The 244497-nt window shown below is 37.1% G+C and overlaps 1 protein-coding gene across 4 annotated transcripts; it reads right to left on the minus strand.

Annotated features, from left to right (window-relative positions):
• Window positions 1-85329: 85329 nt before the first annotated feature.
• Window positions 85330-225466, minus strand: LOC131035880 (splicing factor U2af large subunit B). 4 transcript variants are annotated; one of them, XM_057967635.2, is made up of 21 exons: window positions 225150-225279; window positions 176140-176209; window positions 175810-175890; window positions 175507-175616; window positions 174902-175122; window positions 174230-174340; window positions 173743-173810; window positions 140304-140374; window positions 140136-140180; window positions 126028-126087; window positions 124761-124821; window positions 124526-124638; window positions 124328-124443; window positions 124055-124153; window positions 112628-112703; window positions 112387-112475; window positions 112216-112285; window positions 111975-112091; window positions 86159-86240; window positions 86001-86068; window positions 85330-85918 (listed from the first exon to the last, which is right to left on the minus strand). In XM_057967635.2, the coding sequence occupies exons 7-21, from the start codon at window positions 173786-173788 to the stop codon at window positions 85781-85783; spliced, it is 1251 nt and encodes a 416-aa protein (XP_057823618.1). In that variant the 5' UTR covers window positions 173789-173810; window positions 174230-174340; window positions 174902-175122; window positions 175507-175616; window positions 175810-175890; window positions 176140-176209; window positions 225150-225279; the 3' UTR covers window positions 85330-85780. The 4 variants fall into 4 exon arrangements, with proteins under 4 accessions (XP_057823618.1, XP_057823615.2, XP_057823617.2 ...); XM_057967632.2 differs by lacking the exons at window positions 175507-175616; window positions 175810-175890; window positions 176140-176209 and having other exon boundaries at window positions 225150-225466; XM_057967634.2 differs by lacking the exons at window positions 175507-175616; window positions 175810-175890; window positions 176140-176209 and having other exon boundaries at window positions 112216-112279; window positions 225150-225307.
• Window positions 225467-244497: the final 19031 nt, after the last annotated feature.

A 244497-nucleotide genomic window follows, 5' to 3' on the forward strand; every position in this document is an offset into this window, starting at 1 on the left:
AGTCCATTTTTGTAAATCAATCTTATAATCTTTACCAATTTGCTTTTTTTCTATTCTAAAACTCAAATAAAGGGTAGTGCAAAAGATGAATGAAGTTATGAACAATTTCTTGTGGTGCTTAATATCATAGAGTATCTAATCTCTTTATCTTATAGGTTGTAACCTTTGAAATTTTGTGGGGAGGGGAAATATAACATTAAAAATATGGTTAGAAAAATATTCAACCACAAAATGTTGGGAAATTAATAATTAGTGTTCACATAGGTATTATAAATATTAGGATGCACATAGGAAAATAAGTTGAGGGGTTTGTTACAATTTGTTGAATAGGTGATACTGTAGACACACAAAAATGACTTTTAAATTAAATAAATATTTAATGTTTTTTTAATTCACTAACAATTTTTCTATTAATTAAATTAATATTTAATTAATTTACCTCTTCATCTATTAATTAAATAAATTATTCAATTTATTTAATTTAATTCATCTAACCAAATTCAATCTATTAATTAAATAAATCATATCTATTTAATTAAATACCCCTTCACATTTAATAAAATTTACATTTAATTAAATATGTTTCACACATTTAAATAAATAAATATTTATTCAAATTTATCAAATGCAAGTTGCAACCAATAATTGAAATAAATCAATTTTATTTTAATTAAATCCTAAAAATCCTTCCACTTGCATTCTCCTCCAAAATCCACTTGCATGCCTAAACACCTTCTAGATTCTTCTAATCACTTCCAATTTAGCCTAATCCCCCTCATAAACATTTGCACATTCCTTAAGAAAAATGTCACTTCTAAAAAACCTCCAAAATCTTCAATAACCATTAAAGGCTTTATGTCTTCAAATGGTTAACCTCTAAAGTCTTTCAAACCATTAAAGGCTCTTACACAACCATTAATGGTTAACTCAAACTCAACCCTTGATTAGAGACTTTCTCTCTAACTTAACCATCCTTTTAACTCATGGGTCTCTTCAAGCATTTATTGCTTTGACCATGGTTATCCTTTAACTCTTGCATATTCTTTTATCCTTTGGATAAAATGATTATTCACTAACTCAACCCTAACCATACCCCCCATAGGGTAACCACCATGTCTTCTCAGGCATTTAATGCCTCTTCTCTCTCCTCTTAAGCCATCTCCTATTGACAATTGCCATCATTTAATTGGTGAAAATTGTAAACATGGATTGATGATCATTCAATCCTAGCCCTTGTTAAGATTACTCAATCTTAACCATCTCTCATTAACCATCATCACAAGTTTTATGCATCTAGGTTATAGTCTATCAAAGTCTTAAGTTTTGCCTCTCTTTGTTGCAAATCATCATCTTAATCATTTAGAAGCATTGTTAGTATAGTATTTTATCATGTTAGCATATATCATATTAGCCTAGTATATTATCATTACCATAGCATAATCCTCATTTTAATAAGTTTACCATATAGATTTTAGTTGCATATTGCATATAGATCATTTTATCACATATCACTTGTTCTTGGAGTTGTCATTCCAAAGGTCAATTGCTCAATGATCTGAGAGCAACAATTGACTTGAGGAATCCTATGAGATAGAGAACAATGAGACACCTTTTGAAAGATTAGCTTGTTTAACTAGTTTACTAAGTCTTTATATTAATGTTTCATTGGTATGTTAGTTTCTTGTCTTTCTAATAAATCAATTGACACCACTATTTTGGCATACATTTTTGACACCCATCGTGGGGCTCGTCCCCGAATTTCTAATCGTTTTGTACACAGGTTAAAGACAAATTCTCAAAAGAATCCCAAAATAGTGCATCTGCAATTCATTTTAGCGCATATAACTCATTTTCCAACACATTTGTCCTATACTCTAGCACATATGACAGATACACCAGCGCGTAAGAATCCTATTTCATCTCATAATGATTTGATTTGTCTTTTAGTGCATTGGACCATCAGTATAGCGTGTATGAGTTCTAGAGTAGCACATTTGTTTTGAATATTAACGTGTATATTCCATCTTTTAGCGCATTCGTTCTAAATTCTAGCGCATAAGTGATACACAAAGAAATTTTGTAAGATGGAAAAAATGAAAAGTTTAGGCTTGTCAGCCCACAATCTTCATTGACTTTTTCAACAGGTTTCTGCAGGAAACTAATGTTGGTTGCAGGTCCAAGGGAGATAGATTAAGTTCTTACATGAGTTTTTCAAAGTTTTTATCTAAGGATAAAAAGAACTTCATTTTTTCGTTTGGTGTTTAAAAAGAATCTCACGTGCTTTCTTATAAAAGGTTAAAATGAACAAACAAACCTCCCCTTTCTTGCTTGTAGTTCACACTTCTTTTGGTGTAGTTAAAAAGAACAAGACAATTTTCTCTTTTGCTACAAGAGGTGTAAAAGAAGACAAGCCACACTTCCTTTACAAAGTAACAAAGAACAAGCCATATTAGTCAAGTTTCGAGTCTTGATTTTCTTGCAAAAAGCTTTTAAATTTTTTCTCAAGGATCATCGTTGCATTTTGTGATTGACGACTTCCTTTTGTTGACCAGGTTTTTATTCCAAAAATCTTTTCAAAAGTTCAAACATTGTGATTTTTGGGCTTAAAAGAACAATTCATCATTGATATTTAGGATGGAAAGAACACCATGCTTATTGGAGCAACATCTCCAAATAGAACTTAGATCACATTGCGATGTTGTCTTAAAAAAAAAACTTGTTTATTGTGTTTCGAAAGTGATAGGTATATGCTCTCCCCTTAATTGGGTGATCAAAAAGCCAAACTCACTCTTTTGCTTTCTTTCATTTCTTGCAAATAAGATAAAACCTTTAGCAGGCCCGCCCTTCCAAGAAGCCCATAAGGCCAGCGAGAGGGGAACGACCTAAGTGGCAATGCATAAAGCCAAGTAAATCCAAGCCACTACAAACAAATGCGTTTGTGATGAAAGTTGCAAGCGATGAGTTTTACATGTTGTCATAACGACGTTATGTCTTCCTTAGTGCCTATATGGTGCATGAAAACTTGTAGAACGTAACCTCTACAAGATGGGAGACCTCCTATGTGGAGTGGAAAATGCTACTGATTATGACCACTTGAACGAAAGCCATACTAGAAAGTTTTAAGAAATAGAAGCCAAACCGAGTCAGTAACCAGACATTATAATATTCAAAGTGCAAGGGTGGGGAAGAATCTGCCCCCAAGACACTCACCATATGACTCCCAAGATAACAATCCAACTGAGAAGCAATTTTCTTTGGGTTATTTTTTGGAAAAAGGCAAAAATGCGGGCGCACCTTTGGACGTGACACGACTGTGTGAGCTAAAGGAGTTCCAAGATGTGGGCTTTGGAATATTATAATGAACTTTTGACCTTAAGAGTGAGTTTGATTGGTGTGTCTTTTTGTTCAAACCAGTGAGAACAAGATTATAAAACATACACTCAATGTTTATGTTAATATTATTTCAGGATTGCTCATAGGTGGCATTTTGATCAAGTGGCAGCGATTTCTTTTGATTTTCGGCCATTTTCCCATTCGTCAGCATGCACGCCAAGTGATGTCTCGGCATTGCCTCGAGTCGCTTGCTTTTCTCGCTCAAAGTTGAGAGAACGCGGAGTTGCCGCATGGCTCAAGTTTTTATATCGGTGTATGCTTCTCAACCCCACCATCCATCGTGTAAAGTTGAAGACACTTGGTGTCCCCGCGTTGCACGATCTATTTCTTTTTCTGCGCTCGACTTCAGAATATCCCCCGAGTCGTCGTGTGTCTTCCATGGTAGTTCGTGAACTAGGATGCGGTTTGCATCGCGGTTTTCTTGTTGGACAGGTGAAGGGATCGCCATGACACGGTTGAGATAACAACTTCGAAGGATGTTTTGCTGGGTAGCATCTCGCGGTGTGCCACACCAAGTTTTCTTGTTAGAAGTGATTGCTAGGATGTTGTTGATGCTGTGAGCCGTTAGTTAGGAGCTGAGGGCTCTATTTATGCTTGCTTTTCCTTGCTTTGAAGGGTTTAGACTTTTAGAGAGATTTTAGATTTTGGCTCATTAAGAGGCCTTTATGTTGATTAAATTTGGTGAAAGATAGATGTGTTAGATTGTGCCTATGACCTATGTGATTATTTTATTTGAAGCTTAATATATTGACTTCTGTGTTGTTTTCAAGTTCAATAACTTCTATGATATTTGCTGTGAGACTCCACGGATTAAACTATGTTCTAAGACTTGTTATGTGTTGGATGAATGGTTAATGCCATTTTATGTTGAATGAGTTTTGTTGAGTTACTCTCTCAACTGATTCTGAGCATGTAGATTGTTGAATGAGCTTTAAAGCCGCATGTTTCTGGGTTTTATATGTTGTTAATGCTTTTCCAAAATATTTTGGCGTATCGCCTAAGTAGTGTAGATCATTTGTTTTAACTTTTCTTCCTCCCCTTTTCTCCCCCAATTATATGAAGAGCCGACTTCTTAAACCCGAAGTTCATTCAGTGAGTTTCATGCAAAAGGTCCCCCATCACTGAATTTCCCATAAGGCTGTTAGCGTTTAAGGTAAAACTAAGAGTCAACAATTCTTTTTCGGGCACGCCCGGTGGGACCTTAATTTTTATCAAACCTAAGCTAGTTTATGAGCCACATACCTGTTACTAGGAGCCAAACAACTTTAAATCCAATTTGCTCCTTCCACCCCTGGTAAGCATCCATTTGCCCACAACCATTTCTTCCTGGAACCCACATATCTTCCCTGCGGTTGTTCCCATAATAATGGCTCAGATTCCCCCTAGAAACTTCATGACTTGGAACAACCCGTTATACCCTAACCACTAATATACTTTATCGACGAGGTCTTGAATATGATACTCTCCTTCGGTGTCTTGATAGTAATGAATTTGAAACCGCCTTGTAAGAACTTCATAAAGGTATTTGTGGAACACATTCAAGTGATCCTACTCTAGCTAAGAAACTTCTAAGAATGGGGTACTATTGGCCAACTATGGAAAAGGAATCCCACCAATTTGCTAGAAAGGGTCCAAAATGTCAAATCCATGACAATCTTATACATGCACCAACACAGGAATTGCAGCCATTCACTACATCATGGCCATTCTGTCAGTGGGGACTTGACCTCGTGGGTAAGATCCATCCCTCCTCATCAAATGGACACAGGTTTATAATCATAGCCATTGAGTATTTTACAAAATGGATTGAAGCTGTTCCATTGACTACTATTACCGACAGGAAAATACCTTCCTTTATCCCGAACTATATCATTTGTCACTATGACATGCCCAGTTCCATTATCATTGATAATGGTAGACCTTTCAAAAATCAAGATGTGCAGGAAGTTTGAGAAAGATTTAATATCCAACATCACTTCTCCACACCTTATTATCCTCAACGGAATGGCCAAGTGGAGGCTTCAAACAAAACCATCCTGAAAATCCTAAAGAAGACAGTGAACGATGTTGATCGTGATTGGCATGTCCAATTAAATCCTTCCTTATGGGAATACCACACTAGAATTCACACACCTACATGAGCCACACCATATGCACTTGTATATGGATCAAAAGCCATCTTCCCCATTGAGGTTGAAATACCTTCACTTAGAGTATCATTGAAAGGACTCATCCAAGATGAGGAGTACCAGGTAAACAAACTACAAGAGTTGGAGTTGCTAGACGAACACCACCAACATGCTTTTGATCATCTAAAAGCATATCAACAAAGAATGTCTAGAAGCTATAACCACAAAGTGAAGGCAATAATATTTCAAGTTGGCGACTTAATACTAAAAGAAAATCCCTGCAATCAATATGATCAGAAAAAGGAAGGCAAGTTTGAACCAAACTGGCTAGGTCCTTTCGTCATCATATCACCATACGGATCAGGGGCATATTAGCTATCTACATCAGAAGGGGACTTGTTTTATGAACCTATCAACATCATCCATCTCAAAATGTTCTACACATGAGTCGTCCAATGCACGGAAAAGGAAAAGGAAAAGGAAAAAAAAAAGTTCAATAAAAACAAGTAGTGAAAACCTGGCAACATGCGCTATTTGTGATAGATAGAATCCTTCATCTATTCCTACACTACCATATATCCTCTTTTCACTATTGTTTTCCATATTCATAATAAAAAGTCTCATATCCATCTCAAGCACGACAGTAACATCTCACCATGGCTTGGTGATCCTTGTATATATGCATAAAGAAAGGTCCTATCAAGATTGGGGAAAAGATACTACACTCAGTGAGGGCAATCCGTTTTAGGCTTCAACAAAACAAACAACCAACAATAGGAAAAACACATCAAAACATCAAATCAAAACGCAGCTCAACGTCGAACATAGAACACACATTTCAAACCAATCGCCAGACTCAACATTAGAATCGGTAAAACACAACACAATGGATGCTCTATTATGAATCATGGTTTGATTACTTTAGCATGAGGTTTGACTGTTTGTATCTTGATTTTTGGTTGTCAGATCTTTGGAGCAACTCAAGGATGTCTTGAACTAGAGAAGCAAGGAAGGGTCTAATATTTTCTTTGTCTGCTATCTGTGAGTGGATCATTTGTACTATGCAAATTTGTCACAAGACATGATTGAAACATATCAGTGAGGATATTTCAGATTTGCATATACTGATGGTTCACTCTTGCCCATTTTACGCAAACAACACTCAGGTTGTCTTGGTTAAAATTAGACCTCGACGCTTGTGTCATTTTGCAATATCGAAATCCATGTAAGTTGTACTCAGGTCATCATGGTTCAATTATACGATCGATGTTTGTACTAAATTTCAACATTTTAACAACTCAATGATGATAAAAAGAGCACACACAATTGGCTGACGAAATGAAAACATTGCATAAATCGGTTTGCATGGTTACAATAGATGGAATTTATAACAAAGGCATTTAATTACATGCATATCATTACATTTAGTTGCATATCATTTAATCATTACATTTAGTCACATATCACTTAATCCTTTTATTTAGCTGCATATCATAATAATTACATTACACATCATTATCCTTACAGAGTTGCATAATATGTCATCCATCCATAAAATTGTAAATATTGATATCATAGAACATTAGACGCATCCATATGCATCAAACATCATCATACAACATCATTATTGCATAATCCATCATCATACATGAACATAAACATGAATCAACAAATCATCATAGAGGCATATTCTTCATATATCACCTTCAAAACATATAGATACATCATCATGAAATCACTCATCACATAGAAAACACACACCACATAGACATCATAGGCATCAAATCATATAGACATGCATATATGCCTCTAGAGTATAAAGTAAATGCATCCATCCATACATGAACATCCACATCATCATAATAATCATCATATGCATTCATAAACATAAATCATGACATATAGACATCTATAAGGATATAAGATAGAAATCAAGACATCCATACATATGCATCATCATATACAAGTACCACATGTGGATCTAAGGAAAAATCTCTGCTGCATCTCGTATAAATTCCAAAATAATATCAAGAATACAAATGATACCAAGTCTGTATATAAGATACATCAAAAAGAATGATACACATCACACTATACAACATCAAGATAAATAAAATCAGGCATGACTGCCTCTAGAGGCTGATGGTCTCGCTGCACCTATATCACCACTAGATACTCCTACCCCAGGATCTTCACCAGGTGGATCCCACAGTAGTGGTCCTATCATACCCCTACTCTCAGTCTGGGAGTGACTCTGTCTAGATCTCATAGTGGCCACAACTGCGTAACTCAGTGCTTTCTGCTCTCAAGGGACTAGATCTTCATATAATCGCTTGTAATACTTGGCCTCTTTGGATGAGTACTGCATCTTTCTCAAAATATCTCTAGGCAGGGATCCTGTTGCTACTCTATCTAAACTATCGGCCAATGCCTTTGCTCGTCCCTATCGCTCTATAGAAGTATCTCTCTCAATCTATAACTACGTGATATGTCTCTACTGCTGTGTGACTTGTCTTTGTTGCTGTGCAACTTGTGCCGGCAACTGTTGAACCGAGGCTTGTAGTGATCTAATCTACACATCCTGCTGATGAGGCAAAACACAGATCTGTACTTGTCTCTGTGGCTGTCCTGTGGCCCGCATAATCTGTACCTGGGAAGAAGTGCATGATGCCTTCGTCCCTATGACCTGTGGAGGGGGCATCCCTGATCTCCTCCATAGTACTACCCTACTCTCTATATCCTGTCTAGCCCTGCTGGCCCCTGCTCCACCCGATCCACCATCATCCCCACCCTCCTCCTCCTCATCATCATCCTTATTGTCATCATCTCTGCGCCTGCGACCTCCTCTAACCTGTGGCTTTTCCTCGTCCTCGCCATCAAAAGATGGTACTGGCTCAACCGGATCTGACAACCGTGGCATTGCGTGAGCTATCCATTATTGTGAGTACTCGACTGCCATACCTGCATCAATCACTCTTGCAACATAGTCCCAGGTCTGTGCACCTAAACTTAGATACTCTGCATAGGCTACGTCACTGGATACAGTGGGTCCCCACTCCGACACATCCTGTTGATGACGTGAATAAAAACAAGCTCCCAGTGGTACATCCTACTCTCTCCTATACTACCTATAGACCTGGCTATGTAAAAACCTCTCAATAATGAAAGGCATCTGACCAACCAAGTACCTCGAAGGAAAAAAATATGGCATCTCTCGTGCATCCTTAGGCCATGCCTCATAGTCAAGATACGACCTCTAGATGACTGTATCCAAATCATCTAATGCCCAACGCAATACTCCAATTTGCCCAGTTTGCACTGAACAACAATACCTATGTAACCATAAACATAGGGTCGACCGATTGGTCTATCTTTGTCTGCTAACGACCGGGTGATCGCTATGTGCTCCCAGGCCCACACCTGTAGCAATGTCACTCCGGCAGATAAACTCGGGTATCCTCGATACACCACTTGATGCAACTCCCAGTATAGATGTGCCAACATGCATGATCCCCAAGAAAATCTCTTACCCTTGGTCACCATGGCCTTTAGCACCAACCCCCTGTCCACTGCTAGTCCCTTCGACCGGCGGTCGGAACATATAAAACCTCCAATAAATCTTGCAAGAATTGATGGTAGTGACGCGTATCTATCAGATATCTCCTACCAAGAGATCTCATATTCGCAAATGTGCTCATCTTGGAACACTCATCGCAATGCCTCGATCCCACCCTCCTCCGTATGCTCGTATGGTAGAAGATCTCCCACCACAGGGATCCAAAGAATCCTATAGACGTCCTCGAGCATCACCATCATCTCTCCAATTTCTAGGTGAAAGGTGTTGGTGATGCTATTCCACTTCTCTACCAACACCATCAATAGACCTCGGTTAATCATGTATCGGGGCATGTCAAGAAGAGAGGATAATCCACACCTCTCGATAATATCTCTATCAACCTATGACAGTTGAGGAATCCATCTCCATGTCTTCGAGAATCGCTCCCGAGACTAAGGGACACCTAACTTCTCCCGCATATCAAAACTTATCAAGCCTATCAAAATCAAATCACATCAGATCATGAAATCAAATCAATCTATCAAATTTATCAACTCTATCAAATCAATAAAAAATCAATCAATTAAACCATATCAAGGACCATATTGAAACCAATCAGATCAATAGAACCGTATCGAAATGAAAATCAAGAAGATCAATCCAATCAATCAGCTCGTTGGAGATTAAATCAATCTCATTGAGCGTCATATCAAACAATCGAAATCAATTAACCCATATCGAGAACCATTTTGAAATTAATCAAATCTTATCAAGAACTATATCAAAATCAAACAATCAAATCAATCAACCCATATCGAGATCCAAAAGACCCATATCGAAATCAAATCAATCAAATCAATTTGAACCATATTAAAATTCAATTAGTCAGCCTCCCCCAATCAACCCATATCGAGATCCAAAAGACCCATATCGAAATCAAAACAATCAAATCAATTTGAACCATATTGAAAATCAATTAGTCAGCCTCCCAATCAAGCTATATCGAAATAAAAAAATCAAAACAACCCATATCGAAGTTAATTCATATCAAAACCAAGGAAACACATTCAATTTCTTATCTTTTCAGTTTAATGCGCTAAAACAATATGCAGATGCACTACAACACATCAATGCACTAAATATTCCACAAATGCGCTAAAAAATACTGTCAAAGAGCTAAATCTGCAAATGTGCTAAAACAGTGTGCAAATGTGCTACAACACATCAAAGCGCTAACATATTCCACAAATGCGCTAAAAAACACTATCAAAGCGCTAAATCTACAAATGCGCTAACATATGGTGTGAATGCACTAGACTGTGAATCCTATGCGCTAATCCTAGAAATGTGCTAATCTATCCAGTGAATGCGCTATCCTATCCATCAAATGCACTAAATTACATCTATGTGCTAAACTATAATGCAGATGCGCTATCCTATTCTTCATATGCGCTAAAGTTGTGACCTAGACATCATATGCGCTAAAGCCTAACGCTAATGTGCTAAATGGTAAAATCTGTAGGAAAAACATGCGAAAAATTATAAAAAATCTCACGAACATGCATGATTTTCGAGCACTTACTGGTGGTCCATACGTGGCGGGCCTCTAGAAGCGTTTGACTCGCTCAAATCGGTGGGTGTGGCATGAAATCGACATGTTCTCCGAAAAGCTCTATTCTCCAATCACAAGAGGACAAATGTTTCAAATGAGCTTTCTTTTTCACTTTTTGCCTTTTAAAGGGGGTAAAAGGAAGGTAATTAAGTAGGAGTGCATTTTCCCGCTTACTTAACCTAACTAATTGACAACATAAATCATTTTTTCGAGAGATGAATCAATCCAAACATTTTGAAAAAAATGAACATCGTAAATATTTTGAAAAATTCAAAAATCATAAAAAATTCAAACATTGTCGACAAATTCTAAAAAAATAAAAAATTCTCTGATTCATCTGCTGAGGGGGCATTATCATCATCATCATTCAACAATCAGCATTTGAGGCAAATAAATTTTTTTATCGACATCAAAAAATGAATTTTTTTTGAATCAACATGTGGTCACATATCACTTCAAAGAGGGACAAAATGTAGATACATAAAAATGACTTTTAAGTTAAATATATATTTAATGTTTATTTAATTCACTAACAATTCTTCTATTAATTAAATTAATATTTAATTAATTGACCCATTCCTCTATTAATTAAATAAATTATTAAATTTATTAAATTTAATTCATCTAGCCAAATTCAGTCTATTAATTAAATAAACCATGTTTATTTAATTGAATACCTCTTCACATTTAATTAAATACCTTCCACACATTTAAATAAATCAATATTTATTTAAATTTATCAAAAGCAAGTTGCAACCAATAATTGAAATAAATCAATTTTATTTTAATTAAATCCTAAAAATCCTCCCACTTGCATTCTCCTACAAAATCCACTTGCATGCCTAAACTCCTTCCAGATTCTTCTAATCACTTCCAATTTAGCCTAATCCCCCTCATAAACATTTGCATATTCCTTAAGAAAAAAGGTCACTTCTCAAAAACCTCCAAAGTATTCAATAACCATTAAAGGCCTTATTTCTTCAAATGGTTAACCTCTAAATTCTTCCAAACCATTAAAGGCTCTTACATAACCATTAATGGTTACCTCAAACTCAACCCATGGTTAGAGACTTTCTCTCTAACTTAACCATCCTTTTAACTCATGGGTCTCTTCAAGCATTCATTGCATGGTTATCCTTTAACTCTTGCACATTCTTTATCCTTTGGATAAAAGGATTATTCACTAACTCAACCCTAACCATACCCCCTAGGGTAACCACTATGTCTTCTCAGGCATTTAATGCCTCTTCTCTCTCCTCTTAAGCCATCTCCTATTGACAATTGTCATCATTTAATTAGTGAAAATTGTAAACATGGATTGAAGATCATTCAATCCTAGCCCTTGTTAAGATTACTCAATCTTAATCATCCAATTGCACATTTCTTCTATAAATAGGCCTCATTTCTCTCATTAATCATCATCACAAGTTTTATGCATCTAGGTTATAGTCTATCAAAGTCTTAAGTTTTGCCTCTCTTTGGTGCAAATCATCATCTTAATCATTTAGAAGCATTGTTAGTATAGTATTTTATCATGTTAGCATATATCATATTAGCCTAGTATATTATCATTACCATAGAATAATCCTCATTTTAATAAGTTTATCATATAGATCTTAGTTACATATTGCATATAGATCATTTTATCATATATCACTCGTTCTTGGAGTTGTCATTCCAAAGGTCAGTTGCTCAATGATCTGAGAGCAACCATCAACTTGAGGAATCCTATGAGATAGAGAACAATGAGACACCTTTTGAAAGATTAGCTTGTTTAACTAGTTTACTAAGTCTTTATATCTAATGTTTCATTGGTATGTTAGTTGCTTGTCTTTCTGATTAATCAACTGACACCACTTTTCTGGCATACAGATGCAAATATATATATTTAAGTAATTTGTTGTGGCTGTTTCCTATTATTTAAGAGATTAAACTCCTATAAATATGTAGTATATTTGAGAGAAGAAAGAGGGAGAAGCACGTACTATTTGATATTGAATTATTGAAACCTTCATTTGTCTCTGCCCATTTTTCTATTTTTCTATTATGATATCAGAGCTTGCACAACCTTGTATCTCCCATGAGAGGGGCTGGAACATGAGATTACTTTAATTCTTCTAGCTGTAGGATTAGAGTCATTTAGATGTGTGAAGTTTATTGTTTTTGTGTTAGAAGATTGCAAAAATTACTATGTAGAGATGAGGAGTAATTGATGTTTTTTTAATCAAAGTCGTTTAATATACCATTTACACAACCATATTCAAGATTTAAGCCAGGCGGACTTGTTGGTGGTCAACATACTGTTCAGAAAGCAGTGCTTTGTGTGGCACAGGCGCTATACATCTTCATTGGTCAAGATCTATATGAATTTGGTCGCATACATCAGACTAAACCGTTCTAAATTTCTGCCAGACCATCTATTTGGTTGAGGTAGTTTGAAGTGGTTCTCACACTGGTATCCTAACAGGTTCGTCTATATTATCTTGGCTCGACTATTGTATTGGTTGGCACTTTATGCGGTGTCTTGATCTGTTCTAAGGTAATCATGTCCATATCTTCCATTGGGACTGTGAATCTTTCATTGGTTTCCTTATATCTGCGGGTGCCTTGCCTACCTGTGAGGATCATCATTCGTGGTTTCATTGGCAGTCGGATGATGAAATAGCTCCAAACCATCTATTTGACTTCTTTTATTCAGATGGCGATCGCGCTATTTCCCAAGACATAAATTTTCTCACCTCATCATGCCCAAAATTATCGTGTAGCAGTACAGGTATGAATGAGGTGCACTCCGCGTCGGGGTCTCCCATGCTGGAATCGTCTTCTTATGGTTTCACTTCCTCCGCACCTCCTTGCATTGATTCTGGAATGCGACAGTTAATTCATTTGGCGGATTGGATCAATTTCAATCTCAACAAAAGATCTTTGGTGTTGAACGGTACGCAATGACCTATGCCACAACAAGGATGGAAGAAAGAACAATGAAGTCCAAGTTGGGTAATAGATTCTAGAAATTAAAGTGAAAAGTTTTAATAGTTTATTATTAGGAGTTCATAAGGGGATATTTTTATTGTTTTGGAATATTTATAAGTGTCACAAAAAAAAAAAAAATTATCAATAATAAAATTGCTTCAATTGTACTTGGACGCATTATCGTTTGTACACAACGTTCATTATGGGGGGAACTACAAAATTGAGTCTCAAAGATAATTTTTATATAATTAAGTAGAAAATCAATTGGATGTTGGAGGCAACAGAGGAAGGAGGACAATCAACGTCCTCTCATCAGTCACCAACGATGGGGCCGAGCATCAGGCATGGTGACATTTTTTCAGTTATGTATTTGCTTCCAGTTGCGAATGGTGTGGTGTGAATAAGTGGAAATTTCACATTGGTGGGGGGGCGGGGGGGTTGGGGGCAACTTCCAGTGGCAGTGGCAGTTTCCTATGCTGTTCGAGATCAGGTGGCAATAGTCGACAACAGTGATTGCAATCAATTGAGAACATTTGGTTCTTACAGATCTAATGCGAAAGCATTCCTTGTTTTCTTTTGTGTGAGTTGCATTTCCTATATTTTCCCCAGATGTTGGAGAAATATAAGTACCAGTGTAAGTCAGTTCATGGATCTTGGAAGGGTTTGTGGGAGGATCTAGAAAACCACATGAGGTGGACAGATTGTGGAGGTTTTTGTTCACATCAACGTTTGTGGTAAGCCTATTTAAAACCATGGGAGGGGAGAGCCTTTCTTTGGATCAAGGTCATGAGTCAGTTGGACACGCCACAGGGGTGTGCATACTACAGATGAAGGGTGTGATTTCTTACCATGTTCACACTAAGGGGGGAAATGTTGGGAAATTAATAATTAGTGTTCACATAGAGGTATTAAAACTATTAGGATGCACATAGGAAAATAAGTTGAGGGTTTGTTACAATTTGTTGAATAGGTGATACAAATATATTGAGTTGTTAAAACAACTTAATATATTTAGGTAATTTGTTGTGGGAGTTTACTATTATTTAGGAGATTAAACTCCTATAAATATATAGTGTATTTGAGAGAAGAAAGAGGGGGAATCACATATTATTTGATATTGAATTATTGAAAGCTTCATTTGTCTCAACCCATTTTTCTATTACAAAAAACAAACACGTAGTCACTTGTAGATCTTTTACAATGAATATCTCTATAATCATAAATTTTCATAGATAGTTTCTTAGGACTAGTCTAGACAAAAAAATATTTTATAGCTCAAAAAATTCTTTATAATCATCCTATTTAAAATAATTTACCAAAAAATAAATCAAATAAAAATCCACAAAAAAATTGCTTGCAACCTTTAAACAAATAACAAACAATTAATGACTGATTTTTGCCAAATTAAATATGTATTATCTTAGGCTTTTTAAAATCTTTAGGATATATTTGATTAGATGTGTACACCACAAAAATATCTAACAATCAAATCTAGCAATGAAAATGCAAGAAAAACAGTATGTAAAAGCTATAAAAAATTCTTAGAATGGAGCAAACTAATTCAAACACATAAATAGGTTTGGCAAGATGAGATTTAACTAAAAGCAATATCATTTAATGATATCAGATTTCCACAATCTATTATGCTGATAATTTGCAATTTCTAGATTCAATTGTGTGAGAGTTTTTGCAATTTTCAGATATAAAACTCACACAATCGAATTTAAAAATTGCAAATTATAAACAATATCCTCATTAAATTTAAATGATTTCTTGACCAAGTAGATAGTTTTGGATGAACAAGCCTTATTTAAAAAATCTGTATTAGAAAAATAACTTTCCAAAAAGCATATTGCAAACAAGAAGCTATTTTATGACAAATTTTCAGGGAGATGAAAATATCTTAATAACATGCAAACAATTAATTAAAATATATAGATTTGAGGGAGTTTGATGTATGAGATAATATATAAGATCAACTTGAACCTTTGATATATGAGTAGAAATTGACAAGTAGCCTATTTACAAGTTTGCAAAGAGAACTTTAGCTTAATTAAGTTGATCATGTATAATGATTAGAGTTTATAAATTGTTTGATTTAATCAAATTAGTAGTTTTAAATGATAGGTTTTTAGAATATTTTGATAGATTGAAAATAAGAAAGTTATTTAATCTAAAATCAATAATTAATTGTTAATCTAATTAAACAATTATAATTTATTGATAATAAATAGAAAATGATAATCTTGATTTTGTGGAAAGAGAATATTTTGGATATAATTTTTCTTTAGGTTTAAATAGAATTCTTAGTGGAATGCTTTTGTGTCCATCATAATGTTGATGAAAAAGTGATTTTATTTATCTTTTTGAGATCAAATAAAGTTATATTGACATGCCAATTTGTTAGTAGATAATCTGTAGTGCTAGCTTTCCAAAATGTATAACATGTATTATGTTCTTTTACAATATTATTTTTTTCATGCAAAATCTTGTGCGCCGTTAGATTTCACGTGGTCGGTTTTAACTTTTGTCTTTCCAATGTATTATTTTTATCTTCAAACTCTTGCTCCTTTTTTCCGGCACCGTCGACACCACTTTCCTCTACCAAAGCAGATACATTTGCAAAACATGTGATACACGTTCTAAATGATCTAGAAAGTTGGACTATTGTACAACATCTTGCATAGTAATTCAAAAAACAAATATATTTTTTTATTAAATTATTACTCTTTTTAAAATTTCATATATTTACAACTGCACATTTTCGTTTGAGTCCTTTTTGTAATCAGATTAAATTTGATTTACACTTTCATTCCATATATTTAATTACTATTTTTTTTGAAGTGCATTAATATTTATATATTTAATTACTATTGGTATTCTTTTGTCATGCATATTTATATAATGTTATAAGGGTTTTGACATATTAAAAACTAGAATATATATATTTTATAAATAAAATTCATGTAGGGGACGCCAAGAGATATCAATTTTTTTTAAAAAATAGCATTCATTAATATGAACAAATGACAAGATTTACTATTTAAAACAATTTAAACAAATATAAGGAACCTATTTACTATTTAAAACAATTTAAACAAATATAAGGAACCTATTGCATTGATCAATTGATGAGACATTGAAGCCTTATTTACAAGATATATATACATGTAAGAAATTGAATGTGATAAAACCTACAACTTAGCAATAAAATATAATAAAATGTTGCTTTCAAATGAAAAACTAATCAGTCTTAATCTATTAATCACTATGCTCTATGCTCTTTCCTTATCACTATTTTAATTGTATTATATATTTGATTATGATAATCAATCAATCTTAGTTCACGATTCAATCATATCATATGCAAAACTAAATATTCTATCAATTTCATTTATAACATGATTGTATTTTATTTAATATCGCTTAATTGAACCTATGAATGACTCTAAAAATTCATCAAACACGACATTAGATTTTGGAAAATCAAATACTCTAAACCTTAGAGTAGATAAACTTGATGATGATGACTTTAATATTTAGCATTATAGTTCAATTTAATGTTCAATTAGGTTTAAGGTTAGTGTTTAATTTGTGTTAAGGTTTTATAAGTGCAAATGTGCAATTTAGATTTGGGTTTAGAGTTAGGCTTCAATTTGGTTTAGTATTAGGGTTCAATTTTCTTTGGTGTTAGGGTAAAGGTTTAATTTGGTTTAAGATCTATGATGGATTTGTTGGAGTAAATAGTTTTGACTATTTACATTTACTTAAGTTTTAACATAGGTAACAACATTTAGTAGGTAGATGGATAATTGTAGAGTTATATTTGGACTCTAACTCTTCCAGATGGAGACACTTGTCCAAATATTATGTACTCTCATCACTTGATCTTTCTTATTTAAACAAGGCTTGTTGCACATTTGTACTCACCACATTTCAATACAATCTCATGTGTTGAATCTCTCTTAGCTGTGGAGGATGTTTTACAAATTGTCTCCTAGGTTGGGTGGAGACACCTACATAGTATCAGAGCCTCCCATTATGCAACTCCTTCTTATTTAGAGAGCCTTCATCATTTTTAAGTTTTGAGGTCCTAGATTGTCTTGATCTGTCTCGTGATTGGAGGCATTCAATTTTTAAAGCGATTCATCCTTGGATTAACCTTGGTGTGTTTGATTGTGGTAAGATGATTTCATTCATTGGTGGCTTGTCTTTGCTTGGTGATCAAATTTCCTTGCCCTCACTTGTCAACCATGCACCTCTGTTGCAGTAGATTGTGTGTTTCTAACAAGCATTGGTTCTTTCTTTCAAGAGCGACTAATGATAGTTTATAAGTGGAAGAATGCTGACTAGTTTTGTCATGGTGATTCTTGGCGTGCATCAATCTCTTATTTAAGCACGTGGGATTTGTGTCAGACTCCAGTCATTGCTTTGTTGACCTTGAACGATATACTTGGGATCAAACCGACTATTTGTTTGGTCAAAGACCCTTATTTGCATCGTTTCTTTGTGAGAGGTTGTATTTCCCACCACTGGAGTATTCCACTTGATTGTGGATTTGCAGAATTAAGAGAGGCACTTTGTCATGAGGAAGTTTACTTGGCTTATGAGATCTATTATGACTGCTCGTTGAAGGTGTTTTTGCTTGTTTTTGGTCATGTAACTACATTGAAATTCATTTGGTTCAGTACTCAAATTGACTAGTTAGCCTCCATATTTCCCATGTGATTTTATGTTTGATAGATTGGCTACATCAGACCCATATCATTCATTTCATTAGTGCATCAAAAGATTTTGGGCATCTTGTTTTTCAGCATCGATCTGCAAAACATGACTGGGTGGAGAGACTCCTTCTCGGGATACATTTTTCTTTAGCCAGACATATAAAATTTTCCTTGAAGGTTAGTGCATTTATTGTTAAAGACATGTCTTTGTGGTTGGCCTATTGATGAGGATCTTATTGTCCTACACAGTGGAGATCATTACAATGATTATAGTTGGGTCATTTTTTATTTTCTTATCTGCTGTTTAAGATTTGAGTCATACCCTCATTTGTTTGGACCAACATCTTCATCACAATGGCAGATTCATTATTGCAAATTCTTGCGTTCATTTTTGCTTACAACATGTTGTTTGAGAAGTGTTGATATATTGGCCTTCTTCACTCCTTTGTCGTTGCATTTATTATGTGATTTATTGCTCCATGTGATGTGATTCGATCATCCTTGGTCGTTGGGCCCACATTTAATGCTTGCAACTTGAGGTATTTTTTAGGCTTGAGTGTTTTTGGTTTGTAGTACCTTCACATTTGCCTTGGCAGGCATTCATATTTGCTAATCGTTTTCCTTACCAATCGGGATCAACTTCAATTTTTTGCAAGATCTGAATAATTTTTTTTGTCCAATCAGTACATTTACTATTGTTGCCCATAACATTTGTTGTGGTAGAAAATCAAGATTTGATCTCACTTTAATCATGGTTTAGCTTTGTCTTCCTTCATATTCAATAGCATCGAATCTTGAGTGTGGCGATTCCATGGAAATGTTGTTTATGAAAGTGGCTTGCAGAGACACCACTAGACCCTACCACTGCTCTGCTTATTGGTGCCCTTTTTGTTATGAGGGGGATTTTTCTAACTTGTTGAGTTGATGGTCCCATGAAGGACCAAACCCTCGCCCCTTGATTCTTAAGAGGGGTGGGCCATTTTTTTCGCCTTTAAGCCCTAATCATGTTTTTTTGTTCAAATGGCCATAACTTGGACTTTTGGAGTCTGTTTTTAGCAAACAAAGTATCAGACCCGAAAGGTGGTTCTGTGCACTATTCATTGATGCAATTTTTTTTACAAGCACATTCTTGTAGACACATTGAGATGTAGTTTCACACCATGTATTTAGGAATTTTGCACAAATCGTGCCATATTCTTGTACTCACATTGTACTATAAAGTGTCATGGGGGGTTGTGTAGAGCCTCTTTTGTTTGTCAGTCACAACTTTCTCAAAGCGAGTGTAACTCAATGATAGCAGATGAACCAATGCGATTCATGCCACATGTGTGTGTAGTTTGGTCCACACCCTTTGTTCAATTGCAACTACTATGTTGGTTACTTCAGACCTTGAATTGGTTGGTGACACGATTTCAGTGAATTTCATGGTTGTTGAGTAGTGATGATGGGATCACTTAGGCAACCTCATTGGTTGCATAGTGATTTGAAGGTCACTCAAACAAATTTATTTGTCATCTGTATTTTTGATTGATAGATGTTATTTCCATTGTTGTCATCTAATCATTGTTCGAGTAGTGTCGTTTGGGGCACTCATGCAAATTGTTGTCTTCATGATCTTGATCATCATCTATTTCAAAGGAGGATCTTCAGTTACAACACCATATCAGTCTTTGACAATTGTCTTCAACTTTGAGCTTTAGTGATGTTCTTCATGCTTTTGGGACATCATTTTGGAGGCTTCTTAGTCCTTAAATGTTCTCTTTTTGGAGAGGAGTTTTCTCCCGCAAGGATTTTCCCCTTTTCTTCGTTTGTGAGAGAATGATTTGCATTGTAGTTGTACATGGGTACCTAACATGTATTTGTTTCCAAATCCATAAGGCATCTCATATCACATGCTTTACTCCCTAAGTTGCACTTAAGGTGGGTGTTGGAGTAAATAGTTTTGACTATTTAACTTTACTTAAGTTTGGCTTAGGTAACAACATTTATCAAGTAGAAGGATAATTGTAGTTATATTTGGACTCTAACTCTTCTAGATGGAGACACTTGTCCAAATCCTATGTACTCTCATCACCTACTCTTACCTATTTAAGCAAGGCTCCTTGTACATTTGTGCTCACCTCATTTCGATACAATCTCATGTGTTGAATCTCTCTTAGTTGTGGAGGATTGATCCAGGTGGATATTTTCACCAAAAAATTGAATTTTCCAAATGTTCTAAAAAAATGGCACCATGTCAAAGTGCATGGTGAAATGGACCCAATGCAACTTGAACGAGCTAAAATGGAGTTTGTACGCAAAAGTTATGGCTAGTCAAAGTTATGGAGTATGCAATAGGATTTACACTTTTTGTATGTAAAAATGTCAAATAGTATGTAATAGGAAGCTATAATTTTGTATAGTTGATTGGACTCTCATTTCATGGTTTTTTGTTGGCCCCTTAGGTGTTCATAGCATGATAAAATGACTATGGATGCTTTGTAATAATCTTTCCTTTTATACAGTACAAAAAAAACACAAAAAAAGAAAAAAAATTAAAAAGAAAAAAAGAGAAAGAGAAATAATTCATCCTCTGGTGAAAACCGCTTCGGTGGCACCTTGGGCAAGTACCATGATGAAAACTTGGCAAACAAGCATCATGAGTAATCCATAATCCTCTTGCATTCTACACTTGGGGGCAAGCTCAATCCATGCTATCCTACCTATTGCATCTATCATTATCCCTCATCCCTTCTCCATGCTATCTTACCTATTGCATCGTCCATTATCCCTCATCCCTTCTCCATCGTCATACATGTTGTATCTGCTATTATCCCTCATCCCCTATCCATTATCTTCCTTTTTCCACCTTTGATCTTGACAAGTCCAATGTCTCCAAAAGAATCATTTATCATATCTCCTTCACCTTATCCACACCCTTCAATCCATATCTCTTATCTTGTTCATTTCTTCCTCCCATCATCCATTACCACCTTGATCTTGCTTACCCTACTCGCATCCTTTCTCCATCCCATCCAAATCCTTCTCTTGATCTTGATCAAAACATAGGGGCATATACTTTTGAAACATATTATCTCATTATTGGGTAGTCCTTGAAAATTAAATCAGCTCAAATTCCATAATAAGCTACCTTTAGCCTTTCTACTATCCATTTCCATCCCACTAGTTCCTTCATTCATTCATAATTTGCCTACCTTTCTAGACACTAGGGGAAAACAAATGCAGCTTTCTTAAAAATAAATCTTGATATGTCTTAAAAATCCTAAAAAGAAAGTCCTAAAAAAATTCCAAAAAATTTCAAAAATTTAAAAATCCAAAAAAAAATTCAATCCATATCATTTCACCATGCAATCAAACATCATCATCATCATCATCATCATACGTACCCACCTACTGCAATAAATCTACACATGCACCATCTCCATTATCATTATCACACTCCGCAATAAATTGTCTCTTTGCTACAATTGTGACATTTAAGGCTAAAACAAACATCACATTGCAACATCTTTATCTAAGACAAACTACCAAATTATCCTATAGCCTAAACTGATCAATTGCCTCATCAATTTTATCCTACATCTTGATCATAGTGTTAGCCTCTATAGACATATCGATACTAGAACATGGACCTTATCAATCTTACAACCAACATCTTATCCAAACATCAATCTATCCAACCCTATCCTATATGAAGCATATATCTTTTTCGCAAGATGATCTAAATAGGTGTTGACTTGTTTGGTCAGTGAGTATTTTCTTTGATCTTTTTCATTTTGGGTTCTTATGCTACTCAAAGATATCCTTGTGATTAGAGGAGCAAGGATGGAACTTGGCATGCTTTTTCATATGTTGTGTTTGTGGGATGTTGTTCATGAAGTTTTGGGGCAAATGGTCTTGGTGCCTGTGTTGACATGTTTCATTTAGCATGGTTTTATATCCTTTGCAAACCAAATGTCATCTAATGTTTTTCTTCATGTGGATCATCATGTTTTATGATTGTCACACATACCTCAACCATAAACACTAACACCTTAGGATGGATGTAATCATTCCTTGCCTGTAATGTGCCTGTCTATGCAAAGCGATATCATATTCACCTAGGTCATTCCATGCCTTGGGAGTATATTTATCTATTTGCAAAAAGCCAATGATGCCCAATGATGAAAATAATCACTTTTAAGGAAAGCTCACCATCCTCATCTCTTTTGCATCTATTTGTCCATTCTTTTCTTCTAGACCATTCTTCCTATCCCCTTGATCAATCCATTTTTCCTAACCAACCTAATTATCTTCTATTCTTACTATTTTTTTCTACTCACTTATATTTCCTATCAACCATTTTTATCTAATCATCTATCTTTTGGCTTATACATGATCTATCTTGTTGGGACCTCCAAAATTTGGCAAATTTTTGAGGGCCCATGTTGAGAAAATTGATTGCAACATTCAAAGGTACACCTACAAAATCTTTCCAAGTAGCTCACTTTGGGGATGAGTATTTGGACACCCTTTGATTGTCACGAAGAATCACTTTGGGATCATGTTTGTCCATTACTGGTGAGTGTCCATGACCATTTTCAGCTTCTTAGAATCTGATTTGATAAGTTTTTGAAGTACCTAGTTCAGAGGTTCTGAGAAGGTTTGCGGTTTTCATATTGTCTGATATGCCAAAATAGCCCAGTTGGGAGGTTTATATTTCATGGCTAGTTGATTTTTAGAGCAAAAGGATTGTTTCCTATGATTCTCATGATATAAATTACCCCCTCTATCAGTTTCCAGAGTCCAATTATCTCGTTTGGTATTTTTTCAAAACCAAAACCAAACACAATTTATTGAAATTTGTTGAGTGCACATTGTCGATACTGTCAAGAAGGCCTTCTATCTTAGTTGATATTTCACATTTGGTAAAGTGTCAAGACAAATGAACTAATTCTAGTGATTATCCATATGATTATGTACTCTCGTGCATGATTTCAAAGTTATATGAATTCATTTGATATTTTTGTTAGGCCAAAAGCAAATGGAATTTCTAAGGGTTTGTTGACAATGTTTTCAGAAAGTTGCAGAGAAGCTAACTTTGGAGATCAATATCTTTTGCATAAGATGGAATTGGGCTAATCCATTTGATATACCTATTCATGGTACTTTAGTGAATACACTCGCCTAGTGGCAACCTTTTAGAATGATGTTTGATATTTTTTCAAAGTACCTCTTTGGTGTTTTCAAAATTGTTCCTGACATGTACAGATTCAAAAAATGCATTTGTGGCCAACTTTGAGCTTTAAAATTTTGCAACTTGGGCCACTTCAAGAAAATCCCTTTGGCAAAATGTTTTTAGAGGTATAGGTGAATATGCATGCTCAGCTTCGAGGTCTACGGGTGAAGGCTGGTATAATATTTAATTGTTTCCCGACTGCTCCCCAGCTAGATTTGGCATCCCGAAAAATGTTCAAAATTAAAAAAAAAAAGAATGTCATAGGTCTTGGTACGGTCTCAAGAGTCTCCAATTTTGATTTTGTCAAAATCAGAGTTCATTTGGTATATTATTTTAAAGTTCATATTTTGTTCCACCAACAACCCCATGTTTTTAATAATTGATTGTGATCCCTCACAACTTTTTGCTGCAAGCTAAATTAAAAACTCTATCAATTTCTTTTTAGTTTTTATGCAATAATTTAAAACTTTAAAAAAAATATATTTTAAATAACTTTTGGAACAAATGTGCAAGAATCAAATTTATTAAAACTTTACAAAGTAAACTTTATTCACTCGCTAGCCCGCCAACTAATGCACCCAAAATACAAAAGTGTGGGGGAGTGGTGGGATACAGACAACCCCGCCAGGAAATTAGGGAAAATAAAAAATGAATGCGGGGATGCAGGGCGAATATGATTTAGGGTTTTAAGCAATCAATCGTGGCCCATAAATGCTTCAGAGTTGCAAGCAATCTCATCTGTTTTAATATATGCTTTGGAACTCAAATCTTGCAGAGGAGTTTGCACGTCGCATGGTCCTATCATTCATTATTAATTTTTTTTTAGACAGAGGGTGCGCTGGTTTGAAGGCAATGCTAGCATTCTATAAATACTCACAATGAGGAAACATCTACAACCTGAACCAGATCATTGAATTTCTCAATCATTTGGAGGCCCGATTGCAAGCCATACACAAGGCGGCAATACTTATGGCATAGTCTTTGGATCTAAAAGATAGTAGAACATGGCAAACCCAAAACAGATGTTGTCAACAAATCTTTCGAACTGCAAATTTTTTTGAAGTGATTGTTCTTCTATTTTTTATTCACACGGATGCCTGCGCAGCATTTAAAGGAATGTGATTTATCTTAAGCTCACTGGTTTTAATACAACTCTTCACTGGCTTTAACCAATGACATACAGAAAACGCATGAATCCAATCATTCATTGTTTGTAGATGCAATTAATTTTCTGTCCACACATTTTTGGGGTGGAAAGATGCATAATTATTTTCAAGCTGCAAGCAACAGGGATCTCAAACACGTTTTACCAATGGTGGAAAGGGGTGCAAATGAAGAAAATGTACATTGTGAAAGGCCAGAACATGAACATTATTGAGAGTTTTATGGCAAAGGAAATGGAGATCATTCATTCCAAAGGGCAAAAGCAAGAAGGGCTGAAAAAATTGATGCCACAGTTAATTAGTGCTTAAATATTGGGTCAAATGTCTTAGTTGTGGCAAGCAGTTTAAAAGGTGGTAAAGTGCCGATTAAAGGCAAATTAAAGACAAAGGAAAAATAAAGGTGAAGCTGAAAAAAGTGAAGGCAAATCAGATTTTGAGAAAAGAAGGATAGCTGTCAGTCACAAGAATAATCTGGAAGCTTCTCCTTCTTCAATATATTTCTTTTCCTTCTCATTTTACAAAGTTCTGAAGTTCAAATGTGAAAGAAAATAATAGGGAAATGTATAGTTTAGAGCTAGATTTTTGTCCATAAGAAAAGGGTATGTAAATTTTGTAGTAGTGTTGAGCAGATTGAAGAAGTTTCTATTTTGTGCTGTCAAATTGCATATGAATTAAAACATTGAGGATGTTTTACTTTGTCATAGTAATTTTCTTGCAATTGTATAATCTGTGTATGGCTTTTTCGAGGAAGAATTAAATTCTGTATGCAGGCTATTGTGGGTTTGAGAAAACAAAACAGACATGTAAGAATTATTTTACAATAATATGAGAGGTTGCAGTAATGCCAAGTATTGGTGTGAAAAGGCCACTAGTTTTTAAATGGTCTATTATTCAATTTTGTATTCAAGATCTTGGATTTGACTCTATGTCCAATAGTTAGGCACCGATTTGTGATATTTTCACATTTGATTCATAATCAATTTCATCAAATAATTTTTCATTTTCTTGTTGTTAATAGTATGAGTCATCTATTGTAGGCAATATTTGCTATACAATTGCTTTAGATTTATAAATATTGCAAGAGGTTTATCCACTTAGGTTTTGCAAAGCTCAAAGAGAGAGAATTTATTTATTTCTAAGGAATTGTCAAATAATTGGCCATTTGTCTCAAATTTTCATTGACAAAAGAAGGCTAATTCTTAGGCAAATCTGAGGTAACAAATGGGGGAACCAAAATGTCTTTCGTAAAACCAAACATTTTCATTTATCATTTGTCTTATATAGGATGTGTCTTTCCTGAAACCATACTATTATCTATCTTTTGTCTTATACAAGATGTATATTTCCTAAAACCAAATGTTTTCATCTATCTTTTGTCTTATACAAGGTGTGTCTATCCTAAAACTAGACTATCATCTATCTTTTGTCTTATACAGGATGTATCTCTCTTGAAACCAGACATTTTCATCCATATTTTGTTTTACACAAGATTAATCTTTCTTGAAACTAGACATTTTCATCCATATTTTGTCTTATACAGGATATGTCTTTCCAAAAAACCAGACTATCATCTATCTTTTGTCTTATACAGGATGTATCTCTCCTAAAACTACACATTTTCATCTATCTTTTGTCTTATACAAGATATGTCCTTCCTAAAAGAAAACATTTTCATCTATCTTTTATCTTATATAGGATGTGTCCTTCCTAAAACTAGACTTGATCTTTATCAATCAATCCAATCAATTAATTAATCAATATGATCAATCAATCAATAAATCTACAAATCACTCCAACCATCTCTTCTATTCCATCAAACTCACTTGCCTAATCAAACCCACTCGTAGGGAAAACATCTGGCGCCATTGCCTAAATTAATATGGAGTTTGATGAACAACTTGCCCAACCTTCTGGCACAGGCATTTTTGGCTCTTCAAAACCGCAAGGAAGACACCTATCAGGAGAAATGACGACAACAAATCCTATGGGAGTTTTACGAGCACCAAGAAGAGGAGCGCGATGAAACTGAGCAAGGGGTAAATAATCCCTGAACCATGTACGGGCGAAGGAGAATAAACAAGAACACCCCCATTGTAATGAGTATGCCAGTGACATACATTGTATACGAGGGATGAATTAATTAAAGTGTTCTTTTTAATATGATGTCTTGTTCTATTTCATAAGGAGAATTTAGAATTAATGCCCAATCTGCTAAATAAGGACAAAAACAAAAAGGAATACGTAGGGGACTTTGAAGTCACCCAAGGAAAATTAATTCTCAAGAAACAAGCAGAACGTAGAAGAGGATTCAAGAGGATTGCCAAGGAAGGAAGCAGCGGAAATGGCAGCAATGGCTCTGGCGAGGGCCAAGATTCAATGCTAATCGAAACCATCAGGAAACGGTTGGGGGATTTGTCCCTCATGTTGGAGGAGATCGGTGACGGGAGTGCGGTCGATCCATACACACCATTTAGGGGAAATGAGATGAGAAAGGAGAAGGGGACCGAAACCGAGAACAGAGAGGTCGGGGATACCGATGCAGCCGAAGGTGTTAGAGGGACACATGGGCATGGTATGAGAAGCAATCTGTTTGGCTTAGCGGCATCCAATCCTAAAAGTCAGAGTCATGTAGTAAGAACCAATGCACCAGTTTCTGGAGGGCCAGGTTTGAGAGGCACAGGCATAGCGCAACCAAGAATTGTGATGGCAAACAAAAATAAATTGCCAAAGTTTGCAGGGGATGAAAAGGAAGACCCTGTATGGCATTGTCGTACATGTGAGACCATCTAGTCCATCAATGGGGTGGTGGACCAGGCTGAGTGGGTGCTGCAATTTTCGGCCACACTGAGAGGAGTAGCCATTAATGGGTACTCCAACATAGATAAACAAATGGTGACTACATGGGCTAACTTACAAAAAGAATTTCAAGTAGAGTTTCGGCTACTACAAGACGATAATGAAATTGTGGCCGAAATCTACAGTACAAAACAAGGCAAAAAGGAGACGGTCTATGTGTATGGTCGGAGGCTGAAAGATTTGTTGGGGAAGATGGATAGCTAGCGAGCATACGGGCTGAAGAAGAGATGGTTTGTGGAAGGATTGAGGCCTTCCCTTCGGAAAAAAATCAAGATTGTACCGCCCACATCATACAACGATGCGTACAACAAGGCGATGGACTCGGAGAGTGAACATAAAACATCTAAAAATAAGGACAAATCCTCATCTGACGAAGACAACTCCTCGGAAGAAAGCAACAGCGGCGGGGAATCCAACAAGAAGGTCCAGGTGCTCCAGAAAGACATCGAGCGAATGATGAAGGAGTTTAAAACAATGAAGGGGAGCACAAGAAAAACTAAGGAACACGATTTATGGTGTACTGAATGCAGAACTGATGCGCACACGAAAGGTTCTTGCCCGAAGAAGGCCTATTGTGACATTTGCCAAATAATGGGACATTCAACGAAGGAATGCCCTTATAATATGAAGATGAGGAATCAAAAGATCCTCTTCACACAAGAGCAACCGTCAGCATCTGTAGTAGCGGGCACGTCCCGGTCCACCAATAACAATGCATCATCTGGTGGGTACTGGAACAACCGGCGGGGAGGAAAAAGAAATAACAATAATAACAATAACAATCGAAGCTGGATCCAGTACGACGCAAAAGGGCGACCAATGATCTAGTGTAGGGCCTGCAACCAGTCACTAGTACATTCGGGGCTGATTTCCGACAGCCTATCGTCGGAATTTTGACTACTTTTTGTCGAACTGTCGACAAATGAATCCGTCGAAAACTCATCGTCGGACATTCTGACGATGCCATCTAACCTTGGAATTCCGACAACATCGTGAACTCTTCCGATGGTGGCCATGATTGCTCCTCCAGCCAAAAATGTCGTCGGATGGACGTTGGAATTCCGACGCTCACCACAAATATGCATCGATGACCGTCCAACAAGAAAGTGTCGTCGGATGTTTCTTCAATTGGCGTCGCAATTTCGACGGCTGCCAAAAAATTTGCACTGATGAGGATGTTGTTGGTCTGATGGTTTGGCCGTCGGTGCAAAGTTGTGTTGTCATTGGAATTCCAACGGATATTTATTTAAAAAATAAGAAAGAATACGCATATGAGGGGCACCATGGTTGAGATGGTCCAATTCCTAAGAGGATTGTATCAACCACTGAGTACTGGTAAACCTATTAAAAATGGGATCAAAGGGACCAACTCTGGTGCTGATAGGGAATTAGCTAACCCAAATACAAGAGTCTTTACAGCCAATTTTTTGGAAAAGGAAGAGACAACACCAATGGAAGAAGAGCAACCCAATCAGGGAGATGAAATGACAAGACTTCATGATAAATACAATGCCCTAAGTGCTACCATATGAAGAGACACTTCCTTTACAAAATACTATGAGATGAAGACAAGGGATGGGCATAGGAGGAGAACATGTGATGAGAAGCCCCAAAAGGACATTCATCACTGCTTTGGAAAGATCACTATTCCCACCTTTATTGTATCTGATAGCTCTTCAACAAGAGCTTGGTTGCAAAAATTGGACGCATGTTTCGTTTTGAATCCTAAGTTTGAAGAAGAGGCCATCAAGTTTGCCAACTTGCATCTTGAGGGGATGACTCACAAATGGCAGTATCATGGCATGATGGCCGAAGGGCAAGATTCAATCACTACCTTAGAAGATTTCAGTGAGACATTGATAAAGTGATTCGATAGAAAGGATAGAGAAATTTATTTCAAAAAGCTAGCACAACTGAATCAAGAGGGCATAGTGGAAAACTATGTAGTAGAATTCCAGAGGCTTTTGATGATGGTTCCATATTTGATAAAAGGAGGCTCGTAGTCATTTTTGTAGAGGGCCTATCTGAACCCCTCAAAGGATTGGTAAGGGCATTTGATCCAAGTGCATTGCAAGAAGCCATCAAGAGAGCTCTAAACTTGCAGGATTCAGTGGCTAAGGATAAATTCTATTCCAAGAAGGCACCTACTATTGTGCCAAAAATGTTTCATCAGAAAAGTATGGCTCCACCTAATGCATTACCCCCCAAGCCAAACCAAATTGAGGTATCTAAGACTGAACTCCAAAGAAAAAAGCTATGTTTCACATGCAGAGAGCTATGACAACCTAGAAATAGGTGTTTGGGAAAGGGACAAATGCACTACATAGAGGTGGTCCCCAATCAGGATATAGAGGATGATGAGCCTAAGCTTGAGATAGTTTTGGTGGAGGCTGAGCATGATGACCAAGGAGGAGAGCATCTAAGAGGCACACTTGCAGTACTATCAGGGGCACCTATATATCATGCTTTCCGTGTCAGAGGAATTTTGCAAGGACAAAAGGTGATAATCTTATTGATACTAGAGCCACAATTTCATTGACGAAGGGCTAGTGACTAAATGAGATTGAAGACAAAATACTTCAAAGTTTAACATTAAAGTGGTAGAGGTGCATTAACAAAGTAAATGACACAATGTAAATATTAACAAAAAAGTGATTTAACCTAATTAAACTAATAAGATCCAAGTATTAATGAAGAAGCAAACATTAAAACTGCAACCATACAAATGCCATATATACATGGAGATACTCTTATAGAAAAAAAACTCCACCAACAATGAGACCCAAGCTTGTATTAATCACAATAAGATGTGTATGCCAATACAATCAATTATTCCCTTGACAATAATCCAACAACATAAGAGCACCTATGAAAGGAGATTACAAACCTTTATCTCATGCCTCCAATGTATAAAAAATGAAACTAAAAAACAAGTGGTATCCAAAACTAAGTCAAAACCATGAGCCATATCGAAGTTCCAACATCCCAATACTCATGGTCAAGCACGCTGGATGCTCTCTTATATGTCACATTCCATCATAGTAGTCAAATTGACCACATTCCTAAATCTAGACACTACTTTTTAGAACATGCCAACTTTTTACTCCTTAATAAAGAACTCCAATAACTTGGATACAAATAGCAGTTCATTCTTCAAATAGTGATATTAAATTATTTGAAGTCCTTTCAGAAATCTTATTAATTGTGAAGCAAGCAAACACAAATTAGCACACCCATAAATATGAAAAGGAGTACCCTTTAGTTGTAATGTGTAGAGTTTAAATCTTAGGGAAAAAGAAACTAAAAAGCAATAATATTAAACTTGAGATGCAATGGTACTACATTGAAGACAATTCTAAACCAACAGACCATTCCGCTGCAAGGTTGACTACATAGTCAAACTATGTCAATGTTCAAACATGGTATGAGTTAAAATTATTTTATAACTGAACAAAAAAGTTGATTGAATGATGAGTTTCAAAACAACATGTTAACTGAATTCTAGAAAGACAAGCATAGCAGATTTGTTTAAGAATTCACAAGTTCCTTTTTTGGATAAAGAAAAACATATTATATGATAGGTATAAATTTATAAACTGAGATCACATAATCTCATTTTTGCATAGTCAAAAAGGTAGCAAATATGTGTCATACAAAATACAAAGCCTAGACCCCTTTGACCTTGGATCGTTTGAAGACTTGTTGCTTTTATTCACACAAATTCCCAAATACAACTCCATCAATACTTCAATACCCATTCTTATGACCTATTTTAATGTTGGCCCATGGTTTATCATCTACTGTATTGCTAAACACCCTCCAAAAGTATGCATTATCTTCAAGATCATCAAATATATCTTTCACCACATGCTGCATGCACATTTGCAATGGCACAAGACAACCTAAGTAAATCAGATGTGGCAACTTCCATGGACGGACCAAATTTATGAGGTCTTCCTCATTGATGGTTCTAGAAATCTACAAACTATACCACCAAATTTAGGAATTGATGGTTCCATAAATACATGAATATATTTAAGGCGTGATTTGAATAAGGATCATACATGTGAATATATGTATCTTATAAAGCATGGGATGTTCATTGTAACACATAGAGTGTCCATGAATTCACTTAAGCACACATGTTGTGCATGGAGCATGAAGAATACACTCGAAACATGAGGAATACAAATGAATACACATAAGTCATAAGACATACATTAAATGAATACCTTGAATCATGAAGCATACAATGAGCACTTAAAGCATGGAGCATACAAACAAATACACTTGAATTATGAAGCATACAATGAATACTTAAATCATGAAGTATACTCGTGAATATACTTAACACATAAAGCATGAAGCATACATAAAGCATGAGGCATCTGGATGAATCCACTTAATTCATAAAGAATACACTTAAATATATGTAGAGCATGAATTCTCTTAAGTCATGAAACATACACATTGTTACACACAAGGCAAAAGCATGAAGCATCCACGCAAGACATGAAGTAATACACACAAATACCCCCTAAGGTACAATGCATATATGAAAAAGTACACGTATAAATCATATAATGAGTAAATCATGTTGAAGACACAACATACACATTAATATCCATAATTTATCAGGTATATATACATAAAACATGCATTTAAGAGAAATATACATGAGGCACATGGATGCACTTAAAGCATGAAGTATGCACATAAAACATAAAGAATACATATAGATCATAGAATATATGCAAGGCATGAAGGAGCTATGTAAAGCACAAACCATACATATGAATACATGCAAGGCATGAATCATACATGTAAACCATGAAGTAATACATAAATGCACATAAGGTACGAGCATATATGAGAAAGGTTCTCATGGAGTGAACATGCTAAAGATACATTGATCATGAAGCATACAAGAGAGAGGTATTCATGGAAAATACATCTGAAAACATCTCATTCATGAAGTAACACAAATACACATACGATATAAAACACATATGCCAGACACATGACATACATGGTGCAAGCATAAGGTATACACGAGGGAAGTGTACATATAAAACACCCATGGAGTAGGCATGCTCAAAACATATTAGACACTTAGCAGTTAAAGGCATACTCACAAGAATGCAATGCTGGTTAGATCAATTCAAATTTTTTTTTATTTAAGAAGAGAGCTGAATCATTAGTTCTAACTCAGTAGTTGTTAAAGTAGGTTCTTCCAACAGGCTAGCAGAATCATGCTCTGAATATTGTCAATTACGTTTGGCAATATAATTTTCATGCTCCGCATCACAATGCTCCAATGTTGACCTTACCTAATTCTTTGTTGCTCATTGAAGCTTACACAAATGCTACTGAGGATGTCATGGGACCCATCTTATTATAAGATGGTAAAATAGTATGCTACTATTCAAAGGTTTGCTTTTCAACAATGAGGGACTATCTAGATTATGATAGAACTTTATGCATTAGTCTAGGCGATGAGAAAGCGTATAAAAAATAGTATGAGAAAGACTCAAATTATGGGGAATACAAATAGCAAGAAAATACATGATCATTTCGAGGGAAAATCTAAGATTGGTTGACAAATATAAGATAGCAACCATGCAGATCATACAACAGTGATAAGGAAAATGCCTAAATAATAGTCCATATGAATCACCAAGCAATAGCATCATATAGTCATAATAATCCTCACACAGAACAACCATGGAGTCAAGTAATAAAAACTAGAACAATAAATTCCATATAAAAGTGGTTAGACTTAAAATGATAAGGAAAATTTAAAAATGCTAAAGAAAATGTCAAGTAATAAAAAAACTTACAAGGATGAGGCATATTCATAATTTTTGCAGTCCCGCCATGGATATCAACACTAGAAGCAACTCATATTGTTAGTGTACATACAAGACAATATGGGAGTTCATTATACCTAGCAACTTGTGGTGTTGTTGTTTGTGTTGGCTCTGTTGGACCTTGCAATTAAGATTCAATATATATTATTCAATAAGATTAATTGTGCAACATAATGAAATATTGAAAAGTGTGTTAACTTATTGAGCTTCGCTTGGTTTCAAGAATAGTTTAATATTCTCTACTTAACAGGGCCAACCACGTGAAGGTGGAATCTCATTTGGCCCCTCCCCCCCATAACATCACTCTAAATTCCCCGTTAACATCTAACATTCATTCATTCTTTCTACCATTAATAAAATACAACATTCATTCATTAATATCACATAACGTTCATTAACACATAGCATTGATTAACATTAATTAACACACAATATTCATCAATATTAATTAACACATATCATTCATAACTATTCATTAGCACATAATTACATTCATTAACACATAAAAATCAGTCATTATCAAAGAAGGTAGATTACAATCATTTTTTTTATTTTTCTTTTTTCTTTGAAGCTATGAAAAGACTAAGTGGAACATCGTTTTCTTCATCATTTCCCCCCTCTTCAGTTGTTCTTCCCTCTGCTCGTGATCTCAATGTATGCCTAGTCCTATACTGAGGACGAGGACACTGAAGCGAAGGGGGGTCCTCTGCAATAACAAAGAAATGGGTTAAATTTAAAACATTTTTTATTATTGTTACAAGTATTTCATTAATTTAGAGAACACAACTGTTGTGCTCTTTACCTGATGGGGCCACATCATTTTGTCTAGCCTCAACCTCAACATGTTGAACACCCTCTAGATCCTCTGGAGTTGAAATACTAAATATATTAATACTGAACACCAATTGCAATTAAATTTGTTTATAGGAATAATAGTGGTCCTCTTTACCTGATTGGGGAACATCACGTTCCTGATGTTGTGTACCCGGATCATGCTCCACTTGGTCACCACCAACTACATGCTCTAAAAGATTAACAAAAAAGGTTACATTAATTACTACTCTAATTACAAATTAAGATGTTTAATTGTATTAATAATTACATAAATAAATTTGAATAGAAAATGAATACCTACACTACTGAGGTGCACATCTGGACCTTCATGTGCAGGTGGTGTTTCACGATTAGCAAACTGCATTCCAATGTCATGCACATTGTTATCATTGCTTACTTATTTACAATCACTTTATGTTGGAACTCAACATCAATTAGATTATTGCAAGTAAAGTATTCAATTTGAAATAATTTTCATTTAGCTTATTTACCTCTATGACGGATGCACCAGAATCTTGTGTTTGCCCACTCAATTCTCATAGCCGATCAACCATGACTGTATAGCCTTGCTGGTAGACAATTCTCTTGTCATCCTCTATGGGCACTACATTGAATTCAGAGCCCTGTATTTTTGCTTGCATTGTTTGATAAAAAAAAATCGTTTGCAATTTATAAATATTTTGATGCAATATTTCATTTATAGATACTTACAATTCGTGTGACAAGTTTCATATAACCACCAGAGCCAAGTTTGTGTTGCCCATGATTTTCTTGTCTTGCCTTGGTTGCCTTTGACGTGTCACTCAGTCTATGAGAAGTTTGAAATATGTTAGATTATATAAATATAAAGAGTAATTAATTAATTAGATTATATAGATATAAAGAGTCATTAATTGGAGGTTGGTTAATTTAAATGGTATATAGTACATACCACCCCCATGATAGTAACTTTGTTTGTATCTATACGATTCAAATTGTAATCGATTAGCGGCTCTTCCCCTGCACTTATTGATTTTATTGCATATACAAATACATGATTTCCCTCGCACGTCTCAAATATGCAATTGGGTTGTTTATTAGTTGACTTAGGTTGTGTACTATTTATAAAACCTGCAATATTCCCTGTTGCTTTTGGCTTTCCATCAATGTATACAACCACTCATTTACATTGATCATTATCTTTCTGTTGTATATAATTTGCTGACAGTGCATCCCTATGCATACTTTTTTTTATATCGAACAATCTGCATCCAATTATTGTAATTGTAACAAGGTCTGAAAAACTCCATCAATTCAGCAACTTTGTTGTAATAGACCTTTATGTCATCCATGGAAAATAGGCCCAAACTATGTAACGACAAAGGTGCTATGCGATATATCCTATCGTTAACACAAAAATTAGTGTTTATTGGAGAAAGTTCCTTGGGTACCCATTGTTTCTGTAGATGTTTGTACCTCAACGACACCTCAATGTCGCCTTTGGTCTCATCATCATAAGAACATGACCCCCCTTGAGCAAGGAAAAATTTCATGCGTTTATTGAATTTTCTTCTAATCTTTTGACCTCTAGTTGATCTCCCTATTGTAGACCTACTACATGTCTCACTTTTGTTTTCTATTCCTACATTTCCCTCACTCGAGGAAGACACATCTAACAAATACCTATTTGGTGGTACCTGCACTCCATCAAATGAGAGAGTTATTTGGTAATGAGAGAGATGTTTTGCAAATGAGGGTAATGTTGATGAAGAAGTCGACTCTAAAGTTGATGTTGAAACTAAAATCTGAATAAGTCCAACTAGGGCCTCAAGTGTTGATAACTGTATTAGATTTGCTGCTAATGTCGAGGTTTGAAAAACTGAGGAAGTTTGTTTTCCAAGTAATTTTTAAAAAATAAATTGTTTTTATAGGGTGTATTGACTTATACCGGTCGATCCATGAGACTATGTAGGATCCTCGTCAAAGGGGTTCAGGTTCCTGAACATGTAATTCAATTATCTTATGTTAGCTAAAAATTACATAGTACACAACATGAACAACATGAACTTTGTAGACAAAAAGAGGATTAAATAAAAAAAATATGTTGTCATCATAATCATTGTAAATTTTTTAATTCCTTACCTTTACTTTATGTAGACTATGCAGGATCCTCAACTAAAGGGTCGACGATGTCTGTAGTCAATGACCTGTTCTGACCAAGGGTGACAACATCACACAAAATATATACATGAAATAAGCACCATCAATTGAGCATCACAAGCATTACATTTGTAAGTTCATAAACAATAAATACATATGTATCATAAGCATCATAAGCATCACATGATGTATCATCATATATGTAATTGAGCATCATAATTAGCATCACATATGTGTCATCATAAACATGTAATCCATCACATATGTATCATAAATCACCATCCATCACATAGGTAATAAACAATCCACATTCTATAAATAAACACAAAGTTCAAAAAATGTCACATGTATCATCATAAACATGTAATCCATCACATAGCTAATAAACAATCCAAATTCCATAAATAAACACAGTTTAAAAAATGTCACATAAATAGTCAGTCTCCCTATCTCCATCTCCTCAGGGTGGCATAGTTCTACTATATGGACTTGCTAGAGGTCATGGAACATGAATTGAAAACATTAAAAGGTGCATCATGAATTAATTATGTAATGGCATTAGAATTCAAAATATAATGAATTAATTATGTAACCATATAAGTCAATGAAATTTCTATCAAGAAATCAATATTAAATAGTGTAGTGTCCTAAAATTGTGACACTTGCAATTTCGACTGCATTTCGGTCTTCACGATGGCGACGCAACACGCAACCTGAATGGAGACCCCGAAACTTGCTCACGACACCAAAAACTGCATTTTTCAAGTACCCTGGCCTGAACCTCCTTGCACCCTGATGTCCTGGGAGGTGGGACCAGAGCGCCCAGCGCCCTGGTCCCTCAGGACCAGGGCGCCCAGCGCCTGGTCCCCAGGACCATGGCACCCAACACCCTGGTCCCTGGGTCCTATTTTGGGCCCGGTCTCCTAAGGGGTCTCGGGTCTTTTTGTTTGCAATTTGGAAATTAACTTTCCTGGTTGGCCTAAGGTTGGGAAAATCAGTCTATCAGCCCTAAATGACAAGTATATAAACTACATTTTTCTCTCTCATTTGAATATAGGATAACACATACATGACGGAAAAAGCGTGGAAACTATACTCAAGCATTCAAGCATTCCTTCAAGCAATTGATCATTTCAAGTCTCCATTCAAGGCTAAGTGTTGCATTCAAGACAAGGATTCAACCATTGAAGAGGAGATCACATACTACATGCTACATACAACAGGCAAACATACAACAAACAACAACATCTAAACCTTCGCACATAAGGATACAAACATCCTTAGAACAAGGTATTAGTACTTGTTTTACAGTCATTTACATTTACAACTCTTGCTCATTTCTTGGTTAATTCCAAAACCGGGGTTTGACCTAAAGGCAAACCCCTAATCCCTAACCCCCCAATCATCTTCGCTTTTCTGTGTGTAGGTTGCAGGTACGCGGCTGAAATTGAAGATCTGGAATCCTTGTGCAGAGACGAACAGATCCCCCTTCGTTTCGCGGATTTTTCGGAGGACCGTGGCGTCGGGCGCCATCGTCCTGACAACTTTTGCTCAAATTTGCAGGACAACGCCGTATCGACATTTTACTGCTAATTCCAGGTCCGCAACTTCATACTGTATTCCTATCTCAGTTTATAAGCGAATCTTTGTCACTTTCTATGCATTCCAAGCTTAATTCTCCTATGCACATTCTTTACAAAAGAGGGTAGCCTTGCTGTCATAACCTTTGAAACACATTTAGCATCCAGTCTTGCATTGCGTGGGATTGGATCTTGTGGGTTTCAACCCCTCTTTTGAATGTAAAGTCTCCCCCCCAAGTGAAAACCATCGAATCCTAGCGAACCTCCCTTCTCTCTCCTTGGAGTTGGAAGAGGGGAGAGCAACTAGGGTTCGATCGCGATTTTTCCGCTTTACAAATAGATAATAAACTAATCGCATACCTCATACATTTCATTCATCATCATGACCATCATGATCATCATTGTCATCATGATCATGATCATGATCATCACCACCACCACCACCACCATCATCGTCTTCATCATTGTCATTGTCATCGTCATCGTCATCGTCATCGTCATCGTCATCGTCATCATCACCATCACCATCACCATCACCATCACCATCACCATTGTAATACCCTAAAAATGGTCACCTAAACCATGGGCCCCTAATCTTGACAACATCACCAAGGTCCTAACTAAAGGCAATTAAATCAATCTTGAGCACATAATTAATTCTTCAATCATCAAATGTCACATGACAAATCAATAACTCAATATTAATTAAATATTTATTTAGTTAATTAAATCATTCCAAGAAAGTCATTTTAATCAATTATCCTATTTAATTTATTAAATATCTTAGCATATTTAATTAATTAATAAATTTGCCATTTAATCATGCAAAAAAGAATTAATTTATTACAAAAGAGGAATTAATCACAAAGCAAGAGTTAAATTGAAAATAGAATAAAAGAATTGAATTGAGAGAAATCAAACTTAAGATATTATTTCTTTCTTCTAAATTGAGATAACTTGAAATCAAAAAAGCTATTAAATTGAATTATTAATCATTCTCCAAAATTGGAACTCAAAGCTTTTGAGAAAAAGAAGTTCAGTTGCATTGAAAAGACTCTTTTCTTGAATAAATCAAATAATTGTATGGAATTACCTATTTTTATCACAAGTGCATGGAATTAATTAATTCTATCACCAATGCAAACTCAAACTTATAATCTGAATGCATTTCAATTAAACTATAATTGGAATCTATCTCAAGGTTAACTGAATTTTATTTCTCAATTATTTCAATTAATCCTAAATTGTGCTTTTTCTTGATCTCTCTTGTGATTCTCTATAAATTCAACCTTCATCTCTCATTCAAAACACCATGGATATTCATTGTTATTATGCAGTTTTTGCTCTGGAGTCATTGAAGATATTGTGCTTGCTTTTTGAGATTATTGCATATTAGTTTAATTTCTTTTTTGCTTGAATCCATGATTGCTTGAATCCATATTGTTTGAATCTTTCATCCATATAGCGTATTATTCATCCATCTTGCATCCATTTAGCTTAATCTCAGCTCATATAGATTAAATCCTTCGTCTTGGTGTAGTCTAGTCACTGGTATTGCTTATACAAATCTAAGAGCAATCTTATACTCGCATCTTTTAGAAGGCAATGGGTCGATTTGTAATGGTTTTATTATTCATGCTTATAGCTGTCTAGCCATACAAGTAATGACTTAATTGAAGTGTTGTGTCTTGCAGCTAACAGAATTATTCCACTTTTTCACACACACATTTTTGGCACCCACTGTGGGGTAGAAGACTATTTTTTTTCGGCCTCCAAGACTAACTTTTTATTTTTTTTGGATTTTTGTCGTATAGTTGTAGTGAAATATCGTATGACATATCTCACATGCCAGAATGACAAACTGCAGGTATCGAACGATATGGTACGGATTATCGTACAGATCTATATTTTTTGGTAAAAAAGAAGATTTCATTCTTCAGGCTCTATATTCAATTTTGATTATACTAAAGCTAACCCAGGCTTGTTATTTATCTATCTGATAAATTTTTATAGCCTAATCAGTATTTTTGCAAAACACCTATTGAAGAATATGCTTGTCACACAAAGACATTATGACTACTGATTCGTTGTCTTTGCAGGTTGCCTGGGGAGAATCGACCAAACATCGTGTATTCTTTAAATTCATTTTTAGGCACCTAAATTGCTATCTCGTTAAAGAACAAATCTATATTTTGTGTTTTAAGAAAATTCTGAGAGGTAGGAGAGTATGCTCTTGTCTTTATAGACAATCAAAAATCCAGAACCTTGAGGCATTTTTTTTAAGTTTAAGATTTGTATATCTTTTGTGGGCCTACCCTCTCGAGGAGCTAATAACTCTATAGTCATTATGGTCGGTGAGAGGGGAATGACCCAAGTGGGAACAACTAAATGCCAAGTACTCCAACCCACTATAAAATAAACGTGATTTGATGAAAATCAAGTCAACGAAAGTGCTCGGGAATAGCTCTTCTCTGTACCTTCGGGTATATTAAACCTTGGTTTTCAAGGCTGGGAGACCTCTTAATTGAGTTTATGCCTCGACATGCCGAACGGATCCCTTACTAGTTCCAATTAAAATTAGAAACTACCTAGTTCACCTCCGAAAGGGGGGATAATCTTGGTGCAAGAGAGATAGTAACTCTCCCAAGATACTTGTCATTTCATACCCCCATTAGTGTTTGGAGTCAACTAATATGATGTTGAGAATCCATTACGTGAGACTCAGCGGTCGTATTCTGATTAGCTATTGGGTGTGTACCTGAGTCTACAAGCAAAGGTTTTCTTCTCTCACCAATTTCCGTAGGGTTTGCATGCTGTGATTGGAGTTATTATTCATATTACGTGTTTTCTGTGTTTTCATCCCTAAAACTAAAACTGGAATACCAAAACTGGAGAAAACAAGAAACAAACTCAGTGATCAAAACTTTGTCTGTGTCAAAACTAGTCTATCCTAGTCGAAACTCTGTCCGTGTCAAAACTAGTCTATCCTAGTCGAAACTCAGTCCACCTCAAAACTGGTCATACTCAAGTATTGAAAACTCATAATTTTGCCTCTGTCCAATAAACTGTTGTGTGAATCTTCTGATTTATCGTCCCGCTACATAAATATTTTCATACGAGATTCCATCAATCCTAACAGTCTGTTGTTTGAGTCTGCATTTTGTGTTGTACGATACCTAATTATCTGTCATCCTGTTTAGGGAACTGTCGTTTGAGCCTGCATTCTATGTCGTACGATAAATTATTGCATTGATCAGTTTGTCATTTCAGACATACCCATATGTCGTACGGTCTTAGGCAACAACTCGTACGAAATACTATTGTCATCATTCTGAAGCTATTAAACTGTCGTCTGGTCCTGTAAAACTTGTTGTACAAATCTCTAATTTTGTCAATCTAGAATAGTTAAACTTGCCTAAAATAGTCTACAATGAGCATAAAACTGGTTATCATCATCCAAAGCATAAACAGATCAAAACAGTGTACCTCTACCATTTGTGTTGCACGATTTTGTCGATCATCTTTCAGCTAGTTCAATCAACTACTTATCAAACTTAAGTCACTTAGATAACGTCTTATACAGGATAGATCGTTCCTAAAACCAGACCGAGTCTTAGTCACTTCTCTCGAATCAACTTAGATAAACATTTTACACAGGATAGATGTTTCCTGAAACCAGAATAAATCTTAGTTGCTTCTCTCAAATCAATATGTTAACCGAACAACTAGCTTTGAATTTGATCTTGACTTCTGCATCACAAATAGCTTTAGGTCACATCAGTCAATAAAAATGCCTATTCAAACCATAAGTTCTCATAAGAAATATGCCAAAGGAAAATAGCAATCCTTTTCATATCAAGATAACCCATTTTATGTAAAGCACCTACTCACTGATAAACCTTCATCATCAGAGATACCAGTTTATGATCAACCTTTATCTCCCACTATACGTGGAACTAAACAAAATGTCAAAGACAACCTCTGTATTCATGGTACCAACAATGATTCCTCATCAAGTGAATCTGAAGCCTCTACACCTCTAGAAACTGATATTCATAGATGTCAAAAGGATAAAGATATCCAAAAAATGATGAAAGTTATCATGCCTAGAGAAAAGAAGACTATTTTCTAGAACTAGCAAAATAAGGTGCTAAACTTCCTACTAGTTATGACGTTTAGACTCTCATCACTAAAAATGAAGAATCACCTGTATTAATGGTACACAAACAATTACAAGCCTTACGGACTGAGATCGTAGAACTGAAAAACAAGGATAAATCCCCCAAAAATATTCTCTGGATACAATATGCCCATTTCCATTTGACAAAAACCTATACATGCCTCCATTTCCTACATGAGTTGAGATCCCAAAATTTGACAAATATGATGGAACCTCAGATCCTCAAGATCATGTCAGAGAATTTTGTGCTTCATGCACAAACAAACGTATCTCATGCATCTCTTTTCAAGGAGTTTGGGAGGGCAAGCTATGGAATGGTTCTCAAGTCTACCTAAGGGGATCATAACTTTTCAAGAATTAATTCAATCATTCCTACAACAATACTCCTATAAAATTCGACACCCCGTTACTATGATCGATATTTGAAATACCAAACAGAAAATAGGGGATCCTTTTCGCACTTTCCTCCAATGTTGGAGAAAGATGTTCTCTAGATATTCACGACCTATTCCAGATTTTGAGAAAATGGATATATTAGTCAACAATCTGATCCCTGAATTGAAATATAGTATCCAAATGCAAGTGCACCCATCATTTAACAAAATGGTAGATGATGCTATCTGAATGGAAGATGTGCTTATAAAGAAAGGAGATATCTCACCTTGGAAAGAAACACAACCAGGATCTAGCTTTAAAGAAAAGAACAAATATTGGAAATATGGCAAAGACAACAACAAGAACGTTGTTAATGACGGAGTGGTAGACACTGTTAAAACCAACTCGAAGCCCATGATATTTAACTTGGCTAGTGGCACACAAGCACTCAAAGCAATTGAAACCGCAGCAGAAAATCCTTCGAAGAAAGTAAAAGAGTGGTTCAAAGAGAAACCTTGGCTTTCAAAACCTAGATGCGAATTCACTCCTCTGGAAGAATCATACGAATCCACTTTCAAAACTTTAGTGGCAAATGATCTGATAACGTTACCAAATAATTCTAGGCCATATGATCCCGAAGTCAAACCAAAATGGCGGAGAGAAAATGAATACTATGACTACCATCGAAACAAAGGTCATAACACAAACAATTGCATGAAGCTCAAGCATGAGATTCAAGATCTCATAGACGCTGGTAAAATTGTTGTCGGGAATCACCTGACGAATACTGATCACAAATCATTTAAAGATCCTTTACCTATTTATGAACAAGGTGATTCCTCAAAGACAAAAGGAGGTGCCAAAGTAAATTACACTTATACCAGCAATGACAACGTAATCAACATGATTGAGTCTTCCCAACCTGAATATTGCAATGTGATTATAATCAAAGAAAAACAACATGAATCACAACATGCAAATTCTATGACCCATTCTCAAAAGAAAGTCACTCTCCAAGGAGATAGTTCTTCAACTCCTGTTCAAACAACATCAAACCTACCAATCTCGTCAAACAAACAAAAAACAACAACATTTGATAAGTTTAAACAACCAACTTCATCATCATCCTCTAGATATAGCATTGTCGAACAACTAAAAAGAACGAATGCTCAAATCTCCATCTTTGAATTGATCAAAATCTCTTCTGCTCATAAAGAGATCCTAGACAAAGCGTTGCTCACCACTAATGTTCCAAAAGATTTAGATATTGATCGGTTTCAATCTATGGTGGGTCATTTGACTTCACATCACTAACTGACCTTCTTTGAAGAAGATGGCAACTCGCTAAATCATCCACATAACCAGTCATTGCATATTGAAGCTATGATACATAAACACAGAGTTAAACGTGTTTTGATAGATGGAGGTGTGGGGTTGAATATCTGTACTTATAGTCTGCTTACACAACTACGTTTTTCTAAAAATGTCATTGATCCGGCCAAGAAAATAACAATTAAAGCTTGTGATGAAGAAGAAAGGACCTCTAAAGGTCTGGTATTATTACCAATCACGGCGGGACCTGTAGAAAGAGATGTCATTTTCCAGGTACTTGATCTTCCTCTATCATACAATATCTTATTGGGCAGGTCGTGGATTCATGAAATGAAGGTTGTTCCATCTACATACCATCAATGCTTAAAATTTCCTTATAACGGAGTTGAAGTCAATATTCCTACTGATACAAATCTCCCCTGTAATGCATTGACAAAAGGTGATGATACCTTTGTGCCTCATAATAGGGTAGCCTCTATAGATGAAAGTCCAGAAGCTCCGATGAAGGAATTAGAAAAGAAATTGAAGATTAAAAATACTGGCATGGATGGCTACAAGATAGAACCAGTACTTTCATTAGTCTCTCTCCCTCCATCACCGAAATAGTTGGGAAAACCATCAGAGGCTATGAGAACACAAACTTTAACTCTGAATATCATATATGATGGTCTTTGTATATCATCTTCTACTTCCTTGACAAATGAAATAGAAGGAGATGTTTTTCTTAAGTGAGTTTTCAAGGAAGATAGTTAAAACAAGGAAGTACAACATTGTGAGATTTCCCCAACCCAATATGGCCTCGGCTACAAAATGATCCAACGCATGGGATATTCAGGTACTAGTCCCCTGGGAAAACATCAAGAGGGTATTATTGAACCAATTCAGCTGCAAACAAAATCTACAAATGATAAGGCTAGACTGGGATACAATCCAGAAAAGACGTTAGACCCAAAAAATGCTTCTAAGTCTAAGTGGAAGAAAAGGACATCGCCTTCAACATCACAGGAAGTCGATGCTAATGCTTCTAAGTCTAAGTGGAAGAAAAGGATATCGCCTTCAACATCACAAGAAGTCGACGCTCAACAAACTCAAGCAAAGTGTGAAAAAGAACAAGAGGAACTAGCAATCAAGAGAGAAGAAAAAATCAATACTCAAGTTCCGATGGTATCAACTACAACAATACAAGGAGTTGAGGTTCTAGAAGATATGAGATATGAAGTAGAAAGAATCAGAGAATTGTTTGCACCACTGAAAGTTCCAGTCACATACACTGGTAGGCAATAAGAAGATGATTCAGAAACTGACTCAAACGAGTATGAATGGGGTCCATAACACCTCTCTGATACATCCATTACAAAAAGTCCAGAAGAGTCCAATGATATCACAGATGACACTCAAGAGCTGATGCGCTTAAAGATAGAAAAGGAGATACAGGAAATCAGACTAAAAAGACAAGAATACTATGAACAAAGGCTGAAAGAAGGAAGAATACCAGAAAAATTTTCATCTATTATATACCCCTCTAATAAGACAGAACAAATTAGGTAGGGGACTACACAAGAAGAATTGGAAGCTACAGAAGAAGATCCGTTCATTAGTCCAGAGGAAGTTGAATGGAGTAGATGACAGGGACTCACATAATCATCAAGGTTATGTCAACAGGTATGTCAAATATAAATGATAAATGTGTCAAATATTGAAGGAACTTGCAACATTAAAGATGTTGGTGTTGATACCATACATACATTCACTCAATCACTTGAAGAAGACTCGGAAACTTAATTCGATGACTTTGACAACGGTCCTATTTATGACAATATCTACTCAACATCAAACTCTGAATCATCTGATGTAAATGATGAGAATCTGTCTATTGATCTTATTACTGCCGAACCACGATATGTAGTCCAGTCTGGCATAGAGAATGATGCTACAAGTAGGTCTATTGGATTAGGTCAACTAAATATTAACGTGCACTTTAATAATCATGTTCTGACTCTTCCTAGTCTCGAGACATTTACACAAGGTAGTCTTCTAGAACTTGACTTTTTGATTTGCAGTTGTGATGACAATATCGTGAACTCCCTCGAACCTATCCACACTCTATCCTTGGTACATCCTGAATTAATTGACTGTAGTCTACAAGACCAACCCATGAATGCACCTACTTTTGCCAATGACTACACACTAGCCTCTTACCTCAACGTAGTTGAACCCATGGACTCTTCCACCAGCGAACAGAGCGAGAACATGACTGAAACAGATATCAAGTATCTTAGTCGCAAAAAAAAAAAAAAAGATCTGATGGTGAAAACCACATTGTGGCGGTGTCAGAATCTAAAAAAGAGAAAATAAAAGACGTACCTAAGGTGAAAAACTCTCTATTGCACTTGAAGGTGAGATACTTGATATACTACCAAGTCATTTTTAGGAAAGGTCTTCTATATTGATCGAGCCAACTCAGCCAGTGAACATTGGGAGTCAAGAGACACCACACATCATTCACTTAGCTCAATCACTATCAATAGAGGAATTGAAAGATTTCACTCATCTCTTTTCAGAAAAGAAGATCAATTTTGCATGGACGTACTGATATGCCAGGCCTGGATCCTGATCTTATCATGCACCATCTTTCTATCACACCAGGAGTTAAACCAGTCAAGCAAAAACACTGTAAGATGCACCCTCATGTGGCACTGCTAGTCAAGGCTAAGCTAGAAAAGTGCTAAAATTTGGATTTATCAAAGCTATAGACTATGGGGAATGGATTTCAAACATAGTACATGTGTCAAAGTTAGAAAAATCTATTAGGGTTTGCACAAACTTCAGAGATCTCAACAAAGCTTGTCCAAAGGACGACTTTCCAGTGCCAAACATTAATATGATAGTCGATATGACTGCTGGGTATGAGATGTACTCACTAATGGTCAAATTCTTTGGCTATAATTAGATCAAAATAGCTCATGGGGATCAATAAAAGACAACTTTCACTTGTGCATGGGCAAACTTTTTGCTGGAATGTCATGCGATTTGGGCTAAAGAATGCAGGAGCAACTTACCAAAGAGCGGTAACTACTATCTTTCATGATAGGATGCATAAGAATATGGAAGACTATGTTGATGACACCTTAGTAAATACTAAGAAGAGATCCACTCATATTCAAGAGCTAGATCTTATACTAGACAAAATGGAAAAATTCAAACTCCGGCTAAATCCAAAAAAGTGTGCATTTGGGGTAACATCAGGGAAATTGCTTGGCTACATCATTTTAAAGAAGGGAATCGAGGTTGATCCTGAGAAGGTCCAAGCTATAATGGAAATGATGCCTCCGAAGAACATCAGTCAAATGAGAAGTTTACAGGGACGTCTCCAATCAATCAGACGCTTTATTTCTCAGTTGGTAGACAAAGCTCAACCTTTCACAAAAGTATTGAGGAAAGGAGTAATATACAACTGGGATCGAGAATGTGAACAACAATTTCAGAAAATCAAAGAATACCTGTCCAATCCACCAATACTGATGCCACCAATTCAGGGTAAACCATTGATCTTATACATATCAGCTATTGATTCATCATTGGGGGCACTTCTGGCACAACAAGATGAAAATAAAAAAGAGAGCTATATATTACATCAACAAAACATTGGTGTCTTATGAAATGAACTACACTATAATAGAAAAAGCATGCTTTGCATTAGTCTTTGCATCACAAAAATTGAGACACTACATGTTAGCACATTCCATCAAGCTAGTAGCTAAGATTGATCTGCTCAAATATCTTCTCAACAAAGCAACATTACAGGAAGATTGAACATTACAGGAAGATTGGATAAATGGGTCATGGTTCTTACAGAGTTTGATATTGAATATGTGGAACGCAAAGCCATCAAAGGACAAGTGATTGTAGATCAACTTGTTGATGCTCCACTTGAAGACACTCAACCTCTACAAATAGAATTTCTAGATGAATCAATAATGCACCTTACTCAACAATCATGTAAGATGTTCTTTGTTGGGTCTTTCATGCAACATGGTTATGGTGCTAGAATACTTTTTATTACTCCTCAAAAGTATTCAATCCCGAAAGGCTTATAAGATTCTTTTCCCTTACACAAACAACATTGCAGAGTATGAAGCTTTGGTAAATGGAATCAAGCTGGCTATCGAATGGAAGGTTCTGGAATTACACATCTATGGAGATTCTCAGCTAATCATCAATCAAATCAATGATACACATCAGAATCAAGATGAGAAATTGGTGTCTTATAAGAGAATGGTGGATGATCTCAAGAAATATTTTACTTTTGTATCATTCCAGCAGATTCTCAGATCCGCAAATAGAGCAGCAAATACTATGGCCACATTGGCATCCATACCAGAGTTACCAGAACCTATTTTTTGCTTTGAATTCCTAGTGGAAGAGTTACATTACCTTGCCTATGATTCTCCTGAGTCCCAAATAGTCTGTTCTATTATTGGACACGACTCATCCCACTACAACCACATTTACTCTTATCTGTGTGACCAAATTCTCCCTGAAAATCTTACCCGTAATGAGAAAAGGAACCTAACTCAAAACGCTTCACGATACGTCATCATTGCTAACGATTTGTGTAGATGAGGTTTGGACGGTACATTGCTTAGGTGTCTAGAAACTGAAGAGTCCCAACGTGCATTATCAAAAGTCCATCAAGGTATTTGTGGATCTCATTCGAATGGTCTTACTTTAGCTCAGAAACTACTACGAGCTGGCTACTACTGGACAGACATGGAGAAAGAGGCTATCAAAATTGCTAAAACTTGTGAGAAGTGTCAGCTACATGGAAATATCATACATTCTCCAGCAAGGGATCTCATACCCTTCATTACACATTGGCATTTTCAGCAATGAGCCTTTGATCTCATTGGTCAAATATATCCTACATCATCCAACAAACACAAGTTTATCATAGCCGCCACTGAGTATTTCACTTAGTGGGTAGAAGCGGTTCCGCTCATCAAAGCATCTGGTAAAGAAGTAGCTCTATTCATCCTTAACTATATCATCTGTAGATATGGTATACCTTCATCCATCATGACTGACAATAGAGGACAATTCAAGAATAAAGATCTAGACGAGCTCTGTGAGAAATTCAAAATTAAACAACACTGGTCATCCGTATATTACCCTCAAGGTAATGGAAAAGATAAGGCATCTAACAAAAACCTACTGACTACCTTACACAAAACAATGAATAAATTTGGGAGGGATTGGTATCTGCAGCTCAATCCTGCATTATGGGCTTATAGAACAAGTATTAGAACACCTACTGGGGCTACACCTTTTTCTTTGGTGTATGGGTTTGAAGCAATATTACCTATTGAAGTGGAAATACCATCTCTAAGAGTTTCTTTGCAAGGTCTTGTTACTGATGAAGACTACAGAATATCTAGATTGCAAGAACTCGAATTGTTGGATGAACATCGACAAGTGGCATTTGATCATCTAAGAGTGTATCAAAAGAGAATGTCCAGAGGATATAACAAGAAGGTTCGACAATGATAATTTTAGGTTGGTGACCTAGTTCTGAGAGAAAATCCTAAAAATTAACAATTTCGAGACAACAAAGGGAAGTTTGAACCCAACTGGCTGGGTCCCTACATCGTTACTACAGTCTTTGGCTCTGGTGCCTATTAGCTCTCAACATCGGAAGGAGAACAACTCCATGAACCGATTAACACCATCCACTTGAAGAAATTCTTGACTTAGTATTCTCTGCTCCAACAACCTATACAACTGAAAAATGTCTTGAAAAAATCATAAAAATTATAAAAAGTCCCGAAGAAAAAGAAAGAAAAAAGAGAAAAAGGAAAAAAGAAAAAAAAAGAGAAAAAAAAGAAAAAAAAAGGAAAAAGAGAGAAAATGCCTTCGTGAAAACCTAGTAAACAGGCACCTTGGTAAAAAAAAAGAAGATCTTTGCCAAGCAAGTGAAAACCTGGCAAACAGGCGCCTGTTGTACTCAAGCGCTCCATCTATCAATGCAACATTGGCATTTCCCGCTTTCATGCATAATTGCTTTCGCTTGTACATATTTTAGTCACTTTTGTGAAATCTTGGTTTGTTGGAACCCTCATGGCTTGAAACTGATTAATGTCTCAGTCTTAGGTTAATCGACAAAGCACATTACATGTCCTAAGTAGTATCAACCAAGTCAACTTTATGTCAGTGAAACCTGGTCGTCCACTCCGAGTCAGTCACCTATCTCTTGACTACTGAAGAGTTTTATCACTGAGTACACAAGCAAACAACATTACTGAAAACAATCACTAAACAGTTTGAGCTATGCATGAAATTTTCTTTGTGTGTTGTCTTTTATTTTGGTTTTCGATTATTATCCCTCTGAGTAACTCGAGGAAGTCTATCTTGACTAAGAGGAGCAAGGATTAGGGGCATAATATTTTTTTGTTTTCTGCTTGTAGGAATGATTCTGATGATCTAGAAACATCTAATTAGCTAGGTGTCTGTGATAGGTGCCTTCACATTAAGGTGAAAATGCCACACATGCCTCGACTCCGCTTATTTTTATGCTACAGGGAGGTTCACATCATGTCTTTGTCTGTTTTGAGGGAATTTCTTTATTATGCAATCTGGGTCCCTGCGAAATTTGCCCAAGGATATGAACGAAAAAAGGGTCATTGCGGACAAGATAATTAATATTGTACATGAAAAGAAAGGACCTCCATTCTGCCTGCTATGTTTTTAAACGCTCAGTGATGAAACTTAAGCATTTCAAATCCAATGACTAGGTTTAGGTTGCATTTCATTTTGCATCTCATTTTGCATTTCATTCTGCATTTTGTGAATTTAGAATAATTTCGGTATGGTAACAATGATCTCTTTATCTTCTGAATGAGAGCTGGAAGCGTCATCATTTCTTAGCTAAGTGGTCTCTTTTTCATCATTTCCCCAATCAAGTACTTGTGTATTGAGATGTTAGCTGCATACATAAGCATTTTTATATAGATTCACAGATTTCATTATCACTCATTCACATTCATCTTATTGCATAGAAAAATGAAAAATTTGCATTACTCATTACTCATTTTCATTCATTTATTTGCATATGAAAAGAAACAAAAAATAAACATCCATATTCATTTGCATTACATCCATACTGAAAAGATATGCATACATATAGAATAAAGCATATAGAAAGACATCTCATAATCAATCAACACAAGTACAATGAAGTCAAATCAAGATCTCGTATATATAATGATAAGGTCTCAGGGTACAAAATAATGTCAACTGACATATACAAACTCCCATCAGAGCAAGAATCGTAAGGGACACAAAAAATGGGTGCGTCTACAAAAACTCTAAGAGCTACACAAAAAAATCTAGCTCTTTGCCTCTCCCTCATTGTCAAGTGGTGGACGAGGTGGAGCCTGCTAACCAGGGTCCTGACGAGGTGCCCGAGCTCCCTCAGACCGTGCAATGTACTACGAGTAGGGTACAACCTGCTGCGCTAATGGAACTGCTATGTTGTAAGCTACAACATAATAGGCCACCCGACTGGTCTGATGGAGAACCTCCTGCTACAAAGCATCTCGCTCTGCCCTCATCTCTATGACCTGACGATCGTGCTCTGCCCTAAGCTCCACTAACTAACAATCATGCTCAACCCTAAGCTCTACTAGCTGTCGGTCTCGCTTCGCCAGCTGTGTTTGTGCCTCTATCAACTGTGACTGCAAACCTGCCAAATATGCTCTCATTGACCACGCTGCATCCGCCCCCTACTCCCTCGCAGGCTCTCTGCCTCCATCGCCACCTCCATCTCCACCTCTGACTCCCCCTGCTCATCTCTCCTCTGTCTCACCTGCCTGGGAGCTACTCACTACTCCTCTCCTCCACCCTCTGTCACCCTAGCTCCACTTAGTCTAACGCCAATAGCCCCTAGGGATCCACCCTCTCCTCTCTGTTGTTGCCTACCACCACCCGATACCCTGCTACTACTAGCACTAGGATCACCACCTGCCCGCCTTGGAGCCTCGACTCTTTGTCCCTGTGCCTACGTAGGGGCATCATCCTCAATCTCCTCTATCAGAGGTGCCTGCTCCACCAGATCTGTAAATCTAGGGAATGGATGTTGTTGGAACCAATCCCTATATTGGGGCAATACCTCCGCATCTGCAATGTCCTCTAAATAGTCCCACCTGAGCTGCTGCAACCTAGTCAACTCCTACATGCCCAGGGTGTATGATAACCTAGGTCCCCATCCACGTCTCTCCTCCTCTACATAACACGCGTATGCAGTGAACTCCCACGAGATCCCCTGAGGTCTACCATACCTCCTCATCACTCGAGTAACCACAAACTGCTCAACCACTATCACTGATATCCTAATGAAAGGCTGAGTCATAAATAGGTCTCTGCGTGCAACTCTCCAGTCATCCCAAGGCTCAAGACACCTGTAAGGTCTCCATATGACAACTATAAGATCATCTAGATGTCGTCTCCAATACTCTGTCTTTCCCAGATGGGGCTGAGTAACATATCCAAAGTATCTGTATATGACAGGCTGTTGTGGATCTCTGGCGTCATCCACAATCGGTCTACAAACTGGGAGGTGCTCCCAGGCCCATACCTGTAATATCAAAACCCCTACAGCCATACTCTTCCCCTCCTGGTAAACCACCTCATGCATCTCACGATACATATGCGCCAGAATACAAGAACCCCATCCTAATCTCTGAGGGTGCTCCACAAGTCTCTCTAGCATCCTGCCCCAATCACATAAGAAACCTTGTTGTCCCCTGTCCAGGATAAGGAAACAACCAATGAATCCTGCTAGGATGCATGCCAGTGGAAACTGCTCACTGTACCTAGCTATCATCTCATCCCAACTGATAGACCGTGTGAGAATGTCTGCATCATGAAATACCTACCTCAGAGCTAGTAGGCTAGGACGTTGTGTTGAATCATAATCCACCTTATCCCCAACGAATGGAATATGGAGAATCCTATATACATCCTTTGGAGTGATAGTCATCTCCCCAACTGGCAAATGAAACGTGTTATGCTCAGAATGGAATCTCTCAACAAGTGTGGTGAGCATCCCATGATTCACACGAATATCTGGCATCTGTAAAAGGTGAGTAAATCCGCACAAATCAATATGTGCTCTATCAATATCAGATAACTCATGAACTAATGTCATAGTTGGTGGATAGACACATCTGAAAAGAACATGAGGTAGTCGGACCTGCAAGAATCAAACAACATATCATCAAAAAACATTTCAAATTATGCTACAAGACAGGTAAAACATCACACAAATCCAAAACAGTCAATTGCAAAATCAAATTTTCAAGTTTGCACCCTTAAAAATGCTCACTATTTTTCAAACGACATAACACACTAGAGGCAGAAACTCATACGATTCAGGACTGGGTATAGGATGACAAAATTCTTTGATATGACACAAAACAAGTCCTCGAATGATAATATGGTCTCTTTTGAACAAGCTCGTACGATACAAGGGTAGGTGTGAAACAACAAAACTAGTGGACTTAAACGACAAAACAATTTCAAGCAGTTTGTCATACAACACAGGATGTCGTCTCGCACAACAAATCGACAAAACCCGACTTTTACAAAGCTAAAAATTCAAAAAATCAACAAAAAAGTTCAAAATTGAAATGATTAAAGGGCTTAAGATTGGACACTTACTGCTGGCTCATAGTTTTGAGGTCGATTATGTCATCTCTAGCGCTCGAATCGATGCTCCTGTGTGGGAACCACCATTTTTCTTCACATAAGGCTTTTTGAATTTTCAAACTTGGAGGGCTAAAATGAATTGAAAATGACACTTTTACCCCTTATATAGCCAAAACCCTAATTTTTCAACTTTCTCTAAGGGACATGAAAATTGTACCCTTAGCTAATTTGCCCATCCTGATTCCATTTTTGGGATTGAAATCGAAATCCGAGATTGTTCTCCTAGTCAATTTCACAAAATTTGGACCACTTAGTGCTTTTCATCAAAAGCTCATTCTTTCTTCAACTTTGCGCTCAATTTCACATCAATCATTGCCAAATTTTTCAAATATTGCTCTGAATCATTTGTGCTCAAATCATTATCATCATCAACAATTGCCTAAAATCATGTACCCTCACTATCTTTCGATTTAGCTCCCAAGGGGGCATACTCATGACCTTATGATCTCACATCTTCAATCTTTAAAAGTCGAGAAAATTTTCAAATCTTTATCAAAAGTCGAGCAAAAATATTTTTCAATTAAAGAAAATCAAATCTTTATTGCTAAGGGGCATCTCAGCTTCATCGCTTCATATCAAGTTGAGATCTCTCGATCATCTGAATCGAATCAATCGCTAGGGGCATGTCAGTTTCATCGCTTCAAATCAAGCTGATATTCGTCTTCATCTCAATCAATCTCGTAACGTTAATTAGTTTCATCGCTTTACATCAAGCTGATTATTCATTTAAACTCAATCAAAAGTTTAAAGAGTATCTTTGATCACACACTCAATCTAAGCAGGTGTTCAGTTTCATCGCTTGAAATCAAGCTGGACAATTTATCTTCGCTCATTGTGTCTTGATCCATCAAGTTCAAGATCAATTTTATCTCCGCTCACTGTGTCTAGTTCAATCAAGTTCTAGATCAGTAAGATCCACTTCTTGATCAATCAAGTTCAAGTTCGGTATCTTTGCTCTTCATCGGTCCTAGTTCAATCAAGTTCGGGATCGGTTTCTCTTTAGTCAACCCTGTTCAGCTTCATCGCTTCAAATCAAGGTAAACACCTTGCTCTTTATCTGGTTCGTGATCAATCAAGTTCAAAACTAGTATCTCCTAGACATCAACTATTCTTTGAACCAACGCATTACTCACACATTAATTCAAAGAGGGGCAAATGTAATACCCTAAAAATGGTCACCTAAACCATGGGCCCCTAATCTCGACAACATCACTAAGGTCTTAACCAAAGACAATTAAATCAATCTTGAGCACATAATTAATTCTTCAATCATCAAATGTCACATGGCAAATCAATAACTCAATATTAATTAGATCATTCCAAGAAAATCATTTTGATCAATTATCCTATTTAATTTATTAAATATCTTAGCATATTTAATTAATTAGTAAATTTGTCATTTAATCATGCAAAAAGGAATTAATTTATTACAAAAGAGGAATTAATCACAAAGCAAGAGTTAAATTGAAAATAGAATAAAAAAATTGAATTGAGAGAAATCAAACTTGAGATATTATTTCTTTCTTCTAAATTGAGATAACTTGAAACAAAAAAAGCTATTAAATTGAATTATTAATCATTCTCCAAAATTGGAACTCAAAGCTTTTGAGAAAAAGAAGTTCAGTTGCATTGAAAAGACTCTTTTCTTGAATAAATCAAATAATTGCATGGAATTACCTATTTTTATCACAAGTGCATGGAATTAATTAATTTTATCACCAATGCAAACTCGAACTTATAATTTGAATGCATTTCAATTAAACTATAATTGGAATCTATCTCAAGGTTAACTAAATCTGATTTCTCAATTATTTCAATTAATCCTAAATTTTTCTTTTTCTTGATCTCTCTTGTGATTCTCTATAAATTCAGCCTTCTCTCATTCAAAACACCCTGGAGATTTATTGTTATTATACAGTTTTTGCTCTCAAGTCATTGAAGATATTGTGCTTGCTTTTTGAGATTATTGCATATTAGTTTAATTTCTCATTTGCTTGAATCCATATTGTTTGAATCTTTCATCCATATAGCATATTATTCATCCATCTTGCATCCATTTAGCTTAATCTCATGCTCATATAGATTAAATCCTTCATCTTGGTGTAGTCTAGTCATTGGTATTGCTTATACAAATCTGAGAGCAATCTTGTACTCGCATATTTTAGAATGCAATGGGTCGATTTGTAATGGTTTTATTATTCATTCTTATATCTGTCTAACCATACATGTAATGACTTAATTGAAGTGTTGTGCCTTGCAGCTTACAAACTTATTCCACTTTTTCACACACATCACCATCACCATCACCATCACCATCACCATCACCATCACCATCACCATCACCATCACCATCACCATCACCATCACCATCACCATCACCATCATCATCATCAGCAGCAACAACTTCTTCTTCTTAATCATCATTGAGTAACTGTTGATCGTGATCATCATCTACATCATCTTCTACTTCGGTATCTTCTTCTTCCATCACGTTATACTTTATCGGTCTTCCTCTTGGATCATGTCTAACAACAAATGACCAACCCAGTTTATGTGGAACCTTTGAGTAAAATACATGCTCACATTGGCTTGGAAGAACATAGGGCTCATCCCTAACTAGTTCAAACGACCTTGTATTAACCATTGTAAAACCATTATCATGTTCAATAATAGTTCTATTAGGATCATTTTTATTCAATCCTAGCCTATACCATTTGACGACGAACAAAACTAATTTGAAGGAATTAAAGTCACACTCAAGTATATCATCCAAAATGCCATAGTATCAATTTTGAGACTCTTGAGGATGTATGTCATTTCTCGATGAAATATTTGTCACCTCAAAGACTACAGTTATCCCATAATTACAAGTTTTCTTCGTGTCATCCAACTTTTTGATGCGAAATTTATGACCATTGCAGCACATAGAGTTGTGGTGTTTGACCTACGATATCTCAAACATGTAAAAATTATTGCATCGTGAGTTGATAAACATATGGGTGATTAATAAATTTATGCATGCCTGTTTATCTCTTAAACCATATTCTAAATCAATTTCCCTTTGTGTAACATTGGAATCTCCATTACGATGAGCTTCTTTAACCAATGAAGCCACACCTTCCCATGTTAATGTACGAGCAGAATGTTGACAACATTCAATCCATATCGTCATCCAATCAAGATTGTTTGTAATATACAAATGTAGCGCATCCCACTCTCGACCAACTGTACAAAAAAAAATAGACGTCTTACAACCGATTTATTTTGAAAATTAAGAATTAATTAACTTCAATAACATCTTATAATTATCTCTCACTTTTCTCAATCTACCTTTCCCCATCAAGTACTCCCCTTCAAAAGTTTTAATGGGGTTGGGATCCCAAATGCGATCCACGTGGATCTTTGCTGCAAACTTAGGAAGATATTCAGAAATGTACACCATAGTCCGGTATACCATATATCCCTCCACCATAGAACCCTCAGGATGTGCTCTTTGTCAAACCAAAGCCTTCAAAAATTTCAAGTTCCTCTCAACCATCCACATTGACCTAGTGTGTATAGGTCCACACAATTCAATCTCCTCAACTTGGTGTATGAGATAGTGTTCTTGTGCATTGAAAAAAGTTGAAGTTAGACACTTTTGCATTTCACACGTTAGATGAGGAATTTTTCTCTTCCAATATTTTATATCTTCTTTATGGATTTCTTTACATTACAACCACCTACAAGATATTCAAGATGCAAAAAAATATATTACATAACAAGTAAAACAAATCAAAAATATAATATCTATACAATGAACTGAACAAATATCACTACTTACCTCATGTATTTTCCAAGATCATATATGACTTTCTTGACATTATTGTCGAAGTCGTCTAGGAGAGATAGAGGTAGAACATACTGCAACAATTATAAAATTATCTTTTCATTTTTTCTAACATAATACAATGAAAAGTGCATGCGCAGTATACAAATATATAGTAAAAACACAAGAACATGAATTACCTTAATGAAGGTATGCTAATCATGCATTTTCATCCCTGGCCCAAATTCACTTTTCTTTGATATGAGATTGTTTATGTTCGCAACAAATCTTGTGGGAAATCGAATTTTTTGTATGACTTATTTTATAGCATTGCTTTGTTGGTTCGTTAATAACCAAGGAAGGTCACTTATATTAATCTGGTCTCCATGGCTATTTGATTGAATGACATTTTTCATTGCATGATTGGATTCCTAAATGTCACTACAAATTTTGACAATTTTTTCTTTGTCACGCCTTCCATCCAATATTTTCCATAATGTCTGTTATATTCTTTCCAATATGCATAGTATCAAACAAATGCACAATTTGTAACTGCTCGTAGTAGGGCAACCTACTAAATTGTCAGGGATAACTTTTTAGTCCCTTAGGAAGGTGGTCATTTATGCCTTGACGACCTTCACAATCATCAATCACATCTTCAATAAACAAAACACAATAGAAAAGATGTTTTATGACCTAAACCATTAGATGGAGTGGCATTACCTTGACGATTAATTCTATTATATTCCAACTTCCACAGGTGAGGTGTCAATCTTTGTGGCTTTGATGTATTCTCTTCTTTCCCATTGAAAATATATTTTTCAGTATTCCGATACTTATGATTTTTGTGGAGAAAGTGCCTATACTCATCAACACCTACTTTCCTAAACTTTTTGAATGACGAGATTTCATCTTTGGACCACAAACTGGACATGCAAATTTTCCCTTTGTTTGAAGACCTACAAGATAATGTATAATTGGATTAAATATGTTAATTTTTTTAATTATAATTATCATGTGCAACTTGAACACTATAACATACCACAAAAATGTGTTAGCCCTGGGGCATCATGTATTGTCCATACAAGCATCACATAGAATTGAAATTATCTTTGTCCTATTGGTCTAGAGGCGTCATACATAGTGACATGATTCCATAACTCCAGTAACTCGTCGATAAGAGGCTCAATATATACATTCATATCTTTAACTTGGTACTTACCTAATCGAATGAATAAAAACATTAAATATTTATTATGACCATTTTACTGCAATATTTATAATTAAATGTAGATGACTTTTAAATGATAAAATACCTGGAACAATCATTGCCAACATTATGTGCTCCCTCTTCATTAACATCCATGGAGGAATCTTATTGTTGATAACAAAAACAGGCCACACTGAGTAAATAGATCTCAGCGCTCCAAATGGATTGACACCGTCCGCTGCCAATGAAAGCTTGAGATTACGAGGTTCTTCTTTAATATGTGGCCAATTTTTCTCTATGTCCATAAATGTTGAACCATATGCAGGCATTTGAATAATGTCATCTCGACTTCTATTGCGTGCATGGCAATCCATAAATTGTGCCAAGATAGTGCACTTGAATAATCATTGCATACGTGGAATAATGGGAATATAATGAAGAACCTTGCAAGGAACCCTTTTTGTTATTTGATATGTTTGATATCTACTGATATGACATTCAGGGCATTCAATTCTAAATTCATGTTGTTTGTGATATATAATATGATCATTGGGACAAGCATCTATTGCTTGATACTCCATTCCAATATCTTTCATAATGGCAGATAATTCTCGGTATGAGCAAGGTAGAATATTTGACGGTGGTAACAAAAACTCACCTATTAATCTACAACAAAAAAATATAGTTTGTCAATATAAATAATATTAATGGTACATGATTCACCATTTATTAACTATAATGACATATATGACATACCTTAACATACGTGAGATTGTTATGTTGGATAAACCATTCATAACCTTCAAGTTCACCAACAACAATACAACGAAGAGAAGAGTTGTCTGGGAGCCTTCAAAAAGGGCCTCAGATGCCTTCTCAAGTAGAGGGACATCATGAACAACATCAAGGTCATCTTCATCATCATGATCAGTTGCACCAGTGCTAAATGTGTCATGGATCAATGTATTTGTACCATCATCTTCAATTATGTTTTATGGCTCAAGATCGTCATCTTGCATGGGGTCATTATCTTCAGCTTCGATATTCACACCTCCGTGTTCCTCCACTTCGAAAACCATATTCTCTGGGTTGTGTTGATCCATATCATGTGCTCAGGGGTGCTCGACCTGTATAAAAATGATAAACATAAATAAACATGATCATGATCTCATCATCAAGTGATTTCTTATGTATATAAATTGTTAAAATGATATAATGAAAAACTTACCAATGGATGATAATCATGTCCACCTTCAATGTGATCATGCAGCCTATAATGTTTCTTAGTTGTTTTGATTATAAGTCTTCTAGTCTTTAACCCCTTACAAATTTTGCAGGGACAATAACATTTTCCATCACCTTTTCTTTTCAAGTTAGACCACAATCTAGCAATTGCCTCCTTATTTTGTTGTTTGTTGACATTGTCTGACATGGTATTTTTTAACAGGCAAAAAAATCGGGCTATAGAGCTAGTTATATAGAAGTTGAAATGTTAGTTGGGAAATCACGTTTCAGTATAATATACCAAATTAAATTACTTGAACATAGAAATTATGCAAATTGAACCAAAACCATTTAACTCTTCTTTTTCATCTCAAAACATATCTAATGGCTTTGTGGTGATTTAGAGTAGGTGATATGCTAATGGCTTTGTGGTATGCAATCCTTGTATCATATCTTAAGTTGACTAATGTCTAATTGGGGTAATCCATGAGTGTCTAATGTGAATTCATTATCAATGTTGTGAAGTCATCGAGAGTATGGTGACAAGTAAGACAAACTTCTTAGTCACACCTTGGGTGCAAGTGAATGGTATTACATATACTTTTGGGATGAACACCATTGAGATTCATAGACCCAAGTTAGTCTAAAAGGAAAGTAACTATCCATTCCCTTTCTCATGCATACTTACATGACTAATGTCGCCCTTGTGTATCCTAAACATTGGAGAGACCTTATTTGACTTTCCTAATCAATGTGGTTGTTGTCCTAATATGAAATACTGAGTTCTACCCTTGCCTCTGCATCAAACTTCTCACATCATGTTTCTTCACCTAAACACACTATTCCCAATCTTCCTCAATACCCTCAATGGAGGGGCATGTATAATGGTTTCAACATACAAAGTCAATGATCATACACTCCATTCTTCTAGACACCCTTGGATACATTACTTGGCTTATAGGCTTGGGAAAACTAATATGAATTGAGCTAACACGATGAGGATAGAGTCAAGTTTCATGGCACCTGATCATAATTTATGAAGACAGGGTTCACACCTAAGTGTTGGCTCTCAACAATGCCACTCTTCACTTCCATTTACCATACCTTCTAACTCACCTACCTTCCTATCCTATATCCTCCATCCACCTCTCATACCCCATGCCTTAACCTCCTTCACATCTTAACTTAAACCTACCCTTCCATCTTACACCCTCACCTACCTCCACTAACTTCCTTTCCACCTTACCCCTACCCCTATTCTATCCTAGCATCTCCCTTCCCCTCATACCTTCTATCTCACACTCCCCTCCACATTACCTACCCCTTTACCCCTTTATTCCCCTAAAATCACCTATTCTAACCCAAATTCCATAAGTCTTACTTCCTTTATTTCCCTAAGCTTACCTCTACCACACACCTATTAACCTACTTTCCATCTTATCACCTACCCCCATCCTAGCCTACCCATATCCTATCCCTATCCTAACCTACCACCCTAACCCCTTACCCTTTTTCCTTGCCCCTTATAACTCCCATTATAACCTACATCCCCTTTACCCTTACATTTCCCCCTTATACCTCCCACTCCACTTTATTCCCCAACATATCCTAACTCCAACCCCTTCTAGCTCCCACATCCTAAACCTCTTTCCCCCCCACGTATCTCCTTCTTCCATTATTTATATCCATTATGACCCCCTTTCCCCACACATCACATTCCCTCCTCTTTCTCCATTTATCATCTACCCTTAACATTTCCTACCACTCCCCCCTCATATTTCTCGCCATCGTATCATATCATCCTTTTGGGAAAGAGCACCTAGCACAAGATGGCCACCATGAAGCCAATTTAGTAATAGGTCAAGGTTTTTGATTTTGGTTATGAATAGGGTCTTAGAAGACCATATTTGATGTAATAAATGTCATTAAGACCATTAGATGGTGTATTGAGTCCTAGTGGGGGTCATGATGATCAATATTGTCAAAATTGTCACTATGTTGCAAATATGTCTCAATGGGTCAAACGTGATGTTTAATGATATGTAAAGGTCTTATAGACCTATTTGAACCTATTTCTATCATTTTTGAGTCTTAGTGGTCTTGGGTTGAGTCTAGGAACAATTTTTGACAAAGTTGCTAATATTTTCAACATTGTTAAAGTAACGTTTTGTGCATTTTATGAGCAATTAGGTGTTAGTTTGTTGAGACAAGTTTAAAATGTGGTTGTAACCATTGAGGGAGGATTTGGAGTTGTTTAATAAGGCACTCTCCATGACCAAGGGTCGGTTGAGCATTGTAACTAAGCACAATTAATGAATATCTCAGTTTTACCCTGCAATTTCTGAGTTCTTTAGCGTTGCAAACTGCTATATTGGAGTTTGGTGTTCCTTAACATGCTATTTTTCTTGAAAAATATCTTTAATTTGTTATAGGGGTCAATCCTCTTCAATATCCCTTTGGTTTCATCTTGTTTTGTTCCGTATTGCAAAAGTTATAGCCAAATTGGTGAAAACTGTCAAAAACCTAGTCTAGGGTAACCCGAGGCAAACTAAAATGCATTAGGGGTCATTTCCATGTTGATAAATCCATTTCAAGGCATGGGATGAGCCATAAAATCATTTATTTTTTTTCTTAATCATTGCAGGGTCTCATGAGTATTTTGGCAGATGCAAATATGTGGAAGGTGTTGATTTTTGTGTCTTAATATGAGAAACAGTGTATGCATGGAGTTTGGATGGTGTAATTGACTGAAGGGTCCTTGAATGGTCTTGTTAAGGGATTTGTGAATTTGTGAGGGATTTGTAAATATATTCCAAGTGTTTGGTGACCAAAAAAGCCCATCAATCTATGAGGGTGTATGATTGTCCTAAACCTTGCATTGACTGTCAAAATTTGACAGTGAGTTGAGTTACTCCATTAGCGAGATTGGGAATGAGTTTATTATTGAGTTTGGTGTTGGTGGAAGGTTTAAGGAGGTACACTATCATCTAAATTAATTTTAGAGAGTGTTGTGAAGAATAATGGCCATGAAAAGGAGTGACTGTCCTAAGTGCTTGAGACTATCACAAAAAGTGAGTGTTGCAGCAGTGAATCTTCCTTTGCCCTTTGGGTGGTTGGGATGGTAAAGACCCATGGTGGTATATGTTGAGTGGTCCTTGTAAGAGTGTCTGAAAGTACATTAGTTTTTGGATATCTAATACATTTTGTGAGTTGAGTACCAGGGGGGATTAGAAGACCCAGTTGAAGGAGGATTTGTGTGAGTAAGGGTTGAGGGTGTTGGTGGTGATTGAATGTTGGAGAGTTGGATTGTGACTTAGACATGTTTATTTGTCCTATTTGAGTGTGATTCAATGGTTTGGTGAGGGTTGCTAAGCATGGGTGTGTTTTGGGGTATTGAATCCTTTTGAGTAACCTGTGGCCTTGTAAGGGGTCTTGTGAGTTAGTGAAGGGTTGACACCTAATTGAATAGGTGAGTTGGGAGAAATATCTCCCTAGTTGGTTGAGTTTATTGGATTCTATGCATCACCATGCCTTTTCGCTATCAATCCATTCAAATTTCCACCCAAAGATTCAATCTTGTCAAAATTCAAAATAAATTTCCTTGTTGTCCTTACTATCTTGCATCAACTTTCATATCACTAGGTAGTATTTTGCTTAGAACTATCATCTTTCATGGTAGGATGCCATCCGAGTCCCTCGAGTTAAGTTAGCTTACCTTCAGAATTTATCATTTCCTAGGAAGCCATACCTTGCTTGATTTATCAATTTGTGGCTATCTATCATAGTCCTAATCTTGTCATCATTTGAGTCCCATCTTAGGACTTTGCAAGACAAATTTTGAAATTTGGTCATTATAATCATTACCTTAATTGGCTTCTAGGCTTGGGAAAACTAATATGAAAGAGGTAGAAACTAAAGGTATTCGAGACCTCCCAAGGTCTCTTTTTTGTGTCACAACGATGCAAGATAACTAAGTGCTCATGTTGTTTGGACAACTAAGATAACTACGGTTTTTATTCACCAAAGGGACCATGATAAATTAGGATGTTGTTTGGACAATGGGTGTTGATTGTGAAGATGAATATGGGGCTGTCATTTTCCTTTATTTCCTTTAGATCTAGTGATGAGTCCAAGCTCTAATAATTTTCCTTTGTTGGGAGTTAATCTTAGAACCCTCTTGAACTTCTTAAGAGAGAACAATGGCATACGCTCCAGCTTGTTCTTTCCCTCCCTCTAGAGCCAAATTTGTTGATGGGTCTTTTGACACACTTAACAGAGACTAAGTATCGTTATGTAATCTCTCTTATAAAATAGTAGAAACTTAAGGTATTCCAGACCTCCCAAGGTAACAATGATACAAGATAACAAAGTGTTCATGTGGCCAGTTTGTTCAAGGGGAAAATGTCACTAATCAAGTTGAAATGTCAATTTCTCAATCTTCCTAAGCTAAAAGGTTAAAATAAATTGCAAAAGATAGAACAAGGCTATGAGAAAATGAATCATCAGTATTACCTAAACCCACATTATCAACAAAATCTAGAAATAACCTTGTATGTAAATAATTTATCATGCCAAAATTGCCAATTCTAACATGAAAATGAGACCAAGGAAAGCTCTAGAACAACTACTACTATTCATTCACATGTTCATTATTAACCTCAATCACCACGAAAGATGCACAAATTGATTATAACAAAGAAGATGTTTCATAAATGTAAATATTAATTCAGGACTAAGGAAAATGAAAGAAACAGAAGAATACCAAGCAATCAAAAAAGACTACCAATACCGTTGCAAACTATGAACTTCATTTCCATTAATTCTTCAAAATATACCTGCAAAGAACAAGTATTCAATTTACAACCTCTTGCTAAATGTCTTTTGATATAAAACAAACTAAGTAGTGTTACTAAACTTGGACCTTAAATAATCAATTCTTAGACCCTCAAAATGAATTTTGAAATTACATTTATAGGGAAACTTTTTTCTCAAAATTAGAGATTAAAATCCACCCAAAACCTTATCAAACTAAGAGGTACAATTAACACACAAGATACTAGCGTGTAACTGAATTAAGAACTATAAGTTGACTCGTGAAAATGAAATATAAGTCAAAAGGAACTTAGAATATGGAGTTGTCAAGCATTGGGAATTGATAGTTGTAACTCAAACTGTTGAGAATGAGACTTTGGACCTTTATTTGAATTGAGAATGATCAAACTGTTGAGAATGATCATACAGTCCATTCTTCTAGACACCCTTGGATACATTAATTGGATACTAGGCTTGGGAAAACTAATTTGAATTGAGCCAACAACATGAGGATAGGGTCAAGTATCATGGCAAGTGATCATAATTTGTAAGACAGGGTTCACACTCATTGATGGTCATTTTGCAACTCACCTTGAGTCTACATGAGCTACAAAAGCTTGTGATAAGTATGGATGATTGTCTCCTTCCAATATGCAGTCCTTTCATATTTTAGGTACCTACACACTATGTTGTTGTTAAGTATTGATGTAGTCTTAAGACATCTCATGACTCCATTACATGTCCACACTTGGGTTTACAAACACAACTTCGTCAAAACAAAAACAATATCACTAGTAAAACTATGACTATGACAATTGATACCCTTAGGACAATCATAGAAATTTAATCTATTTCATTTGGTTTTGATCCACAAACCCTTCTGAAGGTTGCATAGGGTCCCCTCATCCCTCTCTCTGTCATCAACCACTTCAAAATACCAATCGCTTGGTCTTCCCACCAAATTCTTCACTCTTACTACCTTTTACTATTTGATACATAGAGATATCAAACTGTCCTCATGTCATTTACTACTGAGACTATAAAGGTAAGGATGCAAAAATGATACCAATCTAAACAAGAAAGGAAGGCTATTTAGTATCATAGTACATGAACAACTCTTTAAAGATCTTGATGCCCCTTGAGCTTCTCAAGTTTCAGGGATACTAATGCCTAAGTTTCAGGGTTTCATGCATTCATTCAATTTTTACAAAGTTAGAGAAGATTTAGTAAAAATTGTCAATACCCTAAACTAGGGTAACCCGAGACAGTAAGAAAATGGTTTGGGGGTCATATAGACTCGCTTTATGTTGTATGTTAATTACAAATTGTGACCCCGACACCAAGATTTATAAGAGATTGGAAATTCTTAAAGGCCAAATAGACCCATTGACCTAGAGCAAATATGAATCCATCCGCCTAGCTATTGCCCACCTAGAAATTGCAACCGCCCTCAACAATTAATCACTAATGTTGTAGTGTGTTATTTTCTCTAATGATATCTTTCATGATGAAAATGTGGTTAATACTTTTTGGCATGCCATGTGCTATTAATCGCATCATTGTGGGCTACTGAATGGATGCTTATATATTCCCTTAGGACAATTAAGGGCACCCACTTACCCAAGTTTGTACTCCAAACATCTAAATCTCTATCCTCACTTGAAGAAGCCACTAATCACTAATTACTGCCAAAGGATGATCTCAAGATCAAACCAAACATGGCATCCCTTCCAAATCTCTACAACATTTCGTAACTTAATTCCCTCCTTGAAAAGCCACTTTGGAACAACCTAAGCTTGATGAGTGGGTTTGCATTGTTGAGTTAGCAAAACTACCTAGTGAAATACAATTCCTCTAGATCATGAGTACCTCAATTACACATTATAATAAATTCATGAAGATTCTTTTTGGAATGAACATCCTTAATCCTTCTTCATTGGACCTAGAGGCTCCTCTTCATTGTTTTGATGAAAATATTTAGCAACAATATGACGAACTTAGACCAAACAATGGACCAATCCTTATCGAATAATTTCCTCCTAGAATGTATGAAACCTAATGAGACTGTATTTAGAGTCTATGGTTGACCTCTATTGCTCACTAAAATCCAACATTCATGTTGAGTAAGGGTTCATAGGTGAAGACGTAAAAAATTGTGTAGTCTCCCTGATATTTAATTAAAATCCTTAGATACCTCATTGACAAGCTTTAAAGAACTTGCTAGGCTCACCAAATTTATTATTGAAGGGAACAACCTTGCCTTGGAATCATTTGGCATCCATCATTTTACCTCTTAAAATTGTAAGTGTGAAAGATGTCATCCTCAAATTTTCAATTTTTCTATAAAATTTTATTGGGTCACTCATAGACCCATTGTATGAGAGGCATGCCCCTTTTGCTTGCCAATGTGCTAATTTTTCTGAGCTTAAATCCATTTATAAGTTAGAAGGTGATACCAAGCATGGAACTTTGGGCAATAACAACAACATACAAAATTCTCACTTCTAATGCATTACTGTTTATCGCCTTTTTTTATGCATGCACCATCAAACTCAAAAGAACATCTTATGAAGGCCTACACAGGATTGCAAATCCGAAATTAAGGTGAAGAATCTACCTCTTGTGTGGGATCGCAATGCACAAATGACTTCGCAAGTTTGATCTTGTCAGGGGTTGAAGTCGACATAGATGCCTGCGCGGGATTGCAATGCACAAATGACTTGCCCTCTTCTTCTTTTTTTCAGTAATGCCCCTTATCGTCAGAATTCCAATGAACGTGGGCACTTTTAAAAAAAAAAACAAATTTCATTACTAATGCCTTCTTCATCGAAACCAAATGTGAAATTACCATCGGAATTCCGATTAACGTGGACATTTTTTCAAAAAAAAAATCAAATTTGGTCACAATATACCTTCTCCATCAGAAATCTAGACCAAATGTATTAGTGAGTGGGGGCACTTCACCAGAAACTGCACAACGGAAGAAACCCCTCAAAAGTTGTGTAAGTGGTGTGGATCAGGAGATCATAACGACGGATACTGCCCAAAATCGGGTGTCAACCTACTAAACATCGAGGGAACGGGGACAGAGGAGCAATTGTTGGCTCTCACAAGGTCGAAGATGAAGAAATATAGCTACACTGACCCACGTATGGAGAAACAATGAACACTGGAGGCGAAAGCCCAAGTGGAGAAAGAGATGATGGCACAATAGAGGGACACCTAAGAGGTGACAAGTACCTCCTGCTCGGAGGCAGAGGAAAATATTCTAAAGAAAATGTTGCACATAGAAGTACTTGTAAAAGTGAAGGACCTTCTGGAAACAATGCCTCAACTATGTATGACACTCTTGCGTTCAGTACAAATAACTGCACAGAGTCAGATAACCCAAGGTACGAATGTCTCTGGCGGGTCGGCAACAGACCCCTTGATCCTAACATTGAACAACGATCGACATCCAGTAGTCGTGGAAATGGGCATACTTGGGACCATCCTAATAGACACCATTGTAGATGACGGGTCTGGGGTAAATGTCCTTCCTAAAGAAACCTGGAAGAAGCTTGGCAAACTGACACTATGACCACCAACTTTTAACTTGCTTGGCGTAGACCAACATGGGATAAAACCCCTGGGAATGCTTATGGCACAAAAAGTGACGATCGGAACACAACCATTTGTCGTAGATTTTGTGGTGATCCGACTTAAGAAGAAGGGCTACGACGCCATCTTAGGGAGAGGGTGACTGGTCAAAGAAAAGGTGAATCACAATTGGAAGAAGAACACCCTCTCCATGGAGAAAGATGGACGGAAGTACGTCATTTACCTCATGAACTAGGTCGTCACCGAGGAGCTCGCATCGGACTCTGATTCAGAAGACTCAAACAGATGGGAGTGGGATTCCTACAAAGAAGTGTTTGAACTAGACTGTTGCTCAGAGGATGACATATGCTCATTGAATGGACTCTTCCATTGGCAGATGGAGGATTATGAGTTTTTCTAGTGTAACATGCTCCAGATAGAGGAGACAGAGGAGAACAAGTTCCCGCCAGCATACAGAGAGTACATCAAAGGGGATGCACCTGTAAATGAAGCACCGACACACGAGTTCGACATGGCGAAACCCATTCGGTATGAGGAGCCTTCTGTAAAATCCACAAACCTCGGTGAAGAAGTTGCACCTAAGAATATTCTGGTAGGTGATGATTGGAACCCTATATTAAAAGCTGCCGCATTTAAAATTTTCATGGAATATAAGGACGTGTTTGCATGGACCTATAAGGACTTGAAGGGCGTACCACCAGAACTATGGGTACATCGGATTCCATTGGTACTAGGAGTCGTACCTGTACGGAAAAGGTCGTATAGGATGAACAAGAATTATGCGACAAGGGAAAATGACAAGATTGAGTGTATGCTCAAAGCGGGGATCATTTTTAAGGTACAAACCAGCAAATAGGTATCCCCGATAGTGATATCCCTGAAGAAAGAGGCCAACTAGATCAGAATCTCTGTCGAATTTAGGTGCCTCAATGCAGTCACTATCAAGGACTTGTTCCCTATACCATTCACCAACACCATTCTAGAGGAAGTGGCTGGGCACAAAACATACTCATTTATGGACAGATTTTTTTGTTATAACTTGATATCCATCGCAGAGGAGGATAAGTTGAAGACAACCTTCGTGGTGGAAGATGGTGTCTATGCATATAACAGAATTCCCTTCGGCCTATGCAATGCACCAACAACCTTTCAAAGAATAATCCTCCACATCTTTGACAAAATTTTGGTGGGCAACTTCAAGGCTTTCTTAGACAACTGGTCAATTTACAACACACAGGATGGACATTTAGCGGCTCTCGGGGAATGCATGGAAAGATGTAGGAGGGCATGACTAGCACTAAATCCCAAATTGTGCAAATTCATGGTCCCCCAAGGGAAGTTATAGGGACACATCATATACAAGGCTGTATTGAAAACCGACCCGGACAAGGTTCGAGTGATCGTGGAAATGGAGGCACTAGCGGATGTCACTGGAGTGAAGTCCTTTCTCGGACACATCGAGTACTATAGGAGATTCAACAAGAACTTCGCTTGAGTGTTGTACCCACTAGACAAACTGACATGGAGAGGAGAACTGTACACATGGGGAACGACGCAGGAAGAAGCATTTCAAGAACTGAAGACACGACTGGTGGGTACGCCAATTCTTACGTACCCGACTGGGACAAGGAGTTCCATGTCCACGTGGATGCATCCAACTTTGCAGTCAGAGCCACACTGGCACAAGTTGGGGACCACAGACTGGACCCCCCAGTTTACATTACGAGTTGGTTATTGTCAAAGGCCGAAAAGAACTACAGCACCACGGAAAGAGAAGCCCTGGGGTTGGTGTATTCGGTCCAAAAATTCCGACACTATCTTTTGGAAATGCCATTTACATTTTATGTGGACCACTAGGCGTTGTTGTATTTGGTCAACAAGCCGATCATCCAAGGATGGATCAGCTAGTGGTTACTCCTCCTGCAAGAGTTTGCATTCAATATCATTGTCTGACCCGAGAAAAGCCATGTGATCGTTGATCAATTATCAAGGATCAGGTCTAGCGAGCCGGCTGAGGAAGTCAACGAAGACTTTCTGGATGCTCATCTATTTTGAATTGTTGTCTTGCCTGGTTGGTACACTAGCGTGGGGGAGTACCTTGAAATGTCAAAGTTTCCAAAGGAGATGTCGCCAGGAGAAAGAAGGAAGCTGCTGCTCCGCAACAGGATGTTTCAATTAATCAATAGCCTCTTGTAAAAAATGGGAACTGACCAAGTCTTACAACGTTGTGTTTTAGAAGAAGAGGTTCAAGGCATCTTAAGGCCGGAAGGTGGACATATGGGGCCGGATACAACTACCAGGAAAGTGTTGTTGGCAGGACTTTGGTGGCTGACACTCTATAACGATGCCCGAGAATGGGTGATTAGTTGTGATACGTGCCAATGGGTCGGAAGGCCACTTAAGAGGGATTTCATGTTTCTCAACCCATCACACACATGGGAGCTATTCGAATGATGGGGACTGGATCTCATCGGACCCCTGAAGCCAAGTAGAGCGCATCGATGCAGGTACATCGTGACGGTGACAGAGTACTTAACAAAGTGGGTCGAGGCACGAGCTCTCCGAGATAACTAAGCAATCAACACAACAAAGTTTATCTATGAATAGATCATCACCCAATATGGAATTCCTATCTAGCTGACAAGCGATCGGGGGGGCCACTTCGTAAACCGCATCATCTGGCTGCTAACCATGGAGTTAAAAATTTTCCACTCCCTATCAAGCCCCTATTACCCTCGAGCGAATGGGAAAGCCGAGGCAACCAATAAAATAATAGTTTCTGTCATTTATAAGTCGTGTGGGGTCGAGAAAGATGATTGGGAGGAACGACTACCATTGGTACTCTGGGCCTACCGGACAACGTATAAAGTGACCACTGGCCAGACCCCTTTTTAGTTGATGTACGAACAAGAAGCCGTGGTGCTGGTGGAGTTCATGTTGTCGAGTCTTCAGATTGCCATCGAGAATCAGCTAGGTGACATGGAAAGCCTAAGGGAGAGGTTGCATGCCTTGAACAAGTTGGGCGAACGACGAATGATGGCACAATGGGCCATAGAGGCGGCCCAGTAAAGATAGAAGGTTTGGCATGACAAGCATCTTAGGCGAATGAGATTTACTCCAGGGCAATTAGTGTTGAAATTCAATCAACAGAACGAAATCAAACTTGGTAAATTTAAAGTACAATGGCTAGGTCCCTTCAAGGTGCACGAGGTCATGCAAACAAAGCAATTAAATTATGGACGCTTGACGGGAAGGAGGTGTTGGACGCCGTAAATGGGTTGAAACTAAAATTGTATCACGAGAGGCATTTGAAGGACCACACTGGATGAGTAAGTTAAAAAAAAACAAAAAATGTACGACCGTACAGAAAGGTCCTATGAAAAAGGTTGTACAACTGTACGGAAAAGGTTGTACAACTGTACGGAAAATAAAATAAAATAAAATTGTACAACCATACGGAAAAGGTCGTACAGCCGTACGAAAAAGCCATTATATTGGGAAAAAAGGTTGTGCTTACAAGATAAGTCCATACTATTAATCTATACGGCATGTTGGGGGAAAATCCGTACAAATCAGTACAACACACATGGACAGGAGCATTCCATACATACGATGGAGAAAAGAAATCTGCACATTATGAAATATGAATTTCGTACAGTAGTAAATCAAATTCAGCACATCATGAAATGAAATCCATTCGTGAAGAAGGTGAAATCTGTACGGCCAAGGAAGGCATTGAGATTAGAGTGTGTGGAATAATTAGCTGTTAAATATTACGTACAAAGCCAAGGCCAGAGAAGTTGAGATAGGGTACAAATTTTGAAAAGGATATAAATGTGCAAGCAGGGTACAAATTCATCGATGGAGTTAGGGAGCAGAAACTGAAGAAGTTAGATTGGAGGAAGCAGTTACAACAATCCAAGAACTCATTGGGACAACCGTCTGGAAGGAGAAGAATTGTGGATTCGAGCAATGCGAAAAAGGTGGTACAACCAGATGAAGGAAAGAAAGCAATGCCAACAAAAATTACAACAAAAACAGTTACATTCAAAGGTTTGAGCGGAAGTGTGTGTCAGACATGGTGGGTGGAAGCACAAACCCCATATGACACTATGTTGAAGACATCATTGTGGAGGGCACGCCTGCATTGGGCTATACAGATGCCTATTTTCGCCATACGTGACTTCGAGCCATACCTCTGCATGTTAATTAAAACCTATAATGCAGAGCTGTGAGTATCAACATTCAAATACCAAGACACAAATATTGTCATTTCCTTCACACTAGACACTTTCGCTTGGGTTTTTGGTATTCCAGATGAGGGCAAGGAGGTGGACAGGAGTGCCATGAAAATGTCAGCTAAGGAGTGCCATGAAAATGTCGCAGTGATTTGTCAACACCAAAATGGGGGAGGATAACTGTATCGAAGGGTAGGGGTTTGAAGAAATATTTCATTGTACCAGGAGGGCGGTAGTGTTTGCTTGATGTAATGAAGAGCCGACTCACGGGAGCTAGCAGGGCATCTGACACAGTGGTACCTATGATCGCCTTGATGGATGGATTGTGGAATGACACGGTGTATAGCTGGGCGATGGTGCTTTCAGATAGAATCAATGAATTTTTGAATCTGAAGCACAAGGCATTCTACATGCCCTTCCATGCCATCGGTCTCTTCTTAGATATTGTACGCACACAGGTGGCTCTGGAACGGTGGGTGTGGAAGCTGAGCAATAACATTGACCCCTTGCAACCCTCCATTTTTTATTGGACCCACCCCGACACCTCCACAAGTGGTGGAGATGCACAGTCTAGTAAGAAGCGAAGGAGACCAGTCCAGGTGATTGTTTCTAAGAGTGAGGCAGAGACCGCAAAAGAGGTTGATAGTAGCAGTGGGGGGTCCGATGATGGTTCGTCGAGGAATAGTGGTGGAGACGATGTGTTTTGCCTTATAGGTTGGAGAGAGGTGTAGGAGAGCCCTCGTATGGGGGAGAGTACTGACGGTACTGTGACTTTTGGACATATACCTAGAGGAACTTGGGGGCTTCTATCTAGTAGGGTCAAGCCCCCAGAAGGAGCCAAGACATGCCACATCCTCTTTACATCGATGTTTTTGAGTGTAGATGGCCAGGTGAAGCCACTTTCGCGTACGAGGGTGACAGTTGGTGTTGTCCTAGCAGTCCCTGTGCCAGGTTTTGGATAGTTGCACCCTCCACCAGCGCAGGTTTCCACACAGATGCCAGAACAGAGGGTTGTAGGGAGTACGCCCTCCTCCATGGAACCAATAGTACAGGCCTTGGAGGGAGGTGCAGACATGGCAGAGGATGATGCCTCTATGGATACATGGTTGGGTCGCTATGCAACTCCCCCTTGACACCAATGGGACCACGACCCATATCCCCACGACCACCTCTGAAGGCTATTGTGGACTTGGGAGAGGGATAGTTCTTCTCCCCAGCAGGAGAACACCATGACACTGCATGAGACATAGGGGTTGGGAGAGGAGGCCCATCAGCTAGATCTGCAGATTGGGGACCCTGCGGAGAGCCAGCCTAGTGGAATGGGCTAGCTTTTAGGCGAGGTTGAGGCATGTGCTTGGGGGTGGGCAACTTCAACGCAAGAGTAGATTCTCAGCCCGCTAGCCTTAGAGGGTCTCTTTTCATTTTCCACAGGGGGCTACATCGAGACGTTTGGGCGATGTTTTGAGGATAGGGGTTGGCGTGAGGTTGAGCTCCCTGTGATGTTGGAGGAGTGGCAATGCTTGAGGGTGGTTGGAGAGAGTGGGATGAATTCCCTACTTATGAGAGTTGACCAGTCTATTCAAGATGGTTATTATCATCTCAGGAAGACTCAACACAGTGCGGAGACGGCGCAGGTGGCCGCCCTGGCAGGTCGAGCGGAGCTGGCCACCCGTGTTCCACCTCTTGAGTTGGAGCTTGCCCAACAGTGAGCTAGGGCCAATAGCCTAGAGGAGGAGTTGGCTCAGGTGAAGGCAGAGTTAGCAGCTGCCACGAGTGAGCGAGCATTGTTGGAGACTCGACTCACTTCTGCCCTGGACGAACTTGACGAGAAATAGAAGGAGCTTATGGAGGCTGTCCATATGGTGAAGCAGTCGAGGGAGGGGCAATTGGTCGTCAAGAGGGATCTTCACCACTATACACAGTAGGTGTACCAGCTGCGGGAGCAGATGGCAGCCACACCAGCAGGCTCTTCTTCATCAGGGACGCCCTTTGTATCCCCTCCATCTTGAGTTTCTTTTGTTGTATATGTTACATCATTCCCATTTTTGGTTGTATGTCATCCGAAGATGACTCTTCTTTTTGGGGGGGATGATGTCATTGGGTAATTACGTATGTGTTAATTTTTGTGTTAAAAGTCGACGGTTAACTGACGGTTGCCGACAGTTGGCACCGAGTAACCATGTCGACACCTATATAGTCATTTTTGTTTCCAGTTTGTGGTACGATATTACAGGCTTGATGTTATCTGATGTACTGGCACATGTTATCAATGAGAATGCAGTATTGAGTTCATCTATTTGTCTGCATTTGTGTATATTGTCATATTTTGGTTATCTGCAATGCACTAAACACACTCACACCTGTAGGGAAAACAACCTCAAAGAGGGGCACAATGTAGACACCAAAAATTAACATTCTTGTAATTGTCAATCTTCATCCATAATTAAATATTTTTTTAATTATTTAATCAACCTACTAACCTCCCTCATCTCCATATTAATTAAGTGATTTTACATTATTTAATTAATTATCATTTATCTCATAATTAATTAATTATTCTCGTCATTTTCTTCTAAAGTCCTTATGTAATTAAATAATTTTTATTATTTAACTAACTATATGGTTGAACAAATAAATCCATTTATCCTTTCACTCCTCAATCCAGGTAAATAGATGAAATGTTTATTTACTTTTACCCCTTTTCTCATGAAATTAAATAATTTTATTATTTAATATCCTATTTTCACACTCACCTTCCCATCCTCTCCAATTTCTTACAGTTGTCACCACTTGTCCTCTGATTCCTTTCACTAGATTCTCCACAATTTTACAACCTCCACCACTTGTCCTTCTTCTTCCAACCTTGTTACTCACCTTTGAATTCCTTCCAAGCACCTTCCCACTCTCTCCATATCTTCATTAAAATTTCTCCTATGCGATCTCAATCATTCATCCCTTCTGGTATGAATTCAAACTCAACCATTGATCTATCTATCTCCCAATCTATAAATTTGAATATTTGCTTCCATTTTCTTTTTAACCACCATATTTGAGATTTTCTTTTATCTTATTTTGTTCTTGCAGATTTATGAGGGCAACTCTACCAAAATTTCAAAGGAAACTTGAAAACTATGAAGATCTTCAACAAAGATTTTTAGTCATGCTTTCATGCTTAATGTTATTATTGCTTTATTTCTATGATTTCCATGTATATTGCTTGTGTTTGATTATATTATCTTTCTTACATTGGAGTTCATAGAGGTATCTTAGTTGCTTTGATCATGGAATGTTTGTTTACCTAAGGTTTATAGCTTCATCTCCCTTATCACGTTCTTCATAGGTTAGACTAGTTGGTAGCTTAGTTTCGAGGATTCAGTGGTTATCCTAGCATGATCTTAGCATTGCAAATTTCTAGTCTACATCTACTATGTGGTTGTATAGAGGACTGTTTCCATATTTTTTTCTAGTGTAAGTTTCCCAAGTGCATATGGACGATTTTTATGGGTAATATTATTGTTTGGAATGTTGAAAAGGAAGTCTCCTGGTTTGAAATTCTTGTTGCTCATTTCTAAGGTCTATGTAAGAAATCTATTTTTTTTGGTTTCTTTTGATTATCAATAGAAGAAAAGAAATGAACATACTTTCTAAGGTGGATTTAGTGTCCTTACTGAGTCTAATATTAGACTCACATCTCTTATTGTTATTGAATAGGTAACCTTTACACTAAAGATGTTGGTTGATAGATTTATGAAAATAATGGATGAAGGAACTACTACAATTAACAAGGATGACATCCAACAAGTTGATTTCTAGCTCACAAACCTAAAAAGTTTGACAAGAAATTTGAAGAAGAATATATTGATTTCCAGAATAAGTACATTAAAAGTGCATCGGTATGAAAAGAGGAGAGATGAGGCAATAAGAGATACATCAAAACTTTCATTGCACTGGCTGGGAGAGGATGTTTCCCTCCTTAGGCAAGTAATATGACACCTATGAAATTAATAGGATTGCTCCAAAATTGAATGACAAAGGGAAGGATATAGAGGATGATGATAATGAGAAAAAATAGAATCTTGCTATTGATCTCTTTTGTTTATAGTTTTGTTACTAGATAATGTGCTTTAGACTATGTAAAAACGATACACTTCATACTATATAAGTTTTTTGGATTTGTAATAGCTAGTGTTTTTTGATATGGTCAGATAGCTTGGTTGGGGCTTTCACAGTGTGATCAGCTTGATTACTTTTGATGTAACTAGACTACGTAATATGGTGTGTTTTCTTTAGTACTAGATTTTCCATTTTAAAAAAATCACCTAAAAATTCATATGATATGAATATTTCTTCAATGAATAGTTGTTGTGGTAGGCATTGTGCTATCATCTAGGACTAGTCTAAGTGTCTAATTAGAGAGAGAAAAGGTACACTAGAGGTCATATTTTCTCATCCTAGTTAAAATGAGGGATTCTAAATGCCATTTGGGTGAATTAACGTAGGATAACAATGCCATTCATAAGTAATATAAACTTGATAAGCTAATGAGATTGCAACTCACAATTGCTTCTCCTAGTGATTGTGTGTTAAGCGGGTCAGGGGCTCTCAATGTGGATGGGTGAATAGAAGCATAGTGACAACAATATAAGTATAGAGATATGATACATTAGATAAACATATAAGGCTACGTCGTATGCTTGTTCATCCTAGTGGAAGTGCACAAGAAAGGAGACCAAGGGCCCTAATTCTTGTATGGGTAAATGGAAATCAAATGCCAATATATGAGTATTATGATAAAGCAAGTAAAATATCATTCATTAGTCTTGGTGAGTATCTAAATTATGCATAAAGTACACTTATATTCTTAGCTATGCCTATTCACTATTTATCACAGATGGGTTGTAACTTGCACACATTGAACTAAGAGTTCATGCATGGGTTGCAAAGTTTGTAAGATCCATATGGTATGATAAAATATGTAATTGCAAATAGAGTAGGAAAAATGCACATATACATCGTTTATGCTTTATTTTATAAGGAAAATAGTATGGATTATTTTTCTATTGTAAGCATTGAATGCACTTGTAAGCACACAACTCTAGGAGATTTGGCATTCGCAATGGTGTCCTTAGGTTTTGTATTTGCACCTCTAGGGAGAAGTTTGCAACTACATGAAATCTTTAGCTTTGTGAGTTATACTTATAGAAACAATTTGATAAGGCCTCTCAAAAGAGAATGCAACTTTTATATTGTATATAGGAACTCCTATAAAGGATATGTCCTTGTGAGAGAAATACATTAATACTATTCTTGAAAATATGTGTAATTGTTCTTGTATATCTATATAAGGATATGCAAGATCAACAAAGACTAGAAATGAGATAGTTCTTATGTGCAAGGGTTTGCTTAATATCTTAAATAGTCATGTGATGATTATAACTAAAATTCATGCAATGCATATGTTATCTCCAAATATGTATATGACTTATAATTATAAAACTCTATTGATAGGGTGCAAAATTATAGCTTGTACACCTATGAAGAAAGATAGAATTGTGATGTGAATATGTGAAAAATCTAGATTACATTATGGTTAAAGTGGCTTATGACAAACGTAATTATTATATTGAGCAACTCAGTAGGAGCACGCCATTATTGTGATTGAACACAAGTGAATATGTCTTTAGTATGCATCCTATGATTATGTGTTGTTATTTATTGTACCTATAATTGTAAATTCAAGTGTATGTGATACAACTTGTGTGTTCCCATGAATGAGCACACTACTATGAAAGTTGAATACTATTAAACATACGAAGTCCATACAAATCTTGTATTGTATTGCACATCTCAAGTGTAAATATGTAGTTGATTGTATTGCATTGTGGAAAACATGAATGCCACATTTATCACGTGCATGTACATGGTTGTTTTATGAACACTAGTGACATTATTGTGTGGTGCTTTCAAAGAAATGAAATGAATTTAGATTTATGCAATGAGAATGAACTATATGTGATAAGCTATGTAATGATCATGACTTGAATAAGGAAGATGATAAATGAGGATGATTGACATACTAAAGGAATGTTTCTTATTGTAACATCATAAAATTAGGTAAGCAACAAGTATCATTATACCAATTACAATCAAATAATTTCATTACACAATTTATCATCACAATGATAAGGAAAATATTCCATAGGTTGAATTGCACATATAAAATATGGCATAGATTATTATTTCCATAATAAGGCATTTGGTGTTTCAAAACAACCAAAGATTAGCATATGGACATACTATTATAGCAACCAAGTCTTGCTTAATATTGAAAGCATAACAATAAAGAGAATTTTGAATTGAAATAAGAGTCATCTACTCCTTAATCAGTAAAATTTTAGTATAAACATAACAATGAAAGCCAAATCTTTTCCGTTCTTTCTCTATTATTTGAGTAAAAGAGAGGGAAAGTGAGCATCACTAGAATGATTTACATGCTACCATGAAGTCTTAATCTTTCCCATGCTACCCGATGAAGGGAGTCCAACCCGTCATGGGGAGTCTAATATTTTGTGGCCAACATGTGTAAGTGTAAATATGGAGAAACTGACACATGCAACCTCTAAATGCCCCAAGCACAAATATCTATGCACATGCCTTTTAACACATTAAGTGACTCAATGTTAACTCAAACAATTCTTAGTCTAATTAGTTGAATCGATTGCTTTGTCCAAAGCATTTATTTGTTCCCTTAGGATCAACCCAATTTATACATGTTGTCTAAGGGTGTGTCTGTGTGTGTGTGTATCAAAGAATTAACTTTGTATTGTATTATCTTAGTTAGTTCCATGCTACAATAAATTATGCAATTAGCTACTATTCTTATTAATTAACATTGGCATTCCCCTAAACTCCGAATTAAAGTTACACTATGGTGTATTTCTCTTTGCATATTGCTGAAATTAGTATCAATTGTATTAATTATACCATATTTCAAATATCATAAGCTACATAGCTATCCAAAACTGGCATAGGATCGTTGACCATAAAAGTTCTCAAGCTATAGATAATTGCACAAGTCCAAGGAGAGGTGTTAAATATGAACTACAAAGGCTCAACAATATGATTCTAAAATGAATTTCATGATACTGGTTGGGAATTGTTTGTTTTTCAAGTCATTATGCTGATATGTAAACTACTTATACTCTAAAAATTTAGAGAACAATATAAAATACATTTTATTACTAATGTTGGGTTGATTATGGTGGTTGTATATTGTACAACAATTGTGTGAAAGACTTTAATTTATCAACTTTTCCAATAATTGTTGCAAGTATGCAACAATCATACTTAGCCATCAACCCAATGTCTCCTATCTCTTTTATAGTACTATTATGTTTCCAAAGAAATTTTTTATAACTGATCATGGTTGAAATATAGCAATATTTGCTATAAAGGTCAATCAACCTTTCCAATCCCCTTCTAAGCTAGTGATTGGGACAATTCAACAACGTATTAAAGAAACCTTTCACACCAAACTTTTTATGCTCCTTTCCTTTTCCTTGCAACTATGAATTGACATTAACAATTCAACAACTTATTAAAATAACCTTTCACGCCAAACCTTCTATACTCTTTTTCTCTACAACCATGATTTTTTTGTGTAACTTATAAGAAAAATCCAATCAAATAATAATTTTTAAACACTGAAACAACCACCATAAACCTATAAATTATTTTATACTAATGTGAATAAACTAATGAAATGTGATGCTAAGTAAAATTGAAAGCAACCAACATTGTTGAATTCAGAATATATAAATCTATTATTACTATCTCCATTTATAATAAATTCTTTATTTTCCACATTCAATTCTTTGCCTACTATCACAGAGAATAATTTATCGAAGTGATATTATAGATATATATCCAAAATCTCATACTTGTGAAAATAGATATGAAATAAATAATAGTGAGGAAAAGTTTTTTTAATTATTCCACAAGCTCTTCTTTGCTACATGGGAGTAGAAACATCTTTCCCAAGGTGCTATGTTATTAAATTTTAAAATTACCTTTTACCTTGTTGACAATTAGCATGTGTTTTGAAGACGCGTATCATCCTTTCGTTTCATTTATTTCATTTACCTTACGGGGCATGAGGACTTACGTACCTTATTCAAAGTACTTAATAAAATGTTTCTTTTTTACTGTTTTTTAATGTAGAAGATTATATAAATATTGTTTGATTTTTTCACTTTTTATTTCTATCATATACATATTTTTTAATGGATTACTTTTTTTTCCTATTAATAATTACATTATACATTATTATGAATACAAATTATTCGTAATATAAATTTTAATTTCTTTATTTAATTTTGATAAATAACTAAAAAAACTAAAACACTCTTTAACTTACCCCTTCTAATTGAAAATGCAATCAGAAAAAAAAAATCATACTGCGTGCTTGTGTGTACAACTTCTCACCCAAATTGCCTCCAAATGGTTGGGCTCCTCTTCTTAGTGATACTCTCTCTTCGGTGATAGGGTGTAATAGTCCTATCACACTCCAGTATTAAGAACAAAATTAGTTCATTTTAGATAAAAGAAAGAAAATGGTAATCCACAATATTAACATTTCTGTGTAAAATCCAATCACACAAAATATTATATGCAATCACAAAAACTCATTCATAATAACCATAACTACCACATTCTCCATAATGTTTTTGATTAAATGAAAACGGGTTTTGAAGGGGCCCCGAAACCCTTTACATCAGATTAAAAGAAAGATAAAGCTTGAAAGCCCATCTAGATAGATCAACCGAAAACAAAAACAAGGATTGCCCCAAAAGACAGTAGGGCCAGTAAAACCAGCCCAATCAACCAACTACAAAGGCCCTCATTTGGCCTTGTGGGAACGAAGAGTCATATCAAAAGAGGGCTTGGACGTCTTTGAATACTTTCCCTTAACAGTAATCCAACCATCTTCAACTTTAGTTGCCGCCACAGACCAATCCGAAGGGCCTAGCACCGATCTTTCTCCATAATGTTTTTGATTAAGTGAAAAACAGGTTTTGAAGGGACCCGAAACCCTTTACAAATCAAGAACTTGACTTATCAACAAAGAGGAGAGAGCCACAATAAAAAAGCAGAGTCTGCCCTGAAAGACAACAGGCAACCCATCCTAAGACAGGGCCATAGAAACCAACTCAAACAGCGCACTACGAAGGCCCTCAAGATTTACAACAAGCCTTGCAAGAACGAAGAGTCATATTGAAAGAAGGCTTGGATGTCTTTGAATGTTTCCCCTTTACAGTAATCCAACCCTCTTCAACTTTAGTTGCTGCCGCAGATCAATTCAAAGAGCCCAACACCAATCTATCTAGATTGAAAGGAGCAAGAGGAGAGGGAGCTACGACCATCGCAACTGCATGGCCACCATCAACAGTGAGGACAGGAGAAGTAACAACACACGAAGAAGCAGCCAGCGGGTAAGAGACAACAAACCATTTTCAACAGAAGAGACAACAACATCCTGTATTCCAGCATTTTTAAACACCAAGCCATCCTCAATGGTATCCGAAGAAACATTCTTCAACAATGAAGAGTTTGAACCACCCATCGAAACCCCAGTATCCAACGAATCATTATAAGAGTCTAAAGATTTCTTAACCGTATAATGCAGGTAAGAGACCCCCGACCACCATGAAGCAGCAAGATTTTTCTTCTCAAGCCCACAATTCCCAATCGCATGGTTGGTTTTAAAGCATTTTCGATACCTAAAAGGAATACCCTCATAATCCAAAGTTTGGACCCAGCTGCCAAAAGAGGAATAATCTCAGCTGGTAGTCCCTTAGACACATCTAGCTCCACCAAAATGTGAACAAAAGTAGTGTGATAAAGCTCATAGGATTCATTATCCACTATAATGTAACTCCCTATAGCATCACCAATTTCCTCAAAGAGAGAATCAACCCACAAATGGATAGGAAGATACGGAAGCCGAACCCAAATCAAGATTTTGTTGAACTTTTCAGAAAGGGGGTTAAAATCAAAGTGCCAGGGTTTGGCCAAAAGCGACATTTTGTCTTTCTCATAGATAAAACTTTCACACAAAATTTTTTTCCTATCCTTTGCATTCTCAAATTTAACTACAAAAAAACCTTTAGTCATAGGGTATATGTGAACAGCACCAAAAATGAGTGGATCCCAATAATGGGAGATCCATTTGTGTAGCTCAGGGAGGCTGGGCCAAAAACCCTTAAATTTGCAAATAACACCATGCTCAGTAAAAACTTTCACATTATTCTCTATTTCCCAATCTGAATCCTTATTTACATTAATAGAGGCGAGTGATACCAAATCTATATAATGGGATTGTTATCACATTCTCCATAATGTTAAAACGATAACTTTTAACAATTAGACAAAGATCCAAAAAAGCAACATACAAGAATATTATTACAAAAAAGATTAGAGCCAAATTTTATGATGATTAGGTTTCATATTCAAATCATGTCATTACAAAATTTAGGGTCGGGTCACAATTACATTAAATTGATTGTATATTGAGTTGGTTGTATTTCCAAGGTTTGTGGCCCCTACACGAACACTGCAAATGTTAGTAACTCCAATCCATGTACATGAAGGGACAAGCATGCTCTATAAGAGCCTACCTTTGTTAATCCAATCTTTATGTGTCAACTAATGGTCTCAATTGATCCATCACATGCAATTGGTCATGAGATAGAAGTCATGGACACACAACTTTCTTGAGAGGGATATTTGTCATAGTCGCATTATGGCTTCTACAATAGTGACAATGTTAGCAAACAAACTATGCCAATCACCATATCTTTGTTTAATTGCATATGAACATCCACATCATTGTAGGGATACATGTGTAATTGCATAACGTAACTACGGGAATTAAGTGTGGAAATAAACATGGCTTACGCCACACAAGCCTCTCTTTTTTAAATTAGTGTGCTTTTATGGATGTCCATGTTGAGTAAAGATTGTAATTGATGTCAAAGGTGCTGGTCAATTATGTCATTAATGTCAAGGCATCTAGAAGACTGCAATTACTGTCATGTCGTATTAGAGCATTTGGGTTCCATAAAGACAGAGTTACGTGTGTATCTTAAAGTTGTCATTGTGCTCCAATAATAGTAGTTATTGATTGTCTATTGCATGTGTTTGTGTTTGCAAGTATTTGCAATATGTTTCTAAAGATAGTTACTCAAAAACAGGTTGTGTACTCAATTGCACTGTCATGGTGTTTAGCTTTGCATTTTGTTGTAGTTGAATTTTATGGCTTGCAGTTTGGAACTAAAATAAGGTTACTCATGATGTATCAGATTCCAGAGTTTCATAGGTCAAGCTTTAGCGGACAAAAAGTTAGGGTAATAGACGTTTGTTGTGTTAGTTGGCCGACTAGGTTGATGTTCCAAATTGATTTTGATGCATTGGAAGATTGTAACGTGTGCCAATTGGAGGTAGCATGTGTATGTTTAATACAGCCATGTGAGTCTATGTTGGGTCACGCATAGCATGTCCCCTCTTCTAGTGTAACGTGTGGGCTTTTCAACCTATCCTATTCCACGTTTGGTTAAAGAATTTGTTTGTGGTTGATTTGCATCGACTTGCAGATATTGCAAATATGTTCTAGGCTGACACATGAAGTAATCATCATTGTAATGCATATATATAGTTGATCTAGGTTCATTCCTAGTGTACTTGAGGTGTGTATGTGGCGGAAGAGTTGTGCAAGATGCTTATTCAATTAGCAGAGATGTATTAAGGTATGTGAATCAAGTTGAAGATCCTATACACTTTGAGAGAGTGTTTTGTAGAAGATCAGATCTGGCTAATGGTGCAGTAGAAGTTTGGAAGGTCTGCATGATTCATATGTTGTAATTGAGGTTGGTGCCTCATATCTGAGTTATAATGCTCAGTTCTTGAGTTATGGGATTGGTGTCTCCTATACGTTGGTAACTACAAATTCATTGTAAGGGAATTGGTCTCTGATGGGTCGGTGCCCATAAACATCTGTAAGTTTCATATTTATTTGTGAGGCTGGATTTGGGTAGTAGATCCAAGCAGCTTCTCTCACCGTGGTTTTTCCCTTTCGGGTTTCGACATATATTTGATGTTCCTTTGTGTGGATGTATGTTTGTGTAGGATAGTTGTTCCAATGTTGAAGCAAGATCAGGAAATGCTGCTAATGAAAGGTTGGTTTCAAAGTTAAGTTTTTGCATGTACTGATTCACCCCCCTAAACCACCCCCTCCCCCCTTCTTAGTATATCTGTATGTCTAACAGTCCATTAGGAGAGTTATCAAACCTTACTTGGTATTGAAACAAAATGACATTTTAATCTTTATACCTTAGGTCCTTAAGTAACATTAGTTATACTGGTTTTGAACATGTTTGCAGGAGTAAATGTACTAGTATATTAGTCAACATTTGTAAGGCCAACACTTAATGCCTTGAAGAAAAAAATGAGATCATGGTTAAGCTGGTATATGTGAAACAACTAGCTAAAGGATACTTGTAAGAATCCTACTCAAGCACAAGACATCAGAAACCCAAAGAAATAGAAGTGTATCATTAGCTTGAAATATCTACCAAAACAAGGCAGAATTATCTTCATCATCCAAACACTCTGTATATTATCAAGAGAAACTGAAAGTACTCGCATCTCATGATAGGATTTTAAGTGAATGAAGATGTAAAGAGATGGATTACAATGCGTTTGCTTTAAAGGATGATCAATAACACTCTTTTTTACCATTCTCTTTCTATTTGATTGCAAAGCCTATACATCAAAGAAAGGATTCTTGAACTTTTGCTTCCACTTCTAGGAAAATGAGAAGCTGAAATTAAATTCAGATGACAAATTTTGCTATGTACAAAATGAAGAAAGACTCTCACCAGTTTGTACATGATCCTAACATTCTCTTCAATCACCAATCCACACTTCCCCTATGCATGATTAAGAAAAATATATGCAATAGTTGCATCTATCTATTACATTTTGGGGATCTGCCACATCTGGGCAGAACACTCCATGAGGACTGCCATTGATATAGTACAAAATGTCACTCCAGATCATTTGTCATTTTTGTATACTATGGCATTCCAGAAAAAAAATGAGGAAAACAATCTGAACCAACAAGAAGATTGGTTGCTCATCCATCATATTCCCCTCTCCTGAATTTGTCTTCTGGATAATATACTGCCACTACAGTGTTCCCTCCAAATTTCCTTCCACTTAATGCAAACTTTGCCTTTTCTGAGCTTTGTGTGTCCGAGAATTGCACAAAAACCTTCAATATAATAACATATAATTGATTATCATAAATTAAGAAAAATAATAAAGTATAAACCATAAAATGTTAAAATACTAACCTTCCCAACCCCTGCCACAAATTCACCACTTGTTGAAGGCCGTGGAATTACCAGATTGACTATTGTGCCTAAAAAATCCAATTTAATGTCAAAGAAAATAAGTTGAGATTAATGGAACCTATCAGAACTTCAACTCTCACATGTCCAGAAGAACATACCATATTTTCCACACTCCTCTCTCATATCTTCTAGAATCTCTTCAAACTCCTCATCATCCAGAAGCTCATCTGCAGAGACTACCTGGAAAGTTTGGTAGCACTGCTTTTAACCACTTATGGAAAATAATATTAAATAACAAAGAATTGCAACTTTTGGTCTACATGGAGTGAAATTTATGCATTTTCTAGAAAATCAAATAATAGATATTCAATGTACAAAAGAAGAAAACAACTAATTTTCCAGAGGTAAATGATATAATTTTGTTACATAGTGAACTATAAACCAAAGGGAAAGAATGGAAAATGTATAAGTACACATTAAGGCTTCTGGAAACTTATACTGCAAACTGAATAAATCAATCTCTAATGGCAAAAAGATTCACAAAAGAACCAGCCATTTGACAGAAGGCGAGCCCTGGATCTTTAAAAATGCACTCTGGCAAACAGTGCAACCATCAGACACAAAAAGACCAAGTATTATAAAGAAAGCTGTTAAAACGTTCTTTAATATATATGTTATGGCCCAGAATCAAAAGAACATTAGGAAAATTCTCACAGCAGTTAAGTCCACAGAGGTCTCAGAAACTTGTACACATTATAGAAGCAATGGAGTTTAAAGTGTGAAAGAAACTCGCCAAAAGCATATGTTCAACATGATTAACAATTCAGCCCCGGTAAACTGCATTGACAAGCTGCTACATGGGAATGAAAGCCACATGGAATAATTACAGTGGCTAAATGATGTGAAAAGCCAACTTGCATTGAATAACACACCTAGAAAAAGTAATCGCATGACTATTAATCCACACCAAGATGTGTTATGATTGCTAGATTTTAGTGTGTAAATTAGAAACATATGTAAAGAAGCTGTAAAGCAAAGTGCCAGATATCTATTTCATTAAACCCATCGTGACTTGCACCCAGCCTCATGATTTTTAATAGTAATGCAAGTTTGGATGGGACAGACTCTAGCTGATATGCAACAAGAGCAGAAAGTTAAATATTCTGCCAATTGCACCGATTACTTTCTCAAGTCAGCCTCATGAATTCATCTACACCCTCCTATATTGACCATGTTCTTTGATTTTCCATATATTATAATCATTCTTATATTTACATAGTTTAAGTCAACAAAGATAATGGCATAAATTGCCTAATAGTTTTCAAAAATTACTTTTATGTAGTGAAACTTCCATTAAATTGCCTGAAAGTTTTCAAAAATTACTTTTACGTGGTGAAACTTCCATTCCAAGATTCCATTTTGAAGTCGATCCTTTTCTCTACTTTATCCAAGCATCCTAACCATGGATGCCTAGTCCCCTGAACTTGAAGAAACAGACTTTGAAAGTGTCTTTTAGATCTCGCAACTGACTAATTCTTCTTACTTCTAATCTCACCTAGAGGAGGTACCATGCATCTGGCACCTTTAGCCAGCTAATAATTCCGGCTGCCCAGTCGATTGGCAATGCACTTGTTTGTAATCTTCAAGAAGTCATACAAAATCCAGTATTCCACAAGGACTACATGCCCATCACTCTAGATTGCCTAGAGAGATATAGCCCAAGTATTTTTCTATAGGTCTTATTGTGACACTTTGTTTGCTAATGGCGGGAGGCATACCTTCTTGTGCACAGAACATTGTTTAGAACAAACAAATTTTTAACCATTGTAGTTACTTGTATTAATAGCTTGCTTTGACAATTTGTCAATAATGGGAAATGAAGAGACTTTATTGTTGCTTTATCTCAAAGTAGTTTTTAATCTTATTCTTCCACAAATTGACTAAAAATTTGAGGTTTTCATTGTCGAGTTCAAGGTAATAAATCAAAATGACAATAATATCTTTCTTTTGAAGTGTGAGACATAGGCAATGCCTAATTTAGGGGTCTCTTATAAACCATAAAGTGAACTCTCTCCGTGGATGTGTGAATGGAAGATGCTTTCAATAGGAAAGCAAAGACCAATATAAACCTAAGTCTGATATTGTTTATTGGAAGTGATTATTCCAATAATTGCACTTGTATGGTAGATCTTGGGTTATGTATTTACTCAAACCAGGATATACTTAGGAATCAATTATGGACATGCAACTAAGGTATGATTTCAACTTTCAACCATCATTTAATAAATCTATGTTTTTCAGTTGAATGCTATCAAGGCCACATTTTTCTGGAATAAAATTATAAAAGTTAGTATACATTACAAGTAAGAAAATTATGTCATACCCCAACATTGCATCTGTAGCACCCAGATCTGGGTAAAATATACGTATAAATTATGCCACACATGCAACCAAGCTTTCAAATTTCAATAAAACAAAAATCCTTTTGCAACAAACAATATCAAGGCGTCATTAACTTAACACACCATATTTGTTCTTTGACTAGTTGTTATACCACTACTATGTCCATAGTTATCATTAGCTATTACAAAACTTTGTGGAATACTGCATTTCAATTTCAATTTTTCTAATTGTTATATCAGGTATTATGTTGCTGGCTACTAGTAAAGAAAAGGAAACATTTTACATAACAAAACAGATCTGACCATAGAAAAGCAATAATTACAGAACCCCAGAGAGCAGACCCATGTCGGTTGGTATGCCTGTGTCAGGAGTATTTCACATGAAGGTCAGTTAGATGGTGCCTGAGGCTGTAGGATTGGGCGCTGGCGAAAACTGATCCAACTCAAGTTAAACTGGATCAATGCTATTACTGAGCCAACCTTGTTTGGTTAAATGTTTATGATAACCATGTTAAATACTTAAAGAAGTTAACATTCCAAATTGATGATAAGCATGCTACTCAGGTGCAATTAATATGGTCAGAAAACTAGCTGTTGCAGTCTACAGACTAATGGTGTAGAGGCCATAAAGCAATGTAAACATACAGTCTAATTGTCTGACTAAAATATCCTGTCTTAAAAGGTTTGGCATATAATTTAGATTTTAATACTGTAGCTCAGGATTTTGGTGCAAGATGTCCAAATTGATTTGAAATGTTTGATAATTGTCATCATCCCATTAATTGTCATGATGACCCTACCACAATGATAAGCCCCTAGTCAATAAAGTTGACTTGATTGAGATGGTTTCCTAATAGTTTCTGTATTGTGATAACTTTGGTTGTTTTTAATGTTAGTTTGCTCACATGTGGTTATAACGACTTACAATTTTCAAAAATGAAGTTGGTTAGCTTTAGTTTCTTGTCAAGAAGAATGAGAACATACAGGTACCTCTATATGATATGTAAAACAATTTGAACTTTTTCTTAGAATCCTAACCAGTATCAATTTGAAACTATTGTTTAAGAATTGTTAGTTATCATATACTTGAACAGATTAACTGTTCGGTGCAGTATTTTATTTTGTAACTTTCAAAAGGGTTGTGTATATCAAGGAGGCAAGAGACAAGAAGATACCTCATTCACAAGGCATTATTTCTTTTTCATTTGTCTGTTCTCAATAGTTGCGTTATTTGGTATTGTTAAGCCCTGAGATTGATACAAATAGTTTTATCTTGTGAAAAATAATCATGTAATAAGTAAACTTGGTATGAAGTCTTCATATATGGTTAGATTATTTTACAAATTTATTTGAAGATGCTTTCTAAAAGTGCTCTTAAGATATAGTGAAAAACATCAAACAAAGATTCAAGAATTAGGGACTCATATACAGAAAATGGATGGCATTAATAATTCAAAAATGGGAGTGATGGAAAGATTTTATGTACACTGCAAGCATAGATCCTTGCTTGCATAAAAATCTACTCCACGCTTTCATATATTTGTATATTTGCAGTGAAGGAACAAAATATCAACGAAATTAGACTTCCTTTCCCATACTTACTAATGTCTAAGTGCATAGATTCCATGGTTGACAGAAAGGGATAAGGACACAATCACAAACAATTTATAAGCCTAGAGGTGAGAGTCTCCAAGTCAACAAACATACCAAATGTATTTTGTAAGTTAAGGATTATGTAGAGGGCCTAATAAGAGAGATCCACATCCACTCTAACATCTCCCCTATACTAGTATTTAGGAGGGTTTTGAGGAATATGACATTCACTTTGGCTAAAACTTCCATCCCCTACTCCCATCCCCCTAATGACACCTTCAGAAAGTCCAAGCAACTCCCACAACTAGATGAAGTTCACCTCTCCAAAGGCTTCATGAAGATATCTGCAATCTGTAATTTACTTCACACAAACATCAGCAACAGGAGGTCACCATGAATGTTGTGTTTGATGAAGTGTATGTTGATCTTAATTAGTTTAATTAGTTGCCTCTCTACATGATTTCAACAAATAGCAATGGCTGTGACTGTCAAAGTATGAGAAGGCCACTATATCTTGTGAGAATCCAACCTCCAGAAAAAACTTCCCAATGCATGAGATCCCAAGCATCACATTTGTTGCTCATCAATATTCTACCTTTCTTGAAGATCTAGCAATGGCCTCTTGTTTCTACCAAGCCCGAGAGACAAGTCCAGATTCCCAATAGAAGTGTAATGTCCCTTTCTAGAACATTTCTTATTTTTTCCCTAAAACAGTAATCCCAACTCGGCAACTCCAATAGACAATTGTATTAGATTTATAAATATGACTATCAAAAATTATGAATTTTATTATAATATTTAGATTTGTAACTTGTGCAATAATTCTGAAAATAGAACTTACCTTGATTTTCTGCTATAATTTTCCTTCAAGTTGCTGCTATTCTCCTTGAATGATTTTCCATTTGTCCCTAATGTCTACCCAAGTTAGGGGTTTTTTGTCCTCATCTTGCTAAGAGAATTTAACAGGTTTCGTCCTTTAAACTCTCAATTTACCTTGGAGAGATTCCGTCCTCTTTGGCTGTAATTCACTGGTAAACAGTCATAATATTTATTCCAAAATTCATGCCTTCCTATCATTGAATGTCCTCTCCTTTAAATCCCATTTTTTAAGAAACCACAACCTTTCTTATGCTGCCCTTTGAAGGAGTCGCAACTTTCCCTCATGCAACCACTGCCCTTTTATTTTATTAATTTTAATTTAACTATGCTTATTCTAAATCGCACTATGAAACTAGAGCTACTTTCCCGTAAGTATCGTTTCCTTCTATTTCTTTTAATTGCCTTAGATTTCTTAATCAGTAGCACTTTCCTTGATCGCTCCTTTTATTAACATAGGTGGCTGGTTGTGATAATTAATTCAATGTTGTGAGGACAGTGATCTGTTTTTCTGTAGCTACCCTTGATCCTTCTAGTGCCTTCATTCATTAGTATAAGTGTCAATTACTTTCTCCTTAAGTGCTTGCAACCTGTCCATAATTCTTTGACCTGCGATTTATCCCTGAATGGGGCGTTTACAATATTGCTGTCGGTGTTCATTAATGACTGAGATTTATCTTCATTTCTGGCAGGGATATTGTATTCCATCCTTCCCAGGATTGCTTGTTCTCAAGCAATTTTAAATTGGGATGGTCAAGAACACAGTGTTCAAGCTGACTCTCAATTGCAAATGACTCATGCAAGAACTCCTTATAATATTCTTTGCAAGATGCATGAAGTAAAAGTACATTCTTGCTGGCCTTATCAAGCAGAGGTCTATTTGCAGTGCTCATCATTTGAAGAAATTCAGTAATGGGATAGTCTGTGTGAGCCTTTTCCTGCCCATCATAATACTGCGTACTTATGATGATAATCAAGTCAAAGTGTGCTAACCAAGATCACACCCAACTCAATGAAACTGATGATGGATGACAGTTTCCTAATGTGCTACAAGAGTAGGTTGTTTCATTTACCAATTCTTCATTCAACCCCTCCTGTTTAATTCCAGTTATTCTTGAATGAATCTTTCTAAAGTTACAAGATCCCAAATCAATCTTGGAAATAAATGAATCTTGCAGCGTATTTGTTTAACTGGCTATTTGTTGTTATGTCTTGCCAAACAACTTTGTCTTTCTTGTCTTCAGACAGTTTTGCTTGACTACCCTTTTTGTTTTGCAAAAGTTCTTGAGTCATACCCAACTCTGCTAAAGGTTTTGTCTCTGCAATTTCTAACTTTCCAGGTAATTGTTCTTTATGAAGGTCCATTTCACAATTCAACTTCTGTTGCACTTCTCTCATTGCCTTGGTTATGTCCAATTCTGTACTACAATGATGTCCCTGGAACATAGTTGTTGGTATTATTGTCTCTACCAGACTACCAAGTCCTTTAATGTCATAACTCATAAGGTTGATGCCATCCTCTGAAGCATGAGGTCAATATATTGACCTGTATTTTTCTGGCTCATGAACTTGTATTTCCTAATAACTCTCAGCAAAATTAACCAAGAGTTGGCAATTTGCAGAGTCCATAATTTAAGATAAGTTTTCTCTCATCCTCAGAGAGAAGAAACAGAAAGACATCTTGCAGCCCAGAAACTCTTTTTTCCAACAAAAGACCATTTTCAATCATTTTTTCTTGTACTTCCTTATTTATATCCTTGCACTCTTTCAATGTGTTTTCCAAATTAATTTGTTTTGATCTTATCTGTCTTATAAGCATCCCATGAGCATCTATCTTCTTTCATCTTTTGTTGCAATTCCTCAATCATATTGTTGCATTCCTTCACTTCATCTTTTCTTGAATGCATCACTTCTTGTGGTTCTCACTCCATACTCTTGATCGAATAAGCTCATTCTTTAGAACTACAATGGTTCTTTGCATGGTTCCTTTACTTTGTATGAATGTAATGATCCTGGTTAGACCCTAGGTCGGCCAGGTCATCCTTTTGCATTTTTATTAAATAACATTAAATAAATTATGAATAAGTACAATTATTAAATAATTTTACCTTAGGGCCCACTAGCACACGTAATATCAAATAATTTGTCAGCTATATCTTAGCCAAACTTGTATCTATTTGGTGGTTAGTTTCTTTAGGCCAACCTTGCCTAATTTTGGCGATTTAGATTGGTATATAAATGCATGTGACAAGAGAAAGGCATGAGAGAACTTTATATCAATTGCATTAAACGAATGCAGTGGGCTCTTGGATGCAAATCAATAAGATCTGAATATCACTGTTGATTTAATTATTTCCGTATGATTGTACTCTACTGATATAGTAGACTGTTGATCAACCAAGGATCTGTCTGTAAGTATAACTCTGGGTGCATAGTGAATCGGTTTGTTAATGCAGAGATCCTATTATGTTGTAGACACCAATATTTCTAACTGAAGTTACAGGATTGATATGTTTATGACGACTCCGAGAATTTTATTTGCAATTGAAACCCTTTAACCCATACTGCTGTTATCAAACCGCTGTTAAGATTTGCTATCATTATACACTTGTATATTTTAATGAAAAAATTTGATTCACTTTCCCTTATTTCTCTTGGTGGCACTATGCCTTCTATTTCAGCCTCATGATATTGGTTATTTGTGATCAAATTAGTGTGAAGCATGGCTTCCATTTGACTTTTATCTGCCCATATAGTTACCATTTGATTTTTGTTAACCCAGACAACCTTGTAGGTGACTTTCAGATTAACTATTGATTGTGTAAGAACCAACGTGATGTTTTCTACCAATGCTTTCCTTCTTCCCTTCTTAGTCAAAAAGTAAAACATAGGATCATTACACTTGTACATATAGATGGTCTGCCTGCCTTCAAAGAGTGGTGAATGCAAATTCTTCTTCTCCTTTCCCAAAGATTAAAAAATTATTTTCACTCCATAATACAGACCTTTCATAAATAGTTTGTAGGAATATGTTATTATTATCCAGTAGACAAACTTCCCTCTTTTGTATCAACTTACATGCACTAGTGTGAGTTTTGTGGGGGAAAGTTACAAAGGTTCCATCTGATGAATACCATAATAATAAGATGGAAAATACTATATCATGGTCATTTCCCATAGCAGCTAGGGAGTTTCCACAAGTAATTCCTTGCTTGCGAAAATCCATCTTTATGCATCAAAATATGTGTGCTGCTTAACCCAAGTACTATAAAAATTCTGCTCATTCATATATATAGCATGAGATTTTGACCTTGAAAAAGAATAATAAGGATTGGCTTGATCATGTTGAGTGAGACCATACATATTCATGATTTTTTGCCCTCTCATTTCATTCTACCAAAGATCCTAAGTAATGAATACAAACTCTCGATTGCCATTGTTGAAATCTAGAATGAACGGAAAATGTTGCATCCTCCATCATGATGAATTATAGGAGTGTTGTGATTATCAAGATCCCACTTCTTTGTGCAAAGCCAATTTTGTATGAGTAAAAGGATCTAGGTGTCCTTTACTACATCATCTTTCACGATTTCTCCATGCTTAGAGTACTTTCCATGATGAAAAAAATGTTGAAAGGATATAATGAAAAGTAAATCCACACTATTATCATCTTTTTCATGCTTTAAATTGTACTTGTAGGAATGATTGGAATGCTTCTCAACATCAAGCTTCAATTACCTCAAGGTAACTATCTCCATTTGTTCTTCAAGTCTGATGAAGTGACAACTTGGTAAATGCATCCATTGTCCTATGGTGTTCGTGTTGGCCTCTCCTAAATTCGCCATGTGCAACCAGAAGCCCCCTTCTCATGATTACAAATTAACTCATCAATGAACTCATTGAAACAAGGGAGTTCAAAAGTTCCTTGATCAACCTCCATGTAGTCAATGTGTATCATTATGAAGTTTTCTTGATAATCTTGTAGTTTCTCCTCACAGGGATCAATGTTAGACAAATCATTCTTCATAATAGCATCAGATGGCCCAATCAATTCCATACATTTCAAATTATTATTACATCATTCAATTACTTACATACCTAAAAATTGGATGGATGTTTCTTGGACATCATTTGCAATTATTGACATGTCTTCAACATATAATATTGGCTCTTCTTTAGTTTTAGCATTCTCTTTTGCTGTAATTAATGATTCTCTTGGATCTTGCTCTTTGATCTCCTTGGCCATTTTTCTTATGTATTCATATAGATTTATTTTGTTGGAATAATGGTTCCTGAGTGCCTCCAAGTACTCATCAACCTTTGGTACTTGTCAATAATTTTAGGGGCCTCAAGTTAAAATAATTCTTGAAAAAGATCCATGACTCTTACTAGTCATTATCTCATGATTTCTTAATTGGCAGCACCATCCTTGATTGCTCCTTTTAACATAGGTGATTGGTGGTGATGATTTAAAATCAATGTTGTGAGGAAAACAATCTATTTTTCTATATTTATGGTAATTACTTTAAGTGTTTCCAATTTGTCCATTATCTTTGACGTACAATTTATTCCTAGATGGGGCATTTGCAATATCCCTGGCAGTGTTCATTTATGACTGAGATTAACCTTCACTTCTGGCAGGGATATTACAAGAAGACATAAAGTAGATTACCTTTGATGCACACCTCCTCCTTAATCCACATGTATATCCAATTAAGCATCCAACAACTCCTAGTGAAAACATAGTACCCAAGTGGATGTACCTTGAATGCATGTGTGGGTGGAGAGGGAAGGGAGAACGGAATGGGGAGAGGGTCATGTTGTTGTGACGTTTTCACACATACCCCATTGCAAATGGGGAACCTCACTTTTTGCTTAGATTAGGTGCCTTAGTTAGGTGTTTTAGTAAGGGTTTGGCTTGGTAGTAGTTTCCTTAGTCGTTAACCTTTGCTAATGAGTAAGAGACGTCTGGTTGAGGTCACATTGCAAAATTGCTAGAGGTTGTAAGAGGTTGTCAATAATGTCAATATGTTGCAAGAATTGCCAAGGTTGTCAAAAAGGAGTCAAGGTGAGGAAATTAGGAAATTTCCTTCTAGGGTTTGGTTTTTGGAAAATAATGATTTTTTGAAGGAAATAAGGTCTTCCTTGGAAAATAAGGAAATTGGATCTCTCTTGTGCATTTCAATTTTCATCTTTAGGAGAGAGTGAAATTCTAAGGCAATAGACTTGGACAATTTACCTCCACAAATGTGGAAAGGGGGTGCAAATTTACCTCCATAATCAAGGAAATTTGGCATAACTTGAACGATTTTTGTTGGAATGAAAATTAAGCTTACGTCATTTTGAGCCTTTTGAGTCTTAGCAATTTTAAGGGACAACTTTGAGAAGCTAAGTTTGGATGGAGATACTGAAATTCTTAGTTGAAGCGGCTAGAAAAAGGAGAAAATCAACCCCTATAATGTGGAAGAGGGTGCACACTAACCTCACCAAACAAGGAAGTCAATCAACTTTAAAAGAGCAAAAAATATCAACTCTATATGATCGAACAACCTTCAAGATCAAGGAGGAGGAAAATTTAAGCTCCAAAAGTGTGGAAGAAGATCCATTCAAACTTAACAATCAAGACAAGAAGGTGCGAATTTAACCTTCAAAACATAAAAGATTTTTCAAGAAGCAAAAAACACAGCAATTTGTCAACCTCAACAAAATGGAACCCCTACTTAGAGTGCACCATTTCGCGCAACTTTTTAAAGCTTAATCGCTCACAAGAAGAAGAGGGTGCGAATCAACCTAAGTAAACAAGTAAAATTCAAATTATAAAATATGGGAATCGCTTTTGCAAGTTTAACCCCCAAAACATGGAAGGGGTGCACATTAACCTAAGTAAACAAGGAAGCAAATTTCAAATGCAAAAAACGTGGGAATCACTTTGTGCAAGTTTAACCTTCAAATCAATGAAGGGGTGCGCAACAAGCTAGGCGAACAAGTTACCCCCCTTAATCAAGAAATTGTCTTATGTAAAATCAAATTTGAAAGAAGGGATGCGCATTAACGTCCACAAACATGGAAGGCAAAACAAATTAAACCTCTTTGATCAAGAATCAAATTACGAAATGGAAGAGGCTGACTTTGCAAAGGTAAAAGTTACAAGTTCAAAACGAAATAAGAGGGTAAAATTGCAAGAATAAGAGATGCAATTCAACCTCCATAAACGTGGAAGGCAAGAGTGGAAGGAAAATCGCCCAAGGAAAAATCGCCTGGTACAAATTTAAGCCTCTAAAATGTGGAAGAAGGTTGTGCTTCAACCTCCACAAACATGGAAGGTGGAGAAAATTAACCCCCACAAATGTGGAAGGTAAATAAATTGATCCTCTAAAGTCAAGAAGTAAAAAACAAGAAGGTGAGATCAAATCAATAAAGGGGTGTGAATTAAACCCCATAAACGTGGAAGATGATGCAATTCAACCCTCACAAATGTGGAAGGTGGAAAAATTAACCCTCATAAACATGGAATTAAATGCCTTTGCAAGCTAGAAATGACCGATTTGGTGGACTAAATAGGGAAAGCGATTTTATTGAGAAAACAAAGTTAGGCACAAAAAATTAATCCCTATGAGGTGCGATTTTTCACCTTATGAATGAGAATTAAGCACAAAACAAGCTGAAACATGTGGCAAGATACAAGATAGGTACTGGAGAAATTAAAATAAGTCCCCACAAAACGTGTGAAGAAGGAAATACAATGAAGCGTGTAAGATAAGGCCCTGACCCAAATCAAACGTGTGGACCTAAAGTTGAATGTGAAAACCTAAATTGATACGTGTGAAGAGAGGTCTTAAGCATCAAATGTGTGGACTCAAACATAAAGGTGGACCTAAATCACTATGCAAATCAATCATGAAACGTATGAACCTAAAAGGTGTATTACGTGGGAGGCTTGTATCAAGTTGAAACGTGTTGGAAAGAGGCCCAAAATCAAGGTGTATAGATTCTAATTTAAGCCTTGACCTAAATAAAACGTGGAGATCGGGGGGACCAAATTACAAGTGAGGATCAAAGCCACTCTTTCAATCTTAATTGGGCACAGTCCTAAAACTCAGAGCAGGCCTATTTAAAGTTTAATGGGAGGGAAGAACTATGATTATGATTGGGCACTTTGCCCTTATTTATACCTCTCCAAAGGGTGCAAATTCCAGCCGACTGGACCTAAGCAAAAGTCCAGAAACAAATAAATCTGATTAGGACCAACTTGTGTTTGTCTTGAGGCAGGAATTCAATGCTCAAACTAGTGCAAACCCTTGCCTTGAACCTGCCTAAGAAGAAAACTGATCTAAAGTTGACCCTAGAAGGGAAATACAAGCTTTAAAAAGGGCGAAATAAATCATTGTTGAAGTTAGCCGACCTGAAAGTATTTGATTTGAGTTTTGTTTTCCAGCAGTAGAGTGTCTAGGTCGGCTAAATGAAAGAGAGGTGAGTCAAGAGGTGTGATGCGGTATAAGTAAGCAACCAAATCCTTATTTAACATCAAAAGTAAAATACCCTTTCTCCAAGACTCATAACTGCCCTTTGCTAAGTTGATAACAAAAGGGTGAACAAAAAAACTCATGATACCTCAAAAGAAATTATCAGACCCCAAGAATCTTAGCACATGTAAAGCACATCAAATACAACCCTCTCCAACAAACAGATCCATCCCAAGTGCCAAAATATCAATGTTCCATGGAGTTTCTAATAGGGGGATGCAGGGAGGGGTTTCATGGAGGGGGGGACCAAGGGCCTACATTTAGGGATGGTGAGGGGGTGGCTGCAGAGTGGTGGTGGTGCTGCTGCTGGTGCTGGTGCTGGTGCTGATATAAAAATAGAGGTCAATTGAAATCTTCAAGGCAAAATCTGCAATATAACATCTTTGTGAGCGCCCCATGAAATGCCAACTACTTTTCATGAAGTTAAAGGTTGCAATCAGTATGTAATGCCATGTGCCATATAGCAAGCAACCTAGTGGCATCCCTAACAGAGGTGGCAGAACTGGTGGAAGTGGTGGTGCTATAGGGGGACGTTTCCCTCAAGTCCCCAAGTCTCGAAAACGTCCCCTATAGGGCACATAGGTTTTTTTTGGGGCGACATATCTCCATGGAATAGTGCAAAATATCCAAGTAATTGAGCATATTGTGAAAACACAAAAATATCAATAAAATATACCTAGAGCACAATTTGGAAAAGTAGATCTAAGACCCAAATGTGGAACTCTAAGAGCTTTTTGACAATGCGCGGAAGTTGGAAAACGAAGTCCGTTTGCTCAAGTTATGGCACCAAAAATGCAAAACTAAAGACCAACTTTGAAGGCTAGGTACTAAAAATTGGAGCAAAATCTGATAAAACCACCTGTTGAATCAGATCGGCGCCAAGCCCAATTTTCCTACAATATCTTGTTTGCCTGATTTTGACTCTGTATGAGGAAATTATAGACAAAAAATCACACGCATGTGTAATGTCCCGTTCTCAATGATGAGAAGTTCAGTTGGCCATTAGCCTATTCTGGAGACCCATAGGCTAACTAGAAGCAAAAATTAGGGTTTCCAACTTTGGTGGAAGTTTGCAGGAGCTGTTTGATGATTGACGAGTTGGAATTCTACAGTTTAGATTATGGATTCCTTCTGCATTTTCCGAGAGCTTCGCAGGGTGTGACATGCATTCAGTTTAGAGAAGTTTTCTGAACTTACTATTTTTAGTAAGTTGGAGGCAGCTGTCAAGATTTCAGGGTTTTTCTAGGTTTTCCGAGTTCACTCACGAGATTTGAAGAGCAATCTTTTTGGTGATCTTTTCAAGAATTACTATTTTTAGTCAGTACTATATTTGGCAATACCATTTTTAGCAATTCATTTCAGAGTTCCAACTCAGTTTAGTTTTGGTGATTTCCAGCACTTCAGTCTCCGACTCAATTTGGCAATAATCAATATTTGAAGAGAAGGTATTTTAATGTATTAATACATTGGGCATAAGGTTTTAATATTTGATTAGTTTTGGACGACTTAGGAAAGGAGAAAATAAAAAATTTATCCTAAGTCTACTTGGGCGAATTATTTCACCCTCTTGTTGGACGCCAAAGTACAAATGCACTATTATTATACACCTTAAGTTATCTCCAAAAGTTCGACTTAAGGGGGGGTTCATGTTTGGATGCCATATGCTAAGGGAAAAATATGAAATGCAACGCCAAGTCTAGAAGGTGTCATGGAATGAAATGAAAGTGAAATGAGGGGAATTTGGGGGCCATTTTGGATTTGAATTTGAGCCTTCAAAATCTATAAATAAGAGTGTTGGGCTTCTCATTAGACATCTATGGAAAAATATAACAAAGTGTTGCCAAAATTTCGAATGAAGCTTCGAGGAACGCTTACCTCCTAGCCATAGCTTGATTTCTTGCTTGCAATACAACAACTAGTAGAGCCAGAGCCTGCTCTTCATTCAGAAGAGTGGATTGAAGATAATGTCGCAGATTTATGTATTGTTTTCTAATCTTTGGAAGTATTTTAGAGTGTCCAAGTTGTTGTTCATGTGGTGTACTAAAGAACGTTTTTGTTCGTAAGTCTCAATGTGTTATTCTTCTCATTCTGGTTATTTCCTCTATCTCTCTGTTTGGTTTAGGTGAATACATTTTGTGAGTTTATAGAGCTTAATTTGGTGTCTTGGATTTTATTTTTGCAAATCGCCCCCTTCGCTGGCCGTACCATGTGGCTGAGTGCTTTGGGATGCGTGCATTGTGTATTTGGCTCAATTTGTAGTGGTTTGTTGTTCTAGGCTTGATCGCCTACCTCCTAGGAGTCATATGCTTTCAGTCTCATGTCATTCGGTTAAGATTTGAGGGAGTTGTGAGTGTTTTAGTGGGATTTGGTGTTGCTGGTCTGTGTTTTCAGCGTGCTGGGAGTTATCAAATTTAGATTTTTTTGAGTTTGGAGTGATTTTCTTGTGTGGAGAGTCCCTTGTACCATGTGGAGCAGATTGAACAATATGTGCAGCTGTGTTCAGTGATTTACCTTTGTTGCAGACATGATAATTATTGTAATGTTGAATAGTAGTACTATCAGCAAGTTATATTTGGAATTGCTCTTCATTTCCCACTGAACAAGTGGAAGAGGTTGGCTTGCTGCCTATATCTTATTTTGTATTACTGTCCTCCTAATGCATAAGTGGTAGAGTTCATTGTTAATTTCATTCCCAATCCTCCCACGGGATAAGCGGGAGAGTGATTGTTATTTTTCGTTTCTTGGCTTGTCCTTGGCTGGTTTATTGCAAGATGATTTCTTCAGTATATCTGTCACCCGCTGTATAAGCGGAAGGGGCTGGCTTGCCGCCCAAGCATTGTAATATTTCCAGTTTTTTTAAGCTAATGATCCCCTCAACACCATATGCTCTCACCTTCCCATATTGGGCACTTGGTGATTAGAAAGTGGAAGGGTTACAATTTCAGCATTATTGTATTTTCAATTTCCTAACCTTAATGGGTTCTTGTTGTGTTGTACTGGAAATTATTCAAAAAAAATTGTGGGGATATTACAGTGGTATCAGGGCTGGTTTTCCTACCAGCCTGTGAGTTAGTTGATCAGAGTTCTCCATAAGTGACAGAGAGATCCGTTACTACAACCGAGAGCAAAGAAGGCAACAGTATCAAATTTCGTCTGTCCTAGTTGAAGAGACCTTTTTAGAGGTTTTGAGAAACAGAGAGAAAGTAGTTGATTCAATTGATTCAACATATACTATGGTAGAGAGGACAGCAGATCAGAATGAGGCTCTTGATGTCAGAGTGGAAAGACAGTTTAATGCTATGATGGATATGATGTCACAATTATTGGCTAATCTTAATCAGAATGTTGTGGGAACTCCTAATCAACCCACTAATGGACATGATGCCAACACCTTTAATAACCCTGGAGGAAATGGAAATGGAAGCAACCAGGGAAGTAACATTGGAGGTACACATGTTGGGTCTGTTACCAGACCTTTGCAACCCGTCTTCCTTCCAAGAGAAGCATCGCCACTTGAAGTGAAGGTTCCAATGGCCAATGAGATAAGAGCTAGTTACATGGAGTACGCTTCTCTTCCAGTGGAGATCCAAAGCATTCTCCCCGTAGACCAATTCATGAACCAGAAACAGAAGAGAGGTGGGAAATATGACAACCGTTCTTCCATTCCGAAAGACTATCAACAAGCTATTGGTTAGGTAACTCAAGCTCATTTTGATGGGAGTGATAAGTGTTCAGCTAGAGCATGGGTTCAAAAGTTGGACAATTATTTGTCCTTGAGACCGATGTCGGAAGAAGATGCAATCAAGTTTGCCACCTTGCACTTGGACGGGGCTGCTCATGATTGGTGGTACCATGGCTTGGTTACACTTGGCCATAGCCTTATTGTGACCTACAATTAAGTTCACTAATAAGCTCATTGAGAGGTTTGACACAAAGGATATAGAGGTGAAATTATGTGAGCTTGCTCAACTGAAACAACAAGGTTCACTTGATGTTTTCATTGAAGATTTTCAAAGACTCGCAGTGATGGTGCCCAAATCACCGAGAAGAGGCTTGTAGTCCTTTTCACTGAAGGACTGGAGGAATCGTTGAAGGGTTGGGTGAAGGCGTTTGATCCATCAACTCTTGGTGAAGCAGTCAAGAAGGCTAGAAGTATGGAGCTGGCTGCACCGAGGCCTAAGTTTCAGCCCAAGCCCTTCTCTCAGAGGAGAGATCAGAAAAGATTTTCAAATTCAGCCAAGAAATTCCCTCCTAGGATGGGCAATGACCTTTGAGAGGAGCTTAGAAGAAATAATTTGTGCTACACTTGTAAAGAGCCATGGACCCCAGGTCACAGATGCTATGGCAAGGGTAAGGCACATCACATGGAGGCCTATTCTGCTGATGGTTCAGAATCTGAATTTTCAAAACAGCAGACTGAGTTGGAAGAAAGTGAGTATGAAGATGTCTTGGAAGAGGCTAATGAAGACAAAGGGGAAGGCAAGGCAGTGGCGCAACTTTCAAGCTTCCACAAGAATGAGTCATTCGGAGTTCGAGGAACATTGGGAGAGCATCGACTCATTGCTCTAATTGATACCGGAGCAACTCACAACTTCATTGATGCTAGAATAGTTGCAAAAAGAGGCCTTGTCACGAATGAAGTTGAAGAATTCAAAGTTATGGTGGCTGATGGGTCAACCATTTGTTGCAAACAGATGGTTTCCAATATGTCTATGAGGTTGGGTAACTATGAAGTCAAGGACGACTTCTACGTTGTTAACATTGGAGGAATAGATGGCGTAGTCCTTGGCATACAGTGGCTGAGATCTCTTGGAGAGATCACTCTTAACTTGCAAACCATGGAGTTAAAGTTCATGTCTGAAGGAAAGAAGGTAGTGTTGAGAGGGATGTCAAATGGAGGCACTCGTATTGTGTAGTTAAAAAGGATGGAAAGGCTGATTCGTCATGGACAAGTTGAGTGGGCAGCGGAGTGTATGATTATGCCATCCGATCCTGTTGAAGTGAAGAGACAATATCCTTCGGATATTCAAGAGCTAATCACAAAAAGAAGCAAAGTCTTTGAGGACTTACCACTTGGGAGATCTCCAGATAGAGGGTCAAAACACATCATTGAGTTAGAAGGAGCAAAACCAGTCATGACCACTCCATACCGGTATCCTAAGAAGCAGAAGGATGAGATACAAAAGGCCATCAAGGAACTCTTGGACATGGGCTTCATCTGCCTGAGCAAGAGCCCCTTTGCTTTAGCGGTGGTTCTAGCTAAAAAGAAAGATGGGACCATGCATATGTGTGTGGACTACCAAGCACTAAATCAGAAGACTATCAAGAATCGGTACCCCATTCCCAGGATTGATGAGCTACATGGAGCTATTTTCTTTTCCAAGATTGATCTCCGATCAGGGTACCATCAAATTCGCATGAGGGAGTCAAATATTGAAAAGACTGCTTCCAGGTGCCACTTTGGGCATATTGAGTTTCTAGTCATGCCCTTTGGCTTGACTAATGCTCCTGCGCATTCCAGTAAGACATGAAAAAGATCTTCCAGAAGCAGCTGAGAAAGTTCGTACTTATCTTTTTCGATGGCATTCACATCTTCAGCAAGTCATGGGAAGAGCACTTGCAGCACTTGGATGAAGTGCTCAATATACTGGAGTTAGAATCTTTGTTTGCTAAGGAGTCCAAATGTGAATTTGGAATGAGAGAGTCGCTTTACCTTGGTCACATCATCAGTGCAGAGGGAGTTAAAGTGGATCCTGAGAAGATCAAGGCAATTGTTGATTGGCCTCCGCCTAAGAACTTGACGCATCTGAAGGGGTTCTTGGGCCTATGCGGTTTCTACAGGAGATTTGTGAAGGGATACCCTCAGCTTGTTGCCCCCCTTACTGATCTCACTAAGAAGGGAGCCTTTAGTTGGTCAGAAAAGGCACAAGGAGTGTTTGATATGTTTAAGGAGATTATGAGCTCATGCCCTGTGTTGGCTATTCCTGACTTTTCCAAGCCCTTTAAGTTGTAGTGTGATACATCTGGAGAAGGCGTCGGTGCTATCTTGATGCAAGAAAAACATCCCATAGTGTTTGAGAGCAGGAAGTTGCGAGGAGCTGAGAAGACTTATTCTATTTATGACAAGGAAATGCTTGCAATCATGCATGCATTAGCCAAATTTAGACAATACTTGATGGGGAGCAAATTTGTTGTTAAAATAGATCATAATAGTCTCAAACACTTCATGCATCAAAGGGATTTCAATGAGAGACAACAGAAGTGGGTGAGTAAGCTAGAGGCTTACGACTATGACATTGAATATGTCAAAAGCAAAAATAACATTGTGGTTGATGCTCTATCTAGAAGACCTCACTTGAGTTCTTTGTGTGAGCTTACTGATGATTGGAGTAACTTGTTGCTTGCTGATTATGCTAAAAATCAGTTTGCAACTAGCATCATTAAAGGTACTTTTCATCATGAAAAGTACAAATTGGTGGATGGGCTGATTTTGTACAAGGGAAGGGTCTTTCTAGTGCCCGAATCAAAGCTGAAGGAGAAGATTTTACAGACTTTCCATGACATTCACCTTGCTGGTCACCAAGACTATTTCAAGACATACAAGCAGATCCGAGAAAGATTTTCTTGGAAGGGGTTGAAGAATGATGTCTTGAGTTATATCAGGAAGTGCCATACCTGCCAGATGAACAAGGATGAGCATACTGCACTAGCTGGTTTGTTGCAACCTTTGCCAATTCCTAGTCAAAAATGGGAAAGTATATCAATGGATTTCATCATGGGGCTACCACGAGCTTGGGGCAAAGATTGCATATATGTTGTGGTGGATAGATTAACTAAGTTTGTTCACTTTTTTGCCATCCGTAGCTCATTTACAGCAGCTCAAGTTGCTGAGGTGTTCTTTCGAGAAGTGTTTAGACTGCATGGGGTGCCTAAAAAACTGTAAGTGACAAGGGCAGCAAGTTCTTGAGCACTTTTTGGCAGGAAGTTTTTAGAATGTGTGGTACTGTGCTAACTCCAAGCACTAGCTATCACCCACAGACAGATGGACAAATGAAGATTGTTAACAAGTGGTTGGAAGGTTATCTCCGTAATTATGTTTCTGAGCAGTAGAAGGCGTGGGTGATATGGCTCCATTTAGGAGAGTACTCCTACAACTCGTCCTACCACATGTCTATCAGAATGTCTCCTTTCATGGCACTATATGGTTATGAGGCTCCCAACTTTGCTGATTTGATGTTTGGGAATAGCAGAGCCCCTCAAGCAGAAGATATGGTTCAGTAGTGTTAGGATGTGTTGAAAGCATTGAAGGATAATCTCCAGATCACTGAGAATCAGCAAAAGTTATACGCTGATCAGTAGCGTGTTGAGCGTACTTTTGAGGTTGGGGACATGGTCTACCTCAAACTCCAACCCTTCAAAGAGTCTTCTCTTAAGAAGACAGGTGCAAAAAAACTTAAGCCACGTTTCTATGGACCATTCAAGGTCATCAGGAGAGTTGGAGCAGTGGCTTATGTGTTGGAGCTACCAGCAAGTAGTAGGGTGCACAATGTATTCCACGTGTCTCGCCTCAAGAAGGCCCTTGGGCACCATGATGTGATATCTTCCGTTTTGCCTCAATTAGATGAGGAAGGGCAGTTGGTATTGATTCTGGAGGAGATTATTGATTCTAGAGAATGTTCCTTGAGGAGGAGGACAATCAAGGAATATTTAGTAAAATGGAAGAACCTGCCTTTGGAGGATGCAACTTGGGAGAATGAGGAGATTTTGCAGCATCCAGGCTTTTGATTGCTTGTGGGCAAGCAATCTTGGGGGGGGAGGATTGTAATGTCCCCTTCTCAATGATGAGAAGTTTAGTTGGCCATTAGCCTATTCCGGAGACCCGTAGGCTAACTGGAAACAGAAATTAGGGTTTCCAACTTGGGTGGATTTTTGCAGGAGTTGTTTGATGATTAACGAGTTGGAATTCTACAGTTTAGATTGTGCATTCCTTCTAGGTTTTTTGAGAGCTTCGTAGGGTGCATGCATTCAGTTCAGAGAAGTTTTCTGAACTTACTATTTTAAGTTGGAGGCAACTGCCAAGATTTCAAGGTTTTTCTGGGTTTTATGAGTTCACTCACGAGGTTCAAAGAGCAATCTGCTTGGTGATGTTTTCAAGACTTACTATTTTTAGCAAGTACTATATTTGGCAATACCATTTTTAGCAGTTTAGTTCAGAGCTCCAACCCAGTTTAGTTTTGGTGATTTCCAGCACTTTAGTCTCCCACTCAATTGGGCAATAATCAGTATTTGAGGAGAAGGTATTTTTAATGTATTAATACCTTAGGCATAAGGTTTTATATTTAATTATTTTTGGATGACTTAGGAAAGGAGAAAATAATAATTTTATCCTAAGTCTACTTGGGCGAATTATTTCACCCTCTTGTTGGACGCCAAAGTACAAATGCATTATTATTATACACCTTAAGTTATCTCCAAAAGTTCGACTTAAGGAGGGGGTCATGTTTGGACGCCATATGCTAAGGAAAAAATATGAAATGCAACGCCAAGTCTAGAAAGTGTCATGAAATGAAATGAAAGTGAAATGAGGAGAATTTGGGGGCCATTCTGGATTCGAATTTGAGCCTTCAAAATCTATAAATAAGAGTGTTGGGCTTCTCATTAGACATCTATGGAAAAATATAACGAAGTGCTGCCAAAATTTTGAATGAAGCTTCGAAGAATGCTTACCTCCTAGCCATAGCTTGATTTCTTGCTTGCAATACAACAACTAGTAGAGCTAGAGCCTGCTCTTCATTCAAAGGAGTGGATTGAAGATGATGTTGCAGATTTATGTATTGTTTTCTGATCTTTTAAAGTGTTTTAGAGTGCCCAGGTTGTTGTTCATGTGGTGTGCTGAAGAAGGTTTTTGTTCGTAAGTCTCAATGTGTTATTCTTCTCGTTTTGGGTATTTCCTCTATCTCTCTGATTGGTTTAGGCGATATGTTTTGTGAGTTTATAGAGCTTAATTTGGTGTTTTGGATTTTATTTTTGCAAATCGCCCCCTTAGCTGGTCATACCATATGGCTGAGTGCTTTGGGATGCGTGCGTTATGTATTTGGGTCAATTTGCAATGGTTTGTTGTTCTAGGTTGATCGCCTACCTCCTAGGAGTCAAATGTTTTCAGTCTCATGTCATTCGGTTAAGATTAGATGGAGTTGTGAGTGTTTTAGTGGAATTTAGTGTTGCTGGTCTGTGTGTTTTCAGCGTGCTGGGAGTTATCAGATTTAGAGTTTTTTGAGTTTGGAGTGATTTTCTTGTGTTGAGAGTTCCTTGTACCATGTAGAGCAGATTGAGCAATATGTGCAGCTATGTTCAGTGATTTACCTTTGTTGCAGACATGATAATTATTGTAATGCTGAATAGTAGTACTATCAGCAAGTTATATTTGGAATTGCTCTTCATTTCCCACTGAACAAGTGGAAGAGACTAGCTTGCCACCTATATCGTATTTTGTATTTTTGATTTCCTAACTTTAACAGGTTCTTGTTGTCTTGTACTGGAAATTATTCAAAAAAAATTGTGGGGATATTACAGCATGTCAATTAAACTTGGAGGACTTGAAGGGTTCCCAAAAATGGAAAATTTCTGAAATAGCAACTTTCCAAAAATAGCAACTTTCTGAAAATATTATATTTCTTAAAATTGTAAGATTTCAAAAATAGAAACTTGCCAAAAACCAAAACTTTCCAAAAACAGAAACTTTTTGAAAAGGATTCCCCAATCTCCAATTTTGATGAATGAATAGGTGTTTCTAAGGTTCTTAGACCTCTTGAGCACAATGGTGACCTTTGTTTCACTCCAAAGTACCCATAATTTTCAGCTACCCCCAAATATTGCCTTGATTTTCATGCCCTTAGCCAATTTGATCCGATTTTCAACTACTCAGATTTTGATGAAACGACAATCGATCTTAGGATTTCTTTTATGTTGCGAATGTAATGGCAACCTCCGTTTGAGTCCATTGTGCACTGAAAATTACCCCAAGTTGGATCCCTCAAGCATGCAAGCAAGAACTTGACAGATCTGACGCTCTGATACCATGTAGAAGTTGATGATCAACCATAGGAGCCAAAATTCATCTGCAAACAAAAGACCTATCGCTAAAAAGAGGTCAAGCAAAGATAATATGCTCTATAATAACCAAAGAATTCTATAAAATGCACAAAGAATGATTGAAGATACAATATTGGAGGTACAACTACAATGAATGAATGAATCCTTATAAAGGATTAATGAAACCCTAGGTGCAAACCCTAATGCTGAAATTAGGAGAACTAAAGCAATGCAAAGTAGGAGCTAAATTAAGCTCAACTACATCTAGAACTAAAACTAGAAAAGAAAACTCTAGATAATAAAAAAGCACCTAAGTTTAGCTTAACTAGAAAAGCAATTAAAGGACCTAATTAATAAATAATTAGATAATTGTCCTAAAATTACTCCAACATATTTCCACATTTCATTCACCATAGCTTCTTCTGTCCTCTTTTCCCTTCATGAGTACCTAATTTCCCTATCACTTTTTTGCATGAAACTGCATCAGACACATCCATAGGTTGGCAAAAAAAGGTAGCTTTGGTACCATTGTGATGTCCCTAGGGTTTTCACTCTTAACTGATAAAAAAAATCATTTTAATTTTATTCACAACCAAACAAGGGATATTGATTACATGACACAAGGCATACTTAATAAACAATGCAATTGCATCACTTTCTTCAAATTGAGAAACAAAACATACACTCATATTTCCAAAATAGAGTTCAATCTAGACAATTCATGCTCAAATACTACGTAAAGTCAAATCACACAATGTTAACCTTGTCTTTGACAGATGTTCTTAGATTTATCCTCTTAATAATGGGTATCCTGCCTTGTCTAGATGAAAAATCCATTGAGATGATGCCCTAGAGTTTTCACCGCCTTGTTGATAGGTTGGAAATAATGTGATTTGTTGGCATACACCCCTCAAACAAAGGTTAATTCTTGGTTACCGATGACTATCACCTGCAATTGGGTTGGATGCCATCAAGGATCTCTAGATCTACACATAGGATATCAATCCAAATGTGAAAACTCTTAAATTTTTTCTTTTGGTAGGGTGGTGAAAAGTCTCCAAACTGCAGTAACCATCAAGGATCTCTAGATCTACACATAGGATGTCAATCCAAATATGAAAACTCTTAGATTTTTTCATTTGGTAGGGTGACAAGAAGTCTCCAAACTGCAGTAACCTCACCCTTGGTGATTCTTGATCTTTGGAGAAGCCTTTGATTGCACTCAACTCGAGGATGGGTCACTATATTTGTTTTGTTCTTGTTCACCCTTTTCACAGAATTCACCCACTCAAACCTTGACCTGATTTGTATGCACAACTGTAAAACCTATCAACAACAATGCCCTTGATTCCTAAAAATGGTGGCTAACACTCAAAATCAGACCTATGCTTAAATAAATGATAGTGAACTCTAATCAGAAAATGCAATCTTGGAAGGAAAATTGGTATAGCAAGGTTAGGGTTTTTTGCATCCTAGCAGGCCATCTTAAGAATTAATTCCCAAGCATCCAATTTTTCAACTGTCCCAACACCCTACACTCAATGGATGTATATAGGTTTTTAGGCCACTAGGGCCCAAATAGGCCAACCAACAAATTACACTTATTATTCATTTTATATTTTTCTTTAAATTATAGGCCGGCCCAAACTAGTTGCCCTATTTATATTTGATATATTATATTTTTACTTATTTTTATTTATTTATCTATTTTATTTAAATATTAATTAATATTGGTATCTAAAAACACCTTTTTTATTGCTGACTGACCCAGATAATGAGGGAACATGACAGAAAAGTATTTATCATTTTATACATACACCCAAAGCCCAATGCCTCCTTAACAACAGCATTGTAATGTCCACAAGTTGGGATAAACCTGTTTTTGCCCAAATTGACAGTTCCAACGATCTGGTTTACTCTTAATAATATCATACTAAAGTAAATTTAGTAAATTCATTTAATCATTGATAAACATAAGAAACAATGAACAAATACATGGGTTAGTAAACAATTTCAACATATGGAATGATAAACATTATCACTAGCTAACTACCCCATAACTAGTCATAGTTTGATTCGATAGGAAAACCTCGAAAGGTAAACTGCTCAGCCCAACTAAGCCCAAAAGCATGCAGCGTCCCACAAAAATAACTCGCCCCTTGGCCCATAAGCGGCAGGAACGTCCTACTAAGACAATTCCATCCCCTTGGGGTGACCTACTTAGCTTGAGAGAACTGTTAAACTGCATCTCCCTAGCTTATTTCCTCCAGCTTCACATCTGATTGATTATGGGATATATATATATATATATATATATATGAAGAAATATAATTAGGTATTAATCTTATTAGAAACAATGTCTATGAATGTATATAGAAAGACTGATACATAAAACGCTTAGATCTCATAACAATTACTTGTATACAGCTGGATTGGTCTTTTATACCCCTCCACCATCCCTTTCCTGCTGACTGCTGCCTCTTCATAACTAATCCTTTGTCTTGAGACGTCTTGTTTCAGTTTAAAGAACCGCTCCTCTAAAATCTCCACTTCAATTTCTAACTAATCATTTGTATTTGTTAGATGAGATCGCTGCCATTAAGGAAGGGGGAAACGATCCACAAAAGCAAGTACTATTCAATACTTATTGTAATTTTCATTCTATATGGCCTGCTGTAGTAATGCAGATTGTTGCTAGCATCATGATTAATGCTGGGGGGAAATTGTGAAGTCTTACTTATTGTAAGACAATTTCCTGATTTTTAATATGATTCGGTTTGCTGTTTTGGTCTAATGTCATGGCAGGGGCATGACAAGCGTACAAGAAGATTTATGTGTATCTTAAATTCCTCGTTCTTTACCTACTTTCACCATTTCCAAATTACTTATGGTTATTGTTAATCTATCATTTTAAGGAGAGAGAGAGAGAGAGAGAGAGAGAGAGCAAATCCTACTTCAACCCTCTGAAAATAAACATAAACATTGCTAAGTTGAACCTTTCAGCAAGAACATAAGACTAGGAAGGAATGGATAAACATACACACATTGATCTACCCTTTTTATGGCTCTAATTCATTTCATGAAATAAGATCATTCAACAATATAACTTTCAGATGCAAGAATAGAACTAGAATAATGTTTAAACAAGGGTGATTCAAGGTCTATTAAGCAATACTCATTCACAACAGTTGCAGAGGAAGTATTGCTTTCTACACAAGTAATAAATGTAGTCAGTTACATACACATTACAAAAAAAAAAAAAAAGAGAACAGATGAGAGAACAAGCATATAAGGTCAATTTACAGTTCCATAATGTGCATTTCATGTTGTCTTATGCAGAAAAGTATTGGTTTTTCTATATCAAAAACCAGCAAACTTAAACGAACAGTTTATACAAATACTTATATGCACATTTAATGGCAAAAAAGGTGTACTATTAAATGATCGTCTTGTTCTTAACACAGGGAAATTAAAATGAAATTACAAACCTGAGTCAAGCATACAACATGTGTAGGTGTGTCTGCAGTACCAGATTCCCCTGTCATGCCAGGCAACAACCCAGGTATCCCAGGCAACATTGTATTTCCAGCTTGCAGTACCAGTTTCTATAGCATAACCAACAGTTGACTAAGAATGCCACCCTAAGGCTAACACAAAAAGAAGAATACAGATATTTTAAGAGATGGGCATAATTTGCAAAATATATAAGAGAAAAAGTCATATGCATACCTGTAAAGCTATATGCTGCTGGGCCTGTGCTAACACATTTGCTTGGTCTGGTCTTGCCTGAGTGCTGCTACTTAAAAGAAGAAAGCAGGGAGTCACAACTGTCAGCCAAACATGAGAAAGACAATATTTATTATTTATATAAATGCAAAAGAGCATCTTATAAATCCATACCTGGCTGTTGCACGACGAACCGTTAAAGTTTTGTCACCCATTTTTAACCCATTAAGTGCAGCACAGGCAATATCTGTTACAGCTGGGTCCTGAAATTTCAGAATTATCAATAAATGTAATTAGACCTAAGGCATGCAAAACAATAAGATACTTGTACAGATGATTTAAAACAGTAAACATGGAAAAAGGAACTCAGCTAAGTTACAATATTAAAATCCATCACCGAGCAGAAGAAATGTACCTGGTACACACAAAAACCATAACCTTTGGAGTTTCCAGTATCCCTATCTTTGACAAGATCAAATCCACGTAAAGGTCTGCAAAAGAATTAAAAATTTGAAAGCTAATCAACATCATGCAGTTAACTGTTATGTTTTATCCCATCAAAATGAAGCAAGATTGTTGCATGTCAGTAAAACGGAAACCCATCAAAATATAACAGTTATACAAAGAGAACCTCAATTGAGGTCATGCTTTAATGTCCAAAACATTAGAGACTCAAAAGTAAGAAGTCTCCAAATCAAACCAGTGTACATTTTTTGTTTTGTTGGGTATCATTAATTTCAAGGACTCTCTCCTGAAAAAGATGTAACCATACAAGCCTACACAAGCTTTTCCCAAAATGTTGAAATGCAATACAGCAGTGGTGACCCTTTACGTTGAGGTTAGGGCTGGTCACAAAGTATCTGTCATGCATGGTAGCTATATGAGTTTTGAATAGCTATATAGGATTCTGATGGGTCTGCTTTCAAGTAGAGGGAAAAAGAATTAAAGGAGGACCCCAGGAAGCCCCAATCAGATCAGGACCATCTTGGATGAGTGTTGAAAGTTGATAGACTGGCTGCTTCAATCTCAAGGGTTAGCTTCTGAAAGAACTGCAGTTATACAAGGCTATTCAAAGATGGATGATTAAACGTTAAAAGTTGATCCATGTAAATGACCACATTAAATATGATGATTATCTAGAAACGTCTAAGGTTGTGACTGACCAGAAGTAACACATCACTCATGGATAGCTTTATGAGCTTTACAAAGCTAGATTGGAACTCAAAATTGACTTCCAATCGGCTATGACTAAGATGGCCAAAAATCAGAGTTGATTCGGACTCATCTCAGAATCATGTGCCAATGCTCAGCAATATATGCTAGAAACTGGAGATTCATGAAGTATCGGAAATTTCAAAAAGATATTTATTCTACAGGGAGCTAACTTTGAAGACATCTAAACAAACACAAACTTATTTAAAGTTGCTTTGAAGACATCTAAACAAACACAAACTTATTTAAATCTGTCCACAACTAGCAAAACACAAATCAATTATGCAGTTGCAACTAGCAGAAACCAGTTGGTTGCATTGGGAATACCAAATATCATCTACATAGTTGCACGAAAAACAGAAAATCAGAAAGCTGAAAAGGACCAACTGCATTTTCTGTGAAATAATTTCTTTTCCTGGTCAACAACCTATAGGACTGAAAACAGAAGAGAAATGCATTCAAATGTTAGTTAAACCATATGTTATTTGGTCTAGGTCCGGTCCGGCCTTGGGTGCATTGAAGGTTCGAGATGGTGGGAAATTGCCGAGTCAACATTAATTTTAAAATTCGCACATTAATTTTACATGAAATCGCATAGTTTCATGAAATCGTTCTGTATTGCTACTCTACCAAGCATCACCAGAAATAATGTTTAGGTAGACTATAGTAAAAATATTTATCATCAAGCAAATATTTATTAATTTTAAATGCTTTTAAATTTCATAGATATAATATTATTATTATAATATATATAATACTAATAATATTATTATGTGTGTATGGATGTACCCGTACCCAAATCGGCAACTTAGTCATAAACATATTCCTATTATCATGAGATTTCTATTTTTGGTTGATCTAGAATATGAGAATAACAATAGTGAACCAAAAGAGACATGAATGTATTCAAAAAAGAAAATTTCATTCGAGGTCACAGATGATGTCATGCTTCTAAATCCTAATCTTATTATATAAGTCTTGACATTAGGAAACATTTACAATGTTGGGCAAACAATGGGGCCACCTAACCATTTACAAAGTGATGCAAAACAAGAATGAAAGAAATTTACAAACCATGAACTGCCTAAACAATGAAAACCCTAATGAAGAAAACTATCGTTTCAAAAAGATTTCACAATTTTCTTTATCAATCCCAGTCAAACATTAACGAAGACAAACAAGAAGGGGAAGAAATCATCAACCATCCAAACCTAAAATTGCTTGAGGACAAGCAATCTTGGGGAGGGTGGATTGTCATGGGCCCGAATCTGATATACTAGTAAATTCAAATCAATCGTTTTGCAAAGAGGATCACACAGATCACAATGCAAGGATAGATGGTGAAGTCTGCTCCTCACTAACAAGGGATGTGTTGAGTGCAAATGAAGTGTTAAGGACATTTCACTAAAGCAACAATTGGTTGAGGGGAAAAAGAAGCAGTTAGGTTCTAAGAGGAGACACCACCTTTCAAGGGAAAGGTCTAGCCAAATGTCAGAACTTTTCAGCGTTAGAAGGTGGTATAAGAAGAGAGATTGAGGGTAGAAGGGGGCATCATGCATTGATAAAGATACACCATCAGGAATATCAGAATAAAGTATCACACATCAGCAATCAATCCAAAAAACATCTTCAGATATCAGTAATGAACATCAGCAGCAATCAGTAAGCATATCTTCAGAGAACATCAGCACCATCAGCCATTGATCAGCCCATACACATTGGCAGACCGCAGAATCATAAGTGTTGGATCTGCAGAGTAGCAATCCATAAGCATTCATCAACACTAAGACAAATCAAACTTCCAACATAGCATCAAATACAAGATCTCAGATCAGACAACAGCACACAGTCCATCAATAGATAGCAGTTGAGGGATTACAATCTAACCATACATTTGACATTTTGGTATAAATAATACTCACATCACACACACACACAAATATATATAAAGTAGAGAATAGATATGCATACTTCTGAAATCCACCTTGCGAGAGGGCCTGAGGTGTAAGAGGATGGTGATAAGTAGGCTCGTGAGTAGGTTGTCCTAGAAGGACCATAGCAGCCTGTTGTGACCATTTCACACATCGCCCCATTTGAAATGGGGACCCCCTCTTTTTTTTGCTCGTTTTTCGCTCGCCTTTCGCTTCGTTTTTTTAGGGTTTTGGTAGTTTGCCAGTTGTCTGGATTTAGGGTCAAGCCTTAGGGTTTCCGTTTTGATCTTTTCAGGCCAGAATCCAGTTAGTCCTGAGAGCTTTTTTTTGAGCTTCCTTTTGTAGGATGCAAATTTTGAATGAAATGAATTCGCCAGAATGGTCTATTTTCAATTGGCATTTTGAGTGCAGAGTCTTTAATTTGTCTAAGTATTGATGATGAAACGTGAATTTTGTCCAATTGAGTAATTTTGACCAAATTTTGACCTTTTTGATATTTGATCCCGGGCATTGGAAATGATTTGTTTTTGCCTTGTGAAGTGATTAAATTTGTGAAATCTTGATATTTTGGCCTGTAGGAGCAAAATCGCTCCTGTCCCTCAGTGAAGGACCGGAGCTCGTTTTCAAAAATCTCACTGTCTCTGCAGGGTCAAGATGAATTTCGAAATGGAAGTGATAGAGAAAGGCGTGATCTTTCCGTTGAATATAAATTGAAGAATTTCACGAACACGGAAATGCCCCAGGAGTGAAAATCGCTCCTGTCCCTCAATGAAGGACCGGAGCTCAAAATCAAATATTATTTTGTCCTTGCAGGATTTTAATGACTTGACGATTTGAAGAGGTCCAAGGGGATGTGTTTTATCAAATGAATATAACTTGAAGTGCCGTCGTGAAGGAGAATGAACTAAAATGCCAAAATCGCTCCTGTCCCTCAGTCAGGGACCAGGGCGAAAACCATTGTAGCTCCCGTCCCTCTCCAAGGGACCAGAGCGAAGTTCTTCATAGGGCATGTTCTGGGCAAAGATCAAGCAAGTTTTACGTTCGAAGGCAGGAAAGGAGGTGAATTGAACTCGTTGAAGACAAATTGAAGATTATGAAACGTCAACAAGGGACCCAAATGCCCAAGTTCGCTCCTGTCCCTCAGGCAGGGACCAGAGCGATTTTTTGTCTTAGACAAATTTCTTGCCAAGTTACAATGGATTCCAAGGGTGGATGAGTGGAAAGGTACATTACGAATCCGTTGAAGATAAATTTTGAAGGTGACAAGGTGAGATGAAGCCCACAAGAGCAAGATCGCTCCTGTCCCTCTCCAAGGGACCAGGGCGATGTAATGAGTATGTTGCCTTTTCTTCAAGTTCAAGACACTCCAAGTACCGAATACATGGTGGCAAGAGCATTTCAAAGCATCCCAATAAAGAACGAAGTATCCAAAGTTGCCAATATTGAAGGAATCACACCAAGACACCTAGTTTGCTCCTGTCCCTCTCTAAGGGACCAGAGCGAAATTCCTGTAAGGGCCTAGATTTTGAAAGTTAAACAAGTATCAAATGATCAAGAAGGATCAAGGGACTACGTTTTACCCAATGAAGGCAATGACAAGTTGAAGAAGGCAAGGACGAGCTCAAAACCTTTAAATTCGCTCCTGTCCCTCTCCAAGGGACTAGAGCGATATCTATTATATTTGCCAAATCTTTCCAAAATCACGTTAAGACAAGATCATGCGAGGTGGTAAAGGGTCTAAGGTGTTGTTAGAAGATGATGTGCAAAGGTTTTAAACGTCAAAATGATCACCAATTTGAATAAGGAAGCTATATCGCTCCTGTCCTTTGGACAAGGACCAAAGCGCTTTTCATTAAAACACTCATGTTCCTTCAAAATCAAGACAGGGCAGGGTCGCACAAGATCAAGGACGCCATTTGGAAGATTCTGAACAAGAAACAAAGATTGAAAGTTTGCAAATTTGAGCCAGGACACCAGGATCGCTCCTGTCCCTCTCCAAGGGACTAGGGCGATATTTGCTAAAGCACTTGTTGTCATTCGAAGATTATGTCAAAACCAAGTTGCAAAAGGATTGAAACGTCTTTTGAAAGGTGATGAACGAGGAGTTAAAGTCAAGAACGAAGAATTTCAAGCTAGAAGACAAGGATCGCTCCTGTCCCTCTCCAAGGGACCAGGGCGATAACCTTCCAAACATCAAAAACGCCTTGTAGAAGTCAAGTGAAACAAGCATAGAATGAAGAAATAATGTTATTATTCGCCTTATGATGAAAATTGGAGATTAAAGATGCAAGATCTAAGTGAAAACATCTAGATCGCTCCTATCCCTCTCCAAGGGACCAGGGCGATAATGGTCATAAAGGGCATTTGTTCACACAAGCAAGACACTTTAGCTCGAAATCCCTAGCGAAAATGCCAAGTTCAACGTGGAGATGAAGACTTTGAACGTCAAAAATGCAAGAATCAAGACCAAGATGATGGATCGCTCCTGTCCCTCAGTCAGGGACCAAGGCGATGAGGTTTGTAATTTTCCACTCTCCAAATTTTGGCGCTCAAACACATTTTTGAATTTATTTAAATGCTAGGAAAATCGATATTTAATTAAAAGCATTTAAATAGCGCATGGTATTCATTAATTAATTGTTTTTTTTGCCTTGTAAAGGAAAATCGAATTTATTGATAATAAACGAAGGCATTTAATAATTAATTATTAATTATTAATTAAAAAATTAAAAAAGAGCGCTTGGTTTATGAAAGTCGGCCTTCTATTTTATTTAAAAATTGTTTTAAATTGCCTTATTAATTACCAAGTCGGCCTTAAGATGAATATGAGGTGAGCGCTATAAAGGGAGGTGAAAGACTTTTATTTTCACATTATCATTTTATCATCTCACATGCGATCTTGAGGGAGAAGTGCGATTTGTGTTTGAAGAGTGCGAATTTATATCCAAAGGTGGCGCAAATATTATCCAAGGAGGTTCGAATTTGTCAAAGGCATTGGAGATCACATCAAGAGCATATCAAAGGTGGCGAAGTTCCTAATTTGAAGAAGAGATCACGTTGAAGACTATATAACTTCAAGTTTGTCTAAGCGATTTTATTCATTTTGCATTCTAGAGTTAGCTCTCAAATAAGGTATGGCGATAATGGTTTTATTGTTTTAGTTTTGATCGTCATAGCCTAAATTTTGAAATTTTGAATTTTGAATTCCTGGCTCAATCGTTTTTAGGAAATGATAACTCTAAGACTTATCATGAGGTTTCCTAAAAATATTCTCTAATCTATATTATACATTGCAAGATCTAGTTTCTCATTATGAAATGTTGTGTAGGTATGGTGACCCCGAAGGCGGGAGCATCCACCAGTCGTTCAGCTCTCATGAAGGAAGATCAAAAAACCGAAGAAGTGGAGACCAAGATCATGTCGAAGTGGAGCAACATTGGAGATACCAACTTGGGTAACTTTAGCACGAAGAAATTTCGAGAGGTCCCTTACATTGGCAAGCCATCACCTGTCGCCCGGAGAATAATCGAGAGTGGCATCATTAAGGCTGCCGACTTTCCTCCAGCTGTTCAGTGCCATGAGTTGATGATCGAGTGTGCTCGTCATTATGACCCTCAGTCCAGAACGATCGTGTCCAATGAAGGAAACACTTTGGCGTACCTTTCAGAGGAAGCTATAAGTGAAGCTTTCCATCTTCCAGAACACAGGGACATGATATACAAGAGCATAGAAGGAACCAGGTCAATGTACGAAGATGATCCAGATGCTTGTCTAAGCATAATTAATAAGAACTGGTTACTCAAGAGCCGTCCCCGTCTAAGCAAGATCCCGAACACACCGCACAGGATTGATTTCCAGGAGGAGTACAGAGATTTGATCACGATGCTCAACCGAGTTACAGGAGCCCCTCACGCCTTCTACTTTGAGAAGTGGATGTTCTACTTCATCCAGGTGATTGTTCAGGGAAAGGGTACGATACATTGGGCTAGGATGATTAGCCATTGCTTGGACGTACAGTTGAGGAGACTCAAGGCTACCAAGTCCTTCCACATGAGTTCATACGTCATCTATGCCTTGATCAGGAGTTTTGAGTACGCAGGACTACCTCATAGAGGAGTGATTGGAAGAGGACCCGGCGAGGTCAGAGCTTGTGATTCCTATGCCTACTTGCATCATCCGCCAGGGAGCAACTACAAGGTAGTTAATGATACCTTCACGATGAACATCACAAGGACGTTGCAAGGTGGGATTCACAACAGATTATCTCAGGATGCACAAGAATTGGTGAAGAGGTACGGTGCATGGTTTATTCAGTTTCCGAAGTTCACTTATATTAGAGTGCATGGATGTCCTTTACCTCCATACATGTTGCCGAGATATCCGACAGACAGAATTGTGTTACTTGAAGTAACAAGACAGTTGGCAGCGTATGCGAAGGCATTCAGACACAGACATGGGAATGGAGTTCCAGTACCTATCATTTTGGGCAATTCAGTTGAGGTATGTCCTAATGCTTTAGCCATGGATGATGCAGAGAAGGAGTTAGCCTTGTATTCTTTTTCAACCTTTGCTTTGAGAGAAAGCTTTGATCCACATGGACATTTAGAGGAGACAGTCAGTAGGAAGTTTAAGCATGAGTACCAAATAGAAGATTTTATGATGAATCTCTTAGATGATCTTGAAGTGAAACGAAAAATGCATTCTAGATTGCCTTTGGATTTCATCAAGAAATGCAGGATTTACAGAGTGGCTGACCAAGCTCAGGACAGTGGCAAACATATCCAGTCATCCTATGATCGAGAAAGTAAAACAATAAGGTTGGATTGGAATGAGCCTGAGGTCGTGGATCTAGATACTTTGATGGCTCCAGTTTTGTCTTGTACTCGCAGATGGGTTGACGTACAGCATCAGAAGTTGAGAGAGCAAGGCATAGCTATGACTTTCACTTTGGAAGAGAAACTAGCTGAAGGTGGAGCTAGTGTGAGTGAAGGCAATCCTAATCCTAGAAATTCAGGTGAAGGTAACCTTCGATGTGCCAGTGAGGGCAATCTCCATCCAAGAGGTTCGAAGAGGAAAGAGAGACCTGGAAAGAGAGAATCTTCCAAGAAGAAACAAGAGGCTAACAGAGATCGATCATCCGGTACTTCTTCTAGACCAGAGAAGAGGACACTTCAAGTGGAAGAATCCATGGAGTCGATGGTACAGAACAACAGGCAGGAAGAAGGACAGGCACAGCAAGGGTCACCAAATGGATCTCTCCAAGATTATGAGTTAGATGAAGATAAAGAAGACAATGAAATAACATCTCCTCCCAGACAAGAAGAAATAGTGCATAAAGAAATTCAAGTTCAAGAGACAAGATCGGCTATCCCAGATTGGTTGAAGGAAAGATTAACCAAGGTGATCGTGATAGAAGACGAAGATAATGCAATTGATTTGGAAAGCCTTGTTGGACGTTCTCACGAAGTAACAGAGAGGAGGAAGGCTACCATGATGTCCAAGATGATTCGAGATGAGACTGGATCCAGAAAACTGCAGATAGCTACACCGGCAGTAGACAAATATGAGGGAGAGATCTTAGCAGAGGAATATGATATATAGACTTTTGAGCTAGGACCATCCACAGCAGAGCAGACATTGGATGATGCCACCGATTCATTTGAGGCATTGAAAGACAAGCTTAGAGAAGAAATGGAGAAGAATAGAAAGCTTGAGAGAGAGAGAGGTGCATGGAGGACATATTTCAGTCATCTCAATGAGCCTTTAGGACGTCAGGATCCAGCTAGATCACCAGTGCAGGCACTTCCCCTTCAATCAATCAATGAGGCAGAAAGATTCAGGAATATGGTCCAGCGTACAAGTACTTGGATGGATAAATCTCATACAGTTGCCGTAGAGTTTGTTACAAGGATGATGAAAATTATTCATCAAGCTATCCAGGTTCTTGAGATAATCCACAATTTGATGATAACAGTAGCCGCATTTGCCCATACCAAAGATGTTATCATTCCAGTCTTGAAAGTCATTAGACACACATCAAGGAAGGTCTTAGCGCAAGAAAAGATCATGGATGGAGGACCTCACAGTTTGCTTCAGTGGTCAACCTTACTCCATATGAAGAGTGTTCTCTTCGAGGACATCAGTGTTAAATGTGGCCAAGTTGAGGAGGTGATCAATCCGATCCAGGACAGAGTATTTGAGGTACTTCGTACCATTCTTGGCAGGAGGATCGAGGTCGAGACAGATGTGGATATGCAGGAATTAAAGGATAGAATCAAGGTCATCTTTTGCAAGGACGCTAATGTTACAGACGAGCAATATGATCAGATGTTTGCCACCATGCTCCTGATTGAAAGAACAAAGGAACTTGAATCTTCATGGGACGCAGCTCTTCTAGATGCATTTGATCAGGTCATTCACTTGGAGGAAAGTATGAAGAATCTTCCCGAGATTCCAATTGCAGAAATCGAAGGAATCGTGTCAAGATTCATTACATATGCTAAAAAAGAGAATTGGAAAGGGAATAAGATTCTAGATGAGAGGTTGTTATAGGTGACATGGCATCTTATTTGTCATTGGTTTATGTCTCCTAGGTTTTTGTGCCAAATTTAATATTTGGCTATGCATTTAATATTGTTCAGTAAGAAGGAGGCCATTTGTAACAAACCCTAATTAGGGTTTAGGTGTCATGATCTTGACCGTTGATCTACTTTCAATCTGGACCTTTCATTGTAATTGAGGATGCTATTTATACCCTCATTTTTCATTTCATTTGTAATAATTAGATATCAGAGAGTTTGTGGTGTTAGCGAGATTAGAGTTAGAAGCAATTTTATTTTTGTAGCAAGATTGAGTTTTGAGGAAAGGAATTCAAGCAATTGTTGTACGTGATGACTTGGAAATCAATGAAATATTGAAGTTGTGGTGTTTTGTTGCAATTTTCTTGGTTATCTTCATGGTTGTTCAATTTACTTGAATCATGCTCGATCAAAGTAGTGTGTTAATTTGAAGGACATAGTGTGAGACTTGATCTTTGGTAGGATTCGTAATCCAAACCACTAGCTTCTTGCTGATTGTAGGAACGCCTTGCGTGGTCAACTGGAGATATTTGAATCATTTAACCTTCAAACATTATTGTATCTTGGATATGTACCTTCGTGGTAGTGTCTTTGATCTTTGATGCGTTGAAAATCATTTCGTTACCTTAGAAGATCGCATCAATTTCAATTGAGTTGTTATCTTATGGCTAAATTGAAGTTGGTTGAATCTTGCCAAGTCTTGTTCACACTAAGTCATTCTTAGGGTTAGACTAGATTAGACCTCTTGAAAACCCTTCTCTTTTGTCATTTTTTTTAAAAAGCTTCTTAGTTTAGTAAAATCTTAGGCTTTCGGAAGCGTAAGACCCCTTGAGGATACAGCAGATCACATCATACCACGGCGAGCTTGTCCACACGTAGAGACCCTACTAACCAGAACATTGGAGTCATCCTAACTGATCCTTCATGCGAATCTTCAGCAGTTAGAGGCTTTATTCAAGAGAGGATAAGATGCCTTTAGGTATTTTATTCTGTGTATGATTGTGTACAAAATACACGTCAACACAGCCTAGGACAAAGAGGACACTCAAAGAGTCAAGGAACCCCCTTACAACTTCCCCCCAACTCCACAAGATGGCAATTGTTTGTAGGCAGACGAGACATGGTTGGGAACAACAGGTACGAGCCACCAAGCAAGCAAGAGGGCAATGGTAGACATCCAGGATTCAAATCCAGGGTCGCATTATTGAGGAAAGATTTACGAGGTAGGATGTAACACTAACCCTAATTTGTTGAAATTGTGATTTTAGAACAAATTCTAGGGCAATTTAAGAAGGGGACATTACAATTTTCATGGTTGCTAACTCATTCAACTGTATGTGTATTAGGGAGCAGAAGCATAGCAGTTTGTTAAGCTATGAACTTTTCTTTTGCTTGGGGATTCACACACAAACTTTCTGAATATCTATTGTGACCATCCTGGCTAACCACATGTTACACTTATAAGATTCTCAAGAAATGAATATTTGAAGTGGGTGTGACGTTTCTCCCATCTTAATATTTTGTTTATAGACGTTTCTACAATTCTATTTTGTATTCAATCACTTGCTAGCTGTGTTACAATCAAAACCTTGTGTTATTCAGTTGTGTTAACAGTTTCATCAAAGAGAGATAGTCACAAAGCATAAAATGATAGCATTAATTATTTTAATTATAATTTATGAACCTCCCTTTGAACACAAATAGATCTAATTTACCTCCATTGTTCCCATCTTACGATGCTTTAAAATTCAATGGATGTTTACTAGTACAGTTGAACATATAATGATTCAGCCATTCATTTCTATTCCTTGAGAAAAATAGAAAGAATCATATGTAGAAAATTTTAAGGCTGAAAATACTGCATTCACACTATCTGATAATGCATTTTCAAGTGTGATAAGAAAATAAATGCTCCATAGATTATTGAGTACAAGACAAAAAAATAAGTATAATTTGTATGCACTGGTATAATGCATCCCCCATACTCCGATGAGCTTCCTTTTCCATAAAATGTACCATAGCAAAAGAATAATTTAAGAATTGTAATCTAGTTGAGATGCAAAATTCAAGAAAATAGAAAAAGATACAAGCAGCTTCCCTTCTATGTCTGGGTGCACTTACCCAAAGGATTCAAGCAGCTCTCTTATCTGTGTTTCAGTGAGGTAGTAAGGTAGACCCCCCACAAAAACTCGATCAGGTCCATCAGCTACACCAGCAGCACTATTAAAAACATCAAAATAAAACTCAAGATTCACTTTCAAATGAGCACTTGAATATCAACAGGTGTTAAGGATAGAAACACAAGAAACGAAAAAAAAAACCCATACATTATGCATAAGCTGAATGACATGGATTACAAATAGTACCAGGATACAACTAAAACATATTAATTACCCTGGTGTGAGACCAACGGCAGCTAGATTGAGATGAGGACTAGGTTGGCTTGGACCAAGTGCTGCTGCCAGTGAAGGATTGTAGTCACTTGGCCTTCTCACTCTGACAGGAACTCCCTGTGACAGCATATTCTGGTGAACATACAAACATCTGCAGAGCTTCCATCTTTTATAACCAAGAATCAAAGAAAATTAATACCTCAAATATAATGCCATCCAATGCCATTGCATTACTAGCCTCTTCAACTGTGCGCATTTCAACGAAAGCAAATTTCTTTTCGTGATTTATGTACACATTCACAACAGCATCACCTATGACCAACATAAACTTCAATTTGAGATGCACTCTAGAATATCATCCAATCTAACATGTCAAAATATATAGAAAATATAGAATACAACTCTGAAATAATGAACCAAGGTAGCATCCATACCAGGCCCAGCAGTGTTTCCTCCTATAGCAGTCATAACCTGACTGAAAAATGTTGCAATACTCTGTTGCCCCATCAGAGAACAAAAGTTAAGCAACAAACCTTCTCATAATATAGCCATATAATTACATTGGAAAGGAGAATGAGGGTAATACGTGACAACTATTTCTAAACCAATAAAGCAATGATATATATAAAACCTCATCCAGAATGGTATCATTACAAGCCACCATTAAAGCCCATGATACATCGTTCCCTTTTCTTCAATTTCAAGCCTTACTGATGCATATTGACTTGTTCACTTTGCAATCTTTCAAGAGAACACAATATAAATATTGGAGGTTATTTTTTGGTGGTTGGTGAAACACTAGCTACTTGTATTGTGTAAAATGATGCATCAATCCTATATTCCCAATATGCAGCATTACTGTTGTTTACAGAAACAAATACATCTAGTATTCAAATTTCAGAGCCTTGTACTCAAGATGTTGCTCCCTTACCCTCATACCAAAAAGGCGACCTACATTCTGAGATTCCATAAGCCAGTTGAAATCAACCACCATCCAACTTCCAAACAAACAAACAAACAAAAACATTTTTAGCAGAGAAACCTCATCCAACAATTCATATTTTGAGTGAACATGTTCCCCAGGAAATTCACCAACAGCAGCCACCTGGGGTTGAGCTACTGCCAACCCACAAGCAGGAGTATGAACTCATGCTGCTGGCAGTGATTAGCACCAGGCTCTGTGCTTCTGCACAAAAGAATAAAAAGAAGAGAAAAAAGAAATTCTAATGATTAGAAAAAAATGGACAACAAAGTATAACTGAATACCAGAATACATAGATTGATTTCACAATTTTCTAAGTCATTTTCAAGTTGTGGTCATCACTCAAATCACAGTGAAAATTAAAACCCAGTGAATACCATAATACATAAATTGATTTCAAATTTCTCTGTCATTTTGAAGTTGTGGTCAAGTTATGACCCAAACAACAGTAAGACTTCAAACCCAGACAGGTCCTAAATGTAGCCCCCAACCCAAACAGAGAAATATTAAAGTTCTAAAGGTCCAGTTATATTAAGCTGGTTTCCATGAGTCACTGATTCAAGGGATGCTCAGATCAAAACCAAAAAATCTCTCAAGTATCTTCATTCATCAAATCAGTAATTTTGTTATCTATTAAGATAAAAACCCAAAACATTTCTTTTTTGACAAAAAATGCTTCAATATTGATAAAAAATTATATTAAAAATGCAATATTTTACCTGTTCATTGGCCATAGGAGGAAGGCTACCAACATACACCCTCCGTGCATGTCGAGTGGCCTACAAAAAAAGATGATTTCCAGACTATAAAATAAATTCAAATATGAACACCAAAAGCTAGCAATAATATACCAGAACTTCAATAACATTATTAAAAATGCACATGTAAACTGTTGAGAAGCTTTGAATTTATAGTAAGTACATAATACAATCAAATGCACTGTGTAATTAGCCACTCGTAAGAAAATATCACATTGCTTATAATGGATGTGTAAAATCAGATTTACTATATATGGATGTGTAATTTTGTTGCATATCAAATTATGCAGGATAAATGTGAATTGCAAAATGATCAAACAAGATAGGGCTGCAGAGCTACTATACTTGGCTCTAAAAAGACATCACAAACTTAATTTTATAGTACCCATTTACTAGATATGAATCAGTATGTCACATAGTATGCAACAAGAGATAAATAACTAAGTTAACAAAGACATGCATATAGACTTATAGTACATTGACAAGTACAAGTCAAAGCTGTCTTCTGTAAAATGTTAAGCTGTCCAAAACTCCTTCTGACTATCTATTATTTTCCAACAACTTTTATCACAAAAATGCAACATAGATATACTAGGTTTCTTCTAGAACTGAGAATGTTGCAGGAACTAAAGGGTGCATTCAATCCTATGTGAAGCTCTTTTTACAATCTGCATTAGGCAGAGTAAGAGACAAAAAAATTAGAGGGAGTAGAATTTGGTTATATCATTTGTGTAAAAAAGATTACAGGTGCACCTAAACAAGAGGTTAACCTGATCTTTTGTGCATAAGTGGCAAAGGGATAAAAGGATATGAAAAAATAACCCTGGCTAAGAAGACCAAGGTGTCTAGGTTGTTCATGGAGGGTGAAGCAAAAAATAAAGGAATGCCAATAGAGACTATGCAATCTAGTATGTAATTGCTTACCCAAACTGTGGATGTTGAGAGTCAAGTAGGAGAGGATTCTACCATGGAAAAGAAAACGGCTACTAATGATGTAGGGATGTTCAATATGCAATCATGAGAAGTGGTAGCATTTTTGGATGTCAAATTCCTCTTTAGCCACGCCTTCCCATTTCATGTAGAACATTCTCCTCACTTTAAAAAAATGTTGAAAGATTCAATTCTTGTTGGACCCTCACATTCCCTCCCCACTACCACCAGCCCCCCGCCCCTCCCTCCCCGAGAATGTACACTATGCACATGCCACCCTTGAGAGAGTAGTCTAAGATGAGTTTGGTGATGGAGCACATAAGGCAATCTTGGATGAGGACAAGCTGATCAGTTATCTTGGATAAGTGGACAAATATTGGACTTTAACTACTCATCAACATCATTGTCATATGTGCAATTGGCTCTTATTGTCTTAGAGCTATTGATTGTTCAAAGAAAAAGAAGGATGAGCACTTCCAATTTCAGATTTTGAAGGGCAAGATAAAGGAGGTTGAGGCTTCAAATGTTGTACATGCAGTCACCAATTCAGCACATGTATGTAAATTAGCGAGCAATCTTGAACAATACTTACAAGCACATTTCTTGGATCCCATGTTGTGTCCATGCCCTAGACAAAGAATTTAAAGACATAGGGAAGATAGATTGGGTGAAGAGAATGGTAGCAGAAATGAGAGGTATATAGATGTTCATTTAAAACCACCACATCACACCTACTCAGATAGATTGGGTGAAGAGAATGGTAGCAGAAATGAAAGGTATATACATGTTCATTTAAAACCACCACATCGCACCTACTCCTCTTGAGGTTTCTTAGGGAAAGAATTCCTCAAGCCTATAAAAACAAAATATGCTAGCTATGTTATTTTGCTAAAGAGGATGCTTGAGGTGTACAAGCCTTTACTATTAGTGATGGTAAATGTAGAGCAAGGTAGATGGCATGGAGTGAACACAATCGAAAGAAAAAGTGTGAAGCAAAAGATCCTTGACGATGATTCATGGTCCATAGTGAGGTAAGAAATTTCTAATTTTATTATTAAATTGTCAACTTATTAGTTCTTTAACTCGTAAATTATTTTCATTTAATAGTATTCACTCTTTGTCGTTTGAGTCTTGTTCCTTTCGAAATTCATAATTTTTGTCTGCTCCCTCATCTCACATGTTCTATAAATATGCTGATACAAATTCTCCTAGTCCTGCAGAGATTTACGAGACATTTGAGAACATGCTTGGGTAGATGAAGCAAGTCATTCATAATAGGGATCTTGATTTGGGATTATATGAGGATCACATAAGGCCCATTGTGATGCAACAATGGAACACCATGAGCACTCTACTTCATATGGAAGCCTACTCTCTAAATCCCAAATAGCATGCACTAGGCCTAGAAAAGTGCCTCCCTCTAATGATGAAGAGGTGGGAAAGAGGCTCACAAAGGCCCTTCAAAAGATGTACAGTTATGAGTGTTTACTACTCGATCTGATAAAATGAATACATGAAATAATCATAGCGATGACAATACATACCAAATATAGAAGTAAAGCATGTCTTTATTTGCACATGATTTTTTTACAAAATAAGACCAAAAAAGGTTAGCCAAGGATCAAAGTAGATCTGACTAGATCTACTACTTTCCTTGACAATACAAAATCTATTTAAAGGACTCGACGATTGCCAAGAGGAACACAATGGTCAACCAACCAATGCTTATAACTACCCAAAACCAACAAACAATTAATGCAAAGTTGGATAGCCCATATTCTCGGAACATAATAATAGTCATTTGCACACCAACTACAATGAGAAAGAAGCTTCACCTCAAACAAAGTGGATCATCTTTGTCAATTCTTTGCAATCCAACATTCAAACAATCAAAGGCGAGGAGAAAAAGACATGCATTAGCTCACACCAACCAATACTAGACAGTGGAGTAGTGGGCATGTCATGGCAAGGGTACACCAGAGTTCAAATACTTGTTATTTGCCTCCTTTCACAAATTCTCAATTCCTCTACTATAGAGGAATTGGCCTACATACAACTTCATTTCGTCAATCAAAAAAAATAGGCTTACCTCTCGACAAGCAAAGAAGTTGGTGGCAATGCATAATGCCTTGCAACTTCAAGATCAATACACTCTTTAAGTATTTTCAAATTATAACTACACATTGGGATGTTGATGCTAAAGATGCCACACAAATTGATGAAGCAAGGGAGGAGTTTGGGGTTTCATTGGATGAGGCAATCACTCATACTGGCAACGACTCAAACACTTCAATTTTGATACAATGTTAATAAATGCTAATTAGGGGCAATAGAAGATTTTAATTTTTTTCTATCATTTTGTAGTTGAAACTTGCAGCCTTTGAGCATTTTGCATATGCACATTGACAATGAAAGCAATGAATTTTTGTTAGTTTGTATGTCAATTCGCATGTGAAATCTCAATTTGGCTCTATAATGTACATGATGAATTCCTAATCACATCAATTTTTTTAATTTCCTATATCTTTTATTGTTGTCCCCTAAAAAATAGCCTCCCAAAAATCCATAATGGAAACACATCCTCTTGTCCCTTACTATCCGCTCCTTGGTAGAGCATAGAAGAAAACCAATCTTTACTACAGCATGGAAAGAATTGTAACTAACACAAATGCATACCTCTCAACTGCCCTCAAGTCTCCATGCACCAACCACTTCAAAAACTAGCATGGAGAGAACTACATTGCCTTCAAACCAAGTAAGTGCAAGACTTGCCAATCTTAATATTGAGAAAGAAAAGAATTGGCATTCTTCCCTAATATCATGTAAACAGAAATACCCCCTCAAGCTAGGCCAACCATTCAGGTTTCTCAGCATTTAACTCAACTTTGTATCGCATGGTCTCAATTTTTGCTTCCACTTTGAATGAAAGTGGGATTGGAGGTGTTAGGCTGTTACAGGATGCTCCTATGGGCCTTGGGCTGCTTTTTCCTCAGCTACTTATTTGCTTTAGGAGTCTAGGATCTTCCATCGACACTCCTAGCTTTCCCATGAGTACCTTCATAATCATTTCGAGCCGATAAAGCTTCCCTGTTGTTTGAAAAATGTTTTCCACATCTTCCAACTTGAAAAATATAGCTTCATCATATTGAGGCATCAACTCTGTTTCATTGGCTACAATTCTCACTTAACTATTCCATTTGGTGGATGTCTCTCGCAAAGGAACCAAATCACAGGTTTCTCTTGCACAAGTTGCTCTAGCAATGGCCGTCATCCTGCAAAACTGATCACACTAAAAGAAAAGCCAGAAAAACCAACAACACAGCTACTCTAGTACAAATTAATCTGTAAATATTATAGATATTCATGACCAATGCACAAATATAGATCTTAATCCTTCAAATAACCTCAGGGGTGTGGTTATCATGCATCTCAGATAATCTACATGATTGACAAGAATCTAATGATAATCGGACCTCAGGTTAATCTTGGTTAAGAATTGAGCATCTCAGAGAATGCCTTGTTATTAGTAAATTTATGTTTACAGATGTACAATTGAAACATTTTGTAACTAGAATATGGCTAATATAAAAGGACATCATTGCACTTGCTTCAGTTATCAGAATATGTATTAGAATAATGATACATAATAAAGTGTGTCTACACTTGAATGTAATAAATAAGGTGGTTGTAGTAGCTGCAGCTCATTAATGAGGTTGTTGTACTTCCATTAATATGGTGGTTGTAATAGTAGTTTTCCAAATCTATATATTGCTGTGGCTCTCCCATGAGGAGCAAGCCTTTTTCTCTCATCTCTTTTCCTTGTAATTGCTAACAATGATGCATTGTTAAACGAGTTTGTGCTTAGTGTATGCTTTAGGCCATTTGCAGCAAATGAGTGCTGAATAATATCAGAGGCATCATAAGTCTGTCTTACACGAATGCTGATTTTATAGATCAAAAAGAAAATCCTTCTCCTCATGTTCGGTGCACTTGTCCCCAATATCTACACATGAAATGTAGTATTGGATAAGTTTCAATTCTTGTGGTTGTTTGCGAGCATGGGTATTTTTAACTTTCTACTGTTGATTTCTCTTGGGATCAAGTTAGATTGATCCAAGCATTCAATTGTTTTGATCATTCAATGTCAGTAACATCTCTCCATGCTATTCTTTCTACTCATCATCCTTCACTGGTTGTTAAAACAGTCCTTTGAGCTGTCGGACAGATCTCCTACACACTACTTGTTTTCTGAGTTTTGAGGTGCTAAAGAAAACTTAGGAGACATGGCTATCTAGTAATAAATTTCATGAAAAAGCTTGTTAAAACAGTTCATTGAGCTGTCAGACTGATCTCCTACACAGTATTTGTTTTCTGAGTCTTGAGATGCTATAGAAAACTTGGGAGACGTGGAGTAAGTTTCATGAAAAACCATCTTAGATGTGAAGATATCTCCAATCTTCTTTTCCTGTACAATTTCACATACTAAACCATGAACTCTATGTTTAATTGTGTTTTAACTTTTTCAGTTAAACCAAAGCTCCTTTCTCTGAGTTTTCAGATTCATAGGAAAGTTTACAGAATGCAGGATAAGATGTCAAGATTTCAAACTACACTCCAAGAGTAAAGATGTCCACTGCAACTTGTTGTAACCATTTCACACATCGCCCCATCAAGATGGGGACCCCCCATTTTTTTCAAGTCCTAGCCTCTTAGTCTAGTCTCTCCCCTTTTCACAGATGAAATGAGTATGTTTATAAGGTTTAGATGTCATGTGAGTCAATCAGGAGCTCAGCTGAAGAATCTAAAGAAGTTGTTAGTTAGTGACACTCCAAGAGTTCAAGGTAAAAACTCCAATTGCTTCTCATAAAAAGCAAAATTCACTTTAAATACCTCGGCCGAAGTTGTTTCCAAGAGATCTCATCTCGCAAGTTTGAAGAGAGAAAATGAATCAAGGTGATGTACAAGAAGACAATATTCGATTTCAATTCACCTCATTCTCCAAGTCCCCAAAACCTTAACTTCATGTTTAGGCATAGAGGAGCAAACTTCATGTTGAGAGGTAGATGAGCAAATTTCCCTCGAGTGCCTTGTTTGAGAATATGTGTAAGTATGAGTTTGAGCATTTGAATGAGATATTCCAAGGATTGAATTCATGTGCAACGAAAAGATTGACAAGCTCATTCATAATCTACTTCATCTCCAAGTCTTCAATAGGTTTTACTTCATAAGTTGGAGATTTGGAGCGAACTTCATGAGTTGATGATTTAGAGCGAACTTCATGACTTGAGGATTTGGAGCGAACTTCATGACTTGAGCATTTGGAGCGAACTTCATGACTTGAGCATTTGGAGCGAACTTCATGACTTGAATATTTTGGAGCGAACTTCATGACTTGAGCATTTGGAGCGAACTTCATGAGTTGAGCATTTGGAGCGAACTTCATGACTTGAGCAATTGGAGCAAACTTCATGAGTTGATGATTTGGAGCGAACTTCATGACTTGAGCATTTGGAGCGAACTTCATGAGTTGATGATTTGGAGTGAACTTCATGACATGAGAATTTGGAGCGAACTTCATCAATGAGCACACGTGAGCAAACTTCACCTTCAAGCCTACATGAGCGAAATTGAAAGTAGAGGAGCGAAGGATGTTTGATAGCACTTACCTTGAATGGATTCAATTTGAAATGAACTTTACAAACTCAACAACACACGCAAACTTCATGAATTGACGATTTGGAGCGAACTTCATGACTTGGAAGATTAGAGCGAACTTCATGAGTTAAAGAAATGGAGCGAATTTCATACAAGGCCGAACTTCTTGTTGAAGATGAGAAAAATTCATGTAAGGAGCTACAAGAAGCGAATTTCAACTTCAAGGATTAAGGTGAATGAGCAAAATTCATGATTGGGGAAAGAAGAAAATTTGAAAATGTTTACCTTGAATTAATTTAAAATAAACTTCACCAATTCAATGATATGAGTGAACTTCAGCAGTGATTTCATCCTCACAAAAAAGAAATTTAGCAGATTAGAGGGTGAATTTCATCCTTCAATAGCAAGAAATTAAGGAGAATTTGAAAGACAGCGAACCCTTGAGCATCAACATTCTTATCATTGATTAGATTTTGAAGTTAAATATCAGAAATTGGAGGTAAATGCATCATTTAGACTGATATAAAATCAGGGACAGGCCTGATTTAAGTCTGATAGTGATGTTGTTAAGGCGAATTAGACCTCCCTAATTCATCTGAGGAAGCAAATCAGTCTTATTTAGCAATTCATCTCATATTTATTTAGATGCAAGATTAATTTCATACTTGAGTAAATAGGCTTTAGTACATCAATATTTCACTACTACTCTAACTTGCATATCTCTCATAGGTGAAAGATGGCAGCTCCTAAACCAAAAAAGACCCTCTCCCGTCAAGCGATCATTAAGGAAGACTCAAGGAGTGGTGCATTCGAAAGCGAGATCACTTCGCATTGAAGCAAAGTAGGAGATATCAATCTCGGGAAGTTCAACACCAAGAAGTTCTGGCAGCCATCATACACAAGCGAACCTACTGCTACAGCCAATAAGATGATTGAAAGTGGGATCATAAATGCAGCTGACTTTCCTCCCGCGGTGCAATGTTAAGAGCTGATTGTGGAATGTGCTCAACATTATGACTCTACCTCAAAAAGGATTGTGGCGAAGGATGGAACAGTGCTTGCATATCTCTCAGAGACAGCAATCAGCGAAACATTTCATCTACCCGAGTCCAAAGACATGGTCTACATAGGCATGGAACGAGCTAAGTCCACCTATGATGATGATCCAGATGCTTGTGCGAAGATCATTGACAAATTTTGGTTGAAGAAGAGCAGAGGTGGTAGAAGCAGATGACCAAATAGACAGCATAGGATAGACTTCAATGATGAATTCAGAGACTTCATCACCTTACTCCATCGATTGGTTGGTGCACCCGAGGCTTCATATTTCAAGGACTGGATGTTCTACTCCATTGAGACTGTTACTCACGGCAAGCACGCAATCGATTGCGCAAGACTGATCAGCAACAGTACTAATCTATAGTTGAGGAGGCTGATGTACACCACAACATTCTGTATGAGCTCCTATGTCATATACTCCATAGCGAGAAATTATGAGTATCCAAGATTGATGTACACGGGCGTAGTTGGAAGGAGACCTGGAGAGATTAAGGTATATGATTGTTATCCACAGCTTAAGCATCCACCAAAACAGCACTATAGGAGGGTGAATGATGCATTCACTATGCATATCACGAGAACACTTCGAGGTGGATTGCAGCGAAGACTCTCTCCAAAAGCACAAGCATTGGTAGAACAACATGGTGCATGGTTCATCCAGTTCCCGAAGTTCACTTATATCAGAGTTCAAGGATGTCTTGTTCCTCCCTACATGGTGCCGCACTACCCAACGAATAGAGTGGTGCTACTCGAGGTGGTGAGACAGTTATTGGCATATGTCAAGGCATATAGGCATAAGCATGGAACCGGTGTTTCCTTCCCTATCACGCTTGGAGATTCTATTGAAGTATGCCCCTCCACTCATGCAGCAGAAGATGCCAAGAAAGAATTAGCATTCCATACACTCAAGCCATTCACAACTAGAGATCGCTTCGATCCATACGGTAAAGTAAAAGAAGTTTTGGGAAAGAAGTATAGACACCAGTGGCATCTTGAGGATTATTGGATGAACATTCAAAATGATGTGGAAGTGAAAAAGAAGATGTATTCTAGGCTATCTCTCGATTTCATCAGGAAATGCAAGTTGTTTCATGTTGTCAATCAAGTTCAAGATAGTGGCAAATATCTCCAAGCAGCCTACGCCAAAGAAGACAAAGAGATCAAATTCAAATGGGCCGATATGGAGGTTGATGACTTGAAGAAGTTAATGAAACTAGTTTTGGGATACACCTGCATATGGATAGACATACAGCACCAGAAGTTGAAAGAGCAGAATATAGCACCGACATTCCACTTAGAAGAAAGAGCAGATGATGAAGATGAAGCAAGCGCAAGTGGAAGTGCACCTCAACCATCTCATTCAAAAGGATCGAAGAGAAAGGAAGATCGTGGTGAAAAGGAACCCTCAAGGAAGAAACATAAATCGAATCCAAGTCATCCTTCCTCTAGACATGAAGAACAAAGGGTAGAAAGGGAGTTGAGTCAAGGAGCCAATGAATCAACGGATTCTACAGTCCACAATGATAAAGGAAAGGAGAAGTTATCAAAAGAACAAGAAAATCTCACCCATCTCATTCAAGAGATCGAAGGAGGCGAAGAAGAAGATAATGATGAGACTACCTCACCACCTAGAGATGAGCAAATACATGCAGAAGCACAAATTTAAGAAGGAAGATCTTCTATTCCAAAATGGCTAAAAGAAAGACTATCTCAAGAAGCGATAGTAGTTGAGGAAGAGCAAACATATGATATAGCAATGTCTTCTAAGCCAAACTCGAGAGGTCACCAAGAGGAGGAAAGCTACGAAGATGTCAAAGGTGATTAGAGATGATTCGGGATCAAGGAAGTTGCAAATAGATACTCCAAGGGTTGAGAAGTATGAAGAATAGATCACAGCAGATGAGTATGACATGGAGACTATTGATTTGGATCCACTCACTTCCGAGCAAGCTATAGGTGATGCAACTGATTCATTGAAGGCAATTAATGACATGTTGAGAGCTGAAATAGAAAAGAATAGAAGATTAGAAAAGGAGATAAGTGCGTGGAGGAACTATGTTTAGCAATTTCAGCAGCCATTGAGACATCAGAGTCCAGCAGTTACACTACCACCCTTGCTTCCTCCAGAATCAGTTGATCATATGGAGAAGATGAGGAATTCGGCACAGTTGATAGATACATGGATAGAGAATTCATATACTAGAGTTAGCAAGTTCATAAAAGGCATAATGAAGACACTCGATACAGTTATAAAGGTCCTTGCGAGAACTCATGTCCTCATAGAAGCCTTTGAAACATTTGCTCATGCTAGAGATGTCATCATTCTAGTGCTTCAAGTAATAAGGAAAACATCCCAAGAAGTCAAGAGAGAAGATAACAAAGGAGGGATCTACACCTAGCTTTCTGCAATGGAGCAGCCTACTTCGCACGAAGAAGATCATCTTTGAGGAGATTGGAAACAGATGTCGTCAAGTTCATGATGATATGCACCGAATTCATGATAAGATAGTGGAAGTAGCACAGATTGTTTTAGAGAGAAAGATTGATCCAGGAACGATCATAGAAGCTAGAGAGGAAAGGATAAGAGTCATTTTCCATGGGACCGATGGAATGATCACCAGGGAACAGTTGAATGACATGCTTGACTTCATGGTTTTAGCAAGCAAAACTGAAGAACTCGAACCTGAATGGGATAATGCCATCGTCAAAGCTTTCGAAGAAGTCATGCACATGGAGGAGCAGCTGAAGTCTTTGCCTGAGATCCTGATGACAGAGATAGATGGTATGGTGACCAAATTCATTGAATATGCCAAAAAGGAACGTGAGAAAGGGAACCAGATTCTAGAAGATAGTTTGTTATGATCCCACTTGGCATTTCGTTTTCCTATTAGAGGATGCTTCCTTGATTTCCGTGTTGGCACATGCTATTTTCTCATTGGTTGTTTCCATGATGATGTTTATCTAGATAGGGTTTCATTCGTATCAAACCCTAATTAGGGTTTAGGTGGCAAAATCTTGGCCCTTGATCTCCATTCGATCTCGGTCCTTCATTGTATTTGGGAGTCCTATATAAACTCCACTCATTTCATTTGTAAAGGTTAATAGAGTAATAATAGAATAATAGTGCTAGAATAGTGAACAGAGAGAGAGATTTTGATTAGAAGTCAAGAGTGATAAGAGGACTAGAAGAATTGTTGTTGTTTGGCCATTGGATTAATAAAACATTGAAGTTATGGTGTTTCTATTCAATCTTTGAAGCCTATTGCATGTTTCCTTATCTTCTCAAGTCAATCTTTGATTTTCGTTTAAGTATTTAGATTGAAAGATGGAATGTTGCATTTGATGAATTGTGAAACTCGTAATCCATAACACTAGCCTCTTTTTGATTGTAAGAGTGCCCTCCGTGGTCAACTGGAATTATTGATAGCGCTTAAGTTCAATTGTTGCTCAATCATTGATATGCATTCAAGTAATGGTGTCTATGTTTAGCGATGATTTGGAAATTCCTAAATATCCTTAGAAGATTGCACTAGTTCTAGTGAAGTTGTTCTTGTATGGCGATGCTAAAACTAGTAGAGTTTCACTTGTGTCATTCTTCATCCATCCATTCTTAGGATATCTTAGAACCTCTCTAAACCCTTATCTTTTGCTAAATTTTTTGACAATCATCCAGTATCATTAGGAAGAAACTTCACTCCATATCATTCGCAAAGTACTCCATGAAATCTCTCCTTAAGTAAAATGCCCCTTGATGAACAGCAATCACAACGACCAATAGAGCTTATCCACACATAGTGACCCTACATTCATGAACCTTGGAGTCTTCTCAAGTGATCCTTAAGCTAATCTTCAGCATTTGAGAGATTTTATTCAAGAGAGGATAAGATACTTTTGGATATTTTATTCTATGTTCGCATGTGAATGAAAAACACATCAACACGACTTTAAGACAACGCATTAAGCTGTCAACACTGGTAGTATTTATGTGACACCCTAGGTAGCATAACTTTCATTCTAATCTCAGCTCAGGAAAGACCAATCATCATTATGTAGGTGTCCATAAATTCCTTTTGAATGACAAGCATTTTTGCCCTTATCATTGGAGCCACCAACTTGCATTTAAGAGAGTTTCCAGCAGAAATAAGTTAAAAAAAACATAAAAAATAATATAAGAGTCAATGTTACAATTCAAAAAAAAATGGTCAGTGTTAGATGTCTACTAGAATTAAGGGGTAACCGTAAAATTATGTTCAATTAAAATTGTAGAGCTCCTTATGTGTTTGTATTTTCAAGTTGATAGAATACACTGGACACCTCTATACACATGCACGTCAATACAAATTTTCTCACAGATCTATATCATTTGGTTTAAGTATCGAAGTTTCTTCACTGTAGCTCACAGATCTAAATCGTTAGGTTTAAGTGTCAAAGTTTCTTCACTGTAGCTCACGGAGATAGTTTGAGTGACACTGAGATGTAAGCTCCAAAGCTATTTCACATGCTAGCAGAATAACTATGTGATCAACACCAACAACAAATAAAATTTAAAGCAAAATTAGTGCATGACATGATGTCAGTGTATTAGCAGCTCATTGTACAGTAATAAGCCCATGGTTGATATAAGAACATGCCTCCTACAATTCTCTTCCTTAAATAGCATTTCAAGCTGGATTTTTCCAACATGTAAATTGCTGAGCTTCTATTCAATTAGTTTATAAAATTTCCAAATCCATGGATAAACCTTGCTTGTTACTCTTTAACTTCTAAGTTTTAATTGCACATGTATGAATGCCAGGTTGCCATTTTGCGTTGCATGTAATATGATGTTCTTGTATTTTTATAAATTATTCATTGACATCCTTTGATACTGACCAGATTCATCTGTTTATAGGCGCATACCCCCACCAGACCTGCACGAGGTCCTAGTTCCAGTACAGTCCATGTATGGCCACACCCCAAACATGCAGCCAAAAAAATATCTTGCCCAGATATGGCACAGGTGTGGCTAAGACAAACTCTGCACATACCTGGCAAAATCTCCCATGCCCAGGCCAGATCTGAGGCCCCATGAATACAAGAAAAATTCCTTAGTGAAAAATCAGAAAAAGAGAAAAAAAACTATTCTCACCCTAAAATCAAAACCTTAACTACACAAACATAAAACACGAAAGCAACTAACTCTTTTTACCTTAGCATATTTTTTGATATTATAGCTATCTTATATTTTATATATTTTTACAAGGCTACACCCATACCCAACCTAAGTTTTAAAAGATTGGGGAACTGCCACAACCATCTTCTTTTATCCCCAAACAGTAGGAAAGGAGTAATGCACACAATTAACTATAAAGCGAAACGTTAGTGCATGGATCCATGTTTTGTTCTACAAACAATTTCATAGATAACTCCTTTCCTTTTCTTTTTGTTTGAATGGAACAAGATTAGCATACCGGCTTCTTTCCACTTATCATGATAGAGAAATGGATTGGTGAGTGAAGGACGGTCAAGCTGGCAACATAGTTGACATCAAATAGAGTAAACAGCATGTGCTTAAGTGCGGCAATCTCTCTTTCTGTTGGCATATGATGCATGCATTGTTAGAGAAATTGTTTCTCTTGATTCATATTGCTACCCTTATCTATCTGAGCAAATAATGTTTTTGTTCATGTTATAGTATATAAAAAATAATACCACATGCCTTATATACCGCAGGCAGGCAGCACAATCCTATCATGGAAACCTCAAACACAAGAATCCCATTTTGCATCAAGCCAAAATTGATTGTCCTTTTACAACAGGTTGATGCAATAGAGATTTGTGAAATATTTTGAATTTAAATGGTTTTTGGATGATGCTAATTACTTGCTTCTCGCCAATTCAATCTCTCTTTGGAAAGATCTGTGAGTTTCAGCAAAACCGGTCAATTTTTTTCTTAGGAATTGATAAATCCAGACTGAGTCAGACATATCTAATAGCTCCAAAAACTTGGATCATCTAGATTTGAACCAGGTCTAGCTGGCTTTGAAACTATGCAGTTCTCAGACAATATCTTTGCCTGCATCGGTTTAAACATACAAAACTCTCTCACTAACCAAACTGAATGACATTCATGTTCTTAGTCATGCTTTTGTCTCATTCTTTTGACTTTTTTGTGGATGATTTAATCCTCTACATGGAATATACAAATGAATCAAATGACTTACAAGCCAACCTGACTACCTCATCCATTTTGGATGATCTCTAGCAACTCAATGAAATGCAGTATAAATTATCATTTTCCATAATATTGAACACTCCCTCCTTCCCTTCCTCTCTTTCATTTGCTTTTTATCCCTAAGAACTTTAAGAGCTCCCACATATGCATTTACATTTAATATTTTCTAAAGCATTATTGCCTTGACAAGTTTGTAGGGAAAGATAGATACCTGTTGTGTCATTGCTTGTCCTGGCATCACAGGAAGAGTTCCAAACTGCCACGAAGAGAAGATTCATACCTTGCCATTAGAAAACAATACTACGATACAATGTGACTTTTTAATATAACTGCCATTTCAGCATTTCAAGTTACATGTAACAGCTTTCAGACTACACACCTGTGTACCCCCAAAAGGAAAAATGTTAGGGAACATGCCAGGCATGGGCTGTGACATTCCTGGAATCTGACCTGTATTCATCAAAGAACAGTATATCAGTATAGCCATGCACTAGATTAAAAAGATTTCATACTACAAGTTATACACCAAATTAATGTGAAATTGAACCACCAGGAAGTAGTACTGTTTCAAACCAGTTCACTAGAATGCCAAAAACACATAAGATTCTAAAAACTAAATGACTTGATTCCTAATAGTCAAAATCGATTTTATCTACAAGTGGATACATTGAGAAGTGAAGGTGGTGCTCTAAAGCTTAGTGAGGAAGACAAACAGTCATCCTCCAATGTTGCTCTTGAAGCTGCACTTTCTCCTGCTGAATCTGATTGGTACTATTTGCTTTTTTGTGCTTCTCCATTATTTAGCTCGCTTAGTGCCTTTTCTTTGATTTGATCTGAATTATGCTTGTCCTTTCATTGTTTGTGCGTATTAACATTATGATGTATGGGTATTAATTGGGTGAGGATCAATCTGTGGCTTTTTCTTAATTTTAAAATCGTTAAATGTATATTTTTTCTAGTAGGGGTGTGTTAAATCCTAGGCATGAAATTAGATATTACACTCAAAATTAATATTGTGATTGATAGTGTTTTGTTAGTACCTGATAACAATTCCTCCCTTTCCCCCAACTTGGACTGAACTAAATGCATATCAAAAACCTTGTGGGTTGAAAGATATGATATGATAAGCAGTTGAATGGAACACTGTGTCAAATGGGCATGGAAGAAAGATAACGATGGGTATGTTAGAGCCACTACAGAGGTGAAAAATAAGAAAGAAGACAACAACAGTCTACAAGCTGCTTTTAGAGATTGTACAAAGGATAAAAGCCCCCACAATATTCAAATCTCAAATGAGCTTAAGATGTGTAGCTGGAAAGTTAGGGGCTTGAAAGCCCTTTATAAAAAATATGTTTTAAGACCTTTTTGTAATTCTAGTTAGCATTTTGTTTCCAACCTTTCAATGCGGCACAAAATGGAACAGATGCGCAATACAAGTGCTCTTCAAATTAGAAGGGGAAGCTCATTGCAAAACAAAAACTAACTAAACATGAATAATATATATTTGCTATTTACAATCTTTGCAATCACACTCGTGCTAAATAAAATTAAAGAGTGATATTTAAATTCACCCAAGGCAAAAGATTGAGACACTCTCCAACTCAAAGAGAAACATTTTTACACTGCATGCCTAATCCATGGAAGCTCAAACATCAAGTGAGCAAAGAATGGTCACGTGGCCCCTATCCATATCTCTACTAGCAAGTTGTAGACTGGTAGATAGAGATAGGATGATCTATAGGCTAATACCAGTAGAGAGGGGTTCCCTTACAATATATAGGTCAAGTGGGCTGCCCCAACTCCTCTCCCTACAAATATACCCTTGTTGATGTTGTCGCTTCAGGAGAATAGAGATATATTTATTTCTCCGATGGTTGTCTTTCTGTTTTGCTGTTCCTTATTTCTTGTTCGGCGATTAGATGGAAATATTACCGTCTCCGTCTTGTGTATGTGCTGGCAGCATTTATTCCATCGTGAATTTCATCCGTTGAAGTTCATTGGCTCTTTGTGTATGTCAGTTGTGTAATTGGCATCTTCTTTTGGTGTTCGACCTTCCGTCTTTTTTCGAGAGAGTTATATCGGGTTGTGTCAAGTGTTATATATATGCCAAGGGATGTGAAGCTTAAGGTGATCGATATTCTGATATATTTTGAAGATTATCAGTGAAAAGCTCAGGACTTTGCTGCTGCAATCTTGCATCATCTTTAGTCATTCTGATATAATTATTTATGTTTACCTGTGATCATCTGTGTGTGAAGACTTGATCTCTTATCATCTTCTTCAACTTTATTTGTAAGCAATATTTTGATAGTCTTCTTCCATTTTAAGTATAATCAACCATTGTTAGATGACTGACTGTTAAGTGTGAGAGTTTTGTACTCAATTTGAGCATTCAATAAAATATTTTTGGTGTGGCTGGGTTTTTCACCCTCAGGTGGAGGGTTTTCCGAGGATAAATAGTTGTGTATTTTGTTCTCAAAAGTTTTCCTAGTTACTGTCATCTGAGTTTTAGCTTTCTGGTTCTAATTTTAACATGGTATCAGAGCAGGTCTAAAGAAAAGATCCAGAACCAGATTGTTTAGTTTTGAAATATTCTTTTCTTTATCTTAGCTTGTGTATTTCAAGTTTCAACAATGGTGAATAGACTCAAAGTTGAAAAGACAGATTGGATGGTGCAACTAATTATACTTCATGGAAGTTCAGGGTCCTCATTGTGCTTGAAGAGAATAATCTTCTCAACTACGTGAACCCTGTTGTAGATGAACCTTTTGATGATTCTGAGAAAGCACAATGGAGAAAGAATAACTTCGTGGCAAGAAAGATACTAATTGATTATGTTAAGGATAATCCGGTACCTGTTATATCCAAGTTGGATTCAGCCAAAAAGATGTTCAAGTGTCTTCAAAGTTTGTATGAATTCAACAATACTAGTAGAGCCCTAGCATTGAGACGTCAACTCCTTCATATAAAAATGGCTAGAGGTGAATCTATTGTTTCTTTCTTTATGAAGATTACAGAATCGAAGGATCAGCTCAATGCTATTGGAGATTCTATTGAGGATAAAGACCTGGTTATGCTAGCCATGAATGGCCTTCCTCACTCTTGGGAATCTTTCATTCAAGGTATTAGTGGAAGAAATGAATTACCCAAGTTTGATCGATTGAGAACTGATTGCATTCAAGAGGAATGCAGATTCGAGGCAAGAGGAATTCGATGTAAATCTCATCATGAAGAAGATCATGTTCCTGCTACTCATACATCTAAAAGAAAAGGAAGGAAAGGAAACTTCAAAAGGAACAGAGATAGGAATTATGATTCAGGTCCTGAATCTAAGAAAAGAAAGGATCTCTCTAGGGTACAATGCTTCAGATGTGACAAGTTTGGTCACTTCGCTAGAGAATGTCCTTCGAGACCCAAGCATCAAGCTGCTGCAACAAATGTTGAAAATGTTTCTCCTCATAAAGAGTCTAGTGAAAATTCAGAAGGATACTTATTTATTTCTGCTCTCTCCAGTAACATTTCTATTGACAGTGATACATGTCTTATTTATAGTGGAGCCTCCCGCCATATTACAGGTTATCGTGAGCACCTCTCTAATCTAAAAGGAAAAGACTCTCACTTACAAGTTATCATTGGTGATGATGCTTCCTATTATGTTAAGGGTGCTGGTTCCACTTCATTTCACTTAGATTCAGGTGTTCCTCTTCACTTGAGTGATGTATTGTTTGTTCCTGGAATTAAGAGGAATCTGATTCCCATTTCAGCATTGGAAGATAAAGGTTATTGTACATTTGCTGACGAAAAAGTCCTTTCATGGAAGAAGAACACAAGCATTAAAACAGCTCGTGAGATTGGTGTACACCATGACAGCCTTTATAGACTTTCAGCTCATCCTATTCAAGTTTTTGCACATGATTCAATAAGTACAAGTGAACTGTGGCACAAAAGATTTGCTCATCTAAATTTCAGAACCTTGTCTTCCATGGAGAAGGTGGTAGTCGGTCTTCCAAAGCTAAATCAAGATCATGAGGGCGTCTACAAAGGATGTGCTCTAGGTAAGAACATTAAACATCCATTTCATAGTAGTGAAAGTAGAGCAAAAGATGTCCTAGAGCTGATTCATTCTGATTTGTGTGGTCCTATGTCAGTTGCTTCTTTAAGTGGCTTTTGGTATTATGTTACTTTCATTGATGACTTCTCTCGTAAGTCATGGATCTATTTTCTAAAATCTAAAGAGTCTGATGAAGTATTATCCAGATTTAAAGAATTTAAAGCTCTTGTTGAAAATTTGTCTGATAAGAGGATCAAGGTTTTAAGATCTGACAATGGGGGGGAATATACTTCTAGTTTGTTTCAAAAAAATTGTATTTAAGCTGGGATTAAGAGGGAGTTCTATGTCCCATATAATCCTCAACAAAATGGAATTGCTGAAAGAAATAATAGGTCTATTGTTGAGGCAGCGAAGGCCATGATCCACGATCAAGGTCTTCAAATATTTCTTTGGGTAGAAGCTTGCAGGACAGTTGTTCATGTTCAGAATCGTAGTCCACATCAAATTCTAGATAATATAAGACCTGAAGAAGCTTTCACAAGTTCTAAACCAGATATTAGTCATCTCAGAATTTTTGGATGTCCAGTGTATATTCATGTTCCAAAAGATAAGAGAACTAAGTTAGAACCTTCAGGGAAGAAAGGCATTTTTGTTGGTTATAGTGAATCATCAAAAGCATACAGAATTTACATTCCAGGTCAAAAGCAAATTGAAAGCAGCAGAGATGTCTCTTTTGAAGAAGAAGTAGCTTGCAAAAGGTCTAAAGAATCTAATATGGAAATTGATAGAGAAGATTTTGTGCCTTCACAAGATATGGGTATGGCTGTCCCAGATTCCCCTTCAGAGATTTAGAGAGAGACTACAGAGTTAGAAGATATTGTTGATCCTGTTGATCCTATAGATACTACTGCTAGTCCAAGTAATGCTTCAACTGATAAGAAGAGACCTTTGTGGGCCAGGTATACTATGCAAGAGGCTGAAAAATATGCAGCCCCAAGAGGCACTTTCAGGGAAAGTAAAAGACCTCATAAGTTTGCAGAATATGTTGCTTTGATGAGTCAAATTATAGCATCTGAGCCTTCAAGTTTTGAGGAGGCTACAAAACAGCAAGTATGGAAGGATGCTATGATGGAGGAGTACCAATCCATAATCAAGAATAATGTGTGGGACATAGTTCCTAGGCCCAAAAATAAACCTGTTGTGGCTGTTCAAAATTAAACATGCAGCTGATGGAAGTGTTGAAAAATATAAAGCTAGATTCATAGCTAGAGGTTTTTCTCAAAAGGAATGTATAGACTATGAGGAGACCTTTGCACCTGTAGCTCGTTACACTTCTATCAGAACTATTATTGCTATTGCAGCTATTAAAGGGTGGAAATTACATCAGATGGATGTAAAGACGGCATTCTTGAATGGTGTAATTGAAGAAGAAGTTTTTATTGAGCAGACAGATGGTTTTGTGATTCATGAGAAAGAATCACTTGTATGCAGATTGAAAAAGGCTTTGTATGGCCTTAAGCAAGCTCAGCGTGCATGGTATGAAAGAATTGATCATTATTCGTTGAGCTTGGATTTTCTCAAAAATGATGCAGATCCAAATATCTACTTCAAGGTAATTGATGATAAAGCCTAAATTTTAGTTCTATATGTTGATGATTTATTTCTTACTGGGGAGGATGATCTCATTGCTAGATGTAAGAAAGAGTTAGCTTTTGAATTCGAGATGAAAGATCTTGGTTTGATGCATTACTTTCTTGGTTTAGAAGTGTGGCAAAGATCAAATGAAGTCATATTGAGTCAAGGGAAATATGCCATTGACCTTTTGAAAAGATTTGGTATGTTAGATTGCAAGTCTATGGCAACTCCCATGGAAGCAAATCTGAAAAAGTTACATGAGGATGCAGCTAGTTCAGATTTAGTTGATCCTACTATGTATAGGCAATTGATTGGATTTTTGATAGGCAATTGATTGGATCTTTGATGTATTTAGTCAACACAAGGCCTGATATATGTTATGTTGTTAACACTCTCAATCAGTTTATATGTGAACCTAGACAGACTCATTTTGTTGCAGCAAAACATATATTGAGATATGTGCGTGGTACAGTGAGATATGGCCTGAAATATACTTCTTGTGAATGTTTGAAATTGCAAGGTTATTCTGATTCAGATTGGGCAGGATGTGTACCTAACAGGAAGAACACTTCCGCTTGTTGTTTTAGCTTAGGTTCAGCTATGATTTCCTAGCGCAACAGGAAGCAATCATGTCTGGCCCAAAGTACAGCAAAAGCTGAATATGTTGCAGCTGCTATAGCAACTAGAGAATCAGCGTGGCTACGCAAATTGCTTGCAGGATTGTTTGGACAGCCTTTGGAACTGTTGGTGTCTGTTTTATCATCTACCAAACATTAGGATAGGATACCCGAAGGTATTCTATCCTCTCGTGAAAAATCACTACTGATTCCAAGGTCTATATGTGCGAACAAGCGACTTTCGTGGAATAGCTTCTTGGGTAGTCTATGCTAAAATTTCAGGGGGGACTTATGTTTGACAAGTATCTTGAACTGCTGGACTTAGATGGATTTAGCAATTTTAGGCTCTTCTTTTTGGGGGGAATTTTCTGGGATTTAGACTTTCAAACGAAAGGCAAAAAGGGATAGGATTTAGGAAGGCTAATCTAATCCTACGAACTCTGGAGACAATATCGACTGGGTGCTCTCGAGAAACCAAACCTTGCTTTGCCACACTAGGGACAACTACACAAGGCCGATGCAATCTTCAATGGGTTGTGCTTATGATCGAGATGTTGGGATGCACAGCAAATGGGCTCAGACTAACTTTGCACGGTAGAATGGAAATCATCCATTTGCCAAAAGTATGAGCGGAGATACACCGTCAATTGATACTTATCAAATCCTTCATTCAAATTAACAACAATGAAAGCAAATCTAAATTAATCCTAACTAAGTGTTGAGGCAATTGAAACCATGCAAATCATTCAAATAATAGAGATTACAAAGTAGCGCACATGCAATATATTATCTGGAAATGACCTTAAGCAACAATACATTGAAAACCTCACACTCTCCAAATGAAGAGGTAGCCTTATATAGTTTTCAAAAATAAACGAACGATCGAGATCAAACAGTGATCAAGGGCCCAGATTGAAGGCTATAAACCCTAATTAGGGTTTCCCAGAACTAACTACCCTCGACAAATTACATTTGGGACACTTGTCTTTCTTGCTAAAAATGAAAATATAAGGTTGTTGCATTGTGAAGTGTGCCCTTCTAGAAGCTTCTAGATAAGTCAGGTTCATTGAACCTAGACATGCTGACTTGGAGCGATCTGATTGGTTGGAAAATGACGAGGCGCCACCTCAACGTGTTGGATGTCTTTCTTGAATTCTCCAATTTGTGTCAAGAAATCGTCTAAGTATGGAAATTTGATTCCTTCTTGTCGCCATTTGATTATGCTTGGGAGCTTGTCTTTTTTCAATTCCTTCAGGAGATGAAATTCTTCAAGAAGTTGGAAGTTTATCTAACTTTTCCATATTTTCACCAAGTCTGAGAACTTTTCTTTCTTGATGCCTTGCGATTCTTTCAAGTGCCTCGAATTTGGACAACATATCCCCTCGTGAAGTTTTTCTCATACTTAGCCAAATTTTGGCCCTCTCTATACTCGGACGAACCTTGCTCGTGGTCCCGTTTTCAATTTTGAAATTGGCTCGAAACTCCATTTGTGTTTTCTGTGATGATCTTGCCTTCAATTGCCAATTTATGTTGCGTGGGAGGAGGGTTAAAAAGCTCTGGGTAACCCCTTGCAAATATGAAATGATGCGATCAAGCTGTTCAGGCATTCGCTGTGATCATGTCCTTCTCGATACCCTGACATGCCTTCAACATTTCCCATACTTAGCCATATCTTCACACCCGGATGAACCTTGCCTGTGAACTCCAACTGCGATCTCTATGATGATCCCGCTTCTATTTCCTCTTGCGACCTGTAAAACCAAAGGAAAATAAGTTAGAAATCTTGGATTAAAGAAAACCGAGGCTGCGAACGGCTAAGTGTTTGGAAAATTTCACTTCATTTTCATACTTAGCCATAAAAACTGAAATTTCATCCTCAAAACCCTTCAGTCTTCAAGGGTGGTTGTGATCGTGAATCAACACCAAGTGTTATAACTCCGAAATTTTCTTATACTTAGCCAAAAAAATGATTTTCCTCCCTTAGAAATTCGAACAAATTTACTAAAAATCATTTCTCAAACTCTGGAAAAACTCAGAAAATACATAAATCTGCATCATGAATTTAATTTCATCTTCAAAAATACTCAAAAATTCAGGAGAGATTCAATAATTCATCCTTATACTAGTTGTCTTTCTCCAAAAATCTGTGAAACTTTTGTCAAAAAAGTTTATCCATCTTCTAGCAATATCCAAAACTTTCTCCAAATGAACTCCAAACTAAAAGTATTTTACTATGCTCTCCTTAATATTTTCGAACTTCTTGGTGTAGAAATGAAGTTTACAACGAAGTATTTGTAAATAAAGTTAAATCCTCAATCAGAAACCCTTAAAATCTTCCAAATCATGTTTCCAATTTTAACTTCATTCTTTTGGAAAGTGTTGTCATGTTTCTAAATTCAAAGAAAATATCTTCCAAATGTTTCCAATTTGGCTATAAGTTCGAAATATTTATTAATCTTCCAATATTCTCTTTAAAAAAAACTTTCCATTTTGGATTTAAGTTCGAAATCCTTATCAATCTTCCAATATTCTCCTTTTGAAAACTTTCTATTTTGGATTTAAGTTCAAAATCTTGAAGGATTTTCATGACATCACTTTGTATTTTCGTTGATTCTGTGTGACTTTTATGTGTAGGCGGACTTTTGGAGGCTTACCTTCATCCTCCTCAAACTTGGACGGACTTTCCTTACCTCTCCATGGCGGGGTTTGAGAAGGCTCTTCAACATCATACTTAGCATCTACTTCCTAGGGCGGAGTTTTGATGGGTCTCCAACATAGGGCGGACTTTGGACTTCACCCCTTGGGCACCCTACACACATGGCGGACTTTAGAGTGTTGGCCATCATGGCCTCTTCCAAAACATGGCGGACTTTGAAGGGTTGGCCACCAACATGGTAGGATAGGGCAGAGTTTCAAGGCCATTCACTCAGCAGCACCTTGGGCGGAGTTTTGGTAAGTCCCCTTAGGCATGGTGGACTTTGGTGGCACTTCCTACATGGCTCTCGAACCTTTGGCGGACTTTAGACTTGGCTCCATCAAGGCGAAATTTTGGCTAAGGCATGGGGCGGACTTTGAAGGCCTCTCCTCATGGCTCTCTTTACCCTTGGCGGACTTTGGAGGTCTCTCCTACATGGCCTTGAAGACCTTGGGCGGACTTTAGCCTTTGCTCCTTCATGGCGAAATTTTGGCTAAGGCATCTCTCCATCAAGGCGAAATTTTGGCTAAGGCATGGGGCGGACTTTGAAGGTCCCTAACTTGGGCGGACTTCTATCATCTCTCCCACCTTGGGCGGACTTTTGAGACACCTCCTCATGGCTCTCTAACCTATGGCGGACTTTAGACTTGGCTTCTCATCACTTGGCATGCTTGGGCGGACTTTAGGCTACACCCCTATGCACCCTACAAATACATGGCGGACTTTGGAATGTTGGCCACCATGGCCTCTTCAACCTATGGCGGACTTTGGAGACACGTCCTCATGGTTCCCTAACCTATGGCGGAGTTTAGACTTGGCATGCTTGGGCGGACTTTAGGCTACACCCCTATGCACCCTACACATACATGGTGTACTTTGGAGTGTTGGCCACCATGGCCTCTTCAACCTATGGCGGACTTTGGAGTTGCTCCATGCAAGGTGGACTTTAGGCAACACTCCCACCTTGAGCGGACTCTGGAGACACCTCCTAGGGCGGACTTTAGGCATCCCTTCTCTTGGGCGGACTTCAAGCATCTCTCCCATCTTGGCAGAGTTTTGGTCTACCTCCCAACATGGCGGACTTTTAGACATCTCCAACATGGGCGGACTTTTAGACCTTTGCTCTTCAAGGCGGACTTTTGGAGGCTCTCAAGAGGGCGGACTATGTATGAAATATTTCATATATATTGTCAGGATGTTTGAGAGTGGTTTCAGGTCTCTAGGACTTATAATGCAAAATCTAGTTTTTGGAGGATTCTCCAATTTTCCGGACTTAGTCAAATTTCAGGATCAGGATGACATTCTAGACTTAGCCAAATTTCAGGACATTTGAGGATCAGGATGATTTTTCGAGCTAATTATCCTTTGAAGGTGCCATGACCCCCTAAAATATAGGAACTTAGCTTTTTGGGTCAAAACTTGAAAATTTTGGATCGCGGTCGAAGCAGGTCAATGGTACAAGTGTAAACCCTAGATTTGCATCCAGAAAAAGCAAAAAGCCTAAAATCTAGGGATTTAGCTTTTTTAGGTCAAAACTTGGAATTTTCGAGTTCCGGTCGAAGCTGGTCAGTGGTGCAAATGTAAACCCTAGGTTTGCATCCCAAAAAAGCAAAAAGCCTAAAATCTAGGGATTTAGCTTTTTTAGATCAAAACTTGGAATTTCGAGTTCCGGTCGAAGCAGGTCAATGGTGCAAGTGTAAACCCTAGGTTTGCATCCTGAAAAAGCAAAAAGCCTAAAATCTAGGGATTTAGTATTTTTAGATCAAAACTTGGAATTTTCGAGTTCTGGTCGAAGTAGGTCAGTGGTGCAAGTGTAAACCCTCGGTTTGCATCCCGAAAAAGCAAAAAGCAGACATCCCTAAAAAATAGGGAAAACTTTCTAAAAATAGCCATACCAGGGATCGGGCTAAAAATGCCAAAAACGAAACTTCCTAAAAAATAGGAAAAAGCAAAAAAGCAAACTTTCTAAAAAATAGAAAGTTGTCCAAATTCGTCCAAATAAATTGCGATCTTCGTCCTTTGGCCTCTCTAAGCACTCTGGTGGTGTTCGCATTTCAGAATCACATAACTTGCAAAAACTAACTTTCAATCGTCAGGGCCTGAAATGATTTGAACTGGACAAGGCTTGGTGAAACTGCAGCAAAAGGTCATAGGACACTTAACAAAAACCCTAGAAAGCAGGAAAAGAGAGGGTCCCCATTTGCAATGGGGTGATGTTGTGAAAAAGGTCACAACAGGAACCTACAGTGATTCTTTGTGATAAATAAAGTTGTGTAAAACTTTTGGATAATCCTGTTTTCCATGATAGAACCAAGCATGTGGAAATAAAATATCATTACTTGAGAGATATGGTTCAAAGGAAAACAGTGGAGCTCAAGTAAATTTGCACAAAAGAGCAATAGCAAACATTCTCACCAAGCCTCTTCCTAGAGTGAAGTTTTGTTATTTTCAAGAAAAGCTTGGTATTGTGGAGAATGATGCTCTTGCTGAGAGAGAATCTTAGCTTCAATGAATCTTTTTCATGTTGTTAATGAGTTCTTCTCTGTGAGGGAGAAATTCGAGGTGCAATCCCTTGTAATGCATTTTTCTTTGTGACAAAGAAATTTGAGGTGAAAGTCCTTGATGCTCTTTCCACTTATGGGGGTAGCCATAGTGGATGTCATGTTAAGAGACTCCATGACTACATCACGTTGAGTGACTCCGTGATGAGAGCTTGTGTTTATTTCACTCATGGGAGTAGCCATGGTGAACATCATGTTGAGAGAATCCATGATGCTATCATGATTGAGAGAATCCGTGATTAGTTTTGCTATTTACACATATGGGTGTAGCCATTGTGTTGTCATGTTGAGAAACTCCATGACTTGAAAATATGTAAATGATATCTCCTTTGCTAAGAGGCAGTGTTAATGTTGTAGCTTCTGGGGAATAGAGAGTTATTTATTTCTCCGATGGTTGTCTTTCCGTTTTGTTGTTCCTTATTTCTTGCTCGGCGATTAGCTGGAAGTATTACCATCTTCGTCTTGTGTATGTGCTGGCAGCGTTTATCCCATCATGAATTTCATTCGTTGAAGTTCATTGGCTCTTTGTGTATGTCAATTGTGTAACTAACATCTTCTTTTGATGTTTGACCTTTCGTCTTTCTTCTTCGAGAGTTATATCGGGTTGTGTCATGTGTTATATATATGCCGAGGGATGTGAAGCTTAAGGTGATCGACATTTTGATATATTTTAAAGATTATCAGTGAAAAGCTCAGGGCTTTGCTGTTGCGATCTTGCATCATCTTCAGTCATTCTGATATGATTATTTATGTTCAATTGTGATCATCTATGTGTGAAGATTTGATCTCTTATCATCTTCTTCAATTTTATTTGTAAGCAGTATTTTGATAGTCTTCTTCTATTTTAAGTATTATCAATCATTGTTAGATGATTGACTGTTAAGTGTGAGAGTTCTATACTCAATTTGAGCATTCAATAAAATATTTTTGGTGTGGATGGGTTTTCAACCTCGGGTGGAGGGTTTTCCCAGGATAAATAGTTGTGTATTTTGTTCTCAAAAGTTTTCCTAGTTATTGTTATATGAGTTTTAGCTTTCTGGTTCAAATTTTAACACTTGCCACTAGTGCATAGGCTCCATTTAATTAAAAACATATCCTCTGACTACTGTTGGTTAATATATTTGTCCCTATTAGAATTTGTAAATTTAAACTCTATATGCCCGCCTATAAAGACAATCTTAACCAAGAGTTGGGTAAGTGCTTTAGTTATAACTTCCCTCTAAAATTTGGAAGTACAGCTCCCAATAAAAACTTGTTTTTCTAAAATAAAATTTCAAACCAGAAAGCAAAGAAAGGCTAAACACATTATTCAAAATTCAAAAGGGAAAGTAAATGTTGCAAAACAAAATGCTCCAAAAACAACAACTTCATGCAAACTTTCTAAGATAATAATCAGAACATAGGCTAACTTATTATCTCAAGACATAATTTGAGAATTTTCCTACTCACCAACAAATGATTACCAATAAGAAGAAATCCGACGTTTGAAAAAATTATTACACCCACACAAAAGAGTAATAACACAAAAACCAATTGTAGCTCACAGACTACAACAGATTTCTTGTCCAAAATAGTATGTTCAGACTTACAATTTCCCAAAATTAGCTAACTTCTGTTTTAAATACATATTTCAACTTTGCAAGTGTAACTGAATCTTTAAAATAATTGTTTCTTGAAAGTTAAAAAGTCCTTTTGAATCTCAAAAACTTAAAACGTTTCCTAAACTTGGAGTTCAAATTATAATAAGATGAATTTTATTGTTGAGGTGGCACATTTCCTGAGACAGGATCATTCTTGTTCTCCAGCAATGATTGGGACAATTGTATTTAAATAATATTATATTTATTCAATAATGGTCATCTTAGTTGTCATTTTTTAATTCGTTCGGTGTAACTACTACTAGGCATAGTTAGCTTTTTAGTTTTTAGCTTTTTAGCTTCAATTTGAAGCTTCAATTAAACGGTTTGTTCTTTTTAGAACATTGTCATGTAATTCTCTATATATACATTGTATATTCATGAATAAAAATAATTCAATTATTTTTCATGGTATTAAAGCGGGTCGATGGGATTCTTCAGGGTTTGGCAATTTTTTTTACAAAAATTGGTGGAGGCGCTCCTTGGATATAATTTCTAAAAAAAAAAATTTAAGAGATTTTTTTATGAAAACATCTGATTTGTTTATGGTCGTATTTTCTTTTCTAGGTCGCATTTTTTTGCAAGCATACTCTGCAAATTTTCGAGGGCTTTGAAAGTTCGTGGGTCATTTAGTTTTGGGTGTCGTTTGAGCGCTACGCGTGATTTTTTTCGTGTTGTTTTGGCCCGCATACAGTTCCGCGATTTCTCTGTCTTTTTGGCAGTGTTTTTCTGGCAATGCGGATTTTTGGTGGTGTTTATTTTCCTCTGCAAACTACATTTCTCAGTTCACGACTTCTGTATTTCCGATTGTCATTCTTGCAGCGTCTAGGTTTTGTTTCGTGCAGGTTCTGCACGCGTTGTTTTTTTCAACGTGATTCGTTTTTGTCTGTCGCGATTCACACGATTTTTCAGGATTTTTTTTTGCAACCTGAGTAACCCATGCCAATTTCACGATTTCAAATGTCGACGATTTCATGGTATCAGCTTTTCTTCACGACCACGACCTGTCAAATTTATTTCTTAGTCGCGACCTAGGGTTATTAGGTCTTTGTTTCTGCAACTAACATATGAGAATATTTTTTTGTAGGCAACTTGTTTTCACGATTTTTTGTCAAAATCGTCTAGTTTCTGTATAGATTTCTGCACCTAGGGTTTTTTTTTTTTTGCCACAAAAAAAAAATCATGCCTAGGTTTTACAAATTTTTTTCCATAAAAAATTATTTCTAGGTTTTAATAATTTTTTCCTCAAAAATAATTTGCTGGATTTTTATAAATTTTCCTAAAAAATTAGTTGGGTTTTCATAATTTTTCCTCAAAAAATAATTATTCTAGGTTTTATTTCACGATTTTTTCCTAAAAATTTGTTTGTGGGTTTTCATGATTTTTTCCCAAAAAAATGTCTATTTGGTTTTTTTCGATTTTATCCTCAAAAATCATCTATAATTCGTGATGTTCACGTGGGATTTTGCTATTTTGCGGTTTTACCATTTTTTTCCACAAAATCAATGATTTGTAACCTCAAATTTATGGGTTTTTCGATTTTTCTCCTCAAAAATCGTTAATTCTCTTTTGGAGAGTTCTTGTTTTAGTGTTTGACGGTTTTTTCCTCAAAAATCGCGTTTTCTTGCAATCTGTTTTGGGTCGCACTTAGACTCGCTGGGATGAACATTTGCAATCATGGTATCCTGTAGTCTGTTTTGGACTTGCTAGAGCGAACAACTCAGTGTCATCTATAAAAAATTTTGCGGTATTTGTCGAAATCATGTCAGTTGCTCTTTGGAGGGTTTGCCATTTTTTCCTCGAAAGCGTGATTTCAGGCTCAATAATTCGTGTGTGATAGTTCTATAATTTGCATGTGAGGGTTAAATCAGGTTGGACAAATTTTGGTATTCTTGATCATTAACGTTCTATAGATCTTAGGAGGGTCTTCGCAGCAGTAGAATGTTTGGGACTTGCAATGTCTTCTATAGGGTAGTGAGTACAATGAGGGTATTAAAATAATATTATATTTATTCTATAATAGTCATCTTAGTTGTCGTCTTAGTTGTCTTTTCTTAGTTTGTTTAGTGTAACTACTGCTTCTTTTATTAGAAGGCGTAGTTAGCTTTTTACTTTTTTAGCTTCAGTTAAACGGTTTGTTCTTTTTAGAACACCGTCATGTAACTCTCTATACATACGTTGTATATTCATGAATAAAATTAATTCAATTATTTTTCAAATTGCACAACACACTTGGCTTTGTAATCTAGAAAAGCTTTGATGACAAGTGGCATTTCACTATGCTGCAAGATAATGACATTTTTGGTTCTCAATCTCCATAATATTTGTTTCCTCGAATAAGTTCCAACTTGCTTGAGAAGACTGTTGGATGCCTGATGCACTGTAACAGAGCTGAATCAATGGTCCTTCGGCCATTTCTTTGAAATTGTTTTTCATCACTTCCACGTCTTCATCTTGGGAATCATCTTTCTTTCTTATGTCAACAGTGATGGCCAAAAGATCTATGTACATCTGACCTGATTTGGTCACATTCTTTCAATAAATTGTTCTCTTCTAGGATGTTTGGTTTTAAGAACAAGAACTTCCACCCAATGCTCTTTTTCCACATAAAACACCTACTATCATCAGCATTTTGTAAGATTTGTTGTGCTGCCAACTTATCCATCACGAGATCAATCATTTGTTTTAAATCATTATCTACTTGCTACCACACTGATTCCTCAGCTTTGTATTTGCAATTTCATTGTCTATTTCCTTCTTTAATGTTTCCATATCATCACAAATATTGCTTGGTTCCTCAATAAAATTTTGTTCCTTTCATCAAGATATCTTTTACCCAGTCCTTTGTTACTTTACCATGTGATTTGTATGTATGAATTTTATTAATTATTGTATGAATTTTATTAATTATTTCCCTTCCACTGGCAAACATCAATTTGGCTTATTGGTTGAGCCAAGAAATCAACAAATGATTTTCAGCACTCTATCAAAACATTTACCTGCTGCTTTAACTGATCCTTTGTTTGCTTATCTTTTCATGTCCTTTTCACCAGCTTAGCAGTCGATACCTGAAAGTTGTGTACATCCCCATCCCTGTGGAAGGCCCCAGGTTGATTCTGGTGATGTTCAAATCTTTTTGCAGTCATATGGTTGCCTTCCTTTTGGGGTGAACAACTTCTATGTACATGCTACCTGTACTGGTATCAATCAGTAATCTAGAAGTGGTTTTGCACTGTTTATGTCGTGGGTTCCTTTGAAGAAGCTGACCAACAATGTCCTTATCAGGGATATTCAACTGAACTCTCTCTCTCTTCTTGGACAGAGTTTGTTCTAACCAAGAAACAGAGGAGGGAGTTGAAGGTGTCTCAGTAGCAGGAGAAACAAATTGCAAAGCTCCTCAGAGGAGTGTATCAGAAATTTCTAACTCCAAAGAAGAAGGGGGAGTTGACCAGGTTGAGTGCAGAGATTTTGAGATACATTTGGAAGAGAATTTGGGGGAGAATGAGGAGAAGACGATTCACTCACCTGAGATGGAGATGAAGGAACATGAATGGCATCTTCTTCCTCTGATTCTTGCAATACAGGACTCAATCTTTTATTTTATCTTTCCACTTGAATATTCTTCTTGACAGCACCTTTGCAAGGCTTTTCTAGGCTTCCCTTTTCTGGAGGGTCTTCATCACCATCTCCTTCCCCACTGGAGGCCAGCCGTTGAACTGAGGATGAAGTTCATTGAGTAGAAAGGGATCGTCTTTGATTACACTCGGCACGTTCTAGAGTCTTTTTAGACTGTTGAGGTGTTGAACTAGATTTTTTAGCAGTCCTTTTAGACTGTTGAGGTATTGAGGATTGCCTTTGAACTAGATTTTTCTGCCATTGACTTTATGTTTCATTACCCTGTGAGTTATTCTAAATTACCTAAGGTATATTTTGATTGATCTTGCCAAATAATTGTGACATCATATCCATTATAGCATCAAACTTATTTTCAATCCTAGTGTTAGGGCTGATTGAACCAGCTCTCCCTTTGTTTCTTTCTGCCATACCGCCTGGTGGACTTGACAAATTTGTGTATTTTTTGTTGAATTGTCACTACTGCCACCCAAAACCCCTTGCATTGCTTGACTAGTTGTGAATGGTTGTATAGCATCTGCTTGTTGAATAGGCAAGTTGGGATCCGATTTGTTCTTTCTCAAGTAGGAATGGTGTATAAAAGGTGGTTGCATAACTTAACCCAATATGCTGGCAAGAAGAACTGTGCTCTGATACCACTATAATAGATATCCCTGATTATTTGTTTGCAATGTTTGCCAAACAACTTAACCAAACAAACATCTAATAAAGGATCACTGATAATATTAATGCTGTTTCATATGAATCATATAAAATCTGATCACATTATTTTCCTTTTGATTAGAAAATCATTTCAGGCATATAATCATTCACACTGCTGATATAGAAATTAACAAACATAAAAATATCTCACTAAATAATCATTCACTATCCTTGATAGTCTGATCCACAGAGAAGCATAGAACAGCTCATAATCAACAAGTTTATCACCAGCTACGGCCTTAAAGCATCAACAAATAACTCCCTAATGATCCACGATATTGCCCATGTAACTCACCATCATTAAATTTAATTTCAAACTGTTTAGTCTCCTTCAGAAAGGTTTGCTATTAACTAGCATGGGACATGTTAACGTGTTTTTTATGAGTGTCTAACACAGAATAAAGTTGCCTAACGGTCACTTCACTCCCTCTTGATCAAAGTACGATTGCATGCTAAGATTGCAAAAAGTTCAAACAATCGACTCCAAGGTTCCTTTATGCTACAGACATGACTCAGTTGGCTGATGTGATTGCTGGTAATCCAAGGGGACTTACGTTTAAATCATTCTTTCACTTCTTCGCTGTGGCTAAAACTTCATCATCGGATATGGCAATTTTGTGATGCTTCTACTTCGAACGAACTAAACTGGAATGGACTGAAATTAAAGGGGAAAGGGTTAGAAGGATCTAAATCTACTCCTAAGGGCAGTGATATAAATAGATAATGCTTTAGTGGACAAATTCCAAATAAACCAAGCTCTACTTCGCCAATTTTAACTACAACTCCGCAAGAACCGGTGCAATCTTTTGAGGATGTTGAAGGATTTTCACATTGAGAAAATGCATTTGGATACCCAACACGGCGCAATCCAAACGACTATTCACAATCGAACTTAGCACAAATTTGGTGGCTCAGGCTAACTTTACACTGCAGCTTATAGTCAACAAGATGAAAAAAGTATGAACCATGGAAATTCATCAAACGCCATTACATTCTCCATTGAAATCAAAGCACTATACTACTACTCTAAGTGAGGAAGGTGAAATCATGCAAGCTTTGAAAAATAATTAAGTGGACACCATCAAAGAACAATGTTTCACTGTTATTATCTCAAAAACTTATCGCAACGATTTCATACAAGTCTCCCTGCTTACAAATGAAGGGGTCACCCCTTTATATAGGCTTCAAGCCTTGGCTACATACAAAATCCTAATTAGGGTTTGCCCTAAAAGATTCCCACACATGATGCAACAAGGTGGGAATATTCAATAAATGCCCACTTTTCCCATGTACAATCAATTCCTACATGCCCAAAATGTCGTCCACTTGTGCATTAAATGCACCATCTTCATTAAATTCGCCCAACATGCAATAAAGATTCCTCCATGCAAAATTGCTCACGCTACCATAAATGCCCACCATCTCCACATGCGATGGTTGCATGCAAAAAGAATCAGCATAACGCCTTAAATGTGATGGATGCATGTAAAAAGATGCTCCACTACCTCAGCATGCGTTGACCTGGCCGCCACTTGGTGAGAAACCCCTAGTGAGAGAAAACTCCTGGAGAGAGAAAACTTTATCTGGGAAGAATTTTCTTGCGATTTTGAATTTGCCCTATCTTAGAGGAGATTTTTCATCAATTTTCAACATCTATTTTATAGGAATTTTTTCAAATTTGATTTCGGGGTCTAGGAGAGAGGAAATTATCTCACGATTCCGAATCTATCATCATTATGAAATTTGGATGATTTTTTATGCCCGAAAATGGATTTTTCAAAAATTTTCCCGAGGGGAATTTTCTTTTCAATTTCATCCTTGACTTCACATTTCCACGCCTTAGAATTCATCCTTCAATCTTGGGTGTTGGAATGACCTTGTGGAGGAATTTTCTTTTGGAAGGAAATTCCTTCCCTTCCTTGGTTTGGCACTCCTCTTTATCTCCAACTTGGGTGCTAAAAACACATGGTGAAGGAATTTTGCTTGAGGAAAAATCCTCCATACCCTTCATTTGGTGCCCATTTTGACCCTGATTCTAGTTTACCCCTGAGGAAGGAAATTCTTCATACCTTAGCCAATTTTTCATGATTTCTAAGAACTATGTCCTGAAGGAAGGAATTTCCAACACTCGTCAATTTTTTACTTTCGTGGAATTCTGTCCTGGAGGAAGGAATTTACAACACTTAGCGAAATTTTCACTTTTTCCAAGAATTCTATCCTAAAGGAAGGAATTTCCAACACTTGGTCATTTTTTTACTTTTCCTACCTTATAGGAATATTTTCAAATTTGAGTTCTAGGGTCCAGGAGAGAGAAAATTCTCTCACATGACCAAATTTGTCATCATCTTGAAATTCGGATGAATTTTCAGGCCTAAAAGAGGATTTTTCAATTTTTTTCCGAAGGGGAATTTCTTTTCCAATTCATCCTTGACCTTAATATTTCCATGACTTGGAATTTTGCTCTTCAAGCCTAGGTGTGGAATTCACCATATGAAGGAATTTTCAATTTCCTTGACTCCACCTATCTAGCGCTTCAATGCACACTTGGGCGCCAAAATTATCATGTGGAGGAAATTTGAAGTTTTTAACTTTTCCATGGCACCTTTGGATTAGCACCCATTCTCAAACCTAGGTGTTGATTCCATGCAGTCAAGGAAATTTGTGCTTTGGAAGAATTCCTCTACCCCTTCTCTTTAGCACTTTCAACCTTTTCCATGATAGCCCTCACTTGGCGCCTGACTTCTGACTTGGGCGTTGAATCACCCAGGTGGAGGAATTTGACATGTGAACACTTTTTCCACACCCCCCTCCTTTTGGCGCCATAACCTCTCCTTGGGCGCTAATTTGCTAGGGTGAAAAAATTCATGGTGTGGAGGAAACCCTTGTTTTAGCGCCCTCCATCCTCCTTGGGCGCTATTTGGGCAAGGTCAAGGAAAATGGGGGTGGAGGAAAATTCCTCCATCACCCCTCTTTAGCGCCCTTGCTCTTCCTTGAGCGCCAAATCCACTATGCTAAGGAATTCGACCACACTCGCACATTTCTGCCTTGGCAAGGATTCTCGCTCAGTTCTTCATTCATACTTAGTCAATTTTGGACCATTTACCAAATTCAAGATGCCAAATTTGGGATGAAGTGATCTTGTACTAGAGTTAGAAGATTTTCCACGGTTTCCACTTCTGGAATAGGCGTCCATACTTAGGCCTTTTTTCATCACTTTGTTTGCTTTTTGAAGCTTCCAGATTTAGAAATGTTCAAGAATACTCAATCTTCAGCGTCTGCCTGTGAAGAGCCTACCAAAATAGACTTTCCCAAAATAGTGAGTGTTTCAAAATGTTAAGATTAGGGCAAAATAGGTCAAGAAAACACTTGCTAAAAATAGAAATTGCTAAAAATAGTGAGTTTGATTTTTGGCAAAATTAGACCAATTCGGAGGCAGTGAAATCCATAAAAAATATGATCTTTCTAAAAATAGAAAGTTGCTTAGAATTCGCTCAAATAACACGTGTGGGTTCCTTAAAGAGCCCCGATTCCAATGTAACACTCAATTTTTCCGAATCCCTAAAGGAAAGGCCTCAAATTCAAGTTTGAAGGTCATGACCCTAAAACAGACAAAACAAGCTCTAGACTTAGCCAAATTTACTCAAACAAGATGCAAACTTGATCAAATTGATCCCCAAACACTTCCAAACTCAGAGGACTGACGAGACTGCAGCAAGAAGACCAAAAAAAAAAAAAAGACCGAGAGAGCCTAAAAGTAGGGGGTCCCCATTTGCAATGGGCCGATGTGTGAAAACGTCACAACAAGACAGAAATCACAACGGAAGCATTTCAAGGCAATACAAACTTTTGCCAAAGACTGCCACAAAGATAATATGACTGAAACTTCATTCAAAATCACTACAAAATAACATCAAAAGGCCCTTAATGGGACCTACAGCAATGAGATGCCTTTCTTAGATTTGCTGAGGGTGAGATTATTACTCCCATCACAACATTTTCACCTTCATAATACCCATGTGCCTTCCCAACAAGGTAGGCAACTTGTCCAGAGGGGCAATTCCACTTTTAAAATTAAAGACAGCAAAAACCTTACAAATGACCTATGGAGATTGATCACCCAACTGTAAGAAACACATTGGAACAATACCTAGAAGTGAATAAGTGATATACAAAGAGGTACGAACCAAAATATTTAACAACCTATGGCCAAAAGTATACAGCCAAGACTCGAAAACAAGGGTTTGACCAGCAACATAACCTTGCAAACTTAAATCAAACACACCAAAAACTAAGCCATAAACATTGTAGAAAATTTACCGTGAATATGGGTCCAACAGCCATCAAAAACCCATGAAGATTTTATCTTTCGGAAAACCCGAATCACCAAAACTCTGTGAAACTCAATGTCTCTTGAATCAAAATACCAAATCCAACTAGGGAGGATCTCTCACCACCAAAACCAGCAGATTGAAGAGGGTTTTGGTCCTCAACAACACCCAGAAGAAATTCCTTTGTTCATTACAATAACATTTTGTTATGTGTGCAAACTTTGTATGCAGAAATGAGAACCCAAACTCCAATATATAGAGCTTGAAGAGTAAAATTAGGGCATTTCAAATATTTAAAAATATTCTATTCCCTCAAAAAGGGCCCCATTAAAACCTTTTGGACATACCTTCTTGAAATATTTAACACATAAGTTAAATATTAAAAAGACACTTTTTAAACACTTTAGTGAAAATATTAAATAATATTTCCATCACCTTATGAAACACGCCAAGACAATGCAAATAGAAATCCGATCATGCCTGAACATAACTAAACTTGAAAGATGATAACTGAAGCTAGCACAAGCATACACAATAAATAGCAGTGTTCTTCAACGACCAAAGAGAACAAACCCAGAAAGATTGGTGCCATGCAAGAACTTTTTTAATATTGTGCGACACTTCACCCTTTGAGTTGTCTTCTACATGGAGCTGAAGTACAATGCAATGGTTAGCTCCCCCTCAATTCGTGCTTCTCCTCAATTTTGTGCATGAAGTATCGTTTGCACAAGTGTAGATTTCTCCTTCTCACTATCTTGATATCCTTCTTGCTCTATTTATGTTCTACAAAAGCGTGTTAATGCCCATATGTTGGAAATCTGAGTTTGGTTGTCATTGATTTCAAACTTGGTTGTCCAGATGGAGCTTAGTCCGGATATGATCCTGTACTGTTGCAGGTTTCTTTGTCTAGTGTCTAGTGTTGCAGTTGAGTTTGATGCATTGGTGTTTAGTGTTGTTTGTGGCAAATTCAATATGCAGAAAAGAGTTTTTAATGTATGCAAAAAAAATATATGTAATGTCTTATTTGTAGAATGCTTTGCATTCCTCGGGATGGTAAACATTATGTTTTATGGATGTTGCATCGGCTGTTTTTCTGGTTCGTGGATTGCAGAAATTGGTTGTTATTGTTCTTTGACAGTAAGGGTGTCAGTTAGGCTGGTCGGGAAAGTCTTTGGTGACCTTTGGATATGTTGTATCTTACGTTGCGGTTTTGTGGGCATGTTTACGTGGTTTGTGCAGTGTTTCAGTTCAATTCTCTTATGGTGATTTTGTTCCAGAAGTGAGTTGTGCTTGGTATGTTCAAATTTCTACGTACCTGATTGGATTATTCTATTTGGATCATATCTTTTTTGGTCTGAATATGCATTTAAGGTTAAGTTAGAATGTTGCTATGGGTCTTACCATGGTGTGTGAAGATCCATGTTAGGTAATTTGCATTGGAAGATGTCTTTTGGCCGACCGAGTGCTAAGCCTTATTGTTTATCTACAAGTCTCGTTTCGTGGCAACTTTGAAGGATGTGTTAGTGTGTGTAGTTTGTTGGTTTCGACTTGGAAGGATATATTGTGATGTTCTTGGGTCCCCTCTTTCTTCTGGAGTGGACCGCTTTGAGTATTTTTAGACTGGGTGGCTTATTTTGTGTAAAAATGTTTATTCTATTTTTGGCCGAGCCTCAATTAGATTTTTGATGATCTATCTTATATTTAAGGAATGTGGATGTATGAGTTGAAAATGGTATGGGATAGAGCATGAATTGATGAGAAGCAAATGCGAATGATATGCAAGCAGATTTAAGATTGTGTATGTGCGAAAGTCAATTTGTGAAGAGCTTTGAAGGAGATACATTCAATGAGACAGTGGTGATTATTAGAGATGTTTGCCATGATGTTAGTCGCTTGACAAAGAGGTTTGAGGCCAATTTCATTAGCACGAGATTCTTCTCATATCAGTTCTACTATTCTTTTTGTTGTTGGAAGACAATGAATCTCTTGGCAGCCTCTTTTGTATCTTGCCCTGAAGCAGTATGCCTCAGTTAAACAAGTCCATGTATCTTGCCCTAAGGTCGTGCGCCTTAGTCTTGCAAGTCCATCAAGTGCATGTTGCTCCTTGGCAATAAACCTAAAACTTTGTAATTAATTATATCAATATTGTGAGTATGATTCTCACCATGGTTTTACCCTAATTGGGTTTTCCACCTACATCTGGTGTTCATGTGTTGATGATTGATGTTTTTAGTGTTGTTGCTAAATATTGTTTAATTCAATCAGATTTGAAGTGTTCTGGACTAATTCGCCCCCCCTCTCAAACCTGTCGTGTGTTTAACACCATAGCTGTTGCATTTATAACGTATAACATTATAATCCACTAAAGGAGTGAATGAGTTATAGTTCCTACTTGAGAGCCCATAAGGATTTCTGTTTTTGTTCCAAACATTATCATATATAGCATGAGTCCTACAATCTCTTTCTTTATAACCGAAGTGATTGCACAAAAAGCAATACCCAAAGAATGAATGTTAAAACCTAGTTATTACATGCATGCCTTGGGGGAAAGAATTTTCTGAATTTATCCTTGTTAACTCTTGTAGGAGTGCTTGTTTTTAGTGGAACTTGATTTTCCTTCTTGATACTAGAACTTCTGATAGGGCTTTTGGGGGTTTCAACATAGCTCTTTGGTTCTTCATTTGACTTCTTTGGTGCCTCTTTGAGGATTTCTTTATCGCCCATCTAATTTTCTTCATATCCAAGGCCAATCGTTATAGATGGTGACACTTGCTCATTTCCAATATTTCATTGAAGATCTTGGTGCTCTTCTCAAATTTGAGACTTTTGTTTAACTTGGAGGTTGTTTTTTCTAGTTCATTTCTTAAGGAAACAATTTTGGATTTCAACCCTTCATAATCTTCTTAATTTTGTTCAATTGTTTTCATACCTCCTCTTCAATCCTTTTCCATTTTCAGATCAATGATCAACTTTTAGAACTCTTCAAAACTTTGTGATAGCTTCTCCTTAGATTCACTGTCCCCTTGAAGTTGTGATTTTTGCTTCAAATTATTTGTCTCAAATCTCTTTATTTCATTTAGAGCACAAATAAGTTCCTCTTCCAAATCTACTTCACCTTCACTTTCCTCATATTCTTCTTCTAAATCCATTTCTTCTTTTCTTTTGTCTTCACTTTCCAAGACATCCCCTTTTGTTTATATTGCCAGGTGACCTCTTGAGATCTACCTCCAAGCAGTTAAACTATCTTGAAGGAACCTACTCTAATACCAATTGATGAGCACATTCTTTTACTGGGGGGTGGTACAATCAATACAAGACAAAAATGTACTTTTTCAAAACTTAAACCATAACAATATCAATCGCACAAGATCTAACAATTATGAAACACAAGATTTACGTGGAAACTCTTGCAAGAGAAAACCACGACAAAATATTGCTTATATAAAACTTCTCTTAAAAACTTCTAGGCACCAACCTACTAGAGACACCAATCCCCACAATTTGTAGGCACCAACCTAGCAAGAGACACCAATCTCTTCTTTAGGAAGCACCAGCTTCCAAATTAAAGTTCCACCTTCTTAGATGTTGCTTCTTCAACGGTTGATGGACGTCACGATCCTCTTCATTTATTCATTCCATGATTCTCCTCTCCTCAATAATCTTACTTGTATGATCACATATGCTTGCATATTCTTTACATACATACCCTTAATAAATCTCTCTCACACTTACTCATATATGCTCAAGTATTCCACACTCCTCCACACTCCTCCTTGAATGATCTCTTTTCATATTTTATATATTATTCTCCCTTTCAAATCTGCTTATAACTTATTCTTATATCTGCTGTTGAACTTTACAAATCTGCCCTTAATTTTATTGATTTATCAGACTTTATATATTTCTCCTCAAATTTTATTCATTGTTCTTTATTGATATGTCTTCATTTCTGCACTAGATCTGCTCTAATACACATAATCTTTCATTGTTTGGCTTATACATTTCTCCTTTAAACTTGCTCTTCATCTGCTCTAAATCTTCCCTTTTTGTCTTCTCCAAATTGAATTATATTGCATGGTGGTTCATGATGTTCTTACCATATCTTATCTCCTTTGATATCAAATCATATGCCTCTCCAAAAGAATGTGATCCTTCACAAAGGAGGTCAGCCATAATACAAGGTAATAATTTTCTTTTGAATCCCAATGTAGATGCCATAAATTGCAGGTCGTCCAATAATTAGAACTGATTAATTTATTTAACTTGTTTTGCATAAACATGGGCACCAAAGTAAAAGGAGTCAGCCAGGCATAGATATTGTAAAGAGAGTCTGTCATTCTGATTATGATATTTATTCTTCAACAGCAGGTTGGCCAGCATTTTCATAAAAATCAATTTAAATTTGTTATGATGGACACCAATAAGAAAGGGAGTCAGACAGCATACATTTAAATCTGTCTTGCCTACAGGAAGAGAGTCCGCCTAAATGTTTTATGCAAATATATTAGATGATTGCTGCCTTAGATATCATAAACTTCTTGTTATTCCTGATCGCTGCCACTTCACATAATTGCTACTTATTTTATGATATTAATAAGGTGTCGCCTTCCATCAAACGATCTCATTAACTTGACACCAATGACAATATTTCCAACAATCACAAGTCTGGAAAACCTCACAAAATGATACTTGATGATTACTTGTTTTCTTCACTGTCCAGAAAACAACTTTTGATTGGCGGAATGACATAGTCAGTATACAATGCCTTGATTATGTTTTATCAATATAGTTGCATCTGACTATGTAGTAATTGTTTGTCAACTTCTGGGTAGTTGAAGGAGTCATTTGATAGACAGTTGCATCCTGCTTGACAATCACTGGACTCTTTAAATAAACTTTTTGTGGCTATGGAAAGTTGCCAATCCTTGGCTAATCATCTTTGTTCTACTTCCATAATAATTTCATGTGTGAATAAAGGTATATTTGAATGATTAGCTCTACCAAAACGAAAAGTAAACATAAATCACCAATTAGATGTTGCAATTATGGAAGAGATTGCTTTCACCCATTTGGAAAAATAATTAGTGGCTACAAGGATCCATTTATATCCATTGCTCGATATTTCAACAAACTCTAACAAAATTAATTCCCCACTATTTGAATGGATCTTTCACTAAGATGGGTGTTAAGGGGAAAGCAACTATGAATTTCATCTTGTCAAAGAACTTTTGGTAAGCATCACATCTCCTAACCAATTAGGCCACATCCTTAAACAATGTTGGCCACCCATACACTCTTGTATTACCTTGTGTACTAGTCTTTGTCATGAAATGTCCACCACAAAGCCCTTCACAACACTCATTGATAACTTTGATAGATTGCTTTTGAGTCAAGCATTTAAGTAGCAACCCATTAGGGATTCTCCACGTCAATTCACCTTGTACAAGCACATTACTTAGGTTACCATTACCTCAATGTTTGAAATTTTCATTTTCCCGCCTTAAGTCTAAAATCTTGGTTCATATGTCGCTCTTTATCCCGATTTGTTTACTTAGCATTGCTAAGCCTTGTTTGCAGTCGAACATTTGTCGAATCCTTGTAACCAGTTGGCAAATACCAAATTTTCAAACCTTTTCTTTTGGTTCAAAAGTTCAAGAAATTCCTAACCGCCCGACCATCCTTAAAGCGTATGTTTTTGTTGTCTTTCTTTGTAGTGTAAGAGTCTTTGTAGTCGGTCGGTCGAGAGATATTGGAACCTATGTACCCTTCACTAGCATGGTAAAAAAGTTCAAAATATCACCGACCATTTGACTCTATGAGATTTCTCGCTTTTTGAAGCGCAATCTTTTCAGAGATTTAGAAAGTAATACTCCTTAATGACATATTAGGTGGTGAAAGGCATGTGAAATTGATGGCACGATTTTTGAAGATGGATGATATTACTCCTTGCCACCAAAATTTCTTATGCTATGAGTCTCAAATCTTAGTGCCTCCAATGCCACATGTTATAGAAGATGGTTTAGAAGATGTTAAGGACACATAACTGGGTGACGTTAGCCTTCCTAGGATCCTCAAAAGAATGCAACAAGATTCTCTCTCTCCAATTTGTAAAAAGATTGTTGAGAGTGGGCTTATTACAGCTAGAGGTTTTCCACCTGTCGTCCCATGCCTTGAGCTCATAGTTTCCTACACCAACCATTACTACCCTGATTTGCAAGAAATTTGAGCTATTGACGGCTCCGTTATTGCTAGGGTTGACCCTGAGACCATCTCCCAAGTGCTGAAATTGTCAAAAAGAGAAAAATTTAAGGACTTCTCCATAGACTCGGGCTAGAAATATTTTCATGATAAAGAAGACTAGTGCTTGAACCACATTGCTGGAGGGTGGCTCAAAGCGAAAAGAAAGGGTAAATCCAAGCTTCCCTCACACCTAAAGAGGGATTATTTTAAAGAAGAAATTGCTGACGCAATTGCCCTATTGCACCATGTCGTCAGGAGTGCTGAATTTGAAGAGTTCCACAGTTGGATGTGTCAGCTCTTTTTAATAATTTGTGGTGAAAATCAACATATCGACTGGGCTAAACTGATAAGCGAACACTTGCATGAGCAGCTATCAAGTTATAGGCGGAGGGTCTCGTTTCATATGTGCTCTTTGTTAATTTATATTCTTGCTAACAAAGAAGCTACCTGGCAAGGATTGAAAACCCTAGACTCTCCTATTGCTGACAAGACCATGTTTGAAATTTTCCCACAATTGCAGAGAAGAAAAGGATTAAAGAATTTTAGGTGTTAATGATGCTTTCCCATAGGTTGTAATTAAAAGAATTTAAGGGTTCCCTGAGAGAAGGATTTCCTCGGAGGCTGCAGCCCTGGTGACAAAATATGGAAGTGATTTTCTTTAGTTTGACATATTTTCTTACTTAAGAATTGGGGGTTATGAAAACGCCTTGTTAAAAATGACAAGATATGTTTCAAGTTACTTGTTGTTTCTAGAGGTTTGTCAGCAAATGGCAAAAGTTAATGTTAAATATTTAGATAACATGAAAAAGAAAGGATATTCTTTCCCTATTTCTCTCACTGAACACAAATGTAAAAGCAACGAAGCAGCAAAAAATGCAGGGAGAATTATGGCCAGATCTAAGTTTGAATCTTTGTTTTCAAGACCACACTTTGACAATAACGGTTCTTAAAGCCCATTTCCATGGAGGTAGTGTGTATATACATCAGCCTCAACTGGAAGATTTTTGGGAAGATTGTGTTGACAAAAGGAAAGTGAGGAGAAGGGACTGGATGAGATTAACTATAGGGCAAATCAAAGCTTTCAATCTGCCACTTTCAGTTCTCGAGGAATGTATAGACGACGGCTCCGAATTGATTGATGGAGCATATTAAAATATTGCTCTCAATCCTCTTCCTCAGATCCAGTGATTTGATAAGGAAATCACAGACATTGTGGACAGAACTTCCCATGTTCTTGAAAGTACAAAGAAATGGATTGAAAAGAAAACCAAGGGGCACACTAGTCCTTCTTCAGCAAAGGGAACTCCTAGTAATGAACAGAGTACATCTCAGGGCTCCAACATTTCAAAGGTTCCAGTGGGCACAAGCCCTACTACTCAAAGAGCTAATGCCCAATCCAGAGGAGATGGAGAGCCACCTAAAGATAGCAAAAAAATGAAGGTTGTGTGTTAAGGGGATTCACCGGTATCTCCTAAGAGAAAGATAAACCAAGGAACTAACTAGTGTTCCTGTTCCCCAAAATTCTGATAAAGTGTCAACTCTTGCTGTTACCACCCCAGATAATGATTCTTTAATCTTCAGCCAAATTGTCGAAGATAATATTTCTAATGCTTTCTTTGTTAATTCTGATCTCTCTTTGCTCGGTGATTCTATACCACCTAATTCTTCATTCCTGCCACCAAATAATGCCATTGCTAACATCCAACCCAATTCCTCCACGATTGCCTCCCCCCCCCCTTGGTTGAAGAAGGTTAAAAGAGATACACTCCGATGGCATATGCAGAAGTGGACACAGTGGCCAAGTTGCTCCAAGGTATCCCCAAACCCAAAAAGGCTAGAAGGATGTCATGGATGGTTGCTGACCCAAATTTCGGACAAAGGTTTCTCGAGATTGCTGACCCCATTGGAGATAAAGAAGATCACAAAGTCACAGGAAACAAGACTTCACTCTACGCAGAGTGGATATGGGTCCTGCAACTTTGGAGGGGGATATTTATCATGCAAAATTCTCAATAAGCATGCTTTCAAAGAGAGTTAAAGTCGAGGAGCAAAAGAATATAGGCTTACAGAAGTAGGTAAATTCTTTAACTTCTTTTATTCTGTCCATTTTACAAGTAGAAATCAACCTGTTGGTCAAGTTCCAAGTCTTCCAGTGGACGTAATGATCCCAATAAATTGAAGCAGATTAAGAGAAGCCAATCTCTCACTAAGGCAGTGGACAAATGGACCAGTAAGCTTATGCTTGATGGGATCATGTATATTGAAGAATCTGCGAATATTTTTGAAAAAATCTCTGAGAAGATGAAAACATGGAATGCCGATTTGCAGAATATTAAAAAGGAAAGGAATAACCTGACTTTGATTTTCAATGAATTAAAAGAAATTTCAAAAATGCATTCGGTTATTAAGAGAATGAATCGGCACTGTGGGTGGATACGCTTGAATGAAAGTTCTCCCTACTTGAAGAGCTAGATACAGAAATAAGGACAGCCTTGGCACAGTGCCTCTCTGACCTAAAAGATTTGAAACGTGACCTTTCAATTATGGAAGTAAGCATCATTGAAGAGGATGGGAAGACATTGAGGAAAAGCATTGACATATTACGAAATTTCAAAACAAGGCTTGAAAAAGAACTGCTTTCAAAAGCAGTAAGTGAAAAAGCTTTAGAAGCTTTGGGGAACATAGCTTTTTACCTACCCACCTTGAGGAATAATGTTAATGACATGCACCCGAGATTGGTCAAGTCAGATCGAGAAATAAACGAGCACAAGCTAAGGGTCAATATTACCAATGGCCCAAATTCTAAACAATTGGCTTCGATCATCTCCAAGTACAGGACCTATAGGACGAGGGTACGAGCACAAGAAGCTCAAGGGAACGTGGCAGCACACGAGGGACCAAGAGGAGAGCAAGGAGTGGGATATGAGTAAACAATCCTCATAAATTAGTCTTTGTTTCAAGCTTTTCATATTTCTCTTTTAAGTTGAAAGCAAAAACTATGGGCTCTATAGGACCATTTATATTTTATTTTAAGTAACTTTTAATTTCCTCTTTCAAAATGGTCGTCCTCAAGATACCATTATCTCAAATTAGTTTGATACTATATATTCTGAATGGATGTTAATGATCGAGGACTTTTTTTTAGGGATGCTTAAAATTTTGGATATATATCAATATAAGTTATCTTGTTACAGTTTCAGGAATCATAGACTGTGTTATGGCGAATGAATGATTTATTCTTTCTAAGTTGAATATATCACGGTTGGATAGCTTTCTCTGATATTTATTGGATAGTTTGGAAATTGTTTCTGTGCATTGTTGTGGATGATTTATCTTTTAATAAGTGTTGCAGTAATGTCTATCTTAAATGCAGTAAATTTCATTGGTATTGTGTAGAATCTTTGTATTCTACTCTTTAAAAATTAAGTTTTGATCATTACCCTTTTAAAGCTTTCTGGTTAAAAGCTCCGCCTTATTTGTGTTCTTCTTAAAAGAATATGTGGTTGTTATTCATTGTATATTATTAGAAGGTAGCTGCACCTTTGTAAAATAAGCAGAGAACAGATATGAAGCATCATTGTATCTGACTCAACTGGTAGTTACATTTGTCATTTGTATGGGCAAAAAGAATATAGAGTTAAATGACAAATCTGTAAACTAACAGTTACCAACTTTAGTGTCCTTTGCTGATTATCATTCAATCATAGAGGACAACTGAAATTTTCCAAATAGAAAACTATACCTTTATATCATAGGTCATTCTTCAACAAACAAAGAAGGGGTGCAAGATCAATGCTAACATCATTTACTTTAGTTGCTTCCAAGTTAACATCAGCCATGAGTTCAGTTAATCCTTGGCCTCTAACAAATCTCCCTTTGCACCTCCCTATAGTGGTCCTACATCTTATTCCACTTGCATCTCTTGCAAAAAGCTTCTTGCTGAACAAAGATGTTCTCCACAACAATATGAGCCATGTAAGCCATGGTTCTTTCTCCTCTTAAGATAGGATCTAAAACTTTTAACAGCCTTAACAAGAGCGTACACGTGTTTTCCATGATGCAATAAATCAACGTAGCATTTTGCAATGACTAGCTAAATAAGGAAATAGGCTACTCATACTCATTGCATTTTTCTAAAGTAAAACACTGGCAATAGTGTAGAAGGAAGTAAAAGTGAACAGATGAAAAGAACTTGAATAATCAGAACTTGCCAAGACTAGTGCATGCTTGAGCATATTTTTTATCTCTAAAAAAGAACCACTTGATTCTTGATACTAGCTAATTGATTGTCTCTTCCTAAACATGTTTGAAATTGCTTGTCGTCTCTATAAAGTTAAGAACAAACCTCTTAGCAAAATTGATCTGCCCAAAACAGGATTGCATTGCTTTGACTATTTTGAGCTGTAGGATGACATTTATTGTTCTTATTCTTTAAGGGTCAACCCTCACCCCTTAGACACTATATGTTCAAGGAGCTTACCCTCTTCTACACCAAATAAGCATTTTTTAGGATCTAAGAAAATCCCATATTCCAAGAATTGTTTGAAGATTAACTCCAAGTGTTCGCAATCATGATTTTTATCTTTGGAGTAAATAGTTAAGTCACAATGATAAATCACCATGATTTGATTTATCAAACCCACAAAGGCAGCATGCATTGCTCTTTGGAAAGTGGCTCCTGCATTTTTTAGCACAAATGGCATCCTCACATAAACAAAGGTACCCCAAGTAGCTGTAAACGTTGTCTCGTGTTGCTTGGACTCCTTGACCACAACCTACTTATATCCAGGGAAGCTATCCATCATTGATATCAATTTCTAACGTGCCACCAATTTGCAAAAAATGGTCCATATTATCTATCTCTGAGTCACAATATCTGCATCAATGGAGAATGTTCCAAATACTTGAGAAGGATTCTGTTGCATTATTGATTGTACTGTCATGTAACCTGGAGTTCTTTTATAAAAAAATATTGTACCTATTGGCTTCCGAAGGGAAGGAAAACCTTAACTTCCTCTTTGTTATTTCCATAGCTATTGACTTTTACAACACCAATAGAGGACAACACTATTTTTTGTCCCATCAGGGCCCACTTCATAACTTTATTGATCTATGTTTAATTGATCAGCTTAGTCTTTTTTTGACCCCTTGGGGTCTCTGGCTGATTTGGACTCTTTATTTCCCATGCAAACTCTAATTTACAGCCCCATACTCCTGGCATTTTAATTAACAGTCCAGGTAAGTTATATTTGACTTGTTAATGTTACAAATTGGGGCTACAACAATGAATATATTTATGGTGCTTATCTGTAATATTATATACTTCACACTTGAGAGCAAAGATATAATAGATCGGATAAGATGTACAATTGAGATTAATAGACCACCTGGCCAAACAAATGCAGGTTATAATGGCCATACACCAATTTTTTGCACACTTGAAAATTGGTTACGATTCCAAAAAAAGTACAAATTTAAGAATTATACATGGAAGATAAAGAATTAATCATTCAAACTTATGATGGACTACACGATATCCAATCATATCCATTAAAGTAGAAGCAATATTGCACAAATAAATATATAACTATGGATGGCCAGTAAGATTATCAACATAAAAATCATGTATGCAAGTTCTCAGAAGAATGTATTACACTAAAAGATAATCTACCAGACAAAATTAAGGATATCCAATTCAAGAAGACATATATATACAAACCTGCAACATTAGCACCTGCCATCACTGCTGCACCAGGGGGTGCCATGTCAAAACCACTAACTCGTTTGCTGCAATTACATATGAAATGAATTATAAGGAAATTTTAGAAATGGCTTGTTTAAGATGGGAATGGGTAACTAAAGACAACTACGATCTAGCTCAAATGGTACTATTATTTAGATTATTCACCAGCAATTTGCATTACTACGATATAGATAATTGTGGTAGATTAAATCTTGGTCAAACATTACCGACACAAAATAAGGTGCATAAGGTTTTGCATGTAATATTAAATATCTTTCAATGAGTTACCTCCATAGAAAACATATTAATTTATTAAATAACCTATTGGTTCTGAAACATAAACAAAGATTGAGAGATGCAACATGGCATGACATGAACTACACAATTTCAATTCAGAAAGAGATACGAGGTCAAAAGTCCAAATAATGAAGGGAACACTTCGTATAATGGATGGTCTACATACCTTTTCGAGCGTGACCTGGAACGAGACCTAGAGCGATCCCTTGAACTCCTTGAGTGTGAATGCGACTGGTGACTATGTCTCCTCTCACTGTCATAATCATAATCTTGGTGCCTGAATTTGGTAAGAGAAAAACAATAGTTAAATACTTTAGGAATTATGATCCATTTCTGAAGCAATCCTCCATGAGATTTATACTCAAGTGTATACACAGGAATATTCAACGTTTCAGAAATACACTCAAGTGCATGATGCAAAAACTTTGAAAAGCCTCCAAAAGTGAGTTTCAAAAGTATTTAGCATATTTAATTTTGGTCTAGAAAATACCATGCATAAAGATGCATAAATACAAGTCCAATGACATAAATGATAAAACAAAAATGCAATATATTATCTTATAAAAAGAAGCAGCTTTCTGCAAAGTCCTTAAAATATGATACTAATAAAAAGTTCAGAAAAAATTAAAACAAATTGATTGCCTGCAAATCACATAAAGACTAAGCTAAACCATACATAGAAGACAATGTTCAGAATACCATAAAGAGACATTATAGTACATCTATATTTTATTGCAATATAATGAATTCTTGGAGAGGCATTGGAGAGTATCCAATCATCAACTGCTCTAAAGTAGACTATATGTCAATAGATAAAATGGTGGCAAGTGGAAGTCACCTATCATAATCACGACTTCTGTGCCGCTCACGATCTCTGTCTCTGTCTCTGTCTCTATTCCTGTCCCTGTCCCTATCCCTATCCTTGTCTCGCCGACTTCTATCATCTCTCTCACCCCTATCCCTATGATGATCTTGATGATGATGATCCTTTTCCCTTTCCTTGTCACGGTGGCTGTCTCTGCTTTTTCTCCTATCTCTTTCAGAGACATGTGAATCATGCTGCATAGAAAACTTAAGTTTAAGCTCGAGTAAAATTTCACAATGAAAGAATTAGAACACAACTATAAGAAGATTGATTTTCTTCACATATCCTAAATGGGATTAGTTAACATCATCTACAAAAGAAATCATACTAAAATCCACGGGCAGCTCAAAATGCTAAAGTAAACAAATGCAATGTAGGAAAATTTAAGTGGAGAATCAAGTACATCCCGAATCAAAAGCAATTTTAAGCCTTCAAAATGTTCTAAGACAGTAAAAATGAGTAGAAAACATAAGTATACAATGTTGGCAAATCTTTACCAGTATATGACCTGACAAATTCCCTACAAGAGAATTTCAGTTCAAGTTGCAACAAAATTAAACTAAGGATAAAAGATATACCTGACTAGCACACACCCATCCAAAAGACTCGAGATGTCAATCCCAAACTATGGGCATAAGAAGTAAGAACATCTCAGAGCCTTTGATACCTTCCCATGCTAAAGATAGATCTGTGCAAGTGGCAGTTACAACAGTAGTAGAATTTCGAATAAGTAAAAACATTTCATTAATCTATATCCATCCAAGCATAAAATGTGTACGAAGTTGCCTTTCCTTGCATTGTTCAATTATACACATTTAGGTTATATGTTGAGACACAACTACTAGGAGAACAATTAATAAGCGTTGAGAACTTATGCATACCAAACTTATGACGAAGTCCATAAGACACCTGGTTGTTTAAGGATTGCTTTCCTTATTTCTATTCATACACAATCACATAAACTGTCAAGACATAATGCCTACGTGAGCAAGTGCGAAGTGCTGGGAATATTGTCAAACCAACCTAGCAATCAAGTCTTTAACTCACACTGAGAAGCTGTTAAGTATCATGAGTATAAACCAGTCTCTAATTTCAAGTATCAATTTTTCCCATTGGTACAAGTATAATCAATTGTCATGAATATCTTACAAATACAAAACAGAACATGATAGTGAAATCTTTTATAACTCATAATAATCATGATAAATCACCTCTCAGCCAAGTGTAATTTTTTCCTCTGACCACTGGCATGATTCCCCAGAATTCCACTTTTTCCTCTAACTGCAAGGACAATACCTGAAGCTGCTTTAATTACAAATAAACTACTGTTTTTCGTCCAGTGTTTTCAGTATGCCTATAAAATAAATACTTGTTTTTCAAATTTTCCATCAAAACCATGTTTTTTAAATTTTACATTACAGATTTGGATATTATCTAAGTAACCAAGCATTGAACAGATTAGAGTGCACTCAAGCACATTCATTCTTCAGTGCATATCAATCCCATTCACATTTATTTAGGGCCTAATTACTGCTCAATGGCCTTCCGCCCACAAATTTTGAAAGGTTTGAAGCTTGGTTAAAAGCAATTAAATAATGAAAAAGGGCATGCACCATGAGGGTCCATGTGGCTTCAACGGATCTAATCTGCTTGTGGTGATCGGGGCTCCATCCCTCAGCCCTATTCTGTTTCATGACAGGGAACATGCTAGAGGTGATCCAAGAGAAGCTACAGCAAAATTAAAAGCTCTTTCTAGCTATAGTGGATGAAAAAGCAGTGTTTTTTCCTGTACTCAGCATGAAATTAAATAACGTGCATATCTTTCTCTGTTTTTATGATTTGTTTTGCATTTTCAATTACCAATTTTTTCCCAATTAGTTAAAATTATATCTTTTGATTTCCCAAGGCAATCCTGAGAAATATTTTTGCTACTATTCAACAAATTTGTTTTTTCAGATTAATCTTCGGATTTTGTATTTGATAAGCAAAGTATTGCAATTCTACATGTTTCTATATGCAATTGCTTCTTTAAACATTTCTGAGTCTTAAAACAGCAGCAATTCTTACTGATCTTAAGCACAAATTTGTGTGACAATCTTATCCACATATAATATCTTTTTCCCTCTCTACAAAGTCCCAAACCTACCAACCATAGATTTAAAATTTTCATCTAAGTTACCAGGTTCTTCCCTGCAGGCCTGGGTTCTGATCCTGGTTCACCCCAAGTATTGGTCCAGTCCTGGTACGTCCCTGGGTTCGCCCAGGTGCCCGGGTTCTCTGTGAGTTCAGCTAACCCATGGAGAACCCAGGCGCCCGGGTAGTACCCTAGGCAAACCCAGGGATGTACAAGGAGCCTAGACACAAACCAAGATCAAAATCTGCTCACATTCCAATCTGATCTGTATTATCATTAACAAAAGTTTTAACATGATTACAATCAATATTAAGCATTTTTTTTTCTGTTGTTTGAGTACTTTGCTTAGAGGATATAAGTAAACATCAAAATATGAATCTATTAAAGTGCCAGTATTTTTTAAAGCAATTACAGAATATCAAATTAATTAACTGACAGAAGCTCCTGGCTGAAGAAATCATATGCATAAATTACTTCTTATGAGAAACGTTGCATCTTTCAGAACATACACTGTTAATGACCATAGTAACTTTCTCATGCTTAAATTTTTTATTTGCAACTTCATTTAGGCTTAGGATTGTGTTTTTCACATATGAACATTACATCATAACACATAATTCACAGTAGATTGAACAAGAAGCAATAGACATCATTAATGAAAGCAAGGAACAGCTATTTATGGATGCAGATGAACAATTTTGTTAGTTTAGATTTGTTCATATATCTGGTCTTGGTATAACAAATTTATAATTCATAATGATCAGTATTTATTAGAGCAGTTAAACAGATATATATACCATCTAAATTATGGTTCTAACGAGGTTGTTGGCATGATAATATTGGTTGTTGTTGCTAAGAAGGCATCATATTGGGATCTTGATACAAGTTCCCATAAGCATATTGGCCACAAGGATAGTTATGTGTCCTAGAAACAACAAGCCAGCAGTCGACATGTTTTGGTGGGCAATGTGCCTATGCTTAATGTGGGACAGTGAAGTTCAAGAAAATCTTCTTCAACGATATTTAGAATGCTTCTTGAATGGAAAAGAATTTTTTATGAATGTGACAACTTTCTTTACAGGCTATAAGATTGAGTCAATGAAAAATAGATGTTGGATTAAACATCCAAGGAACAAATTCTTTGTTGTTGCAACTAGTAGTACTTCAAAGGATAACTGGTAAATTTTTCACAGATTTGTGGTTGCGAGAATCAATCCCTGATTCTTTTGTTCGACAATGCTAATTGTTTGTGGCATGAGAGATTGGGACACTAATTGCTTTCTTAAAGAGGCATAATATGGTGCATAGTTTTCCACATGTCACTGCATCCAAGGCTGTGTATGAAAAGCAGCACAAGAAGCTCTTTGATAAGAACACTATGTGGATAGTAAAAACTGGAGTTGAAGCATAGTGCCTTCATGGGTCGACTACCTATAAATTGAAAGGGTGGTGCAAAGTATGTACAATCTTTTTTGTGAAAGAGCTAACTTAAGGTCATGAAGTTTTCGCTATCACTAAAGATAAGATTTTGGACTTCAGATCTATTTGGTGGTCTTAAATGGCTAAAACTCCGTGTTGGCATCTACTAAAGGCTGTTCTGTTTTTCATTGGCATGACAAAGGTTTTATATCTATTAATGGCATCCTTGAAACAGCAAAAAAGGACTTATAATGGTTAAAACATCTGAATTTGATGGCTCCTTCAGGATTGTTCATTGGAATGATAATATGTGGGATAATATCAGTTGGTTGGAGGGGAAGAATATTTTTGATGTCAATCATAAGTATTTACTATTTATACTCTTTATTGCCCTTTACTGGAGAACGGTTTAAAAGATTTAATATTATTTGGGATGTTCATGATCCTGATAATGTTTGGGCCAAGCAGTTTTAGAGGATTTGGTCTAACCTTACTGAGCCTAAAAAAAAATTTTTTAGACGGACAATGCTTGCTAATAAACTTAATGTCAGTGAGGTTATGTATGGTCCTAAGTCTAAATCTTGTTTGGTCTGTGGCAAAGCTGATTCTATCACCGATTTGTTTATATCATCCTTTTTCAATGTTCGTTTGGCAAATACTTTTTACCTATTTGGACTTATGTTGCCAATAAACCTAATACTAGGTTTAACATTCTATTTGGCAAAGCTTTCAGTTCCTCCCCTATGAATATTTTTTTCACAAGTTATTGTTTGTCATATCTTCAGAAGTTCTTTGGTTTATTTGGATTACTAGAAACAAGGATGCCTTTAATGGGTGTAAATGCATGCTCACTGGCTTTACACCAAGAGTCACCAATTGTTTGGTTGTCCATTCTGTTGCTATGAGGGTATTATGCAGTCCATTAATAACAATTCAGTTGTTCATCCTCATTTTTTTTCAGTGGGACAGGGTACCTGATGATTTTGTGTAAAATTGGGATGGTTAGCCAATTCAGAAAGATATTATTATTGTGAATACTTCAAATCAACAGTCCTAGGATTCTGGTACCATTCAGGTAGATTCCTTCGAAATTGTCTTAGCGGAAAATGATATATGTCCTATTGTTGCTTGTAATTTTGATGGTGATGTAGCCCCTTATTGTTGCTTGTAATGTTGATGGTGATGTAGCCCCTGATGATGTAGATGCCTCTTCTTTGATTCATGCTCTTGATGGTGACTGTTCTATTGCAGATTTTCTTCTTGATGCTGTTTCTGATGCTGGTGGAGGTGATCCTTCTTCTCCGGTTCATGCTCATGATGTTCATAGTAAGGGGAAAGATATTGTTGCAGATATTTCTGGGCAGTTTGATGTAAAGACTGCTCTTGAGCCTTATTCTGATAGTGACTCGGACATGGTTATTTCACCTTTACCAGTTATTCCTATTTGGATTTATCCTAAATCCTGGCTTTAAGATTGTGTTGATTTTAGAGTCAAATCTTCAGAGAAGGGTGTGAACTCCTTTATTGACAAGATGGATAAGAAATATGGTGATAGTTGATTGCTGTTGATACATGATATTTTTATATCATATGCTGTTATACTTGTCATATATGATATATTCCATGTAGTCCTTTGTATAGCCTGGTTTAAGTTATAATGTCTGGGTAGGCAGGTTTTGGTTTCTCACAACAGATGGGGTTATCTTTGTAACAGTCTCGTTTGATGTTTTGTATAGGCTGGGTGAAATTTTGTTAATCTTTGTACTCAGCTGCTCATAGGAGCTCTATCTGTAAACTTTCTCCAATCTTTTAAAAAATTATATTTAGTCTTAGTTAACAACTTCGATAGATTGACTTGAGTTTACTTTTTGAAAAAGAAAGATGCACTACTTTCAACCTTCAAGGTCTTTAAGGCAGGAGTAATCTAGCAAAAAGATCAAGGAGTTGCTGAAGACAATGGAACTGAGAATGTAAACAAGATGTTCACTAACTTCTTTGAGCAACATGACATCATGAGGAAATCAACGGTTCCACATAGTTTCAGCAAAATGTGGTAGCTGAGACTAAAAATTGAGCACTCATGGAGATGGTCAAGCATATGTTGGAATTAAAGAAGTTGCCTAAGGTTTATTAGGCAAAAGTCATGGACAAGCTTGTTATATTGTTAATCAAATGCCAACTGTTGGAAAAGCTGTGTTGTACACATTGAATAATGACATTAAAATGTTATTGTTAAGAAACTGTATTGTACACCTTTTCTAATGTCATGTCCCCTCCCTGATCGTCATATATACATAACACTTATTATTATAATAATTAATAACAAATGATTATTTGAAATTTATTTATTTATTGAATATTATTATTTAATTAATATTTATTACCAATAATATTCTTGAAATATTCAAATAAAATTAATATTATATTATTATAAACACAATTTATATGTTATAAATAATAAACATAATTTAAATATAATACCTTACACATATACATTGGTGATTGAAAGCAAGTGATTGTCAAACAAAAGACATGCTAACAACAACAAATGGTGTGATGCTACTTGGACCCGATGATTTGCATTCATTGCCAAGGAGGAACAATGATTTGCATTAGCTTAACTAATTAATTAGTTAGAAGCAAAGGAATGATATCAAACAATGGGTGCAAGAGTTGTGAGGAGACACCACTCTCCCATCAAATCTCTTTGCCGGATATTTAAGGGAATAGGTCGATTCAAGACAGAGGGCTATATATCACACCGTCTTAATTTGAAAGAGGCCAAAAACATTTAGAGACTTGTGATCGGGTGATAAGGCACCATGTGGGCCAATAGAAACCACCGATCAGAACAGAACTGAAATGTTATTAGGTTACGGGCAGTTTCGTCCTTGTTCTTGGTGGTATGCACGATGATGTGCTCGGTATGACTGCTTAAGATATGAAGCCCGACAATGTTCTTATGCATAGTGATATAAATATAGTAATAATAATAATATATTAAAATATAACAAATAATATATATATATAATAATCTGAGAATATATATATATATATGAGAATAAGTATCTGAGAATAAATATCTGAGAATAATAATCTGTGAATAAATATTTGAGAATAAGTTATTCTGAGAATCTGCAGTAATATAACATCTGAATAAATAACGTATAAAATATATATAAAGATATAATTATGTATATTAATAATAAATATTAGAATATAAATCAAATAGAATCCTTAAGTTAATATCAGAAAGAAGCTTATGTTTCTCTGTTATCACTGTTTGGATTCATGTTAAGATAGTTTGGACTCTTAATCAACTTAGTTTAAGCCATAAGTAATTGGAAATAGATTAATTATGATTGGAATAGACCAAATCCTAGTAGGGGACATTACATCTAATAACATTTAAGAATTGTTGCAATTTGTGGTCCTCATGCAATGGGGCACAACACTTGGATCTAACTTCTATGCAGTGTTCTATTTAACATGAAATTTGCAAATATTATGGGGGTCACCTAAGTACAAGTAAAAAAAAAAGTATTGAAAGGTGAAAGCTCACATGGGCAAGGAGGAAAACCACAAGGAATGCCTTGGAATGTGGAAAGACTCTTGGTGATGTAAAGTGTTAGAATATGTTATATTCTTATTATTAAAGGTCAATTATGTAAATATCTTGTAATATTAGATTCTTTCTATTTTTACGATTGTTTCTTATTTTATAAACATCGTCTTTGTAAACTCTATAAGATCTTTCGATCTTTGTAGATAATTCAGTCAAGTTTTTCCCAATTACTTGTTCATGATATGCTATCAAAGTGGTTACACAAAAAAATTTGTCAAAATTTTTCAAAAAAAATTCAAAATTTGTTGTTTTTTTCAAAGTTTTGTTTTTGGGTTATCTTTTTATCGCATCTGTTCATGCGATTTTGAAGGTTTTTTTCAAGAATCACGGATTTGTTTCCCACGCTCTGCTTCTCTTCAAACACGCCTGATTTTTCACGCGGCTTTTCGACGACACTTTCTATGTCAATTATCCTTCTACCTGTGACCTAGAACAACCCGCACGACTCGTGATTTGTATTTTCGCGACACGTTTTCTTCTACTCTTTTTTTTTGGTAGCACGATTTTTGTTTATCGCAACTTGCAATTCGCAATTTCCATGCTCAAACTCGCACACGACCTACATTCTGCAGCTCGTGATTCTTCGTGCCTCTCTGGTTTCCTTCCGCAATTTACATTTTCGTTTTGTTTTACAGCAGCAATTTTTCTCTTTCTTGGCGACGGAAGTCTAGTTCTTTTCATGCACCACGGATTTGTTCTGCACTCACCATTTCCAACTCGACGGCTAGGGCACATTTTACAAAAAAAAAATATCTGTTTTTTTACAGGTGCAGCCTAAGGTTTCAGCCAACTAGGGTTTCTTTGAAATCCTTTGATTTTTTGGTCGGATCCAAATTTAACCTACCTATTCTTTGTGAGTTTTTCAAGAAGTTTTCTGGGTCTTCGTCAAAATTTCCTGGGTCTGCAAAATCAATGCAATGGGATTCATGCCAGTCGTACTTCATCTTTTTCGAAGTCTACACCTGATTCTGCCTCTATTTCAATTTCACACCTTTTTAGATTTCTTGTTTTTCATGCTTTGGGAAGCATGCACAATGGCGTCATTGACCAACTTAACGTTGGAAGGCAATCAGGGATTCAATGGCAAGAATTATGACACAGGTGGAAGCAGTGCATGCTGACAATCTTTGAATATCGCCGCCTTGATGATCTTGTATTGGGAAAAGTGTCTCGTCCTACTACTGCCGAACAAGTTTGATGAGGAGAACTAGGAAGCCGTCATGCTCCTCAAGCTCTCTGTCACATATGACCAATTGCCTCAGATTCCCTCTGGCAAGACAACATCAAAAATCTGGAAGCACCTAAAAGAATTGCATGAGATGTCCAACAAAAGCCGAGCGTTCTTCCTGAAGAACTAGTTATTCTCCATCATGATGGATGAACATATGTCCTTATAGGAGCATCTCATGAAGATTGAGGACATTCGAGATCAGCCCGAAGCTATTGGTCGGAAATTGGAGGAAGAGGATATGGTAATCATCCCCTTGAAGAGTATGCCTAAACTCTATGAGCACTTTATAGAAACTCTCAACATTACTTCAACGAATGTTGATTTGAAATTTCCAGAGTTAAGCACCAAACTTCTTCAGCAGGATCGTTGGAAACAACAATTTGGTAGCAGTGCCCCTTCGTCCTCCTCAAAGCAAGCCTTTGCACCCAAATCCTTTCACAATGATAAAGGCAAATCTCAATCCTCTCAGTCATCTCAACAAAAGGGCTCTAGTCAGTCTCGGGATGGTTCAAAGAAGGTCCAATGCAACTAATATCATAAATATGGCCACATGATCAAGGATTGTCACAATCGTTTGGCTTCCGAACAGCAAAAGAAGGGAAGGTCTCAACCTAAAGCCAATGTCGCTAAGCACACAGAGCAGAAAGAGTCTGCCTTTTACGCCTTCATGGCTAAAAGACCTGCAGACCATGTGAAGTCTTTTGCCTGGTATATAGATTCCAGTGCTTCTCGGCATAGCACTCACAGGTGTGATTAGATCACAGACTTCTCTCCCTATACTAATTCAGTCATTTTTTCAGGAGGTGAAGAGTATACCGTTGTCGGAAAGGGCAACGTTCAAATACAATCTAGTGGGAGGAATCTCATATTCCTCAATGTATACTGTGTTCCTAGCATGGAACTGAACCATCTCTCCGTGAGCCAGATTATGCGGCACTCTCCTCAGCTTGATGTGATATTCAGTGCACACAAGTGTTCGATTGTTGATTGTGCGACACGCACTACTATAGTTGTTTGCATCCAGGATCATGGTCTTTACAGACTTGTGGATACGGGTGATTCTCTTGAGCATTCTTTTGCAGCCAAATCCTTCTCCATCAGCAGTCTCTAGCATCAGCGAAATGGTCATCTAAACACTCACTACCTTGCTTAGCTTGTTCGAGAAGATTTAATACATGGCCAACCTGAATTCAAACTCAGAATCAGTGAGTTCGTGAGGCTTGTCAAGCTGGGAAGCACCACAGGACACCGTTCAAGGATGGTGACTCACGGCAAGCCTCTAAGGTACTACAGTTGGTCCATGTTGATGTATGTAGTCCAATGAATACACCTTATGTTACTAGGTGCAAGTATTTCTTGCTTTTTGTTGATGATTTCAGTCGTAAAATATGGGTGTACTTTCTTAGATAGAAATCAGATGTGTTTCTTGTATTTCAGAAATTTACGGCCTTAGTAGAAAAAGAGTTTGGTTGTTCTATTATTACTCTTAGATTTGATAATGGGGGAAGTTTTGTTCTACTACTTTCTCCACTTTTTGTGATACACATGGCATAAAACGTCGGTTAACCACACCGTACACTCCTCAACAAAACGATGTTGTAGAACGTGGCAACCACACCATTACAGAAATGGCTAGGTCTATGTTGCAACATAGGAATGTTCCTAAGAAGTTTTGGGTAGAAGCAGTATACATTGCAGTCTATCTCCTTAATCGATCTCCCACACATGTTGTTAAGGGGAAGACTCCTGAGGAAGCCTGGACTAGTCATAAACCGAGGATCAATCATTTAAAAGTTTTTGGCTCTTTAACATATGTATGGATTCCAGATGCCAAGTGCTCCAAGTTGGATTCCAAGAATCAAAAGTTTATGTTTACAAGGTATAGTGACAACCACAAGGCTTACTGGTTGATTGATGTAGACACTGATCATCTCATCTTCAGTCGTGATGTTGTCTTTGATGAAGAATGAGGACCTTTTCAGTTTTCCTCGTCTGAGAAGAATTCTGAGGATCAACCTTTGAAGGCTTTTGATTTGGGTGTCTGTCTCCCATTTGGTTCACTTGATGGGAGGGATGATGCAAATTCTGAATTTGATGATGCACTACCTGAATTTCCTTTGGATGATGCTAATCTTCCACCTGTTGCAAATGCAGTTATTCCTCTTGCATCTGATGTTGGCACTTCTACTCTTCGGCCTAAATGGTGGGCTAAGACCATCAGTGATCTTCGTCCTAATGAGCTCACTGAGGGTAGATCTTCCAAAAATAAGAGCAAACAACAAAATACAGTCAATTTTGCTCTCATGGCCAACATTCATAGTATTTATGAGCCTCAGACATATGCAGAGGCAAAAGGGATTCCAGAGTGGGAACAAGCAATGGATGCAGAATACCAGAGCCTTCTGAAGAACAACACTTGGGTTCTCTCTGATCTTCCTCCAAGGAAGAAGCTCATTAGCTGCAAATGGGTGTATAAGGTCAAGAATCATGCAGATGGTACCTTGGATAAATACAAGGCCAGATCAGTTGCTCGAGCATTCACGTAGCGAGAGGGCATTGATTATGAGGAGACTTTTGCTCCTACTGCCAAGATGAGTACAATTCGTCTTCTTCTCGCTATTGTAGGTCAAGTTGGATGGAAAGTCCATCAAATGGATGTTAAGAGTGCCTTCCTCAACAGTGAGTTGCAGCAAGAAGTCTACATGACGCAGCCTCCTAGTTTCAAGGTTGTTGGCAAAGAACATCAAGTATGTAGACTCATGAAAGCACTCTATGGACTCAAACAAGCTCCTCGAGCGTGGTACATCAAGATTGATCAATACTTGGTTGCTCATGGTTTTCAACGTAGCTCGTCTGAAAGTAATTTGTATGTCAAACACTATGGTAATGATGTTCTCTTTCTTGTTGTCTATGTTGATGGCTTAATCATTACTGGTAGTTCAGCACATTTGATTGCAGAAATCAAACAAGACCTATGCAAGACTTTTGACATGACAGATTTGGGGCTTCTCCATTATTGTTTAGGTGTTGAGGTTTGGCAGACTGATGATAGTATTTTTATTTCTCAGTCTAAGTATGCCAAGAACTTGCTTGACAGGTTTCGAATGCAAGATTGTAAACCTGTTTCCACGCCTAAGGAGACAAGACTGAAGTTGTCAACCAAGTCTAATTCTCCTCCTGTAGATGAAACAACATCCAGGCAACTAGTGGGCAGTCTCATCTATCTCACTACCACTAGACCTGATCTCAATTTTGTAGTGAGCTACATTTCAAGCTTCATGATAGCCCCCAAAGTTGATCATTGGGTAGCAACAAAGCGTGTGTTGCGTTATGTGAAGGGCACTTCTGATCATGGACTTCTTTACACTAGGAGTCACGATCCTGTTGTGACCTTTTCACATCGCTCCATTGCAAACGAGGACCCCCTCTTCCTGCTTTCCGTGTCTCATTAAGTTAGGGTTTTGGCAACGTGTCTGGGAATTTTGAGTTCCAGTGCCCCGAGTCTCCAAATTTTGATCATGCCTAATTGCTATTAGGGTTTTAAAGTTTTTGCATAGGATCAAGTGTGTAAAATGTTAGATGTTACAGTGATCCTAATTTTGTCTAAGTGTAAACCTTTCGAGTGTTAACGTGTTTTGAACATCCTCGTCAGTGATATTTAAGTGCCTTAGTGTTTTAAGGACCTCTAGGGGTTGTTTTCTCGCTCCTAGGAGGTTATTCAAGTTGAATTTGCACTTTATCCTGATAGGTTTCCTTTTGTTTCGCTCAAATTTTGGTAAATTTGCCTATGTCCAAATACTTTTATTAAAAATTTAAAGTGTCTCGATGATTTTGAGTGGTCAAATTATTTAATTCCTAATGAAAATCCATGTTTTAAGGGTCAAAACGTCAAAATTCCTTATGGGAGGTGCTTTTTCCCCCACATTTCTGATGACCCATGATTTTCCCCCACTCAAAATCCTGATGGGAGAAAAATTTCCACTGGATTTCCAATGGACCTCTTTTTTCCCCCATTCAGATTCCTAATGCAAGGCGATTTTCCACCAGGAGAGCAAATTTTGACTAAGTGTTGGAAAATCTTCCTGATGACCCATGTTTTTCCCTTGGAAGTGCAGATGACTTTAATGCGGATGATGATTCCTAATGATGGGCGAATTTCCACCAGTGCAAGTATTGATGAAATTTTGTCTAGATGACTATCCAAATAAGGGTCAATTTCCCCCCAAGGTGATTTTTTGAGCTACGTGATGAAATTAAGTTGCAATTTTCATTCCAGATGGATAGCGACTTTCCCCTAGAGACTTTTTGTGCAAGTGTGAAGATATTTCATTGGGATTTTTATCCCAAAGTGGGACAATTTTCCCCCAAGAGCATTATTTTTAATATTTTAACTATTTTTATTTGGATTTTAAATCCAAATGTGACGCGATTTTCCCCAAGGGTCAATATTGAAATAAATTTTGAAAAAATTTAAATAAATGATCCCAAATTTAATTGTTTTTGTCATTATTGACGATTATTTAAAAATCAAAAACAATTAATAAATGATTTGCAATAAACATTTAATGATTTACACCTTCTAGAAGCAAATCGATTTTCCCCAAGCAAGTATAAAGGCAAATGTTTTATCCCACAGTGCTTGTGTGGTGAAAACTCAAGGCAAAAACAAGTTTAAATGACAGAGACCAGCATTATAATAATAATATACTCGCTGAGTGTGATTGCTAAGTTGTTGATTTGGGCGAATTTCTCCAGCTGAGCAATTTTTTTTTTTTTGTAGTGTCAACTTGACACAATTGGAGCTGAAGTATGCTTTGAGGTTTATTTTCTGCCCAATCAGACCTGGGCGATCTTGTTTGAAGGCCATTGAAGCAAGTTTAGAGAGCTATTTTTCAGACTTGAACAATTTTGGGAGGTGGCGCCATTGTTGAGGAAGGAAGATTTTTGTTTGGAGGTCAAATTTCTCCATTTTGGGTGGCATTTCTTCCATGTTGGTTGGCTGCCATTGCTGAGTGTTGGCTGTGCATTCTTCAGACCTGCGTATTTCCTCCCTTGCTGAAGCTGACTAGACCTCCATTGCTGGCTGGAAATATAATTTTCAGACATACTTTTCACTTACCAGCAATTTTCCAAAAAGACGATTTTGATTGGAGGCAACTTCAAGGATATCTTGAGCATTTTCAGAGGTTATTGTTGTTGTTGCAAGTCTGAGACGCCATTGTTGCAGGTTGTCCTCAGAATATATTTCATTTCCAGCCACCTTTTAAGTTGGACTCATTTGGAAAACATTTTTATGCCATTTTGTGATCATTTTCTGGGTTTATTATCACTATTTAGGGAGCTGATAAGTCTGAAACTTCCATTTTCAGACTTGTCTTCAGACTAACTTTCTTTTACCAGCCTTACATTCATGCCCGGAATTGATTGTTTTCACCTTGGCAAGGTTGTTTCCATCAATTATTTGCATTCTAGGTGGCTGCAACATGATTTCAGTGACTAATTTTTAGTGTTGCAGGTTGTCTTCAAACTTACGGGCTGCCATTAGAGTATTTGGAAAGGTGTCTTCAGACATTTTTGAAGTGAAAATCAGACCTTTCACACCTTTTGTAAGACATTTCCAGATCTGGTATACTCATTTGGACTTCAATTTACATAATTTTCTGAGTATATGCAAATGTCTTCAGAATTAGTTTTACATATCAGACCTTGGTTAAGTCTGAAAATAATGAATTTTAAGGGTTTTGTGAGGGTTTTACTTCTGATTTCCATCCCTTAAATTGTCTAAATCATTAGAAATCAGAACACTCTTAATTCTGAAAATAATTATCAGGATGATTATTTCCGAAGTTATTGACTTCCAAATTGTCATCCAAATGGAAGGAGATCACAGATACGAATATGATATTCCCGAACATGGAGCAGATGTGGCAGAGGATCTTCGGAACAAGAGACCAGATCCCATCTCCTACCTATGCAAACATCATGAGGAGTGGTATCTATCATGCTGCTGGATTTCCACAATCTATACAATGCAGCAAGTTGGTCCTGGAGTGCGCAAGACACTACGATCCTCTCTCCCGAATGATCAAGACTCCTGAAGGTGTGCCTATTGCCTACCTTGTTGAGGACACCATTGTCGAAGTGTTCAGGATCCTACGCAGTGCAGACATGAAGAATAGAACGAAGGATGAGTACAAGGCAAAGTACAAAGCTAAGGTGGATGCATACAAGACCATAGTGAATAAAGAGTGGATGATTGAGACAAGACCTCATCATTCCAAGGCACCCAAGACACTCATGAGCACAGATTTGAAGGAGGAATATAGTGACTTGGTATTCCTACTGAACCGAGTGATGGGGATGCCACAAGGTGCATTATATGATGGATGGATGTTTTATTTTATCCAAGATTGTTTGAGAGGAACAGTGATCAATTGGTCAAAAATCATAAGTGAAAATCTGGATTTCTAGTTGAGAAATGTGGAGAGGTCCAAGTCATTTGCCATGACTTCTTACCTTGTGTATATACTCGCAAGATTTATCACATACAAGGGATTGGTATGCAAAGGTGAAGTCGGGAATGGACAAGGGCAGTACAGGAGTTATGAATGCTATCCACAGTTGAATATGAAAAGAATTGAAGATTATAGGAGGGTGAATGATGCATTCACCGTGTACATTACAAGGATGTTGCAAGGCGGAATCCACAGGAGGTTGTCCAAAGAGGCAACGGAATTAATAGAGCAATATGGATCATGGTACATTCAGGGATTTCAGTCCGAACCATACAAGCTTCCTAGGTATCCTACAGACAGAATGATCCTATTGGAAGTGGTGAGACAACTTCTGGAATTTGACTTCATCTAGAAGGAGAAACATTGAACGGGGATGGCATTTCCTATTTACGTAGGAAAGATATTGGAGGTATGCCAATCCGCTACTACAAAGTACGGAGATTGAAGAGATTGCATTTTATCGCCTTGGAACGTACAAGAAGAGAGAAAGGTTTGATCCACACAAGAAAGTTGGAAGGATCGAAGGAGATAGATTCATACACAAGGTGGACATTGAAGATTATTGGGCCAACATAATAGACGAGCAAGCAGTAAAGAGAAGGTTGTAGTCCAGAATGTCCGTGGATTTCATGGGAAAGTGTGAACTCTTTCTCATTCCTGATCAGGTGTTGGATGATAAGGATTATACATATCCACAATATGAGAATGAGATGACGAGGGCTATTCTATTGCCTAATTGGTCAGAGCATGAAGTGACAAATCTGAGTGAACTAATGAGAGAAGTCCTAAGTTTCTCCAGAGGATGGTAGACAAACAAATGAACAGATTAGTAGATATGGGTGTTATCTTCACGTATGATAAGATGAAATGGGAGGAATCCTCTTCCGAAGATGATCAAAGGACAATCAATGACATAAGGATTCATGCAGATGAGGAGAGTCAACCTCCAAAGCGAAGGAAAAATACACCAAGAGAAATCAAGGCTAGAGGGAAGAAGATTGAAGAAGTAAAGAAGAAGAAGCAAAAGCCTAGCATTCCTTCACCTCCCCTCAGTCTCTCATCAATCAAGGAAATTGATATGCCGGAGCAGAATAAAGATTTTGAGCAATGCTCAAACACGGTGATATTACCTGAAAATACTCAAGAGTTGCATGCCACAGCCACATCCGCACCACCAAATGAAGATGATGAACAGTCAAGATCTCCCACTATCCTTTTGGAGGTTAGCTTGGGAAAGAATGTGTATGATTTGTCTAAGAATAATGATGATGATGATATTATCTCGGCATTGAGGGAGCTTGATCGAGAGATGTGTCTTGATGACGGGATGGAGATGATTGCTATTCCCGATTGGCTAATGAAGAGCATGGAGAAAAGTAAGAAATGGTAGAGGTGCAGCCCGTTGATGATATTGATGACTACCTCACTAGGAGTAATCAGGAGAAAGAGCCTAGGAGGGCTAAGATACTTTCACACATAGCTAGAGATGAGATTGGAATGTGAATTATAGAGGAGGTCGTCCCTATTGGTGACGTGACTATGGATGCAGCTACTCCCATGGATTTCCTAATCACTTTGATTGCCCTTGGACAAACTACAAAAGAGCAATAGTTCCAAGAACTCAATGATACAATTCGGGTGATCAATGCAAGACTGGATAGGGAGATGAAGAAAAAGAGAAATATAAAGAAGAGAATATCAAACTTAGAGAGTACATTGCAGGGATAAGGCGTGAAAATCCCACCTTTGTTTCCCCTATTGCAGTTGATCATGGACTACATGTAGATTATGAGGCAATGAGAGATACACTCTCGGAATAGGGAAAATGGATTGAAGATGTGAAGAGACAAGCGGATGATTTCCTTACTCAATTTGTCCAGACATTTGACAGGACAACGGCGCTCATATTCAAGATACAATATTTGGAGGCAGTTTGGGATGAATTCCAGCCTATTCAAGAGAGGACTATTCCTTGCCTTAGAGTTTTGAAGAGGATCCCTATGTCCACGTTGATCAGGGAAAGAGTGGTGCATGATGGAGACAGATATGATTTCCATGGCCGGTATCGTTCATTGGCCATGAAGAAATCCATTTATGAGCACGCGTGCAAGGATTGTTCAGAGATGGAAGGATCAATTCATGAGATACAGTCAAAGATCCTTGCATCTATTGAGGAGTTATTGAGAGTAGATGTCAGTGAGGCCAGTGGTTTACATTTAGCAGAGCTGACAGATAAAGTGAAGTTCATGTACTTCAATCAGTTGGATTCTTTGAAGAAGAATCGGATAGATGATTTGGTTTCCTTGTTAATTCATGTCCACAATTCGCAGAAGCTTATGCCAGATTAGGAGAACACCTTGGATGCTTGCTTGAATGCTTTCGACGTGACTGATTTGCAACAGGATGCCTTGCCCAGCATTTCCATGGAGTTAGATTTTGTATTGGCTAGATTCTTGGAGTATGCTGTGAGAGAGCGAGAGATGCAAGACAGAATCTTCTAGAAGATTCCTTACTTGATGATTCAGCATTATTTTATTGGGCCATATGTTGGTGGCTCCATTTTTTATGTAAACCCTAATTAGGGCAACTCTAGGGTTTTGTTGGCATGATCTTGGCCCTTGATTTTGGTTAGATCTTGGCCATTCATTTTGTTTGAGACTTTATACATACCCCATTACCTCTCATTTGTAAGAGAGATTTTTGAGAATTGTCAATATATGTTGTAGATTTGAACACAAGTCATTGTTCGAATTGATGGTGATTTTTGTTTAAGTGTTGTTTGAATTTAAGGTTCTCAATTCCTCCAAGTTAGATTAGAATTTTAGATTAGAATTTGCTTTCAAGTATTGTTAGATTGAATAAAAGAATTTATTGAATGCATTTGTGTGGAATCCATTTAGTCCATACCACTAGCCTTTTGTTGATTGTAAGTGTGTGGTCAACTGGAATTTCTATATGAGTTTAACTTCAATTGATATACGTCCATTGTTATGCATTAACTTGAATGGTATCAATGTTTGATGATAATGATTTGAACATCTTTGAGATATACCTTAGATGATTGCACTAAGCTTGTGTCAAGTTGTTCGATTGGATGATGAGACCTTGCCTAATAGGATTCCAGTGAATCGTTAACCCTTTTCTTGCATTCTAGGCTTTAAAATAGAATTCCTAAACCCTATTCCCTTTTGCCCTTTTTTTAGAAATCTTTGTTAGATTAGACCAAGAGCTTAATTGCAAAATCCTAAGTTATCAGCATTCCTATTCCAAATCCGATTCATGAGAAGTCTCCATATTGAACAGTTATGTAAGTCCCCGAGTGAAAACAGTAATTCACATCAACCATTGAGTTACCCACATGTCAAGAACTGACCTAGCAACCTTGGAATCGCAATATGATCTTTCTCACAATCATAGCATATTCAGTAATTTTGTTCAAGAGAGGGTAAAATACTTTGGTATTTTATTCTATGTTCGAATGTGCGTAAAATACACATCAACAGATCCTAGACTCAGTGGTTTCACAAAATTCAGGTTAGGCAGGTGCGGTTGATGATAGGAAATCAACATCTGGATATGTGTTCAGTTTGGGATCTGGTGCAGTCACTTGAACTAGTAAAAAGCAGCAGGCAGTGGCTCTCTCCTCGGCAAAAGCAAAGTATCGAGGAGAAGTTAAGGCAGCTTGTGAGGCAATTTGGCTTCATCGGATGCTTGCAGATATGCAAATATCTCGAGCAAATCCGACTCCCTTGTTCTGTGATAATCGGGGAGTTCTCTAACTTGATAAGAATCTCGTCTTCCATGAAAGAACCAAGCATGTGGAAACTCAATGTCATTTTATTCGGAAGCTTGTTGAAGACAAATCAGTTTAGTTGCAGTATGTTCCAACTCAAACATTCTCACCAAGTCTCTCAGCCCAGATAAGTTTGCTAAATTCAAGGGGCAACTTGGTGTTGTTGATAGATTGACTATTAAAGGAGGGTGTTAGAATAATATTCTTATTATTAATGGTCATTTATGTAAATATCTTGTAATATTAGATTCTTTCTATTTTTACGATTGTTTCTTATTTAGAAACATCGTCTTTGTAAACTCTATAAGATCTTTCGATCTTTGTAAATAATTCATTCAAGTTTTTACCAATTACTTGTTCATAATATAAAGAGTCATGCTCGGGTGTTTGGAATCACTTGCAGAAAATGAAGAGTCGTGTGCAGCATGAGAGGTCACATGTAGCACGAGGTAACATGTGGAAAATGAAGGTTCATGAGCCATAACTTTGTACCCAATGTACTGTACAATGATGATGGTTTCTTATGAGCTTTGCACTTCTAAATTAAATACAAGTTCATGGCATTGTAAAAACACACAAGCAAGTTACATATTGTTGGGACAAGATCCAAACAAGGCATGCTAATGGATGTATGGTATGAAATTGTAACAGATTTCTAGATGTTGGATTGGGCAATTGAAGGAGAAGAACAAATTGAGTGCATTGAGAAGATATTATCTAAAGAGTATATGTTGCATGAAGACGGGTTTCTTTAAGGTGTATGCTGATAAAGGACCTATTTGAACACAATTAAATTACTTTGTATACTATAATCTTGTTCTTTAAATTATATATCAAAGTGGTGTTGTGTTTCTTGCTATTTTTTTCCCAAAAGAGTTTCCAAGGCTAAAACTTGTGTCTCTATGTGTATGCTTTGTTTTGTAATTTTGTTGCATTTTTGGTTTTGTAGCCCATTCAGCACAATTCTTCTCTTAAGAATATCAATTTTTCCTAACACCAACAAACAATATGAAGAAGATGACCCCAAAGGTTAGATAGTGTGGAAGGAATCCTTGCTTGTCTCCCCTCAAAGTCTTTGTGTGTTGCTTATGTGCACATTCCTAGTGAGAATAGGAAGAAACTTAATGGGAGGAGTATCTTTGTCAACTATAGTGTACAACTGAAAACATGGAGACTGGGGCATCCAATACTGAAAAAGGTCCCCATTCACAAGGATGTAATATGTAATGAAAGAAAAAGTGACCTAGATGATAAGTACACTACAATTTCCAGTCTACCTACTCCTAATGTGTGCTCTCTTAAATAAGGTTCCCTGATATTGTATTTGAGTGTAATGTCCCCTACTAGGAGACTCCCAATTTCTCAATAATCAACACCCATTACTTCATATTATCATGCATTAAATTAATTTAGTAAACTAGATAGCCATATTTATTAATAGTACAATTGATAGTGGCTATATTCAAGCCTCCATTCTTACTTCCATCTCAACCTAGGATGGGGATTTACTTGTCTAGGGCATGATTACACCACCTCCATAATTGGGCCTAGGTTTCAAGAACATCCGTCCAGACTACCCTTGAGGCTCACCTAATTTGGGATGGGTTTACTCTGCCTCTCCCTAACAACACCACACCTCTCCTTATGGGGGGGGAGGGGGCAATCGAAATGATTAAGTAATTGGCCTATGAATATGCTAGTATCTTCTGTAATATGTGTTGGCATATGGACACTCCAATGAGACATTGTGTGTGATTAAAGGTTTTGTCATTGATGGCAACCTTGCAATCCTATGGCACCGGCAAGACATTATACCGGCAAAGCATTACACAGGCAACCTTGCAATCCTATGACACCGGCAAGACATTATACCGGCATCAGCAAGATCACTCTACACCGGCACCGGCACAGAAGAAAAGATGTATACCGACACAGAGGCCGACAGGATTTTTGATATGTAATATTTTGTTTATTATTGTAAGCCGACTTGGCAAATTGTAAAATGGCTCTTGTATATAAAAGAGATCATTGTGGTCATTTGTAGGATATGGATATTGATATGAAGCAAAAAAAAGAAAATTATAAGGCAGACCTAATATGCGAATTGTGGGTCAAGGGTATATGTAAAGAACAGAGCAAGAACCGGTACTGAATCTGGCATTGAAGATGCTATTGTAAAGCAGTACAGATCATTGGATTTGCATAATCCTCATTGTAAGTCAGTGTGACTTCTTATTGAGCAGTGTGCTCTAGGCAGTTAGCCTTCCTGCATGTGCAGGCCCCTATTGTAAGTAATATTCTCTTATTGGCCAGTAAGTGAATATTGTGGGTCACAAATCCCGCCGAGGTTTTTCCCACACTGGGTTTCCTCGTTAAACATCTAGTGTTATGGTGTTCTTTTCATGTGGATGTTTTTGATTCTGTTATTTACATTAATTCTTGCATACCGGTATACTGTTACTTTATGTTTTGCATGTTCTATTTTAAGAAAATCACATTACCAGTCAGATACTTATTCACCCCCCCCCTCTCAGTATCTGTGGGAACCCTAGCAATATGAATATATGCATACATCAATAGGTTAATATAAACCTCAATCATATTGTAATCAATATTCCTAATGCATGTTTGTAATTGATTGTATTAAATACTTGGAAAACAATATATATAATTATATAAACAGACTGATGTTATAAGATATTAGTCTCTTACCAATCTGCTATCACGGAACTGTAATGTCTGATCTTCTCCTCGATGAGTATTGACCCTTTTATATCCTTTTTCGATCTGATTCGATCTTAATCTGATTTCTTTTTTCATGCCTCTTGAATTGTTGGGTTTTATTCTTTATATCTCTCCTTTGGTAGCGAAGGGTTATGATCTCCCCCTAAGGACACAACCGCTGGATGTAGAGGTGTCTCTTTGTTTGTTTAGTGATGCCTCTTCATAACCACACTCTTCCTAACTTGGATTACTTTACTTACTCCCTAAACAAGTTATTTTCTTTTTGCCAACTGATTAGGGAAAGACCTATTGACAGGTGTTTTATGACCACATCAACACAAAATAAAGTTTCCAACAGTCACTTTATCCTCTTGAGCAAAATCCCGTGTATGCTAAGATTCGGAAGATCATACAAGCGATTACAAGGTTCCTACTGCGAACTTGCAACTATGATGGATATGAGCTTGTTTGGCTTGATGTTTGTATTACAAAGTAATTGGTAAAAACTGAATTAAATTAATGAATGATCAAATGATCATTATATAGATTACAAGAGATAAGAGTTTCTAATAAGAAACAACTGATAACAGATGCAAAATTAGAAACTACTAATATTTACAATATTGACCATTAAATAACTGAATAAAGATATTATTCTAATACCCTCCCTTAATGGTCAATCTCTCTACTACACCAAGTTGCCCCATGAACTTAACAAACTTATCCGGATGTAGGGACTTGGTGAGGATATCTGCAGTTTGGTCCTCAATAGGAACATACTACAAATCCACGGATCCATTTTCAACCAACTTGCGGATGAAATGACAATGAAGCTCAACATGCTTGGTCCGCTCATGGAAGACTGGATTTTTGGAGAGTTTCAGCAGCCCTTGATTTCACAGAAGAGGGTTGTAGGACCTGTTTGAGACAGCTGGATGTCTGAAAGCATCCTTCGAAGCCAAACTGCCTCACAAGCTCCTTTGAATGTTCCTTGATATTCAGCTTCGGTCGAGGAAAGAGCTACAGCCTATTGCTTCTTACTGTTCCAAGTGATAGCACTTGTGCCCAAACTGAAGACATACCCGGATGTGGACTTTATGTCATTAACAGAGCCTACCAATCCAAATCTGTGAAACCGATGTGTCCAGGATCTTTGATCTGTCCATAAAGGATACCAAAGTCTGAAGTGTCCTTCACATAGCGCAGAATCCGCCTTGTTGCAACCCAATGTTCTGATGTAGGAGTTGTCATGAAGCGAGATATGTAACTCACTACATAGCTCAGATCAAGTCTAGTGGAGGTGAGATATATTAAACTGCCCACTAGTTGCCTGAAATCGGATTCATTCTCAGCTGGAGAACCGGATTTGGCAGACAACTTCAAGCCTTTCTCCATAGGTGTAGATGCAAGTTTATAGTCCTGCATTCGGAATTTGTCTAGTACAACCCTTGCATATTTGGACTGAGAGATGAAGATGCCATGAGACTACTACCAAACCTCAACACCTAGGCAGTAGTGCAGAAGCCCAAGGTTGGTCATGTCAAAAGACTGGCATAAATTCTGCTTGATTCCCTGAATCAAAGATGTCAAGCTGCCAGTGATGATCAAATCATCAACATATATAACCAGAATGAAGATATCACTGCTAGTAGTCTTGACATACAGATTTGAGTCGGAAGGACTCCTCTGGAAACCCTGATCTGTGAGGTACTTATCAATTTTCATGTATCATGCCTAAGAAGCCTGTTTCAAGCCATAGAGTGCTTTCACTAGTTTCAGTACCCAGTGTTCTTTTCCAGCAACCTTGAATCCAAGAGGTTGCGTCATGTAGACCTCTTCCAGTAACTCACCATTCAGGAAGGCACTCTTGACGTCCATTTGATGGACCTTCCAACCACACTGAGCTACCATGGCTAGGACTAATCTGATAGTGCTCATCTTTGTTGTTGAAGCAAAGGTCTCCTCGTAATCAATTCCTTCACGCTGAGAGAAGCCTTTGGCAACGAGACGAGCCTTGTACTTATCCAAAGTACCATCAGCCTTGCATTTGACCTTATAGACCCAATTTGCATCCAATGGGTTTCTTCCCTGGAGGAAGATCTGACAAAACCCGTGTTATTTTTCAACAAGCTTTGGTGCTCCATTGCCATAGCTTGTTCCCAATCAAGTATCCCTTTCGCCTCTATATATGATTGAGGTTCATACACAACTATGAATGTTGGCCATGAGAGCAAAATTGACATAATCAAGTTGCTTGCTCTTCTTCCGAGCAGTTCTACCCTCGATGAGCTCATCATCATGAAGATCAGCAACTGTCTTAGCCCACCATTTAGGCCGGAGAGTAGAAGTGCCAACAATAGATGCAGGAGGTGCAACAGGATCAAGTTCATCAAACAGAAGATCGGATGATTCCTGAGGAAAATCAAGTGGAGCAGCTGTGTGTCTAGGTGAACCTACAGGAGAAGGAACCAGTGTACGTGCAGGAGTTGGAACAGCTGGAGCCTTCCCATCAGGTGGACCTAATGGAAGACAAATACCCAATTCTGAAGCCTTCAATGGTTGATCCTTGGAATCCACAACTGGAGGAAAGAGCTGAAATGGCCCTCATTCCTCATCAAAAACCACATCATGACTGAAGATGAGACGATCTATCTCGATGTCGAGCAATCAGTAGGCCTTGTGAGTATCACTGTAGCCGGTTAGCATGAGTTTTTGGCTCTTGGCATCCAACTTGTTGTGTTTAGCAACAAGGATCCAAACAAAAGCAGTGGAGCCAAAAACTTTCAGGTGCTTGATTCTGGGCTTGCGGCCTGACCAAGCCTCTTCCAAAGCCGCCTTCTTCACAGCCACAGTAGGAGATCGATTTAGAAGATAGACTGCAGTGTTAACTGCTTCAGCCCAAAACTTCTTCAGAACACTCTTGTCTTCAAGCATAGACTGAGCCATTTCAGTAATCGTGCGATTTCTACTCATTTTTTTTCTACATGTGGTGGCAATTTTCGCAGCAATGGCGACATGATTTCCAGATTTTTTCAGCGTTTGTTGTTTTAGACAGCATCTGTTCTTTTCTCTATGCCTGATCCGTGTGATATCAAAGTGCTTTGGATGCCATTTGACTTTTGTCCTCGCGTTTTCTATTCGTGAGACAAGGGTGTTTGTGAGGTCTTTTCACATTGCTGCTCGTGGGTGCTCAAGCTTGAGGGCTTCCCTTTGTACGTGTCACAGTCTTTTGTGAGGGTTTTGTGCCCGCATTTTGGATTTTTCGCAACCTACGACTTGTTTTTTGTTCTACACATGACCTCTATTCAAGGATTTTTGAAATTATTTTCACAAGGCACGTTTGGAGTTTGCTGACCTATGTGTCCGCATTTGTGGGAGCAATGAAGACCATTTTTTACCCTCGTGTTTTTCGCGCCCATGTTTTGGTGCGTTCTTTGGTCTGCATGATAATTTATTTTTGTCCAGTAGCTAGGTTTTCACGATCTCCTACGGCTTTCATGACGACCTCCAGTTGTTTTGCCACACGATGCCTAGTATTGTGTCGCGTGAAGATTTTGGGGGCGAATTTTCTAGGGTTTTTTAATTTTTGTCCCTTTTAAAAAAATTAATGTGTGGGTTTATAATTTTGTTCCTTGAAAATTATTGATAGATTTTATAATTTTTTGTCTTCAAAAAATTTATTATTCAGGGTTTATATTTTTTTTTTCCTTAAAAAAAATTTGTGGGTTTTATAATTTTTATCCTTAAAAATTATTCTGTTTGGTTTATAATTTTCTCCTAAAAAATTATTGTGGGTTTTGTGCGATTTTTTGCCTCAAAAAACATTTTGTAAAAGGGTTTTACCGTTTTTCCTCAAAAAACGAAGTTTTGTATTTTGATCCGTGCCTCGGATTTTGTGTCTTGGGTTTTGATTGATTTTTCACCTCAAAAATCGTGTTCGGTTTTGATCAATTTTTCTCCTAAAAAATCATGTATCATTTGTAATTCGCAATGTTCGCGTGGGATTCTGAGTTTTGTGTAATTTTATCCTCAAAAATCATGGGTACAGGTGTTCCTATCTTAGGGTTTTTACCGTTTTTGCCAAAAAAACAATTCTTTGTGATCTTTAGTTTCTGGGTTTGGCGATTTTTTCCTCAAAAGTCGTGGCGTCTTGCAGTCTGTTTTGGGGCGTCTGCAAACGTTTGTGGCTGTTTTTTTGAAGCAGTGGAGGGTTGTCAGTTTTTTCCTCAAAATCGTGGTTTCAGTTTCATCTTAATCCCGATGTCTTTGGCTACAAGGAGTGATATCTTAGTTACCCAGCACCAAGTTGGACGATTTGTGATGATTTTTTTATATCTAGAAGTTTTGCAGATTCTGTGAGGATCAGTGGCAGGCTCTTGTCGCATAGCATTCTAAGAAGAATGGGACAGTGTTCTCTGTTTTTCTCTTGGTAGTTAGCACAATGACCATTAAGGGAGGGTGTTAGAATAATGTACTGTTTCTTTAATGGTCATCTAATTGTCTTAGTTTAGGAAAGTTTCCTTTTCACATTCTATTAATGATTGTTTCATTTAGAAACATCGTCTTGTACTTTTCTATTTAAGGAGACTTCATCTCCATAGTTTAATACAACATCAAATATTTTAGTAGTTTGCTGGTAATCCAAGGGGGACCTTTCGTAAAATGGAACAATCCTTAAGAAGACCTAACGAATTCGGACTTCAAGGAAGAACAAATGATTTAGCAAAGATTTTTTTTGGAAAGTTTTCTCAATGAAATATGCAGAAAGTCAATAGGAAAGGGTTTAGAGAGGTTCTAATCTAAATCTAAAGAATTCAAAAGACAACAAAGGCTCAGGTGAAATCGACCACACTTTGTTTCGCCAACTTTAGACAACTACGCAAAGGGAGGTGCAATCTTCAAGGGTTGTGTAAAAGATTTTCATACCATCAAAGAACAATGATTATTTCATAATCAAAGTTAAACATACATATTTAAGAGGCTCAGTCCAACCTTGCACTGCAAACAGAAATCATCTATTTGCAAAAGGTATGAGTGAATGATCTTACCATGAAACAAAGTTATCTATCTCATTCATCTAATTGCTTGGAAACAAATCTAACTACTTGAAGAAGAGAAACCATGCAAACTTCAAAATAACACAACTAAACACGAAAATCCAATGTATTACTCTATTATGTTGATAGCTTATAGCAACAATCTCATACAAATTCTCCCTCTCTTCACAAATGAAGGGGTGAACCGCTTTTATAGGCCCCAAGAATGAAAATGGACAGCCAAGATTACATTGAAATCAATGGCTAAGATTCCTTCATGCAAAACCCTAATTAGGGTTTGACCAAAAATATCCAAGGTGGCGCCAAGTAGTGGATATGGCCATAAATGAGAAATCATGCCGCATTATACACTAAATAACATATCACTTCTAAATAAGGTGTCCATCATGCATTAAGTAGCCCACAACTCCAAATAAGGTGCCCATCATGCATTTAATAGATTCTCGCCCAAAATAGGGCAACCATTATCTCTCTCTGACAACGAATGCAATGAACTTGGTCATGACGGCCTCGAGATCCCACACAGAGACACTTGGCAGAGTCTCCAATTTATACTCCAAAATAGCAATATCCTTTTCACACTTGGAGAAAAACTTATCCCATCTTGACATTGTCTCTTGGGTCTTGCAAATAAGGAAACATTCTCGAGATGACCATCTAAGAAGGAATCCACAAAAAAAGAATTCATGCAACCTGTCCCTCAAATTATCCACTATCAGCTCCTCATCAAATAGTCTTTTTGCAAACAATGCCTCGACAATATTGAGGATTTCATCTTGAATTTTCTTGACCGCTATCCTCAATAGAACTAACTCCATGTTTGATCTTTCAAAGAATTCCTTCCCAATATTTATCGCACAGTACCATCGAGGGAAGTCATATGCTTCATTTTCTCTGATGACTTCTCCATCTATTAGCGCTTGCCTAGGGATTTCCATTAATGCCTCAACATGTGGAATAGTCAAGTCTTGATAGATGTGCGTGTCCTCCCATGATTGGTCCATACTTTCCAATCTGCCAAGGATAGTCAAGATTCTCTAGTAAAACTGAGCCAATGAATTTGCCTGCTACAATGAGTGAAGATGTTCTCTACCCATTCTTTAGAACATTGGGCGATTTTCCTTAACTCTTCAAGTTCATCTATTGATTCCTTTGGGAAAGAAGAGGGAGGAACAAAAGTTTGATCTTCCTATCTGAACAGACGCATTAAGCGTCGCACATAATCACATAAAGCTTTGTTCTCATTCTTCAACTTCTTATTTTTCTCTTCAACTTCTTATTTTTCTCTTTCACTTTCTTCATCCACTCCTTTAGTGCCAAAGAGGAATCATCAAAATCCTCTATCACTAGTGCCCTGGTAGCACATCCCAAATCAATTGTTGTAACATCATACTCATCTGGAGTAATCTCGTTTCTGTCCTTGTCAACCCTAGGCACTGCCACATGAAAAGTCCTGGATCCCGACTCATTTCTAGTGACTTTATAGGATTTCTTTGCCGCCTTCTTTTCCATTGGTTTGTTTATTTGACTTAGAAATTCTTCAATTTCAAGTGTAGGATCCATTTCTTCCTCTAGCTCTTTCCTCATTCTTTCTTTCAGCCAATCTAGAGAGGCTGCCTGCTGATCATGTGTCTCTACCTGCTCTTGTTCCTGCATCACTTCCTCAAGGTGCCCTAAGTCTCCCATTGTTGTTTCTCTGAAACAATCTAGGATATGTTGTTTTATATTCAAAGAAAGTTCTTGTTCCTCATTTCTTTGTTGTACAAGCCTTTGGAAAGCATTGACACTGAGTATATCATGTGCCTACGAAATGTCTTGGCCTTCTTCCTACGGCTGATTTCCTGCTACTTCTCCCATGAAGATATCAACTTCATGCACACCTGAGGAGTTGTCAAGTGACTACGCTTCTTCTAACCTTTGCCTCTTTTGTTGTGGTTCCTCTCTTTGAACCTCTTGCCTTTTCCTTGTCTACAAATCCTTAGGAACGCTTTTCTCCTTTTCACATTTGGTCCTTTCCAATGGAATTGCTTCTTCTCTAGGCTAAGCTCTAATGACCCCTCAGAGGCCTCATCTTGGGATTTCAAGTCTCCCATCAAATTGTATGTCAGGCGGGCGTTCTTTGCCTCCAGTTTATTGATGTGATGTTCAACCCAGTGCCTTGTGAATTTTGTAAATGGTCGGCTTAGGATATCCAGATCAACAATTTCTAGTTCAGACCGGTTAGGTGCTTGGATTGGCTTATCTTTTTATTTTTGATAATTAGGGTGAACGACATTCAAATCCTCTTCTACCTGATCTGGCACTTAGATGATTTCACATATCCTAATCATCTCTAGAGATAACCTAGAAAACATTCTTTTCCTGATCTCGTAATCATCCTTGGTATTAGCTCAATAATCTTCAAGCTATAGCTTATGCTTGTGTCTCGTGCCAACCACCATTCTTATCTTATCATACAGATCGAAATCTGATCTTGCAGTGTGAGGTGTAAGGTAGTATAATTGCAATTCCTCCGCTAACTTCTCTATTGCTACCAATGATGAGAACAATTCATCATAATCTCCCATAACAATTGGAAATTCGAGCCCACCTTTCCTCTTCTATTTCAGTTGTCTTGTTACTTCAAGCGGCACTATTTTATCTATTGGGTATCTTGGGGGCCTATAGGGTTAGGAAGAGAATCCCTGGACCCGGATGTAAGTGAACCGCAAAAACTGGATGTACCAAGCCCCATACTTCTTTACCAACTTCCTCGCTTCCTATGACAGCCTTGTGTGAACACCTCCCTATAAGGATCAAAAAATGTGCATAGTGAAGGTGTCGTTTGCTTTCCTGAAATAAGTAGTGTTGAACAAGTGCAACTGTGGATAGCATTTGTGGACTTTCAACTATCTTGAACCGCATCCCATGGGTCCTTTGCCTGATAATTCGTTGAACTTGCCTATTCTAACCAACATGTAGACAATGTATGACTACTGGGACTACTTCAAATTCTTCAATTGTTCGTCCAAGTTGAACTTCATCAATCTTGCCCAATCCACCATCTTTATGGCATCCATCACTTCCTTAATGAAGTAAAACATCCATGGCTCGAAGATGAATGACTATGGGCATCCCATAATCAGGCTGATCATCAGCACAAGATCGTTGTATTCTTGCTTGAACTCCATGCTGATGAGTTGCTTGGGCATTTTGGAATTGTGAGGCTCTGGCATTTGCATCCACTTTCTGTTGATGATTCCAAAACAACCTTCTATTCTGGAGTCATAAAGCATGGCCACCCTTTCCTTAGTCTTGAACATGATGGATTGAAATGCAGGGATTCCAAAAGCCCCATCAGTTTCCTCGACGGTGAGATTTGCCAAGAGTCTACCATCAAGTGCCACAATTGCTCTTCTCTCAGAGTCGTAGTGTTTTGCACATTCAATGATCAGCACCGAGTACTGGATGGCAGGAGGGAAACCGACAGCCACCATAATTCCACTTCTATCTTCTTGGCAACAGTTGATGGAGGATGTCCATCATGACCAAATATCCTTTTTCTGAATTCTTCCAACTTGAATGTTCCTAGATCGGTGTCACTGACTTCCCTCCACTTTGAAATAATCTTTAACTCAGGGAGGAATCCTTTCTGTTCATTTTTTATTTGCGTCTGCCTGGAAGTGTTCACCACCTTGCTTGACTCTACCATTCCTGCAAAATAAAATAATTAACATTAAATTCATGCTAAGGAAATCTTAAAATCCACCAACGGAAGAATTCCATGTGGCATATTCCAGACTTGGAATAAATAAAAACCTCTGAATAAAAGAACTTTTGAATGATGAAAACCCACGCCTTAGCTATTTTCACGTCTTGCTCTTGCTTAAATTCTACAAAATGCATTGTAAAGAATGAACTCTCATGTCTTGTTTAAGTAGGAAATTCACCCACCAAGTTGCCAAGTTGGTACTGAGACAAATTTTGCAACTGCATAGATTTCATTCCAATCACACTTCATGTTTCCATAATGACGGGGAGATGACTTGTTGCTCTGGTGGACCCCACTCGTCATACTTGACTTCAAAAATAGGAATTTCCATTATGTCTTGAGTTGCACCTCCTTAATGAAGAATAATCCATTTTGCATGCTTCAAAACTGCCTTCCACGAGTTTCTTTCTTTCTTGGGCACACATGAGATATCATGAAGGATTTTCCTGCCTTACAAAAATTCTTGAGTTTCTATTTCTGAAGAATCCTTGAGCACATATCAAGCCTATAGGAGGATTTGTCAACACTCATCAAAGTTTTATTTCTTCCCTTCCTAGAGATGGGCACATTTTGAGTTTGGAGAAGGAATTTCTCTATACTTGTTCCATGCCTTGAGAATGCATGGGCGCATTTGGACCCAAAGAAAGATTATTGGATTTTTGGAAAATTCCTCCTCTCCTTGGAATTTGTGCCCAAGGAGATCTTCCTAGCGCATTGGAGTGGCAAAGAAGGATTTTTGGATTTTTGGATTTTTGGAAAATTCCTCCCTACCTAGAGAATTGCACCCACCAACCTATCCTAGGCACATTTTGAAGGCAGGGGATGATTTTTGGAAAAGAGGAAGATTCCTTCTCTTCTTGGGGAATGTGCCCAAGAATAGATTTCTTCATGCCTCATCCTTTCGAGGAGGATTTCCAGACTTAAACAAAATTTGATCACCTGTGTGCTTATCTGCTTTTCCAAATTTAGAACTAGATGCTCAAGATCATTTTGCAATCAATGCTTTGCTAGTTGTCGAGGATAGACTTTCCAAAAATAGACTTACTAAAAATAGTAAGTTCTTCCAAAAACAAAATTAGAGAAAATTAGGACACAATGAAACTTACTAAAAATAGTAAGTCTTCTAAAAATGCTCAAATTTCACTAGTAGCTTCCTTGAAAGATTTCCTTTCCAACACTTAGCTCAATTTTCACAATGCCCTAGATTATTGACTTTTGTTCTAAGTTTGAAGGGTAAAAACCCTAAAATAGACTATACATGCTTCCAGACTTAGCCAAAACTCATCAAAACACTTCCAAACTTAGCCAAAATTCATCAAAACACTTCTAGACTTAGCCAAAATTCATCAAAACACTTGGGGACTTGAAGAGATTGAGGAAATTGCTACCAGACTACTCAAAAACTCACAACCAAAAGACCAAGTGGACAAAAATGTAGGGGGTCCCCATTTGGAATGGGTGATGTGTGATTAGGTCACAACATGACCCAATAATATATGTAATACGACTTGGTGTGTAATGTGATTGGGCCAAGATGCACCATTACTGAAATTGTGAAGTCTTACATTCGTAAGACAATTCCATATCATGATTTTGCTGTCAAATTGGGGGCATGACATTGAGGAATACAAATGCAAGGGAAATGGAAGCGACATTATTGAGCAAGTTGCAAAAGTGTGAGGGGCAACACATGGGAGGCCAAAAGCTTCTAGCAGTGACAAGAAAATGTCTCTTTTGTGCCAAGCACGCCCTTTGCAATGCTTTAGTAGAGTTAGATGTGTTAGATATTACAAGGATTAAAAGTCAATTTGCAACCATGCCTTGATGACTAAGCTACTGTAGCATTGTAAATTCTACACCCTTAATTTGGGTTGTACAATTTCAAGTTTAGGTTAGCACCCGCCTTAATGTGTTGCATTTTGTATTTTCAAAGTTCCTTATAAGCATTTAATTATTAATTTAATTAAATCTAAAGTCCTCTCTCATCATTCCACACATTATAAATTGGGCCCTTAACCCTAAGTGTGCCCCCTTTTATTTCTTCTTCAATTAATTAATTAAATAAATCTTGATAAGGTCTTATTTCGACCTTCAAGGCTCAATTTTGCATATCTAAACACCTAAAATTGTTGCACCAAGCAAGATTTAACTTTGTAATCATGATACCTTGCATCCCTAAAAAATTTGGGAAAAATTTGGTCGGACCATGGTGATTTGCCACGGTCCCAACTTTTTCTTCCTAAATTTCGGGATCATGTTTTGGCGGTATTATAATGTTTAAATCCCGCTTTGTGCAAAATTATATCAATTCTAGGTCGGATTATGATCAAAAATAAAGTTAGAGTTTCATATATATAACGTTTTATTTCCTCATTTGAAGGATACACAATCAAGCAATTGAAGGAACCTCTTATGAAGTGAAAGTGCAGGTTTTATGTGAAGTCTTCAATCAACAAATTCCTCATTCATAAAGTCTTCATCGGCCTTTTCCATCAACCTTTTCCATGGAAGCTTAGGAGATATTGAAGAATAATACTTGGAGATTACCGACTATTGATTGACTTGTACCTCTCCCTTAGGGTTTGGTATGGTTTCATGTTATTTTCATATCTCTATGTGAGTTTCACATCATCTATTTTTAGATTTACATTATTGCTTTAGATTCATATTGCATTTGTGATTTAAAGCATTTAAATTACATACATTTAGGGTTTTTACTCAAAACATAGAGTAGAACTCTAGTTTGCATTTTTTAACTCATTAGGGTCTTACAAACACGTGAGATTCTAGGGCACGCACACTTTTTAATACTACATTGGCTATTTGTGGAGGTGGAAATCACCAAAACAAGGGGTTTGACTAAGGCAAAACCCTATATAGCCACCAATACACCATTTTTCAGATTGCAAGTGCAGGTATAGGATTTTGACGGAGCTACAAACTCTCGAGAAGCTAGAATTCACAAACACAGACCCAGATCCAAAAACAGCCCCCAGTTCTCTAGGACCGGGGCGCCCAAGGCCTTGATCCTACACCCAGGGCCATGGTCCTCTACATACTCTGATGGTTTTTGGCAGTTCCAATCTCAGGAACTCCAATTTGCAGATTTTTTATTTGTCTCGGTACAATACTAAAGACCAAAGTGCCCAATGCCCTAGTCAGACTCAGTCAAGCTCGGATTTCAATGACAGGCGCACATCAGAATTCCATTATCAGATCTGTAGTTTGTGTCTCAATTTCATTTCTATATCTTTTTGTTATTGCAGTTAATATAGTTGCTTTCATACATTTCACTAGCTTAACTTATCATTACTTTACATTAGACTCATTTCCCTTTCATAGCAGCAAAGGAATAGAAACCCTAAAAGCATTCCTTGACTCTCTTTCACAAGAAGTAGTCAAAGAGAATCACTTCCTTACGCTCTTTCGTATTCCAATGTATGGAGGAAAGTGGGGTTAGGTCCTAAACTACACGATCCCGTTTTTCACCATCACAGCTACAAGAATTGAATGACCTAGATACATTCAAAGAATCCAAGGGCTATCCACATTTGGAAAAAGCAATGTTCTTGAGGGGATGCATCTCCGGGGATTTTTTGAGTATTGCCATACCCAGTATGCTTCAAGGAAGCAAGGATGCCTAGAAACATCCATGGATCATCCCCTAACCCTGACCTCTAGCAAGAAACATGCAAGAAATGGTAGGAAATGGCCAAGGATGGCAGGCTATCCCTGCCCAAAAAAAATTTCAAAAAAATAAAAAAAACTCCCCCAAATCTGATAATTTAAATTTTCAAAAAAAAAAAAAAGACTGATGCAAGGCCTTTTGGGCCCCACACCACTTTCATAGCCTTAAAACAGCCCAGTTTATTTCCATTAACCATACTTTCCAACCAAAACAAAACAGCAGTGACAACACTCAGTTGAAGGTTAAAAAATATGAACAGTGAACTTGAAAGATACAAAAAAGGGCAGCAACAAAAGTAGGTGTCTTTGTTTTTAATTTGCGTTTTGCACTCTATTTTTTCTCAAATCAACGAGTAGCAGTGTAAGTAATGAACATAAAACTGTTTGCATGGAACAAATAAGAGTTTTGGATGGGGGTTCATTAAGGTGTGGAAGTAGTGTGGATGAAGTAGGACAGCCACATAACCCATTTGAATGCCTTTTCACCCTCTTAAGGCAAATAATGCACAAGTTCCAACTCAATTGCAAGATGTTCCCTCTGCAACTATTGCATGATCGGTTTTTCAGGAAGTCTATACAATTGATGGGAATCATCATTTATCAAAAGGGAAATCTCAGGCATCCAATTCTATGGGCAGGTCTTTTGCCATGGCTAATCATTATAATATCAGATCTCAACAATTTGTTGGTCCTCGTGAAGTAGTGAAACCTAACCAGGAATGGAAGCCAAAAACAACAGATAAAATTGCAAGCCCTAGTCCTAGGCTAGAATAAAAGAATAAAGATAAATTCACTATTAACACCAATGTTTCTAAAGTCAGCAGATTACATTCTCTAGCATCAAATTGTGTGAAGATTGAAAATGCAACTGCCAAATTACATAAAAAGTTAAAAGAGATGAATGTTCATGATGACCTACATGTTATCATGCCAAATAATCTTCAAGTTCCTGAAATTGAGTGTATAGGTCTTAATTATGGATCAAGGATTGGCAATTACAAATTTTCAAGATCAATTTGGGATTCCAATATCTTCAAAAAGAATCAGTCGAATGAAGAAGAAATTCTAAAAGTATCCTAGTCTGTGATTTCTCGCGGACAAGCAATATTAGGAAGGGTGGACAATAATGTCCCTTTACAAAATATGATTATAATGATAATAATAAATTAAAATATCAAAGAATATATAATAATATAATTATTAAATATCAAACTTAGCTTAGTTTTATCAAAAGTCAAGGGACATATGAAGAATCGTGACTATTAAAGGAAAAAGATATGTAAGAGACACTAAACAATAAGAAGTAATCACCATACGAACAATACATATTTTATTATGTGATTATTACTCCTTTGGAGCATGGAACTGCAGTTCATTTAACCTGAGGACAAAACCCCTCATAACAAGAATTGTGTAATGTCCCCACTTTGAAATAGAATTTAATAATAAATGATAATAATAAAATTAAAACATTAAAATTAAATTAAAATATAAAATAATATAATTAAATATGATTAATTATAAATTAATTAAGTTAATGAAAAGTCAAAAGACATGAAAGGAAAAGTTGTGACTCTCTCAACAATGAGATATAAAAGGGAGAAGAGAACCTCATTTGAGGGGGGTAGTTTGGAAATGAGAAGTGCAGATCTGATTTAAATAATAAATGCAGATCTGATTATGAAAGTTGAAATGGAATTTAATAATAAATGATAATAATAAAATTAAAACATTAAAAATTAAATTAAAATATAAAATAATATAATTAAATATGATTAATTAAAAATTAATTAAGTTAATGAAAAGTCAAAAGACATGAAAGGAAAAGTTGTGACTCCCTCAACAATGAGATATAAAAGGGAGAAGAGAACCTCATTTGAGAGGGGGGGTAATTTGGAAATGAGAAGTGCAGATCTGATTATGAAAGGTTGTGTCCCTTTCAAAGGGTAGAAATAATGAAGAGTTGCACTCTTTCAAAGGGTGCTAATGGTGAAAGGGTATGTCTCTTGCCAAAGGGCATACATGATGAAGAGGTGTGACCTCTCCCTCACATTGAGAGATATAAAGGGAAGGAATCAAAAGCATCTAGTGACATCACCATTGATCAGATCAGATCAGAATTGTTATCAAGTTACAGGCAGTAACATTTGTGTTCTTGGTGGTATGCATGGGGATGTGCTTAATATGTATGCTTAGTCTATGAAGCCTGATAAAGTTGTTATGCAGAATCTAGTAATAATATTGTTATAAACTGCAATATGTATGACAGTCATACTTAATATCGTATATATTCATAATACATTAGAAGTTAGTGTACTTATAACTAAATCATGTTATTACTGTCAGTATTGAAGAAGATGGGGATGAGATGTTCCAAAGAGGGGCAGTCTAAATCCAAGCAATAGGTTAAGTCCCAAGATAGGGTGGGGATCAGCGACCCATAAGCCTTGAGGGTATAGACCCAAGATAGGTAAGGGCTTGGATCTGTAAACTTTGAGGGAACCTATTGTAGTTGGTCTCTAAGCGCTTTGGTAACTTACGTAAACCCTTCTCCCTTAAAACTGAAGTAGTAGCAGGGTCTGATATCTATATTAATAATGATATTAATCATCTAATGAGGAAAATAGATAAGCACTTGTTAATAACTAATTGAAGAATATCAATCAATTTTAATATATTGAAATAGATCAGGTAGGGGACATTACAAATTGAAGGACAGAAACCCACAATTTCTCAAGAAAGATTTCACACGGAAATCATCATTGTGCTAAGTTGACTAATCTTCTAGTAGACATTATCAAAGTTTCAAGTTAATAACATCTGTTGTTTATCAGAAAACCTGATTGCTATCTTTCAATACACATTTAATTGTGCAAATTCAATTAATTATCAGAAATACCAATTGGAAAAATTATAATTTCCAGTGTATATATTATTGTATAGAATTAAAAATTAAACTTGATTGGATATTATGAAATATTCCTTCTCAGATTTTAAAAATTCAAACTGGAGATTACATCGACAAATTCCTAAGTATTGATAGACTCTAGATTTATGGTGGGAGGTTGATCCCAAAGATGCCACAAAGTTTGATTAGGAAGCGTACGAGGAATTGATTGAGGTTCCATGCTTTATGGTGGGAGGTTGATCCCAAAGATGCCACAAAGTTTGATTAGGAAGGGTTGGAGTAATTGATCAAGTTTCCATTGGATGAGTTGATTCAATCCCTCATATTAACAATGACTTCAATTCAAAATTTGATTATGATTTACAAGAAGATGAGACAAAGGCATTGCAGCAAAATATCTAGTTGTCTACATTATGTAATTTCCTAGTTGTAGCCTTTTGGCCTTTTTCTTTTGTTGTGTATGCATATTGATAATGAAAAATCAAATAATTAGACATTGAAATTTTGCTAATTTGTATGTTGGCTCGTGAATTCTCAATTCAGCTCAGCTCTAGTGTTTCATAATATGGTTATACAATGAATACAATGAATGCCTTATCAAATAAACATTTGAAAATTTTCTATATTTCTTAACATCCCCTATTTTTTAGTTATCATATATAATCCCCTTAATAAGGCCTCTCATCTCCTAATATCCAAGAAATGTGTTCCCCCATTTCTTGTCATTGCCATCCCAAAAACTTGGTGGAACATAGGGAGAAAGCAATGCAAGACGAATATGGTTCCCTCATGAACAATCGAGCCTAGGAGTTGTATCCACTGCCAAAATATAAGGTCATTGATTGTAAGTGGATCTATAGGACCAAGTTTACCTCTAAAGTCGAAGTTGTGAAGTACAAAGCTAGATTTGTAAGCCAAGGGGTACTCATAGACTAAAGACATTGACTACAATGAGATGTTTTCTCCAATTGCAAGGTTTTCTATGGCAAAACCAATTCTTGCAGCTGCAGCTAAGTATAAGTGGAAGGTGCATTCGTTGGACATAAAGGGTGTATTCCTTCATGGTAATTTTTGAGAAGAGATCTTTATGCAGCAGCCTCCTAGATATACAAAGTGAGAAACAATTGGTTTATCAATTGAAGAAATCTTTATATGGCTTGGGGCAAGCACCTCATGTGTGAAATAAGAAGATCGATTGGCATCTTAAGAAGTTTGGTTTCAAGAAATTTGTCAAGGAGCTCAAATAGTATGTTATAAAGACCGATCAGAACATTCTCATTATTGTCGTCCATGTGGATGAACTAATTCTGACAAGGAACAATGTAGATTTGATTTCTAAAATGAAGAAATCTGCCTATCAGTTTAGATGACAGATTTGAGGCTGTTTGACTACTTTCTAGCCATGCAGGTTTGGTTCTCTCTCAGTTGACCAAAACGTTGTTGACTAGATTTAAGACAGAGGGATTCAAAGTTGCTAAAACTCCATATGATCTTGATATCAAGTCGATGAAGGATACAACGACAAAAGAGATAGATCCTACAAAATACAGGAGCTTAGTATGAAGTTTGTTATATCTTACCCACACTCACCCTAACATATAATTTGTGTTGAATTAGCTGCCAAGTTTATCAAGAACCACAAAGTAGTCAGATGAATGTTGCAAAGTGTGTCATGAAATATGTGAAGGAGAGTCCAAGTTTGGTCTTGAGCTAAATCCAAAAGGTTGTTGCATTCTCCACGGCTATGCAGATTCGTATTGGGCAAGAGATACTAATAACATGAGATCTACTTTGACCTGTGTCTTCATGTTGGAAGATTCACTAATCTTGTAATCTTCCAAGAAGCAGAACAATGCCTCAGAATCTACAGCTAAGGCAAAGTACATTGGGCTAGCTCATGTGTTGAATGAAACAATGTGGTAGTGAGAGATGCTAGATCACTTGCATGTGTTGCAAAACATGCCAAAGTTTCTTTGTGACAAATAGAGCTCTCTTCAGATTGCCAGAAAATGTGTCTTTTAGGCAAGGGCTAAGCATATTGAGATCAAGTACCACAAACTTTGTGAGTTGTTGGAGCTTCAAAGATTACAATTAGACATGTTGGGGCAGAGCATCAAGTGGCAGATATCTTGACAAGGCATTTGGTGGACAGTAAGTTTGTTGAGATTCAACAAGAGTTTTTGTCTCAAAGAATTTTTCATCAAGGAGGATTGTCATCATGACATTCTCTTCCTTGTCAAATGTGCTAAGTGTGTTGTAAATCCACCAATTTCATATTAAGGGAGAATGTAGACTGTGTTAGCATTCCATGTGTCGATTTATCCACATGCATTACATGAGGTTGTAATATTGTACAATGTTCATATTTAATAGTGTGGATTTATCTCATGTGCATTGTAGCTCATAGGTCACTGTTAAAGTGTCACTATATAATAAGGCTTATCATGCAATGTAAAACAGTAACTTGAATCAAGTTGTATGATCACTGAAGTAAAGGGCACCCAATGTTCCCATTTTAAACCACTTGTCTATTTTTATTTTGCCCTTTCCTTCCTAGTGAGACTTAAACCCTGGCTCTTCCTTCCTAGAGACAAACTCTGGCACTGGCAGGAAATTCTTTCTCGACTCTCAAATAAAATTTGGCATTTTCACGAAAAAGGATGAAGCAACAAATGAATCAACATAGAATTGAAAAATATGTTGAAGTAGGTGACAGGGTATTTTTGAAACTGCAGACACACAAGCAAATGTCTCCCAAGCAACAAAAAAAGGACAAGGTGGCAAACAAATATCATGGTCCTTATAAGATGCTAAAGAAAATTGTGAATGTACCAAACAAACTGCAGCTGCCAAAATCTGCATGAATACACCCAGTCTTTCATGTCTCAGTTTGTAAAGGATCATAGGAGACAAAAATCCAATTCAAACAGAGTTTTCAGAATTCAATGAAAAAAAAAAAAAAAAAATGAAGAAGAATCATTTTGGAACCTGTTGTGACGTATTCACACATCATCCCATTGCAAATGGGTACCCCTGCTTTTTGCTTTCTTGGCTTAGTTTTCTTGGCTTAGTCTTTTAGGTTCCTGGCTATTAATCTTTGCATTGAAGGGTCGCCAAGGGTTCGTTTGGATAGAATGGTCTCTTTGGGCTAAAGTGAGTAAAATGAGTAGCAAGTGAATTTGGATTTCCTTTTTGAAACCCTCCCCTTGGTTAAGCCCGAGACTTGTTTCTAGGGTTGAGTCTTGATTGAGTTTGAGGAAGTCTTTGTATCATGCTAGGAGTCTTGCTTTTTGAGACCTATGCCATTGAGTCAAGTCGAGGATGTGAATGAAGCTGTGAGTCATTTGAGTCAGATTGTTGTCAGGACTTTCCCTTTGGCCTTTCAATCAAGCTAAACTCCTGCTTCAAAGCATCAACTAAGGAGGAATGAACCTAAACCTGACCTTGGACATTAAATTGAGTAAATTTTGATCATAAGCCATGGAGGATTTTGAGCTTTGAAGCAAAATTCGCTCCTAACCCTTCCAAAGGTACAAGAGCGAATTCCTTGGAATCACCTATTTTGCCCTAGCTTGCACTGAGTTCTTTGTTCCTATGGCGTGATTGGAAGAGAGATTGATTTGTGTGTGCCTTGGAAGTAAATTGGAACAAGACAAGATAGTGAGGAAAATGAGAGGATTTTGAGCTTTGAAGTAAAATTCGCTCCTGAACCTTCCAAAGGTACAGGAGCGAATTCCTTGAAATCCTCTTTTATGCCTAAGTTTGGACCACAACCCTTGCTTTCTAGTCATGATTGAGGAGAGGATGACCTACCTAGGCCTTGAGAATGAATTGAAACCTAGCCGAATGCACTTAGCCTTGGAAAGATAAGAATTTGAGCTCAAGAAGCAAAATTCTCTCTTGACCCTTCCAAAGGGATAGGAGCGAATTTCCTTAGATCTCCTAACTTAGATCAAAAAGATTACTCCAAAGTTTTGATTGAGGAGAAAATAACTTATCCATGCCTTTGAAGAAGTATAAACATCAAGTTTGAGCTAGCAAATGGGAGAAGTGATGAAGCATTTCAGCACAAATGCCAAATTCGTTCCTGACCCTTCCAAATGGACAGGAGCGAATTTCCTTAGAAACTTCTCTTGCTCCCCAGTTTGGATCATGAACCTTCTTCCCATGGTTTGAGTGAGAATGCTAAGGCCTTGTGAATAAGTTGCAGCAATATTGGATGAGAAATTTGAGTGAAAATTGCCAATTTCGCTCCTGACCCTTCCAAAGGGTCAGGAGCGAATTCATTATAGGTCTTGTCCTCTTCAAAGGGTCTGGAGTGAATCAAGGTGACACATGCATCTTACAGAAAAAATTTGAAGGAGTCTCTGCTTAAACTCTCTTAAAAGGTTTGAACTTGTTAAAATTCATGAGCAATGATGTGAAAATTGAGTGAAAATATGAATATCGCTCCTGACCCTTTCAAAGGGTCCAAAGCGAAATTCCTCTTGAGGTCATGCACCTTCCAAAGGTACCTAAGCGAAATTGTTAAGATATACTTTTGATCCAACATTTTGAACTAGGCGCCTCCTTAAGGTGATTTGTTAGCATGTCCTAAGGTGAGAACAATGTGAATGAGGGTGAAGTTTGAATGTTTGAATGATATCTAAAACTAATTCCTCAAATTCGCTCCTAACCCTTCCAAAAGGTCTAGAGCGAATTTCCTTAGATCTCCCTTCTTGCTCCTAATTTGCATCAAGCTTAGGCTCCAAAGCATTAATTGAGGTTGATTGAACTTAGAGGCACCCTTAGACATGCATTTGAGTAGGTCATGATCACTAAATGTTAAGAATTTGAGCAATTAAGCCAAATTTGCTCCTAACCCTTCCAAAGGTACAGGAGTGAATTTCCTTAGATCTCCCTTCTTGGTCCTCATTTGCATCATAAACCTTGTCCCTATGGCGTGATTGAGAGAGAATTGATGTGTACAACAAGGTGAAGTGATAAAAATGTGAGGGATTTGAGCATAATTGCCAAATTCGCTCCTGACCCTTCCAAAGGGTCCAGAGCGAATTTCATCTAAGCTCCTGACCCTTTCAAAGGGTCTAGAGCGAAATCCTCTAAAGGACCTAATTCCTCACTAGAGACATTGAATGGTGGTCATGCATGGCAAGAAAAGTATTCAAAAGTTCAAGTCTAAGACAAAATTATGAAAAAAAAGTGTGAATTGAGCCTAAAGGAGCAAATTCACTCCTAACCCTTCCAAAGGGTCCAGAGCGAATTTCTGCATGAAACCTTGTACCTTGGTCAAACCTTTGAACCAATCCATTCCTAAGCATTTTTAAAGGCAAAAGACTTGATCTTGATAAGGTAAGGGTGAGAGATGAAGTTCTATGAAGGAAGAATTGAGCAAAATAGTTGTTTCGCTCCTGACCCTTCCAAAGGGTCCAGAGCGAATTTCATCTAAGCTCCTGACCCTTCCAAAGGGTCTAGAGCGAAATCCTTCAAGGGACCTCCTATCTCACTCAAACAATTGAATGAATCCCATTTCGAGCAGATTTGAGAAGGGTGGAAAAGACAAGTCCAAGGCAAGGTAAGTATGAATAGAGCTTAAAGGAGCAAATTTGCTCCTGACCCTTCGAAAGGATCCAAAGCGAATTTTCCTAAGATCCTCCCTTTTGCTTCAAATATGTACTAATTTCATGCCTTGGAACCTCAACTAGGACGTTATCATGCCTTGGAAACAATTGAAGTAAAGAAAAATGATGAGAAAGTGAAGAATTTGTGCAAAAATGCAAAATTCGCTCCTGACCCTTCCAAAGGGTCCAGAGCGAATTTCATTATAGGTCCTGTTCTTGGAGAGGGTCCAGAGCGAATTTCATTATAGGTCCTATCCTTCCAGAGGGTCTAGAGCGAAGTTGATTTTAGTGCCTTCTTGTTGATGGTTTGAAGTGAGGAATACTATGTTAGAACGAATATATCATGTGTACTTAACACCTTTTTTGTTTTGCAGATTAACAAAATCAAGTTGGAGGAAGATCAAGTCAGGACAAGAACGACTTCTTCAAACCTCATCATCATCAAGGACACCTTAAGTGCGGAGAAGAAGACTAAAGTGTTAAAGACTTCAAGTGTTCAAGCAATAGAGCAAGATATTCTCAAGGACCTCATTCTATCACATAGAGAAATCACAAAATGTCAGAGGAAGGATCTTACAAACATTTCAAGGCGATATGAGCTACCAGAGGAGGAGTGACTTGACCGTGAGAGGATCTCATAGGCAAACACAAGAGAGTCAAGGAAGGGTACATCGTTCATCAAGTACATCAAGGACGATGGAGGATCGACCAAGGTGATCACAGAGCAAGTACCAAACAAGGTGGCATCCCAGTCACTATTCCTCCAGTCAGATGGCTCCACATTAGCATGTCCAGATTCAATGAACCACGCTTGCATATGAAGGCAAAAATTCCGATGTACCTACCCCTGTTTCCTATTGGTTCTCATGCATTGAATGTAATTTTATCATTGGCTAGAGGAGTTTGTTGTAACAAACCCTAATTAGGGTTTTCATCTTGAAATCCTAGCCATTGATTGTAAATCAATCAGAGCCATTGAAATGTAAAGAGCTCTCTATATAAAGCTTTGGCTCTTCATTTGTAAAGGTTAATAGTTAGTTAATAGTGGTTAGAACAGCCAATAGTCAATAAGTTAATAGTCAATAGAATAGAAGTTAGAGTAAAGTAGGAGGAGAAGGCAAGAAATTGTTGTCTTAATTGTAAAAGATTCCATTTTCATTGAAGATATGGTGAAATATGTTGTCCCTTTGCAATGTGCATGGTTTCTTGTTGAATCTTCATATCAGATGGTAGATAATTAGATTGAATGGAGAAAATTGTTGAATGCACTCGTGTGGAATCCGCCTGGTCCATACCACTAGCCTCCTACTGATTGTAAGTGCGCCCTGCGTGGTCAACTAGCATTGAATGAGCTTAACTTCAAATTGTTATGCGTCCATTGTTTATGCATTAACTTGAATGGTGATCAATGTTTGATGGTGATGATTTGATCATCTTCAAAATTCCCTTAGAAGATTGCTCTGAGCTAGTGTCGAATTGTTCAGTTTGATGGTGAGACCTAGCCCAGTAGGACTCCGCCTAGTCGTTCATCTATATTCTTACATTCTAGGTCCTAGAATAGATTCTCTAAACCTTATGCTTTTGATATTTCTTTATTTCCCAGTAAGTAGTTAGGACTTAAGTTCCAGCTAATCAAGCATTCAAGCATTCGAATGTAAGTCCCCTTGTGATTCTAGCATAATCATATCATACCACAAGAGCTTATCCACACGTAGAGACCCTACATACCAGAACCTTGGAGTTGCCTCGATTGATCCTTAGGCGAAATCTTTAGCGTTCGAGGAAACTTTGTTCAAGAGAGGAAGATACTTAAAGTATTTTATTATATGTTCGCATGTGCATGAAAAACGCATCAACAGAACCAAAGGCCGTCATTCAAGCAAAGAAGCAAGCATTTGCAGAGCAAGATGATCACCGAATATCTTATCAAATGGAAAAACTGATCACATAAAGTGTGACTTGAGAAAATAAGGATTCGTACAGAACTACCCACAGCCAAGCATTAAGGACAATGTTTCTTTGAAGGGAAGGGCACATTACACCATTAACCCATTGGATGAATTAAAATATGTGTGATGTCCCCATTTTCAGTCACTTCAATACTGTAGTTGGCTTTGGTTTTCTCAGGGACCATCAACCTTGCCAAAGGGAATGTTTGATGTCAGCAATGAGCTCAACTGGTCTAGACTATAGAGGACTATTATGCCACTTTTCCAAGTGAATTCATGCTTCTTGTGTGTTCTCCAATATTCATGGAGGGAGTCTATTTATAGTCACCCAATCGGCCCCGATTTTCATTCCAATCCATCATCGGTATCATTCCAATGCAGTCAGATTTTTATTCCGATGCTTTTCAACAGTTTCTGCAACTTGGGCGTATTATTGGCTTTGATTTTGTTTTACTAAGGCTGCTTGATTTTATTAAAATAATTTAGAGGGCACCTTAGTATAATAGCTTGTTGGAAAGAGAAGTTTTAAATCATGGTTGCATAATATTGGGACCTTGCATATCAAATATTATCATTATTTTTGCAAAAGGGGCTTTTGGAGTAAAACAGAGCTTTTAATTGAAAAGTGAAATTTAAATTGGCCTTCTAGAAAGTTCGGCAGGAAAAGTTAAAAAGGAGGTTTTGTAAGTTCATTTGCATTATGCAATTTATTCTAGTTCTTCTTGTGAAACCCTTGGGTTCAGTGGGATTGAACTTGGTTCATCTCAGCCTTCTTGAGGATGAAAACCCTCTCAGAGAAGTTTGGCCATGGTGGTGAAAAATCCTCCCTGGTCAATACAATGAGATTCATTCAGAGTCTCAGTTGAGCGAAAAGATTTGCAGGTAAATGTTTTTATGTTAAGCTTATTTTGCAAGGTTATTCCAGAAAGACAGTTTTTGGGCTTGATTGGTTTTCCAGATTTGCTTTGGGCGATTGAGTTTCTTTTTCTAGTCGCCATTCACTATAATGTTAGCACTGGATTGTAAGGAGATCTCGGGCATTCAATATTACCTCTGTTGGCTGCTGGTCAAAAAGGAAGGAAGGAATAAGTAATTGAACGCTCTTTGGAAGAGACATAAGGGTTCGGGATAGTGACATGGCAAGAGACAAAAGACAAGGTGCTAATTTCGAGGAGTCTTCAGATTTAATAATACCCCCAGCTATCAATGTTTAGAATACAAATAGATATGTAGCATATCTTGTAGAAAGTAGATGAACTGGTTTGAATCGAACCTTCCTTGTTAAGCATATGTTTGAGGCATTGAATTTGGCATATACTTGGGCGATTTGATCCCATATTTGCCTAACCACCAACTATTGTTTGTGTCGCATGGCAATATAGAGAGGACATTTGACACTGAAGGACAGATTGAAGGATGTAATCTGACCTTTTGGAAGTTTTGACCAGCATTGCTTGCCATCCCAGTCATTTCCTTGGTGGGCATCAGGAATTGATACTGCATACTGGAGAAAGTACGACTAAACAAGGTTGTAGTTGTTCTTGTTGGTGTGACATTGTCTTCTGCTGGTTCCATCCCCCCTTGCTAAGTGCTTGAGTCTACAAATTACAGTATAGTCAAACTGTCCATAAACAGGGGAACCAGTTGCTGAGGGCGCAGATCTTCTAGAGGTGAACAGAGGTAATCAGCATCATACATGGAGATAATGGACTGCAATACATGTGCAGAAAAATATGATTGCAATCTGTCCTGAAGGTTGCATGAATAAGTAAGTCTTTAATTGCCACCAATACTATTCAAAGTTGGGAAGCTGTGGAGTCATGCTAGCTGCGATTTCCACTATTGGCTATGCATTTGGGTTTAAGACTGGACATGAGGACCTTTCACTATATTTCCAGCATACGGGTATATGTTGACTGAGTGAATACTTCTTGGAGCTGACATCTAGAGGTGAGTTACCAAGCTGGGGGGTATAGCCATTACTCTGTTACTGGATTATTTTGAAGTAACAAATCTGCTAGTGGTTCAGGTCAGAATTATGTGTTTATTTGCTTCAATATTCTGCCATATAGTATACAGTTTGTAACAGCGAATGATAAATTTCAGACCGTCGTGTTAATGATATTTTCAGTCATGACTCATCTTTCCTGAAAGATGTTCATCTGCAGAAGACATATGAATGAATCCTTACTGTATCAGTTATCTTTCCATGTTGATGAATGTGTCATGCCCCCGCCATGACATCTCAATCCACATCAAACAGAATTTGGAGATTGTCTTACTAAAAGTAAGACTTCACAATTTCTCTTAATCGCAACCAGCCCACGACTCTGTAGTAGACCATATAGGATGGGAATTATTATATGTGTCAACCAATGCTTGCTTATAGGGGTCGCCCTCCCTCATTCAATGACCAGCAACTTGCTAAATATAAGGAATATCATTAAAAAGTGGTTTGGTTAACTTATTGGATATTGTTAAGAAACAATTCATTAAGACTAAATAATGCAATTAAAAACCAGTAATTAACTATGGGAAAAGATGACTCTCTTGCAAACAGTGCAACAGTTGGAAAGGTCATGACTGCCCAGCATCAATCAAAGGATATGAGGGGGCATCGAAACAATCACTTAATAGGGGGAAAGGCATTGAATATTCAGCAGATCGATTGAATAATACCGTTTGGTATGAGTTCCCTTGTACGTAATAGAATGAATACTGCATTAGTTAGTATACCTCTGCACACTAATGATTGAATAATATACCACTGTTATGATTATATCACAGTAACCATTAACTGCATCTGATATATGAATTTCTAGAATTTATTTATTATATGTAAAGTATACAAATTCTTTCATAATTTCTGAGTGCTTTCAGCCATGGTAGAAGGAATGTAGGACTGCAAGAGGGGTACGGTGATGGGGCACTCCTCTATGGTATGCCACGGCCAAGGGGGTACAGAGGGTGCTGCCCTTGGGCCTAGGGGAGATGGCTTCTGGGCCCTGTTGTAACCTCTTTCCCCTATCATGGTGCATCAATACAAGGAGACCAATCATAGAGAGAAGGAAAAGGATGGCAAGATGAGGGGATCACGGAAAGTGGACAACTCACTGGGTAGACCACCACATATGGATGGCATCGGCCACATGAGGCCAAGAGGGATGGTATATCCGCTCTTGTGCCTAGGATAGGGAGTCTGAGACACCCCATCGAAGTCACTCTTTCCCATGCTCTCTTATGGTTGAGCCTTCCAAATAGGTTTAGTACTTTATGACTGAATTGATAATTCTGCCATGGATTTACTAATGTCAATTATTATAATCAGCTTATTGAAATTATTGTTGTTGTAAATGATTTTGCAGGGCTTCAATCAGGCAAAGCTACACTCTAAACCCACCTACCTACTTATAAATTGAGAGTTAGAGCAAATTTAAGGCATTCCCAATTAGGGGACGTTACAGAATGTATGTTAAGTTGCCCCATGTCCCCATGCAGCTGCTTATGAACATTTTCTGCTCAAATTTAAGCAGCTAGAGTGTTCCCATGTAAAATTTTAATTAAGGAAAAAGGATTAAATGGAATGTTTCTCTGTTTTAGTGGAGCAGCAACTGCTTAAAAATTAAAAATAAGCTTTGAAAAAAAAGGGGGGCCTAGAAATAAGCAGCGGCTGCTTATTGAAAAAAATGAAATGTGGCTTCGCCATTGTTTTTCCTCTCCTTTTTATTTGTGTACAATTTTGCCTCCAAATTTTATTTGCAACAAATATTACTAATAATTTTATTTACAAAATGATTTAAGAGGATTGCATAAAAAATAAGCAGCAATTTTAGTATCCATGGGACCACTTGCTCCACAAATTGCTCCTCAAAAAATTGAGCAGCTGCTGCTAGCTAAAATAAGCTATGAAGCTCCATGGGGACCTGCCCTTGGTTTTCGATATTGGCATAAGGTCATTGCATTATTAACTCTTTAAAACAACACCATACAGCCTTGTGAACAGAGAATTTTATATTCACATTCTTGCCAACTGTTTGACAAAAATGAATTTTAAAAAGAGTGCACAATTTATCGTGAAATAGTCTGGGTAGGACCTTACATTATGTGATGAATTAATTATTTGTTGTTTTCGAAATTTAACAATTGTAGTGATAGTTGGCCTCTATGAGATTACGGAATCAACATTGCCCAATGATGCTATATGTAGGCAGAAGTCAGCACATGTTAAGCATTATATTGTGAACTATGTTGTCGTTGTAAGACTTTTGGAGGCTGCCACCCACCTCAAAGTGGCTCGATCTAATAATCTGTTCAACTCCTAAATCGCTCATATCGTGTGGATCTCCTCTATCATGTTACTATATGCACATTATTCTACTATTCTGCCATTGCTGTGTTGAGGATCTGTTATGACTGTTATAGCTATTCTGCTTCTACACTAAGAATTCCCAAAAACAATGACACCAATTCTATTTCAATGAAACTGATATGCCAAACAGAAGTTTAACATCCATGATTGTTCAAAATTAAAGAGATCTTAGCGCATGCTTTTAGTAACAAAACCGTCATCCAGTCCAGGAATGTGCGTCACAAAATGTCTTGTGGTTGACTCTAGAATCGACTATTCATAGAGCTGAGTTTAGGATTAGATTAAGTGAAAGTTATATTACCTAACCTTCCTTGTTGCATGAAAGGCCGCCAAGTCAAAAAGCAATTGATGGATGTCCATTTAAAGGAACTACTCGAACAGGATGATCATAAAACCATGAAAAGATGGAAGGTAAAATGTAAAAGCAATGGCAACCTGAAGAAGATTCCTTAAATCATAGATGATTTTGAGTATTGATTCTCAGCATTTAGACCGGAGATTAGACCGCGGACTTCGCTTTAGTAAGGCTGCGGTTCCAGGGAGGGGGGCTTACTAAAAAATAGAGCTGCAACTACTGAGATTTTTTAGGAATATTTCAAAGCTACTGGTCCCATGAATTTTGTAGTGTTATTCAGCTTAAAAATTAAGCTCCTAAATTTAAGGAAGCTGGTAGTCTCATGAATACATAGCTTTGTCTTTTATTCTTTTGCAATGATAAAAACAAGTTAAAAAACTTATTTTCCCTCCAAAATTATTTTTTAACAGCAATCTAATCTTAGATATGTGACAAGTGGCAGATATCATCCCTAAGCTTGTGGGGCAATTTCTAACCTCACCCCAATTTCACGGACTGAAATATGCAATCCTAAAAATTAGGGGCATAATTTTTTTGTTTCATGGGACCTCCTGCTCAATGAAAATAGAAGCTTAAGCCCCCTCATAGAACCGCACCCTAAGCTTCAAAAGTTGTGCATTCACATGGACAGTTTGGATACCAGTTTTCAGAACCCAACTGACAAAAAGAAACGTCATATCTCACACAGGGTAGATGATAGAAAATGCATGTTAAGGATGCAGTTTACCAACACCAGCATCAGTAATGCAAGTTTTTTCCGTTCTTGCGGGATCGAATGTCCACCTTCTTTATGTGGACCACTTGCAAAGCTAATTTTGTCAATCCGAAGAACCCAATTCAAACATCAGCAATTTTACCAGACATGAGGTACTGTCAACAGTAGCCCTCTAACTAGGGTTAACTGTGCTTACAACTAGTAACCTTCATAGAAATAGTTTTTACAATGTCGACTTGCTACAAGTTGCATGTTCGATTCTGGTTCTAGGGCCTCTCCTAAAATAGATAGATTAAAATAAAAATGTCATCTTTTAGACTAAGAGCGAATTATGCAAAGTACTAAAGGTTTCATGAGAAGAGTTTGAAAACCTGGCGGTGCCAATATGCTCCGTCCTCTGAATCACCTTCTTCAGTGTGTTGGCGAACGGATGGAGAATCGTACCCTGCACCGCCATTTCCTTCGTAGCTCGACATTTTTGCAGGTTCTTAAATACAATACAATAGAATAGAATAGAATAGAATAGGAGGCTTTTAACGTCACCCAAGCCAACCACAGGTTAATAAATAGCCTATTTAGGTATTTTAATTTTCTTTTATTGCTTTCTTTTAAAGAAACGAGTAAATAAAAAATTACAAAAGAAAATGGAAGTTAAAAAACTGCCAAAAAGAATTGTCACCAAAGCACTAAAGACTGTCAAAAAAAACATCGCAAGTCTAAACTAAGATTACAAGTAGTCAAAGACTTTCAAAGAGCTGTTCAAGACTATAATTTATTTACTATTAATTTATTCATGAGCAAAAATTTCTTCACGTGGTTGATGATGTAAGGAAGCTCTCACCAATCGAGTTAGGTTCGGATTTTATAAACATATTATTATGTTGAAAGTCTTAATTTTTTATGGATTGTGGAAAAATTATGTCTACTAAAAAAATTATATTGCGTATTTAATTCAAGTGTCATTGTAAACTTAATATTATAAAATAAAAATTTTATCTAACTTAACTATTTAAGTATACAAAAGACACATATTTTTTCATTATTCTTTTGATCTCTTTCATATACATGTCTCACTAATGATTGATAGTCATTAATTGCACTATGACCATGTTTACTCTCAAGTGATATTTACTCCTATATAGACCTTTTGGTGATGATCTTATGAGGGGTTACACTCTTTGAAATGATATTTCCTTTTTTCCTTGTACTGCTAAAATATGTATTTATTTATTTTGGTTACATGGACATACATTTAAGTGGGTGTTCCATTTGTTTATCCATTTGTTATTGTGTTTCATCTAAATATTTTTCTCTTGTTCAAAACTTCTTTGGTGACAACCTTTGGTGTCACAAATTACACCATGTGCCAATTTCACAATTACGCATTGTGCCAATGCATCTATGATTGGAATTTCACAGTTCTAACTCATAGGTAGCAATAATGAAGCATTACTAGTATGTGGTTTGAATTTTAGGAGAAATTGGTCAAATAGGAATGTGATGTGTAGACGTTTGTGCAGCACACAAATATCTCAATAAATTTTGAAGTTTAAACGAGAATATCTTGTGCAATTTTCCTTTAATGTGTTTCCTAGTGGCCAAACATGCTTGTAACAACTACTCTCACCCATTCCAAGCAAAAAAAATCTCATTCTTCCTCACTTTGAGCATTGGTAAATATCTTTCTCGACTTGTCTTCATATATTTCTCCCTTATAATGAAGTTCTTGGACTCTCACATCAACCAAGACTCCTCTCATATCTTGTCTATCATGTTCATCGTCTTGAGAGGAGAGCCACAACTGCTAGTAATGCTCTCTTGCATGTATATTTGATCTCATATATTATTTATTGTCGTGACAGGGTTTCTCCTTCATTGTAGTTTGTCTCTATCACACACCTATTTTATTTTATGTCTTTTGATTTTATCTAGTTGTTCATGGAGGTGGAAACACCAAAATAGGGATTTGATTGAGGGAAACCCTTATACGACCCCAACATTTTTCCTCATCTCCATGTAAGCAAGAGAACAAATTTGATGAACAAAGAACTTCATTCTAGTAGCTTCTAGACTCCTTTTGTCTAGACAACAGCATGGTCGCTCAAACATTCACGCAGCGCACTAGCATCGAAGGTTGAGGCTTAGCTTATCTGGTATTAAAATCTATGTGTTTTTTGTACTTTATGTTTCTATAAATTAGACATTTTTAGCAAATGTATTTCCAAGTTATTCAACATTTTCAGTTCATATCCTTCACTAAACATAGTTTAAAGTTCAATTTTAAGCATTCTCTTTTCCAATTCACTTTAGAGTAGTGAATCCCTCCTCTACATTTTGTTGAACCTAATATGAATCTTTCATGTTGAATATATTTATTCAAAACTTTTACCTTCTTTTTCTAGGCCAACGGATGTGAATGTGAACTGATAGATCATATTCATGCATATTTGTCAAATATTACATTCTATCCACATGAACGCCTACCTCAAGAAGTGCAAAATCGAGTAGATTTGTTGATGATAAGTGCTTACATTAATAAAATTGGCATTAGGTGTACTCTCATTGGTACATGTTCGACACTCAATGTTTGTAGTCTCCATTTATTAAATGAAAAAAAAATTGATTCAAGTTCTCTCGTTGCATCTTCTTTATTCATTCGTGGTTTTGACAACACTGCTCGACAAGCTTCGAACACTGTTATTTTGCCTTTAAAGTTGGGACATGTCGTTGTGCCTACCCTTATGTACATTATGCCAAGACCTTTACCATATAATCTTCTCATGGATTCATGCTTTAGGATTGGTCACTTCTACTCGTCATCGCTCAATAAAGTTTGTTGCTAATAATTAGGTAGATACAACCAAGATTGGCCCTGATGTTATGCATTTATGTCAAATGGCAACAAATGAACAAACTTTAGTTACACCTACCTTTTAGAACTTTATTTCATCATTATCTTCTAACATGTTAACATCTATTCATGTGGTATCGCTTGAAAAGGATAACTTTGAGAATGATGTCCCTAAAGAAGATTCTCCTAAGAATAAAAAACCTCCTAAAGAAGAAAATCCTAAGTATACTCCTACTTCTTCTCCTAAATAGAATGCATGTTTGGGTAACGATTGGGAGTATTTGAACTTCACCAAATCTCACATCAAGGAATACAAATTGCATCCAATCCACCTAATTATTCCTAAGATCTCATTCACCTCCGCTAAAAAACATGATTATGACTTTGTAAAGCAGGGCAATGCTTATAATATTAAGTACACCCTTTACAGTTATCCTCATTCCGATGAGTTGCAATCACGTTATGAGTTGAGTTTTGATATGTTGGCATTTGCATGAAGATTGCATTAATGAAATTTTATGTTGTCATTGATGTCAATTAACCGATAATGATGTTGTTATAATATTGTTTTCTAACCGGTAGGAAAAGCTAGTGAAGGGAACTGCAACCGGTAGGTGAATTTGTGGAGGAAACCTGTATTGCTATGAAATGGAAAGGTGAACCAGTAAACCCTACCTGTTGATATGATAAACCCTAACCGATGAAGTTTTGTGAATCGGTCATATTGGTTTATGATCTAATGATGAGCGGTAATGATTATGACATGTATGCATGTTGTATGAGAAGAGTTTCAAATGGTTTTTGGCACGTAGAGATAATGGTTTTTATCTTGGGAATGAGAAATTTCATTGCATGTAATGTAAACCGCGTGATGAGTTACATTATTCGATGAAGCGGTGATCAAGGAGCGGTCAAGGATATCTTGAATGATGTGCAGTGATTATTATGTAATCCAACAATCATACTTGAACTGATTTGTTTGTAATCTCTATGAGAGAACTAGGTTTGTGATGAGTTACCGACCTATTGTTTTGTTTATAAGGTCCATGAGTTGTTTTGTTGAAGTGTTGGCAATTTGTAGTTGATAGTGAGAGTGTAGTTGTCGAACCAGATGATGTATCTGTAGTTTGTGTAAAGGCAGATACAAGCATGAAAAGGATCTGAACAAGCATGTGTAGTGCTATTCAAATAGATCAGCAAACCCTTATTGTTTTCTAACTGTTTATGGTAAAAATGGAAACAACAATATTGAAAGACTAAATAGATTCAACTACAAAAACCCCAGCCTAACAACAACAAAGATCCACCATAACATATGAAGATTACCTGAGACAATGCAAATCAAATGAAATCACAAAGATTATACCATCACATGTCCAATAGGGTTTGGATCTCCATTCTTCCTATCTCCATTGATCTTGTTTGATATATTTGCTCTCAGATTTTATGTGTGCACAAGAGCTCAACAAAGAGATGAAATCTGGTTGCAAGTAGGCTTGATTGCATGTGAAAATTCAAAAACGTAGTTGGGGAGTCAGCTGATTAGGGTTGATAATGAAGGAAGCATCTATTTATATAGAAGACACTATAAGAAATGGAGAGATAATATTGAGAGGTGTAAAAGATAAATGGTCGGCTAGGATTAGAGGGTAGGTAAAGGAAATAAGAAAATAATGAGAGGGTAGGTAGTGTAGGAATTAAGAGATGAATGGCATGTGTCATGGGTAGAAAAGGTTAATGAATTAATTAAATAAATAAAGATTTATTTAATTAATAGAAGAAGTGTGATCAATTAAATAAATAAAAGTATTTATTTAATTTAGAAAAGGATAATTTAAATAAATAAATGTATTTATCTGAATGAGAAATAAGGCTAGAAGAGGATAAATGAATTAATTAAATAAATAAAGATTTATTCAATTAATAGAAGAATTAGGCTTAAAATAATTAAATAAATAAAGATATTTATTTAATTAGACAGGACAATTTTAGGTGTCTACATTTTGCCCCTCTTTTGAGACAATGCAGCTTGTCGCGTTGTTTCAAAGAAGATAAGATGAATTGATACAAAGTTGCCCCAAGATGGGAATGATATGCCCCCTCGAGAGATTGGATGAAAATGTCTGAAAAGATCACAGACAATCTCTCGATAAGAAATAAAGGGTAGAATGGACTAACCAGATAGGATAGAGTGACAGAGTCACGGGATAAAAGAAGACTGACTTGAGAGACTAGGGCTAGGGTAGTCTATAAGATAGACTACGAGGGAAAACATCCTCATTGTCATCCACACATCCAAGATATCAAAGTGCAGAGAGAGCAGAGAGCAGTCGGTAGCGATGGCATTGGTTCACAGATTCAATCGCGTTCACCAATATCAAAGGCCAGCAGATGCAGGAGAGCCGGTGAGTACCACAACACCTCCTTGTACTTTGTTGCATTAATTATTGTCATACATGCATGCTAGGTAGGGAAATAAATGCGCTTTAGGTAGGCTACAAAAAAAAATGTCAAGCAGGTCAAAAGACGGGAAGGTGCATCTACGTTAGTGCCAGGCGCGTCTGGGTAGGTTAGGCGCGTTTATGTCTTCAAGGTCGAATCGACAGTTCTGTGATAAACATACGATGTCGATTAGATAAGCCGTTGAGAGGATACACTCAAGCAGGTCCTCTAGGGAAGACTAAGATAACATATAGGGTTGGGATTGACAATTTTGTGATAAAACATATGTTGCCAATCAGGAAACTACTCAAGAGGATACACTCAAGCAGAGCCCTAGGATATGATAGATCGAGGCACTTTGTGATGAATAGGGAGTACCATAGAAATTGACAATTATGTGATAGAACATACGTTGTCAATTGGATTAGCCTAAAATGACAATTTTGTGATAGAACATACGTTGTTAATTGGATAAGCCACTCAAGAGGATACACTCAAGTAGGTGCCCTAAAGATAGGATCAAAGCAACACTTTGTGATGAACATGGAATGCTACTAGGATAGAAAGCAGCACTTTGTGATGAACAGGGAGTACCACTAGGATAGGAAGCAGCACTTTGTGATGAACAAGGAGTACCACTAGGATAAGAAGCAACACTTTGTGATGAACAGGGAGTACCACTAGGATAGGAAGTAGCATTTTGTGATGAACAGGGAGTACCACTAGGATAAGAAGCAGCACTTTGTGATGAACAGGGAATGCCACTAGGATTGACACAATTGATTTGCTTAACTGCAGGAGGACCTATCGATGTTGGAGTCATGGGAGAGATTCCCTTCGACATAGAGTTTACGACCAGAGTTGACACTTGAGGATAGAGTAGCAGTTGAGGCCATGGGCTTGCGATACATTATGTATATGCCTGAGTTTCAGGCAAACATGGGATTGATCGCTGCATTAGCTGAGAGATAGCACTCAAAGACTTGCACGTTTCATTTGCCAATGGGTGAGATGACAGTCACCTTGGAGGATGTGTATAGGATACTGCGGATACCAATCGATGGGGAGTTAGTTCCTTACAATCGAGAGGGAGATAGGGATGCACTGAGATGAGTGTTTCAGGATCTATGACTGGAGATGAGGCCTCAACATGTGGCTTGGGATACCATGACAAAGACAAGATTGGCGCTACTAGCGGTGCTGGGAGGAGTGATCAGTGGATTCCTATGTCCGAATAGGGCGACACGAGGGTTGGCTATGGGATGGGGGAGGACTCTGAAGACATTGGTGACAGAGCACACCAGGTTTGCATTCGTGTCTATTGGCACACTTGTATTATGAGTTGCATCAGTTTGTGTATCATGGATCAACAGGATTGGGATGCGGGGTGACACTATTGCAAGTATGGGCATATGAGCATATGTCGATTACACGTCCGATACACTTTAGAGGCAGGGGACATGGGCGCAGCTATGTACATTTATATGATATGATTACGTCACAGCCATGGATTGGGAGACTGAAGTATAGGCACAGGGTTATCGATGAGATAAACAGTGTGGTATGGAGGTCGTACTTAGACTGTGAGGAGTGGGAGGATGATGCAATGGAGTTGTCGTATGTATTCAGGAGCAGGTATCTGATAGGGAGGACACCATATGTGATTAAGAGGCAGTTGATAGATAGGAAGTGCAGGCAATTTGGAAGGATAAAACAGATGCCACGGGGTTCAGGGATGTATGCACGGACAGTGAGGGATCAGGTGCATTTGGGGCCATTGCTTTCTTATGATCAGGTTGTGACACAAATGGTAGAGATTATTCCCATGCCTTGGGATATATGGGCTACTATCTTTAATGGAGATCTGTCAGGGACAGGCAGATGAGATCCAAGATCTGGAGAGGGAGACAACTAGGCTTAGGAGACAGATGAGGGACACTGAGCGGGAGAGGGATCAGGCTATTCAGTGTTATATAGAGGCTGAGACAGCACTGAGGGCAGGGAGGCAGGCAGCAGAGGACACAAGGGCTAAATACGCCTATGTTATGCGGGCAGGGGAGGAGATAGGCTACTGGAGAGACCTATACTATGGAACGATGCCACCAGATCAGCGGGCTAGGAGCTTCCGGAGACCATCACGGATGACAACGACCTCTACAGGGAGAGGCAATAGACAGGCATCTAGCGGTGGGGTCATGGGTCCTCCACCACCACCAGATAGAGGGGGCAGGAGAGATGATCTTGTGGCGGGTCCTTCCAGGACTCAGAATCCATCAAGGCCAGCTGGCTCCGAGGGAGGGAGTTCATCATAGCCTTAGAGGGCTCCATATGTATCATTTTTTGTACTATTTTTGTATGATGACGTAGACACCTTCGGGTGATTTTGTAGCCATATGTATTTTGACATCATTGTATCATGGCACTTATGATTTTGATAGATATATGAGATGATTCATCCTTGCGGCAACTATATGCATGTGTACCTATGTGATGTATGTTTCTATGTGATGCTTATGATATGGATGCAAATATGTACATGAGGAAATGCAATATTTTTGTTCCTTTATATTTTTAATATGTTATGCCAATGTGAATGTATGAAATGTAGATGAATAGGATAATGCAAATAACTATTTACATGATGAGAATATAAAATGTGCAAACATGTGTTTTGTGCAGGATGTGATGCAATTGTGATATCTATATATATGTATGAAATGCTTAATATGTGGCAGTGCAGGTGCAAACTACATGAGATGCAAATGTTTTTGGTGTGTCATTGTACTCAATCATGTGATAGAAGGCTACACAGACTCAGGAAGGATGATGGAGGTCAATCAAGAAAGGGGGATGGAAGATAGAAGATATGAAAGTGAAAGAGCTTCTTGTGCATCATCATTGAGCTTTATTATGGCAAATAAGTTATGACAATCCAGATATATGTTCGACCCAAAAAGTCATTGTACCTATTTGCATGGAGATGGGACAGTCATAAACAAGGAATGCCCCAATTCATACTAGACTCTTAGTGTCCTCATATCCTTGGACAAGTCATAGCATTACTAAGAGACAATCCACAGACAACAAAAGAAAAATAGGTGACTATACCCCATCCTCGCCTTTCTAGTCAAAGACATCCTGGAAAAGATAAAAGACATGTCACCAAAAGATAAAATCAAAAAGAAAACCAAGACTCGACACCAACATCCATTGTAGTCCTCAATTTTAGTGTCTCTTGTCACTTGTAGAAGTCTAGTTTGATTGTGGTCACAATGTTTACTTTCACAAAAGGATAGATAGCACTAAACCATAATATTGTCTGAGTGTTGAAAGATTTGATTTGTTGAAGCCCATTGTTGATGTTGTGTCTCATCTGAAACTGATTGAATCCATGCAACTGATACTTTATTGCGGAGAAGATGAAACTTTATTGCAGATTGGCGATGCAAATGTTGCTTTATTGTAGATTGTGCACGGATAGACTGCAAAAAATTGGAAGAAACTATACTCCTCGAAACATGTGATGCGCTCAGTTCCACACCCATCACTAGACATATGATTTGCCTTAGCCACAGATAGGAGCTGATTTATTATGGATGGAAAGGGGTGAAAAGGAGGGATTAATATGAATGGCTAACCAATCTTGGGTAGATCAATAACAAACCATGATGGGAATGGGTAAGTTTATTATGAATGGATAGGTTGTGAGTGTGTGCAAAGTGAAAGGATGAAATGGAATCCAGAAGGAGGGAGGAGCAATGTCTCTACACATGGTGTCGGTGACTCGGTTTTCACGATGGTACTTGCCCAGGGCGCCACCGAAGTGGTTTTCACCGTTGGATGAAATGTTTTTTTCTTTACTTTTTTAATTTTTCAAAAATTTTATTTAAAAAAAAAAAAAAAAATTGTGTCACAAGGCGTCTGTTTGCTAGGTTTTCACCAAGTAACAACGATTTTTTACGTTTATGATTTTTTTGTATTTTTGAATTTTTTGATTTTTTTTGTATTTTTGAATTAGGATACTATAGAGCTATGTGTAAAACCTGCGAAGGTGCATGTTATTGATAGGATCCTCCAAAGGGTCGCCATCTGGGGTTGAGAGCTGATATGCACTGCATCCATAGGCTGTTGTGATGATGTAAGGACCAAGCCAATTTGGTTCAAACTTGTCCTTCTTTTGTCTGTCTTGCTGATTTTTAGGATTTTCTCTGAGAACTAAGTCACCCACCTCAAATGTATGAGGCTTTACCTTATAATTGTAGCTGCATTGTTCCTTGACTTAATGATGTGTAGCTCGAGTGACTGTCTTCTTGATAAAGGAACTAACATAGAATTACTAGTGTGTGGACTACACAGGCCCGTATGCATGTGACCTAAAGAAGTTTGGGCATCCCTGATAACAAAGTCCTTCGAGAAAGCTCCATTAAAGGTCCATTGATGTGATGTATCACCAGAAGGGAAAGGATGTGTGGAACAAGTGGATGAGTGATGAAGGCTTATGATTGAGAAAATAAGTGAAAGTAGGATAGAATGATGGAGAATTAGGATCAACAAGTGTTCTTTTTGACTTGAAGTTTTTGAACTTTTGCCCCCAGTTATTTTGGTATTAGGGGAGATCATCTCTTGATCTTTTTTCTTCATAGTATTTTTATTCTTGACCTTGATTTTTGCAGAGTCCAATATCTTTTGATTTTGATTTGGACTAAAGGACTTTTCTTTATTTTTTACTTTTACATTTTTCTTTCCAAAACTTGATTTGTGATCCCCAATGAGTAAGGGCTTTGTAATTCTTGTTGATCCAAGTCTGGGAGAGGGGTGAAAATGGAGTGAGAAGATGATATGGTAAAGCTATGTGAGTTCTCAAGAGGGCTGGCGATACGCTCAATAGATTCTTTGTTGGAACCACTCTTAGGACTATTGATACCAAGAGGTGCTTGCACCACTAGAGGAGATTTGCATTCAAACTTAATAACCACAACACTAGGTGGTTCACACCCAATTCCTTGATATTGAAAATTATTTGTAGGTTGTTCTTGTTGACTAAATGTGTTAGGAGATAGTGGGAGTTGATCAACATGAAAGATATACTCACCACATCCCATGTCTTTAATCTTGAACTTCTCTTTGAGCTCTGCTTATTTTGATGTGGAAGCTTTTAAGGATTTTGGATCAACATATGTTGATGAAGGAATAGCCTCTCGATTGACTTGTATTGTTATTTATGATCTAGGTCACAGATTATTGCAATATATGAATGGGTTTGGGTCAACTTTGACGGTCACTTCAACTCCATTATGTGGAAACTTGATACATTGATGATATGTAGATGGTATTGCGCTCATCTCATGAATCCATGGATGTCCTAGCAATATGTTGTATGTGAGATCGAGGTCTAGGACTTGACATACCACATCCTTCACAACTGTCCCAACTCTAAGAGGTAAGGTGATTGTGCCTTTGGATGAGCGCTCTTCATCATCGTATGTTTTTATGGTTATTGCATGTGTAGAATTCATAGCCCTTTCAGAATATCCCAATTGCTTAAGAGTGTTCAATGTAAGAATGTTCAGACTGGCTTCTCCATCTATCAGGACTCATTTTATTCAGTGTTTATGTAGGAAGGCTTCAATGTGTAAAGGTGCATTATGCGGTTGGCTTATAGATGTGACATCAGCTTCAGTGAATGCAAGAGAATGTGGAATGGAAAGGTATCCCACCATGGCTTGAAACTGGTCCACATTCAGATCAGTGGGGATGGAAGTGTCTCTCAAAGCCTTACCAAGGATGGCTTTATGTGCAGGGGATATGCGTAAAAGTTCAAGGATGGAGATAAGCGCGGGTGTTTTCCCTAACTGTTCTACAAGGTCATACTCAGGTTTGGTTGCTGAGGAAGCAGTGTTTTTAGCTGGAGCACCTTACGAACTGAATTTACCTTGACAAGTTGTAACATTACATTCAGAGGTGGGTTCAGAAGAAGGTCCAATGCCTTTTAGGACAACCTTGGGTCTTTGGGTAGAATTTTCAGGCGTTTTGTCTTTTATGATAATGGTAGAGACATAATTGTCCATCGAAATGTGATTGACAGTTGAATCATAGTTATAGGATGCTCTGGTATAGTTGGTTTGCTCATCTGTGGCTTTGGTTTTTCCCTTGTCATGTTTTGGGAATGGTTCTTTAAACATTTGTTGTTCTTGGTTATATGAGTGCCCCTCGATCTCAATGTCACATCTATTAATAAGATCTTGTATAATGTTCTTCAAACGATGACAATTTCCTATTTTATGTCCTTTGCTCTTGTGATATTCACAGTATTCATCTTCATTCCACCAATTTGGTTTGACCTTTGGCTCATATGGAGGCATATCTAGAATTGTTATTATTTTGTTTGCTACTAGCTTCTTGAAAGCTGACTCAAGTGGTTCTCCCAATGGGGTGTATTTCCTTCATGGTTTTGAAGTTGTTTGAGTATTCACTTGATTGTTTGTAGAGCTTGATCCAAAAAAAATGATTTTGGGTCGTACTGTATTGGCATCAACAACACCATCATTGACTGTGTTCTTGTTTTTATTCCAAAATCTTGGCTTGTCTTTTCCTTTAAAGTCCACTTTGTTTTCTTTGAATATTTTGTCAATGCCTTGCTCAATTAGGACCTTCTCTATTGCTAAGCCTTTTTCAATGATATCCTTGAAGGTGGACAAACAAGCTTTTCTCAAGTCATAACCAATGTCTTTGTTGACATTTTGGGTGAACATCTCTACCATTTGTTTTTGTGGAATTTCAAAAGAGCATCTGCTAGCTAGATTCCTCCATCTTTGTAAAAATGATGAAAAAGACTCTCCATCCTTTTGCTTGGTGTTGCACAAAGTAGTGACTAGTATGTCTATCTCTATGTTGTATGATAAATGTTGGATAAATGCCTTTGCTAAGTCACCCCATGACTTAATTCCAAGTGGGAGTTGGGAGAATCATTCCATAGCTTGATCACCTAAGCTCTGTGGGAATAATCTCATCAAATATGTCTCTTCTGCTGCTACCTCAATGAAAGTTGTGAAAAAATGTCTTATATGTGCCTTAGGATCCCCTTTTCCTCTGTACTTATCAAACTTAGGTGTCACAAAGTGTGTAGGAAATGGAGGCATTGGAATGCTTTTGTCAAATGGATAGGGACATATGTCTCTCATTGTGTAAGTTGGCTTTGGTGTATTTATGTCCTCCATTTTCTTTTGTAAGTCCTTAATTTGTTGTTCCAAATTGTTCTTAGGTGGAGATCTACTTCTTGGACCATACCCCACGTCTGAACCACCGGGTGGAGGAGCATGTTGCATATATGGATGGTATTGATCATACACATGTTCATATGAAGGAGGTCTATAGTGATGTTGCGTATAAGGACCACTTGGTATAGAGTCATGATGAGGAATGGAATATCTATTTTGTCCATGTATACCATACTCTACAAGCATGTCATGAGTTTGTTCTAATGTGTTGCCCCCAAATTTGACGCGGGGTTTCCTTGTGTCCAAATTTTGATCATGCCTTTGGATATCCAATTGCTTTGATGGTTGGTCCTTAGCATTGGTATGTGATTGAGTATATTTTTCTACATAAGACTTCCATAATGGTCTATGAAGGTGAGTATCATATGCTTGACCATGTGTATGTGGGACATCAGGTTTTTGAGACAAAGATGATGGTGATTCATGCACCATATGTGGTCCTCTATTGCCTCCACTATTAGGCCTCCTTTGATCCATGTCGAGGTGAGGTTGTTGCAAAGGTCGATGTTCCATTATTCGAGACATGTCAAAATCATGAGGTATTTTAGCTCCACTTCGTGCCATCACTTGTAAGAAATATTGTCTATCTCTTCTCATGATTTCCTCAACCAATCTATTAAAATGGGGATCCATGATGGAGTCTTCCACTTCTGCCGAATGTACGAAAAAGTTATCCATATTGTCATTGTGTGTATCATTGTTGTTTGTAGTGTCCATGTTCTCAACATTTGGAATATTTCTATAGGCATCCATGTCAAGTAATGTGGTATAATCAGAATTGAAAAAGACATCATTGTCATACTCATAAGCACTCATGTTTGCAGACTCTTGAGCCTCTTTAGCTTCTCTCCTAGATTTTTGGGAACGGGTTTCAACCATGAACTAGGTCTTGACCAAGATGTGTGAGACTAGATGAAGATGGAAAGCGTATGAAAGACCAAGAGTTGGATGAAATGTAAATGAATCTGAGGTTTACTTGAAATGTCCAAAGTGTAAGACCAAGTATGTATGTAGTAGAGCAGGTGTGGCTTCCAAAGAGATGATAGTTTCTCTTGATGAGGTAAATTGACCTTGACTCTAAGTAAGACCAAATGAGACCCAAAGGTGATAGACCTTGATGAGGTACCACTTAGAAAAATGTAGTTGTATGTAGTGTGTTGACAAAGCAAGATGAGAACAAGCAAGTGACCTTTTGACTCAAGTTTTAGACAAATGTGAATGTAATGCAAGGTGTAAAGCAATGATGAACTTTGTGAGAGACATAAATAGGCTGAATTCTAGATGAAAACCCGGAGGGATAACCTAGGAAGCTCAATAAATCTGAAACTAACTACTCTTATTTGCTGGAATGTAAATTTTTCCAATTATGAACACAGATGTGCTTGTATACTTCACAGACACGGTTAAATGACACAGACGTGGTTGAACATTGCACAGACGTGTTTCTGAGATTTTGTGAATGCAATTTTCTTTAGGATGACACAAACGTGTTTCTATACTTCACAGACGTGGTTAAATGACACAGACATGTTTTTGTTAGACATAGACGCGTTTCTGGAAACTGGGTGCAATTTTTCCAATTTGGGAAGTTGTTGTTGTGACCAAATCTAAATTTGTTTGACTATTTTTCATGACAAGAGGACACAATGTTGATGAAGACTCAATGTTTGTAAGTGTTTAGACTCAAAATGACTCAAAGAAAAGTGTGTTGTTTGATGTAAAAATGTTTTGCATACACTTGAAGACACAAAAGACACAATGTTTTGATGTTTGATCTTGAATATTTGAATGTTCAAAAGAAGACAAACACAATTTTTATGGCTGGCCAGGACAATAGTTGTTGATCCCACATGGGGTTTCCCCCGAGGCTACGCTATTCAGAATGGATACTTAGATGCTTGACCCCATTGGTTCCACCCTCGGCACTCACTTCTCTGGGGCAACCAAGCACTAGTCCCCATAAAAACTCCCCATGGTGAACTTTGTATCTCTACTAAGAACTGTATGTGTGTGGGCCGCTCCAGAGGTCCGACCTCCTGCCCCAACAACTAGAAGAGTTTTGGCTTTCTAAAACAAAAGTTGCTAGTAAAGGCATCCACTCGTGTGGCCATACATGCGGCACTTTCAGCTCTGTAAATACAGAAGGCTCCTAGTTGGTAGGGGTTACGCCCTACAACTGATCAAATAAATTTGATCAAACGGGTGTATGGGGAGACATAGTGTCGGTATGAACTAATCAACATATGTTACCCATGGCTTTCACCATGGATACAATTATTTATAGTGGTTCAGAAGAGGTGGGTTTTCCTCGCTACCACTTGGGTCATTCTCTCCTCACTAGTAGTCCTAATGACCACACGGGGAGACAGACCCTCTAGAGATTAAACAAAAAGAGCCTATTTCTCAAGACACAAAAGACATTGGTTCAATTTTAGTGCACCAATTGAAGTGTTTGGTAATCTATGAAAACAAGGCACACAATAAAGATCAAAAGAAAACCCCTTTGTTAAGATCCTGCAACAAAGATTTTTTAGTAGTTTGGTTTGTTTCAAATGATTACCCCTTCCTGCAAGAAAACGAGTTAGCTAAATTTTAGATCCAAAAGACTTTGTGAAATAGGGGCCTTCGAGAAGACAATTCGCTTCCAAGACAAACTGCACCAATTTTGTTAGCTAGATCACAAGGTGTTGGCCCAAAATAAACCAGATCTGAAACCCAAATGATGAAATAAAGCCTCAAAACTGTATCAAAATTGAAAAATGCAAGATCTGAAACACAGACGTGATTAAACCTAACGCAAACGTGGTAGAAAATCACAAACGTGCCTAAATCCTTAGTAGACGCGCTTAGATAACACAGACGCGACTCCCGAACATAGACGCGTCTAAAAGGTTCACAAACACGATTTGAAAATAGAGACGCAACCCTACAATCTACAAAATAAAATAGTGTCAAACACAGACGCGATTATGAAGGTCATAGATGCGACAGAAAAGAAAAAACGCGGTTCCAGAATGCGCAGACGCAAAAATGTTGAAATGTTGTTGGAAATGTCGGATTTGCAACTTCCAAGACACAAAATCTACAACAAAAGATGTTAAATGCAAAAGGGACAAGAGTCCCACCGGGCGTGCCAAAATGTTTATGGTAAAAATGGAAACAACAATATTGAAAGACTAAATAGATTCAACCACAAAAACCCTAGGCTAACAACAACAAAGATCCACCATAACATATGAAGATTACCTAAGACAATGCAAATCAAATGAAATCACAAAGATTATACCATCACATGTCCAATAGGGTTTGGATCTCCATTATTCCTATCTCCATTGATCTTGCTTGATATATTTGCTCTCAGATTTTATGTGTGCACAAGAGCTCAACAAAGAACAGAAATGTGGTTGCAAGTAGGCTTGATCGCATGTGAAAATTCAAAAACGTAGTTGGGGAGTTAGTTGATTAGGGTTGACAATGAAGGAAACATCTTCTTATATAGAAGACACTATAAGAAATGGAGGGATAAAATTGAGAGGTGTAAAAGATAAATGGTCGGCTAGGATTAGAGGGTAGGTAAAGGAAATAAGAAAATAATGATAGGGTAGGTAGTATAGGAATTAAGAGATGAATGACATGTATCATGGGTAGAAAAGGTTAATGAATTAATTAAGATTTATTTAATTAATAGAAGAAGTGTGATCAATTAAATAAATAAAAGTATTTATTTAATTTAGAAAAGGATAATTTAAATAAATAAAGTATTTGTTTAAATGAGAAATAAGGCTAGAAGAGGATAAATGAATTAATTAAATAAATAAAAATTTATTCAATTAATAGAAGAATTAGGCTTAAAATAATTAAATAAATAAAGATATTTATCTAATTAGACAGGACAATTTTAGGTGTCTACACTAACAATTACAACAGTTAAATCCCCTAACTGGGTAAACTCTAACAAGCTTAGTGTTATTCAAATCATCTAAATAGGTGGTCCATTAGCTTGGATTTCAAATCCTCTATCGAGGTTACTCCTAACATGGTATTGCTTCTAATAGAGCATTATAGTCAATCCCTTAACCGCGTGGTCCCTAATAGGATTTGTTCTTAACAAGACTTTTGTAAAGCTTTAATAGGCTTGGCTCCTAACAGGGCAAACTTCAGAAGAGTTCAGAATACTTGTGGGTATTCATCCCCACAGTGGTTTTTCCCATTTGGGTTTCCACGTCAAAAATATTGTGTCAAGTGGTGAATGTTTTTGTGGTCATGTTTACTATGGTTGAATTTCTTAACTGCTAAATCCACTTTGATATGTTATTCTAACCGACAACAATATGAAATATGTTTTACTTATGTCAGTAAAGTATTTGGATGTTTTGGTTAAAAGGTTTTGAGAGTTTCATAGTTGTTTTACTGTTAGTTTGTTATAATAGTCAACCGGTTTAACTTATCAGTATTATTGCATTTGAAGATCAGTATTTCAACTAGTCAATTTAGAGTTTGCATTGAGAGGTTGTTTTTGAGATTGGTGAAAGTTTATGTCAGTTTTCTATCTACTGATTCACCCCCCCTCTCAGTAGTTGACCGGATCCTTATTCTTTCATCATACCATCATGATATTATTTCTAAATTTAGTTATGGAGGTAAAGGTTGTGGGAATGATAATAAAGGTATTGAAGTTCCATTAATATTTGATCCTCGTGGCTCTAAGACAAAACTTGGATATTGTCCCACAAATTCTAAGGAAAAATTATGGTTGAGTGTTCACATGATTTATGCCAAGTCTCTCTCACTTAAGCTTGTTCATCCTGAGTATATTGCAAGTGAAGTGGGTTTTAAAGAAGTCCCTCAACAAATTTTCTCTTCGAAGGAATATTTGGAAGAATTTTTGGGTGCCTACTTTGATCTACTTTCTTAACACCGTAAACATAATTTCTCATATTGCTTGAATAGTTAGGCATATTATAGTGAGTATGTTGTAAGTTCTAATGAAAAGGTTTCTTTATAAAATGTTGACGAGAACATGTCTATGTTGCATCCTGAAGACTATAGTATTCTCCTTAAGGGAGATACTTTTGATGTCCTCATGAATCTTGAGTCTTCTAAAAAGGTGATTAAGGTTGGGAAATACCTTTCTTTAGAAGAATCTAAATCATACTTTAATAATCTACATTTTTATTATGATATATTTGCTTAGTCATATGAGGATATGCGCAGTATACGATGAATCTATTGTGGCTCATAATATGGTTCTATATTTCGTTTCCAAGCCCATCAAATAAAAGATTCATAAGATGAATTCTAAGTTTTCTTTGTTAGTCAAGACTAAGATAGAAAATCTTTTTAAAGTTGATTTTATTTCTCCCATCGACTACTCATCTTGGATCTTGAATATTGTACTCACTAATAAGCCTGATGGTCGTATTCATGTTTGTATTAAATTTTTTGATCTTAATAACGCTTCTCTTAAGGATAATTTTTTTTTTACGTGTGGATTTGAATGCAAACCATGCCTTATTATCTTCCATGGATGTATTCTCAATATAAAATTAGGTCCTTATTAACCTAGAAGATTAGTACAAGATAGCCTTCGCAACCCTTGGGGTACCTTCTTCTATGTAGTCATGTCATTTAGGTTGAAGAATGTTGGAGCAACCTATCAACATGAAATGAGATTTCATTCATAAGTGGTATGATTAATATCAAAAGGCTTTTGACTCCATCAAGAGATATTTGTCTAATCCTACAAGCTTGACATCAATCATGCTAAATAAACCCTTTCTACCTTATATCTCAACATCGTCTCTTTCTTTACTAGCTTTATTGGCTCAACATGATAATGATGGTACATAACAAGTAGTCTATTACATTAGTTGTATTCTAGTCAATTATAAAACTCTTTACTCTGCAATGGAAAATTAGTGCCTTTCTCTTGTCTTTACAATATAGAAGCTATGACATTATCTTATTCATGTAGAAAAGGTATGTCGTAATGCCAGAATGTGTTTTGTTGGTGGAAAAGAATTTTTGAAAGACATGAAACACAAATGTATGTGTTATGCTTTATGTCTTAGACTACGTAGAGAAGATAGTGAAGAGGTACCTGTAAAAGTTTCAGGTAATTTGTTGAATGAGTTTCAAAAAATTATGTCTGATAATGTGCTTGAGGGTTTACCAAGTGGAGGGTCTAACAGAGTTGCAGATGCCTTAAGTAAGAGGCATATCATGTTAACAGAGATGCAGTTTCAGGTGGTTTAAGTAAGACATTGTATCTGAAGGATCCTGATTTTGCAGAGGCTTGGAAAGCTTGCACGAATCCTGTTACTCTAGACAAGATGAGATAGTTGGATTTCATAATCCAAGATGGCATGTTGTTTAAGGGAAGCCAGTTGTGCATTCCGATGAGCTCCATGAGTGAGGATTTGATCAAAGAGAAGCACAGTGGAAGGACGACAAAATATTTTGACCAAGATAAGGCCATTGCCATCATTAGTGAGAATTATTATTGGCCTTGATTATCAAAGATGTAAAAAAAATTGTGCAGAGTTGCAAAGTATGCCAGATGGTTGAAGAAGTAAGTCAATACAAGGTTGTATCACCCATTACCTATACCAGAGAGGTCATGGGAGGTGAATACGAACATCAATAAGATGAATCTACACTATAAGACAAAGATAGATCATAAAAGGAGGTATAAGGAGTTCTAGATTGAAGAATAAGTGATGGTCCATCTAAAAAAATAAAGGTTTCCAGTAGGGACATACAATAAGCTGAAGGTGAAGAAGTTTGGTCCCTACAAGATTTTGAAGAAGCATAATTCATGGAGTGCATATGAGGTAGAGTTGCTGGATGGAATCAACATTTCCCATGTGTTCAACATTGTAGATTTAATAAAATATCATGAAGGTGGCACAGAGGAAGAACTAGTGACAACACAATGTAAAATCCTTGCACCTACTTCAGAGAAGGAGGAGATTGAAGCAATTCTGGATAGTCATGTGGAGAGGGGTACTAGGAACAAGAATTATGAGGAATATCTAGTGAGATGGATGGGAAGACCTATTGAAGATTCTTCGTGGTTGTCCAAGGCAGAGGTTACCCATTTGGGTTTTCCTCAACCAGCTGAGATGTGACAGGGTCACTTCTCAATCT

Source organism: Cryptomeria japonica, chromosome 8, assembly GCF_030272615.1.
Source record: "Cryptomeria japonica chromosome 8, Sugi_1.0, whole genome shotgun sequence".
In the NCBI taxonomy this organism is placed as follows: Eukaryota; Viridiplantae; Streptophyta; class Pinopsida; order Cupressales; family Cupressaceae; genus Cryptomeria; species Cryptomeria japonica.

Bases quoted from the DNA above. Each gene is read 5' to 3' on its own strand.
- LOC131035880 (XM_057967632.2), bottom strand. From the start codon at position 225,254: ATGTCGAGCTACGAAGGAAATGGCGGTGCAGGGTACGATTCTCCATCC. The intron at 124,639-124,760 runs GTATGGATGCTA...TGTTGGTCATAG, and splicing joins AGGAAACACTGCTGGGCCTG to GTGATGCTGTTGTGAATGTG. The intron at 86,069-86,158 runs GTATGTTCTTCT...TGGATTTTTTAG, and splicing joins AGAGGAGTGTGGAAAATATG to GCACAATAGTCAATCTGGTA.